Here is a 288,358-nt window from a genome sequence, read left to right on the forward strand (position 1 = left end):
TTATCAATACTCTTCAGAGATTGTCTGCCTGGTGTCAAGTGGTCACATAACCAGGATTTGTGATCTGCACCGGCTGCTCCCATGGCTTCATGCAACCCGATCGGGGACTAAGCAAGTGCTACACCTTGACCTGCAGGCGAGCGGAGGGAGGGAGCGCCTTACACCTCCTTTGGTAGAGACGTATCTCCACCCAGCCACCAGTCTACTCACTGGAATTCAAAAAGGTCAGAATCGGAGTCAGATTTGTTACCCCAGACAGACCTTTTAGGTGAGGCGACAATCCACCTGCAAATCTGACGGGGTCATCTACTGTATCCGTGTAGTCTCATGCACATCAGTCAGACCCCGTGTACATCGGGGACCCATTGTGTCGAGCACCTTTGTGGATATTCCGGTGGCCAATCATTTTAATTCCAATCCCCCATTCCCATTCCCACAGACCAGCGGATGGCACACCTCCTTTGGTAGAGACGTATTTCCACGCTGCCACCCAAAAATCACTACAATACTGAGTGGAAAATTAAGTTCTTTCAAGGCTTCCAGTTTCCAAGAATCTTTTTACAGAATAGATTCCGCAGATGCTGGAAATCTTAAGCAACACACATATTTCCGCTGGCATTTTGAGTGCGTTGCTCAATGTGCCTTTGGCTCTCAATGGGAATTGATGCTGAGTCCCCTATTGCCACTAGATGGCAGTGCTCATCAGGTTAAACAGCAGCAGCCAGACCTGGAGTAAATTCTACCGTAACACACAGAAAATACTGCAGGAATCTTCAGCAGGTCAGGCAGCATCGGTGAGAGGAATAAGGAGGCAGTGTGTTTTAGGCTCAGGCGAGGAAGACGGTTGATATGGGAGAAGGGGTTATCACTGCGGGGTGGAGAGTCCTTGCCAAAGAACTCGGCTCAGAGACGGAGGCAGCAGCAGAAGAGCTCAGCTTTATGGCGGGCAGAGCTCTCTGAGGAACTCACAGCCCTGCCGAAGGGTCTCGGCCCAAAACGTCGACTGTGCTTTTTTCCACAGATGCTGCCTGGCCTGCTGAGCTCCTCGAGCATTTTGTGTGTGTTTGGGCGGAGGGGAAGAGCTGTTTTTAAAACCATGAGTGTGGGTCTTCAGGCTTCTGTCCCTCCTCCATACACCGCTTGAAGATATCCTTGATGGTGCAGAGGGTTATCAAAGACAAGGTGGGCTGAAGGGCCTGTTTCTGTGATGTATCACTCAAGGTCTACATAGAATGTAGAATAGCACAGCACAGGTCCCTAGTCCACGATGTCTGTACCAAACACAATATCAAATTAAACGAATCCCTTCTGCCTGTGCGTGCTCCACAATCCCCCACACCCCCCCCCCCACCACACTCCCTGTATATCCATGTGCCTATTTAAAAGACTCCTAAACCACATTATCATATCTATTTCCACCATCTTCCTGGCGGCCCATTCTAGACACAAACCACTCTCTGTGTAAGAGAACGTGCTCTGAACATCTGCCTTAGATTCCTCCCCCCCCCCCCGCACCCCCTTCACCTTAAAGCTGTGCAAGACCTCTGTCAGTTAGCTGAAACCTTTATGCCTTCAATTGGTCCCAAAGCCCACCTAAACTCTGATCTTGTGCCATGAACTTACTTCAAGGCATGCCTGCTTCACATCTGTTCCCGATTTCACTCCGGCTTCAAACCTGATGTTCCTGGTCTGAAATAAACAGAAAATGCTGGAAACACTCAGCAGGTCAGGCAGCCTCCATGGACAAGGAATCAGAATGAGGTTATTTATCACTGACTGGTATGGTATGAAATTTTTAACACGAGAAAGTCTGCAGAGGCTGGAAATCCAGAGTAACACACAAAGCATGCAGGAGGAACTCGCAGGTCAGACAGCATCTATGGAAAAGAGCAAACAGTTGACATTTTGGGCTGAGACCTTTCTTCAGGACCCTTGCTGACTCTTCATTTCCATAGTTTCTGCCTGACCTCCAGCATTCTGTGTGTGTTAATATGAAATTTGTTATTTTGCTTCTGCAATACAATGCAAAGACATAAAAATGGATATACTCTTCTGAAGTTATAGAGGTAACACTTCAATTTAACTAGTTTTCCTGGACAAGCCGGCGAGCACTGCGAGGGTCATGCTTTTTGACCTCTCCAGTGCGTTCAACACCATCCGCCCTGCTCTGCTGGGTGAGAAGCTGACAGTGATGCAGGTGGATGCTTCCTTGGTGTCATGGATTATTGATTACCTGACTGGCAGACCACAGTACGTGTGCTTGCAACACTGTGCGTCAGACAGAGTGGTCAGCAGCACTGGGGTTCCACAGGGGACTGTCCTGTCTCCCTTTCTCTTCACCATCTACACCTCGGACTTCAACTACTGCACAGAGTCTTGCCATCTTCAGAAGTTTTCTGATGACTCTGCCATAGTTGGATGCATCAGCAAGGGAGATGAGGCGGATGAGGCGATGGTGGGAAACTTTGTCACATGGTGTGAGCTGAATCATCTGCAGCTTAATGTGAAAAAGACTAAGGAGCTGGTGGTGGACCTGAGGAGGGCTAAGGCATTGGTGACCCCTGTTCCCATCCAAGGGGTCAGTGTGGACATCGTGGAGGATTACAGATACCTGGGGATATGAATTGACAATAAACTGGACTGGTCAAAGAACACTGAGGCTGTCTACAAGAAGGGTCAGAGTCGTCTCTACTTCTGAGGAGACTGAGGTCCTTTAACATCTGCCAGACGATGCTGAGGATGTTCTACAAGTCTGTGGTGGCCAGTGCTATCATGTTTGCTGTTGTGTGCTGGGGCAGCAGGCTGAGGGCAGCAGACACCAACAGAATCAACAAACTCATTCGTAAGGCCAGTGATGTTGTGGGGGTGGAACTGGACTCTCTGACGGTGGTGTCTGAAAAGAGGATGTTGTCCAAGTTGCATGCAATCTTGGACAATGTCTCCCATCCACTCCATAATGTACTGGTTAGACACAGGAGTACGTTCAGCCAGAGACTCATTCCATCGAGATGCAACACTGAGCGTCATAGGAAGTCATTCCTACCTGTAGCCATCAAACTTTACAACTCCTCCCTCAGAGTGCCAGACACCCTGAGCCAATAGGCTGGTCCTGGACTTATTTCCACTTGGCATAATTTACTTACTATTATCTAATTATGGTTTTATATTTCTATATTTCTTCCCTATTCTTGGTTGGTACAACTGTAACAAAACCCAATTTCCCTCGGGATCAATGAAGTATGTCTGTCTGTCTTTCATTGGAATCTCTTGGGGAGTATTGCATTGACTGAGATGTTGCCCTTCAAAGAGCATTAGACAAAAATTGTCCTAATTACACGTTTGAGAAGACTGGGTGAATTATACCCGTTTGTCTGGCCAATATGTATCTCAATGTGACAGTGATTGCATTCCAGTCGAGAAGTAGAGTCACAGAGTCCTACAGGGCAGAAAGAGACTTTTTGGCCCATCTAGTCCATACCAACACATACAAACACGCTGGAGGAACTCAACAGGTCGGGCAGCATCCGTGGAAATGAGCAGTCAATGTTTCGGGCCAAGACCCTTCTTCGGGACTGACAAAGGGTCTCGGCCCGAAACGTTGACTGCTCATTTCCACGGATGCTGCCTGACCTGCTGAGTTCCTCCAGCTTGTTTGTACGTGTTGATTTGACCACAGCATCTGCAGTGTACTTTGTGTTTAGTCCATGCCAGCCTGGTCTTTGACCTAGTCCCATCTAGTTGCATCTGGACCATAGCCCTCCATATCCCTCCCATTCATCATATTTTTATCAAATGTTACAATTGGCCTTGAGTCTATCATTTCTGCTGACTCTCACCGCCATCTAAATGAAGATGTTCCCCCTCAGGTTCCCCTTAAATATTTCACCTTTCACCCTTAACCCCTGACCTTTAGTTCTAGTCTCACCCAAGCTGAAGGAAAAAAATCTTGCAAGTATTAACCCGATCTATACCCCTCATCATTTTGTATACCACCACAAAACCCTCCTCGTTCTTCTGCATGGTTTAACTTGGGTGATGCCAGCAGGCTCAATAAACTGATTAGAAAGGCTGGCTCTGTTATAGGAGTCAAACTGGGCACACTGGAGGCTGTGGTAGAACAAAGGACCCTACGGAAAATCCTGGCAATTCTGGACAACGTTTCTCACCCTCTGCATGCCACCTTGGCTGAACAGAGGAGCACCTTCAGTAATAGACTAAGACAACTGCGCTACTCCAATGAGCGATATATGAAATCATTCTTACCCTTAGCCATTAGGTGCTATAGTGAGTCAGCCTATAGCTGGGGAAGAGATGACCCCTCCCTCCTCCTGTTACACTGTTTGTGGTAACTTATTTTTTCTATTTCAAACTTCTCTTCTAATATTTGTATATTTGTAAATCTGTGCAGTTGTGATGCTACTGTGACACTGTAATTTCCTTTGGGATCAATGAAGTATCTATCTATAAATTAAATATCGTAGGGTACAGTACAAATTATCTGGTGACACTTTGAATACGATGAGGCAGGGAGTTCAGCATCCTGATGGCCTGAGGGAAGAAACTGTTTCCCATCCTGACCGTGTTTGTCTTTATGCATCGGAGTCTCCTGCCTGATGGTAGAAAGTCAGGGGATGCTGGGTGGATGGGTGGGATCCCTGATAATACTAAGTTCCCTGTGTACGCAGCATCCTGATAAATGTCCCCGGTGGATGGTAGGGAGACTCCTAATATCTTCTCGGCTGTTCTCACAGCCCTTTGTAGGGATTTCCAGTCCGATGCCCGGGTGCTCCCACACCAGATGGAGATGCGACTTGTCAGGACGCTCTCAGTGGTGCTCCTGTAAAACGCAGTGAAGATGGGGGTGGGGGGAGCCTCGCTTGCCTCAGTCTCCTCAGGAAGTGGAGACACTACTGTACCTTCCTGTTCAGCGAGGTGATGTTAAGGGACTCCCAGGAACGTTAAGGGACTTCCATGGACTCCGTGATGTGAGCTCCCAGGAACGTGATGCACTTAACTCTCCCTACGGAGGAGCCATGTACTCGCAGAGGAGGTGGTTCATCTGCACCCTCCTGAAGTGACTTGGGACTTTCTGAAATCATGAAATGTGCAACAGAGAAACAAATACAACTTGTCCTTTGTTTGACATGAAGCAAGAAAAAGCCAGATCTTCCAAACGGGCCACCAGTGGCCAGGTACTGCTGAAGTGAGTTTCGGAAACATGGTGATTTGCACACAGTAGATTCTCAGTAACAGCACCGTGTTTGTGGTCACATAATCTGTAATGTTGGTGGAAGATTAAATATTGGCTCAGGAACTATGGAATATCCTTTGTTTATCTTCAGTCTCCAGCTATGGTGACCTGTTACAGTTACGGGAGAGGGCAGCTATGTCATTGGGTTCACATCTAACAGAAAGAGGCGTAACTTGGTCTAACATCTTTGGCCAATCATCCTGCCCAAACGACTAATGACTTGCTTTCAATCGGTGATAAATCGGGTGTGGGCCCCAGTCTCCTTGCTAACTTGCCCTTGTTTTTCTCAAAACCACACACAACCTCTGCTCCTGGACCCCTCCTCCTCCTCCTGATCCAGCAATGACTGTCCCTTTCACAGAACCTAGCAAATACTGTGTGCAAGCCTGGTTATTCACACCGGGATAAAGGTGCCACTCTGCTTTTTCTCTGACCTTCAAGAGAAGTTCAGCAAAATAAGGAGGTTGGAAAGTTAACTCACTTTCGGTACAAGTACAGAGAGAACTAATCTTACTGCCTCTTGTAAAGAATTCACGTGAGGACATACAAAATAGGAGCAGGAGTAGGCTAACTGGCCTGTCCAGCCAGCTCCGCCATTCAATAAGATCATGGCCGATCTGGCCATGGTCTGATCTCCACCCACCTGCCTTTTCCCCATAGCCCTTAATTCCCCCACAATGCAAAAATCTATCCAACCTTGTCTTAAATATGTTTACTGAGTTAGCCTCCACTGCAGAGAACTCCACAGATTCACCACCCTCTGGGAAAAGCAGTTCCTCCTCATTTCCATCCCAAATCTACTCCCCCGAATCTTGGGGCTATGTCCCCTTGTTCTAGACTCACCTATCAGTGGAGACAACATTACTGCCTCTATTTTATCTACCCCATAATTTTATATGTTTCTATAAGATCTCCTCTCATTCTTCTGAATTCCGGAGAGTACAGTCCCAGGCAACTCCATGTCTTCTCATAGTCTAACTCCTTTCTCTCTGGAATCAACCTGGTAAACCTCCTCTGCACTGTCTCCAAAGCCAGTAAGGAGACCAGGTGCGGCCTCACCAGTACCCTGTATAGTTGCAGCATGATCTCCCTGCTCTTGAATTCAGTCCCTCTAGCAATGAAGGCCAACATCCCATTTGCCTTCTTGATAGCCTGCTGCACCTGCAAACCCACCTTTTGTGATTTGTGCTCAAGCTCTCCCGTCCTTCTACACAGCAGCATGCTGCAAGTTTTTTTATCACTAATTTTTATTGCAACACTAACAAATTACATTCAATAGAACCAGTTGCTGATTACAATTTGACTGTTTAACCCAGCCACCCACAACCCTCTCTCTCCCCCCCACCCCTCTCCCCTCCAACCAACCAACTGAATAGTAGTGCACACACAGACAGAGCATTCCTATTTTAACAGAAGATCTTTTAAGTTAGATATCAAATTTGTCCACATTCAGATTGTGTTTGTCGTGCATCATTTATTCTTGCTGATGATAATTCCAGGTAAGAAATGTCCAAAAAGCTCCGAAGCCGGTGAGTACTTGAAATATCATGGGGAGGTTTCCAACGCTGGACGACAATCGTCTTAGCTGCAGTCAGGCCTGCCAGCCGGAATTTGCGTGTTTTTTCCTTAAAGGAAAGGTAGGAGTCATCATTTAGAAGATGTACAGTGGGGTCCATTGGTAATTGTACCCCCGTTAGTTCTGTAAGACTGCTGATAACCTTCCCCTAGAAACCAAAAACCCCTGGACATTCCTATACAACATGTATAAAAGAGCCAACAGTTCCGTGGGGGCAAAATGAGCAAAATGGGTCAGGAACCAGTCCCATTTGATGTCTAATTCTTGGTGTTAAATATGCTCTATGACAAAATTTCAAGTGTATCTACCGATGATTTGGGTTTTCTGAAGCATCGGCAGCAATATCCCAAATCTCGTCCCAGTCTAAGTCTTGTCCCAATTCAGGTATGTCCCTATCCCAGGCTTTCATTCCTGATGTGGGCATATATTTCTGTGAGTTTAATTTATCATAGATATATGATACTATCCGTCTTGGAGCACTCTGAGCATGCTGCAATGTTTTAATATTTAAATAATCTGATCTTCCATTTTTCCTTCCAAAGCGGATGACCTTGCATTTACCAGCATTGTTCTCCATCTGCCAGACCCTTGCCCACTCACTTAACCTTTCTATATCTCTCTGCAGACTATCCATACCTTCTGTACAATTTGCTTTTCCACTCAATTTAGTATCATCAGCGAACTTAGGGACACTACACTCTGTCCGCTCTTGGGGGAACCTCGCTGTTTCACTATTCTGACCTCAAGCAATAGGGCTGGTAAAATGGTGAACTAGTTTATTATTGTCAACTGTACTGAGGTACAGAGAAAAACAACTTGTCTTAAATGCCATCCATACAGATCATTGAGGGAGTACAAGGTAAATCAATAACAGACTGCAGAATAAAGTGTTACAGTTACAGAGAAAGTGCAGCGCAGACAAGCAATAAAGTAAAAGGTCAAAACGAGGTAGATTGTGAGGTCAAGAGTCCATCTTAGAGTTTTAGAGAACCGTTCGATTGTCTTATAAGGATTTTAGTTTAGAGATAGAACACCATAAAGAACTGTCCGGCCTAAGAAACTTGTGCAACCCAATTACACCCATGTGACCAATTATCCTACAAACCCATATGTCCTTGAAATGTAGGAGGAAACCAGAGCACCCTGAAGAAACCCATGTGGACACAAAGAGAACAATCAAACTCTTTACAGAGAGCAATGGGAATCGAGGATCAGGGATCAACTTTACTTACTACACATATTGACATGTTTTAGGAATTTGCTGTGGTGTTTTGGCATGATGTTTAACAAAAAACACCATTCAAAATCATAAAGGATTATACAATATATAAAGTTAAAGGTTAAACTACAGATATGGAATAAAATTAACATTAATACATAAACACTGCAGGTAGTTTAAATGTAAATAGCATTATAAAAAGTGTTTAAGGTGTTTACAGTGCAGTGATGGTGGTAATAGATAGAGGGGGTGGGGGGCTAACTGGAACGGTTGATCAGATTAACTATCTGGGGGAAGAAACTTTTAAGATGGCACAAAGTTTTTTGATTTAACACCCATATCGCATTTTCCAGAAAGCTGTAACAGTGGGATAGAGTCCAATGGAGTGTTTAGTTTGGCACTGCGTAAGGTGCAAGGGCCATGATGTGAGATCAAGAATCATCGTTATCGTTCAATAGTTTATCGCATCAGAATAAAAGCTGTCCTTGAGTCAGGTGGTATATGCATTAGGCTTTTACATCTTCTGCCTGGTGGGAGACGGGAGAAGTGAGAATGTCCTGGATTGGTGGGGTCTTTGGTTGTTCTCACAAACAAAGAGCAAATCTGCAGGTGCTAGATATCCAAACAACACACACAAAATGTTGGAGGAACTCGGCAGGCCAGCCAACGTCTATGGAAAAGAGTACAGTTGATGTTTCGGGTCGAAACCCTTTGGCAGGACTGCTGGCTGCTTTATGGAGGCAGTGAGAATTGTAGACAGACTTACAGTCCTGTGCAAAAGTCTAAGGCAATGTACATAGCTAGGGTGCCTGAGACTTCTGCAAATTTTGTGACATATGTGAGTGATGATAAACCTGATTCTGATATGAGTCTCTATTGTGGACTGAAAGGGGGAAGGGGGCAGGAAGAGGGGAACCGTGGTTAGGAAAAGGGAAAGGGAAAGGGAAACACCAGAGAGAAATTCTGTAATGATCAATAAGCCAATTGTTTGGAATCCAATAAACCACCCCCTACCCCGGCACTCCTTCTCTGCCACCTGTCCCATACACCTCTTGTGGCACTCCATCCTCACCATCCCCAACATTCTCTGCTCCTATCAGATTTACAAACTCACTCTGCGCTCCACATCGAGAACTACAGTACTGTGCAACAGTCTTAGGCATCCTAGTTATATACATGTGTGCCTAAGACTTTTGCACAGTACTGTGCATTGCACTTTGCCAAGGAAACATGCTTGGGTCCTGCTTTTATCCCAATTGGAAATAGGTGGACTGCTGGCTGGGAATACAAGGAAGTTTCCTGTTTGTGATCAGAAATTTACATGTCACAGGCAATGCCCAGAAGAGAAAGAGGAAGGGGGAGAAAAACATATGACAAAATGCAACCTCTTAAGTAGTTAAGCAATAGCAGTTTAGCAGAAGCTCGAGATCAGAGTTTTCCTTCTCCTAGATGAGCTGCCAACCACAGCTGATAAGCCTCATCTGCCTGAAGCGACTGGTTTTAAGGCACCTGTAACTCACCATTGCCCCTTCTCTTGTCAGTAGAAAAGGTTCCACTGGGCTTAGTAGCTAAGCCAGGAGCTGGACCTGGTTGTCAGAAGCTGTTTGAGGTGCACGCCATTGGGAGTGTTTAACAGGTAGTGAGAGCTTGTTCCCCATTAGCACCGCTGGCTATAACAACCTTAAGGAACCACAGAAGAAGATATCCTAAATAAGAGGTTAAGCCTACAAAAATAATAACACAAAGAAAATAATAATGAAATATTATTTGTGTGCTTGCTTTGGACTTCCAGATTCTGAAGAGCCTCTTGTAGTTCTGACTCAAAGACGTCTAACTGCATCTTCCTTTGGTGTATGTGGTCCCATTCTCCCATGCGCAGGTCTCCTTGTTGCAACCAGACCCCACAAGGGATCTAGTTGTTCAGTGGAATGCGAACAGGAGCCTGGTGGGTTAACGGCTAACAAGGGTCTTGGCCGACAATCATGGAAGCACAGGAAGACTGAGATTAACATAATCCTTAATCCTAAATAATTTACTGAATACTGAAAGGCACAGAACAGAATGTTTTCAGTAGTGGGAGAGTCTATGACCAGAGGGCACAGCCTCAGGTAAGATCATTATCATCCTTATGTGCAGTGGTATATGATGTGGGCAATCTGGTCTTATCCATGACTGTGATTGTTCTTGGCATGTTTTCTACAGAAGTGGTTTGCCTTTGCCTTCTTCTGGGCAGTGTCTTTACAAGACGGGTGAACCCAGCCATCTTCGGAGATAGTTTGCCTGGTGTCAGTGGTCGCATAACCAGGACTTGTGATGTGCACCTGCTGATCATACGGCCATCCACCACCTGCTCCTGTGGCTTCACGTGACCTTGCCCAAGGGTGTCCCGCAGGCTAGCAGAAGGAAGGAGTGAGTGCCTTACACCTCCTTTGGTAGAGACGCATCTCCACCCCACCATCCCACCAGAAGAGAAGGACGTCCCATTGAACAGAGGTTACTTCAGCCTGGTGGTGAGTTTGTGAAATTCATTGCCAGGGAGCTGTGGAGACAAGTCATTGAGTGTATTTATGACAGAGATTTTACAGGTTTTTGGTTGCTAATGTGGTCACTAGCTACAGGGAGAAATCAGGAGAATATGGCTAAAAATATCAGCCATTGGAGAGCAGACCTGATTGGCTGAATTCTGCTCCTCTATGATGGTCTTACAGTCTAATGTAAAGTCCTGGATAGCACTGAGTGTGGGAGATGACTCCCCCGATGACAGGAACACCCTCAGCTCAAGCATTGCAGAGGAGGTGGGTCCCTAGTCCAGCACTAAGAGGGCGATGTGAGCAGTGGACCCCGAGAGAGAGGACAGCAGCTTTACACTTTACATGCACAGATTCCTGGCAGTGGTGGGGGGGGAATCTAACACTTAAAGCCCCCGCCCCAGAATAACAATGGCAGGAATTGCAGCTTTCAGTGAAGCCTCTGCTGAGAAAGCTCTGATAGGGGGGGACTCAGTGGGTGATGTGGAAAGGGTGGGCAGAGAAAAGGAAGAGTAGGAACAGGGCGGGAGAGGGGAAAGGGAGAGGAGAGGGAGTGGGGAGAATGAAAAAGGAGAGATGGAGAGTGATGGTGAATGGGAGCAAGATAAAGTGATAGATAGAGATTCAGAGAGAGAGAGAGAGAGATCCAGCCTCCATCATCATCTCTGTGAGGTCGACACTCCCCACCACCATCTGAGTAAAAACAGAAACCCACTCTCTCCTCTCTACACCAACAACCATGCAGATTAGAATCACAACATGGCCTCCAAACCCTAACTTGCAACTGTGCCTGCATTGGGAAGACCAACATCTCTCACATCTCCCACACCTAACACCAAGACAGTGGTAGAGCGGGTTCTCTTCAATTGAATTGAATTTCAGTTTATTGTCATTTAGAAACCACAAATGCAATGCAGTTAAAAAATGAGACCACGTTCCTCCAGAATGATATCACAAAAGCCCATGACTAAATAGACAACACCAGAGAATCCACATAATGTTTGGCAATCCCCAATCCAGAGTCCGGAGAGGCTGCTGTGTATTAATATCGTGCTACCATCTTAGCCCATTCCCCGGAAAGGAGCTCCAAACTCACCAGACATACCAAGTCAGGAGACCAGCCCTACCACCCAACAAACCAAAAACTAAAGCTACAAACCTACACAATCTATGGTTCAAAGTTCAAAGTAAATTTATTATGGTGACACGTATATGTTACCAGATGCTTCCTTGAGAGATTAATTTTCTTGCAGTTATTTATAGAAAATAAAGAAATACAATAGAATTTATGAAAAAAACTCTACATGAACAAAGATTGACAAACAGCCAATGTGCAAAAGAAGACAAATTGTCTAAATAATAATAATAATAATAATAATAATAATAATAAATAATATTGAACTGTAGAGTCCTTGAAAGTGAAAGTGGAACAGTTCAGTGATGAGCTGAGTGAAGTTATCCCTGTTGGTTCAGAAGCCTGATGGTTGAGGGTTAATAACTGTTTCTGAGCCTGGTGGTGTGGGACCCAGGTCTCCTGTACCTCCTGCCTGATGGTAGCAGCGAGAAGAGAGCATGACCTGGATGGTGGGGGTCCTTAATGATGGACACTGCTTGTAAATGTGCAGTGATGGGGAGGGTTTTGCCTGTGATGGACTGGGCTGTGTCCACCACTCTAGACTTTTCTGTCCCGGGCATTTCTTGACTGACTTCCTGTGTGAGTGTGTCGCAATGTGAGTGTCTGAACCTTTGAGTCAGATGTGCATGTGGGTGACATGGCGTTACAGCAATCTTCTGATGTTTATTGCTGAGCCTATTAACCACAAACGGTGAGGTCACTCCCTCGTTCCTGGGGTGACATTAGGCACTGATGTGTCTGGCTTCAGCTCCATCAGTCTTTGCTGGCTTCCTCTGGAGCTGACATCCAGGACCTCCCTCTCTCTTTCCTCAGCTTCTCAAAGTGGGCTTCGGTGAAACAGGAAGCGGGCACCTTTTGGCCTTTGTCCGCGTGGAGACTACGGGCATTGCCAACAGCAGGTACCCATCCACAGACTGAAGATTACAGCTGGTGTGATCCAGAACAGGTAAGGACAACACCTTATTATTTAATACATTTAGGTATTACTATTAGTATTATTTATTTATCAGTATTATTTATTTCATTATTTATTTAATTTTGTTTGATATCTGCACAATTTATCTTTTGTACGTTGGTTGGTTGTCAGTCTTTGCGTGTAGTTTTTCATTGACTCTATTGTATTTCTCTGTCCTACTCTGAATGTCTGCAAGAAAATGAATCTCTAGGTATATATGGCAACATATACATACTTTGATAATAAGCTTACTTCAAATGTTGTACTTTGATTTCCCCTCTGAAACCAGTATTCTCATGATCACCATTAGTGAAACTGATTTCTCTTTCAATTCTGTATTTACCTATTGAACGGAACTTTAGTCCCCCCACGAGTCCTGATGAACAACCTTGCACCAAAATGTCGTCTGTTCATTCCTGTTCAAAGGTGCTTCTTGAACTGCTGAGTTCCTCCAGTATTTTGTGTGCATTCTCCCAATAGCCGTGCTGGGATATGAACTTGTGTTTTTAAATATGCAAGTTCAGAACCTTCACTACTTTTGCCCTTTTAAAACTCACATTCTCAGTACTGTTATTTGACTTTTAAAATCTGCACTTTTTGTCTTCATTTGCGCATTGGTTGTTGGTCAGTCAGTGTTGTGTGGTTTTTCATAGTTTCTGTGGTATTTCTTTAGTTTTCCTGTAAGGAAGTTAATCTTAAGGTATTATATAGTGACATATATGCACTTTGATAATAAATTTATTTTGAAGCTGGCTGAGTTTTCAAAGGAAGTAGAGAACGCCTGCTGTATTCACGTAAACACAGGAGATTCTGCAGATGCTAGAAATCCGGAGCAACACGCACACAAAATGCTGGAGAGCAGACAGTCATGTCTGGGCCAGGAATGTTCATTAGGGCTGGAAACAAAGGGAGAAGATGCCAGAATAAGAGAGTGGAGGAGGGGGAGGAGTACAAGCTAGAAAGTGATTGGCAAAGCCAGGTGGGATGAAGCAAGAAAATGGGAGGTGATAGGTGGAAAAAGCGTGCAAGAAGCTGGCCAGATTCAAACCCTGGACCATTGATCCTGAAGTCCATTGCTGAAGCCACTACACCATTGGGCATCTATCATGAAATTAGCTTTTTAGCAACTCTGATCTATGTCACTCCTGGACACCTCCTTGTCACCATCTGAAATTCTGCCAACAATACTTCTGTTGCCAGAAAATTTATAGATGGTGTTTGAGCACCACGGTCATGGGTGCAGAGCGGTGGGCTAAGCACACATCCCTGAGGTGCACCAGGGTTGAATGTCAGCACGGAGGAGATGTTATTTCTGAACCATACAAGTCATGGTCTCCCATCGTGAATGGCTGTGATGCTTCACTCCCACATGAGCTCAATACCTTTTGTGCACACTTTGAATGGGAGAATAAAACTACACCTGTAGGAATGCCTGGATTCCGCTGTTTAAAGCCAAGGCTGTTGTCCTTTTCTTAATGTTCCTTTTATGACTCACCCGTTGATGTGTCTGAGAAAGAGAAATTAAATCTGTTGTCTCAGCCTGCTAGCATTTGTAAAGCATATCTGGCAGGTTAAGCAAATGGCATGCGATTTATTTGGTTAGATTACCATTTATAGGTCGTGCATCACACTCCCCAAGGTCTTTCTTAGACCTTGACAAACATTTTATCTGTCAAATCGTAATATTCCATTCACTTGCTAAGCCAAATAACACAAATGCTGATAAAAAAGAACCTGTTTTCTGCAGGAGTCTACTCCTTTGACACGTGTACTTGATTGAGATTTATTTATCAGCTACATCAAAACCTACGGCAGAATGCATCATTTGCGTTAACAACCAAGACAGCCTAAGGGTGTGCTGGCGGCAGCCCCCAGGTGTCGCCACACATCCCGGTGCCCACCTGGCATACTCGTAATGATCAGTAGAACAACAGATAAAACAATAAAAGTAGCAGCATTGAAACAAACCCCTTTCTCCCCACCCCATTCACTCAGTCACACACATACAGCACTGTACAAAAGTCTTAAGCACATATGGTGGCATCTGTTAGTCTCGCGAGACCATGGATCTGGGCCTGGAAAGTCCACTGGAGTGTCCTCTCCAGGGTGCAGGCCTGGGCAAGGTTGTATGGAAGACCGGTAGTTGCCCATGCAGCAAGTCTCCCCTCTCCACACCATCGATGTTGTCCAAGGGAAGGGCAGGGGCCAATACAGCTTGGCACCAGTGTCGTCGCAGGAGTTGCCAGAGCGAGATTGAAGGCAACGTCGAACTGCCTCAGGGACTCCAGCTCCGGATTTGTCCTCAGGGTTTACTCCCAAAGCCTTTCCCATGAGTGGGTATGGCCGCAAGGCAGCAGAGGTTTGAAATCAGAGTTTTCCCTCTCTCAGATGGACTGCCTTCCCAGGCTGGCAAGCTCCATCTACCCGAATCTATAGCTCATATATACAGACAGGGTGCCTAAGATTTTTTCACAGTAGTCATTTTATGTATTGCACTGTACTGCTGCCACAAATAAAAATGACAAATTTCATGATGTGATTGATGATAAACCTGATTCTGATACGGGTCTCTATTGTGGACTGAGAGTGGGAAAGGGGCAGGGAGAGGGGAATCATGGTTTGGAAAAGGGGAAGGGAGCGGGGAGGGAGTGGGAGGCACCAGAGAGACATTCTGTAATGATCAATAAGCCAATTGTTTGTAATTTAATTACCTTCCCTGGCGTCTCAGGGCTGGATGTGTCACACCCACGTCTCCCCCTCCTTCTCTGCCACCTGTCCCACACCCCTCCTGCGAGGTTCCACTCTCACCTTTCCCAACATCCTTTGCTCCCGTCAGATTTACAAACTCGCTCTCCGCTCCACGTTGACAAATACAGTACCATGCAAAAGTCGTAGCCACCCCAGCTAGACATATGTGCCTAAGACTTTAGCAGAGGACTATATATAGTCACAGGATAGGCTATCTTCTTTGGTCTCTACTCTCCAGTAAACACACAGATTCGCAGATATCAGGCCTTCAAATCGCCATTGGTCTTACAGATATAGACTCGAGGCTCTGGTCAACATACCCCAACTGCTGGATTTCTGATCGACCTACAACTTTCGATCTTCAGGACTCGCAGATGACGATAGTTGAGGACCCCTTGATCTAAACTCCTGATACAATCTTAGCTTACGTTTATGTAGGGCCATGTTGTTCCAAGATACTTGGAATCTGGTCAGGGAGTTACTTTACCATGGCTGCAGAGTGATATGGTAGCGCAGTGGTTAGCACAAAGCTTTACAGTACAGGAAACCTGGGTTCAATTCCCGTCACTGCCTGTAAGGAGTTTCTATCTTCTCCCTGTGACTGTGTGGGTTTCCTCTGGGTGCTCTGGTTTCCTCCCCGAGTCTAAAGATGGTTGGTAGGTTAATTGGTCATTGTAAATTATCCCATGATTAAGCAGGGGTTAAATCAGGGATTGTTGGGCAGTGAGGCTCAAAGGGCCGGAACAGCCCATTCCATGCTGTATCTCAATAAATACCAAAGTGGCAGATTCCAGAGAATTCCAGATGAGCCATTGGCCAGAACATTCTGCTTGAAGTACTTCACAGGTGAGGCACTGTCTATTGTGAATGTCTGTGCCAGTATCGCTGCCCATCAGTTTGATTGATCTGTAGGGTTGGGGGGAGAGGGGTGGATGGTGGGGGCAGACTTGAACTGACATGGCACTGCCCAGGACAGTTTATTTGTTGGGTGAAACCAAGAAGGATCAGCTCTTCTGTTCACAGATTCTGTCAGGGATCTCCAAAAGGGAAATAGGTTGGCAGAAGGAAAATGATTGGCAGGCTTCTTGGAAAGGACCAGTGGGATGACTGAGTGACTTACGCTTCAATGGGATAGCACTTACTCCATGGGCTGAATGGTTTCATGATTCCACTTTTGCTATTTGATCAGAGGCACGAGTTCAGGGGCTGCAATAACAGGTTGTGTAACTCCTTGAAATAAATCACCACTCCTTCATCACTCTGGGTCACCAGCTGGACTGTAGTGGGTGTAGAAGATGGCTCACTCCCTGGCCTGGTTGTTCCTGGGTACGTTGGTTAAGTTACTGATTTAAGAGCCAGAATTCTACTTATTTGATCTATTGACAGGTATCTGAAGTTGTGAGCTAGGAACACTAACCTCCGTACCAACCTCAGTTTAAATTAATGTGATTAAGTAAATCTATTCTCAGTTTCCCTTTTCCAAACTACCAAATTCAAGTTCAAGTTCAACTTCGGTTTATTGTCATTCATATGTGTACCAAGCAAAACAATGTTCCTCTAGACCAAGGTGCACAACACAGTGCATATAACTCACACACACGACACATACTGCAATATTACCACAAATAAATTAACAAATAATAGGGTGCATTTACGATAAAAGTTCAAAAGTAAGCAGTAATACTTCCTCAGGGGCTTCATGCTTGGTGAGATCTGGGTGCTGGCAGGGCATTAGTACTCCTACAGCCTGGGGGAAGAAGCTATTTCCCATCCTGACAGTTCTTGTCCTAATGCTAAGGCACCTCCAGTCTGCTGGTAGGGGGCAAAGAGATTGTTCGACAGATGGGAACGATCATTGACAATGCTAAGGGCCCTGCTTATGGAAAGCTCCTGATAAATATCCCTAATGGTTAGAAGAGGGGCCCCAATGATCCTCTCAGCATCCTTTGTAGGGATGTGGTCAGATGTTTTGTAATTCCTGTACTAGACTGTGATGCAGCTGGTCAGGACACTCTCGATGGTCCTCCTGTAAAAGTTGGTTAAAATGGGGGAAGGGGGAGACTCACTCGCCTCAACCTCCTCAGGAAGTGGAGGCACTGCTGAGCTTTCTTGACCAAATAGGTAGTATTGAGGGATCGTCCGTTATGTGCACTCCCAGAAACTTGGTGCTGCTGACTCGCCCCTCGGAGGAGCCACGAATGTGCTGTGAGGAGTGGTCAGTCTTCATCTTCCTAAAGTACTGAGCTTCTTACTGGTTCCTCATACTGGCTTTCCACCACTTCAACTTTACTCACCCCAACCCCACAACAAGTACACGTGGCCAACTTCCATCTCATAGATTTCCATTTCTCTAGTAAAACAGGTTTGAGATTAAAATGAAGGTCAACAGTCAACGATACTACAAAAGGTCTGATTGTTAGTTAAGAGAAAGCAACAAGGTCTTTATGCAGTTAAGATAAGAACTATTATTTTCTCTTTGTAAATAGCAGGAGGATCATTGTGACTGAACTCTTTCTTGCAATAAAGTGAATAACAAACAGATTTAATTACTTCCATTGATAAGAAAATTATATAAAAGAGGCTGTTGAAGTCAGCATCAGAACAGTGGCAGAATGGCAAAGCTTCTTGCAACAGGTAAGTGCCTTTTGCTTTTTAGGGCAGTTTGATACTGTCAGGTATACTGTTTGATCGTGATTCAGGTCTAGATTATATGAGCATAAGAATAAGTTAACTTATTTCTAGAGTTTTAAAATTTTATTTAACCAGCATAACTTCATCATTGCTGGACTCTGTCAATATGATTTGCAGCTGTTGCTATCCACCGCGTCCTTGGTGGATACGCTATCCCTCAGTGTGTTTCTGTAGGAGTGCAGAAGAGTGGGAAGACTCTTCATCCAGCTTCTTGAGAGTACCTCACTTTGTTTTACAGATGCACCTGATCAGTTAATGAGTTAAACAATGGAGGCATAAAACTCTGAGAAACATGAAGTGTTCCTCACTGTTATGTTTCATCTACCACTTACCTGCCCACTCCAGCAACCTGAACCTACCTATCCACTCCACCGATCGGTCACCTACACGTCCACTCCACCGATCGGTCACCTACACGTCCACTCCACCGATCGGTCACCTACACGTCCACTCCACCGATCGGTCACCTACACGTCCACTCCACCAATCTGCATGCCAGCTACCCACTCCTCGGTCTAAGAGTACTTTTTGAGTTGGTTGTTCTTTGCAAATTTGAAAGTAGACCATAAAATATAAGACCCTTACTAATCAAAACCTATCAGTCTCTGCCAGAAATATATCCAATGACTTGACCTCCACAGCCATCCCTGGCAGTTAATTCCACAGATTCACTACCCTCTGGCTAAAGAAATTCCTCCTCATCTCTGTTCTAAATTGATGTTGAGGCTGTGCTCTCTGGTCCTAGACTCCACCCTGTGGGAAATATCCCTCCACATCCACTCTAGCTAGGCATTTGAATATTCCGTAGGTATAAATTCACAAAAGGGGAATTGTGAGGGAGTGTGGGTTCGGTAATGGGTTAGTGGAGGGGAAGAAGCTGTTCCTTAAACGGTGAGCGTGGGCCAAGATTCTGTATCCCTTCCCTGATGGTGGCAAGAAAAGAGCAGGCGAATTACCATATCAGAGAATGCATGGGCATGTGTAAGAGCAGAGTATGACTCAGAGAGAGAGAGGGGGAGGATGAACAGCTTCCCAACCACTAATATAACAATTTAACTGTATAAGAGCAAAGGCTTCGGCAGAGGTTCATGGTGTCTATAACACGTCCTATGTTCACTGTTACAGCGGTGCTCTTGCTGGCGTGCCTGGAACTGGGTGAGTCTCGCAATCTGCGCAACTCAAATCCTTGCTTCACTTTCTCTCTGTCGGGTCGAGGCGTTCCCCTCACTCCTGTTTCCCGCCCGCAGGCTCCGCCTACAGACTGGTTTGTTACTTCACAAACTGGGCTCAGTACCGACCCGGGGAGGGGAAATACCTGCCCAGCAATGTGGACCCCTGCCTGTGCACACACATCATCTACGCCTTCGCCGGGATGAAGAGCAACCAGATCTCCACCTACGAATGGAACGACCCGAAACTCTACCACGAAATCAACAGCCTGAAGAACAAGTAAATGACCGCACAGTAACTGTTGACAATGTTAACACACTCAGTATTTTAGGAACAGCTTCCTTCCCTCTGCCATCAGATTTCTGAACGCGACCTCACTGTTTTCACCGCCTATTTGAATATATATTTCTTATCGTAATTTAGTTCGCGTTGCAAAACAACGCGTCAGTGATGGTGACCCTGCTCCTGAAAGCACGCAGGCGCGCTGTTGAGAGGGATGTTTAACCAGCCACGATGGAATGGCGAGGCAGACTTGATGGGCCGAGTGGCCTAATTCTGCTCCAATGTCTTACGGTTTTATGGTTTCGACATGAAGCCTGGTAAATTCGTCCCCCTCCCTACCGATTCTGCCGGACCCACACAGTTGCTTCATATAACCGCAAGGGATTCTGCGGATGCTGGAAATCCGGAGCAACACTCGCACACAAAATGGTTAATACCGGGGAGAGGGCATACATGGAGGAGAGTATGGGGGATGTCAGAAGCAGGTTTCTTACACACAGGGTGGTGGGTGCGTGGAACGCCCTGCCAGGGGTGCTGGTACAGGCCGATACTTTAGGGAGATTTAGGAAACTCAGGTCGGAACGTGGATGACAGGAAAAAGAGGGACGACGTGGGAGGGAAGGATCTTAGAATAGGTTAAAATGGCAGCACAACATTGTGGGTCGAAGGGCCTGTACTGTGCTGTAGTGTTCTATGTTCCTAACTGCTGGGGGGAACATCTATGGAGTGGAATAAACAGTGGACATTTCCGGCTGAGACCCTCCATCAGGACCAGAGTCTCAGCCAGAAATGTTGATTGGTTATTCCCCTCTATAGATGCTGCCTGACCTGCTGAGTTCCTCCAGCATTTTGTGTGTTCCTTCTGTTCCCGGCATCTGTGATCTTGGTGTCTCTATTTTCATCTTAAGTTGGAAAACGTCTATGGAAGCACAGCTGGGTGGAGCAGCTCTGGGTCCGATTAGGCTCAGCTCAATCAGAAATTCACCCAGTTTCTTGCTTTAAGCAACAAAACATCCTGTAATCACTGAGTGTTCCACCTCATGTTCTTTGGCATGGTCAATCAGGCAAACCTGTTTCAGTTGTTGAGGTCTGCCATGTGTGCAGACCTGTTCTACACCCAGAGCAAGCAGGATATTACTAGATATGATTCAATTCTCCCCAGACACCTGCAAAGACACAAGGCAGCTCGTAGTTTTCCTATGTTTTCAGTGATAAGATGTCACTCTCCATTCGAGGGAGGTGTGGCCAGCCTGTGCCTATGCCGCCAGCCTTCCCCGGCTAAACAATTTGATCCATGCACACAGTGCATGGTCAGGCAGCATTTATGAATGGGAATTAAAGCAGTCGACGTTTCGGGTCGAGACCAGAGTGCCGACAGTTTACTCCCCTCCATAGCTGTAGAGTTCCTCCAGCTTTTTGTGTATGTGTGTGTGTACTTCAACATTTCCATCACATGCAGAACCTGTTCTGTTTGAGATTTCTTCCATGCATATTGTTCAGGGGATATTCTGGAGAAAATGTTTAACTTGCAATAAAAGACAAAATGCTGGTGGACCACAGCAGGCCAGGCAGCATCTGTAAGGAGAAGAACTGTCGATGTTTTGGGCTGAGACCCTTCGTCAGGACGAAACGTCGACAGTGCTTCTCCCTATAGATGCTGCCTGACCTGCTGTGATCCTCCAGCATTTTGTCTGTGTTGATTGAATTTCCAGCATCTGCAGATTTCCTTGTGGTAACTTGCAATAAATGTCATTTAATCAGAATCAGGTTTAATATCACCGGCGTATGTCGTGAAATTTGTAAACTTTGCAGCAGCAGTGAAAAGCCATATCTGATAATAGAGAGAAAGCATATGCACACTTACTGTAATATTTAAGTAAGTAGTGCAAGAAATAGTGCGGAGGTGGTGTTCATGGGTTCAATGTCCTTTTAGAATTTGGATGGCAGAGAGGGAGAAGCTGTTCCTGAATCATTGATCATAGATCATGACTACATGCCTTTCAGCCCACAATGTGAGACTGGCCCATTACTTAAGGGACATGTTTCACTGAATTTGCCCCACTATCTCTGAATCCTGCCTGTCGCACGTTGGGGCAAATTGTCTCACTTAAATGTAATGACAAAAGAGCAGAAATTCCTGAGAAGTCCAGAAAATGTCCTGTTGTTCTGATTGTTATTCTAAAACAACATTTTCTTCATTTTTTCCTCCACAGGAATGCAAACCTCAAGACCCTCCTGTCGATCGGTGGCTGGAACTTTGGAACTCAGAAGTAAGATAGAAACTTACACATCATTCTCCACACATTCCACTACTACCAAAGGGATCCTAACGCCTATCTTTATCTCCATCCCCTCCAGTTTCTGCAGGGATCCATGATTCTCCTGTACATTCGCCCTTCCCCACTAACCTCCCTCTTGGCACTTAGCCCTGCAAGTGGGAAAACTTCTAAAGCTGCCCATTCACCACCTCCCTCACCTCCATTCAGGGCCCCAACAGTCCAACCAGGTGAGGAGACACCTGGTGAATCTGCTGGGGGTCTTCTATTGGGTCCGATGCTCCCGGTGTGACCTCCTCTACACTGATGAGACCTGTTGTACTGCTTCAGCGGGCACCTCTGTTCTGTCCACCATAAAACACTTTAATTCCAATTCCCATTCCTGTTCTGATATGTCGGTCCAAGGTCTTGTACCAATTTGAGGGAGCCTTCGGAGTGGAGGAGAAATACCTTTTATCCTCTCTGGGTAGCTTCCAACCTGATGGCATGAATATTGATTTCTCCTTCGGGTAAAAATGAATTTTTTCTCCCTCTCTGTTCTTCTACTCTCCACACTCTGGCTTCTTCGCTCTTTTCCCCACCTGCCTTTTAGCTCCCTCTGAGTCCCCTCCTCCTTCCCTTTCTCTTGTGGTCCACTCTCCTGTCCTATCAGACTCCTTCCTCTCCACTCCTTTACCATTCCCACCCTCCTGGCTTCACCCATCACCTTCTATTATCCTTCCTCTCCACTCCCTTCTTATTCTGGTGTCTCCCCCCTTCTTTTCCAGCCCTGAACAAGGGTCTCAGCCCAAAATGCCAACTGTTGATTCATTTCCAATGATGCTGCCTGTCCTGCTGAGTTTCTCCAGCATTTTTGGTGTGTGTTGGTCTGGATTTTCAGCATCTGACCTCCAACCATTTTATAGTTAATTACTTGTTTTTAAAGCATTGGAAAAGCAGCAGCCAATTTACTCACAACAGGATCCTACTGGCAACAATGAATTCAATGACCAAACTATCTATTTCAGGAATTGGTAGCTCTGATATTGTTCTTCTAATGGTTCTGAAGAAACATTTAAAGTCTACCTTGGTCCAACAGCTCATCTGCAGAGCAAAATGTCTAACTGTGTAACATTGCATTTGTGTTAAAGATGGAAATTTTGTATTTGGGTGTCCGATGACAATTGCTTCACTTCCAGTTGCTTGGGCTATCAAATGAACCTGTTTTGGAAAAGATATCCTTGTAGTCTTAAATAAATATATAGGGTATTACAGTACAGTAACCTGTTCAGTGAGTGTTATTAAACTGAGCAGTGTACAAATTTCAAATTGAGTAATGTAAGTGACAGTCTGCCAGGAAATAATGATAATGTCATTTTCAGAAAGTATCATTGTACCTGGTGCCGCAGGTGAATACAGGTACAAAGAATAAATTATACAGGAACTTGGGTACTTAATGAGGGAATGGGTAAATCTGTAACAGCAGAGTTATTATAGTACTGAGCTGGAGCTTAGGAGCCTGGATTATTCCCACTGTATGGGGAAATTGTCACAAAGGGTTAACTTACAGGTTTAGTCCATGGTGAGGTATCCAAATGCAATGTTAGCATTCATTTTGAGAGGACTGGAATACGAAAGGAAGGATGTAATGCTGAGGCTTTAGAAGGCACTGGTCAGACTGCACTTGGAGTATTGTAAGCCCTTAATCCAAGAAAGGAGGTACTGGCATTGGAGAAGGTCCAGAGAAGGTTGACAAGAATGAACACGGTAATGAAAGGGTTGAAGTATGAGTTGAGTTTGTTGGCTCTGGGCCTGTATGCGCTGGAGTTTAGAAGAATGAGAGGGTGGGGATCTCCTTGAAACCTATCGAATGTTGAAAGGCCTAGATAGACTGGAGAGGATGTTTCCTTTAGTGAGGGAGTCTAGGACCAGAGGGTACAGCCTCAGAACAGAAGGACTTCTCCTTAGAACAGGGATGAAACTGAATTTCTGTAACCAGAGGGTGACGAATCTGTCGAACTTATTGTCGCAGGCAGCTGCAGAGGCCAAGTCATTGGGTATATTTATAGCAAAGGTTGATAGGTTTTTGATTAGTAACGGTGTCAAAGATGGGAAAGGGGAGAAGGCAAGAGAATGGAGATGAGCTGCATGATAAATCAGCTATGATGGAATGGTGGGGCAGACTTAATAAGCCGAAAGGCCTAATTCTAATTCTTAGGGTCTAACAAAAGCCTGCCTTCTTCTTTGGGAAGGGGTGTAGCTGTTGGATCCTGGTGTTTTTGTGATCCAGAGGTTTGCAAGTCAAGAATGAAACACAAAATTTATTTTTTTGCAGAGAACAAGGAAACTGTGGTCACCCTAAAGCAGGAGTTCCCAACCTAAGGTCCACAGACCCCTCAGTTAATGGTAGGGGTCCATGGCATACAAAAGGTTAGGAACCCCTGACCTATACTGACAGCTCCAGTTGCTGGAGGATGAGAGCTCAAAGCTTAAGTGAAGAAATATCTCCGCATCTCTCTCCCTGAAACGTATGAAGATTGGTAGAATCATTCGAGTTGAAAAAATGCAGCAAATATCAATTCTATGATGGGAAGATATTAAAGATTTCCTGGTTTATTTTGAAATATTAAAGGGTACCAAGGTGTTAAAAATAGTTGTGTTGCAAAGACTAAATGCAGCAGCCCTGACGCCTGTCTCAACTCCTCGCAGATTCAGTGCCATGGTGGCCTCGGCGGGAACTCGCCAGATCTTCATCAAGTCTGTGATCAGCTTCCTGAGGGGTTATGGCTTTGATGGTTTGGACATCGATTGGGAATATCCTGGGTCTAGAGGGAGTCCTTCCGTTGATAAGCACCTCTTCACCGTTCTGGTCCAGGTAAAGTCAAATATAATTAACTACGTGCTTCACCACTAGTTAAACTGTTGAATATATTTTATATATTTAAAATTAATCTCAAGATTCTCACCAGGAACAGATTTCCACAGCCTAGGTGAAAAAATTTATGCATTGCCATGTAATCTATATAGCTGGCCGGTGGTGCAGTGGCATCCGCACTGGACTTTGAGGCGAGTGGTCCCGGGTTCGAATCCGGCCTGCTCCTTTCACACTTTCCATTCGTGCTGGGTTGAGTGTTGAGCTAGCAACTCGGCCTCGTAAAAAACAGAGAAAAATGATAAAGAAACAACAAGCTTGACACCCGATGTGACACAAGGCGTGGAGAGGAACAACAAATATAATCTTGGAGAGTTACAGAATGGAAGTTAGTTCCTGGCCCACCAAATCCATGCCAAACTTCCTTTTCAATTTACTCTCAACCTATATTAATGCACATTTTTTAAAATTCTCCCTCCATTCTTATCAAAACAGCCTGATTTCCATCTCTCCCCTGCACACTAGGGGCGGTTTACAATGGCCTACTAACCTACTCACCTGTATATCTTTGGGATGTGGGAAGAAACTGGAGCACTCTGAAACTCACACAGCCTCAGCTACATTGGTTTTGTCTACACTTCCCAGTCAACATCATCAAGGACCCCTCTCTTGCCCCTCCCGCCCATCAGGCAAAACGTACCACCAGGCTCAAGGACAGTTTCTATCTATAGAGTCATAGAAAAGTACAGTACAGAAACATGCCCTTCGGTCCATCCAGTCCATGCCAAACTATTTAAGCTGCCTAGTCCCATCAACCTGCACCTGGATGTTAGCCCACTAAATGTCTACTATCTATGTACCAATTCAAACTTCTATTAATGTTGAAATTCAGATCGCATGCACTACTTGTGCTTGGCAGCTGATTCCACACTCTCATGACCCTCTGAGTGACGATCTCCCTCATGTTCCCCTTAAACTTTTCACCTTTCACTCTTAACCCATGATGCCTAGTTGTTATCCCACCCAACCTCAGTGGGAAATGTCTGTTTGCACTTACCCTACCTATACCTCTATCAAATCTCCCCTCAATCTTCTACGTTCCAAGGAATAAGGTTCTAACCTATTTAATCTTTCCTTATAACTCTTGTCATCCTGGCAACATACTTGTAAATTTTCTCTGTACTCTTTCAACCTTATTTACATCTTTCCTGTAGGTAGGTGACCAAAACTGCCCACAATACTCCAAATCAGGCCTCACCTATGTCTTGTACAACTACAATATAACATCCCATCTCCTGTACTCAATAACTTCAATCAGATTCAACAGTTCAATAATTCAATAGTTCCATTTAATGTCAGAGAAATGTATACAATATACATCCTGAAATTCCTTTTCTTCGCAGACATCCACGAAAACAGAGGAATGAATGACAATTGAAACATTCCCTACTGAACCCCTCCCATGCACAAGCAGCAGCAAAGCATCGACCCCCCCCACACCCACCCACTTCCGCTAAAAAGCATCAGCACCCCCACCCACCAAGCAAGGCCCCCAGTAAAGACCTTGATCGACAGTACAACATAAGCTAATCATTCGCCTGACTATTTGACATGCCCCAGGCGCTCTCTCCCTAATAAAAGGGAAAAGAGGAGTCCTATTGTATACTAAAGATATACCTTTGAACTCTTGATCTCTCAATTGATCTCATCATGGGCCTTGGATTTTATTTGTCTATCTGTACTGCATTTTCTCCGTGAATGTAACAGTATATTCCGCATAAATACAAGAGATTCAGAATCAGAATCAGGTTTAATATCACAGGCATACATCATGAAATTTATTGTCTTCGCAGTAGCAGTACAATACAGTACATAATAATAAAGAAAAACAGCTGTGAATTATGGAAAGTATGTATGTATATATATATATTTGGTTATATAAACTAAATTATAATATTATAAATTTATAATATGTTAAATACCGTGTGCAAAAATACAAATAAAAAAAGTAGCGAGGTAGTGTTCATGTGTTCAATGTCCATTCAGAAATCTGATGGTAGGAGGAAAAAGCTGTTCCTAAAGTTTTGAGTGAATGTTGAGTGTGTGCCTGTACCGGCTTCCTGATGGCAGCAATGAGAGATTCTGCAGGTGCCAGAAACCTTGAGCAGGTCGAGAATAAAGAATTCTGGTGAAGGGTCTCAGCCCGAAAAGTCAAACCTCCATTCCTCTTCTTAGATGTTGCCTGACTGCATCCTCCAGTACTTTGAGTGTACTGTATTCTACGTTCTGTTTTCTTAACTTCTTTAAGTACTTGTACATGGAGCGATGAGTCTCGATTGCACACAGACAAGTGATTTGTACCTGTCTTGGTACCTATGGCAATAATGAACTAACACTAATAATGCAACTTTGACCTCTCCAACCCACAGGAACTGATGGCAGCCTTTGAGGCTGAGGGTAAGAGCAGCGGGAAACCAAGACTGTTGCTGTCAGCGTCTGTGGCTGGAGGGAAGAGTAACATCGATACTGGCTATGAAGTTTCTCAGATTGGACAGTGAGTGTTCTCCTGAACTGAAAACTCAACCTTCACCTGTGTGTTTCTCGGGAGTTTGACTGGTTAAACATTACAGCTGAGCTTTTAGGTTAGGGTTAACTGGGGTTGTAGGGTTGCTTGGGCAACATAGCTTGAAGGGCAGGAAGGGCCTACTCTCTGCTAAATCAATACATAAATAAATTTATTTGTCATATATACATCAAAACATGCAGTGAAATGCATCGTTTTGAGTTAAATCGTATCAGCTAGAATTGTGCTGGACAGCCCACAAATGTCACCATGCTTCTGGCACTAATATAACCTGCCCACAATTTACAAACCCTAACCCGTACGTCTTTGGAGTGTGGGAGAAACCGGAGCACCAGGAGGAAATGGGGAGAATGTTCAAACACCCTTAAAGACAGCAGCAGGAATCTAACCTGGATCTTATGCTCAGAACGGTAAAGCATTACACAACCACGATAAGGGTAATTTTACTGGTTTTCCTTCCGTCTGCAGATTCGGGGTCAGAGCACGTTGCGTGGTGATTGAGATATTACTGTTAATTTGGTAAGCGGAGAGACAGAGTGACTCGGGTCTCCTCTCTTGCAGGGTTCTGGACTTCATCAATGTGATGACCTACGATTTTTACGGACCCTGGAGTCGGGTGACTGGGGAGAATAGCCCCCTCTACGCCCTCCCCAATAACCAGGATCAGACCAACCTGTACTTCAATGTGGTAGGTACTGGAGAAAAGGGAACCGTGCCAAACCTTTTCATTCCCTTCTCTAGACTGGCATCTAGCTTTTGCCAAATCTTTCCCACCCGACCCTAACTGCCCATCTCTTTCTCTGCAGGACTATGCAATGAACTATTGGAAGAACAAAGGAGCCCCAGCAGAGAAGCTGAACGTTGGCTTCCCCACATACGGACACTCCTTCCGGCTGACCACATCCAACACCGGGCTCTTAGCCCCAGCAGGAGGGCCGGGGCCAGCTGGCAAATACACCAGGCAGGCCGGGTTTTTGGCTTACTATGAGGTATGAACACCGATGCTGCTGCTTTAGTTCAATATTATCCTCCGTATGTAATTTCTGAATAACTTTACACTGTAGCAGACCAAAAGAAAGCTCTCCCCAAGCTGTGCAGCGGGAGTACCTGTATGTTTGTAGGTAACATCCCGTGTACCTATCAACAATCCATGTTGCAGCTAAACAAAACTTTGTTCAGACTACATCTTGCGTCTTGTGTGCAGTTCTAGTCTCCTCATGACAGAAAGGATGTGGAGATAGTGAACAAGGTGTATAAGTAGTTTACCAGGATGTTTGCCTGGTTCAGGTAGAAGCAAAATCAAATAGTTCTCTCTAGAGCAGGGATTTCTCAACTTCTTTTATGCCGTGGACTCCTACAATGAACAAGTGGTCTGTGGACTCAGGTTAGGAACGCAGGCTCTGGAGTGTTGGAGACTGAAGGGAGTATTTTTTTAAATTATGAAAGACATAGATAGCGTAGATGACCAGAGCTTTACCCCAAGGTGGAAGTGGAAAGAACCAGAGGACATGCTTTGAAGGGTGGGGGTGGGAAGTGGGGAAGATTAAAGGTGACACGAGGGGCAATTTTTTTACTCCAAGAGTGGAAGGTGCCTGAAATGTTTCATTGAACCAATAAGAGAAAATCTGCACTGCCTGGCTTGCTGAGTTCCTCCAGCATTTTGTGTGTGTTGCAACGTAAGCTAGAGTCTAGCAGTTGAACAACAGCTCTCATTTCAGACCAGAATTAGAGAGACCATGTGTATTTAAAGCAGAGGTTGATCATCGTCGTTTGTGGACAATCACGGTCTTTCCAAGACTATGATTGTTCTTGGCAAATTTTTCTACAGAAGACGTTTGCCATTGTCTTCTTCTGGGCAGTGTCTTTACAAGATGGGTGACCCCGGCCATTATCGATACTCCTCAGACTGTCTGCCTGGTGTCAGTAGTCAGTAACCAGGACTTGTGATATGCACCAGCTGCTCATACGACCATCCACCACTTGCTCCCGTGGTTTTATGTGACCCTGATCAAGGGGCTAAGCAGGTGCTACACCTTGCCCAAGGGTGACCTGCAGGCTAGTGGAGGGAAGGAGCACCTTACACCTCCTTTGGCAGAGACGTATGTCCACCCCACCACCCCAGGCGGTTGGTAGGTTCTTAATTAGTAAGGATATCAAAGGTTACAGGGGGAAGGCAGGAGAATAAGGTTGAGAGGGATAATAAATCAGCCATGATGGAGCAGACTCAATGGGCCAAATGGCTTAATTCTGCTCCTATGTCTTATGGTCTAATGGTCTTATGAATATTGAATAAAAAAGACAAAATAAGAATGGACATGGAGGGCAGAGCAAATAGCTGCTGAGTTTTGACCACAGTGTGTTCTAGTCTAACACCTCACTCTTCCGACAGATCTGTACGTTCTTGAATGGCGCCAGCAAGGTGTGGGACGCCCCACAGATGACTCCGTACACCTTCAAAAATGGAATCTGGATCGGGTATGACAACCAGAAGAGCTTTGGAGACAAGGTACCTTTGACCTTTGGTGTTCAATCCTTCCCATTTGAATGATTGCTGTAATGTGTCTTGTACTGAACCAGCAGTGATCTAGCAAAAAGCTTCAGAATCACACTGCTATACCATATAACCATATAACAATCACAGCACAGAAACAGGCCATCTCGGCCCTCCTAGTCCGTGCTGAACTCTAGTCCCACCTACCCGCACTCAGCCCATAACCCTCCAGTCCTTTCCTGTCCATATTTTACCTTAAATGACACAACTGAACTGACCTCTACTACTTCTACAGGAAGCTCATTCCACACAGCTATCACTCTCTGAGTAAAGAAATACCCCCTCGTGTTTCCCTTAAACTTTTGCCCCCTAACTCTCAAATCATGTCCTCTCGTTTGAATCTCCCCTACTCTCAATGGAAACAGCCTATTTACGTCAACTCTATCTATCCCTCTCAAAATTTTAAATACCTCGATCAAATCCCCCCTCAACCTTCTACGCTCCAATGAATAGAGACCTAACTTGTTCAACCTTTCGCTGTAGTGCTGAAACCCAGGTAACATCCTAGTAAATCATCTCTGCACGCTCTCTACTTTATTGATATCTTTCCTATAATTCGGTGACCAGAACTGTACACAATATTCCAAATTTGGCCTTACCAATGCCTTGTACAATTTTAACATTACATCCCAACTTCTGTACTCAATGCTCTGATTTATAAAGGCCAGCATTCCAAAAGCCTTCTTCACCACCCTATCTACATGAGACTCCACTTTCAGGGAACTATGCACAGTTATTCCTAGATCTCTCTGTTCCTCTGCATTCCTCAATGCCCTACCATTTACCCTGTATGTTCTATTTGGATTATTCCTGCCAAAATGTAGAACCTCACACTTCTCAGCATTAAACTCCATCTGCCAACGTTCAGCCCATTCTTCTAACTGGCATAAATCTCCCTGCAAGCTTTGAAAACCCACCTCATTATCCACAACACCTCCTACCTTAGTATCATCAGCATACTTACTAATCCAATTTACCACCCCATCATCCAGATCAGTTATGTATATTACAAACAACATTGGGCCCAAAACAGATCCCTGAGGCACCCCGCTAGTCACCGGCCTCCATCCCGATAAACAATTATCCACCACTACTCTCTGGCATCTCCCATCTAGCCACTGTTGAATCCATTTTATTACTCCAGCATTAATACCTAACGACTGAACCTTCTTAACTAACCTTCCATGTGGAACTTTGTCAAAGGCCTTGCTGAAGTCCATATAGACTACATCCACTGCCTTACCCTCGTCAACATTCCTCGTAACTTCTTCAAAAAATTCAAGAAGGTTTGTCAAACATGACCTTCCATGCACAAATCCATGCTGGCTACTCCTAATCAGATCCTGTCTATCCAGATAATTATAAATACTATCTCTAAGAATACTTTCCATTAATTTACCCACCATTGATGTCAAACTGACAGGTCTATAATTGCTAGGCTTACTTCTAGAACCCTTTTTAAACAATGGAACCACATGAGCAATACGCCAATCCTCTGGCACAATCCCCGTTTCTAATGACATCTGAAAGATCTCCGTCAGAGCTCCTGCTATCTCTACACAAACTTCCCTCAAGGTCCTGGGGAATATCCTGTCAGGACTCGGAGATTTATCCACTTTTAAATTTCTTAAAAGCGCCAGTACTTCCACCTCTTTAATTGTCATAGGTTCCATAACTTCCTTACTTGTTTCCCACACCTTACACAATTCAATATCCTTCTCCTTAGTGAATACCGAAGAGAAGAAATCGTTCAAAATCTCTCCCATCTCCCTCGGCTCCACACATAGCTGACCACCCTGATTCTCTAAGGGACCAATTTTATCCCTCACTATCCTCTTGCTTTTAATATAACTGTAGAAACCTTTCGGATTTACTTTCATCGTATTTGCCAAACCAACCTCGTATCTTCTTTTAGCTTTTCTAATCTCTTTCTTAAGATTCCTTTTACATTCTTTATATTCCTCGAGCAATTCCTTTACTCCATGCTGCCTATATCTATTGTAGACATCCCTCTTTTTCCGAACCAAGTTTCTAATATCCCTTGAAAACCATGGTGCTTTCAAACCTTTAACCTTTCCTTTCAACCTAACAGGAACATAAAGATTCTGTACCCTCATAATTTCACCCTTAAATGACCTCCATTTCTCTATTACATCCTTCCCATAAAACAACTTGACCCAATCCACTCTCTCTAAATCCCTTCGCATCTCCTCAAAGTTAGCCTTTCTCCAATCAAAAATCTCAACTCTAGGTCCAGTCCTGTCATGGCTGTCATGGTGGCGTAATGCCAATGATTGGGGTTCAATTTCTGCCGTTGACTGTAAGGAGTTTGTATGTTCTCCCCATGACCAGGATTCCTCCCACATTCCAAAGGTGTATGTGTCAGTAGGTTAATTGGTCACATGGGCGTAACTGGGTGGGCAAGCTCATTGGGTTACTCTGCTACATCCCTAAATAAAACCTTGTCCACTTCAATACCGCACACCAGATCTTCAGATCATCCTGTGCTCACCAGATTGAAATATAATAGTTCTGTAATTTTGTAAAATTATAAAGTCACGCAGGCCTTAGATCAGGGATTCCCAAACTTTTTTATGCCATGGACCAATACCATTAAGAAAGGGGTCTGTGGACTCCAGGTTGGGAACATGGACTTTAGATCCTGAACCTTGTTAATTGCTAAAGACAGGGATAATTGTGCAAGGCACATAATTAACGACCAGAAAAATCTGTCTAAGTGCCTGCTGAGGTGGATGATATCTCAGATCTAGGCTCAGAGGGCACAGCCTCAGAAAACAAGGACTCCCTTTAGAACAGAGATGAGGAGAAATTTCTTTAGTCAGAAGATGGTGAATCTGTGGAATTCTCTGCCATAGATTGCTGTGGTGGCCAAGTCATTGGGTATATTTAAAGAGGAGGTTTATAGGTTCCTGATTAGTAAGAGCATCAAAGCTTATGAGAGGGCAAGTGAATGGGGTTGAGAGGGACAAATCAGCTGTGATAGAATGGTAGATTTGATGGGCTGATGTCTAATTCGTCTCCTATGTCTTATGGTCTAAGTGTTTTTATTACAGTACAGTACTTTTTAATTTATGTTCTGATATTCCTGTGGGCTTAAATATTTCCTTGTGACCCACAGAGAAAGGCAGAGACTAACCTGAAATAGCACACCAAGGAAACTGGGGATTTCTGCATATCTGCTTACAAAGTATCCCTACCCCCGGTGCATTACATAAACCTTCATGAGGCACTGCTCGTGCTGGGAATTTCCACGACTTCAGGAGAAACTTTTTCTGTTCAGCTAGCCTACCCTGAATGTCCTTAATTTTGACCCACGATTGTCGGTATGAACCTGTGAACATTGCCTTCCAGGTTGAGTGGCTGAAGAAGAACAACTTTGGAGGAGCCATGGTGTGGGATCTTGCCCTGGACGACTTCTCTGGCGCCTTCTGTCACCAGGGACCCTACCCTCTCATTAACACTCTGCGCAGTGGCCTTGGGATTTCTGGAGGTAAATGTCAGAATCCGTCAAACCTCAGGCAGATGTCTGCTCACACAAAAGGCAACCTTACCATCAGTTCCTGCCTTTCTTAGAGCTCCTGAAGTTATTTCAGTCTTGACTAGCAGGGATTTGACTGCAAAAATACTTCTGAATTTTCATGCAAGTGGAACTCCAAGCACCCTAAGGTACCTGGAGATATCAGTAGCATGTCAATATGAGGTGTCCGGATTGTGTAGGGGCAGCACGAGAGCGCAGTGGTTAGCATAATGCTTTACAGCGATTGGGAGATTGGGGTTTGATTCCTGCCAGTGCCCGTTAAGGAGTTTTGACGTTCTCCCGTGACTCTATGGGCCACTATTCAAAGACGTACGGGTTAGTAAGAGAAGGTGTGGAGGAAGTTAGCAATAAAATGCAAGATCATAATGAGGTAGATTGTGAGATCACTCAATATTTTTGTTTTACCGGTGTAGAAGCTCTCCTTCGGCCTGGTGGTATGTGGATTCAGGTTTTTGTGTCTTTTTCCTGATGGGACAGGGGGGAAGAGAGAATTCCCGGACTGGGTGGAGATTTTATTTTGCTGGCTGATTTCCTGAGGCAGCAAGAAGTTATAGAGAGACTCCATAAAATGAAGGCTGTTTTGGTATGGCAACTGCTCTGCCTATGACTGCAAGAAACTGCAGAGGCTTGTTGACACAGTTCAGCACGTCACTTCTCTCTTACCACTTCTGGTTGTGAAGACCTTGCGATGCTGCAGCTTGCTTTGGTTTGCCTGGGCCTGCTCTGAAGTTTGTGTCCATTTTGAATGGGGCGTTGAGCTAACAAGAGTTTGTTTCTCTCCAGCTTGCGTTCCATCCAAGACAACGTTGGCACCGGTGGTTCCTCCTACTCAGGCCCCAAGCGGTGGCGGCAGCGGTGGGAGCGGTGGCGGCAGTGGCTTCTGCGCCGGCAAGTCTAACGGTATCTACGCTGATCCCAAGAGCAAGAACACGTTTTACCAGTGCTTCAATGGAAGGACGTTTGTGAAACACTGCGCAACTGGGCTGGTCTTTGATCCTTCCTGTGACTGCTGCAACTGGGCTTAAAGAAAAGGTGAGCATGCCCACCAACCTAAAGCTGTCTACCGGGTGTCAAGTCATAGGTTTGTGTAGCGTGGAATTTGCCCAGTAGAATTTGTTCATCCTCATCATGTGGGGGAACCGAGGGATCTTGGGGTTAATGCCCATAGATCCCTCAAAGTTGCCGGACAAGTTGATGGGATGGTTTAGAAGGTGTAGTGTGAGCATGCTTACCGGTGTAATGCTCTCTACCAGGTACCAACTCATAGGGTTGGAGCACAGAGGGATAGTGGGGTCTACATCCACAGATCCCTCAAAGTTGCTGCTCAAGTTAATAGGATGTTTTTAAAAAAATTTGTTCATTTACGGGATTGGGTGTCACCAGCTAAGCCAGCACTTATTGCCCATCTCTAGTTGCCCTTGAGAAGGTGGTGATGAGCTGCCTTCTTGAACCACTGCAGTCCCTGAGGTGTAGGTACACTCACAGTGCTGTTAGGGGGATCTCCATGATTTTGACCCAGCGACAATAAAGGAACAGCGATATGTTTCCGAGTCAGGATGGTGAGTGACTTGCAGGGGGATTTCCAAGTGATGGTGTTCCTAGGTATCTGCTGTTCCCGTCCTTCTAGATGGTGGTGGTCATGGGTCTAGAAGGTGCAGCCTTAGGAACTTTGGTGTGTTGTTGCTGTGCATCTTGTAAATAGTACACACTGCTGCAACTGTTCAAAGGTGGAGGGATTGGATGCTTGTGGGAAGGGGTACCAATCAAGTGGCTGTCTTGTACAGGATGGTGTCAAGCTTCTTGTGTTGGAGCTGCAGTCATCCAGGTGAGTGGCAAGTATTCCATTACACTCCTGACCTGAGCCTTGTAGATAGCAGACAAGCTCTGGGGAGTCAGGAGGTGAATTACATGCTGCAAGATTTCTAGCCTTTGACCTGCTCTGGTAGCCACGGTGTTTGTATGGCTACACAAATTCAGCTTACTGTCAATGGTAACCTCCAGGATGTTGAAAGCATATGGCTTGCTGGTCTTTCAAAGTCCAATGTTCAAAGTAAACTTGTTATCAAAGTAAATATATATCATCATATATTCTTTTTCTTGGGGGCATACTCAGTAAATCCAAGAAATACAATAGAATCAATGAAAGACTGTACCCAACAGGACAGACAAACAACCAATGTGCAAAAGACACAATGTGCAAATACAAAAGATAAAAAATGATAATAATAAATAAAATAAGCAATAAATATTGAGAATGATGAGCTGAAGAGTCCTTGAAAGTGAGTCCATAGGATGTGGGAACAGTTCAGAGATGGGATAAGTGAAGTTGAGTGAAATTATCCCTACTGGTTCAGGAGCCTGATCTGGTCAATGCTGTCTGCTTGTATAACACTGCCCCATCTCAGCCCTATTACCCAGATTCAAGTTAGTTTAAACCCTCCTCAACAGTTTAGTGAGGGGACAAGTGAAGTTATCCCCTCTGGTTGAGGAGTAATAACTGTTCCTGAACCTAGTGGTGTGAGTCTTGAGACTCAAGACCTTCTTCTGAGTGGCAGCAGTGAGAAGAAAGCATGAGCTGGAAGATGGGGCCCTTGATGATGGATGCTGTTTTTTACATCTTTTTATGTAGATATGCTCAATGGTAGTGAGGGCTTTAAACATAAGGAACTGGGCCACATCCCCCACTTGTCATAGGATTTTCCATTCAGAGGTTTAAGGTTTCATTTATTATCAAAGTATGTATGCAATATACAACTCTGAGATTCATCTTCTCCAGATAGCCAGGAAACCACCGTTCAAGGGTACTGGCATTTTCGTGCCAGGCTGTGATGCAACCAGTCAATATATTCCCCACCACACAGCTAGAGGTGTTTGTCAAAGTTTTAGATGTCAAGTCGAATATTCGCAACATTTGTAATTAAAACAAAGTATGTACTAATGAATAAATAAGCAATAATATCAAGAACATGAGATGAAGAGTCCAACACTCTCATGGCATCCTTCTACACTGTTGTATTTTGATTAGATAATGTGATAAAATAAGATTAGGATCTCATAATAAGATAAAATTGGACACATAGAGTGGGTAGCCAGTAACCTCTGCATGTGGTTACTGAGTATTATTTCAGATGAAGATGCTGACATGATTTTTTAAAGAATGTGATTGGATCTTTTTGAGGAAGTTTAACTCAGACCCATTGAGTGATGGATGTGTTGCTGTTAAAGGAAAAGTAAATTTTAAAAAATAAATACTTAAAAAAAAATTGATTTTGATGACCCTGATCTGATGTTAAAAGATTCCTCTTGGATAAGAGAGCTGAAACATGTTTTTTTCTGTTCCAGAAAGCACTTATCTCCACTCAATAACAACAGCAAGATGATGCCACTTCTTCAACTGTCATGCTCAGAGATAATTCTTGCAGTTGAAACAATAAAATAAAGTCATTACTTCCAGCAGATAAATGGTGTCTACTGTGCTTGTTTAAGATTTAAATTCAACAGTTTCAGCTGGAAGGAGTTCCTCCGCATACACTCAGTGGCCATTTTACTAGATACCTCCTGTACCTAATAAAGTGGCCACTGAGTTTGTGCTCATGATCTTCTGCTGCTGTAGTCCAACCACTTCAAGGTTCGAGGTGTTGTGCATTCAGAGATGCTCTTCTGCGCACCACTGTTGTAATGCGTGGCTATTTGAGTTAGTGTCACCTTCCTGTCGACTTGAACCATTCTGGCCATTTTCCTCTGACATCTCGCATTAACAAGGTGGTTTCACCCACAGAACTGCCACTCACTGAAAGTTTTTATGGGTTTTTTTGCACTATTCTCTGGAAACTCCAGAGACTGTTGTGTGTGAAAATCTGAGGAGATCAGCAGTTCCGAGATGCTCAAGCCACCCCAATGGCGCCAACAATTATTCCAAGGTCAAAGTCACTTAGATCACACTTCATCCCCATTCTGATAATTGGCCTGAATGACAACTGAACCTCTTGACCACATCTGCATGCTTTTGTGCATCGAGTTGCTGCCACATGATTGGCTGATTAGATATTTGCATTAACAAAGGTGCTGCAGAGTGAATGCACGTTGTTGGTGTCTTTAGGCCACTGTGAAGTTTGTTGTTATTTGATATTCCCATGATTCCTGCATTTCACCAGGAAAACATGTAAGGTTTGGCACAGGAGGGAAATTGATGTCGAGATCCTGAATGTAGAACAGTACAGCAGAGGAGCAGACCATTCTGCCCACAATGTCTGTGCTAAACATGGTGTTGAATTAAACTGAATCTCTTCACTCCATATCCCACACTCACTGCATATTCATGTGCCACATTGCCTCTTAAATACTGGTATTGTATCTGTTTCCACCTCTTAACCTGACAGCCTCTGTACTGCCACTCCCTCCGTAAAAATAAAGCTCCCTTCACCGTACCATGCAAAAATCTTGGGCACACTCGTATATGCATTTGTCAATGTGGAGCGGAGAGCGAATTTGTAATTCTGATGGGAACAAAGAACGTTGAGGATGGTGAAGGTGGAATGCTGCAGGGGTGGGGGGGTGAGGGACAGGTGGCAGAGAAGGGGTGTCGGCAGCGGAGTGGGGACGGTGGGGTGCAGGTGTAGACACATCCAGACCTGAAACACCAGACAAGGTCATTTGATTCCAAGCAATTAGCTTATTGGTCATTACAGAATGTCTCTCTGGTGCTTCCTGCTCCCTCCCCTCTCCTTTCCCCTCTCCCTGCCCCCTTCCCATGCTTAGTCCACAATAGAGACCCATATCAGAATCAGGTTTATCATCACTCACATATGCAATGAAATTTGTTTTTTTTGTGGCAGCAGTACAGTGCAATATATAAAATTACTACGGTACTGTGCAAAAGTCTTAGGCACCCTAACTGTAAACACTATGTGTCTAAGACTTTAGCACAGGACCGTAAATAAAGAGAAAGATTAGCTTTATTTGTCACATATACGTCGAGGCCTACTGTGAAATGCGTAGTTTGATTCAAATCAAATTAGTCTGAGCTGGGCCAATATAGCATGCCCACAACTCACTAACCTTAACTATCCATCTCCAGAATGTGGAAGAAGCTGGAGCACCCAGAGAAAACGTGTCACGGAGACTACGTAGAAACTCCTTACAGACAGTACTGGGAATTGAACCCTGATCTTACAACGCTGTAAAATTTTATGCTCACACCTATACTCCTGTATTTCCCCCCACCCCCCCACTTCTCAACTCTACTTCATGGTCCACTATCCTCTCCTATCAGATTCCACCTTCTTCAGCTTTGATGCTTCCACCTATCGCATTGCAGCTTCTTACATCAGTCCCACTCTCTCCTTCTCCCTCACCTGCCTATCAACACCCTTACCTGGATCCACCTATCACCTGCCAGCTCTTACTCCTGTCCTTGGCCTCACTTCTTTATGCTGACTATCTCCCCTCTTTCCAGTCCTGATGAAGGGTCTTGGAGCACAACACTATCTGTCCATTTCACTCCAGCGATGAGATGTGGTTTATGAATTTATCGCCTGTACATCTGGCCGGCTGGTGGCGCAATGGCATCAGCACCGGGCTCTGGGGCAAAGGCTTCCGAGTCCAAATCCAAGCCGGGCCACCCCCGAGCACGCTTTCCATCCGTGCAGGGCTGAATGCCGAGTTAGCCACTCGGCCTTGTAAAAAAAAAAACAAGGGTCGAGTCAGGAACGTTCCTATCGTGACCGGGTTAATCCGAAAGGAGACCAATCCTAACACCACACACCGGACAAGAATGGCCGCTAAAAAAATAAACCTGTACATCAAAACAGACAGTGAAGTGTGTCGTTTGCATCAACAACAAATGCAATGTAAGGATGTGCTGCAGTCAGCCTGGAAGTGTCGCTCCACATGCCAACAATGTTCAGTGGAACACAGACAGACAACACACCAAACACAAAGACGGGCTTCCAGCCTCAGGATAGGCTGCCTCCAGGCCTCTAACCTCCAGACTTACAGACCACAATGCTGCCAGACCTGCTGTGTTCCTCCAACATTTTGTGTGTTGCTCCAGATTTCCAGCATATGAACCTTCTTTAAGCTTCCCTTTTGAGCTGTTCCTCAAGTGCTTGACATTTCCACCCTGGGAAAAAGACACTGCCTACCCTTTCTATGCCTCTCGTTATTGAATGAACTTCTGCCAACGCAGCCTCCAGTGCCCCAGGGACAAATGTGTCCCTATAGATACCATTCCTTTCTAAACTCTTCAATCCATTTTAACAAAATGTGTTACCGAAAATGCTAAATATCAAAAAGAAAATAGATAAGACCATAAGACATTGAAGCGTAATTAGGCCTTTTGGCCCATTGAGTCTGCTCTGCCATTTCATCATGGCTGATCCACTTCCCTCTGAGCCTCAATCTCTTCCCTTTTCCCCGTATCCTTTCACGCCCTGACTAATCAAGTATCTATCAACCATCACCAATGTTATGTTTTGAAACTTCAAAACATTATACTAATTCAAAAGAAGACGTGGGGGTCTGAAATGTGGGACTAACTTCATGTTTACTTTAAGTGAGGCACTCGCATATCAAGTGGTAGCACGATGACGTATGCAATTCACGTATTTATACGTATAACCTGTAATGAGTTATTTAAACAAACAGGAACACTTAATATGAGATATGATAAGATAAAACTTTGTTTATCCTGATGGAGATGTAACGTAAAAATTTTTACTCCTCATGAATGTGAAGGATGTTAGAAATAAAGTCAATTCAATTCAATTCAATTATTGTTGCAAGGTTGTTCAGTCAGAAATATATACTTTAAAATGCAAAATGTAAGCATTGAGTTATGGAAAAATACAAAATATGCATTTAAAAGTAATAGAGTAAAATACAGATGTGCAATGAAACCAACTTAAGGAGGAGGAGTTGTAGAGTCTTATTGCCACAGGGAGAAAGGAGTTCCCGTGGCATTCAGTGATGCACCTTGGTGGAATCAGACTGTTACTAAAGGTGCTCCTCTGTTTGCCCAGTAGGTCATGGAGGGGGCAGAAGGATTGTCCATAATGCTCAGTAGCTTCTGCAGCATCCTCCCCTCAGAGTGTACAGCCATAGGCTCAGCACACAGCCCTGGGGGCACCCATGATGAGAATGATAAGACCATGAGATACAGCAGCAGAAGTAGGCCATTCTGTCCATTGAGTCTGCTCCGCCATTCAATCACGGGCTGATCCAACTCTTCCACTCTTCCCCACTCATCTGCCTTCTCCCCATAGCCTTTTATGCCCTGGCTAATCAAGAACCTGTCTATCTCTGCCTTAAATGCACCAAATGACTGGGTCTCCACACCACTCGCAAAAATTCCACAAATTTACTACCCTCTGACTAAAGTAATTTCTCCGCATCTCAGTTCTAAAAGGACATCCTTCAATCCTGAAGTCGTGCCCTCTTGTCCTGGAATATGGAAATAACTTTGCCATATCTAACCTGTTTAGACCTTTTAACATTCGGAATGTTTCTATTAGATCCCCCCCTCATTCTCCTGAACTCCAGGGAATACTGCCCAAGAGCTGCCAAATGTTCCTCATATGGTAACCCTTTCATTCCTGGAATCCTTCTTATGAATCTTTTCTGAACCCTCTCCAATGCCAGAATATATTTTTTAAACAAGGAGCCCAAAACTTCACACAGTACACCAAGTGTGGTCTCACAAGTGCCTTATAGAGCCTCAACATCACATCCCTGTTCTTATATTCTATACATCTATAAATGAAAGCCAACATTGCATTCGCCTTCTTCACAACCGACTCAACCTGGAGGTTAACCTTTAGTATATCTTGCACAAGGATTACCAAGTCCCTTTACATCTCTGCATTTTGAATTCTCTCCCCATCTAAATAATAGTCTGCCCATTTATTTCTTCCACCAAAGTGCATGACCATACACTTTCCAACATTGTATTTCATTTGCCACTTCTTTGCCCATTCCTCTAAACTATCTAAGTCTCTCTGCAGGCTCTCTGTTTCCTCAACACTACCCGCCCCTCCACCTATCTTTGTATCATTGGCAAATTTAGCCACAAATCTATTAATACCATAGTCCAATTCATTGACATACATCGTAAAAAGCCGCGGTCCCAACACCAACCCCTGTGGAACTCCACTGGTAATCAGCAGCCAGCCAGAATAGGATTCCTTTATTCCCACTTCCTGAGACTTCCGTGGGTTGACCCTGCACAGGGTTCTTCTCACATCGGCCACAGTGAGACACAGCACCTGGTCACTTGTAGGAGGATTGAGCATTGGGACAGTGTTGTTGGTCTTGTTCCAGTCACCATGGTTTGCTCTGTTATTTACGCACTGTGACCCTGTCAAAGAAATGTCGAAAGCTCCACACTGGCTTGTTGCAGCCAAACATTCTCACACAGCGCAGGGTCCAGAATTAGGGCACACCTCTCTCCAACAGGTTACCATTTACCTGTTGTTAATCACTAATGTGGTTAGGAACATTCAAGATGTTCAACAGTTAAGAAGCGATCACACACATCCCGATCTTGGCTCCAGTCTGTCCCTTTGCCTCAGAACGTAGAAAGATTATAGTTCTTTTTTAAAGATTATCTTTATTTGCCACATGTACATTGAAACATACAGACAGATGCATCGTTTGCATCAAGTCAGTGAGGATTGAGCTGGGGCAAGTGTCACTAGCATCCAGTGCAACGTAGCGTGCCCATAACGTACCAACCTTAACTTGTACATCTTGCAATGTGGGAGGAAACGCACGCAGTCACAAGGAGAACGCACAAACTCCTTAAAGGCAGCGGCCGGAATTGAACTCTGATAGGTGAAAACTGGCACTGTGAAACTATGAACTATGCGCTAACCGTGCCGAATGTAGAACACAAGAACTGGCCGTTAGGCCTTTTATGTCTGCACTGACTGTGACATCGATTGAAATGCATCTATTTGCCCACATGTAGGGTACATCACTCTGCCCCTGTGTCTGTCTAAATACTACATAAAGGTTGTTGTTGTTTCTGCCTCCACTGCCCACCTTGGCAACAGTTTTCCCTCTGGGGTGAGCGTGCTCACACATCTTTTGCTGCTAGCACACAAGGGAATTTAAACTGCGCACTAAAGGTTGTCACGGTCTACCTCATTGGCATGTTAAGTATATTTCACGATTGTACACGATCACATTTCCTTCTCCGGTTTCTGATGCGGATGGTGCTGACAATGATTTGTCTACAAGCTTTAGAACTGGCTTAATTATACTGTTTTTATTGACGGTATGATTGATTCACTATGTCAAAGAAGCAAAGGGTGTGAAGCAGCTAGTTCATTGAAAGCGGAATGGCTAATGAAACAGTAGAAGCTGCTACATGGAAAGCTCGTGAAGTCAGGAACGAGCAGTTACTGAAATATTTATGTACGATACGGAAACTGGTGCTACCTGTGTGTATTGTCACGATGCAAATGTTCAAACGATCAAACCCAGAGAAGATCAAAGTTCCTACTGAAAGTGTCTTGCTAGCTGTTAAAATAAAACCCTCTATATATAGAATTCAGTGTGCATATGTTGTTGTCACTGGACAAAAAATTGCACAGCACCTGATTTTTGTGCACACTGATCATTAGAAATTAGTGGGAACATTGCTTGGCAGCCACTCACCACTGTCTGTATAAAAAGAAATGACTCCTTTATACTTTCCCTCTCTCATATTAAAGCTATGGCCTTGACATTACCACCCTGAGAAAAAGACTCTATCAGCTGTGTCTATGCCCCACATATTTCAATTCAATTCAAGTTTAATTGTCATTCAACCATACACGAATACTCATGAATACAGCCAAAGAGAGAGAGAGAGAGCGTTACTCCAGGGTCAGGGTGCAAAACATAACACCAACAGTCATACTCAGCACAAAGCACATCTAGTACATACAAGGCAGCAGGCACAAATGGTATGTCCATCATGCAATAAGAGTCAAAAACTCAGGCTATCAATCCACAGTCGACTACAATAGAGCCCATCTGGGCAAGGACTATGAATCCTATCCATCAATGGAGTTGCATGTTCCAATGGAGGAAACAATGGGATGCCTCAGAGTCATAGAGCATAGAACCACTACAGCACAGGAAAAGGCCCTTCTGTCCCTAAAAGACCGGAGTAAACATGCAACATTTTGGAAGGGTCTCAGCCAGACGCCTGCTGAGATCCTCCAGAATTTTGTGTGTGTTGCCAGTGCTTTGCTCATGATGGACCCAGACTGTATCCAATACTTTTTATAGGACATTCTGTTCAAGGGCATGATGTAGCCAATCAATATTCTCTCCACCACACATCTATAGAAGTTTGTCAAAGTTTCAGATGTCATGCCAAACCTTCACAAGCTTCTAAGGAAGAAGGGTTACTCCTGCACTTTCTCTGTAATTGCATTTCCGTGGTGGGCCCAGCACTGGTCTTCTAAATTGATAACACAGAAGAATTTAAAGTTGCTAACCCTCTCCTCTTCCGATCCCCTGATGAGAACTAGCTCAAGGACTCCAGTTTTCTCCTCCTGAAGTCAATATCCAGCTCCTTGGTCTTGCTGACATTGAGTGAGAGGTTGTTGTTATGCCACCACTCAGCCAGATTTTCAATCTCCCGCCTGTGTGCTGATTCATTGCCACCATTGCTTCGGCCCACAATAGTGATGTCATCAGCAAACCTAAATATGGCATAGGAGCTGTGCTTAGCCACACAGCCATAAGTGTAAAGTGAGCAGAGCAGGGGACTAAGCACACAGCTTCATGGTGCACCTCTGCTGATGGAGATAGTGGAGAAATGTTGTTGCCACTCCAAACTGATTAGGGTCTGCAAATCAAGGATCCAACTACACATTTAGGTCAAGGTCTTGAAGCTTATTGATTACTTTTGAGGGGATGATAGTATTGAATGTCAAACTGTAGTCGATAAAGAGCATCTTTGCTCTCCACGTTTCCAGGGTTGAGTAAAGAGCCAATGAAATGGCATCTGCTGTTGCTCTGGTAGGCAAATTGGAGCAGATCCAAGCCATTTCTCAGGCAGGAGTTGATATGTTCCATCACCAACTTCTCAAAACACTTTATCACTGTCAGTGTAAGTGCAATGGATAATAGTCCCTGAGGCAGGTTGGCATGTTCTTCTTAGCCTCTGGCATAATCGAAGCCTGTTTGAAGTGGGTGCGTACCTCAGCCTGCCAAAGTGAGAGTGTAATGTCTGGCCACCAGATCAGCACAGGTCTTTAGTACTCGGTCAGGTACCCCACCTGGGCTGGATGCTTTCTGTGTGTTCACCCCCCTGAAGAATGCTCTCATGTTGGCCTCATAGACTGAAATCACAGGTTCATCCGGGGAGGGGGGGCTGTGAGAGTTCATGATGGTACCTCACAGGTAGATAGGATAGTTAAGAAAGCTTATGGGGTGTTAGCTTTCATAAGTCGAGGGATAGAGTTTCAGAGACGCGATGAAATGATGCAGCTCTATAAAACTCCGGTTAGGCCACATTTGGAGTACTGTGTCCAGTTCTGGTCGCCTCACTATAGGAAGGACGTGGAAGCATTGGAAAGGGTACAGAAGAGATTTACCAGGATGCTGCCTGGTTTAGAGAGTATGGATTATGATCAGAGATTAAGGGAGCTAGGGCTTTACTCTGTGCAGAAAAGGATGAGAGGAGACATGATAGAGGTGTACAAGATAGTAAGAGGAATAGATAGAGTGGATAGCCAGTGCCTCTTCCCCATGGCACCACTGCTCAGTGCAAGAGGACATGGCTTTAAGGTAAGGGCAGGGAAGTTCAAGGAGGATATTAGAGGAAGGTTTTTCACTCAGAGAGTGGTTGGTGTGTGGAATGCACTGCCTGGGTCAGTGGTGGAGGCAGATACACTAGTGAAATTTAAGAGACTACTAGACAGGTATATGGAGGAATTTAAGGTGGGGGGTTATATGGGAGGCAGGGTTTGAGGGTCAGCACAACATTGTGGACCAAAGGGCTTGTAATATGCTGTACTACTCTATGTGCTATGATGGTTCCTCCATGTTTTGACTGTGAAAGTAAGCATAGAAGGCAACGAACGCATCTGGAATTGAAGCCTTGTTGTCGCCTATGTTACTTGCTGTCACTTTCTGAGAGGTGATAGCATTCAAGCCCCACCACAGCTGTCAGGAATCTTATATTGATTTAAGTTGAATCCAGAATTACCACTTTGCCCGTGAGATATTGTACTTGGACCTCTCATAACTTTCTTGGTCACGAGACTTGAATGCTTCTGATCTGATCTGCAGCAGATTGTGTATTTCCTGTATCCCTCGCATGTGTGTGTGTGTCTCTTCTCTCTCTATATCTCCATCACTCTTTCTCCCTGTGTATCCCTCCCTCTTCCTCCCTCTCTGTCTCTCTGTCTCTCTCTCTCTCTCTCTCTCTCTCTCTCTCTCTCTCTCTTTCTCTCTCTCTCTCTCTGTTTCCCTCTCTCTCCAAATCTGTCAGCCTTGGTGGAACTTTGGAAAAGGGGCAGGCGGTGGGGATGAGAGGAACTCCCAGTGGCCTTCTGGCTGGACCTGGTCAGTCACCAGATGAGTGATAAATACTTGGGAAACATCAGTCCCATTTTGGGGTCTGGGTGCATGTATTCTGTCAGAGTCGAAAACGATGCAGGTGCCTGGGTACTAGTGGTGACGTGGTGTGGTTTTTAAGATCTGGTTCCGTGGGTGGCCAGGTTGAGACAGGGTGGAGACATTACCAGGATGTGTATGATACTGGCATTCGCATTGATCTTATTAACCATTACCCACTGTTTTAAAGGCTCACTTACAACAGAGACACCAGGGCTAAATTTGTCCAATGCCCCGTTCGTGGTCACGATTGGTAGAAAGTCTTGGACCAGAGCCAATGAAGTCCAGCAGAGTGTGCAGGGCTGTACAGGCAGGGTATAAAAGGCCAAAGTCATCACTGAAGGGGTGAACAAGACTAACCACATCGCCCTGCGTTGAGACCCAGGAAAAAGGTAATACCAATGAAGCTTCCTTCAATTGTTTCTGATAGCTGGTTGGATTGTCTCTGTGGTTCATTTTTGTTCCACCAGTCATGGTTTGGTCCATTGGTACAGACCTCTCTTGATTCCCTTGTTGGTGAAACTCTGACCAAACCCATTGTAGTCTCAGAGATAAAACAGGTCAATGTGTGCGTTCAATGGTCGATGACACAAATTCATCACCAACTGAACATGGGCATAATCTGCTCGGAACTGAGATTTTGGGAAGGAGGGGAAATCACATCATGCCCTCCAGATGGGAGGCAATTTAGCCCTTTGAGGGACAAGGGGGTATCAATCCTGGTGTCATCTCGGCGTGGCCATTTATAGACAGGGTGTTTTACATTGAGTCTGCTCAGACTGTGTTGATGGGTGTCAATCACCCTTACACCATGGCAAACGGCTGAAACTTGCTGAATCTGACCAAGTGTTCAATGTAAGTTTGGACGAGAGCACCGACAATCTTGGAGATAAATTTGATTTGCTTGACCCTGAATTCCAGACCTAACATGAAATGTATGACAATGAGATCAGCAGTGATGTACAAAGCATGGTATTTATCCCACAGTTAGATCAGCTCCACAACTAGGGAACATCAAATGTGGTCAACCAATGAGTTAAATCAACCAACTGATCATTGGGATATTACATGGTAGTTGTACAAGACGTTAGTGAGATAGCAGTTGGCTGTTGGCGTAACCAGCACCTTTCACTGTATGTTTCCATTAAAGTGAAATCAGTGTTAGTTACCCTGTTATAGGAGAGATATTGTTATACTGGAAAGAATGCAGAGGATGTTGCCAGAACTTGAGTGCATGAGTTATAGGGCAGGGCAGGGCAGGACTTCATTCTTTTGAATATAGGGAGTTGAGGAATGAACTTGCCTCTAATCCTCAACTAGACTAAACTAAAATTAAGACTAAGCTAAAACTATACTTGTTTGCTTCTACCACGGTGCAACTCATGTGTCAGATTACCATAATAAATGCACCTCAAGTGCAATGCACACAGAAGACTAATACGTGGATCCTAGGGGACTTGAGGAACTGAGTATGGAGAAATGTTGAATAGGTTAAGATTTAATTCTCTGGAGCACAGGAGAACAAGGAGAGATGTGATAGAGGTATACAAAATTATGAGGAGTAAGGATAGGGTAAATGCAAGCAAGTTTTTTCCACTGAGGTTGGGTTAGACTAGAACTAGAGGTCACAGGTTAAAGTTGCTGCTCAAAGTAGCAGCACAAGTTGATGGGGTGGTTCAGGAGGTGTATGGTGTGTTGACGTTCGTTAGTCAGGGGATTGAGTTCAAGAGCCGCTATGTAATGTTGCAGCTCCATAAAATCCTGGTGTTCAGTTCTGGTCTCCTCATTACAGGAAGTATGTGGAAGCTTTAGGAGAGGGTGCAGAGGAGATTTGCCAGGGTGCTGCCTGAATTAAGAGAGCATCTCTATGAGGCATAGATCGAGTGGACAACTGGGGGCATTTTCCCAGGGTGGAGAAGGCAATGCGGGGGAGCATAATTTTAAGGTGACTGGAAAATGTCAGAGGTAGTTTCTGTACCCAGAGAGAGGTGGGTCTATGAAACACCCTGCCAGGGAGTGGTGGTAGAGCCAGATATATCAGGGCCATTTAAGAAAATTTTAGATAGGCACATAGATGAGAGAAAAATGGGTGGCTATGTGGGAGGGAAGGATTAGACTGACTTTAGAGTAGGTTAAAAGGTCAGCATGGCATCATGGGCTCATGTGCTGTAATATTCTATGTTTAATGTTCTATGTTAAGGGTGTAAGGTGAAATATTTTTGGGAGTATATGAGGGGAACTTCACTCAGAATGTTGTGACAATGTGGAAGTGGCCTATGCAGGTTTGATTTCAAGGTTTAAGAGAAGTTTGGATAAATCTATGGATGGGTGATGTTCAGAGGGCTATGGTCCAGATCAGGAGTTCAAAGCTGGGGTCCAACCTTGGTTAATGATAGGGGTTGCATGGCATAAAAAAGGTTTGGAACCCCCGGTCCAGATGAGCTCAGATTAATAGGGGCGGAAGGGCCTTTTCCTGTGCTGTAGTGGTTCTATGTTCTATGACTCTAAGGCGTCCCATTGTTTCCTCCACAGGAACATGTCACTCCAGAGATGGATAGGATTCATAGTCCTTGCCCAGATGGTCTGGGGATTCACTGGAAATGTACTAGCCATGACAGAGCAGAAGAAAGGCGTGGACGGCAGAACACAGAAGGAAAGAGAATTGGCGGAGGAGACAAATCCTCTCAGGAGTAATATAATACTGCACAATGCCAAAGGGATTTATCACTGCTTACATGATGAAGGGTCATACTTGACTGTTTATCAACAGGTCACGGTGTCTGAAGGTGGGGGGGCACTATTATCCTGTAGATTTTGGCCAGCACATCAACCCCTGACATATACGAAGGCCAATTGGGAAAAATTGGGGATGATCTTGGCCAAATACGATTCAATAAAGGGAGTCGATTATTCCGTGGGGACTGAGCGCATACGGTTCACACAAACAAACGTGGCTGATGCTTTAGATGCCTCTCTGTTTATACAGGATGTACAGAAGGGAGATGCTGGGGAATATTTCTGTATTTGGTCCATGTTTCCTGGGGGCACTTGTACAGCAAAGACGAGGCTGAACGTGCTTTAGCACAATTGATTCCTGCACTCGCTGGATTCAGGGGGAGGCGAGCACATCTACGTAATTACACATGTACATTAAACATCACCTGCCATTATAAATGTGACCTACTTGGGTGCCACTAATTTGAGGACCATTGTTATGTATTGGATATTGGAGAATACTGTGGACTTCATGCTAAGGCTCAGCCATGATTGCTTCTAATGAGAGAACAGCCTTGCTGAGTCAGAGACTCAAAGAACACATTTAGTCCATGCCGAACTTATTCTGCCCAGTTCCGTCTGTAACGTTGTCCTCCATACTCCTTCTATCCATGAATGCATCCAAACTTCTCTTAAGTGTTGCAATCGAACCTGCATCCACCAGCTCGGCTGGCAGTTTGTTCCACACTCACACAAACTCCTGAGTGAAGAAGTTTCCCTGCAAGCTCCCTTTAAATATTTCACCTTTCATGCTTAATGTATAGAGTCATAGAAAAGTACAGCACAGAAACAAGGCCTTTGGCCCATCGAGTCCATGCTGAACCATTTAAACTGCCTATTCCCATCGGTCTGCACCGGGACCACAGCCCGCCATACCCCAACCATCTATGTATCTATCCAAACTTCTCTTAATCATTGAAATCGAGCTTGCATGCACCACTTACACTGGCAGCTTGTTCCACTGTTTCACCCTCTGAGCGAAGAAGTTTCCCCTTATGTTCCCCTTAAACTTTTCACCTTTCACCCTTAACCCATGACCTCTGGTTGTAGTCCCACCAGAAGCCTCCTTGCACTTGCCCTATCTATACATCTCACAATTTTGTATATCTTTAACAAATTTCCTCTCAACCTTCTACATTCCAAGGAATAAACTCCTAACCTATTCAATCATTCCTTATAACTCAAGCCCTCCAGTCCAGGCAATATCCTTGTAAATCTTCTCTGTACTCTTTGAACCTTACACCTTTCCCGTAGGTAGGTGACCAAAACTGTGACCTCCAGTTCTAGTCCCACCCAACTTCACTGGAAGAAGCTAGTTTGCATTTACCCTAAACATGCAAAGCTACTAGGCAGATACAGCGAGACTATTTCCCCAGCTGAGAGGTCCAGAACCAAGATTCACCATCCCAGAATGAGCAGTTGGCAGTTTGATGCGGAGATGCGGGGCTGTGATATCTTGCATTATATGTTGGCAAGTCGTCGGTATTCAGACCCCTGGACTCTGGAGATTTGATCACCTTTAGTTGAACAGAGATGGGTGATTTTGACATGTTAAGGGAAGGAATGGGTGTGGGGTTCGTGCAGAAAAAGGACATTGAAGATTGCCCATGATAAATAGCAAACGCTGCTAGTTTTCTGATCACAAACAAGAGAAAATCTGCAGATGCTGGAAATCCAAGCAACACATACAAAATACTGGAGGAACTCAGCAGGCCGGGCAGCATCTGTGGAAAAGAGTACAGTCAACGTTTCGGGCTGAGACCCTTCATCAGGACTGGCAGTTTTATAACTTTATGGGTCAGAAACACTTTCTCCTGGTAATCTGAAGACCAAAGTCAGGCCTTGTCTGCTTTTATCCAGCATCTATGGAATTTTAGATTGCTATTCAAGTGTTCCTGAAGGACAATGTGACCTATTTAAATAGAGATTTAACTAAAAATAACAGAGGGCTAAATGCTACTTGAATGCATTGAGTTCTAACATAAAGTGGGTTCTTATCTTGTTTGCACATAACACAGACACCTGAATTCTATGGAGTTTATCAACCTTCTGGGAGATATACAGATTGAATGTTACTCAAGGTTTACTGACCTTGTGTAGACTTTCAGTTGGCTAATATTTTTTGCTCTGAATCCATAAGGGTGAGAGTTGTAATGTAAGGGAAGAGTAGTCCTCAAAAGACTTGCACTGACAATCCAGATGTCACCCTTTGGCCCTTGGATTGGCCTGAATTGCACTGGGGCCAGGATCCCTTCTCAAATTGTCGATGTTTTGGATTTTGATCCAAGGTTTTGAACCAAACTTTAGACAATTCCTTAACACAAGAATATGTACACAACGCTGGAAGAACTCAGCAGGTCAGGCAGCATCCGTGAGAAAAGAGTAGCCAACATTTCGGGCTGAGAGGTATGTATTCTTCGATCCACAGCATCTGCAGTTGTATTTTTGTGCCTTAACACAAGAGATCCTGCAGATGCTGGAAATCTAGAGCATCACACTCAATGCACACAAAAATGCTGGAGGAACTCAACAGGATAGGCAACATCTGGGGAAGTCCTTTTAAAGGTTCTTGGCCCCCAGACTTCAACTGTGTATTCTCTACCACAGATGCTGCCTGGCTGCTGATTTCTTCCAGCACTTTGTATGTGTTGCTACAGATAATTCCTCCTCTGTGTAGAGAAGGGCAATAAAAGCTGCCAGGTCACCATGCAGGGATGATTTAATGCAAATTGTGCCCCTTTTCAAAGGCTGAGAACATTCTTTATTTTATCCTTTTCAAAGAGTGACGTCTTGTTTATCGGACCATAGCTTCCTTCAATAAATCCATTGTTGATCAATTCATAAATAACATTTACAGTCCTTACAAATGTTCTCTCCAATAGTTTGCCCAGCCTCATGAATAGACTAAATTAGATTTGTTTGTCTCTTGTACACCAAAACATCAAAGCATACAGTGAAATGTGCCATTTGTGACAACAACCTACAATGTCTGAGGATTGTGTTGGGTTGTCTGCAAGTGTCAGAATGCTTCTAGTGCCAATATAGCACATCAATATATGTTGTTCTTTCTTGTTTATCCTGTAAAATTATATCTGGATGATTTTGATGGATTGTCCTATCTGGAATATTGGATCAGTTGTAATGTAATAGTAGGGCTCTGACTCTAAAACTGGAGCAGGCTTGTATTTATGGTGTCTTTTATGAGTTTGTATTTTAAAGCAGGAGTTTGATGAATGATGTTTACCATTTGATTGTGCCTGAGTAAGTAATCAGATTGAGTTAAATTGCTGCAGGATCTTGTGATGTGTTTAATTGTTTCTTGGCATTTATCTTCTTGAATTTGTTGGCATTTTAGTATGTATTTTTGATTTTTTATGTATTTAGAAAGTGAGGTCCTGCTTCAGCTGAAAAGGGTGGAAGGTAATACATCTCTTGGGCCAGACAACATACATCCAAGGGTACTTAAAGAGATCTGTAATTTTATATATATATAAACCCCTAACATGTATCTTTCTAAAGTCAGTGCAGACTGGTGAATCCCTAAGGAATGGAAATGGGCTAACGCTGTCCCAGTAAATAAGAAGGGTGACTGCTCTGACTCTGCTAACTATAGACCAGTAAGCATAATGTGTATCATAGGTAAAATAATGGAAATATCAATAAAGAAATGATATGGAAAAGCAGTTGATAAGAACAGGCATGTCAGCAGAAAGACAGCTTGGGTTCAGAAAGGGAAAATTGTGTTTTACTAATATAGAAACATAGAAAATAAGTGCAGGAGTAGGCCATTCGGCCCTACGAGCCTGCACCGCCATTCAGTATGATCATGGCTGATCATCCAACCCTGAACCTGATTTCTCTCCATACCCCCGATCCCTTTAGCCACAAAGGCCATATCTAACTTCCTCTTAAATATAGCCAATGAACCGGCCTCAACTGTTTCCTGTGGCAGAGAATTCCACAGATTCACCACTCTCTGTGTGAAGAAGTTTTTCCTCATCTCGGTCCTAAAAGGCTTCTCCTTTATCCTTAAACTGTGACCCCTCGTTCTGGACTTCCCTAACATCGGAAACAATCTTCCTGCATCTAGCCTGTCCAATCCCTTTAGAATTTTATACGTTTCAATAAGATCCACCCTCAATCTTCTAAATTCCAGTCGATCCAGTCTTTCTTCATACGAAAGTCCTGCCATCCCAGGAATCAATCTGGTGAATCTTCTCTGTACTCCCTCTATGGCAAGAATGTCTTTCCTCAGATTAGGGGACCAAAACTGCACACAATATTCTAGGTGCGGTCTCACCAAGGCCTTGTACAACTGCAGTAGAACCTCCCTGCTCCTGTACTCAAATCCTTTTGCTAAGAATGCCAACATACCATTTGCCTTTTTCACCGCCTGCTGTACCTGCATGCCCACCTTCAATGACTGGTGTACAATGACACCCAGGTCTCGTTGCATCTCCCCTTTTCCTAATCGGCCACCGTTCAGATAATAATCTGTTTTCCTGTTCTTGCAACCAAAGTGGATAACCTCACATTTATCCACATTAAATTGCATCAGCCATGAATTTGCCCACTCACCTAACCTATCCAAGTCACCCTACATCCTCTTAGCATCCTCCTCACAGCTAACACCGCCGCCCAGCTTCGTGTCATCCGTAAACTTGGAGATGCTGCATTTAATTCCCTCGTCTAAATCATTAACATTCTTGCAGGGAAGTACTAACATTCTTGCAGGAAAGTACTAACATTCTTGCAGGAAAGTTTGCTAGTGCTGCTGGGTGGTGGGGGGGGGGGGGAATCCAGAATGTGAGAGAGGATAGCGAGATGAAGAATAAAGAACAGGTGAAGACTATACAGTTCTGGAATATTAAGTGTGTAGTAGAGAAAGGTGAGGCGGAGCAAGTGAAAAGAAGAACACATGTACAGAGGGATGGTCTGACAGAACATGGAGTTAAATGTGCAGAAAGAATAAGTAAATTTGGGAAGGACAACAAAATTCAAGGGGCATATAGCCTGATGGGAGTTCGGGGAGCTGGGTTAAGCAAAATAGGCAGTGATTTAAACAGAGAAAGGAGAAATGGGCTAAAAATTCTATATCTGAATGCATGAAGTGTCAGAAATAAGGCGGATGAGCTTGAAGCTCAGGTGCGAATGGGTAACTATGATGTTGTTGGGATAATGGAGACATGGCTGCAGGGAGATCAGACCTGGGAAATGAATGTACAAGGGTATACTTGCTGTCGTAGGGACAGAAATGTGGGCAGAGGGGGTGGGGTGGCCCTGTTGGTGAGGAATGAGATTCAGTCCTTTGCAAGGGGGGACATAGGATCAGGAGAAGTAGAGTCTGTGTGGATAGAACTGAGGAACAGTAAGGGCAAAAAGACCCTAATGGGTGCTGTCTACAGGCCCCCAAACAGTAGCATGGATATTGGGTGCAAGTTGAATAGGGAGTTAACATTGGCATGTGGCAAAGGTAATGTCGCAGTAGTTATGGGGGATTTCAACATGCAGGTGAACTGGGAGAATCAGGTTGGTGCTGGACCACAGGATAGGGAGTTTTTAGAGTGCCTACGGGATGCATTCTTGGAACAGCTTGTACGAGAGCCGACCAGGGACAAGACTATTCTGGATTTAGTCTTGTGTAATGAACAGGATTTGATAAGCGATCTTGAAGTAAAGGAGCCATTAGGAGGTATTGACCATAATATGCTAAGTTTTTATCTGTAATTTGAGAAGGATAAGGGCAGATTGGAGGTGTCAGTGTTGCAGTTGAACAAAGGAGACTATGGAGCCATGAGGGAGGAGCTGGCCAAAGTTAAATGGATGGATATCCTAGCAGAAAAGACAGTGGAACAGCAATGGCAGGTATTCTTGGGAATAATGCACAAGATGCAAAATCAGTTCACCCTTGGAGAAGGAAGGATTCAAAGGGGAGAAAGGGGCCACAGTGGTTGACAAAGGAAGTCAGAGATTGCATAGCATTAAAAAAAAAGTATGACAGAGCTAAGGTGAGTGGGAAGACAGGTGATTGGGAAATTTTTAAAGAACAACAGAACTTAACTAAAAAGGCAATACAGGGAGAAAAAATGAGGTATGAACACAAGCTAGCCAGGAATATAAAGGAGGATACCAAAAGCTTTTTTATGTATGTGAAGAGAAAGAAGTTAGTTAAGAACAATGTTGGGCCCTTGAAGAATGAATTGGGTGAAATTGTTATGAGAAACAGGGAAATGGCAGAAGAAGTTAATAAGTACTTTAGATCTGTCTTCACTAGGGAAGACACAAGCAATCTCCTAGATGTATGGATGGGCCAAGAACATAGGGAAACAGAGGAAATGAAACAGATTGACATTAGGAAGGAAACGGTGATGAGTAGACTGATGGGACTGAAGGCTGACAAATCTCCAGGTCCAGATGGTCTGCATCCTAGGGTACTAAAGGAGGTGGCTCTGGAAATTGCAGATACATTGGTATTCATTTTCCAATGTTCCTTAGATTCAGAGGATTGGAGAATGACTAATGTTATCCCATTTTTTAAGAAGGGAGGGAGGGAGAAAACAGAGAACTATCGTCCTGTCAGCCTAACATCAGTAGTGGGGAAGATGCTAGAGTCCATTATTAAAGATGAAATAGTGGCAAATCTAGATAGCAGTGATAGGATTGGGCCAAGCCAGCATGGATTTACCAAGGGCAAATCATGCTTGATTAATCTATTGGAGTTTTTCGAGGATGTAACCAGGAAGTTAGACAAGGGAGATCCAGTGGATGTAGTGTACCTCGATTTTCAGAAGGCATTTGATAAGGTCCCGCATAGGAGATTGGTGGGTAAAATCAGAGCTCATGGCATTGGGGGGGAAGATATTGACATGGATAGAAAACTGGTTGGCAGATAGAAAGCAAAGGGTAGTGGTGAATGGGTGTTTCTCGGAATGGCAGGTGGTGACTAGTGGGGTGCCACAGGGCTTGGTATTGGGACCACAGCTGTTTACGTTTTACATCAACAATTTAGATGAAGGCATTGAGAATAACATCAGCAAGTTTGCTGATGATACTAAGCTGGGTGGCAGTGTGACATGTGATGAGGATGTTAGGAGAATTCAAGGTGACTTGGATAGGCTGGGTGAGTGGGCAGATGCCTGGCAGATGACGTTTAATGTAAATAAGTGTGAGGTTATCCACTTTGGGAGTAAGAACAGGAAGGCAGATTATTATCTGAACGGTGTAGAGTTAGGTAAGGGAGAAATACAAAGAGATCTAGGAGTCCTTGTTCATCAATCACTGAAGGTGAATGAGCAAGTGTGGCAGGCAGTGAAGAAGGCTAATGGGATGTTGGCCTTTATTATAAAGGGAATTGAGTACAAGAACAAGGAAATCCTTTTTTTATTTGTACAGGGCCCTGGTGAGACCACACCTGGAGTATTGTGTCCAGTTTTGGTCTCCAGGGTTAAGGAAGGACATCCTGGCTGTAGAGGAAGTGCAGTGTAGATTCACAAGGTTAATTCCTGGGATGTCCGGACTGTCTTACGCAGAGAGGTTAGAGAGACTGGGCTTGTACACATTGGAATTAAGGAGATTGAGAGAGGATCTGATTGCAACATATAAGATTATTAAGGGATATGACAAGATAGAGACAGGAAATATGTTCCAGATGCTGGGAGAGTCCAGTACCAGAGGGCATGGTTTAAGAATAAGGGGTAGGTCATTTAGGACAGAGTTAAGGAAAAACTTCTTCTCCCAAAGAGTTGTGGGGGTGTGGAATGCACAGCCTCAGAAGGCAGTGGAGGCCAATTCTCTGGATGCTTTCAAGAAGGAGCTAGATAGGTATCTTATGGATAGGGGAATCAAGGGATATGGGGTCAAGGCAGGAACCGGGTATTGATAGTAGATGATCAGCCATGATCTCAGAATGGCGGTGCAGGCTCGAAGGACCGAATGGTCTACTTCTGCACCTATTGTCTATTGTCTATTAATATATATTGTAAACAACTGGGGTCCCAGCACTGAGCCTTGCGGTACCCTACTAGTCACTGCCTGCCATTCTGAAAAGGTCCCGTTTACTCCCACTCTTTGCTTCCTGTCTGCCAACCAATTCTCTATCCACATCAATACCATACCCCCAATACCATGTGCTTTAAGTTTGCACACTAATCTCCTGTGTGGGACCTTGTCAAAAGCCTTTTGAAAATATGCTGGAGTTCTATGAAGAGACAATTAAAATTTATGATAACAATAGAGCAACTGTTATCTGTTACTTGGACTTTCAGGCTACATCCACACTACACCGGATAAATCTGTAACCAAAGCTTTTTCTCTTCGTCCACACTAAAATAATGTTTTCATCCCCCGAAACCGGAGCTTTTCAGAAACGCTCTCCAGGGTGTGTAATTTTGAAAATGTCGCTTGGGCAGATCAGTGTGGATGGGGTAACTGGAGAACTCTGACAGATGGTGACGGCAGCGCACCATTTTATTGTTTTCTTCAACACAACCTAACAATTTCAGAACAGACGGCAATGAGACTGAAGCCAGAAGAGTTAGAAATGTACTCACCAAATACTTTGACCCATAACTTAATGAATAAATAAGTATACTCACTTTGCCCTGTTTTCTGTCCTTGCTTATATGCAAGGTTTACCTATTTACGCAAGTACTTCTCTGTCAATAGATGTGTAACAGCCTAATGTAACATTGTATGGAAATACAAGATAATACTGATGCAGACATGTTTTATACATTTAACAAGGTGCTTTATTAATGTAACAGAGTTAGTCAGTTTTCAAATGTTCATCGTCAGCCGGGTCAATCTGTCCGTGAACTCCCTGTCGGTTGCTTCCATACGTTCCAGTATTTGTTTTTTTTTAGTTTTAAGTCCTCCTGAGTGAGAGCCAACAGCTGCCCGTCATTTAAGTTTTTCTAGTCTGTAATTCTACAAACACGCACCGTCATACACAACGAGATTCGACACCCAAAATGTCGCTTGTTTTCAGTAGATGTGACCTGCACATGCGCAGTGGGAGGAGATTCGCCAAAATATCCATTTCAATGTGGACGAGATATTTTTTAAAACACCTAGTGTGGACGCCTATCGTTTTTATGTGAAACTGGCATTTTCAAAATTATCCGGTCTAATGTGACCGAAGGTTTTTGACAAGGTACCCTATGGGAAGTTAATAATCAAATTACAGCAGGTAGAGATTCAGTGTAAGATGTGCAAACGGGTGCAGAATTGGCTCAAAACAGAAAACAACTAGTTATGGTGGGCGGATCATTTTCACACCTAGAAGATGTTAAAAGTAGGGTTCTGCAGGGATCAGTGTTAGGGTCACTGCTGTTTTTAGTTTGCAGATGGCACTAAATTAGAGGGATGGGCTGATAACATTCAGGCAGCAGAATCATTACAATTAGATCTAAACAAAATCCAGATGTGGGCAAATAACTGGCAGGTGAAATTTAATGTAAATAAATGTAAAATATTACAAATAGGATGTAGAAATATTAGAGATAAATATCTAATGGGGGTTTTGAGTTAGAAAGTGCACTGTATGAGAAGGATTGTGGCATACTGGTACACACATCACTATCAACATGGAGGGAATGCGCACACTGCAACACTAATGAAATAGCTGGCTAGTGCAGCTCATTGGACCTAAAGGGCCTGTTCCGCGGTGTACCTCTAAATAAATAAAAATAAAATAATGCCATATTGAACAACGTCATCACCCAATTTACACAAGTTCCCTTATCAAAGTGGTACTGTCCCAGTCTCCTCCCTTTGAGCTCATTCCTAGCCTGGCCTGCCTCTCCCTGTAACTCAAGACCATCTGTTGCTGACCCATGTGATCACCTTGAGACTTCGTAGAACAGTGTCGCACCTTGCAGGCCCTTCGGCCCATCATGCTGTGCTTCATTTTAACCTACTCCAGGCTCAATCTAACCCTTGCTTCCCACATAGCCCTCCATCTTTCTCATCCATGCACCTATCTAAGAAGCTCCTAAATGTCCCTGATGAATCTGTCTCTACCACCACCCCTAGCAACAGGTTCCATGTCCTATTACTCTCTGTAAAATAGATCTTCCAACTTCCTCATACATTCCTCCAATCACTTTATAAATAATGCTTTACAAAACGTCTCTGGCCGCGCACTTGATCCATACCTCTTATCATCTTGTACAGCTCTGTCAAGTCATCTCTCACCCTCCTTCAATCCAGAGAGAAAAGTCCTAGCTCGCTCAACCTTTCCTCAATAGGACATGATCTTGAATATGGCATGGTAGTGTAGCAGTTAGCATAACGTTATTACAGCACAGCCACCAGGGTTCAATTCTGCCGCAGTCTTTGTTGGTTTCCTCAGGGAGCTCTGGTTTCCGCCCACATTCCAAAGACATAGGGGTCAGTAGTCAATTGGTCCGATGGGTGCAATTTGGCTGAACAGGCTCATCGGGTCAGAAGGGCCTGTTACTATAGTGTATCTCTAAATTTAAAAAAGACCCAGGCAGCATCCTGATAAATCACCTCTGCAGCCTCTTTAAAGCTTCCACATCCTTCCTGTAATGAGGTGACCAGAACTGAACACAATATTCCAAACAACACATTCAAAATGCTGGTGGAACGCAGCAGGCCAGGCAGCATCTGTAGGAAGAAGTACTGTCGACATTTCGGGCGAGACCCTTCGTCAGGACTAACTGAAAAGAAAGATAGTAAGAGATTTGAAAGTAGAAGGGGGAAGGGGAAATGCGATATGATAGGAGAAGACCGGATGGGTGGGGTGAAGCTTAGAGCTGGAAACTGATTGGCAAAAGGGATACAGAGCTGGAGAAGGGAAAGGATCATGGGATGGGAGGCCTAGGGAAAAAGAAAGAGGGAGGGCACCAGAGAGAGATGGAGATCAGGCAGAGTGATGGGCAGAAAGAGAGAAAAAAAAGAAGGAAGGGGAGAAAAAACTTAATATATCAGGGAAGGGGTAAGATTCCAATATTCCAAGTGTGGTCTAGCCAGGGTTTTATAGAGCTGCAACAGTACCTCGCAGCTCTTGAACGCAATCCCCCAGCTAATGAAGGCCAACATATGCAAAGCCTTGTTAGGCATCCTATCAACTTGTGCTGAACCACAGAGAGATCATGATGTCCTTACAGCCACTATCTGATGATTATATGCACTGATCTGCCATTACTGATGACCGTGACAATAACAGCCTGGTTCCCTCTATACTCTTATCCAAATTGGAGCCATGGTATCCATGGATCTTTCCTCCCAAGTTCAGTAGTGACTCCTGACACAAGGGATTGCCCATGCTGGAACCTGGAACCAAAACAAACTCATCAGTAGAGGTAAATAGACAGTTGACATTTCAGGTCGATACCCTTCATCTGAACTGGCAGATAGAGGGGAGATAGCCAGTGTAAAGAGGTGGGGGGATGGGGGGAGCAAGACCTGGGAGGTGATAGGTGAATCAAGGTGAGAGGGGTGAGAGGGGAATAATGACAAAGGCTGGGAGGTGAAGGGGATGATAGGCAGAAGGAGGAGGGGAAGTGGGAATAGTGACAGAGGTGGGGAGGTGATAGGTGGATCCGGATGAGAAGGGTGAGAGGGAGAATGGTAACAGAGGCTGGGAAGTGATGGGTGGGCTCAGCTGAGGGGAGTGATAGGCAGATGGAGGAGCGGAGAGTGGGAATAACGACAGAAGCTGGGAGGTGCTGGGTGGAAGTTACAAAGAGTGCAGGTGGTGGGATCTGATAAGAGAGGAATGTGGAGCATGGAACCAAATGAGGGAGGAGAGGAGTGTAGGATGGGAACAGTGGGGGGAGGGGACCCAGTGGGAGGAGTGTGTGGGTGATGGACAGATGGGAACAGTGGGGGGGACCCAGTGGGAGGAGTGTGTGGGTGATGGACAGATGGGAACAGTGGGGGAGGGGACCCAGTGGGAGGAGTGTGTGGGTGATGGACAGGTGGGAACAGTGGGGGGAGGGACCCAGTGGGAGGAGTGTGTGGGTGATGGACAGATGGGAACAGTGGGGGGAGGGGACCCAGTGGGAGGAGTGTGTGGGTGATGGACAGATGGGAACAGTGGGGGGAGGGGACCCAGTGGGAGGAGTGTGTGGGTGATGGACAGATGGGAACAGTGGGGGGGAGGGGACCCAGTGGGAGGAGTGTGTGGGTGATGGACAGATGGGAACAGTGGGGGGAGGGGACCCAGTGGGAGGAGTGTGTGGGTGATGGACAGATGGGAACAGTGGGGGGAGGGGACCCAGTGGGAGGAGTGTGTGGGTGATGGACAGATGGGAACAGTGGGTGGAGGAGACCCAGTGGGAGGAGTGTGTGGGTGATGGACAGATGGGAACAGTGGGGGGAGGGGACCCAGTGGGAGGAGTGTGTGGGTGATGGACAGATGGGAACAGTGGGGGGAGGGGACCCAGTGGGAGGGGTGTGTGGGTGATGGACAGATGGGAACAGTGGGGGTGACCCAGTGGGAGGAGTGTGTGGGTGACGGACAGATGGGAACAGTGGGGGTGACCCAGTGGGAGGAGTGTGTGGGTGATGGACAGATGGGAACAGTGGGGGGAGGGGATCCAGTGGGAGGAGTGTGTGGGTGATGGACAGATGGGAACAGTGGGGGGAGGGGACCCAGTGGGAGGAGTGTGTGGGTGATGGACAGATGGGAACAGTGGGGGGAGGAGTCCCAGTGGGAAGAGTGTGTGGGTGATGGACAGATGAGAACTGGGGGGAGGGGACCCAGTGGGAGGAGTGTGTGGGTGATGGACAGATGGGAACAGTGGGGGGAGGGGACCCAGTGGGAGGAGTGTGTGGGTGATGGACAGATGGGAACAGTGGGGGTAGGGGACCCAGTGGGAGGAGTGTGTGGGTGATGGACAGATGGGAACACTGGGGGTAGGGGACCCAGTGGGAGGAGTGTGTGGGTGATGGACAGATGGGAACAGTGAGGGGAGGGGACCCAGTGGGAGGAGTGTGTGGGTGATGGACAGATGGGAACAGTGGGGGAGGGGAAATCCCAGTGGGTGGAGTGTGTGGGTGATGGACAGATGGGAACAGTGGGGGGAGGGGACCCAGTGGGAGGGGTGTGTGGGAAGGATGTGCTGGGGGCAGCCGGCAGGTGACACCACGCATTCCGACACCAACATAACATGTTCAGCAGAACAACGCCAGCAAAACAAAGCTCTTTCTCACCCCCTCACACACATAGTGCAAGATACCTTGTTAATTTCTATCATCTCCTCATGCAATCTATTTATTGATTCATTGATTCCTTCTAGAATCCGGATTTAAGAAGAAATGCAAGTTTACACTGCATGACTTTACTTGAGTTGTAGGGAAGGACTGTATAGATATGGACAGCATTCCCCAGAGCACAGGAGAATGGGGGAGGATTCGACAGAGCATTGCAAATTATAAAACTAAAGAAGCAAAAACCTGAACAATCCCTTGACTACTCACAATTAATCAAAGAAGAAAACGTCAGACAAAAATTTACAATTGAAGTAAGGAATAGATTTCAAGGTCTAGAAATAAAATCTGTTGAAGATGATAGCAATCATGTAGAAATGAAGTTTAACTCTCTAAAGGATGCCTCGGTAGAATCAACAAAGTCAGTGATTCCTAAAAAAGATAAAGGCACAAAGAATAAATGGGTGACAGATGAAATCAAAAAACTGATGGAAAAAAGGAGACTGAAGAAAGCAAATCCTATGGAATATAAGTTCTTAGATAAAAAAGTTAAAAGCTTCTGTCAAAAAGCCAAAGAAGAATGGTTAAACCAGCAATGTGAACAACTAGAAAGAATCCCTATCACTGATCCAAAAAGGTTACATCAACAAATCAAGAATATCACTGGAGAAAAGCTCCTCTGGTCTTCAGGTGGGTGTTTGAAAGCAAAGGACGGTACCACTATCATGGAAAAAGATGAGATTGTGAACAGATGGGCTGAGTAAATTCAGGAATTGTTTGAAGACGATCAAGGCAAAAAAAACAGAAATTAAGATGAACGTTGAAGGTCCAAAAATTCTAAAATCTGAAGTTCATAATGCAATAAATAAAATGAGGAAAGGAAAGGCAGCAGGTCCTGATGAATTAGTAATAGAACAAATTATTGCCCTAGAAGCATATGGAATTGAAAATCTTACTGATTTAATCAATGACATTTAAGAGACTGGAATAATACCAGAAGAGATGAAAAGATCAGTATTTATCACTCTTCCTAAGAAACCTGGAGCAACAGAATGTGAATTACATAGGACCATAAGTTTAATGAGTCATATCACTAAGATACTTCTAAGAATTCTGATCTCAAGAGCTAAGAGTAAGATACAAGCTGAAATAGGTAAAGAACAATGTGGTTTTGTGAAAGACAGAAGTACAAAAAACGCCATACTGATGTTAAGGATACCATCAGAACGAGCTATTCAAGTGCAAAAAGATTTGTTTGTTTTATCAACTATACAAAAACATTTGATAAAGTGAAGCACAATAAGTTATTTGAAATATTACAGGAAATTCTAGATCTAGATTCGGACCTCCGTCTAATCAGAAATCTGTACTGGGAACAAACTGCCGCTGTAAGAGTAGATGGAGAAGTGACTTAGTTTACGAAAATCAAGAAAGGAGTTAGACAAGGGTGTGTTTTCTTCCCTGATTTGTTTAATGTGTACAGTGAAACAATATTACAAAAAAAATAAGAGACATCTTGTGAATCAAAGTTGGCGTTGAAAACATCAAAAATTTCAGATATGCAGATGACACTGTGTTAATTGCAAGTATGGAGGAAGAACTACTAAACTTAATTGATATAGTTGTTGAAGAAAGTGCAAAAATGGGTCTATCTATCAATTGACATAAAACAAGTCCAGAACTTTTGCTGCTTAGGAAGCTGGGTGACATCAGATGGCAGGTGCGACATGAACATCAAGGGAAGAATAGGGATGGCAAAAGACACCTTTACGAGAATGAAGAGTATACTGACCAACACTACACTAGGCTTGACAAACCGCCTCAGAGCACTGAAATGTTACGTTCATCCAGTTATGTTATATGGATCAGAATGTTGGACAATACCTAGTAACATGAGGAAATGAATTGAAGCAGCAGAGATGTGGTTTTTGAGGAGGATGCAAAGAATATCATGGATGAAACAACTATCTAACGAGGATGGCATGAACAGAGCAAGTACAAAAAGAGAAATAATGTATGAGATCATGGAAAGGCAACGTAACTTCATTGGACATGTGATCAGGAAGGAGGAGTTAGAATGCACAGTAATTATGGGAAAGATTGAAGGGAAGAAAGCAAGAGGAAGGCAAAGACAAATGATTTGGAGACAGTAGCCAGAGAACAGGAAATAAATACCTATGAATTGATCCACTTGACCTGAAACAGGAGTGTGTGGGCCATAGATGATGATGATGATGCAAATTATGAAGGGTATAGATAGGGTAAATGCAAACTAGCTTCTTCCAGTGAAGTTGGGTGGGACTAGAACTGGAGGTCACAGTTTTGGTCACCTACCTACGGGAAAGGTGTAAGGTTCAAAGAGTACAGAGAAGATTTACAAGGATATTGCCTGGACTGGAGGGCTTGAGTTATAAGGAATGATTGAATAGGTTAGGACTTTAGAAAGTAGAATTAGAATTAGAATTAATTTAGAATTAGAGGGTACCCATTTAAAACAGAGATGAGGAGAAATTTTTTTAGCCAGAGGGTCGTGGATTTATGGAATTCATTGCCACGTACAGCTGTGGAGGCCCAATCATTGAGGGTGTTTAAGGAGGAGATTGATAGGTATCTAATTAGTCAGGGTATCAAGGGATATGGGGAAAAAGCCGGAAATTGGAACTAGATGGGAGAATAGTTTAGCTCGTGGTGGGGTGGTGGATCAGATAATGGGCCGAATGGCCTACTTCTGCTCCTTTGTCTTGTGACCTTGTGATCTTTATTCCTTAGAATGTAGAAGATAGAGAAGAAATTTGTTAAAGATATACAAAATTGTGAGATGTATAGATAGGGCTAGTGCAAGGAGGCTTCTGGTGGGACTACAACCAGAGATCATGTGTTAAAGATGAAAGGTGAAAAGTTTAAGGGGAACATAAGGGAAAACTTCTTCGCTCAGAGGGTGAAACAGTGGAACAAGCTGCCAGTGTAAGTGGTGCAGGTGAGCTCGATTTCAATGATTAAGAGAAGTTTGGATAGATACATAGATGGTTGGGGTATGGCGGGCTGTGGTCCCGGTGCAGACCGATGGGAATAGGCAGTTTAAATGGTTCAGCATGGACTCGATGGGCCAAAGGCCTTGTTTCTGTGCTGTACTTTTCTATGACTCTATACATTAAGCATGAAAGGTGAAATATTTAAAGGGAGCTTGCAGGGAAACTTCTTCACTCAGGAGTTTGTGTGAGCGTGGAACAAACTGCCAGCAGAGCTGGTGGATGCAGGTTCGATTGCAACACTTAAGAGAAGTTTGGATGCATTCATGGATAGAAGGAGTATGGAGGACAACGTTACAGACGGAACTGGGCAGAATAAGTTCGGCATGGACTAAATGTGTTCTTTGAGTCTCTGACTCAGCAAGGCTGTTCTCTCATTAGAAGCAATCATGGCTGAGCCTTAGCATGAAGTCCACAGTATTCTCCAATATCCAATACATAACAATGGTCCTCAAATTAGTGGCACCCAAGTAGGTCACATTTATAATGGCAGGTGATGTTTAATGTACATGTGTAATTACGTAGATGTGCCCCCTCTCCCGTTCTCCTGAGACTCCTCTCAGCTCGCCTCCCCCTTAATCCAGCGAGTGCAGGGATCAACCGTGCTAAAGCACGTTCAGCCTCGTCTTTGCTGTACAAGTGTCCCCAGGAAACATGGACCAATTACAGAAATATTCCCCAGCATCTTCCTTCTGTACATCCTGTATAAACAGAGAGGCATCTAAAGCATCAGCCACGTTTGCTGCTCTGAACCGCAAGCGCCCATCCCCCACGGGATAATACGCTCCATTCTCTGAATCATATCTGGCCAAGACCATCGCCCACTTGACCGTCATTTGTGGCACGGGGTAATTTGATGGCCCAAGTTTACAGGGTAATATTACACTGCGACCCTCAGACACAGTGATCTGTTTATTAACAGACAAGTACGATGGTCCCTCCTGGAAGCAGCGATAAGACTTTTTGCCCGGCATAATACCCCTCCTGAGAGGATTTGTCTCCTCCGCCAATTCTCTTTCCTTCTGTGTTCTGGCGTCCACGCCTTTCTTCTGCTCTGTCATGGCTAGTACATTTCCAGTGAATCCCCAGACCATCTGGGCAAGGACTATGAATCCTATCCATCTCTGGAGTGACATGTTCCTGTGGAGGAAACAATGGGACGCCTTAGAGTCATAGAGCATAGAACCACTACAGCACAGGAAAAGGCCCTTCCGCCCCTATTAATCTGAGCTCATCTGGACCGGGGGTTCCAAACCTTTTTTATGCCATGCAACCCCTATCATTAACCAAGGTTGGACCCCAGCTTTGAACTCCTGATCTGGACCATAGCCCTCTGAACATCACCCATCCATAGATTTATCCAAACTTCTCTTAAACCTTGAAATCAAACCTGCATAGGCCACTTCCACATTGTCACAACATTCTGAGTGAAGTTCCCCTCATATACTCCCAAAAATATTTCACCTTACACCCTTAACATAGAACATTAAACATAGAATATTACAGCACATGAGCCCATGATGCCATGCTGACCTTTTAACCTACTCTAAAGTCAGTCTAATCCTTCCCTCCCACATAGCCACCCATTTTTCTCTCATCTATGTGCCTATCTAAAATTTTCTTAAATGGCCCTGATATATCTGCCTCTACCACCACTCCCTGGCAGGGTGTTTCATAGACCCACCTCTCTCTGGGTACAGAAACTACCTCTGACATTTTCCAGTCACCTTAAAATTATGCTCCCCCGCATTGCCTTCTCCACCCTGGGAAAATGCCCCCAGTTGTCCACTCGATCTATGCCTCATAGAGATGCTCTCTTAATTCAGGCAGCACCCTGGCAAATCTCCTCTGCACCCTCTCCTAAAGCTTCCACATACTTCCTGTAATGAGGAGACCAGAACTGAACACCAGGATTTTATGGAGCTGCAACATTACATAGCGGCTCTTGAACTCAATCCCCTGACTAACGAACATCAACACACCATACACCTCCTGAACCACCCCATCAACTTGTGCTGCTACTTTGAGCAGCAACTTTAACCTGTGACCTCTAGTTCTAGTCTAACCCAACCTCAGTGGAAAAAACTTGCTTGCATTTACCCTATCCTTACTCCTCATAATTTTGTATACCTCTATCACATCTCTCCTTGTTCTCCTGTGCTCCAGAGAATTAAATCTTAACCTATTCAACATTTCTCCATACTCAGTTCCTCAAGTCCCCTAGGATCCACGTATTAGTCTTCTGTGTGCATTGCACTTGAGGTGCATTTATTATGGTAATCTGACACATGAGTTGCACCGTGGTAGAAGCAAACAAGTATAGTTTTAGCTTAGTCTTAATTTTAGTTTAGTCTAGTTGAGGATTAGAGGCAAGTTCATTCCTCAACTCCCTATATTCAAAAGAATGAAGTCCTGCCCTGCCCTGCCCTATAACTCATGCACTCAAGTTCTGGCAACATCCTCTGCATTCTTTCCAGTATAACAATATCTCTCCTATAACAGGGTAACTAACACTGATTTCACTTTAATGGAAACATACAGTGAAAGGTGCTGGTTACGCCAACAGCCAACTGCTATCTCACTAACGTCTTGTACAACTACCATGTAATATCCCAATGATCAGTTGGTTGATTTAACTCATTGGTTGACCACATTTGATGTTCCCTAGTTGTGGAGCTGATCTAACTGTGGGATAAATACCATGCTTTGTACATCACTGCTGATCTCATTGTCATACATTTCATGTTAGGTCTGGAATTCAGGGTCAAGCAAATCAAATTTATCTCCAAGATTGTCGGTGCTCTCGTCCAAACTTACATTGAACACTTGGTCAGATTCAGCAAGTTTCAGCCGTTTGCCATGGTGTAAGGGTGATTGACACCCATCAACACAGTCTGAGCAGACTCAATGTAAAACACCCTGTCTATAAATGGCCACGCCGAGATGACACCAGGATTGATACCCCCTTGTCCCTCAAAGGGCTAAATTGCCTCCCATCTGGAGGGCATGATGTGATTTCCCCTCCTTCCCAAAATCTCAGTTCCGAGCAGATTATGCCCATGTTCAGTTGGTGATGAATTTGTGTCATCGACCATTGAACGCACACATTGACCTGTTTTATCTCTGAGACTACAATGGGTTTGGTCAGAGTTTCACCAACAAGGGAATCAAGAGAGGTCTGTACCAATGGACCAAACCATGACTGGTGGAACAAAAATGAACCACAGAGACAATCCAACCAGCTATCAGAAACAATTGAAGGAAGCTTCATTGGTATTACCTTTTTCCTGGGTCTCAACGCAGGGCGATGTGGTTAGTCTTGTTCACCCCTTCAGTGATGACTTTGGCCTTTTATACCCTGCCTGTACAGCCCTGCACACTCTGCTGGACTTCATTGGCTCTGGTCCAAGACTTTCTACCAATCGTGACCACGAACGGGGCATTGGACAAATTTAGCCCTGGTGTCTCTGTTGTAAGTGAGCCTTTAAAACAGTGGGTAATGGTTAATAAGATCAATGCTAATGCCAGTATCATACACATCCTGGTAATGTCTCCACCCTGTCTCAACCTGGCCACCCACGGAACCAGATCTTAAAAACCACACCACGTCACCACTAGTACCCAGGCACCTGCATCGTTTTCGACTCTGACAGAATACATGCACCCAGACCCCAAAATGGGACTGATGTTTCCCAAGTATTTATCACTCATCTGGTGACTGACCAGGTCCAGCCAGAAGGCCACTGGGAGTTCCTCTCATCCCCACCGCCTGCCCCTTTTCCAAAGTTCCACCAAGGCTGACAGATTTGGAGAGAGAGGGAAACAGAGAGAGAGAGAGAGAGAGAGAGAGAGAGAGAGAGAGAGAGAGAGAGAGAGAGAGAGAGAGAGAGAGAGAGAGAGAGAGAGAGAGAGAGAGAGGAAGAGGGAGGGATACACAGGGAGAAAGAGTGATGGAGATATAGAGAGAGAAGAGACACACACACACATGCGAGGGATACAGGAAATACACAATCTGCTGCAGATCAGATCAGAAGCATTCAAGTCTCGTGACCAAGAAAGTTATGAGAGGTCCAAGTACAATATCTCACGGGCAAAGTGGTAATTCTGGATTCAACTTAAATCAATATAAGATTCCTGACAGCTGTGGTGGGGCTTGAATGCTATCACCTCTCAGAAAGTGACAGCAAGTAACATAGGCGACAACAAGGCTTCAATTCCAGATGCGTTCGTTGCCTTCTATGCTTACTTTCACAGTCAAAACATGGAGGAACCATCATAGCACATAGAGTAGTACAGCATATTACAGGCCCTTTGGTCCACAATGTTGTGCTGACCCTCAAACCCTGCCTCCCATATAACCCCCCACCTTAAATTCCTCCATATACCTGTCTAGTAGTCTCTTAAATTTCACTAGTGTATCTGCCTCCACCACTGACCCAGGCAGTGCATTCCACACACCAACCACTCTCTGAGTGAAAAACCTTCCTCTAATATCCTCCTTGAACTTCCCTGCCCTTACCTTAAAGCCATGTCCTCTTGCACTGAGCAGTGGTGCCATGGGGAAGAGGCGCTGGCTATCCACTCTATCTATTCCTCTTACTATCTTGTACACCTCTATCATGTCTCCTCTCATCCTCCTTTTCTGCACAGAGTAAAGCCCTAGCTCCCTTAATCTCTGATCATAATCCATACTCTCTAAACCAGGCAGCATCCTGGTAAATCTCTTCTGTACCCTTTCCAATGCTTCCACGTCCTTCCTATAGTGAGGCGACCAGAAATGGACACAGTACTCCAAATGTGGCCTAACCGGAGTTTTATAGAGCTGCATCATTTCATCGCGTCTCTGAAACTCTATCCCTCGACTTATGAAAGCTAACACCCCATAAGCTTTCTTAACTACCCTATCTACCTGTGAGGTACCATCATGAACTCCCACAGCCCCCCCCTCCCCGGATGAACCTGTGATTTCAGTCTATGAGGCCAACATGAGAGCATTCTTCAGGGGGGTGAACACACAGAAAGCATCCAGCCCAGGTGGGGTACCTGACCGAGTACTAAAGACCTGTGCTGATCTGGTGGCCAGACATTACACTCTCACTTTGGCAGGCTGAGGTACGCACCCACTTCAAACAGGCTTCGATTATGCCAGAGGCTAAGAAGAACATGCCAACCTGCCTCAGGGACTATTATCCATTGCACTTACACTGACAGTGATAAAGTGTTTTGAGAAGTTGGTGATGGAACATATCAACTCCTGCCTGAGAAATAGCTTGGATCTGCTCCAATTTGCCTACCAGAGCAACAGCAGATGCCATTTCATTGGCTCTTTACTCAACCCTGGAAACGTGGAGAGCAAAGATGCTCTTTATCGACTACAGTTTGACATTCAATACTATCATCCCCTCAAAAGTAATCAATAAGCTTCAAGACCTTGACCTAAATGTGTAGTTGGATCCTTGATTTGCAGACCCTAATCAGTTTGGAGTGGCAACAACATTTCTCCACTATCTCCATCAGCAGAGGTGCACCATGAAGCTGTGTGCTTAGTCCCCTGCTCTGCTCACTTTACACTTATGGCTGTGTGGCTAAGCACAGCTCCTATGCCATATTTAGGTTTGCTGATGACATCACTATTGTGGGCCGAAGCAATGGTGGCAATGAATCAGCACACAGGCGGGAGATTGAAAATCTGGCTGAGTGGTGGCATAACAACAACCTCTCACTCAATGTCAGCAAGACCAAGGAGCTGGATATTGACTTCAGGAGGAGAAAACTGGAGTCCTTGAGCTAGTTCTCATCAGGGGATCAGAAGAGGAGAGGGTCAGCAACTTTAAATTCTTCTGTGTTATCAATTTAGAAGACCAGTGCTGGGCCCACCACGGAAATGCAATTACAGAGAAAGTGCAGGAGTAACCCTTCTTCCTTAGAAGCTTGTGAAGGTTTGGCATGACATCTGAAACTTTGACAAACTTCTATAGATGTGTGGTGGAGAGAATATTGATTGGCTACATCATGCCCTTGAACAGAATGTCCTATAAAAAGTATTGGATACAGTCTGGGTCCATCATGAGCAAAGCACTGGCAACACACACAAAATTCTGGAGGAACTCAGCAGGCCAGGTAGCGTCTGGCTGAGACCCTTCCAAAATGTTGAATGTTTACTCCGGTCTTTTAGGGACAGAAGGGCCTTTTCCTGTGCTGTAGTGGTTCTATGCTCTATGACTCTGAGGCATCCCATTGTTTCCTCCATTGGAACATGCAACTCCATTGATGGATAGGATTCATAGTCCTTGCCCAGATGGGCTCTATTGTAGTCGACTGTGGATTGATAGCATGAGTTTTTGACTCTTATTGCATGATGGACATACCATTTGTGCCTGCTGCCTTGTATTAGATGTGCTTTGTGCTGAGTATGACTGTTGGTGTTATGTTTTGCACCCTGACCCTAGAGTAACGCTCTCTCCTTTGGCTGTATTCATGAGTATTCGTGTATGGTTGAATGACAATTAAACTTGAATTGAATTGAAATATGTGGGGCATAGACACAGCTGATAGAGTCTTTTTCTCAGGGTGGTAATGTCAAGGACATCGTTTTAATATGAGAGAGGGAAAATATAAAGGAGTCATTTCTTTTTATACAGACAGTGGTGAGTGGCTGCCAAGCAATGTTCCCACTAATTTCTAATGATCAGTGTGCACAAAAATCAGGTGCTGTGCAATTTTTTGTCCAGTGACAACAACATATCCACACTGAATTCTATATATAGAGGGTTTTATTTTAACAGCTAGCAAGACACTTTCAGTAGGAACTTTGATCTTCTCTGGGTTTGATCGTTTGAACATTTGCATCGTGACAATACACACAGGTAGCACCAGTTTCCGTATCGTACATAAATATTTCAGTAACTGCTCGTTCCTGACTTCACGAGCTTTCCATGTAGCAGCTTCTACTGTTTCATTAGCCATTCTGCTTTCAATGAACTAGCTGCTTCACACCCTTTGCTTCTTTGACATAGTGAATCAATCATACCGTCAATAAAAACAGTATAATTAAGCCAATTCTAAAGCTTGTAGACAAATCATTGTAAACTCCACATTGTCAGCACCATCCACATCAGAAACCGGAGAAGGAAATGTGATCGTGTACAATCGTGAAATATACTTAACATGCCAATGAGGTAGACCGTGACAACCTTTAGTGCGCAGTTTAAATTCCCTTGTGTGCTAGCAGCAAAAGATGTGTGAGCACGCTCACCCCAGAGGGAAAACTGTTGCCAAGGTGGGCAGTGGAGGCAGAAACAACAACAACCTTTATGTAGTATTTAGACAGACACAGGGGCAGAGTGATGTACCCTACATGCGGGCAAATAGATGCATTTCAATCGATGTCACAGTCAGTGCAGACATAAAAGGCCTAACGGCCAGTTCTTGTGTTCTACATTCGGCACGGTTAGTGCATAGTTCATAGTTTCACAGTGCCAGTTTTCACCTATCAGAGTTCAATTCCGGCCGCTGCCTTTAAGGAGTTTGTGCGTTCTCCTTGTGACTGCGTGCGTTTCCTCCCACATTGCAAGATGTACAAGTTAAGGTTGGTACGTTATGGGCACGCTACGTTGCACTGGATGCTAGTGACACTTGCCCCAGCTCAATCCTCACTGACTTGATGCAAACGATGCATCTGTCTGTATGTTTCAATGTACATGTGGCAAATAAAGATAATCTTTAAAAAAGAACTATAATCTTTCTACGTTCTGAGGCAAAGGGACAGACTGGAGCCAAGATCGGGATGTGTGTGATCGCTTCTTAACTGTTGAACATCTTGAATGTTCCTAACCACATTAGTGATTAACAACAGGTAAATGGTAACCTGTTGGAGAGAGGTGTGCCCTAATTCTGGGCCCTGCGCTGTGTGAGAATGTTTGGCTGCAACAAGCCAGTGTGGAGCTTTCGACATGTTCTTTGACAGGGTCACAGTGCGTAAATAACAGAGCAAACCATGGTGACTGGAACAAGACCAACAACACTGTCCCAATGCTCAATCCTCCTACAAGTGACCAGGTGCTGTGTCTCACTGTGGCCGATGTGAGAAGAACCCTGTGCAGGGTCAACCCACGGAAGGCTGCTGGACCAGACAACGTCCCTGGTAGAGTGCTCAGAGGATGTGCAGACCAGCTAGCAGATGTTCTCACTGACATCTTCAACATCTCCCTGAGCAGCACCACCGTTCCCACGTGCTTCAAGGCTGCCACCATCGTCCCCGTGCCGAAGAAGTCTTCAGTGTCCTGCCTCAATGATTACCATCCCATTGCACTCACATTCATCATCATGAAGTGTTTCGAGAGGCTCATCATGAGGCACATCAAGACCCTGCTACCTCCCTCACTGGACTCCCTGCAGTTTGCGTACCATCCCAACCGCTCAACAGATGACGCCATTGCCATCACCCTCCACCTGGCCCTAACCCACCTGGACAAAAAAGACACGTATGTTGTTCATAGACTTCAGTTCAGCATTCAACACAATCATCCCTCAGGAACTGATTGGAAAGCTGAGCCTACTGGACCTGAACACCTCACTCTGCAACTGGATCCTAGACTTCCTGACTGGGAGATCTCAGTCAGTCCGGATCGGGAGCAGCGTCTCCAACACCGTCACACTAAGCACGGGGTCCCCCAGAGTTGCGTGCTCAGTCCACTGCTGTTCACTCTGCTGACCCACGACTGTGCTGCAACACCAAGCTCGAACCACATCATCAAGTTCACCAATATCACGACCGTGGTGGCTCTCATCAGCAAGAACGACGAGTCAGCATACAGAGAGGAGGTGAAACGGCTAACGGACTGGTGCAGAGCCAACAACCTGTCTCTTAATGTGAACAAAACAAAAGAGATGGTTGTTGACTCAGGAGGGCATGGAGCGACCACCTCCCGCTGAACATCGATGGCTCCTCAGTAGAGATCGTAAAGAGCACCAAATTTCTTGGTGTTCACCTGGTGGAGAATCTCACCTGGTCACTCAACACCAGCTCCATAGCAAAGAAAGCTCAGCAGCGTCTCTACTTTCTGCGAAGGCTGAAGAAAGTCCATCTCCCACCCCCTCATCCTCATCACATTTCTACAGGGGTTGTATTGAGAGCATCCTGAGCAGCTGCATCACTGCCTGGTTCGGAAATTGCTCCACCTCGGATCTCAAGGCCCTGCAGTGGATAATGAGGTCAACTGAGAAGATCATAGGGGTCTCTCTTCCTGCCATCACGGACATTTACACTACACACTGCATCCGCAAAGCAAACAGCATTATGAAGGGCCCCACGCACCCCTCATACAAACTCTTCTCCCTCCTGCCATCTGGGAAAAGGCACCGAAGCATTTGGGCTCTCACGACCAGACTGTGTAACAGTTTCTTCCGCCAAGCTATCAGGATCCTCAATACCCAGCGCCTGGCTTAACACCTTGCACTATTGTCCTGTTTATTATTTATTGTAATGCTTGCACTGTTCTGTGCACTTTATGCAGTCCTGGGTAGGTCTGTAGTCTAGAGTAGTTGTGTGTTTTTTTTTTCTCTGTGTTGTTTTTTTTTACATAGCTCAGTCTAGTTTTTTGTACTGTGTCATGTAACACCAGAGTCCTGAACAACTGTTTCATTTTTACTATGTACTGTACCAGCAGTTATGGTCAAAATGACAGTAAAAGTGACTTGACTTGACTTGATTCCAGCACCTGACTTGAGCAACACACACAAAATGGGTGGCACAGTAGCATAGCAGTTAGCGTGACACTGTTACAACTCCGCACAAGCTCCGTTCAGAGTTCAATTCTGGCACCGGTCTGTAAGGAGTCTCTGTCCATCTGTGTGGGTTTTCCTCCAGCTCCTCTGCTTCCTCACACAGTCGCAGGCCCTACCAGGAAGCTAATTGGTCATTGTAAATTGCTCCGTGATTGGGTTAGGGTTAATTGGGTTTGGCAGGGGTTGCTGGGGTAGCACAGCTCGGAGGGCTGAAAAAGCCTACTCCACTCTGTATCGCTTAATTAATTAATTTACTGTTGGAGGGATTCAGCAAGTCAGGCAACATCTATGGAGGGGAATAAAGAGTCGATGTTTCAGGCTGAGTCCCTTCTTCAGGATGAAGGTGATGCGACTTTGAGACTGGAGTAAGGATTTGGAAAGTCACAGAGACTCAAGGTGGGATACCTGGCCTTTAACCACATCTGTAACTCTGTTTGGTGCCTGACCAGTTAATTTGCTAGCCAGTGGCGAGCTCCTCAGCAGGAAAGATCGGAGATACCCCTGTTGTCCAACCCGCCCTCTTTCTTTCCCAACTCTGCTAGGTGTCGAGGCCTAGGCTTACTCAAGTTTATGGAAATATGCAGGGAAAATCCAAATACCCAATATTATCACTCTGTTTCTCCCCCCACAGATGCTGCCAAGGCAACAGACTATCTCCTGTATTTTCTGTGCTTACATAGGTGAATGACAGATGCCATAGCATCTGACACCTGAAAACAAGGGTGTTTATGTCAGATTGTTGTTTCTGGATTCCAGTTTGGCATTCAACACTATTGTCCCACAGAACTTGCTGAACAAACTCTTACTCCTCAGACTAAGTATACCACTGGATGTTGGACTTCATAAAGAACAGACTGCAATGCAGATGCTTCTCTAACTACCTGGGACCCCTGCTATTTGTGATTTTTATAAATGACCTGGATGTATAGGTGGAAGGATGGGTGAGTAAGTTTGCGGATGACATGAAGATTGGAGGAGTTGTGGATGGGGTTGCTGGTTGTTGAAGGTTACAAGAGGATATAGACAGGCTGCAGAGTTGGGCAGAAAAATGGCAGATGGAGTTCAATCCAGGTAAGTGTGAGGTGATGCATTTTGGAAGGACAAACAAGAAGACTGAGTACAGGATTAACTGTCAGTTACTTAAGAGCGTGGGTGAACAGAGGGACCTTGGGGTTCAAATCCATACATTCCTCAAGGTCGCTGCACAGGTTGATAGGGTAGTTAAGAAGGCCTGTGAGATGCTGGGCTTCATTAACGGGGATTGAGTTCAAGAGTAGAGAGAGATCATGTTGCAACTCTTCGAATCTCTGGTGAGACCGCACTTAGAGTATTATGTTCAATTCTGGTCACCTCATTATAGAAAGGATGTGGAAGCTATGGAGAGGGTGCAGAGGAGGTTCACCAGGATGTTGCGTGGTTTGGAGAACAAGTCATATGAAGCAAGGTTAGCAGAGCTGGGACTTTTCTCTGTGGAGAGTAGAAGAATGAGAGGGGACTTGATAGAAGTCTACAAGATTATGAGAGGCATAGATAGGGTGGGTAGTCAGTACCTGTTTCCCAGGGCACCAATAGCAAACACCAGAGGGCATATGTACAAAATTAAGGGAGGGAAGTTTAGGGGAGACATCAGGGGTAAGTTTTTTACACAGAAGGTTTTGAGTGCCTGGAATGACTTGCCAGGGATGGTGGTGAAGGCTAAAACATTAGGGGTATTTAAGAGCCTCTTGGACAGACACATGGATGAAAGAAAAATGGAGGGTTATGGGGTAGTGTGAGTTTAGTACTTTTTTTTAAGGATTATATGGGTCGGCACAACATGGAGGGCTGAAAGGTCTGGACTGTGCTGTAGTGTTCTATGGTTCTATTTGCCACACTCTAGCAAAAGAAATTCCTCCTTTTCTCTGTTTTAAAGGGACACCCTTCTATCCTGAGGCTGTGCCCTCTGGACCTAGACCCCTCCACCACTGGTTGAGCAGCATCTGTGGAGGGAAGGAAATTGTCAACATTTTGGCTTGAGACCCAGTGTCAGGACCCATTCCTTTCCTCCAACAAATTCTGCTTGACTTAGAGTAATACAGCAAAGAAAAAGGCCCTTCAGACCATCTGGGCCATACTGACCACACTATCTTCCCTGCTGGTCCGAGTTGCATGTGTTTGGTCAGTAACTCTCCACACACCTCTCCCCCTCGCCTCCACCTACTTGTCCGAATGCCTCTTAAATGTTGCAATTGTATCTACCTGTAACCGCTCATCCCAAGTACTGACTACGTTCTGTGTGGAAAAAGAGATTAAAGAGATAACAAGAGAGAAAGGTTTATTTGTCACATGCACATTGAAACATCGAAGCATACAGTGAGATGTGCTGCTTGCCTCAATGACCAACGCAGTCTGAGGTTGTGCTGGGGGCAGCCCACAAGTGTCGCCGTGCTTCCGACACCAACGTAGCCTGCCCACAACTCACTAATCCTAACCCATGTGTCTTTGGAATATGAGAGGAAACAGGAGCACCCAGGGAACATGCAAGCTCCTTACAGACAGCTACGGGAATTGAACCTCGGTCGTTGGTGCTGTGAAATGTTACGCTAACCCCTACGCTACTGTCCTGTCCTGCTCAGTTACCTCATTGGAAAATTCCACTAAGTAGGACAGAGTCACCCTTAGCAAAGCCACACTGACTATCTTAGATAAATTCCTGCCTTTCCATGTCAAGGTAATTTGGGACCTCGATTTTAATTTCCAATAACTTTGCCCAGAAGTATTTGCAGTAATTTATCACCCTGATCACGATATGCATGTTCTTTCAACTTTAAACCACATTTCATTTAAATGATTTTTCCATATTATAGAAATATATTTGGCTCCTTATCAGATTTGTATGTGGTCTCAAGGAGTTGATCCAGATGGTCTTTGAAATTTGTTTTATGATAATCACACTGGGCAGCAGGAGGTCCAATCCAAATATAACCATGTTTCAGATCAGCAGGTCTTACTTCATAATTAGTTTCCCTCCAGAAACAGACTCATACTCACCCCTGCCTGGCACCAGATAACATGTGGGACTTTTAGGGTCACAGAGTCTCAGAGAAATATGGTGGAAAAACAGGCCCTCTGGCCCATTGAGACTATGCACTACTTCTCTACGCATCTGAATTTTTATTTTCCCCGCATTCCCACAAACTCCCCGTCATGCGGAATAAGTGAGACAGAAAACACTGATTATGAATAAACACATTAACCATTTATTTGCAGACAAACTGCTCCTTGCACACATTGGTGGGAACTTGAACCCTTATCTTACAGCTGGAAAGTGTTATGCTAACCACTATACTACCATGCCACCCCATTGTCTTACTAATCAAGAACCTGTCAACCTCTGCTTTAAATCTATCAGTGAATTGTGACAATGAATTCCTTAGGTTCTCCACCCAGGGTAATACAAATGCCACCTCACTGGCTGCTGTCCTGTCCAATGAGATGGTCTGCCCAATAAAGAATATAATACATACAGTGGGAGCAGAGTTAGGTCATCTGGACCATCAAGTCTTCCCTGCCATTCCATCATGGCTGGTTTATTATCCCTCTCAACCCCATTCTCTTGCCTTATCCCCAGAAACCTCTGATGCCCCTACTAATCAAGAACTTATCAGCCTCTGCCTTAAATATACCCAATGACATGATCTCCACATCCATCTGTGGCAATGAATTCCACAGATTCGCCACCCTTTGGCTGAAGAAACTCCTCTACATCTCCATTCTAAATGGATGTCCTTGTATTCTGAGTCTGTGTCCTCTGGTCTGAAATTACCCCACTATAGGAAACATTCTTTCCATGTCCTCTCTTTCTAGGCCTTTCAATATTTGATAAGGGTGGTCAATTAATTTCAGTGACACTACTACCCAAGAAAAAATAAAAGCAAGAGCATATGTGGACTCTCCAAGAGGACCACAACCTCATTGTAGGGCTTGTACGACCCGGAGAGCTATATTGGCTGGAGTCAGGACTTTATGCTTTGGCTCTTGGTAGGGTCATCATACCAAACAGGTCGAATGGTAGAGGCCAGACTAAGAGTGGTCCACTGCTCCTCCTGGTTCAGGGTTCAGCTCAGGGCCAACAACCCTGACTGGTAAAACAAAACTGTTATGGAAAGAGCAATGAAGAATCCTTCTAGACCTGAGTGTGATGGTATTCCAAAGTCTCCACCTGAGACTTGCGTGACTGACAGTAATGAAAACCAAGCTGGTGACACGATGAAAGAAGCCCTGACCACCACCAGAGATGGAGGGTCTTCATTGCTGCTCTAAACGCCAGCTGTGTAATGGAGAGTAAAACATGTGTGGATGTTCTGGGCTCATCTTTGTTCAAACGTTCACTACTCTACATTTCCCACTGAAGACTGACCACTTAGGATCAAGGATCAAGAATCAACTTGAATCACCATTTATATACTTACGAAGTTCAAAGTAAATGTATTACCAATGTACGTATTTGAAGTACTCCGTAGTTGGAAATCGACCATGGATGTTGCATCCTAGCTGCCTATGCGATACATAAGCCTAATTTGCTGCTCATTATGTTGTTGGCATCTAGGGCAGCAATGCCATCTCTGCCTGTCCATGCTGTTGCACACTGGTAAAGAAAGATTCTTCATTGGTGTTCCTGTAACAGTTTCGTTTGATCAGTCAGGATTGTTAGCCCTGAGCTGAATCCCCAAACCTGGGGGACCAGTGCACCACTCTCAGTTTGGCCTTTACCCTTTGACCTGTTTGGCAGGGGGTGACCCTACCAAGAATCAAAACATAAAGCTCAGACTCCGGCTGACATAGCTCTCTGGGTCATTGAGGCAAGCAAGCCTGCAGACCCTACGACAGGGTTATGGTCCTCTTGGAGGATACTGCAAGCCCAGGCAGTCCAGTATGGAGAACAAGCAGGCTCCCCCTCTCCACGCAGCTGATGAAGTCAAAGGAACGGCAGAGACTGATACAGTTTGGCACCAGTGGCATGGCAGGAGTTGCCACTCAGGGTTGAATTTAACGTAGGTCAGACTTAGGGACTCTGGCTCCAGATTTTTCCCTCAGGGGTTACTGCTGAAGCCTTCCCAATGTAGTGGGTATGGCCGCATGGCAGCAGAGGTTTTAGTTTTCCTCATCCTTGCTGAGTTGCCAGCCATGGCTAATGAGCCCCATCTGCCCGAAGCGGCTGGTTTTAAGACACCAGTACCCCGCCTTTGCCCCTTCTCCTGCCAGAAGAAATTGTTCCACTGGGTTTAGTAGCTAAGCCACACGTGAAGGCCAGGAGCTGGACCTGGTTGTCAGAGGCTATTTGAGGTGCACGCCATTGGGAGCATTTAATAGGCAGTGGGAGCTTGTCCCATTACCACCCCCAGCAATAACCATCTTAAAGAACTCAAAGTACAGAAGCATCTATCACCACATACAATAGAATCAATGAAAAGCTACACACAAAGACTGATAAACACCAATGGGTAAATGAAGTTAAACTGCAACTACCACAAATAAACAAACAAACAAACAAATAATAAATAATATTGAGAACATGTGTTGTAGAGTTCTTGGAGTGAATCTGTAGGTTGTGGAATCAGTTCAGTGTTGAGATGAGTGAAGTTATCAATTCTGGTTCAGTAGCCTGATGGTTGAAGGGTAATAACTGTACATGTTTAGAGTGTGCTGTGGTGTGTTCACTAGGGGATGACCAAGGACTCTTCATCTCAAGTTTTTGATATTTATTGTTTATTTTTTAATTATTTTTTTCTTCTTTTTGTATTTGCACGATCTGTAGTCTTCTTCACTGTGGTTGAACACCCTAGTTGGGCAGTCTTTCATGGATTCTGTTATGGTTATTATTCTTCAGATTTATTGAGTATGCCCACAAAACAATGAACCTCAGGGTTGTATATAGTGACATACATGTACTTTGATAATAAAATTCACTTTGAAATTTGAACATGCAACAAAAACATTTAACAATGATTAATAATAAAGAATGATACAAAACATAAAGTTCGAGGTTGAAGCAAGGATCTGTGAATAAAAATATAAATAGGATAGAGTTACCACTGATGTCAGTTTCTTCCAACAGGTGAAAGTAATAATGGAACAATCTATCAAGACCCAGGTCACAGTGAAGGTCATCAGTCCATGAAGACAATGCGTAATTTTCAAGATAAAAGTTACCAAGATAAGCAGAATAACTGGCAGAGTATTTTCTTCTGCAAACATTAAATTGGCAAAGTGACTGGTTGTACAATTGATGAAAAAAAAATGGGCTACTCGCAGTGTATAAAAGGACTTGCCTTGTCCACAGTAGGACAGCTGCAAGATGGCAAAGCTTCTACTTGTATCAGGTGAGTGAGCCGTTTACTCACGTACACTTAATCGTATCTAGCACAGCACGCACGGCAGAGTGAAGGGACACCTGTTGGAATAATTGTGCACTTCTGAGCAAAACTTCACTTAGTAGCTTTGAGGCTCAGAGGATGTGGTTGGAGGACGGTCATGTGTGTGTGAATCAGAGTCAGGTTTATTACCACTGACACATGTTGTGCAATTTATTGTACAGTGCGTGATATAATGCATTACAATAAGAAATATTTAACAATTAAATAAGCAGTGCAAAAAGAGAGCTAAAGAGTGAGGTGGTGTTCATGGGAGCATGGGCCATTCAGATATCTGATGGCGGAGAGGAAGAGGCTGCTCCTGAAATGTTGAGTGTGGGTCTTCAGGCTCCTGTACCTCCTTCCTGATGGTAGCAATGACGAGAGGGCATGTCCTATGTGGGTCCTTAACAAAGGGTGGGTGGGTGGGAGGGAGGGATGGGCTTGTTTTTGTGCTCTGTGTTGTTCTGCTGAACACCAACACACTACGTTGGTGCTGGTATGTGTGGCAACCCTTGTGGTCCACTCTAGGCACACCCTTGCGTGTGTTGTTTGTTAACCCAGAGGATGCATTTCACTGTGGGTTTCAGTGTACATGTGATAAATATCTGAATTTGAACTGCTGACAGAAGAAATTCTGCAGATTCTGGAAATCCCGAGCAACGCACACAAAATGCTGCCTGACTTGCTGAATTCCTCCGGCATTTTGTGTGTGTTAGTCATTTGCTTTGAACAGGAATGACTGCAGCTGTCTCTCTGTGGATCCATTTTCTCGCCCCCTCAGGGGAATTCTTCAGATGCCCATTCCGCTAATGCAATGCCCTGAAACAGGAGATATAAGGGTAGGTTTAGGCCATTAGCTTCTTGTTTCTGCTGGCCATTCAGTGGGACCATAGGTAATCTTTTACCTCAGCTCCACTCTCCTGAAGCCATCTCTTAGTATTTCTAATGGATGCAAGGGTGGAGATATATCCCGACCAATGGAGGTGTAAGGTGCTCCTTCCCTCCACTAGCCCTCAGGTCACCCTTGGGTAAGGTGTAGCACCTGCTTAGCCCCCCCCCCCCCCACCTCGATCAGGGTCACGTGAAGCCATGGGCACAGATGGTGGGTGGTCGTATGAGCAGCCGGTGCAGATCACAGGTCCTGGTTATGCGACCACTGACACCAGGCAGACAATCCCTGAAGGGTATTGATAACGGCCGGGGTCACCCGTCTTGTAAAGACACTGCCCAGGAGAAAGCAATGGCAAACCACTTCTGCAGAAAAGTTTGCCAAGAACAATCATGGTCATGGGAAGACCGTGATCACCCACATCATACAACACGGCACATAATGAATGAACAAACAACATCTAAACTCCAGCTGACTCCTGTGTTAATTATACTCATGGACTAAGTCTCTATCGCCCTCCTGGGTAGGACTTTTCAAAAATGTTCCCCTAGGTGAAGAAATTTCTCCTCCTCACTAATTCTTTCTTTGAGACTGTGGCCCCTTTCTTTGGACACCACTGCCTGGCAAAGCATCTTTCCACCTCAGTTATTTTGAAGTTGAGTACTGTATTGTGTGCACTTCTGGTCACCTACCTAAGGAAAAGAAATCAGTGACTGAAAGAGTATTGAGAAAGTTTAGAAGAATGTTGCCAGGGCTCTAGGATCTGAGTTAAATGGAATGGCCGAATAGGTTAGGAATTAATTCCCTGGAACATAAGGGGAGATTTGATAGAGGAATAAAAAAAAATCTGAGGGGTACATATCAGATAAATACAAGCAGGCTTTTTCCACTGAGGTTGAGTGACACTAGGTCATGGGTTAAGGGTGAAGTGTGAAATATTTAATGGGAATTTGAGAGGGAACTTCTTCACTCAAAAGGTGATGTGAGTGTGGAACGAGCTGCCAGTGAGAGTGACGTATGTGGCTCAGGTCTCAGCACTTAAGAGAAATTCGTACAGGTACATGGATGGGAGGGGTGTGGAGAGCAATGGCCCAGGTGCAGCATTGATGGGAGTAGATGGAATAACGGTGTGGCACAGAAGAGACGGGCCGAAAGGTCTGATCCTGTCTGGTAGTGCTCTATAACTCTGCGGTCAAAGGCAGTGTTTACCTCGCTGTTGTGAAGCTATCGCATGGTCCCCTAGTACGATAAGGTAAACTGTTGACCTCACAACCCTACCCCATCATGGCTCTTGCCCCTTATTGTCTGCCTGCAATGCACTTTTTCTGCAACTGTAACACCTTATTCTGCATTGTGTTATCAATTTACCCTTGTACTACCTCAATGCGATGAAATGATCTGTTTGGGTGGCACGCAAAGCAAAGATTTCCGCTCTGCCTCGGTACGAGACAATAACAAATCGATCTATCAATTAAATTTAACCACTTCAGGCAGAAGAGGTAAGATGAGGGTGCAGCCGTATCTGTGGGAGAAACCAGGGTGGTATTGAGGAGTTCTGCAATACCTATTTTGAAATTCAGAATGTTAAGTGTTATTTCACTGGCTGTTCACATGTGGCCTCCTCTACACTGGAGAAACCAAATAGGTAGGGATGTTCAGTCTTAAAGGGTGATCACTGTCACTTCAACTCCTTCCCCCACACTGACCTTTCTGTTTATGGTCTCCACCGTTGCTCTAACCATGCCCGGCTTGAGGAACAGTGCCTCATCTTCCGTCTGGGCAGGTCACAGTCCTTGGGATTTCATATTGAAATCAACTTCAGGTAGGCGACCTCTCGTGTCTCTATCTCTCTCCAACTCTCTTCCTCTGTCTCTGTTGCTCTCTGTCTGTTTCTCATTCTCTGTCTCTATCCACTTTTCCCCTCGTCTGGTCTCACCTATTACCTGCCAGCTCGAACTCTTTCCCTTCCTAACCCCATCATCTTATTCTGGTCCTTCCCCCTTCTTTTCCAGTCTAGATTAAGGGTCTCGCCCTGAAACATCGACTGTTTATTCATCTCCATAGATGCTACCTGACCTGCTGAGCTCCTCCAGCATTTGAGTGTGTTACCCTGGAACCTTAAGCAGGTTTGTTATCACTGACACACTATGCTCACAACTTACTAACCCTAACCTGTATGTCTTTGGAACGTGGGAGAAACGGGAGCCACTAGACAAAAGTCACGCGGTCACAGGGAGAATGTACAAACTCCTTACAGACAGAGGTGGGAATTGAACCACAATCGGTTATCGCCAGCACGGTAAAGCGAGGCGCCAGCCACTAAACTACAATACTGCCTATAAAGGGTTGATGGTTTTATTCCTGTGCTGTTTAAGACTCTTATTCTATAACTTAGCTATGCTTGCAGTAAGATTAAGGCATGATTTGATTCTGATTTCTAACATGAGTTCTCCACTCTCTGTTACAGCGGTGGTCCTATTGGCGTGCCTGCAACTGGGTAAGTCTCTGTGCATCACCAGAACTCCATAAGATATAGGAGCAGAATTAGGCCATTCAGCCCATCGAGTCAGCTCCGCCATTCCATCATGACTGATTTATTATCCCTCTCAATCCCGTCCTCTTGCCTTTTCCCTGTGCCCTTTGACATCATGACTAATCAAGAACCTCTGCTTTAAATATACCCACTGACTTGGCCAAGACACAGAGCTATAGGATTGGCACCTCACCCATGTTCAGTTAGATACCATAAGACCATTAGACATAGTAATAGAACTGGCCAATCGAACCTGCTGCACCATTCCATCATAACTGAATTATTATCCCTCTCATCTCCATTCTCCTTTCCCCATAACCTTTGACACCCTGACTTGTCTAGAACCTATTAACCTCAGCTTTAAATACACCCAGTAACTTGGCCTCCACAGCTGACTGTGACAATGAATTCCACAGATTCACCACCCTCTGGCTAAAGAAATTCCTCCTCATCTCTGTTCTAAAGGGCTGTCTTATTCTGAGGTTGTGCCCGCTGGTCCGAGACTCTGCCACGATTGGAAATATCTTTAGGCCTTTCAATATTCAGTAGGTTTCAATGAGATCCCCCCTCAGTGAGTACAGGCCCAGAACCATGAAACACTCCTCATACATTAACCCTTTCACTCCTGGGATCATTGCTTTGCTTTGTCTGTCGGGTCGAGGCGTTCCCCTCACTCCTGTTTCCCACCTGCAGGCTCCGCCTACAGACTGGTTTGTTACTTCACAAACTGGGCTCAGTACCGACCCGGGGAGGGGAAATACCTGCCCAGCAATGTGGACCCCTGCCTGTGCACGCACATCATCTACGCCTTCGCCGGGATGAAGAGCAACCAGATCTCCACCTACGAATGGAACGACCCGAAACTCTACCACGAAATCAACAGCCTGAAGAACAAGTTCAGTAAAACTCTATTACTGTGATAGTACAAGATTGGCAGATCGTACTGACTATTCAAAATTATACACATAGACAGCATAAAATATTTTTGTTCACTTTCTTAACATGTTAAAGAGAAAAGTTCTCGAGAACCCAGTAAACTTCAAGTTAGCACAGTTACAAGGCTGTGGTGAGTTTATAGGGACCTGATCTGATGAGTCACGTACTTATCTATTAGAGACATTGGACTGAGACAAAATAATAAGACCGTAAGATACAGGAGCAAATTAGGCCATTCGGCCCATCGAGTCTGCTCCACCATTTCATCATGGCTGATCCATTTTCCTACCCAGCCCCAGTCTCCTGTAATCCTTCATGCCCTGACTAATCAAGAATCTATCAACCTCTGCCTTAAATATACCCAATGACTTGACCTCCACAGCCACCTCTGGCAACACGTTCTGCAGATACAGAGAACATTAGTTGTAGAGTTTCTGAAAGTGAGTCTGAAGTGGGACTGAGCTGCCAGTCTAAAACTCTCCAGCAAAGGTCAGAGTACAGTAGTGGTGCCCAGAGAAGTTCCTCAATGTTTCTGATAGGGAAATCAGTTTAGTACGGTCACAGGTACTGAGGTACAGTAAAAGGGGATTGTGTGTGTGTGTACCGTGCAGACAGGTGAATTCATATATCAGTACATCGTAGTACCAAAGGAAAAACCGTACCTGAATAAAGAGCGGAGTGGAAAGTGTGGTGTAGATAGACAAATAGGGTGTAAGGGTATTGGGAGATTAGAAGTTCATCCTTTTCAATCAAAACTCAACGTTCAAAGTAAATTTCGAGGTACATGGAAGTCACCATATACGGCCCTGAGATTCATGCTTTTGCAAGAGTTCACAGTAAGTGCAAAGAAACACAACAGAGTTGCAGAGTCCTTGAGAGTGCGGGAGCTCATAGATTGTGGAATCAGTTCAGAGTCGAGGTGAGTGAAGTTATCCATGCTGGTTCCGGAGCCTGGTAGCTGAAAGGTGATAACTGAACCTGGTGGTGTGGGATCGAAGGCTTTTGTACCGCCTGCCCAATGGCAGCAGAAGTGAGAAGAGAGCATAGTCTGGATAGTGGGGGTCCATTCAAGACTTTGGTAACCCGTCCCTTAGCCCAGTGGTACATGTTCTTATGGTTTTGAATCTTCGGGCCAACAGGTCTATGGAATAAAGAGAATAGCTGGTTGGGGGTGGGGGAGAGGGGTCTTTGGTTACGCTGGCTGCTGGCTGTTTTCCTGAGGCGCCAGGAAGTGTAATCATCACCAATGGAGGAGAAGCTGGTTGTCTTGATGGACTGTGTACAGAATTCTCTGTGGTAGTGGTCAGCTCACACATCTTTATTTCATGATATGAGTTCCATGCCCCTAACTTTGAGCCCTTCTGCAGATTTCTGAATGGACAATGAAACAGCCCACGATCACTACCTCACTATTTTTCCTCACTTTTTGGACTACTTATTTAATTTAATTTTACACATACTGTATATATTTTTTCTTGCAATTTCAAGTTTATTTATGTTTTCACTGAGCTGCTGCCACAAAACAATAAATCTCATGACATATGCCGGTGATATTAAGCCTGATTCTGAATCTGAACTTGGGTGTATGTCATTTCCTGAGTTACTCTTTCCTCTTTGGACCTTGCACTTGAAGTCATAAGAGATGAGATTCAGTCATTGAAACTGTAACCACTCACTGAAGAATTGGATGTGCCCATGATTCTACAGAAATTAGGCATTTTAATAGAAATTCAGATTCATATTTATTTATCACATGTACATCGAAACATAGAGTGAAATTTGTGGTTTGTGTTAACAACCGCAAGAGTGGCCATACATTCCAATGCCAACTTTGCATGTCTGCTCTGCTTGGTAGAACACCAAAAAAAACAGATTGCAACAATGTGCCAATAGCCAAAATATTATTAATAATATATTGCCTTTCCTTATTCTAATTCTTCAAATATTTCTTTTGAAAGGAATGGAAACCTCAAGACTCTGTTGTCCATTGGAGGCTGGAACTTTGGAACTCAGAAGTAAGTTGGCAACTTTATTTAAGGATTGTTTCAAAGAGGTCTTTTTAAAATTCTTTAGGCACTAATGTAAATACTATTACTAGGGGAAGAAATTCTCTTACTTTTCTATTATCAAAATAAACTTATTTCAGAAAAGAATATTTTCAAAAATAAACCATTTTTAAAGCCTTTTCATTCTTTACATTCATAGTCAATACTTTCCACCCTGTTCCATTACCTTCCCACACATCGAAAGCTCTGCTGGCATTTATTTGTCCTCTGGGGAGGGCACTACTAAAGTAATTGAAGAGCTTCCTCACCCAACTCAGACCCTCCCTCTTCAGTAGCAGATGAACCCGATTCTGTGGTCCTTCTTATGCACAACATGATAAACTATTTCTCTAATAACATCCCCCGAGGAGGGCACTGTAGGGAAACTTAGCTTAGGTGGGTGAGATAAGGGAAGATTTAACAGAAAACCCAAATAGACTCCAGGATGTTCCTGGCTACTGTCAGTGTAATGTAAAAAACTTAATCTGTCATGTCCCTTTGGAATATATTGTAAACATTGGAGGCAATTGTTGAATAATTCTAATTGAAGAGAAGTTTGCTGATTCAGGACTCATTATTTCTTAACTTGTTAATGAATTTCCTGCCATTTGAAAGATGTAAGACCCTTATAAGTTCCAAGGATGTTGTGAAATGTGACAGAAACTATGTTCATCCTATAATGTGGATGTCACTTACATTCTCATTGGTGTTTCATTGCTGGAAAGCCAGCTGGTGGTGTAGTGGTATCCACAACGGACTTTGTGGCGAGTGGTCTCAGGTTGGAGTCCAGCCGGCTCCTTGCACGCTTCCCATCTGTGCTGCATTGAGCGTCGAGCTGGCAACTCGGCCTCGTAAAAAACACAGACAAAAATGCTAAAGAAATGGCAAGGTTGCTGCCTGATGCGCCACATCGGTGCAGAAAGAAACGACACACACATGTTGATGGGGTATTGCGCTCAGTTGTGCTCACCTCGTTATAGGAAGGGATGTGGCTGCTTTCGAGAGGCTGCAGAGGAGATTTACCAGGATCGTGCTCTGAATTAGACTTATGAGAGCAGGCTAGAACTTTTCTGTTTGGAAAGAAGGAGGATGAAGGGTAACTTGATAGAGGTGCACAAGACGATAAGAGGCATCGATGGAGTGGACAGCCAGAGGCTTTTTCCCAGATTGGAAGTAGCTAATACTGGGGTAATAACTAAGATGTTTGGACGGAATTATAGGGGTGACGTCAAAGGCAGAGGGTAATAGGTGCATGGAACACTCTGTCAATGGTGGAAGTAGAGGCAGGTCCACCAGAGCAGGGGTTCCCAACCTTTCTCGTTCCATGAACCAATACCATTAAGCAAGGGGACCGTGGACCACAGGCTGGAAACCCCCACACGAGGAACATTTACGAGACTCTTAGATGAAAGATGGATGAGACAAGGATGATAGAAAAATGGAGGGTTATGAGGGAGGGAAGGATTTTGCAGTAGGGTAAAAGTTCAGCTCAACATTGTGAGCTGAAGGACCTGTTCTGTGCCATACTGTTCTATGTTCGAAACTCAGTGGAAGCCTTCTGTGCTGGAGAAGGCTCTGCAAAAGGCCTGCATTAAGATGATTGCAATTATTTTGAACTAGAATTATGAGAATAATCTATTTCAGATGTTTATAAATCCTCACCTCCCATTCTTCCGTCCTCTAGATTCAGCGCCATGGTGGCCTCGGCGGGAACTCGCCAGATCTTCATCAAGTCTGTGATCAGCTTCCTGAGGGGTTATGGCTTTGATGGTTTGGACATCGATTGGGAATATCCTGGGTCTAGAGGGAGTCCTTCCGTTGATAAGCACCTCTTCACCGTTCTGGTCCAGGTAAGATCAGGGGTGCAGTCTTACGAAACCCTGGGGATACATGTGGGATAAAAGGAAGCAGAATTTAAATCAGGGGATGCTCGAAGGGCCGGAAGAGCATATTCCAAAAATTAAAAATATGTTAATTACAATAAGAAATACATACACTGTTTATACAGACATATATAAAACATTAAATAAATAGTGCAAAAAAGAGAACAACAGATGAGAAAAAGAACAGTGAGGTAGAGAACATAGGTTTATAGACCATTCAGAAATCTGATGAAGGAGGTGAAGAAGCTGTTTCTAAAACATTGAGTGTGCATCTTCAGGCTCCTGTACCTCTTCCCTGATAGTAGCAATGAGAAGAGGGCACGTCCTTGGTGATGGGAGTCCTTAATGACGACAGTCTATAACGCCATTTTGGCATTGGGATGAATCCTAATTGCTTCGATAAAGACATTCAGGGAATAAGAATATATTGTGCCTTTCACTTCTCAAGAGCTTCCAAAGGCCCTTAAGAAGTGTTTTTTGAAATATGAACCTATGTGTACTGTTAAAAATACAACAGTAAGCTTCCTCCAGAGCAAGATCTTCGGGTCAGCACTGTTACAGGGATCACATGGTCTGATTTAATGCTACGTAAGAGGCTGGAGGGACTTTCAAAGACTCATGAATCTCTGAGAGACCTTCTCACTCATCAGAAGGAGCTTCCCATCCAGCTGGGAGGGAATCAAGGCCTTCGTGTCAGATTCCAAAGGCAGTATCACATACAGTGAAGCCCCCCACTCCCTTCCCCCTTTGTGCTCAGGTCTGGCAAGACAAGATGTGTTCTCTCCCCTTTTTCCCTCACACTCCCTTCTCTCTTTCCCTTGCTCTTCCCTTTGTGCTCCTTTCTCTCTCTCGGCACCCTCTTCCCTGACCACTCTCCCTCCCCCACCCCTGTCTCTCCCCTGCTTGGTTGTATTTGCCATTGATTTGATGCTAACATTAGGCAGGGTTTGAGAGCATCCATTCCACCTGGAACTCTTGCTAACAGAAACTTTGACCTCTCCAACCCACAGGAACTGATGGCAGCCTTTGAGGCTGAGGGTAAGAGCAGCGGGAAACCAAGACTGTTGCTGTCAGCGGCCGTGGCTGGAGGGAAGAGTAACATCGATACTGGCTATGAAGTTTCTCAGATTGGACAGTGAGTGTTCTTCTGAACTGAAAACTCAACCTTCACCTGTGTGTTTGACTGGTTAAAGATGAAAGATTTGCCTTAATCCTCCCGTCGAGTATACAGTGCTGTGCACCCAAGATTTTTTATAGGGCTTCAGGTGGTACGGCTCCTCAGAGCCCTGATCTCAACATCATTGAGGCTGTCTGGTATTAGCTGGAGAGACAGAAGCAAAGAGACAGCTAAAGTCTGCAGAAGAACTGAGTACCTAAGGCACTGAATATTGATTTGATTGTGGTGACCCACTTTCTGCGCAGGCGAACCGGCTCACAAATAGCCAGCGCGCGGTAATGCACCTCTGGCGTCATTTCTGCCCGGAGAGGGCGGGCGCTAGGGATTAAATGCCAGAAATGCGAAGTCTGGATAAACTAATCTCGAAACGACTTACTGACTGTGTGTCGTTATTTTAGCGCTGTGTGTAGCACATCGCTACATTGGTGACCCCGATGGTCCAAACGAGATTTGGACCAAAGATGACCGACTCTTCATCTGTTCACGCAGTTTCGCTGAAACTGCGGACTTTCTGGACGCTGCGACCACGCGTGTGGTTTCGCCAAGCAGAAGCCCAGTTCCAGATTCGGCAGATATCCTCTGATTCCCCACGTTACTATCACGTGGTGAGCGCCCTTGACCAGGAGACGGCCGCCCAGGTTGCGGATTTCATACAGTCGCCCCCGGAAGAAGGCAAATATAAAGCATTCAAAGCACTGCTCATTGAGACCTTTGGCCTCTCATGGTGTGAGCAGGGTTCCCGCCTGCTTCACTTGGACGGTTTGGGAGACAGACTGCCGTCAGCATTGATGAGTGAGATGCTGGCCCTGGCAGACGGACACAAGCCCTGTCTCATGTTTGAGCAAGCGTTCCTAGAGCGACTGCCTGAGGACATACACCTGCTGCTGGTCGACGCAGATTTCAGCGAATTCACCAGAATCCTGGTGGACTTTCCATCGATTCTGGCACTGTAGATCGCGGCAGCCATGCCCAGACACGGGGTACAGCACCACATCCCGACCCAGGGACCACCCCTCCACGCCTGCGCACGAAGGCTCCCCCCAGAAAAGCTCCACCTGGCAAAGGAGGAGTTCAAGAGGATGGAGGAATTGGGGATCATACGGAGGTCCGACAGTCCATGGGCCTCCCCCCTGCACATGGTGCCCAAAGCAGCCGGGGGTTGGAGACCATACGGCAACTACCGCAGACTGAACGAGGCTACCACTCCGGACCGCTACCCAGTGCCGCACATTCAGGACTTTGCAGCAAACCTGCATGGGGCAAGAATCTTTTCCAAAGTAGACCTCATCCGGGGATACCATCAAATCCCAGTGCACCCTGAAGACATCCCCAAAACAGCACTCATCACCCCGTTCAGCCTGTTCAAGTTCCTCCGAATGCCGTTCGGCCTGAAGAATGCTGCACAGAGGTTCCAGCGGCTAATGGATGCGGTTGGACGCGACCTGGACTTTGCGTTCATCTATTTGGACGACATCCTCTTAGCCAGCAGTAGTCGTCAGGAGCATCTGTCCCACCTCCTCCACCTCTACTCCCACCTGAGTGATTTCGGCCTCACGATCAACCCGGCCAAATGCCAGTTCAGTCTCGATACCATCGACTTCCTGGGCCACAGGATTTCCTAAGACGGGGCAACACCTCTGCCCGCCAAGGTAGACGCGATCCGCCACTTTGCCCGGCCCAACACGGTCATAGGCCTGCAGGAGTTCGTTGGTATGGTGAACTTCTACCACCGTTTCCTCCCCTCAGCAGCCCGTATCATGCACCCTTTGTACACCCTGATGTCGGGTAAAGGCAAGGACATTACTTGGGATGAGGAGGCCGCGGCTGCTTTCGTTAAAGCCAAGGAAGCCTCGGCAGATGTCGCGATGCTGATGCACCCCAGAACAGACGTTCTGACCGCCCTCACGGTGGACTCATCCGACACAGCAGTCGGTGGGGTGCTGGAGCAGCTCATCAAGGGGCGCTGGCAACCCTTGGCGTTCTTCAGCAAGCACCTACGACCACCCAAACTCAAGTACAGTGCTTTCGACCGGGAGCTGTTGGCACTGGATCTGGCAATCCGGCATTTCAGGTACTTCTTAGAAGGCAGGCCGTTCGCCGCGTTCACAGACCACAAACCATTGACCTTGGCGTTCATGCAGGTGTCCGATCCCTGGTCGGCTCGCCAGCAGCGACATCTGTCCTACATCTTCGAGTATACGACGGACATCCAGCACGTCTCGGAAAAGGACAACGTCGTGGCGGACGCACTCTCCAGACCAGCTGTCCAGGCCCTGTCCCTGGGGGTGGACTATGCAGCACTGGCGGAGGCGCAGCAGGCAGACGACGAGATGCCCAGCTACAGGACCGTAGTCTCGGGTTTGCAGCTGAAGGATTTTCTCATAGGCCCAGGTGAGAGGACCCTCCTGTGCGACGTGGCTACCGTCCAGCCTCACCCCATCGTCCCGGCAACCTGGAGGCAGCGAGTTTTTGGCTCCATACACGGTTTGGTGCACCCATCTGTCAGGACAATCGTCTGGCTGGTCTCCAGCAAGTTTGCGTGGCACGGACTTCGCAAGCAGGTCAGTGAATGGGCCAGAACGTGCGCGCAGTGCCAAACAGCCAAGGTGCAGCGGCACGCTAAAGCCCCGCCGCAGCAGCTCGAACCCACCCACCGGAGGTTCGACCACATTCATGTGGATATCGTGGGCCCCCTACCAGTGTCCCGAGGAGCGCGATACCTCCTAACTATGGCAGACCGGTTCACGAGGTGGCCAGAGACAGTCCCGCTCACCGACACATCTGCCGATTCCTGCGCCTGAGCACTGATTGCAACCTGGGTAGCACTCTTCGGGGTACTGGCCCACATTACCTCCGACAGAGGCACCCTGTGGTCGGCTGTGGCCAGCTTGTCGGGAACGCAGCTGCACCACACGACTGCCTACCACCCACAGTCGAACGGACTAGTGGAATGCTTTCACTGTTACTTAAAGTTGGCTCTCATGGCCCGCCTGAGAGGACCTAACTGGGTGGACGAGCTTCCCTGGGTCCTGCTTGGAATTCGTACAGCACCCAAAGAGGATCTGCACATACATTCTGGACATTGGGGGTAAAGAGGAGGTTTTCACGGTGGACTGACTGAAACCCGCCCATGTGGACTTGGTGCAGCCGGTCGAGGTTCAGGTACTGCGCCGCACTGGCAGACGGCCAAACAGAGACTGATCCAGACTGTGGACATTGGGGGGTGTATCGCCGGTTCTGGGGGGGGGGCGGGTTATGTGGCGACCCACTTTCTGCGCAGGTGAACTGGCTCACAAATAGCCAGCGCGCGGGGGGAGACTTTGGTAATGCACCTCTGACGTAATTTCCGCCCGGAGAGGGCGGGCACTAGGGATTAAATGCCAGCGCCGCGAAGTTTGAATAAACTAGTCTCGAAATGACTTACCGACTGCGTGTCATTATTTCAGTGCTGTGTGTAGCACATCGCTACATGATTTAGTTTTTTTTATCTGTTTATTGCTCTTTATAGTAAATTCTCTGATATTTAGTAACTTCTCATTTCATCATTTTGAAAGCATCTGCACTTTACAGAATTATTTTTACCTGCGCCTTATAAGAATTTTGCACAGAATTGTGTATTGGAACATGGAGCAAAATGTGTTGTTTTGTGTCAAATTAAATCAGTGAGAATTGCGCTGGGCACACTGCTGGTGCTAACACAGCATGCCCATAATTAAATAACCCTAACCTGTATGTGGGAGGAAACTAGGGCACCCAGAGGAAACCCACACCGTCATCGGGAGATCATATAAACTCCTTGAACAGCAGCAGTAATAGATCCCCGATCTTACACCCAGTATGGTAAAACATTGAGCTCTCTAATACACAACCACGTTAAGGGTAATTTTACTGGTTTTCCTTCCGTCTGCAGATTCAGGGGTCAGAGCACGTTGAGTGGTGATTGAGATATTACTGTTAATTTGGTAAGCGGAGAGACAGAGTGACTCGGGTCTCCTCTCTTGCAGGGTTCTGGACTTCATCAATGTGATGACCTACGATTTTTATGGACCCTGGAGTCGGATGACTGGGGAGAATAGCCCCCTCTACGCCCTCCCCAATAACCAGGATCAGACCAACCTGTACTTCAATGTGGTAGGTACTGGAGAAAAGGGAACCGTGCCAAACCTTTTCATTCCCTTCTCTAGACTGGCATCTAGCTTTTGCCAAATCTTTCCCACCCGACCCTGACTGCCCATCTCTTTCTCTGCAGGACTATGCAATGAACTATTGGAAGAACAAAGGAGCCCCAGCAGAGAAGCTCAACGTTGGCTTCCCCACATACGGACACTCCTTCCGGCTGACCACATCCAACACCGGGGTCTTAGCCCCAGCAGGAGGGCCAGGGCCAGCTGGCAAATACACCAGGCAGGCCGGGTTTTTGGCTTACTATGAGGTACAAATGCATTTGCTGCTCTGCATTATTGAATGCTTGCCAATACTGGGAACATTCTGCAGGAGGTTTACTGCAAAAAAAAAAGTGCTATTTCTAAACCAGAGGGGTTACCAAACTGAGTTTAGCAAAGAATTCATGGATTCTTAGAGCACGGACGGTGCCACTCAGCCCTGCAGCCACTATTGAATTAAATTATTTATCGTATTTCATGATTCAGCATGGAGTAGGCCCTTTGGCCTTTCAAGCCACTGCCCAGCGAATTCTGACAACGCTGATTTAACTCTAACCTAATCACGGGACAATTTGCAATGATCAATCATAACATGCCCAGGTACTGGAGGGATTCAGCAGGTCAGGTAGCAGCTACAGAGGGAAATAAGCAATAGCTGCTTCAAGCCATGATCCTTCATCAGGACTGGTGAAGGATCCCGGCCTAAAATGTCAGCTGCTCGTTCCCCTCCAGAGATGCTACCTGACTTGCTGAGCTCCTTCAGCATCTTGTGCCCGTTGCTCGAGCTTTCCAGCATCTGCAGAATTCCCTTGCGTCTAGAAATTAACCTCACGTTTTGAGTCTGTGCGTAACTCACTGGAAATCTTGCTAACTCTGTTGGTTTCTTCCCTGATGTCTCACTCTTCCGACAGATCTGTACGTTCTTGAATGGCGCCAGCAAGGTGTGGGACGCCCCACAGATGACTCCGTACACCTTCAAAAATGGAATCTGGGTCGGGTATGACAACCAGAAGAGCTTCGGAGACAAGGTATTTTCTGTAAACCCTGGTGCATCCGGTTGTGTTTACTTATCCAAATGGTAGCTCTGGGATAAAAGGGGGACTTCATGGGAACACAGACTCAGGAATGAAATTCAATGTTTTTAAACATTGTACTGGAAACTGAGGATGGATTTAATTACTGGGCATCCAGACACCTTGGAAAGAATATCCGTCAGATTGTAGTGTCTTTACCTGAGGGAATTCACTAATCGCTGCATTGGCGTTCTTACTAGTCTTGATAAAATGTAAGAAGTATGAATGAGAAAGAGTGAAGATGATAGGAGCGCTTCACATAAACAAAAAAACTGCTGTGGGTATAGGAGACATCTTAAGTGGGAGTTCAAGAGAAATACGGACCTATATCATGGAGTATCTGAAAGACTCTGGTTTATTATAGAGAATTTAGGGAATGCAATTCGTTTCATTCCTCCTGTTTATCAAACGATCCATACTCCAGTCTAGTAGGTGGTGGTAATGCACCTTAAAGCTGGTTTGCCAACTGCCATAAAACAACACAAGAAGAAGAAGACACGGGGGGGGGGGGGGGCGTCTATGAGTTCAATAGATCCATGAGGTCTGACTCCTCCTCTTAGTTCAGAATCTGAATCAGAATCAGATTTATGATCACTGACATATGTTCAGCTGTACAGTGCAAGACGTAAAAAATTATAAGTAATAAGGGGAGGAGTTCTACAAGGGGTGACCTGGTAGAAGTTGGTTAAATAATGAGGAGTGTACATAGTCAAAGCTTTCTCCCCCCAGGATGTAGGTTTAAAGTGATAGGGGAGAAAGTTCAGAAGAGATTTATGAGGCAATTTCTTTTTTACAGTGTGGTTGGTGTCTGGGTCGTGCCTCCTCGGGTGGCAGCGGGGGCAGATATAGTAATATTTCGGAGGTGTTTAGACGGGCACCCTGGACAGGCAGGGAATGGAGGGATTTGGATCACATGCAGGCAGATGGGATTGACCATTCGTTTCCACGGATACTGCCTGACCTGCTGAGTTCTTCCAGCGTTTTGTACATGTTGCTTTGACCCCAGCATCTGCAGTGCACTTTGTGTTTGGGATTAGTTCAAATTGGCATACTGTTCGGCTGGGACAAAGCTGGCTGATCGTCAGGGTTACTCGCTAACTCATGTGCAGGAATCACAGAGACCTCGGCAATTCCAACAAAACAGAAGGTTAGTTACAGAAATTAACCAGCAAAGCTAATGAGAACTCAAGCAATGAGAACTGTGCAGAATCTTGAGCAAATGAAATCACTCACGACACACAGAGGAACTCGGTCAGAGTTTCACCAGACAAGGATCCACAATGGCTGGGCAAAGAGAGGTTGGCAAGCCACTCCCCCCGAAATACACCCTGGAGCATGTAGGAATTCAATGCCAGTCAGACAACATAGGTATCCAGATGAAGAATAACCCCCAAAGACAACAACTACAACGCGAGACATTGAAAATCAAGTGCTAACTTAATCATCCCAAATTGAATAAAAGTGATAAATACAAAAAGAGCTTAACAACCCCCATGGTCCCAAATGAGACCACTGCAACTCAAAGTGAAAAACCCAGATAGTCCAAAGACAAACAATTAGACATGAAAAGCTAACAGTCGAAGGAACACCCCGTACCCAGAAGGTTACACTGAGAAAATACAGTCCTCATACTAACTGAAAAAAATCTGTTTTTTGATCAACGACGTTTTGGTTGTGACGCTGATCCTGTGCTGAGCTGTTCCGTGTTTTGTGTGCCATAACTAGGATCTATGTGGTCCACTTTGCCGAAGACAATGATATTGAACTCCTGGGGGTTAATATCGCTCCAGGCAAAGTCCCACTGGTGTGGTGGCCTGTCAGTGCCTCTCCTCGCAGACTGACCTGCAGAAAGCTTGTTGACATCACAACCACCATCAGCCAGTTTTCAGATCTCTCGCCCTGTCCCTCACCGTCATCCTCTCTGTCACTACGTGTCCTCTTACAGCAGGGATTTAGTGTTTGGTAACCTGAACATTCTTCCAAAGGAAGTTTCATGGCGTGATTTCTCCCCCATTGTCTTCCAGGTTGAGTGGCTGAAGAAGAACAACTTTGGAGGAGCCATGGTGTGGGATCTTGCCCTGGACGACTTCACTGGCGCCTTCTGTCACCAGGGACCCTACCCTCTCATTAACACGCTGCACAGTGGCCTTGGGATTTCTGGAGGTAACTCATTGTACTGATTATAGATGATCTAGATCAACAACTAATCAAATTGTAGGTCCAATTATCTCTTACTCTTTACTCACCATTCCCCCGTTACATCTCCCCACTCTCAGTCTTGGTGCAAGGTCTCAGCCCAAAGCATCTACGATTCCTCTCCCTTCCGCAGATGCTGCTCGACCTGCTGGGTTCCTCCAGCAGATTGTTTCTTGCTCCAGGTGCCAGCATCTACAGTCCCTCATGTCCACAGAACCACGTTGGCTTGCTGTAAACTAGGGTTCCCAACCTGGGGTCCACAGACCCCTCTGTTAATAGCTGGGGTCATAGCATTAAAAAGGTTAGGAACCCCTGCACTAAGTGGAATAATTGACTTGGTTCTGTGATGTAGCTGGACCACACAGCTCCAATGACCAGGGTTCATTCCTGACTTTGGGTTCTCTCCGTGTGGAGTTTGCATATTCTCCCTGTGATTATGTGGGTTTTATTGTGATCTCCAGTTTCTTCATATGATGGGTGGGTTGGTAAGTTCATTGGCCACTCTAAATTGTCCCTAGGGTACAGGTGGGGGAGAGTTGACGCAAATGTAAGAATAAAATGGGTGTTTGACGGATGGTATGGTGTTGATGGGCTGAAAGGTCTGTTCCTGTGTTGCCCTAAACCCTTACGATGTTCTGTCTGGATAGAAACAGAGAAACATAGAAAATCGGTGCTGGAGTCGGCCGTTCGGCCCTTCGAGCCTGCACCACCATTCAGTAGTTTCTAGAGTTGGCACAACATTGTGGGCCGAAGGCCTTTAATGTGCTGCAGATTTCGATGTGTTCTGAGGTAGAGTAGAAAACGTGTCTTGCATACTGTTCATCCAGATTATTTCATTACATAGTGGACTGAGGTAACAGAAACCCCTGTTTTCCTTGGAAAGTCAGGGGTCCTAGCCTTCCGTTTGATCTGGAGCAGACAGCTCACAATCAGAATCAGGTTTATCATCACTGACATATGTTGTGAAATTTTGGCAGCAGTACAGTACAAGACATAAAAAATTATTCTAGGTTATGATACAAAAATAAGTCATGCAAAAGAGGAACAGTGAGTTGTACCTTCAGGTTGAACAGATAAAGCACTCTGTTGCTGGAGATTCAATCTCCCAAAGCTTCAGGAAATGGAAGTTGGGAGAACACACACCAGTCCTCATCAAGAGGTCAGCGGCAAAAGGCTGGACAGCTCAAATTCCTTGGCGCCAAGGAACATATTCGTGCAATTACAAAGAAGGCACGCCACAGGCTATACTTCATTAGGAGTTTGAGGATCAAAGGCTAATTTGTACAGATGTACCATGGAGAGCATTCTAACTGGTTGCATCACCGTCTGGAATGGATGCACCAGTGCACAGGATCTGAAAAAGCTGCAGCGGGAGGTAAACTCGGCCAGCACCATCATGGGCACCAGTCTCCCACCACTGAGAACATCTCTAAAAGGCGATGCTTCAGAATCGCTGCATCCACCATTAAGGATGCCCATCACCCAGCACGTGCCCTCTTCTCATTGCTACCATCAGGGAGGAGGTACAGGAGCCTGAAGACACACAATCGATATCTTAGGAAACTATTAGATTTCTGACTGGTCCATGAACACAACTTCACTATTTTGCTCTTTTTGTACTACATATTTAATTTTTAAAATATCATATTGTAACTCGTAGTTTCTTTGTGCATTGCGCTGTACTGATACCACAAAAGCAACAAATTTCACCGCATATGTCACTGATAATAAACCTGATTCGAATTCAGACATGCTGCACACGGTAAAATTTGAAGGCGCATGTATTAAAGAGTAGTATTTTCCATGTAGAAGGTTTTATCCCTCAGGGGTTGAGTGAAGTTACCAAACTGGAAATAAACAGGTCGACTCCTGGGACGCTGTCATGACTTTTACTTTCAACCCAACGATCATTCCTTTCAGCTTGTACTCCATCGAAGACCACACTCGCGCCTGTTGCTCCCCCCACTAATGCCCCTAGTGGTGGTGGTGGTGGTGGCAGTAGTGGCAGCGGCAGCAGCGGTGGATCCGGATTCTGCGCTGGCAAAGCCAACGGCAACTACCCTGACCCGAGTAACCCCCACAAGTTCTTCGGATGCCTCAATGGGAAAACCTACGTGAAAAGCTGCCCCGTTGGACTCGTCTACCAGGCTTCCTGCAACTGCTGCAACTGGGCATGAGGTGAGGCACCCAGGGGCATCTGAGGCACTTCAGATGGAGGGTTGAATGAGACTCCTAGTTATAATGGCTGGGACAAGTGGCACTGTAGCGCAGCGGGGACAGCTCTGGAGACTCTTGTTCAATCCCGACTGTGACTACTATCTTGGACTTCGGTGCTCCAGTTTCTTCCCACATCCCGAAGACTTGTGGATAGATACTGACACTGGAGAGGGAGCAGTGGAGGTTTACGTGAATGATCCTAGAAATGAAAGGGTTAATGTATCAGGGGCTTTCATTGCTCTGGGCCTGGACTCGCTGGGGAGTTTAGAAAAATGAGGGGCCGATCTCTTTGAAACCAACCAAATATAGAAAGGCTCAGATAGGGTGGATGTGGTGAGGGGAGTCCAGGAGCAGAGGGCACAGCCTCAGAGGAGAGGAGCATCCCTTTAGAAAAGAGATGAAGAGGAATTTCTTTAGCCAAAGGTTGGTGAATTGGTGGAATTCACTGCCACAGACGGCTGCAGAGGCCAAGTCATTTGGTATATTTAAAGCTGAGGTTGACAAAGTTCCTGATTAGTAATAGTGTCAAAGGTTACGGGGAGAAGGCAGGAGAATGGGGTAGAGAGGGAAAATAAATCAGCCATGATGGAATGGCAGAGAAGACACAATGTGCCAAATGGCATAATTCTGCTCCTAGGTTTTAAGGTCTTATTCCCTAATGTGAAAAGCCCCATTCAGGAAACTATTTGTAAAATAACGCAACTTTTTTTCTCGACCAAGGCTTAGAAAGCTAAAAAATGGAGAAATTATTTTTCTTGTCCTAGGTATTTGATGAGAGAATGGTTCAGTTTTTCTAGAATGTTCTCATGTGCTTCTTCTGTTTTCCAGCGTGTTGTTGATCCTCGCAAGACCTGCCATCCTTGGAGTGAACTTGCCATCCAAGCCTCGCCAGTGATGAATGAGGCTTTGAGAACAAGTCAGAAATGCAATTAAAACCAAATAAAATAATCAAATGATGCAACAATCTGCTTGTTTTTATCTTTTACTGGTATTTTAACCACTCTGATCTCTGCAAATATTGTTGCAAGTATATTAAACAAACAAGTGGCTTGCAGGAAAGTTTCAAATTCAGCTAGAGTACAAGAACTAAGACCCATTCATTCACTCAGTCCTTTGAGTCTGGCATTCATCAAGTCTGGCCTGCAAGCTCATAGGGTGGTTAAGAAGGCGTATGTGATGTTGATCTTCAGTAGTTGGGACGGTTGAGTTCAAGAGCTGTAAGGTAACATTGCAGCTCTATAAAACTCTGGATAAATCTCACCTGGAGCATTGAGTGCAGTTCTGCTCACCTCATTACAGGAAGGATGTGGAAACTTTAGAGATCTGCTGGGGCGCAGCACTGGACCAAAGGGCATTTCTTAGTTATGAAGCACTCTGCACAAAAGCTGGCTCTTTGGCCCATCTATTTCATACCAAACTCATTCTGCCTAGACCCATTGACCCACACTTGGACCACAGCCCTCCATACCCTTCCCATCCATATACCTATCCAAACTTCTCTTGAATGCTGCAATTAAACCCACATCTTCTGCTGGCAGCTTGTTCCACACTCGTGTCACCTCTGAGTCAAGACATTCCCCCTCAGGTTCCCTTTAATCATTTTATTTTTCACCTGTAACCCATGACCTCTAGTTCTAGTCTCACCAATCTCAATAGACAAAGCCTGTTTGCATCTACCCTATCTATACCCCTCATAATTTTGTACACCTCTATTAAAGCTCTGCTTATTCCCTTGCACTCTGGGGACAAAGCATCTTAACCTACTCAACCTTTTCCTATAAATCAGGTCCCCAAGTCCCAGCAACATCCTCCTAAATTTTCTCTGCACCCTTTCGATCTTATTGACATCTTTCCTGTAGGTAGGTGACCAAAACTGCACACGGTACTCTAAATTTGGCCTCTCTAATGTCTTATACAACTTCAATTTAACACCCTAATTCCTTAAATACTCTCATTTATGAAGGCCATGGTGCTCTATTTATGACCCTATCAATCAGTGATGCCACTCTGAAGGAATTATGGGTCTGTATTCCCAGGTGTCTCAGTTCTTCTACACCCCTCAGTGCACGAGCACTCACCGTGTAAGTCCTACCCTGGTTTGCCCTCCCAAAATGCAACAACTCATACCTGTCAGCATTAAATTCCACCTGCCATTTTTCAGCCCATATTTCCATCTGGTCCAGATCCCGCTGCAAGGTTTGATAATCTTCCTTGTAGTCCACTGTACCCTTAGTCTTGGTGTCATCTGCAAATTTGCTGAACCAGTTGACCACATTATCATCCAGATCATTGATATACAGTTCATGACAAACAACAACAGACCCAGCACTGAGCCCTGCCACACACCACTAGTCACAGGCCTCCAGTCAGAGAGGCAGCCTTCTACTGCCCTTGTCTCTCAAAGTGGATCAATAGTATTGGCATCATTAAAGTCAAGTCAAATTGAGTTTATTGTTCTGTACACAGGTACAGTGTGGTTCAAATAATATGAAAATCTTTCAGCAGCATCACAGATACATAGTTGTAGAGAATATACACAGAGCAGCCACCTTATTGGGTACACCTGTGTAACTGCATATTAATACAAATATCCAATTGGCTAATCATGTGGCAGCAATTCAATGCATAAAAGCATGCAGACATGGTCAAGAGGTTCAGTTGTTGTTCAGACCAAATCTCAAATGTGACCTAAGTGACTTTGACCATGGAATGATTGTTGGTGCCAGATAGGGTGGTTTGAGTATCTCAGCAACTGCCAATTGCCTGGGATTTTCACACATCTCTAACGTTTATAGAGAAAAAAAAATCCAGTGAGTGGCAGTTCTGTGTGAAAACACTTTGTTAGGGAGAGAGGTCAGAGGAGAATGGCCAGACTGGTTCAAGCTGACAGGAGGAGACAGTAACTCAACCAACCACACATTACAACAGCGGTGTGCAGAAGAGCATCTCTGAACGCACAACATGTCGAACCTTGAAGTGGATGGGCTACAGCAGCAGAAGACCATGAACGTACACACAGTGGCCACTTTATTAGGTGCAGGAATAAAGATGCTATTGATTGTAAATTATAGATAAATTATACAAGACAGTGAAGAAAATAGACTGCTCAAACTGAGAGTGCAAGAAAGTGACACAATTGAAATGATGACTCATTCCAATACATGCTGTTTTAGAAAGGTCGGAATGAAGAAAGGAAAGGGAAGTGTCAAGATCAGTTTGTGTTTACTTCATCTCTGGCATTTCAGATTACAGGGCTAGCTGTTTTAAGATGATGCCATCACTATTGTGGTCTGGTAAGTGGACACGTCAATGTAGCTCATGAATTAGATAGAGCTTGCCAAGGCCCTGGTGGCATGGACTGTCTCTGCTGTTTGTTTTTCTCTATTCCAGCTTTCAAGGCACAAAGACACATTCCATCTAAATTTGAGAAAGAAGGGGTTAATATATGAGCACATTTGATGTGTTTGGGCTGTCCCTGGTGGTTCGAAGAAGATCTAATTGATACCTATCAAATATTGAAAGGCTAGATAGAGTAGACGTGCAGAAGATGGTTCTAATGGTGGGGAAGTCTAGGACCAGAGGGTACAGTCTCAGAATAGAAGGAAGTCCCTTTAGAACAGAGGAGGAGAAGCTTCACCAGCCAGAGAGTGCTAAATCTGTGGAATTCATTGTCACAAAAGGCCAAGTCAATGGGTATATTTAAAATGGACGTTGATAGATTCTTGATCAGTAAGGCATCGAAGTTTGTGAGAAGAAGGCAGGAGAATGGAGTTGAGAGGGATAGTAAAGAGGCCATGATAGAATGGTGGAGCAGACTCGATGGGACGAATGGGCTAATTCTGCTCCTAGGTCTTATGGTCTTCTTTCTCTCACATGGTGCTTTGGTTTCCTGTCTCAAAAAGAAAAACACTTTCATCTTGGATCAGGGGCCAGAGGATGTCACCACACTGATGGAAAATAATCCTTGCAAGCTATCTCACTGTAAATCGAGTCACTGAGTCCTACAGCACAGAAACAATTCTTTCAGCCCAACTTGTTCACGTTGACAAGGACATCTATCTATAAAATCCCAACCTCTTCTTGTTATTACCATCGGGGAGGAGATGCAGGAGCATGAAAAACCATCCTCAATGATTCAGAAACAACTTCTTCCCCTCTGTCATTTGGAAGTCGGGATGAAACATCGAAACATACAGTGAAATGGGTTGTTTGCGGCAACAACCAACACAGCCCAAGGATGTTCCACACGGTAGGCTTATTCAGAAAGTCAGAAGGCATGAGATCCAGGGAAGTTTGGCCAGGTGGATTCAGAATTTGCTTGCCTGCAGAAGGCAGAGGGTTGTGGTGGAGGGAGTACATTCAGATTGGAGGGTTGTGACTAGTGGTGTCCCACAAGGAACTGTTCTGGGACCTCTACTTCTTGTGATTTTTATTAATGACCTGGATGTGGGGGTAGGAGGGTGGGTTGGCAAGTTTGCAGACGACACAAAGGTTGGTGGTGTTGTAGATAGTGTAGAGGATTGTCGAAGATTGCAGGGAGACATTGATAGGATGCAGAAGTGGGCTGAGCAGTGGCAGATGGAGTTCAACCCGGAGAAGTGTGAGGTGGTACACTTTGGAAGGACAAACTCCAAGGTAGAGTGCAAAGTAAATGGCAGGATACTTGGTAGTGTGGAGGAGCAGAGGGATCTGGGGGTACATGTCCACAGATCCCTGAAAGTTGCCTCACAGGTAGATAGGGTAGTTAAGAAAGCTTATGGGGTGTTAGCTTTCATAAGTTGAGGGAGAGAGTTTAAGAGATACAATGTAATGATGCAGCTCTATAAAACTCTGGTTCGGCCACACTTGGAGTACTGTGTCCATTTCTGGTCAGCTCACTATAGGAAGGATGTGGAAGCATTGGAAAGGGTACAGAAGAGATTTACCAGGATGCTGCCTGGTTTAGAGAGTATGGATTATGATTAGAGATTAAGGGAGCTAGAGCTTTACTCTTTGGAGAGAAGGAGGATGAGAGGAGACATGATAGAGGTGTACAAGATATTAAGAAGAATAGACAGAGTGGACAGCCAGCGCCTCTTCCCCAGGGCACCACTGTTCAGTACAAGAGGACATGGCTTTAAGTTAAGGGGAGGGAAGTTCAAGGGGGATATTAGAGGAAGGTTTTTCACTCAGAAAGTGGTGCGTGGAATGCACTGCCTGAGTCAGTGGTGGAGGCGGACACACTACTGAAGTTTAAGAGACTACTAGACAGGTATATGGAGGAATTTAAGGTGGGGGGTTGTATGTGAGGCAGGGTTTGAGGGTCAGCACAACATTGTGGGCCAAGGGGCCTGTAATGTGCTGTACTGTTCTATGTTCTATGTTCTAGGTGCTGGGGGCAGCCTGCAAGTGTCTCCCTGCTTCTGGTGCCTCCATAGCTTGCCTGCAGCTCACTAACCCTAACCCATACGTCCCTAAAATGTAGGAGGGAACCGAAGCACCTGGAGTCACGGAGGCAACGTACAAACTCCTTACAGGGAGTGGCAGGAATTGAACGCTGATCACCGGCACTGTAATAACATTACCCTAGCTGTTACACTATTGTGCCGTGACTGTTCCAGTCCTATGACTCTATTTGCAATATTATTCTTGTGATTTCTCAATAACACATCTGTCAAAATAAGCTCAAACAAAAAGGAACTCACAATGCCAGTGAGTAATGATCTACATTTCTCAAGAGCAGAACACTGTCACTTCCAACTATTTCCTCTTTCCCTTAACCTCAGAATTTCCCAATTTTAAATAGCAACATCAGTTAGAAAATCAGAGCCAGGAAACATTGAGAAATCACGCAGTGGATGCACATAATTACCAATTTCATAACATTAACATTGTTTGCACTCAACGGGCACTTCATGTTGCTGGGACTTAAGGACCTGAGTTATGGGGAAACATTGAATAGGTTAGTACTTTGTTCCCTAGAGCGTAGGAGAATGAGGGGAGATTTGATTGAGGTGTACAAAATCATGAGGGGTATTGTAATGTGAACAAACTCATCAGAGAGACACTGAAGCTAGTGGATGTAGAAGTGTTTTATTCAACAGCAACGAGTGCCAGGCATCATAGCGAGATGCACTCCAGAGGCCTGTTTGATCCAATAGTACATGACATTTTAAAAGCTAAAGATCAAAGGTAACAGCAGGACAATTCTATAGTTACAATGTATCTACAATGCTTTCTTTGAATTACATACAGTTTTCACACACCTCCTCCTTCACACCCATACTCCAGACACCCAAAATGAATGTTAATCTGCATTGTCTGGTTTTCCCATTAACTGGCATCCAAAGCTCCAGGTAACTATTGTCCAAGGCTGCATTTTAAATTTAATCTACAGTCCACATTCAGGTCTAAAGATTGCTTGCTGAAGTTAATATTTTGCTATATAACCTAACTCTAGACTACTCCCTAACAGTCCCTCCTCTTGGTCCTCCTGGACAAAAATAAATTTGTTCTAGGAAAGGCCAAACCTTAAGGAGGATCTAATCAAATAGGACAGCAAAAATGCCCTGCTTCGGAACCCTTCCCCCAATTACCCTATGTGCGTCTACATCTACATAATCAACCCTAATCTCTACAAACAAGACTCTAAGAAGAGATTGTTCCAGAAGTTTGACCAAGAGTCTTTAAAATGCAGCTTTGTTATTTGTATGCTTGTTGCCTACTTTCCTGCTGGCTGATTGCAGTTTAATCACATTCTTATCTTCACCCCTTCATTTCCTGATAGCTAAAACTCAACAGTTATTCTCTGGACAGAGGTACCAGCATGGTAAATGTGTCAGGCTCACAGGCCTTCTCATCAATGTATTGGAGGGGTTTGGGGCAGTCTTTATTTGAACGACTGCGTCTCCATTCTAAAAGGTCGCCCCTCTATTTTGATGCTCTGGTCCCATTGTAGGAAACATCCTCTCCACATCCACTCTATCAAGGCCTTTCACCATTTGATAGGTTTCAATAAGGTCACTCTTCATATTTCTGAATTCCAGTCAATACAGGCCCAGAACCATGAAACCCTCTTCATGTGACAAGCCGTTTAATCCTGGAATCACTTTCGTGAACCTCCTTTGATCCGTCCTCAGTTACAGGACATAAGGGGCCTAAAACTGCTCTCAATACTCCAAATGAGGCCTCACCAGTGCTTTATAAGCTTTCAACATTACATCCTTGCTTTTATATCCTATTGAAATGATGCTAACGTTGCATTTACCTTCCTCACCACAGACTCAACTTAACCTTTCGGGAACCCTGCGCAAGGACACCCAATTCCCTTTGCACTCAGGTTTTTGAATTTTCTCTCCATTTAGAAAATAGTCAACTCTTTCATTTCCCCTACCAAAATGCATGCCGTACACTTCCCGACACTGTATTCCACCTGCTTACTCTCCTAATCTGTCTGTCCTTCTGTAGCCTCTCTACTTCCTCAAATCTACCTGCCCCTCCACATGTCTTCATACCACCTGAAAACTTTGCAACAAAGCTATCAATTTCATCATCCAAATTGTTGACATATAATGTAATAAGAATTGATTCCAACGCAGACCCCTGTGGAACACCACTAGTCACCAGCAGCCAACCAGGAAAGGCTCCCTTTATTCCTTTATTCTCACTCTTTGCCTCCTGCCAATCAGTCACTGCCTTATCCATGCTAAATCTTTCCTATGATACCATGAGCTTGTAGCTTACTAAACAGCCTCATATGTGGCCTTCTGAAAATCCAAGTACACAACGTTAGCTGATTCTCCTCTGTCTACCCCGCTTGGTGTTTCTTCAAAAATTCCAACAGATCCGTCAGGCAAGATTTTCACTTGAGGAAACTATGCTGACTGTGGCCTATTTTGTCATGTGCCTGCAAGTACCCCAAAACCGCATCCTTAAAAATCAACTCCAATATCTTCCCAACCACTGAGGTCAGACCAACTGGCCTACAGCATCCTTTCTTCTGCCTCTCTCCCTTCCTGAAGAGTGGCAAGACGTTTGCAATTTTCCAGTCTTCTAGAAACATCCCAGAATCTAGTGATTCTTGAAAGATCATTACTAATGCTTCCAAAATCTCTTCAGCCTCTTCTTCAAAACCCTGGGGAGTGCACCACCTGGTCCAGGGGACTTACCTACCTTCAGACCTTTCAGTTTCCCAAAAACCTTCTCTCTAGTAATGGTAACTTCACAGACACCATAAACCCTGACTCCTGGAACTTCCACCATACTGATAGTGTCTTCCACAGTGAGGAACTGATGTTAAATATCTATTCAGTTTGTCCACCAATTCCTTGTCCCCCATTACTACCTCACCTTCCAGTGGTCCAATCTCCACTCTCGTCTGTCTTTTACACTTGAATCCAAGTCCAATGTTTCCATTGGCTGCCTCTGGTTACCCTGGTTACGGAGGTCCGTCACATCTCCATGTAATCTTACTAAAATGGTATTTGTAGTTCCTTTCTGTACACTTGTAATTTCTGTTGCTTCTTGTTCTTCCGCTGCCCTGCTCACACTGATATCTGCTCACTCATTCCCTTTCTGCTCCTTGCTGTCCCCTTTCTGGTGAGGTCTTAATTTAATCACTACTCCCTCCTCAGGCAGATGCACTACTTCCAACAGCTCCTGATGTGCATGGCTCCTACCCTTGGGACCTTTTGACATGATTCCCACACATCACCCTGTCCCTCCTCCCTGCCTGGAGCTGCTGTCTCTCTGAGGGCCATGTTAGTTGCTTTGCGGGTCACACACATTCGGGCCCCCATCTTGTCTGTGTTATCTCTCCCTTTCCTGAGTCTGTGATAGCAGCTGCCTTCGTCAGTGAATCTAATCCCAGGATAGTGCCATAGTTGCTTGGGAACACCCAAAAATCTACAGGAGACTGCACTCCCTTAACCTCCAGTACCTGGACTGACTTCTTTCCACCCTCATTGTTTCACCTCCTGCAGTGGTAATGTAAGTCTCCTCACTAGTAGATCAGTTACTATTACTGATGACCCTGTGCCCACCAACATTTCATGTTGCTGGCCCCCTAATAAACCTCCTGTGTACATCTGCGGATGCCCACCACTGGCATTAGAGGCTGCCGTCACCAGCCCTATAATCTGGGCAGCAGCCGAATCAGAAAGAAAGGGCGGTGCTGTGGATTTTGCCCGCTCTGGTGAGTCATTTTCACACTTCCCCCTTTTTTCAGGGCACTGACTCCAATCTCGGCCTGAGCAGTCACAGCTGTAACAAATCATCTCCTTTCCCTCCTATGCCTATTCCAGCAGTTCCTGGCTGTGTGCCCCAGCTGCTGGCCCACAAAGCAAGTTATCTGTGATGTCATGGCTTTATGACTTCTCTTCCCCCTCCTCTGGTCTATCTCACTGGTCTATGATACCATTGCGGAAATACCAAGCCAACGGTAAACACCCTTTGCTGCTGATGGCCTCATCTACCAAGTTAACACACAAAGTCTAGTCTTGTACATAAACACACATGCATGCACACGCACCATGCTCCTTTCATATCTACTAGTTCAGCACTCCGGCGTGTTCATGACACCTCATGATCCAGTTGCCACTGACCCCACAGGTCCAGGTGTGACTGCTGATTTAAAAAAACACTCACCTAGTTAGACTGCTGAGACTGCTGGTCGTACAATGTATCCCGGACAAGCCCCCAAATGTTTTAGCATGAACAAATTCACCAGAGAGATACTGAAGCTGTGGATACAGAAGAGTTCTATTCAATAAAAATGAGCAGGCATCAAAGTGAGACACTCTTGGACCCAATATTACATGACATTTTATATGCTAAAGGTCAAAGGTAACAGCAGGACAATTCAATAGTTACAATATAGCTACAATGCTTCCTTTGAATTACATATAATTTTCATACATCCTTTTTTGCACCCACACTCCAGATCCCAAAATGAATGATTAAAGGATTAAGGGAGCTAAGGCTTTACTCTTTGGAGAGGAGGAGGATGAGAGGAGACATGATAGAGATATACAAGATATTAAGAGGAATAGATAGAGTGGACAGCCAGCGTCTCTTCCCCAGGGCACCACTGCTCAGTACAGGAGGACATGGCTTTAAGGTAAGGTGTGGAAAGTTCAAGGGGGATATTAGAGGAAGGATTTTTACTCAGAGAGTGGTTGGTGCGTGGAATGCACTGCCTGAGTCAGTGGTGGAGGCAGATACACTAGTGAAATTTAAGAGACTACTAGACAGGTATATGGGGGAATTTAAGGTTGGGGGTTATATGGGAGGCAGGGTTTAAGGGTCAGCACAACATTGTGGGCCGAAAGGCCTGTACTGTGCTGCATTCTATGTTCTATGTTTTAATCAGCATTGTCTGGTTTTCAAATCAACTGGTGTCCACAGCTCCAAAAAATTACTTCCCAGACTGCATTTTAAAATTTAATCTACAATCCATGTTCTAATTAGTTGCTGAAGTAAGCTTTTTTCTATATAACCTAACTCCAGAATATGCCTTAACAAGGTTAAGGCAAGTAAGTTCTTTCAAATGAGTTTGGTTAGGACTAGAACTAGGTCATAGGTCAAGAGTGAAAGGTGAAATATTTAAGGGGTACCTGAGGGAGAACTTCTTCACTTTGAGAGTAAGGTGGTGAGGTGGAACAAGCTGACAGTTGAAGTAGAGGATGTGGATTTCATTTCAATATTTAAGAAAAATTTGGATAAGTACATTTTTGTCACATTGGACTTCAAAAATAAAAGTATTGAGGACAGGATATTCAATGTTATGTTGAAGTTGTATAAGATGCTGGAGAGGTCTAATTTGCAGTATTGTGAGCAGTTTTGGTCACCTACCTACAGGGAAGAAGTAAATAAGATTGAAAGAGTACAGAGAAAATTTACCAGGATAGGTTAGGACTTTGAATAGGTTGAATAGGTTAGGACGTTCTTCCTTGAAGAACGTGGTGAGATTTGACAGAGGTGTACCGAATCATGAGGGGTATAGATAGGGTAAACACAAGCAGGCTTTTTCCACTGAGGTTACAGTTAGAGGTCATGGGTTAAGGGTGAAAAGTGAAAAATTTAATGGGAACAAGGGTTGTGAGAGTGTGGAACAAGCTGCTGGTGCAAGTGGTGCATCTGAACTCGATTGGAATGTTTAAGAGAGGTTTGGATTGGTACATAGATGGAAGGGGTATGGAGGGTTATAGTCCTGATGGAGGTCGATGGGGACAGGCAGTTTAAATGGTTTGGCATGGACTAGATGGGCCAAAGGGCCAGTTTCTGTGCTGTAGTGCTCTATGACTCCATGAGTTGCAAAGATTCCAGAGTTGTGGTGAGTGAAGTTCAAAGACTTTTCAGATGGTTGTATCGTAATAACTCTTCCTGAACCTGTTGGTGTGGGAGCTAAGGCTTCTGTTCTTCTAGCCTGATGGGAATTGTGAAAAGAGCCAGACTCAGAGATGGACTCTTCTCTTAATATTAAAAGGAGCACATTCAAATGGAGTGTCTTTCTCTTCCGTCAATAGAGGACGTTACTCGAGAAGATTTCTAAAATATCCTCCCATTGTTCCAACAGCAGAGGGTCTTTGGTGAAGGACAAACTTCCAGATGGTTTCATGAGTATTTATTAAGATAACGTTCACAATTATCAGGTCAAGTACTTGCTTAGGTTGAATAGTAAATATCAAAAGCGTAGTTGATTGTTTTTCCAAAACTATAGAGCTCTCAGCACACTAAGTTATTAATAAACAGAGATAAGGACATGGTATAAAGAGCCATCAGGGCTCGCACACTCCATGGACTGCAAGATGGCAAAATTCATAATCACTGCAGGTGAGTTGATCCTTCACGTCAACGTGTTCATGTATCAGTGAATTCCTACAAAACAGGAATTAGGGAAATTGGAAGGGACATTGGAAATTGGACATTGGACATTGAAGTTCTGATTCTGGAAATCTGGAACTAAAAAGCCAGAACTAGGAGCGGTGATCACAGAACCACGGTCTCGTCCCTAACTGAGGTGGACAAGGTTCTCCCTGGGCTGAACAGTCTGAATGCAGAGTCACTGTTTCCCCTGACTGGGGTTATCTGCAATCTGTAGTCACTTTCTCAAAGTGAGGGGTTACCAATCAGACCAGAGACGGGAAGAAATTTCTTCACCCAGGGGTTGGTGGATCGTTGGAAATCTCCACCTAATCTGTGGGAGTTCAGTTGTTGGAAATATCTGAGACATTGAGTGGTTGATTTCCAGATGGTGAGGGAATTGAGGGAGATGGGGATAGAGTAAGAAGGTGGTACTGAGGTAGAAGACTGTTTATGACTTTGTTAAATGGGGTAGCAGGGACTAGGAGCTGAATGGCCCACTCCGTTCCTATTCCTTGATACCCAACATCACAATGGCTCAGTAAATATGAGTCAGAGGGATCTTCATCTCTCAGTGAGCAGCAGCTGATAGAAACACTACCCAACCTCACATCAGAGACACCAGTTCGATCCTCACCTCAGGCGCTGTCTGTGTGGAGTTCGCATGTTCTCCCTGTAGCTCAATGGGTTTCCTTTGAGTGCACCTGTTTCCTCCCACATATCAAAGATGTGTGTGTTGGTGGGTAAATTGCCCTGAGTGTGTAGGTGAGGGATAGAATCTGGGGGGAGGTGTGAGAGGGTGTGGAGAATAAGCAAAATAGATCAGTGTCAGATTGGTGTTGATGGGTAGCTGAAGGCCAGCACTGATTCAGTGGGCCGAAGGGCCTTTTACTGTGCCTCACCTGTCTCAGACTCTATGGTTCTATGAGCAGCTGAGAGCTGATGGTTCTGTGCCGAGTTTCGAGGGGTAGTCATCAATGGGCTGTAAATACCGGGCTTGTCAGTGAGTCCCCGATCTTCTGAATGAACAAACAGACAAATCCAATCAGAGCTCACCGTGAGATCTTTCAGCAGTTCTGAGTAACTGAAAGCTTAGGGACGGGAGCGCCTCACCATCAGAACCCAGGTCAGGGAGCTGAGATCCCGGAGCTCAGCCTGTACTTGGGAAAAGAGCAACAACCCTGATCGTTCAGGAGGGACCGGATCGTCACTCAGACACTGACCCTGTGTTCTCTCTTACAGCGGTGGTCTTGCTGGCCTGCCTGCAACTGGGTGAGTCTCTGTGCATCTCCATCTTTGCTTCACTTTGTCTGCTGGGTCGCGGCGTTCTCCTCACTCCTGTGTCTCGCCCGCAGGCTCCGCCTACAGACTGGCGTGTTACTTTGCCAACTGGGCTCAGTACCGACCCGGAGCGGCGAAATACGTCCCCGATGACATCGACCCCTGTATGTGCACCCACCTGATCTATGCCTTTGCCGTAATGAGCAACAACAAGATCGTCACCTACGAGTGGAACGACGTGACCCTCTACCACTCGTTCAACGCGCTGAAGACCAGGTACGGCGGGCGGTAACTGACCTCCTGGCCCAGCACCCAGGTTTTGTGCTTTCATTTCCAGTATGCTGTGCAGTGTCTCACATTTCCAGTGTCCCAGGTTTGATCCTGACCTCGACTGCTGTCTGTGTGGAGTTTGCACGCTCTATCTGTAACTATGTGGGCTTCTCCAGGGTGTTCCCATTTAATCCCACCAACCACAGAGATAAAGATAAAGATTAAAAGTAAGTTTTATTTGTCACATCTACATCGAAATGTAGAGTGAAATTTGTTGTAGATCACAGTGTGAAAGGCTCCCTCTGGTCAGCCTGATCCTCCTGGATCCTCCACTGGTCAGGGAACGTTGGGGACAGACACGTCCGTGACTCTGGGGAACCAGAGAGACGCAGTGAGCCCTGTGCAGGTCCTGTGGGGAAGGTTCACTGGCGAAAGCCCAGCATGTGTTATGTGGAAAAGGTATGTAAACCATGTGAAATCCCTGGAATGTATCCTCTGGGAATGCGGGCAAGAGGGAAATGACAGTGTGGATTCTGTAAAGAAATGGAATGAGGACTCATTGTGAATGATGACAGAATGACAGGAGAGCAAGAGTGAAAGCGAGAGAGAGGTAGAGAGAGAAGGAGGAGAGAGGCAGGAGGGAGAAAGAGAGGAGGAGGGATAGAGAGGAGAGTGAGAGGGGAGAGAGAGAGGAGAGGAGAGAGAAGAGAGAGAAAGGAAAGAGGAGAACTCAGCACGTCAGGCAGCATCTATGGAGAGGAATAAAGAACTGATGTTTTGTGTTGGCACCTTAATAGGTCGTGATGAAATTCTGAAAGACAGAAAGAGAGAGACAGAGAGAACAAGAGAGAGATAGCAAGAGAGAGAGGATGAGAGAGAGAGAGAGAGAGAGAGAGAGAGAGAGAGAGAAAGGGACAGAGGGACAGATATGTTAGGCCTCAGGGCCTGTTACAGTGCTGTATAACTCTGTGTGCCTGTGAGTGACAGAGGGAGAAACAGACAGACCGAGACGGACGAAAAGATATAGAGCAAGGCAGAGACAGAGAATGAGAGAGACAGAGAGAGACAAATAGAGGCAATGAAAGCTTGAGATAGAGCGATAACAAAATAGAGAGGAATAGAGAGAGGGTGAGATCACTGGAGTCTTGAGCAGCACGCTGGAGGACCTCAGCACGTCAGGCAGCATCTACGGAGGGGTGTAAACAGTTATTATTTCAGACCAACTCCATTCCGGTGAACTGGTCCCAACTCTAAACCCAAGGACAACGTACAGCCATTACTCTATGGCACCGTTAACTTGGAACTGGGGGCGAAATCTTGGGCACTGGGATATTTTAATTTCAGGAATGATTCTCCAACAATCTCTTAATCTTCAACAGGAACAAAAACTTGAAAACCCTGCTGTCTGTCGGAGGCTGGAACTTCGGAACTCAACAGTAAGTGAACACATTTTGTTTCGTTTCTGTCTGGGTCATGAGATGAGAACAGTTGCCGTTCGCACTGGGAAGTGTGACCAAGCTGGGAGTGAACAGTCAGCCCGTCACGGTCATCAGAGATGATTTTCCTCCCTCAGGTTCAGCACCATGGTGTCCACACGTGAAAACCGTCAGACCTTCATAACATCCGCCATCAGCTTCCTCCGAAAGTATGGCTTTGATGGTTTGGACATCGATTGGGAATATCCTGGATCGAGGGGAAGTCCTCCGCAAGACAAGCATCTCTTCACCGTGCTAACTCAGGTGAGGTAGAGTGTAGCCAATGGAAGAGTCTCCCCTCCTGAATGACCCAGATCACTGTCACCGGCAGACAAGGTTAGGAACGGATACATGAAACTCAGGGGCAACTTTATTACACTAGAGTGGTAGATAAATTGTGAAACGAGCTGCCAGAGGAAGAGGTTGAGGGAGGTATAAGATGGATAAATATAAAGATTAGTTTTATTTGTCACATGTACACTGAAACATGCAGTGAGTTACATTGCTTTGCATCAAATGCATGGTAGCCTGGTGGTTAACACAATGTTTTACAGTAGCAGCAACCCGGGTTCAATATTCGCTGCAGTCTATAAGGAGTTTGTATGTTCTCCCTGTGGCCGTGTGGGTTTCCTCCGGTTGCTCCGGTTTCCTACCGGTTGGTAGGCTCATTAGGCATTGTAAACTGTCCCATGATTAGAACATTAAACATTGAAATTTACAGCACATTACAGGCCCTTCGGCCCACAATGTTGTGCCGACCATGTAACCATGCAATTCCGTGATTAGTCTAGGGTTAAATCAACGGATTCTGCGTGGCATGTTTCGAAGGGCCAGAAGGGCCTGTTCCACGTTGTGTCCCAATAAATAAACAAACAAACAAACAAATAGATAAATAAAACGAGGTAGCGAGAATTGTGCTGGGACCACGCTTCTGGCACCAACATAGCATGCCCACAACTCACTAACCCCAACCTTATACAGTGAGAATCTGGGAGGAAACCTGGAGCACCCTGAGGAAGCCTACACAGTCACGGGAAGAACGTTCAGACTCCTTACAGACGGTGGCGGGAATTAAACCCTGATGGGTGATAGCCAGTGCTGTAAGACGATGAGTTAACCAGTACAGTACAGAGCCACCCTGACTTCTGAAAGTCATTGGATCAGAAAAGTTTAGTGAGATAGTGGCTCAGTGATGGCAAATGTGTCTTGCCTGGCTGAGGCATCTTTACTAGTACAGATTAATTGGGGTGAAGGACCTGTTTCAGAGCTAGCTCTCTCTCTCTCTCTCTCTCTCTCTCCCTCTCTCTCCCTCTCGCCATCTCTCTCCCTCTCTCTCCCTCTCCCTCCCTCTCTCCCCTCCCTCTTCCCCTCTCTCTCTCTCTCTCTCTCACTCTCACACACTCTCTCTCCCTCTCTCTCTCTCTCTCTCTCCCCCTCCATCTCTCTCCCTCCTCTCTCTCTTTCTTCCCCCCCCCCCTCTCTCTCTCTCTCTCTCTCTCTCTCTCTCTCTCTCTCTCTCTCTCCCCCTCCCCCCCCCTCTCTCTCTCGTCCCTTTCCCAGACTCTGTTGTGATGTGCGTTACCGGGGGAACTGACGTCCACCTCTGTGTTTCAGGAGCTGGTCTCAGCCTTCGAGGCCGAGGGGAAGAGCACAGGGAGGCCGCGGCTCCTGCTCTCGGCGGCCGTGGCTGCCGGCAGACCCACCATCGAGACGGCCTACGAGATCCCTCAGCTGGGACAGTGAGTGTTGGAGCAGGTCGGAGTGGAGTGTGTGGGGGTGGGGGGGGGGGGGTGATGCAGAAACTGCTGGTTCTCCAGGCTTCACCTCAGTCCCTGAACTCTGAGGGGAGCTGATGCACCATCAACAACTCACTCTGAGACGTAAGGCGAGATATCGGCTTTTATTGACTGGAAGAAGGAACAAGCAGTGAGTGACCACCATACTACATCCTGGAGACAGAGAGGCCGGGCTCAGATCAATCGCCTTTATCCCGGGGTCTGTGGGAGGAGCCGCAGGAGCAGTCAGCGGGGGGGCCGTGTCCAGACAGGTATAAGTAGTTGACCACAGGAGCCCACCCTTCCTTCAATGGACAGGTGATATCCCACAATGCCGCACACTCTGGATGTTGGGGTGATATCCAGCTGGGAGATTGTCCAGACTGTCGATGATGTTCCCCATAATTCCCAACCCCATTCACATTTTTAGATATGACATTGAACATAGATGATAGAACATAAACAGTTTAGCACATGAACGGACCCTTCAGTCCACAATGTTGTGCCAAACCAATTAAAAAGTAAATTAAAAAACAAAAACTAATCCCTTCTACCTACACAATGTCCATATCCCTCTATCTTCCTCACATTCATGAGTCAATCTAAACATCTGTTAAAAGCCTCTAATGTATTTGCCTCTACCCCCATACCAGCCATCCACCATTCTCTAAGTTAAAAACTTACCCCTCACAACCCCTTGAACCTACTCCCTCTCACCTTCAATGCATGCCCTCTGGTATTGAACATATCTGCCCTGGGAAACAGATACTCCCTGTCCACTCTAACTACGCCTCTCGTAGTCTTATAAACCTTTCTCAGATCTCCCCGCAGCCTCTGTCGCTCCAAAGAAAACAGCCCAGGTTTATCCAGCCTCTTGTGATAGCATGAGCCCTCTAAACCAGGCAGCACCCTGTGAACCTCTTCTGTACTCTCTCCAAAGCCTCAACATCCTCCACTACTGGGTCATATTGAGTTCAAAGGGGGTGCAGGAACCAAAATTCACCGGGAAGGGTGGGAATTGGATTCCCAGTGAGCCTAGTTCTGGGAACAAGCTTCCTTTAGGGGAATATGACGACAAGAGTCCTGGTGGATTTGAAGGGTTGTGGGGATCAATGTCCTGGAGGTTTTCAGGGAGTCATCTCCTTTGAGTGAGCTGTCAAGCCATCAGGTTGATTGAAGTTTTACTGCGAAAAGTGTCTGTAGCAAGTTCCCAGGTTTATTAACATCGTCAGGGTATCAACGTCATGGAAATTAACTTTATTCAGCAGCAGCACAGAACATTACAAACATATGCAAGTTAACATTAGCTTTAATTAACATAAAATCTGCATAACTTAGAAAAACAAAATAAACAAATTAGGACACCAGGGCTGGAGTGAGAAAGGGAAGAGGGAAATATTGTCAGAGGCAGTGTCAGGATTCTTCAGGCCATTTCAGGAACCTGACGGCAGTGGGGAGGACGCTGTTGTTGAACCTTAAGGTGTGGGTCTTCAGGCTCCTGGACCTCCTGCCTGATGGCAGCATCGAGAAGAGGACATATCTTGCCTGGAGGGGGCTTCTGAGGACGTAGGTCACTTTCCTGAGATATCGAGTCTTGTAGAGGGTCCCTGATGATTGTTACCATCAGGAAGGAGCTACAGGAGCCTGAAGTGATTCAGGAACGGCTTCTTCCCCTGCGACATCCAATTTCTGAATGGATATTGAACCCATGAGCACTGCCTCACTGCTTTCTCCCTCTTTTTGCATTACAAATTTAACTTCTTAAATATATATATATTCTTAATGTAATTTGCGGTTTTTACTATTACATATTGCAAAGTCTTGCTGCTGCATAACAACAAATTTCACGATGTGTTCCCTCAGTGTTTCTCACCGAGCTTCCCTCTTACAGAACTCTGGACTTTTTCAACGTGATGACGTATGATTTCTATGGATCCTGGAACCCGTTCACCGGGGAGAACAGTCCTCTCTACGCACTCCCTAATGCCCGCGGCAACAACGAGTTTTTCAATGTGGTTCGTCTTACTGCTGCTTCCTTCATACGGGGGATGGGGGGGGGCTCCTTCCATCAGATGCCGTGCCCATCTAGGACCCCCTCCTGTTTCGCTATCTCTCCCCATCCTCCCCCCCTCCCCTTCTCTCTCCATGCCTTCCCAACCTCCTCCCTGTCTTCCTGTCTCCCTGTCTTCCTTCCCATCTTTCTCCCCATCTCCCCATCTCTCTCCCGGTCTTCCCAGGGCTGGTATTAGCCTTGGGTGGGTGCTGGGCTGTGGCTGAGTAGTTGCCCAGTAACCAGCAAGAAGTATGTGCGCTGTGATCTGCCTTGTCCCTGTTGCATGACATTGGTGTTGGCTTGGCTGGTTTTGGTCTGGAGGAGGTTTAGAACCTCCCAGTTGACCCCTGACCCCTGCGGGACACCATCTGTTTGCCCCAGTACCCTCAGTGCCCTATTGTTGGGTTCACAAGTGGCCTCCTGCCTCTGGCCCTCACAGTGGATTCCCGAGGTATATCCAATGGGGTCTTGTAGCTTCCCTCGCAGTGGAGCGACCATGTACCTGCTGCTCGCGGTCCCTGTCTCCGGGACTCCGGTTTCCTGTCCCCAGCGAGAGTCTGCAGGCTGACGTGGGTCCTCAGAGGGAGGGAGACAACCCAGGGTTACTCCGTCCTGGGAACGGTGTACTGGACCAGATGAAGGGTCTTGACTGCCCACTCCTCTCTGCAGATGCTACCTGACCTGTCGAGTTCCTCCAGCATCCGTCATGTTTCTGAGAAGAGATTTCCCACATTCCAGAGGGACCCAGTTCTGGGAAATATTTTGACATTCCTGAGCTGGAAACAGCCCTGGATTTAGCTCTGTGAGCAATATTCCCATATGAATGGGCACAATAGACAGTTTTCCCACATTCCAGAGGCATGCAGCCTTGGGAAGAATATTCCCACACCCTGAAGGAACCCGATCATGGGATCAGTTTTCCCAGGTCGCAGGTGTGCCCCTATAAATGGTTCCCTCACATTCTGGAAGCATGAAGGCTTGGGAAGAGTATTCCCACATCCTGGATGGAGCAGTGTGAACGGTGCTCCCACATCCCAGGCATACTCTGCACTCGGTAGAATTTTCCCATATTCTGGAAACGTTCGGCACTGAGCAGAATGATCACACGTACCAGAGATATTCCACACCGGGCAGATCGTTCCCACAACCCATCGACGTCCGGCCCCGAGCAGAGCGATCCCTCATCCCAGGGGTATGCGGTCCAGGAATGCCCAAACCCACTCACCTCCCCTTCCTATCCGCAGGACTACACCATCAAATACTGGAAGGATAACGGTGCTCCGGCCGAGAAGATCAACGTCGGATTCCCTGCCTACGGACGCAGCTTCACGCTCCGAACGTCCAGCACGGCGGTGGGAGCCCCATCTGTGGGCCAGGGGCCAGAGGGTCACTACACCCAGGAAGCCGGCTTCATGGCATACTTTGAGGTATTTATCAACCTGCAGCCTCACCGTGTCCAGATGCCTCAGTGAGGGAGATGGGGCACCATAATCCCCTACATCGCAGGCAGGTGGGGGGGGGCACACAGCCTGGAGCGGGTGGGCACTGTTGATTATTATGGGAAAGCAGTGGTTGGGGGAATGTGTTAGTTCAGTCTTGCGGACAGACCAGTGCTCCTCTCACTGCACCCTGCCACTGCTCTCGAACTTAACATGGAGCACAGAACAGTACAGCACAGTGCAGGCCTTTCAGCCCATCTTTTAGCTGTGCCATCCTTTTAGGCTACTCTAAGATCAATCTAAACCTTCCGTCCTACATATCCCTTCACTTTCATCATCCTTGTGCCTATCTGAGAGTTTCTTAAATGGCCCCAATGTATCTCCCTCCACCACAATCCCGGGCAGGGCATTCCATGCACCCAGCACTCTCTGTGTGGAAAAACCTACCCCTGACATCCCCTCTATACTCCTCCAATCACCTTAAAACTATGCCCCTTGCATTGGCCATTTCCACCCTGGGAAATTTCTCCCACAGTCTTGTCTCCACCATGTACTGGTTCTTCCTGTTAGTTTTGGTCTTGCATCCAGATGAGGAGAAATCTCCTCGTCCCAGCCCGCCTCTGCCTTGAAGTTGTCTCTTTCTATACCGTAATAGTTCAAAGTAACGTGCGTCAGGGGGAAAGACTTGTGTTTCCATAGCAACAACCCGACCTCGGGCCCTCTCCATTGTAGTGCTTCTGTAGCTGTGACAGCCAGTGTGGGCACAGCAAGATCCCACAAATCTCAACGTGACACGGAGCAGGTAACACCCCAGCATTTCCAGACACACTCAGGGAGTTCAAGGCGAAGCAGATAAACTTGGAATTCCTGCGTTTAATCATGGTGCTGTCCACCGTACTGAGTGGAAATTTCCTGAAATTCCTTGTCATTTCACAGTAGGGAATCTACCCCAGAATCCCTGCCAGATTAAACCCGGTCAAAGGGAGTCTCTCCCCCTGGTTCAGTGGTGTGAACAAGGGACCAGAGTTACCATGTGTTTACTTTGTACTAACTGAGTTTAATTGGGTAAACTTACTGTATTTGGCTAAAAACTAGTTTTTTGTTGACATTGATTGTTTAACGATCTGATTGTTTTTGATTATTTCTGATATTAAAGACGTTGAGGAACACATAAGACCTTTGAGAGCTTTGACAGTCGATTAATAACAGGGACTCACTCGGCTGAATGGCCAAATTTCCATCAGTATTTCTGTACCCTGATGTTGTTCAGGTTTCTCATTCCTGACGTCTCCTAACTGTCTTATAGTTAAAAGCCCTTCGGCCCGACTCATCCATGCTGACTCTGTTGTCCAGTAAGCTGGGCACACCTGCCCGTGACTGGTCTGTAGCCCTCTAAACTCTGTTATGTTTTATAACTCGAAAACATAAAATGAATCAAAAGAAAAACACGGAGCCAAGAATAACATGTCCTTAGTTCGTTCAAGCAACACACACAAAAAGCTGATGGAACGCAGCAGGCCAGGCAGCATCTATAGGAAGAAGCACTGTCAACATTTCGGGTCAAGACTGTCCTGACGAAGGGTCTCGGCCCAAAACGTCGACAGTGCTTCTTCCTATAGATGCTGCCTGGCCTGCTGCGTTCCACCAGCATTTTGTGTGTGTTGCTTGAATTTCCAGCATCTGCAGATTTCCTCGTGTTTGTCCTTAGTTCATTTTTACTTTCAGTGAGTCACACAATTATGATGTGGTGGCATAATGCCATATGCCATTCACGTACTTTTATATGTAACCCATAATGAATTATTTAAAGAAACAAGAATGTTTAATCAAACAATAGATTTACAATATTACTGAAGTATTGATTATACAACACTCTCCTCTCCATGTATTGCATGTGCCTAGATGCTTTTAAACAATAGATTTACAATATTACTGAAGTATTGATTATACAACACTCTCCTCTCCATGTCCTGCATGTGCCGAGAGGCTTTTAAACAATAGATTTGCAATATTATTGAAATATTGATTATACAACACTCTCCTCTCCATGTACTGCATGTGCCTGGACGCTTTTAAACATTGCTACTCATTCCTTCTTTCTTTCAACAGATCTGCCTCTTCTTAAATGGTGCTACGCAGAAATGGGACACTCCCCAGATGGTCCCATATGCCTACAAGGGAAAGGATTGGGTTGGATATGATAACCCAAAGAGTTATGAAATCAAGGTCAGGTCTTGTTACTGCTGCTGGCTCAGTTCTGTGAACCCAAGAGATTCACAGAACTGACTCTATATTTCCTGATCATTAAAGGCACATATACCTGGGAATCTATAAGAAATCAAAGAGGCAGAGTCTTCCCACATGGAATCTGGCCCTTCAGCCCAACTCGACTATGCTGACCAAACTGAATATTCCCATCGGTCCGCATTTGGTCCATATTGTCCCTGAACATTTTCAGTCCAGGTACCTGTCCAAATGTGTTTTAAATGTTGTTACTGAGTTTACCTCCGTCACTTTCACTAGCAGCTCATTCCAGACTCCCTCCAAACTGTGTGTGTAAAAAATACCCCTCAGATCCCCTTTAAATCTCTCCCCTCTCTCCTTAAACCTTTACTTCTACTTTTAGACTCCGCTAACCTGGAGAAAAGACTCACGGCCCTTGTGAGCTACACCCCTCACGATTTTATAAATTTCAATAAGGTCACCCCTCAGCCTCCAACACTCCAGGGAGTCCAGTCCTGGTCAGTCCGGTCTCTCGCCATAACTCACGCACTCTAGCACCATCAGCATCACGGCGAAGCCTCTCTCCAGCTCAATCGCATCAATCATTATCCTTACAAAGACTAGCTTCATTTATCACATGTACATTGAAACGTCCAGTGACCTGCACCGTTTGTGTCAATGACCAGCACAGTCCGAGGATCAGCTGGGGCAGCCTGCAAGTGTCACATGCTCCCACCCCAGACACCAAGCCCACAACTACCAACCATAACTGCACGTCTTAGGACTGTGGCAGCCAGAACCACCATCGCACGAAACACAGGAGCCAGTCCACCGCTCCCTGGTTTGGGGCATTCCCGATGTCTCCAGGCCGGCATTGACTGTCAGAGTGATTTTCCTTCCAGATCAAGTGGCTGAAGGAGAACCAGATTGGAGGAGCCATGGTGTGGACCCTCTCCCTGGACGATTTCAGCGGCACCTTCTGTCACCAGGGACGCTACCCTCTCATCAGCAAGCTGCACTCTGAGCTCAACATTAACCCAGGTAACCACCACCCCCACCCCCACGTCTAGGTGAGCAGTGGAGGCCACTCGGCCCATCAGACCATTTCTGACACTTAATAAGGTCAGGGACCTGCACATTCCCAACTACCCTGTAGCTTTGTGGAAGATTGGGCCAGAGGGGCACCAAATTGTCATTTGTAACAAGGACAGCATTTGTCTCTCATCTCTGTTGGCATCAGGAACACCACAGTGGGCTGCCTATCAGACTGTTGAACAGATCTCTCATGTGCTAAAGATGATCTCCCAGTCCACCTCATAATGGTCCCTGGACTTTATTTGTCTACCTGCTCTGCTCTTCCTCTGAAACCTTTTAATTCCTCTGTTAATTTTTTACCACTTCAATGGACATAAGATCATAGAGCACTTTGATAATAAGTGTACTCTGAACTTTGAGAATCAGGCCTTTCTGCCTGTCTAGTCCATGTTGAACTGCTGTTCTGCCAAGTCACAATGGAGCATCGCACTCCATACCCGTCACACCCACGTACACATCCAAACTTCTCTTAAATCTTGAAATCGAACTACAACTAGGGGACATACCCTCAAGAGTCGGGGGAGTAGATTTAGGACTGAGATGAGGAGGAACTGCTTTTCCCAGAGGGTGGTAAATCTGTGGCATTCTCTGCCCAATGAAGCAGTGGAGGCTACCTCAGTAAATATATTTAAGACAAAGTTGGATAGATTTTTGCATAGTAGGGGAATTAAGGGTTATGGGGAAAAGGCAGGTGGGTGGACGGGCCAGGTGGCCTACTCCTGCTCCTAATTTTATGTTCTCTCTCCATAAACTGATGCCCTCAGTTCTACATTTTCCAGCCCTGGGAAAAACAATGAACTTGGCCATGTCAATGCCCCTCTTAATTTCATAGACTTCAGTAGGATCACCCCTCATTCTCCCACATTAAGCACATATTAATAATAATGAATATATATTCCAATACTCCTGAATGAGTGCAGTCCATCAGTTAGTATTCTTGCACAGAAGTACAATAGACTTAGTAAACACAAAGTATACTGCAGATGCTGTGGTCCTAACGAAAAGTCTCAGCCTGAAATGTTGACTGCTCATTTCAACGGATGCTGCCCGACCTGCTGAGTTCATCCAGCTTGTTTGTACGTGTTGATAGTACAATAGACCTGTTGGACCATTACAGTGGGCGGTTCTACAGTCACCCACATTACTGTCTGAAACCACACAGCACACCTTCTCATTGCCAATGTTCCCTTTAATTTGTAATGTGTGCACAAAAACTTTGTGCTGTGCAATCTTTTACTCCATGACAGCAACATGTACACTCAGAATAATTTCTTCCATAGAAACTGTCTAAATAAACCAGCTCTAAAATCTGCAGACAAATCATCACAAACTCCACGTTGTCAACACCGTCTGCATCAGAAACCGGAGAAGGGAACGTGATTGTTTATGATCGTGAAATATACTTAACATGCCAACGAGGTAGAGGGTGACAACCTTTTGTGTTCAGTTTAAGTTCCTTCGTGCACCAGCAGCAAAAGATGTACACACACACACACACACACACACACACACACACACACACACACACACACACACGGAACATTGCTTCTCAGGCTGAAGGGCATCAGTGAAACCACTACAGAGACACAAGGGTATTTGCAACAGGGTGAAGGTTTCAAGACTCCCCTCACTAACAGCAATCTTAAATGCCTCAGGTTTAATAAATACCATAAGACAAAGAAGCAGAATTAGGCTATTCAGCCCATCAAGTTTGTACTGCTTTTCCACCATGGCTGATATACTATCTCTCTCAACCCCATTCTCCAGCCTTCTCCTCATAACTAATCAAGAACCTACCAACCTCTACTTTAAAGATATTCAACGTGTTGGCCTCCACAGCTGTCTGTGGCAATTAATTCCTCCTCTAGTTAAAGAAATTCCTTCTCATCTCTGTTCTAAGTGGACATCGTCCTAGTCTGAGGCTCTGCCCTCTGGTCCTAGATTCACCTACTTTCAGAAACATCCTCCCTACATCTACTCTATCCAGATCTTTCAATATTTGAAACATTTCAATGACACTACACCGCCCCCATTCTTTTAAACTCCAGTGAGTACAGGCCGAGAGCTGTCAAATGCTGCTCATGCATTAACCCTTTCATTGCTGGAATCATTCTCATGAACCTCCTATGGATCCTCTCCAATGCCAGCACATCCTTTCTTAGATAAGGGGACCAAAACTGCTCACAATACTCCAAGTGTAGTCTGACCAATGCTTTATAAAGCCTCAGCAATCGATCCTTGTTTTTATACATTCCACTTGCCTTCCTCACCACAGACTCAACTTACAAGTTAACCTTTAGGGAATCCTGCACAAGGACTCCCAAGTCTCTTTGCACCTCTGATTTCTCCCTATTTGGAAGATAGTCTACTCCTGCAATTCTTCTGTCAAAGTGTATATACTTCCTGGCAATACATACTTTAGTATTCAAGGGCACAACCTCAGAGTAGATCGGAATGGACAGTATGCAAGACAAATTTTTTCACTGCACATTTGACAAGAATAAACTAATTTACCAATTCCTTTGCAGAATGTGTGGCTGGACCTGCCCCAACCCGTTCCCCTTTCTCCACTGAAGCTCCTACGCCTGCCACGGCTGCCCCCACTGGAACTACGAAAAGCCCTGGGAACCCTAACTTCTGCAAAGGGAAATCCAATGGTTTCCATGCCGACCCCCAGAACAAGAATGTCTACTACCAGTGTGTGAACGGAAAGACCTACGTGCAAAAGTGTGCCACTGGCTTGGTCTTCGACCCGTCCTGCGACTGCTGTAACTGGGCTTAAGGAGGCACATGCATTCTGCTCGGGTAAGTAATGATGTTGTCCAGTCCAGTGACACTGACTGAGCTCTACATGGAGACAAGGAGCATATTACATCCAGAATTAGGGAAGAGTGATCAAATCTCAATCAGAATCAGATTTATTATCACTGACATATGTCCTGAAATTTGTTGTAGCAAGGCATAAAGTATTACTGTCAGTTAGAATAACAAATATAAAAACAGATAGACAGATAAATAGATAGATAAATGGATTGACAGATAGATATATGAATAGAGAGATAGATAGATGATTGATTGACAGATAGACAGATGGATGGATAGATGGACAGATGAATGAATGGAAAAGACAGATAGAAAGATGATTGATTGACAGATAGATGGATGGATGGATGGATAGATAGACAGACGTAAATAGATAGATAGCTACATACATTCACAAATAGATAAATAGATAGATACGTAGAGAGATGGATAGGTGGATAGATAGATGAATGGATGGATAGATAGATGATTGACAGATGGATGGATGGATGGATGGATAGATAAACAGACAGATAGATGGATAGACAGATGAATGGATGGATAGATAGATGATTGACAGATGGATAGATAGATAAACAGACAGATAGATAGATGATTGACAGATAGATGGATGGATAAATAGATAAACAGACAGACAGATAAATAGCTAGATAGCTACATATATTCATAGATAGATAAATAGATAGATACGTAGATAGATGGGTAGATAGAGTAACAGATATATGGATAGATAGATGAATGGATGGATAGATAGATAGAGAGATAGTTGATTGATAGATAGATGATTTACAGATAGATAGATAGATAGATAGATAGATAGATAGATAGATAGATAGACAGATAGATAGACAGACATAGATAAATAGATAGAGAGGGCGAAAAGGGAGCAAAGAAATAAGGCAGTGGTCATGGACCATTCAAAAATCTGCTGGTGAAGGACAATAACTGTTTCTAAAACATTGAGTGCAGGTCTACATGTTTCCATACCTCCCCCTTGATGGTAAAAATATCCTCAGGGGGTATGTAATAAATGTTAAATAGATGATGCATCAAGAAGGTAATAAATTTGATTCATCGCAACTTACTTGCTTGTGACTAGATAAAAGGAAGCCCTTCAGCCCATCATATCCTATGCCAGCTCCCAGCAGAGCAATCGGTCTCTCCCCCTCTCCCTGCATCCTTGCCAATACAGCACTCCCTTGGTACTTTACAGATGTGCTGGCATAGACCAGCAGCTCGAGCACCGCAGAGCACTGGTAACCCCCATCTATTTTTTAGTCAAGAGGTGACGTAGTCACCAACTGTGACATGATTGTTGTTCTGATATCAATAGCTGAAGGTTAAAGTCATGCAATTAACTCCAACACCATCTTTATCTCTTACCTGCAGCCACAGTCCGACCCCATGGAGGCTGGAACTGTCCAGGACCGAATATCTACCAACCGTCACCATGACCACTCCAACAACTTCTCCCCAGGAGAGATACTGATTGAAAATGGAAAATAAAGATTTTGCAGAGTAAACTCTTCGGAATTTCTTCATTTGTGTAAAATCTCCCACTGTTTCATGCACAAGAGATTCTGCAGATGCTTGAGCAACAGACTGCAGAGTAAACTCTTCGGAATTTCTTCATTTGTGTAAAATCTCCCACTGTTTCATGCACAAGAGATTCTGCAGATGCTTGAGCAACAGACAAAATGGTGGAGGAACTCAGCAGGCCAGGCATAATCAATGTAGGGGAATAAACAGTCGATGTTTTGGACCAAGACTCTTCATCAGGATTCTTTATGCAAAAAGAGATCTTCCTTTGTGCATAAAGAACTTTTGCTTTTTGCAATATACTGTCAAAATGTAGTGATGGTCTGATTTTTCCAAACATTATTCATTACGTACACTGCAGAATTTACTGTGTTTCTAAAGTGTTCCAAAACAGTTCTGATAATGGTCTCCACCTGACAATGTGGAGAATTATCCAGTCATGTCCTGTCCACAAAACAGAAGTAATATCCCATTCCATCTAATCACTGCCCTGTCAATCTGCTCAAAACCTTCAGCAATGTGTCAATGACACTTCCATCCAGTAACACTTATTGACCACATAAGTCAGTAGGTACCTCTACACAAATGCTCAGCCTGGGTTTCCTCTGAGGCTACATCTACGCTACACCGGATAATCGGTAACCAAAGCTTTTTCTCTTCATTTTTACCCTCCATCCACACTAAAACAGCGTTTTCATCCCCGGAAATCGGAGCTTTTCAGAAAAGCTCTCCAAAGTGTGTATTTTTGAAAATGCCGATTTGGCAGATCAGCGTGGACGGGGTAACCAGAGAAATTTAAAAACGCTGTCAGACAGCAGCACGCCATTTCTAGTCTGTAACTACACAAATGCACACTTTTACAGCGAGATTCGACACCAAACATGTCGCTTGTTTTCGGTAGATGTGTTCTGCACATGCGCAATAGGAAGAGATTCTCTGAAATCTCCGTTTCAATGTGGACAGGGATATTTTTTAAAACGCATAGTGTGGACACCTATTGTTATTACGCGAAACCGGTGTTTTAAAAATTATCCGGTGTAGTGTGGATGTAGCCTGAGACCTGATCACAACCCGGACCGTTAATTCCCTATTTTCTCCTAATCTCCTTTGATTGTGCCACGGTTCCAACCGTTAATTCCCCATTTGCTCTTAATTCTCTCTGATGACAACACACCTGTTTTCCATCAATGCAGCATAAGAACCCCGGCATTACAACCATAGTTGCCGGATTATTTGTTTTACCTGTGATAATTAATGTTTCCTGGCTGCTTAGTACTGTGTTTTCTAAGTTTTGCTCCAGTATCGAAAATTGCCTGCGAAACTGAGTCCCTTCGTGTCAAGATCAGTTTTCTAAGTTCTACTCCAGTTCTGAGGTTCACCTGTGAAATCCAGCCTCACCGCGTCAGGATAAGTTTTCTAAGGTTTTACTTTACCACCAAGGGTTGTCTGCGTAACCCCGTCTCACCATGCTGAGAAGAGTTTCGTCTGCCGTTTCCCTTTCTACGCCCTGTGTCAAGATAAATTCTGCCGGTTTCCTGACTTCCTGCTCTCCCGCCTGTTTGCCGTTCACGTCTGCATCCTAGCTAAATCTCCGTGCCTGTGTCCTGCTCTTGGGCTCGCCTCATTCATTGCAACAGAACATGGACCAAAGAATTGGGTTCCATTGAGAGTAATGGGTCAGAATCAGAATCAATTTTATTATCACTGAAAAATGCTGTGAAATTTGTTGTTTTGCGGCAGCAATCCAGTGCAATACATTAAAATTACCATATGTTACCATAATATTGCAGTGATTCCAATTAATTATGACACAAAGGGACCAATACATTTTGGCCCAATTAGGTCGCTGCCCCAATTAACTGAAGTTTCATGGGAATATTTAGAAAACTATGGATTGGAGGGAGTTGAGTGTTGTCCCCTTGTTCAAAAAAAGTAGTAGGGGTAGTCCAGGTAATTATAGACCAGTGAGCCTTACATCTGTGGTGGGAAAGATGTTGGAAAAGATTCTTAGAGATAGGATCTATGGGCATTTAGAGAATCATGGTCTGATCCAGGACAGTCAGCATGGCTTTGTGAAGGGCAGATTGTGCCTAACAAGCCTAATAGAGTTCTTTGAGGATGTGACCAGGGATATAGATGAGGGTAGTGCAGTGGATGTGATCTACGTGAATTTTAGTAAGGCATTTGACAAGGTTCCGTGTGCTAGGCTTATTCAGAAAGTCAGAAGGCATGGGATCCAGGGAAGTTTGGCCAGGTGGATTCAGAATTGGCTTGCCTGCAGAAGGGTTGGCACAACATTGTGGGCCAAAGGGCCTGTAATGTGCTGTACAATTCTATGTCCTATGTTTAAAAAGACAAACTGCCATTTAACTGAGTAACAAATTATGCATTTACATGAAGTACAGAACAAATTAAAACACTATCAACACTACCACAGTACTATACTATAAAACTGTTAATTAGCTCCTAGTAGTTATGGATTGAGCGATTCATCCGGTGTATACCACTATGTCTTTGGATTGACTGTAAAGAAACAAAATCAGTGTAGACACCTCGTGCAGATAATGGACTGCTGTCATACAATACTTTTGACACTGTATCTTCCAAATCTTCATTTTCATTGTAACATTCAAGATGATTGTCGATACCTTCAAATTCTTCATAGTTCTGAACTTGTTGAAGTAGTGAAATCGTTTAGCTGTTTCTGGCACCTCCAAGCTTGAATGTTTGAAACCACTGGGAACAAAACAGTTCTGAATTGTCTTACTGCTTTCTCACCAACTAGCAGTAACAAACATCACTGAATTTTGAACACACGCACATGCAACTGGCACTATTTAAAAACTGCTTGCTTGAAGCATAGTGGAGTGTCTAACAGCCACACAAGTGCACACAGCCGGCACTAGTTAGAAACTGGCAACAACCTCCTGTCCCAATTAAGCAGAATAGTGTCCCAAATAAGTGAAGGGAAACCCAGCTATTTTTCCAATTAGTTATTGTTCTTTTGAATTGTCCCAAATAAGTAGCTGCTCCAATTAATCAATGACCCAATTAATTGGATTCCACTGTATATAAAAATCAATAAATAAATGGAGCAAAAAACAGCACAATAGTGAGTTTGTGTTTATAATTGTTAAGAAATCTGTTGGTGGAAAGGAAGGACAGACACTGAGTGTAGGGCTTCATCATATTATTAGATCATAAGGCCATAAGATATAGGTTCAGAATTAGACCATTTGTCCCATCAGGTCTACTCTGCCATTCTAGTATGGCTGATTTATTAACACTCTCAACCTTCTTCATCTGCCTTCTCCCCATAACCTTTGACAGCCATACTAATCAAGAACCTATCAACTTCTGCTTTAAATATACCCACTGACTTGGTCTCTGCAGCCACATGTGCCAATGAATTCTACAAATTCAACAATGTTTGGCTATAAAAATTCCTCTTCACCTCAGGTCTAAAGGGACACCCATCTATTCAGAGGTTGTGCCCTCTGGTCCTAGACTTCCCACTATAGGAACATCCACTGCATCTAGACCTTTCAATGTTCAGTAGGTTTCAATGAGATCCCCCCCCACCCCATTCTTCTAAACTCCAGCAAATACAGGCCCAGAGCCATTAAATGTCCCTCACACATTCACCCTGGGATCATTCTCATGAACCTCCTCTCCAATGTCAGCACGTTCTTTTCCGAGATACCTCCTCCCTGATGGGAGTAATGAGAAGTGAGCATGTCCTGGATGGAGATGATCCTTCATCATCATGAGGCATTGCCTGTTGAAGATGTCCTCAATGCTGGGGAGGCTAGTGCCCATGACAGAGCTGGATGAGTCTGAATGCTCTGCTGATTTTTCCAAACCTCTGCATTGGTGCCTCTATACCAGACGGTGATGCAACCGGTCAGAATGCTCTCCATGGTACATCTGTACAGATTTGCTAGAATTTTTGGTGAGCTTCCATTATCATGGTCTTAACAGCAAGACAGCAACAGGTAGTCGGGGCACATAGACGCCCTGGTCAAACCTGGGTCAAAGGGCATCAAGGAGCAAACACTCCATATCTGGCACTCAATAATAGTCAACCCTACAACCCCAGGACATCACTGTGGGAATTCCTCAGATCATCTCAACTGCTTTATCAATGATCTTCCTTCCATCAAGAGGTCAGGTATGGTAGCACAGTAGCATAGTGGTTAGCACGGTGCTTCACAGCACCAGTGACTTGGGTTCAATTCCTGGTACTGCCTGTAAGGAGATTGAACATTCTCCTTGTGACTGTGTGGGTTTCCTCCGCGTAACCCCAGTAACCTCTAGGGAGTCCAGTTTCCTCCTACAGTTCAAAGACCTACTGGTTGGTAGGTTAATTGGTCATTGTAACTTGTCCTGTGATTAGGCTAGGATTGAATCAGGGAACTTGCTGGGTAGCACGGTTCAAAGGGCCGAGAGGGCCTATTCCATCCACGCTGCATCTCAATAAATCAACCAATAAATCAATAAATCTGGGGGTGATCATGCAGTGTTTAATTTCATTCACAATTCCTCGGAACATGGAGCAAGACATCGACAACATTCACGTAGGACCTGAGGGCGTCTGTAAGACCCACTGAGTGTGGGCAGCACAGTAGCATAGTGGTTAGCACCACCCTTTACAGCCCCAGTGATCAGAGTTCAATGCCTGCCGCGGTCTGTAAGGAACTTGGACGTTCTCCCCGTGACCGCGTGGGTTTCCTCCGGTGCTCCAGTTCCCTCCCACATTCCAAAGACGTACAGATTATTAAGTTGTGGGCATGCTACATTGGCACCAGAAGCATGGCCACACCTGCGGGCTGCCCCCAGCACATCCTCGGACTGTGTTGGTCATTGAGGCATTTCACTGCATGTTTCGTGGTTTAAAGTTTTGATCTTTTGATGCACATGTGACAAATAAAGCTAATCTTCTTCTAAAAAAATGCTGCCCAAGGACACTCTCTGGCAAGAATGTGAATAATGATGGGGGCCACGTGGGGATGGGAGAGAGGAACGGTTAGAAAGGATTGGATGTCAAAGGTGGGGGAGCTGAGAGAGCTCAGGAGCAGGGTACGATATCTCCTCCCACTGGGTCGGAGACTCAGTGTCCAAGAGCAGGGTACGATATCTCCTCCCACTGGGTCGGAGACTCAGTGTCCAAGAGCAGGGTACGATATCTCCTCCCACTGGGTCGGAGACTCAGTGTCCAAGAGCAGGGTTCGATATCTCCTCCCACTGGGTCGGAGACTCAGTGTCCAAGAGCAGGGTACGATATCTCCTCCCACTGGGTCGGAGACTCAGTGTCCAAGAGCAGGGTTCGATATCTCCTCCCACTGGGTCGGAGACTCAGTGTCCAAGAGCAGGGTACGATATCTCCTCCCACTGGGTCGGAGACTCAGTGTCCAAGAGCAGGGTACGATATCTCCTCCCACTGGGTCGGAGACTCAGTGTCCAAGAGCAGGGTACGATATCTCCTCCCACTGGGTCGGAGACTCAGTGTCCAAGAGCAGGGTACGATATCTCCTCCCACTGGGTCGGAGACTCAGTGTCCAAGAGCAGGGTTTGATATCTCCTCCCACTGGGTCGGAGACTCAATGTCCAAGGAGAGAGATTTGGGAGGGAGGCAGTGCTGGCCAGAGGTGGTGAGGGAGGCTGAAGGTAGAGGGAGGTATCGGAAATGTCCAGACCAGTAATTTGGTGTGCATGGCGTGCCCAGGGAGGGGTAGCCCCTCCAGTAAGGGGGCTTGCCATCTCCATTCTGGGGCAGCTCGCTCACCTTTGGTCCCCACTGGACACTCAGCTCTCTCCTGTGGCTCCAAGTAGCTGCCTGCATGTGACAGCAGCCATAGCCCGGTCCAACACTTCGACAGGAGGGTAGCCAGCAGCCTCATACCCCGGTGAGAGAGGGACATGCCTGTCCTAGCTTGTGATGTCTGCTATGGGGGATGGGGAAGATGAGACCTACGGTGAGATCCAATGGCCAGGAAGGCGGTTCTACAATGCTCGGTGGAGAATGAAGGACATGACAAGGCACAGAAGATGTCCCGGTCGTCCACTGTGACGAAGGAAGTCCCCGGTTTGTGACACTTGTCCATACCACTGGACCCAGACTTCTGAGGTCGAGAGAGTGGAACTGCCCTGACGCAACAGCTTTGCCACTTGAAAAACTCTCCTGGACGTGTTGCCCCCCCTCATCCTCCGACATAATGTACAAGTACCGCCAGTTAGCTGTAGGGTCCTACAGCATAGCCTCAGGCCATTCGGCCCACTGAGACCCTGCCAGCTATCACCCATTTACAGTAATCTGCTTTTTATTCCCCCCCCCCCATTGTTATCACTTGACACAAACCTACACACCAGGGCAACTGACAGTGGCAAACTAACCAACAAGCCCACGTGTCCTTAGGAACTGGAGCACCCAGGGGAAACACGCATGGTCAGCAGGAGAACATACAAACTCCACACCAACAGCACCAGTGGGCAGGATTGAACCTGGTCCCTGGAGTCATGTTGCCCTGTGACCCTTCGAGTGTCGGGCCGCCATCCAGAGATGTGGATTCAGCTCCTGCCCAGGCGTTAGTGGTGATGAGATCAAAACCAGGGTTGGGGCGTCATGGTGGTCCAGTTGTTAGGGCATCGCTATGCGGTGCCAGCAATCAGTGGCGGGGCTCGATTCCCACTACCTTCTGTAAGGATGTTCTCCCCGTGACCGTGAAGGTTTCCTCCAGATGCTCTGGTTTCCTCCCACATTCTATAGACGTACAGGTTAGGGATAGTGAGCTGCAGGCGTGCTACGTTGGAACTGGAAGTGTGAAAACACCCCGCGCACCCTGGTTGTTTTGATTTGACGCAAATGACACATTTTACTGGATGTTTCCATGTGCGTGTGACAAATAAAACTAATCTTCATCTTCATCTTCGTAACAACGCATCTGATTCTATCGCACCTTCCATCACGGCCTGCCCATCAAACAAAAACCTGTGCGCAGGAAATGGAGGAGGTGTCGATGAGACCTGATCAAAGTGCTTCAGTTACACAGAAGAAGCAGTGCCCGCAGAAAACTAGGTGCAAGAACCCTGACAGGGTGGATACTGAGGTCAAGTCCATCTTACCATTCAATAGTCTTATAACGGTGGGGTAGAAGCTGTCCTTGGGCCTGGTGTTCTGTGTTTTCAGATTTCTGTATGGTCTGCCCAATGGGAGAGGGACATTATTGAGCCAATAGGCTGGTCCTGGACTTATTTTTCCACTTGGCATGATTAACTTATTATTATTTAATTATTTATGGTTTTATACGGCTATGTTTCTTCACTACTCTTGGTTGGTGCGGCTGTAACAAAACCCAATTTCCCTCGGGATCAATAAAGTATATCTGTCTGTCTGGTTACTGCGGTGGGTAGGGTCTTTGATTACTGTTTTACTGTGGCCTTTGCACCTTATTGTCAGCCTGCACTGCACTTTCTCTGTCAGCGAAACACCTCTTTCAGCACTCTGTGGGCCTCAGCCGCATCTCCTCCACCTCCCACACATCTGCCCTCGCCCCGTCCTCCACCTCCCGCACATCTGCCCTCACCCCATCCTCCACCTCCCGCACATCTGCCCTCACCCCATCCTCCACAGCCATAACAGGGACAGAGATTCCCTGGTCCTTACTGACCAGATCTAGTTCATCATTCTCCATAACTTCTGTCATCTCCAGCGGGATTCTACCAGCAAACACACCTTCCCCTCCCTCTAGTCTCCGTTTTCTGCAGGGATCGCTCTCCGTGACTCCCTTATCCACTCGTTCCTCCCCACTAATCAGCCCCCTAGCACAGGGGTGACAAGAGCTACACCTGCCCCCCATGCCCTCTCCCTCTCCACCATTCCAGACTCTGGACGTTCCTTCGGGGTGAAGAAACACGTCACCTGTGAGTCTGCTGCAGCTTCCTCTGCACCAGTGTATTCCAGGCAGAGACTGGCAGGTTCTTTATTGGGAAGGGGGGGTTAAGTGTTACGAGAAAAGGCGGCAGAAAAATAAATCAGCCGTGATGGAAGGGCTGAATGGCCAAATTCTGTCCCTATGTCTTATCATCCTATGGTTAAGTTACAGGACCAGTATCCAGAGTTAACAGTTTCAATAGCCTTCCCTATAGCACCTGTCATAGCTAAGAGTTGTATAGAAGATAAAAGAGGCCCTTTGGCCCATTTTGACAGTGCTGACCCTTTTCCCATCAGCGCTAATCCCATTTGCCCACATTAGGTCCACATCATTCAATACTCTGTCTTTTAAGTGCCTGTCTAATCGTCTATTAAATCTAGTAACTGTGTCTGATGCACTCCCTGTAAACAGGTCACTGGTGAGTTTTTTTTAAATAAAGAATCCTGATGAAGGGTCTTGGCCCAAAACACCGACTATTTATTGCTCTCCATAGATGCTGCCTGACCTACTGAGTTCCTCCACAATTTTGTGTGTGCTGCTCAAGATTTCCAGCAACTGCAGAATCTCTAATGCATAAAGCAGTGGGAGATTTTACACAAATGAAGAGTATCCAAAGATTTTTCCCTGCAAGTTCTTTATTTTCCTGTTGCAATCAGTATTTCTCCTGGGGAGAAGCAGTCAGTGTTAAAGCAGTAGATGTTCGCTCCTCGACACGGGGAACCGTTTCTCTGCTTCAGTTCCAGCCTTCACAGGGTCGGACTGCAGCTGCAAGCAACAGATAAAGACAGTGCTGGAGTTTAACTGCAATACTTTAACCTTCAGCCATTGACGTCAGAGCAACGATCATTTCCCAGCCAGTGACCACCTCACCTCCTTGGTGAAAAGCAGATGGGGCCACTGGTCCCCTGCAGTGACTCGAGCCACTGGTCTGTGCTGGCACACCCGTAAAGTGCTGAGGGAGTGCTGGAAGGGCAGGCATTCATCTTTCAGAAGAGAGGGGGAGAGGTGGAGTGGGACTGATTGCTCTGCTGGGACATGATGGGCTGAAGGGCCTCCCATCTAGTCACAAGTAGATAAGCTGCAATAAATCAAATCTATTACCCTTATAGGTACCTCCTCCTTGGCGATATTAATACCATCAGGGAGGAGGTACAAGGTCCCAAAGACTCAAGCTCAATGTTTTAGGAGCAGCTTCTTCTTCACTATCATCTTATTTCTGAACGGCCAATGAACCAATGAACACCACCATGCTACTTTGCTCTCTTTTTGCACTATTTATCTCTATATAATTTCTTTATTATTATATTCCTTATTATAACTTATTGGGTGGCAGGGTGCAGATAGGTCTCTACCAAAGGAGGTGTAAGGTGCTCCTTCCCTCTGCCAGCCTGCAGATCACCCTTGGGCAAGGTGTAGCCCCTGCTTAGCCCCCGATCAGGGTCACATGAAGCCACGGGAGCAGGTGGTGGATGGTCGTACGAGCAGCCAGTGCAGATCACAAGTCCTGGTTATGAAACCTCTGACTCCAGGCTCCCTGAAGGGTATTGATAATGGCCGGGGTCACCCGTCTTGTAAAGGCACTGCCCAGAAGCCGGAAATTACAAACCACTTCTGTAGAAAAATTTGCCAAGAGCAATCATAGTCATAGAAAGTCTATGATCGTCCTCACTATATAACATCGCACTCAATGAAAGAACGAACGATTGTACCTTATGGCAATTATTATGTATTGCATTGTACTGGTGCCACGAAACAACAAATTTCACAACATATGTTTGTGATGGTAAACCTGATCAGATTTGATCCCATTTTCCCTGAATATGGTTATAAAGTGTCCCTTGCCTCCATTTATTGATTAGTCGGTGTCACTGGAGTTACTATGACATTGCAGTTCGTAGGATCTTGCCTTGCATGAACTGGCTGCCTTGTTACTGACATGACCACCCTTCAATGGCTTGAGAATGCCTGTGATCTGAAAGGCTTTCTGCACCTCTGCCCAGGCTGGTGATCTTTCCACAGGGATGTGCCCCAGAAGAGGATGAATGAGACCCCTCCACAGCCGAGGAATTCCGAAGTTTTGAGTTGATGGGATGTGAAGGATTGAACATCGTCAGTACTGATCTCCTACCTCCTTAAGCCCAGTTACAGCAATCACAGGACGGATCGAAGACCAGCCCACTGTCACACTGTCGAATGTAGGTCTTTCCGTTCACACACTGGTAGTAGACATTCTTGTTCTGGGGGTCGGCATGGAAACCATTGGATTTCCCTTTGCAGAAGTTGAGGTTGCCAGGACTTTTTGTGGGAGCACTGGTGGGGAGAGGAGGAGCCACGCATTCTGAAAAGGAACAAGAGGTACAAGGAACTGAAGATGCTGAGAGTCTAGAACAACACACACAAAATATTGGAAAAACTCAGCAAGTCAGGCAGCTTCTAAGGAGGGGAGTGAACAGTCAACATTTCTGATCGAGACCCTTCATCGGGATTTAATTCAGACAAGCACGAGGTGTTGCATTTTGGGAGGCATTTCATGAAAGGATTCACCTTGAACAGTCGGACCCTGGGGAGTGCTGCAGAACAGAGAGACCTAAAACTATAGAACATGGTTCCCTGAAAGTGATGTCACAGGTAGAGAACAACACACACAAAATGCTGGAGGAACTCAGCAAGCCAGGAAGCATCTATGGGAAAAACTACAGTTGACTTTTCAGACCTAAATCCTTCAGCAGGCTTGAAACATCAGCTGTGCTTTTTTCCATAGCCTGGCCTACTGAGTTCCTCCAGCATTTTGTGTGTTTTGCTCAAATTTCCAGCATGTGCAGATATTCTCTTGTTTGTCGTGGGTAGAGAGGGTGGTGAAGAATGCTTTAGGCACACTGGCCTTCATCACTCAGATTAGTGAGTACAGAAGTTGGGATGTTATGTTATTGCTGTAGAAGATGTTGGTGAAATCCCATGGAGTATTGAGTCGGTTTTGGTCGCCCCGCTGTAGGAAATTTGCCGCTAAACTGGAAAGATTACAGGAGGAATTTACAGGCATATTGACAGAGGTTGAAAAGGCTGGGACTTTAGTCATTCGTTGGAGAAGGAAGGGGTGATCTTGTTGAAGCATACAAAATTATGAGGGCCATTGCCAGGGTCAATGTGTACCTTCCCAGGGCTGGAAATCAAGGCATAGGTTTAAGGTGAGAGGGGAGGGAATTCGTAGGTAACTGAGGGGCAATGTTTTCCCCTAGAGGGTGGGCCATATATGGAATGAGCTGCCAGAGGAAGGGGCTGAGACAGGTCCAATAACAACAATTAAAGGATACATGGACAGGTAAAAGGTTAGGAAAGGTTTGGAATGATATGGCTCAAACACGGGCAAATGGAACTACCTTAGATGGCCATCTTGGTCAACAGACACAGTCTGGATCAAAGGACCTATTTCTATGCTGTACGTCTGTGACTCTGTGACTCTAAGTTGAAGCTAAGAGACATGGGTGGACGTGGGTTCGATTTCAACATTTAAGAGAAGTTTGGATGTGACGGGTATGGAGTGCGATGCTCCATTGTGACTTGGCAGAACAGCAGTTCAACATGGACTAGACAGGCAGAAAGGCCTGATTCTCAAAGTTCAAAGTACACTTATTATCAAAGTGCTCTATGACTTTATGTTATCGAGGTGGTAAAAAATAAACAGAATACTGAATATAGAGCAAAGGTTTCAGAGGAAGAGCAGAGCAGGTAGACAAATAAAGTCCAGGGACCACTATGAGGTGGACTGGGAGATCATCTTTAGTACATTAGAGATCTGTTCAACAGTCTGATAGGCAGCCCACTGTGGTGTTCTTGATGCCAACAGAGATGAGAGACAAATGCCGTCCTTGTCACAAGAGACAATTTGGTGCCTCTCAGGCCCAATCTTCCACAAAGCCACGGGGTAGATGGGAAGGAGCAGCTCAGATCAGTCATGACCTTATTAAGTGGCAGAAGCGATTTGATGAGCTGAGAGGCCTCCCCTGTTCACCCCAATAGAAGGGAGGGGGTCACCTGGGTTAATGTTGAACTCAGAGTACAGCTCGATGGGCCGAGTAGCCTCCCGGGCTCACTCCTGGTAGGTCTGGTAGAAGGGTGGGGTAGTTACCTGAATTAACATTGAGTTTAAAGTGTAGCTTCAGGCAGATGGGGCTCATCAGCCGCGGTTGGCAGCTCCTCTAGGAGATGGAAAACTCAGATCTCAAACCTCCTCTGCTGTGCATCTATATCCACTGATGGGGAAGGCTTCGGGTGTGAACCCTGAGGAAAAATCCGGAGCTGGGGTCCCTAAGGCAGTCCGACATTGAGTTCAACACTGACCGGCAACTCCTGCGACACCAGTGGTTCCAAACTGTATCGGTCTCTGCCGTCCATTTGGATTCATCAGCTGTGGGGAGGGGAGCCTGCTGCAGGGGCAACAGTCTGCCCTCCACATCGTACTGCCAAGCTTGCATATCTAGACAGCTAGGGCGCAACATCCATGATTGATCTTAACCGACGGAGGCCTCTCCAGAGTACAGTTTGAGGGGCCGAGTGGCCTCCACTGCTCACCTAGACGTGGGGGTGGGGGTGGTGGTTACCTGGGTTAATGTTGAGCTCAGAGTGCAGCTTGCTGATGAGAGGGTAGCGTCCCTGGTGACAGAAGGTGCCGCTGAAATCGTCCAGGGAGAGGGTCCACACCATGGCTCCTCCGATCTGGTTCTCCTTCAGCCACTTGATCTGGAAGGAAAATCACTCTGACAGTCAATGCCGGCCTGGAGACATCGGGAATGCCCCAAACCAGGGAGCGGTGGACTGGCTCCTGTGTTTCGTGCGATGGTGGTTCTGGCTGCCACAGTCCTAAGACGTGCAGTTATGGTTGGTAGTTGTGGGCTTGGTGTCTGGGGTGGGAGCATGTGACACTTGCAGGCTGCCCCAGCTGATCCTCGGACTGTGCTGGTCATTGACACAAACGGTGCAGGTCACTGGATGTTTCAATGTACATGTGATACATGAAGCTAGTCTTTGTAAGGATAATGATTGATGCGATTGAGCTGGAGAGAGGCTTCGCCGTGATGCTGATGGTGCTAGAGTGCGTGAGTTATGGCGAGAGACCGGACTGACCAGGACTGGACTCCCTGGAGTGTTGGAGGCTGAGGGGTGACCTTATTGAAATTTATAAAATCGTGAGGGGTGTAGCTCACAAGGGTCGTGAGGGCCACGGTCTTTTCCCCAGGTTAGCGGAGTCTAAAAGTAGTAAAGGTTTAAGGAGAGAGGGGAGAGATTTAAAGGGGATCTGAGGGGTATTTTTTACACACACAGTTTGAAGGGAGTCTGGAATGAGCTGCTAGTGAAAGTGACGGAGGTAAACTCAGTAACAACATTTAAAACACATTTGGACAGGTACCTGGACTGAAAATGTTCAGGGACAATATGGACCAAATGCGGACCGATGGGAATAATCAGGTGGGTCAGCATAGTCGAGTTGGGCTGAAGGGCCAGATTCCATGTGGGAAGACTCTGCCTCTTTGATTTCTTACAGATTCCCAGGTATATGTGCCTTTAATGATCAGGAAATATAGAGTCAGTTCTGTGAATCTCTTGGGTTCACAGAACTGAGCCAGCAGCAGTAACAAGACCTGACCTTGATTTCATAACTCTTTGGGTTATCATATCCAACCCAATCCTTTCCCTTGTAGGCGTATGGGACCATCTGGGGAGCGTCCCATTTCTGCGTAGCACCATTTAAGAAGAGGCAGATCTGTTGAAAGAAAGAAGGAATGATTAGCAATGTTTAAAAGCGTCTAGGCACATGCAGTACATGGAGAGGAGAGTGTTGTATAATCAATATTTCAATAATATTGCAAATCTATTGTTTAAAAGCCTCTCGGTACGTGCAGGACATGGAGAGGAGAGTGTTGTATAATCAATATTTCAGTAATATTGTAAATCTATTGTTTAAAAGCATCTAGGCACATGCAATACATGGAGAGGAGAGACCGAGAGAGCTAAGGGCCATATGTGGGCAGGAGAGACCAGCTCACTGAGCAACAGAGTCAGCATGGATGAGTCGGGACAAAGGGCTTTAACGATGAGACAGTTAGGAAACGTCAGGAATGGGAAACCAGAACAACATCAGGGTATGGAAATACTGATAGAAATTTAGCCCCTCAGTCGAGTGAATCCGTCATTAGTCGACTGTCAAAGATCTCAAAGGTCTTACGATTTCCTCAATGTCTTTAATATCAGAAATAATCAAAATCAATCAAAGGTCATTAAACAATCAATGCAAACAAAATTACTAAAGCTTTTAACCAAATACAGTAAGTTTTACCCAATTAAACTCAGTTAGTAAAAAGTAAACACATGGTAACTCTGGTCCCTTGTTCACACCACTGAACCGGGGGGAGAGGCTCCCTTTGACCGGGTTTAATCTGGCAGGGATTCAGGGGTAGATTCCTACTGTGAAATGACAAGGAATTTCAGGAAATTCCCACTCAGTACGGTGGACAGCACCATGATTAAACGCAGGAATTCCAAGTTTATCTGCTTCGCCTTGAACTCCCTGAGTGTGTCTGGAAAGGCTGGGGTGTTACCTGCTCTGTGTCACGTTGAGATTTGTGGGATCTTGCTGTGCCCACACTGGCTGTCACAGTTACAGAAGCACTACAATGGAGAGGGCCCGAGGTCGGGTTGTTGCTATGGAAACACAAGGCTTTCCCCCTGACGCATGTTACTTTGAACTATTACGGTATAGAAAGAGACAACTTCAAGGCAGAGGCGGGCTGGGACGAGGAGATTTCTCCTCATCTGGATGCAAGACCAAAACTAACAGGAAGAACCAGTACATGGTGGAGACAAGACTGTGGGAGAAATTTCCCAGGGTGGAAATGGCCAATGCAAGGGGCATAGTTTTAAGGTGATTGGAGGAGTATAGAGGGGATGTCAGGGATAGGTTTTTCACACAGAGAGTGCTGGGTGCATGGAATGCCCTGCCCGGGATTGTGGTGGAGGGAGATAATTGGGGCCATTTAAGAAACTCTCAGATAGGCACAAGGATGATGAAAGTGAAGGGATATGTAGGACGGAAGGTTTAGATTGATCTTAGAGTAGCCTAAAAGGATGGCGCAGCTAAAAGATGGGCTGAAAGGCCTGCACTGTGCTGTACTGTTCTGTGCTCCATGTTAAGTTCAAGAGCAGTGGCAGGGTGCAGTGAGAGGAGCACTGGTCCGTCCGCAAGGCTGAACTAACACATTCCCCCAACCACTGCTTTCCCATAATAATCGACAGTGCCCACCCGCTCCAGGCTGTGTGCCCCCCCCCACCTGCCTGCGATGTAGGGGATTATGGTGCCCCATCTCCCTCACTGAGGCATCTGGACACGGTGAGGCTGCAGGTTGATAAATACCTCAAAGTATGCCATGAAGCCGGCTTCCTGGGTGTAGTGACCCTCTGGCCCCTGGCCCACAGATGGGGCTCCCACCGCCGTGCTGGACGTTCGGAGTGTGAAGCTGCGTCCGTAGGCAGGGAATCCGACGTTGATCTTCTCGGCCGGAGCACCGTTATCCTTCCAGTATTTGATGGTGTAGTCCTGCGGATAGGAAGGGGAGGTGAGTGTCCCGTGCTGCGTACCCCCGGGATCACAGATCACAGTGCCCCCGAGCCCTGCTGGCTACTGGGGACAGCCCAGTAACAGTCCAGCATCTGCCCAAGGCTGACCCAACATCCTGGCATCAGCCCTGAAGAGTGAGACAGGCATATTGGGAAAGAGAGACGGGGGATAGGGAGAGTAACAGGGAGGAGGGGCTGAGATGGGGAGATGGGGAGAGAGACAGGGGGATGCAAGACGACGGGGAGACGGGGAGAAATCACGGAGACATGGAGAGAGACAGGGAGATGGGGAGAGAAATGGGGAGATGGGAGGAGGATAAGAGACAGAGAAAATTATGGTGAGATGGGGAGGACAGGGAGCAAGATGGGGAGATGAGAAGAGGATAGGGAGACAGGGAGAATATGGAAACAGATGGGGAGTTGGGCAGATGCAGAATGAGATGGGGTGAATTGGGGGGGCAAATAGGGAGAAGGGGAGAGGAGGTCATGGATGGCTACAGCATCTGATGCAAGGCTGACTGAATGAAGCCACAGTGAAGAAGACGAACCACATTGAAGAACTCGTTGTTGCCGCGGGCATTAGGGAGTGCGTAGAGAGGACTGTTCTCCCCGGTGAACGGGTTCCAGGATCCATAGAAATCATATGTCATCACGTTGAAAAAGTCCAGAGTTCTGTAAGAGGGAAGCTTGGTGAGAAACACTGAGGTATCACTTGGTCAAACATGGATTTACTCTTCTCCTCATCAGATATCAGAACCCGTGTGTTTTCCATGTTTCTGAAGAGAATGAGGCAATTTTGCGAGTCTAGTGTATGATGGCTCTGAGAGGATTCCCATTACTGTCATTCTCCTTCATACTTGCCCACCAACAAAAGGGTCCACCCCTTCTAGTCTCAGATCACCAATCAAAACAATGGTCCACCCCTTCTAGTCTCAGATCACCAATCAACACAAGGGTCCACCCCTTCTAGTCTCAGATCACCAATCAACACAAGGGTCCACCCCTTCTAGTCTCAGATCACCAATCAACACAAGGGTCCACCCCTTCTAGTATCAGATCACCAATCAACACAAGGATCCACCCCTTCTAGTCTCAGATCACCAATCAACACAAGGGTCCAACCCTTCTAGTCTCAGATCACCAATCAACACAAGGGTCAGTGCTAAGTGGCCAGTTCACTGACTGAGCTGCCCAAAATTGGGATGTGGGTGGTACCTGGAGCTCTCAGAGGAAACCCCCACATAAACAGAAAGAACATACGAACTCCACACTCAGACGGCCCCTGGATGTCAGGATGGAACCTGGAGCTGTGAGGTACTGCTGGGAGAGTGCTCTAACTGGTTCCATCATGGACTAAGTTGGGCGAACTCTATTGCACAGGACAGCAAGAAGCCACTCAGCCACATCCATCATGGGGACAGCTCACCCCACCATTGTGGACATCTAAGGAGGCCATGTCTCGGGAAGGTGACATCCATCATCAGGAACACCACACCTCCACACCGTCAGGGCTATCATCAGGCAGGAGGTCCAGGAGCCTGACGACCTACACCACCAGGTTCAAAGACAGCTTCTTCCTCACCACCTTCAGTTTCGTTAACTGACCTGAAAAAACCCTAACACCAACTCTGACTACGTTTCCCTCTTCCTCTTTACCCTTGCATTAGTGTTAGCTTGTTTATTTTGTTGCGTAAGTTGCTTGTTTTCTAATTTATGTTAATTGAAGATATTATTTTTCATGTTTGTAATGTTAAATAATGCTTATTTCCATGATGTTTATACCCTGGGCGTGTGAATGCCCGTGACAATGAACCTAAGCTTGAATTAGAACTTGCTACAGATACTTTGCACAGTTAAACTTCGGTAATCTGTTATTCATAAATCCTGATGGTTTAACATCTCAATCACAGGAGCTGTCACTCCTGAAACCCACCTTTTGGTTCCCACCCCTCCTGAAACCTACTGGGACTCTGATTCAGGAGCTCCTTGAAACCCATTGGGGTCTTGGCTTCCATACCCCCTTCAACTTGACCAGACCCTTGAAACTCTGGGTTCACAGGAAGATAGGTTGTCATCCAAAAATGTGAATGGGTTGGGAATCTGTGGAAAAAATATCCAACAGTCATCCAGTTGTAACATCAGCCCAATGTCCCAAGAGCGAGGCATTGTGGGTGGTTACGGTGCCAGTGCTCTCCGGGGAGGGAAAGGTGGGCTTCCATGGGAATCTAGGCCCTGAGGTGAGGCCTGAAGGACCATCAGCTTCTGTGTCCCCACCCGAAAACACCCCTCACCCCCTCCACTCCGAATGGCACCAACACTCACTGTCCCAGCTGAGGGATCTCGTAGGCCGTCTCGATGGTGGGTCTGCCGGCAGCCACGGCCGCCGAGAGCAGGAGCCGCGGCCTCCCTGTACTCTTCCCCTCGGCCTCGAAGGCTGAGACCAGCTCCTGAAACACAGAGGTGGACGTCAGTTCCCCCGGTAACGCACATCACAACAGAGTCTGGGAAAGGGACGAGAGAGAGAGGGGGAGGGGGGAGGGAGAGAGAGAGGAGAGAGAGGGAGAGAGAGAAAGAGCTAGCTCTGAAACAGGCCCTTCACCCCAACTAATCTGTACTAGTAAAGATGCCTCAGCCAGGCAAGACATATTTGCCATCACTGAGCCACTATCTCACTAAACTTTTCTGATCCAATGACTTTCAGAAGTCAGGGTGGCTCTGTACTGTACTGGTTAACTCATCGTCTTACAGCACTGGCTATCACCCATCAGGGTTTAATTCCCGCCACCGTCTGTAAGGAGTCTGAACGTTCATCCCGTGACTGTGTAGGCTTCCTCAGGGTGCTCCAGGTTTCCTCCCAGATTCTCACTGTATAAGGTTGGGGTTAGTGAGTTGTGGGCATGCTATGTTGGTGCCAGAAGCGTGGTCCCAGCACAATTCTCGCTACCTCGTTTTATTTATCTATTTGTTTGTTTGTTTGTTTATTTATTGGGACACAACGTGGAACAGGCCCTTCTGGCCCTTCGAAACATGCCACGCAGAATCCGTTGATTTAACCCTAGACTAATCACGGAATTGCATGGTTACATGGTCGGCACAACATTGTGGGCCGAAGGGCCTGTAATGTGCTGTAAATTTCAATGTTTAATGTTCTAATCATGGGACAGTTTACAATGCCTAATGAGCCTACCAACCGGTAGGAAACCGGAGCAACCGGAGGAAACCCACACGGCCACAGGGAGAACATACAAACTCCTTATAGACTGCAGCGAATATTGAACCCGGGTTGCTGCTACTGTAAAACATTGTGTTAACCACCAGGCTACCATGCATTTGATGCAAAGCAATGTAACTCACTGCATGTTTCAGTGTACATGTGACAAATAAAACTAATCTTTATATTTATCCATCTTATACCTCCCTCAACCTCTTCCTCTGGCAGCTCGTTTCACAATTTATCTACCACTCTAGTGTAATAAAGTTGCCCCTGAGTTTCATGTATCCGTTCCTAACCTTGTCTGCCGGTGACAGTGATCTGGGTCATTCAGGAGGGGAGACTCTTCCATTGGCTACGCTCTACCTCACCTGAGTTAGCACGGTGAAGAGATGCTTGTCTTGCGGAGGACTTCCCCTCGATCCAGGATATTCCCAATCGATGTCCAAACCATCAAAGCCATACTTTCGGAGGAAGCTGATGGCGGATGTTATGAAGGTCTGACGGTTTTCACGTGTGGACACCATGGTGCTGAACCTGAGGGAGGAAAATCATCTCTGATGACCGTGACGGGCTGACTGTTCACTCCCAGCTTGGTCACACTTCCCAGTGCGAACGGCAACTGTTCTCATCTCATGACCCAGACAGAAACGAAACAAAATGTGTTCACTTACTGTTGAGTTCCGAAGTTCCAGCCTCCGACAGACAGCAGGGTTTTCAAGTTTTTGTTCCTGTTGAAGATTAAGAGATTGTTGGAGAATCATTCCTGAAATTAAAATATCCCAGTGCCCAAGATTTCGCCCCCAGTTCCAAGTTAACGGTGCCATAGAGTAATGGCTGTACGTTGTCCTTGGGTTTAGAGTTGGGACCAGTTCACCGGAATGGAGTTGGTCTGAAATAATAACTGTTTACACCCCTCCGTAGATGCTGCCTGACGTGCTGAGGTCCTCCAGCGTGCTGCTCAAGACTCCAGTGATCTCACCCTCTCTCTATTCCTCTCTATTTTGTTATCGCTCTATCTCAAGCTTTCATTGCCTCTATTTGTCTCTCTCTGTCTCTCTCATTCTCTGTCTCTGCCTTGCTCTATATCTTTTCGTCCGTCTCGGTCTGTCTGTTTCTCCCTCTGTCACTCACAGGCACACAGAGTTATACAGCACTGTAACAGGCCCTGAGGCCTAACATATCTGTCCCTCTGTCCCTTTCTCTCTCTCTCTCTCTCTCTCTCTCTCTCTCTCTCTCATCCTCTCTCTCTTGCTATCTCTCTCTTGTTCTCTCTGTCTCTCTCTTTCTGTCTTTCAGAATTTCATCACGACCTATTAAGGTGCCAACACAAAACATCAGTTCTTTATTCCTCTCCATAGATGCTGCCTGACGTGCTGAGTTCTCCTCTTTCCTTTCTCTCTCTTCTCTCTCCTCTCCTCTCTCTCTCCCCTCTCACTCTCCTCTCTATCCCTCCTCCTCTCTTTCTCCCTCCTGCCTCTCTCCTCCTTCTCTCTCTACCTCTCTCTCGCTTTCACTCTTGCTCTCCTGTCATTCTGTCATCATTCACAATGAGTCCTCATTCCATTTCTTTACAGAATCCACACTGTCATTTCCCTCTTGCCCGCATTCCCAGAGGATACATTCCAGGGATTTCACATGGTTTACATACCTTTTCCACATAACACATGCTGGGCTTTCGCCAGTGAACCTTCCCCACAGGACCTGCACAGGGCTCACTGCGTCTCTCTGGTTCCCCAGAGTCACGGACGTGTCTGTCCCCAACGTTCCCTGACCAGTGGAGGATCCAGGAGGATCAGGCTGACCAGAGGGAGCCTTTCACACTGTGATCTACAACAAATTTCACTCTACATTTCGATGTAGATGTGACAAATAAAACTTACTTTTAATCTTTATCTTTATCTCTGTGGTTGGTGGGATTAAATGGGAACACCCTGGAGAAGCCCACATAGTTACAGATAGAGCGTGCAAACTCCACACAGACAGCAGTCGAGGTCAGGATCAAACCTGGGACACTGGAAATGTGAGACACTGCACAGCATACTGGAAATGAAAGCACAAAACCTGGGTGCTGGGCCAGGAGGTCAGTTACCGCCCGCCGTACCTGGTCTTCAGCGCGTTGAACGAGTGGTAGAGGGTCACGTCGTTCCACTCGTAGGTGACGATCTTGTTGTTGCTCATTACGGCAAAGGCATAGATCAGGTGGGTGCACATACAGGGGTCGATGTCATCGGGGACGTATTTCGCCGCTCCGGGTCGGTACTGAGCCCAGTTGGCAAAGTAACACGCCAGTCTGTAGGCGGAGCCTGCGGGCGAGACACAGGAGTGAGGAGAACGCCGCGACCCAGCAGACAAAGTGAAGCAAAGATGGAGATGCACAGAGACTCACCCAGTTGCAGGCAGGCCAGCAAGACCACCGCTGTAAGAGAGAACACAGGGTCAGTGTCTGAGTGACGATCCGGTTCCTCCTGAACGATCAGGGTTGTTGCTCTTTTCCCAAGTACAGGCTGAGCTCCGGGATCTCAGCTCCCTGACCTGGGTTCTGATGGTGAGGCGCTCCCGTCCCTAAGCTTTCAGTTACTCAGAACTGCTGAAAGATCTCACGGTGAGCTCTGATTGGATTTGTCTGTTTGTTCATTCAGAAGATCGGGGACTCACTGACAAGCCCGGTATTTACAGCCCATCGATGACTACCCCTCGAAACTCGGCACAGAACCATCAGCTCTCAGCTGCTCATAGAACCATAGAGTCTGAGACAGGTGAGGCACATAAAAAGGCCCTTCGGCCCACTGAATCAGTGCTGGCCTTCAGCTACCCATCAACACCAATCTGACACTGATCTATTTTGCTTATTCTCCACACCCTCTCACACCTCCCCCCAGATTCTATCCCTCACCTACACACTCAGGGCAATTTACCCACCAACACACACATCTTTGATATGTGGGAGGAAACAGGTGCACTCAAAGGAAACCCATTGAGCTACAGGGAGAACATGCGAACTCCACACAGACAGCGCCTGAGGTGAGGATCGAACTGGTGTCTCTGATGTGAGGTTGGGTAGTGTTTCTATCAGCTGCTGCTCACTGAGAGATGAAGATCCCTCTGACTCATATTTACTGAGCAATTGTGATGTTGGGTATCAAGGAATAGGAACGGAGTGGGCCATTCAGCCCCTAGTCCCTGCTACCCCATTCAACAAAGTCATAAACAGTCTTCTACCTCAGTACCACCTTCTTACTCTATCCCCATCTCCCTCAATCCCCTCACCATCTGGAAATCAACCACTCAATGTCTCAGATATTTCCAACAACTGAACTCCCACAGATTAGGTGGAGATTTCCAACGATCCACCAACCCCTGGGTGAAGAAATTTCTTCCCGTCTCTGGTCTGATTGGTAACCCCTCACTTTGAGAAAGTGACTACAGATTGCAGATAACCCCAGTCAGGGGAAACAGTGACTCTGCATTCAGACTGTTCAGCCCAGGGAGAACCTTGTCCACCTCAGTTAGGGACGAGACTGTGGTTCTGTGATCACCACTCCTAGTTCTGGCTTTTTAGTTCCAGATTTCCAGAATCAGAACTTCAATGTCCAATGTCCAATTTCCAATGTCCCTTCCAATTTCCCTAATTCCTGTTTTGTAGGAATTCACTGATACATGAACACGTTGACGTGAAGGATCAACTCACCTGCAGTGATTATGAATTTTGCCATCTTGCAGTCCATGGAGTGTGCGAGCCCTGATGGCTCTTTATACCATGTCCTTATCTCTGTTTATTAATAACTTATTTTGTTGAGAGCTCTATAGTTTTGGAAAAGCAATCAGCAATGCTTTAGATATCTACTTTTAACCTCAGCAAGTATTTGTCCTGATAATTTTATTGTGAACCTTACCTTGATCAATACTGATAAACCAACCTCGAGGCTTGTCCTTCATTAGAGCCACACTCCTCTTTTACTTCTAGGAAAAATAGTCTAAAACCTCAAAACATTGGGAGGACTTTTAGAGAACTCTTAGAGCAATGTCCTCTGTTGAAGGTGGAGAAGGGCTTGTTTGCTCTGTGCCGTGTCGTGTGACGTGGATGACCATGGTGTTTCCATGACTGTGATTGCTCTTGGCAAATTTTTCTGCAGAAGCAGTTTGGCATTGGTTCTCTTCTCTCTTTCAAGAAACCTAAGTGGCAGGGTGGTGTGATGATGCCCCAGCCATCATCAATACTCTTCTGGGAATGTCTGCCTCATGTCAGTGGTCACATAACCAGTGTTGTTGCATGAATGGAGTCATCGGAGAAATGTACTGGCAGATCTGAAGCAGCCTCTGTATTGGACGAAACAATATACAGCAGGAATCATAATGGAGACCCTGTTGGTGGAATGGCCTGGTAGGCCCAGGCCATATATAACCTTTTATGTGCTAAAGATCAAAGAAAAATTCTGGAGAATCCAAGCAAATCCATATTTGCAATGCTTTCCTCGAACTACACACCTCTTTTGCAGTCATACTACAGACGCCCGAGAACACACAAATAACAAAGTTAAATTAGCATAGTCTGCCCATTGTTCAGAGTTGCATTTTAAATTTAATCAGCAATGCATATTCAGATCTGAAGGTTGCTCACTGGAGTCAATATTCACCTTATGTCCTAACCCCCAAAACGCCCTAACAACCAGGACTTGTAATTGCACCAGCTGTTCCTACGATCTCCTGCTCCCATGGCTTCACGTGACCCTGGTCAGGGGGCTAAACAGGTAATACAACTTGCAGGCTAGTGGAGGGGAGGAACATCTTACACCTCCCTTTGTACAGACGTATCTCCACCCTGCCACTTACGTTGCTTAAAAAGGAGAAGGGTAAAATTGTACAAGGCATTGGTAAGGCAGAATTTGGAGAATTATGTACAGTTCTGGTCACCGAATTATAGGAAGGATGCCAACAAAATAGAGAGAGTACAGAGGAGATTTACTAGAATGTTACCTGGGTATCAGCACCTAAGTTACAGAAAAAGGTTGAACAAGTTAGGTCTTTATTCTTTGGAGCATAGAAGGTTGAGGGGGGACTTGATAGAGGTAGTTAAAATTATGAGGGGGATAGATAGAGTTGACGTGGATAGGCTTTTTCCATTGAGAGTAGGGGAGATTCAAACAAGAGGACATGAGTTGAGAGTTAGGGGGAAAAAGTTTAGGGGTAACACAAGGGGGAACTTCTTTTACTCAGAGAGTGGTAGCTGTGTGGAACGAGCTTCCAGTAGAAGTGGTAGACGCAGGTTCGATTTTGTCATTTTAAAAAAGATTGGATAGGTATACGGACAGGAAAGGAATGGAGGGTCATGGGCTGAGTGCAGGTTGGTGGGACTAGGTGAGAGTAAGCGTTTAGCACGGACTAGAAGGGCCGAGATGGCCTGTTTCCGTGCTGTGATTGTTATCTGGTTAAATGGTACTCGCTTTTAACTGTTATTGTTTTATTCATGTCTCGTCTTGCACACTGTTCATACAGATTAAATCAATATACAGTGTATCGATATGGAATAAGGTCAAAGAATAACAGTGCAGAATAAAGTGTAAAAGCTATCAAAAAAAATCCCGTGCAGTATTTCCTACTTTATGGTCTCATACTTCATCATTTAACTGTTAAATGATGAAGTATAAGACCATAAAGTATGAAATTATGATTTCAGGAGTCCACGTTATGGTCCAAGAAGTCCATTATCTGAGGGCAGTGGGAGAGGAGCTGCTCTTGAGCCCGATGGTACGTGCTTTCAGTCTTTTGTATCTTCTGCCTGGTGGGAGAGAGGAGAAGAGAGAATGTTGAAGAAGGTGGGATCTTTCATTTTCCTTACTGAGGCAGTGAGAAATACAGACAGAGTCCATAGGTAGGAGACCGGTTTCCGTGACGTGCTGAGTTGTGTCCACAACCCTCTGCAGTTTCTTTCAGACCATACCAAGCTGTGACGTATCCAGGCAGATTGCTTTCAATGGTGCATTGGTAAGAGTCGTCGGGGACATGCCGAATTTTCTTGTACTCCTGAGGAAGCAGAGTTCCAGTTCACATTAAGGCTGAACTAATAAACGATCTGTGAATTATTTGACAACAGACGATATGCAAATACAGAAAGATGTAAGCATCTGTCCTGGTTTAATCCCAATAGCTTCAAAGCCCAGAACTTACTACTGCCACCACATACAGCAGCCTTAAGTCCCACACCACAAGTACAGGAGCCTCTGGACCCTCACCACCAGATTCAGGAACAGTTATCACCCTACAAACATCAGGCTCCTGACCCGACTCACCTCAACTCTGAACCGACTCCACACCCTCCAGCCTCGGTTATATTTTATTTGCACAGTTTGTGTTCTTTTGCACACTCGTTGGTTGTTTGTTTATTTATAGTCCTTCAAAAATTCTATTGTATTTCTTTATTTTCCTTTAAATGCCCTCAAGTAAATGAATCTTAATGTGGTATATGGTGACATTCAAAGATTCAAAGTATGCGTACATATGCACACTTTAACAATGCACCCCCTCCTTCACCATTCCCCATTCCCATTTCCCTCTCCCACTTTATCTCCTTGCCTGCCCATCACCTCCCCTTGGTGCTCCTCCACCTTTTCTTTCTTCCATGGCCTTCAGTTCTCTCCCATCAGATTCCCCCTTCTGCAGCCCTGTATGTCTTTCACCAATCGACTTCCCAGCTCTTTATGTCACCCCCCCCCGTCACTCCCAGTTTCACCCCCCCGTCACTCCCAGTTTCACCCCCCATCACTCCCAGTTTCACCCCCCCATCACTCCCAGTTTCACCCTCCCCGTCACTCCCAGTTTCACCCCCCGTCACTCCCAGTTTCACCCCCGTCACTCCCAGTTTCACCCCCCCATCACTCCCAGTTTCACCCCCCCATCACTCCCAGTTTCACCCTCCCCGTCACTCCCAGTTTCACCCCCCGTCACTCCCAGTTTCACCCCCGTCACTCCCAGTTTCACCCCCCCATCACTCCCAGTTTCACCCTCCCCATCACTCCCAGTTTCACCCTCCCCATCACTCCCAGTTTCACCCCCCCATCACTCCCAGTTTCACCCTCCCCATCACTCCCAGTTTCACCCCCCCCATCACTCCCAGTTTCACCCTCCCCATCACTCCCAGTTTCACCCCCCCATCACTCCCAGTTTCACCCCCCCATCTCTCCCAGTTTCACCCCCCATCACTCCCAGTTTCACCCCCCATCACTCCCAGTTTCACCCTCCCCATCACTCCCAGTTTCACCCCCCCATCACTCCCAGTTTCACCCTCCCCATCACTCCCAGTTTCACCCCCCATCACTCCCAGTTTCACCCTCCCCATCACTCCCAGTTTCACCCCCCATCACTCCCAGTTTCACCCTCCCCATCACTCCCAGTTTCACCCCCCATCACTCCGTTTCACCCTCCCCATCACTCCCAGTTTCACCCCCCATCACTCCCAGTTTCACCCTCCCCATCACTCCCAGTTTCACCCCCCCATCACTCCCAGTTTCACCCCCCCATCTCTCCCAGTTTCACCCCCCCATCACTCCCAGTTTCACCCCCCCATCTCTCCCAGTTTCACCCTCCCCATCACTCCCAGTTTCACCCTCCCCATCACTCCCAGTTTCACCCCCCCCATCACTCCCAGTTTCACCCCCCCATCTCTCCCAGTTTCACCCCCCCATCACTCCCAGTTTCACCCCCCCGTCACTCCCAGTTTCACCCCCCCATCACTCCCAGTTTCACCCTCCCCATCACTCCCAGTTTCACCCCCCCCATCACTCCCAGTTTCACCCCCCCGTCACTCCCAGTTTCACCCCCCCGTCACTCCCAGTTTCACCCCCCCCATCACTCCCAGTTTCACCCCCCCATCTCTCCCAGTTTCACCCCCCCATCACTCCCAGTTTCACCCCCCCGTCACTCCCAGTTTCACCCCCCCATCACTCCCAGTTTCACCCTCCCCATCACTCCCAGTTTCACCCCCCCATCACTCCCAGTTTCACCCTCCCCATCACTCCCAGTTTCACCTCCCCATCACTCCCAGTTTCACCCCCCCCATCACTCCCAGTTTCACCCTCCCCATCACTCCCAGTTTCACCCTCCCCATCACTCCCAGTTTCACCCCCCCATCACTCCCAGTTTCACCCTCCCCATCACTCCCAGTTTCACCTATCACCTTGTGCTTCTTCCTCCCCTTCTGCCACCTCCTTACTCCAACTCTTCATCTTTCTTTCTGCAGTCCTGACGAGGGGTCTCGGCCAGAAACGTCGGCTATTTACTTTTTTCCATAGATGCTGCATGGCCTCCAGCATTTTGTGTGTGTAGTTGTGCTGCTCTCTCTTGGGTGACCCAGTAACCACCTGTTTACCACCATCCACAACTAGCCCGTTGCAATGGAATGGAGTTGATCTGTTTGCCTGTGGGACAACACCACCACCTGCTGGACAAACCGGTAAACTTCTGGAGGAACTCAGTGGGTCAGGCAGACTCTGTAGAGGGAGTCAGAATCAGGTTTAATATCACTGGCGTACGTCGTGAAATTTGTTGTTTTGTGGCAGCAGTACATTGCGATACATAATAATATAAAAATGTATATTACAGCAAATATATAGTACATATAGTGGGAATGGTGAAGGGGGGGACGTCCATTACTGAGAGTCCATAATGATAGACGAGGAAGCTCGTTAAACTCAACAACCATTTTATTGTGATAAACACAAAGCAGACCGGGCACTCTGACCTGGAGAGTGAATCCAACCAGTCTCCACTTACGGGGGAGGTGTCCACTACAAACGTCGTCACTACCTCCTCCCATAGATGCTGTCTGGCCTGCTGAGTTCTGCCAGCATTTTGTGTTTTTATTTATTTCCAGCATCTGCAGATTCACTCGTGTGACCATCGCACACCCTGGTTACAGTTAGGGTGACCCATAAATACACAAGCGAATAACTATATACAGTAACCCAAGCTAAAATGGAACAATAAGTGAACTGGAACGTCCCACCAAAAGCATTTTAGCACAATAACAATAAACAGTGTTGGTCATTAGAAATGCGGGGGTGGGATGTCAATATACATATCGTCTCGGGGGTGAGGGGTTATAACAGTACTCCACTGAATAAAGGAGGATGGGGACTTGGAATTGTCAAAGCCACAGTTCTGTAAGAAATGTGAAACATCCATGAGTGGATGGAAGAGAGAGTTGGCCCCCTAAGGACGGCTGCTAGGAGTACAGCTCAGACAGCAGGCAGGGGATATGGAAATGGAGGTGAGTGAAGCAGAGCCAGAGGACCAGAGACTACGGCAGGACAAGCCACTGCATGAGATGTACCATTGCCAGATAGCAGAGGTGCTTGACATTAGAAAGTCCTTTTTAAAACCTTTTGTTAATGATTCTATTACTGGTATCTATAACTTGTTGATTGATTCTAGACAAGACTTTTTAGATAAAATAAAAAAGGCTTGGGAGGATGACCTAAATGATCAGATTTCTGATGAAAGGTGGAATAAAATTCTTAAACAGGTTAATAAATCATCCTTCTGTGCTCGTCATTCTCTTCTACAATTTAAAGTGGTTCATAGAGCTTACATTTCTAAACAGAAGCTGTCCAGTTTTTACCCGAAAGTTTCTCCACTTTGTAATAAATGCAACTCTCTTTAATTCATATGTTTTGGTTTTGCCCTAAAATTGAAAAGTTTTGGCGGGAAGTATTTCATACCTTCTCTCAACTTCTTAGGGTCCAATTTGACCCAAATCCCCTTACTGCCTTGTTTGGTATTATTGCAAATGAAGATATAACTTTAAATACTCCTAACCTACAGGTTTTAGTTTTTACCTCTCTTTTAGCAAGGAGAGCAATCTTGCTTAAATGGACGGAGTCTACCCCTCCTACACATCTTCAATGGCTACGTGATATTATGTCTATTTTAAACTTAGAAAAGATCCGCTGCTCAGTCTTAAATTCAAAACAATCTTTTTATGATATCTGTGGACTTTTCCTAAATTACTTTTCCAATTTATAAAGTTTAACAGTGCACAGACTTTTATGTATATTTTTATCTTCTCTTCTTAAGCGAATGTTTTTTTTCTAATTATCCATTATCATCCATCAGCTTTTTTCTTTGGTAGGGGGTTGACTTTTTTAATATAAAAAATTTCTTTTATGATGTATGACTTATCTTTAAATTTTTGATTACAGAGTGGTATACCTTTATGTGATATGCTATAACATTTTGATCAATTTTATTACAATATATGAATGTACACTAGTTACGTTGAGATGTATCTATGTGTTGCACTCTGTAAATCTTGTTTTTTTTCTGAATAAAAATATTGTAAAAAGAAAAAGTCCTACCAATGGTTGGAAATGGTAGGGACAGCACAGAGACGCCGCTTGTGGCTGCACAAGAACAAGGCAATAGAAGCAGGGGCCTATCTTGCCAGACAAGACCCGAGATGCAGACTATGCAAGAAATCTGCTGAAACCATCAGGCAGGGACAGCATGCACTCAACAGCACAACCAAGATGCAGGAATTGTGCACAGGAACACCTGCACGGAGTATGGATTGGACACTCCCAAGTCCAAATGGGAACACACCCGAGAAGATAGTGGAGAATGACAAAGCTAAGATCTTGTGAAACTGCAGAGTGAGAAGCAGGTACTGGCCAACCAATCAGACAGAATAACACTGGACAAGGAACAGAAGAAAGCAATAGTAATTGATGTGGCAATCCAGAATGACAGTAACATCAGGAAGAAAGAATATGAGAAGCTGGAGAAATGCCATGGCTTGAAAGAGCAGATAGAAAGGACATGGAAGGTTAAAGTGTGAGTAATCCTGATGGTAATAGGAGCACTTGGAGCTGTGACACCTGGACTGGGAGAGTGGCTCTAAAAAATCCCCGAACAGCATCTGAGATCTCAGTCCAGAAGAGAGCACTACTGGGAACAGCAAGGATACTGCACCAAACTCACAAGCTCCCAGACCTTTGGTAGAGGACCTGAGATTGAGGGGAAAAATACACATATACACCACCCATAAGGGGTGAGGAAAAATGTATAATAGTTAAATTAAATAAGTAGTGCAAAAACAGAAATAAAATGGAGCGAGGAAGTTTTCATGGGTTCAATATCCATTCAGAAATTGGATGGCAGAGGGGAAGAAGCTGTTCCTGAGTCGCTGAGTGTGAGCCTTCAGGCTTCTGTACCTCCTCCCTGATGGTAGCAATGAGAACCAGGCCTGACCTGGGTGATGGGGTCCTTAATAACGGACAGTTGATATTTTGGGATTGAGCCCCTTCATCTGGGCTGATAGCATGGCCTTCTGCTTTGGGTAAGTAATATACAAGTGTGAGATGATGCATTTTGGAATGTCAAACCAGCACAGGATTTACACTGTGAATGGCAGGGTTCGAGGGAATGTGATGAAACAGAGAGACCAAGTTCATTGAAAGCAAAGCCACAGGTGGACAGGGTGGTGAACAGGGCCTTTAGCATGCTGGCCTTCATTGGTCAGGCACTGGGACATGTTGCAGCTCTGTAAGCCATTGGTGAGTCCCACTTGGCGTGCTGTGTACAATTTTGGTCACCCTGTTACGGAAACGATATGATTAATCAGGACAGAGCTCAGGGTGTTGCCAGGACTCAAAGGCCCGAGTTATGGAGAGAGGACGGCGAGGGTGGGTCTTCATTCCTTGGAGCATAAGAAAATGGGGGGGGAGACTTTATAAAAATGTTTAAAACTATGATTGGGTGTGTGGCAATGGTCTTTTCTCTGGAGTAGGGGAGTCCAAGACTGGGGGTGGGAGACAGAGGGTTGGTGTGCGAGGGGAAAGATTCGAAACGGACCGGAGAGGAAACCTTTCCACACAGAGGGTGATGACTATATGGAACGGCGTGCCAGAGGAAGTGATTGAGGCGGGTAGAACAAGATGATTTAAGAAGCATTTGGGTAGGTACAGAAAGGGGCAGAGTTTGGAGGAATATGAGCTAAATACAGGAAATTGGGACTAGCTGAATGGTTTAGGACTAGCTAGGTGGATACATTGGTCAGTACGTTATTGGGCAGGAGGTCCTGTATTCGTGCTAAATTACTCAATGACTCTATGCTATCTGCCTGCATTTATGCAACGCTGAAAGATAGCTATTGCCATTTAATTCTAGAGATAGATTGTTTAAATATGTATAAGTTCAAAGTAAATTTATTATCTAAGTATGTATATGTCACCATGTGCTACCCTGAGATTCATCGGCTTGCAGGCCTTCACAGTAGAACAAAGAAATACAACAGAATCAATGAAAATCTTCACACAAAGACTGACAACCAATGAGCAAAAGGAGAAAGGCTTCTAAAACACAAATAAGTAAATAAATAATAACTAAGAACATGACGTACAAACACGCTGGAGGAACTCAGCAGGTCAGGCAGCATCTGTGGAAACGAGCAGTCAACATTTCGGGCCGAGACCCTTCGTCAGGACTGAAGGGGGGTGCAGGGGCCCTATAAAGAAGGTGGGGGGAGGGGGGAATGTGCCAGGTGGAAAACCAATCAGAGGAAAGATCAAGGGGTGGGGGAGGGGAAGCAGGGAGGGGATAGGCCAGAGAGGTGAAGAAGGAATGTAAGGGGAAAGCACTATGGGCAATAGAAGAAGGCAGAGCCATGAGAGGTGATAGGCAGCTGGAGGAGGAGGCAGAGTGAAAGTGGGATGGGGGAAGAGAGAGGGAGGGAATTACCGGAAGTTGGAGAATTTGAAGTTCCCTCCCTCTCCCTTCCCCATCCCACTTTCACTCTGTCTCCTCTTCCAGCTGCCTATCACCTCTCATGATTCAGCCTTCTTCTACTGTCCACAGTGCTTTCCCCTTAGATTCCTTCTTCACCTCTCCTGCCTATCCCCTCCCTGCTTCCCCTCCCCCACTCCTTGATCTTTCCTCTGATTGGTTTTCCACCCTCCCCCCCACCTTCTTTATAGGGCCCCTGTCCCCTCCCTCTTCAGTCCTGACGAAGGGTCTCGGCCCGAAACGTTGACTGCTCCTTTCAACGGATGCTGCCCAACCTGCTGAGTTCATCCAGCTTGTTTGTACGTCTTGATTTGACCACAGCATCTGCAGTGCACTTTGTGTTAACTAAGAACATGCGTTGGAGAGCCCTCGACATCGGAGGACATTGATACTAACTAGGTGTGTTGGCCTTCGTTGGCCTTCGGGGGACTCAATTCAAGAGCCGAGAGGTAACGTTGCAACTGTATAAAACCCTGCACTCGGAATGTGGTGCTCTGTTCTGGTCGCCTCATTATAAGAAGGATGTGGAAACTTTGGAAAGGTGCAGAGGAGATTTACTAGGGTGCTGCCTGGTCTGGACAGCATATCTCATGGGAATAGGTTGAGCAAGCCATGGTTTTTCTCTTCGAAGCGAAAGAGAATGAGAGGTGACTTGATAGAGGTGTACAAGACGATAAGAGGCATAGACAGAGTGGATTTTTCCCCAGGGTGGAAATGGCTAATGTGAGTGGACATGATTTTAAGGTGATTGGAGGAAAGTACAGGGGGGATGTCAGAGGTAGCTTATTTACAGAGAGTGGTGGAGGCAGGTACATTAAGGACATTGAAGAGTCTCTTAGATAGGCACATGGACAATAGAAAAATGTGTGGGAGGGAAGGGTTAGAATGATTTTAGAATAAGTTAAAAGGTTGGCTCAGCATGTGGCCAAAGGGTCTGTACTGTACTGTGCTGTAATGTTCTACATTCTAATACAGAAGACTTCAGTACTATTCAACAAGCTTCAAAACCTCATCCTTTGTAACCTTTGTAAGAGTAAGCCTGCACTGTTCCCTGTTACTACTGATGGTGAGGACGTGGATGTGGGGAGGACCTACAAGGACCTGGGGGTGCAGCTGGATAACAGACTTGAGTGGAGCACCAACACAGAGGCTGTGTACAAGAAAGGCCAAAGTCACCTCTTCTTGCTGAGGAGACTGAGGTCCTTTGCAGTATGCAGGTCTCTCCTTCGTATGTTCCACTAGTCTGTTGTCACCACTACAATCTTCTTTCTATGTGCTGGGGCAATGGCATCAACACGGGTAACATCAACTGGCTCAATGAACTGATTAGAAAGGCTGGCTCTGTTATAGGAGTCAAACTAGACACACTGGAGGCTGTGGTGAAACAGGATCCGATGGAAAATCCTGGCAATTCTGGACAATGTTTCTCACCCACTGCCTGCCGCCTTGTCTGAACAGAGGAGCACTTTCAGTAATAGACTAAGACAACTGCGCTGCTTCGAAGAGTGCTAGATGAGGTCATTCTTACCCTTGGCCTTTAGACTCTATAATGAGTCAATCTATAGCTGGGAAAGTGATGACCCCCCTCCCTGTTAGACTGCTTGAGGTAACTTATTTTTTATTCTTTACACTTCTCTTATAATATTTATATCTGTGCATTTGTAATGCTACTGTGACACTGTAATTTCCTTTTGGGATCAATAAAGTATCTATCTATCTTCCTCTGCAAATGGATCCTTGACTTCCTGATTGGGAGGCTATAGTCAGTGCGGATTGGAACCAACGTTGCTGACTTGGGACAGGTGTACCTCAGGGAGGCCTGTTTCACCTGATGCTCTTCTCTCTCCACACCCTTAACTGTGTGGCTAGGAACAGCTCAAACACCGTGAATAAATTTACCGATTGTTGGCGGAATTTCAGGTGGTGATGAGGAGGCATACAGGGTGAGACAGATCAGCTGGTTGAGTGGTGTCACAGCAACAACTGTCCACTTGGTGTCAGTAAGAACAAGGATTTGACTGTGGACTTCAAGAAAGGGAAGTCGAGGGAACACACTCCGGTCCTCACCGAGGGTCGGCAGTGGAAAGGGTGAGTCTCATGTTCCTGTGTATCAACATTGTCTTGGGCCCAGGATATCGATACACTCACAGAGCAGGCACGCCAGCGGCTAAAACTCATTATGTGTTGAGGAGATTAGGTTTGTCACCAAAAACTCAAGCAAATTTCTACAATAAATGGCGGAAAGCATTCTGACTGGTTGCATCTCTGTCTGGTATGGAGACGCCAGGGAACAGGACCAGAAAAACCTGCAGAGGGTGGTAGACACAGAGGGGTCTATCAAGGGCAATAGCTCCCCACCATCGAGGACATCTTTGAAAGGCGCTGACTCTAGAAGACAGCGTCCATCCTGAAGGACCCTCACCAGGTCTTGCCCTCTTCTCATTACCACCATCAGTGAGGAGGTACAAGAGCCTGAAGACACACAACATTTTCAGCACCAGCTTCTTCCTTCTCTGCCATCAGATTTCTGAATGCTCCATGAACCTGTGAACACTACCAATTTTGCTATCTTTTGGTCTTATTTATTTATTTTAAAATCTATTTCTCATCAACGTTCCCTCTATTTTTTTTAACAGCTGCATGGACCAAAGATTGCGCTGAGCAGGGAATCTTTACATGGCCTGAAAACTGTGCAGCAATTTAAATACTCTTTATATAACATGCACACTATGAATATTTAGAATGAAAATTGAAGAACCACGTACTTTTGGTTTTATTTAATAACTGAAGGGGAGGTACAGTACACAACAAAGAGAATCTTTGGTGTCACATAAACTTTTTCTTGTCTTTCTTTATTCCAGCTGTGCAGCAAAAAAGGCTAAATGCACGGGGTCATTTCAGTCCCTGCAGCTCAGAGGGAACAGAGTTTCTCGTTGGAACGTATAGCAGTTCTTTTATGCATTGCACTGTACAGCTGCCGCAAAAGCTACAAATTTTAAAAGATTCTGGTTCATTGGACTCCATGGAGTTGTTGTGTCATCAGCTCGCATCGGGTGGCGTAACAACACAGCCGGGGAGAGGTCACTGCATTAATCTTTGTCCATGGTCAGGAGCACATTCCGAGTAAAGACTGAGGCGGGAAACTGACAATGGGACCTGCTTCTCCACACTGATCCAGGGAGAGAGCTCGGTAGCCAGGCGCTAAGACGGTAGGACTCAGGAGTTCAAAGTAAATTTATTATCAGAGTACGTACAGCCCTAAGATTCATACTTACTAACTCCATAATAGAATAATAACCTTAATAGAATCAATGAAAGGCTGGACATTCAACCAGTGAAGAAAGGACAACAAACTGTGCAAATACAAAAAGAAAGAAATAATAATGAATAAATAAGCAATAAATATCGAGAACATGAGATGAAGTGTCCTTGAAAGTCAGCCCATTGCTTGTGGAATGGGGCCAGTGAAATTGAATGAAGTTATTCCCTTTGGTTCAAGAGCCTGATGGTTGAGGGGTAATGACTGTTCCTGAGCCTGGTGGTGTGAGTCCTGAGGCTCCTGTACCTCCTTCCCGATGGCAGCAGTCAGAAGAGAGCACGTCCCGGGTGGCAGGGATCCCCATTGTTGGATGTTGCTTTCCTGTGACAGCGTTCCACGTAGATGTGCTCAGTGGTGGGGAGGGCTTTACCTGTGATGGACAGGGCCGTATCCACTACCTTTTGCAGGATTTTTCATTCAAAGACGTTGGTGCTTCCACTCCAGGCTGTGATGCAGCCAGTCAATATACTCTCCACTACACATCTATAGAGGTTTGTCAAAGGTTTAGATGTCATGCAAACTCCTAAAGAAGTAGAGGCGCTGCCGTGTTTTCTTCAAAACTGTACTTGCGTACCGGGCCCAGGACAGGTCCTCCGAAATAATAGCACAGAGGAATCTGAGGTTACCCACTCTCTCTGCCTCTGATGAGGACTGTCTCATTGGCCTCTGGTCTTCTCCTGCTGAAGTCCGTAATCAGCTCCTTGGTCTTGCTTGACGTAGAGAAGGAGGCCGTTGTTGTGGCAGCACACAGCTGGGTTCTCAATCTCCCTCCCAAGTGCCGACTCGTCACCATCTTTGAGCCGGAGAGACTGCAGATGGTGGCGTCTCAAGCAGGAAGCGAAGTGCTGAAGGAAACCCCGCACGTCAGGCAGCGTCTGCGGGGACGGGGCAGAATGGATAGCTGGCACTTTTGGATCGAGACTCTTCATCAGTGCACTGTCCACTTCTCTCGAGAGATGCTGCCGGACCGGCTGAGTTCCTCCACTGGTTTACTTCTGGCAGGGTTGATGTCATCTAGTAACGTGGCGGTGATTTCGATCCCACCAGCTTCCGCAGGGTCAACCAAGGGTTCTTTTCAAGTGCATTTCTTATGACCACAAGACCCTGCTGGAGATCCAGAACTTAATGGTTCTGCAGGTCTGCCCCATCAGTGGTCGGCGGAGAGACTGGATTCTGCTGCTGTCTGTGTCGGAGAGGATTTGGAGGAGTCAGTGCCTGAAGGAGGTGAGCAGTCTAACTGCCAGCGATCGTCCCGGTCGCTTTTCTTGTGATTGCACATCTTTAATGTGGACCGCTGCAAGTCTGGTTCTCTTGTTTATTGACGGATGGCGGGGGGAGCAAGCAAGGCAAGAACCAGACCCCAACCCACGGTGCCGGCTACTTACAGCCGCCCAGGAGAGAGGTGTTGGTGTCAGTTAACTCCACCAGATGGGGCGGTGTGCCCTCCAAGCCGGAGTGGGTGCTGCCCCCTCAGTGTCTGCTCGGCTAAAGGCCAGCAAGGACTTGGACCATCTCTTTCTGTGTGACTGCATTTCACTAATGTCTTATGTTTGCTTTCTATCTTAAGTGTACCTTGTGCTGTGTATGAATGCAGGTGCTGTGTTTTGTACCTTGGCCCCACAGGAACGCTGTTTCATTTGGCTGTATTCATGGATGTTCGTGTATGGATGAACGACAATTAAACTTGAACTTGAACTACCTGAGGAAGTGGTTGAGGCAGGCGCATTAACAATATTTAAAAGGCACTTGGACAGGTCCTATACATGAAGGAGAAAGATTTAGAGCAGGGATTCCCAACCTGGGGTCCCCAGACCCCTCGGTTAATGGTAGGGGTACATGGCATAAAAAAGGTTGTAACCCCCTGGTTTAGAGGGAGATGAGCCAAATGCAAACAAATGGGACTGCTTGGTTTCACCAGGGTAAGCACGGACCAGTTGGGCCTGCCTCCACACTGTAAAACTACTACAGGGCTTTCCCAATTGCATGTCTTTGAATATCAGTGCATTCAACCATCAGGCTCTTGAACAGAGGGGATGACTTCACTCACCCCGTCACTGAACCGTCCCCACAAACTTCAGACTCACTTTTATTATTATTACTTTTTCTTTTGTATTTTCAGTTTGTTGTTTGCCCGTCCCAATGGGTACGGTCTTTCACTGACTCCATTGTGCTTCTTGTGTTCACTGTGTGTGCCCACAGGAAAATGAATCTCGGGGTTGTATATGGTGACATATATGTACTTTGATAATAAATTTACTTTGAACTTTTGAATTAACTTTCCCAATTAATTGAAGTGAATTCTTCAGTGTTTGGAATGAAGAATATTTTGAGCACGCAGATTAGAAATGTCATAGGACGGGAACTAATTGTCAGAATGTATTGCTTGGAAAAACCATTCTGATCTGTCCTCTCCTATTAGGTTCCTTCTTCAGCCCTCTATCTCTGCTTACCCTCTCAGCCCTTCTCTTCTCCTCACACGTCCATCACCTCCCTCTGGTTCCCTTCCTCCCAGGGTCCACCGTCCTCTCCTATCAGATACCCTCTTCAAATGTTTACTTCTTCCACCTACCCATCTTCTGAATACATCCCCCTCCTCCACCCACCATCTTCCCCCTCACCTCAGAAAAAAATTGATTACCTATTGATCTCTGCTCAAATATACCCAATGACTCGGCCTCCACAGCCGTCTATGGCAACGGATTCTACAAATTCACCAATGTCTCGCGAGAGAAATCCCTCCTCATCACTGTTCTGAAGGCACATCCTTCTGTTCTGACCCTTCCACAATTAGAACCATTTATTTTGTCTAAACATCTCCACGTCTGCACTATCCAAGCTCCTTGAAAGTGGCTAACAGGTCAATAAGGTAGTTAAGAATGTTTATGTAATGCTTATTAGTCGAGACATTGAGTTCAAAAGTGGAGAAGTTATGTTGCAACTTTATAAAACTCTGGTTTGACAAAACTCTGGCGTGTTGCGTATAGTTCTAGTCACCCCATCACAGGAAGGATGTTGAGGCTTTGGAGAGGGTGTGGAAAAGCTTCACCAGGATGTTGCCTGGTTTGGAGGGTATGTCCTATCATGAGAGGCTGGACAAACTGGGGCTGTTTTCTCAGGAGCGCTGGAAGCTGAGGGGAGATCTGATCGAGGTTAATTAAATTATGAGAGGCACAGACAGTATCTTTTTCCTGGGGTTGAAATGGTTATTACCGCAGGCCATCCATTGAAGGTGACAGCGGCTACATTCAAGGAAGTTGTGAGGGGTAAATTCTTTTACTCAGAGAGTGGTGGATGTCTGGGATGTGCTGCCTGGTACGGTGGTAGAGGCAGATACATCGGAGGCTGTTAAGAGGCCTTTAGATTGGCACATGGATATGAGGAAGATGGAAGGATATAGGCACTGTGTAAGTAGGAGGGATTAGTGTTTGGGTGGTTTTGATTGCTTTTGAGCTGGTTTGACACAAAATTGTGGGCTGAATGGCCTCTTCCTGCGCTGTACTGTTCTATGTTCTCTGTCTTATGTTCCATCCAGGCCTGTCAGTATCCTGACAGGAAAGGGTTAAAAGATTTTCTTCCATTAATTTTATGACCGTCAGGTAACTTTATGTTAAAATCTTTTTTATTTATTTATTAATTTACTGAAGGCCTCTTCTATTTATTTTTCTAGTTTACTCCAGACTGAACAGTTTGCCTAGTCCACTGGCTGCATTGATTTTATGGCCATTGGACAACTTTTTAAAATTATTTGGAAATCACCTCAGTTTGCTGTACTTGCGTTTAATTATTCCAAACAGAACAATTTACTTAACCACTCAGTCTGTTCCTATTTCGGGAACCATTGCGTAAGTGGTTCACCTTCTCTCCTGGGTTTTCTTGTTTATCTGGAGTGCTTTGGCCCCGTGTAATCGTTAGGAATGTTATTAACAGACGCTTCTGGTTAAAATCAGTCTCAAATCACAACAGGGCTAAGTACTGTAGAGAAAAAATGGGTGTTCTAACATGTCTGCAGCTTATTTCAGGTTGTGGAGGGAGAGGATGTACTGATTAAAGGCTTTTTCCACTGAGGTTGGGGGAGACTAGAACTCAAGGTCGAGGGTTAAGGATGAAAGGTGAAATATTTCACGGGAATATAAAGGGGAGCCTCCATTCAGAGGGTAGTTAGAGTGTGGGATAAGCTGCTGGTGGATGTTCAGCCTCGATCTTTAAAAGAAATTTAGATTAATACATGGATGGGAGTGGTATGGAGTGGTATGGCCCAGGAGCTGGTCGATGGGACTAGGCAGAATAATAGTTTGGCACAGACTAGATGGGCTGAAGGGCCTGTTTCTGTACTGTAGTGTTCTACGATTTTAAGCTCTAAGTTTGGAGGTAATAAGACGATGAGAGGCATTTATTGTGTGGATAGCCAGAGGCTTTTTCCAGGGTTGAAATGCCTAACACAAGGGGGCATAGTTTTGAGGTGCCTGGAAGTAGGTACAGAGGGGATGTCAGGGTATGTGTTTCACACAGAGAGTGGTGGGCGTGTGGAATGCACTGCTGGTGATGGCGGTGGAGGCGGATACGATGGGGTCTTTTAAGAGACTGTTAGATAGGTACATGCTTAGGAAGATAGAGGGCTGTGTGGTAGGATAATTCTAGGCAGTTTCTAGAGTAGGTTACATGGTCAGCACAACGTTATGGGCTGAAAGGCCTGGAGATTTCTACGTTCTATGTTCTTATAAACTGAAGCCTTGCAGGGAGGGGTTCTCTTGTTCCTAAGATTCTCCCCTGCTGTCTGCCTTCACGCCCTGCTAAGTGTTACATTGTTTAACAGAATATTGCATTTCTTTTAAGATTCAGTAGGCTCATATTTTCCTACAGTAAATATTATTTATCTCACGGAAGCCGGCCTCCCCTCCATGGACTCTGTCTACACTTCTCACTGTCTCAGTAAAGCAGCCAGGATATTAGACCCTGACCAACCTGAACATTCCCTCCTCCCTCCACCCACCCCACCACACCTCCCGTTGAGCAGAAGAAAGAAAAGCTGGAACACATGTAACACCAGGCTCAAGGACCGCTCTACCCCATAGTTACAAGATTCACGAGTAGGAAATTTCAAAGATTACCTCTGGGTGAAGAAATCTCTTCTCCTCCCTTAACTGGCTTGGCCCTTTTCTTACGACTGTGATCCACAGATCTAGGCACCACTGGAAGGAGTTGAAGCATTACCGTGCGGACATGCCCTCTTCTCGTTACTACCCTCCGTCAGACGCCTGAATGGACGATGAGGGCCCACTACACAGGATCTGAAAAGGCTGCAGAAGGTTTTAAACTCAGCCAGCCCCATCACGCTCACTGGCCTTCCCAGTATTGTGGCCACCTTCGAAAGGCAGCATCCATCAATAAGGGAACCCTATCTCCCAGGACATGGCCTCTTCGTACTGCTACCATCAGAGGGGAGGTACAGGAGCCGGAACACCTACTCTCAATGTTTTAGGAACAGCTTTTTCCCCTCCACCATCAGATTTCGGAACGGTTCATGAACCGTTTCATTTATTTTGTAATTTATACCATTTTACATCTTTGCTGCTGCAAAAGATACAAATTTTGTGCGGCGTGAGATGATGATAATAAATCTGATTCTGCTTCCTGAATGTGAGCATTTGGCTGCTGGGGAAGATTGGCAGCAGGACGGGGCTCTGGACTGAAGCAGTCCCGAGGTCAAGGGCCTTGGTTGGAAGGGCTTGAGGATGAAGGCTGGCAAGCCCTCAGGTCAGTGAGCCCTAGGATCAGAGGGCTTGGAGGCAAGAACCGCAATGGCCAGTGATTTCCACACCCCCCCCCCCCGCACCCCAGTCAGTGAGTCCCGGGGTCGGAGATCCACACAAGTCTGGAGTTCAAAGCCCCATGATCAGCCAGCTCCTATGTTGATACCGGACACTGAAGCCTTAAGTTTGAAGTCTGGAGGTTGGAGGCCTGATGTCTGTGAGTTTGAGAGCCTGGGCCTAGGACTCCAGAGGTGGCCTGTCCTGGGGTTGGAGGCCTGGCTCTGTTTGTGTGTGTGTGTGTGTGTGTGTGTGTGTGTGTGTGTGTGTGTGTGTGTGTGTGTGTGTGTGTGTGTCTGTGTGTTTGTGTGTGTGTGTGTGTGTGTGTGTGTGTGTGTGTGTGTGTGTGTGTGTGTGTGTGTGTGGTGGGAAGGGTGGCAAAGGGGCCTGTTTTTCTGGTCAGGGTTAAATTCCACTGCCAACTCCCCTCGAAAATTTCCACCTGACGACCGGGGTGGAATTCTCCCACGGATGAACTGATCAAACCAGTTCTGCCAGCTTGACTCATTGCCCACATGAGAGACTGCAGGTGCTCGAATCTGATGCACCACCCAGCCTGCCAGGTGGATTCAGGCGCAAGTATTCTGGATCGAGGTCCTTCACCTGGACCCATCTGACCAACCGGCAGACGTTCCAGACTTCCGGAAGTTACTCCCAGTGATACTGAAGCACACATTTTGTCCTCACTTCTTCCACCTGTCGCACAGCGTGCGCGTGAATTCCCTAGAAAACCCGGCGAGTTTAAAAGCCGTATCAAGCATTCGAGTGGTGCAGATCCCTCTCCGGCTCGGCATCTTTCCACATCCCTAATCCGAATCCAGGCCCCGGCTTCACATCCGGCCCACAGTCCTGACGCTGGCTCCTGTCGCAGACTCTGCCCACACTCCACGCACCGGGCTCAGGGGATGAGGGAGCAAGATACCAAAATATTGGAATGTAGCGGTGTGCTACACGCAGCGCTAAAATTACGACATGGAGTCGGTAACTGCAGTCGAAGGAAAAAACTCTATTCGAAAACTTCAGCCTCACTTTTAAGCCTCTGTCAACCGGCCCCCCATGGCGAAGAGGCTCCAAAGCTCTGTGCTCGCAAACCCCCGTAGGCTATCTAATTGTGAGTCGGTTCGCATACGCTAGGAAATGAGCCGCCACATAACCCCCCCCCAGAACCGGCGATACACCCCCCAATGTCCACAGCCTGGGCCAGAACCTGCTTGGGAGGTCGGCCTCTGCGCCGAGGCGCCGGAAACTCGGCCGGTTGCGCCAGGTCCACATGGGCCGGCTTGAGGCGGTCCACCGTGAAAACCTCCTCCTTCCCCCCAACGTCCAGCACGAACGTGGACCCGTTGTTCCGGAGCACCGTAAACGGCCCCTCGTATGGCCGCTGCAGCGGTGGCCGATGCCCGCCCCTTCGTACAAACACAAACTTACAGTTCCGTAGGTCTTTGGGTACGCAGGTCGGGTGCCGCCCATGCTGTGAAGTGGGTATGGGGGCCAGGCTACCGAGCTTCTCGCGAAGTCTGCCCAGGACTGCAGCGGGTTCTTCCTCTTGCCCCCTCGGGGCTGGTAGGAACTCCCCGGGGACGGCCAGGGGCGCGCCGTATACCAACTCGGCCGACGAGGCGTGCAGGCCGTCCTTGGGCGCTGTGCGAATGCCGAGAAGGACCCAGGGAAGCTCGTCCGCCCAGTTGGCTCCTCGCAGGCGGGCCATGAGGGCCGACTTCAGGTGACGGTGGAAACGCTCCACTAGCCCGTTCGACTGTGGGTGGTAGGCAGTGGTGTGGTGCAGCTGAGTCCCCAAAAGGCTGGCCATAGCTGACCACAGGCTGGAGGTGAACTGGGCGCCTCTGTCGGAGGTAATGTGGGCTGGTACACCAAAGCGGGATATCCAGGTGGCGATCAGGGCTCGGGCGCAAGATTCGGAGGTGGTGTCAGTGAGCGGGACCGCCTCTGGCCATCTTGTGAACCGGTCCACGATAGTCAGGAGGTAACGCGCTCCGCGCGACACTGGCAGGGGGCCCACGATATCCACATGAATGTGGTCGAAACGCCGGTGGGCGGGATGGAACTGCTGCGGTGGGGCTTTGGTGTGCCGCTGAACCTTGGCCGTCTGGCAGTGCATGCACGTTCTGGCCCATTCACTGACCTGTTTGCGGAGTCCGTGCCAAACGAACCTGCTGGAAACCATCCGGACAGTTGTCCGGATGGAGGGATGCGCCAAGTTATGAATGGAGTCGAAAACACGTCGCCGCCAGGCTGCGGGGACGACCGGACGGGGCCGGCCGGTGGCGACGTCACAGAGTAGGGTCCTCTCACCTGGGCCCACGGGGAGGTCCTGGAGCTGCAAACCAGAGACTGCAGTCCTGTAACTCGGAATCTGCTCATCTACCTGCTGTGCCTCTGCCAGTGCCTCAAAGTCTACCCCTTGGGAAAGGGCATGAACGGTAGGGCGAGAGAGCGCATCCGCCACGACATTGTCCTTACCCGAGACGTGCCGGACATCCGTTGTGTATTCAGAGATGTAGGACAGGTGGCGTTGCTGGCGGGATGACCAGGGGTCGGATGCTTTCGTAAACGCAAAGGTAAGCGGTTTGTGGTCCGTGAACGCGGTGAAGGGCCGACCTTCTAGGAAGTACCTGAAATGCCGGATTGCCAGGTAGAGCGCCAACAGTTCCCGGTCAAAAGCACTGTACTTGAGCTCGGGTGGCCGCAGGTGTTTGCTGAAAAACGCCAGGGGTTGCCAGCGACCTGCGATGAGCTGCTCCAGCACCCCACCGACTGCCGTGTTTGATGCGTCCACTGTGAGGGCGGTAGGGGTGTCCATTCTGGGATGTACTAGCATTGCGGCGTCAGCCAAAGCTTCCTTCGTTTGAACGAAAGCGGCGGTGGACTCCTCGTCCCAGGTAATGTCCTTGCTCGGACCCAACATCAGGGCGAACAGGGGGCGCATGATCCGGGCAGCTGAAGGGAGGAAGCGGCGGTAGAAATTGACCATACCTACGAATTCCTGAAGGCCTTTGATCGTGGTGGGTCGGGGGAAGTGGCGGACCGCATCTACCTTAGCGGGCAGAGGGGATGCCCCGTCTTTAGTAATCCTGTGGCCCAGGAAGTCAATGGTATCAAGTCCGAACTGGCATTTGGCAGGGTTGATTGTAAGACCGTACTCACTCAGTCGGGCGCAGAGTTGACGGAGGTGGGACAGATGCTCCTGACGACTGCCGCTGGCTATGAGGATGTCATCCAAATAGATGAACGCGAAGTCCAGGTCCCGTCCCACCGCGTCCATTAACCGCTGGAACGTCTGTGCGGCATTCTTCAGGCCGAACGGCATGCGGAGGAACTCGAAGAGGCCAAACGGGGTGATGAGAGCCGTTTTGGGGACGTCGTCAGGATGCATCGGGATTTGATGGTACCCTCGGACAAGGTCGACCTTGGAGAAGATCTGGGCGCCGTGCAGGTTTGCCGCAAAGTCCTGAATGTGCGGCACAGGGTAGCGGTCCGGTGTGGTAGCCTCGTTCAGCCTGCGGTAGTCGCCGCACGGTCTCCAGCCCCCCGTCGCTTTGGGCACCATGTGCAGGGGGGAAGCCCAGGGGCTGTCGGACCGCCGGATGATCCCCAATTCCTCCATTCTCTGGAACTCCTCCTTCGCCAGTTGCAGCTTGTCCGGGGGAAGCCGCCGAGCACGGGCATGGAGGGGTGGTCCCTGTGTCGGGATGTGGTGCTGTACGCCGTGCCTGGGCATGGCTGCTGTGAACTGCGGTGCCAGAACCGATGGGAACTCCGCCAGGACCCTGGTGAAGTCGTTGTCGGACAGCGTGATGGAGCCGAGGTGAGGGGCTGGCAACTGGGCCGCGCCCAGGGAGAACGTCTGAAAGGTTTCGGCGTGTACCAGTCTCTTCCTGGGCAGGTCAACCAGCAGGCTGTGAGCTCGCAAAAAATCCGCACCCAGAAGCGGTTGGGCTACGGCTGCCAGTGTGAAGTCCCACGTGAACTGGCTGGGGCCGAACAGTAGCTGCACCTGACGGGTGCCATAGGTCCTTACTGTGCTGCCATTCACGGCCCTCAGGGGGGGACCCGGTGCCCTGCTGCGGGTGTCGTAACTCGTCGGAGGTAAAACGCTGATCTCAGCCCCAGTATCGACCAAAAACCGGCGTCCCGACCTTCTATCCCACACATACAGGAGGCTATCCCGATGGCCAGCCGCCGTAGCCATCAGCGGCGGCTGGCCCTGGCGTTTCCCGGGAACTTGCAGGGCGGGCGGCAACGGCGGGCTTCTGCGCCCCACCGCTGGTGGTAGAAGCACCAGTGTTCATTGGGCCGGGGGTTAGTGGGCTCTGCGGCCGGGCCCGGACTGGTTTGCTGCCGGGAGCGTGGCTGGGAGATCTGTGCGATGGACGCCCCGCTCACCTTTTTGGCGTTCCACAGCAAGTCCGCCTGGGCTGCCACCTTCCGGGGGTCACTGAAATCCGCGTCGGACAGCAGCAGGCGTATGTTCTCGGGCAGCTGCTCCAGGAATGCCTGCTCAAACATGAGGCCTGTGTGTCCCTCGGCCAGAGACAACATCTCATTCATTAAAGCCGATGGAGGTCTGTCGCCCAAGCCATCCAGGTGCAGTAAACGGGCAGCCCGCTCGCGCCATGAGAGTCCGAAAGTCCTGAGGAGCAGGGCTTTGAATTCCGTGTACTTGCCGTCTGCCGGGGGCGACTGTACGAACTCCGCGACCTGGGCAGCTGTGTCCTGGTCGAGGGAGCCCACCACGTAGTAGTAGCGGGTGTCTTCCGAGGTGATCCGGCGAACGTGGAATTGGGCTTCGGCTTGCTGGAACCATAGGTCCGGGCGCTGTGTCCAGAAACCCGGCAGTTTCAACGAAACCGCATGAACAGAGGCGGCGTCGGTCATTTCCGGTCCAAAAATCGTTTGGACCGTCGGGGTCACCAATTGTAGCGGTGTGCTACACGCAGCGCTAAAATTACGACACGGAGTCGGTAACTGCAGTCGAAGGAAAAAACTTTATTCGAAAACTTCAGCCTCACTTTTAAGCCTCTGTCAACCGGCCCCCCATGGTGAAGAGGCTCCAAAGCTCTGTGCTCGCAAACCCCCGTAGGCTATCTAATTGTGAGTCGGTTCGCATACGCTAGGAAATGAGCCGCCACAGGAATACTCAAACAATCGGAACCCAGATTATCGGAGTTTTGCTTTGCTTGAATAGACCAGAATCAGATTCAGATTCATTTATTTATCACACACATCATAACATCCAAATGGAAAAGCATCGTTTGCGTTAACAGCCAGCACACTCAGGGGTGTGCGCTGGGGGCAGCCCACAAGTGTTACCACTCATTCCAATGCCAAAGTAGCACACCCACAATGTTCAGCAGAACAACACGAACAACGACGACGACAAGAAAAGACAATGCAGTGGAGTCTAGATCTATGGGTCACAGTCTTAAGAAAAGGGCCAAGCCAGTCAGGGAGGAGAAGGAATTTCTTCACCCAGAGGTCATCTTTGACTTGGCCTCCACAGTCATCCGTGGCAATGAATTCCAGAGATTCACCTCCCACTGGCTGAGGAAATTCCTCCTCATCCTGTTCTAAAGGGATGTCACTACACTGGAAACATCCTTTCCACATTCACTCTGTCTAGCCCACTGAAAATTTGATAGGTTTCAAGAGATCCGCTCCTTATTCTTCGAAACCAAAGGTTCACAGACCCCTTGCGTAATGGCATTGATCCATGGCGTAAAAAAGGAATGGGAACCCCTGTCCTAAACTCAGGCAAGTACAGACCTAGAGTCATCAAACTCTCCTCACACACTCTCATTTCTGAAATCGCTCTGCTGGCAGTGGTGGTAGAACAGGTGCATTAGGGACGTTTAAGAGACTCTTGGGTAGGCACATGGATGAAAGAAAAATGGAGGGCTATGGGGGGAGGGAAAGATTAGATTGATCATAGAGTAGGTTAAAAGGTCCACACAACATTTTGGGCCAATGGGCCTGTACTGTGCTGTATGTTCAATCACACGGGTTGGAGTCACATAGACCAGATTGAGTTAAATAGGTAAATTCTTCCTCTGAACAAGTAAAGTTCTTTTAGCTATTCCATAGTTTCCATGGTTACTGCACTTTTCTTTAAATTCCAGACTTATTTAATAACTTGAGTCTAAATCACTCAGCTGGCATGGTGGGATTTGAATTCTTTGGATTAACTGATCCAGAACTCTGGCTTCTATTCCCGTAACATGAGTATTATGTCTCCATGCCCTCTGCATTAGCAGGAGTACATCCTGTATCTACAGTTGTCCTGAATGGAACAAGCCTCTCCCGATGTCTAGGGGGTGGTCAGATGCACAGACTGTGCTCTGGAACATGGAGTTCTGCTGTTGGCTGCTGTCCATTCATCTCTGCATTGGTTCATGGCCAGAGAAGCAGAGAGTGTCCATTTAATCCATGCCAGGGCAAAGTGCTTTCAGCAAATACAAGAAAGGACCTATACACTCAGTGGCCACTTTCATAGTTACGCCTGTACCCCTTGTTAATACATACATCTGTCATGTGACAGCAACTCAATGCATTAAAACATGTGAACATGGTCAAGAGGTTCAGCCGTTGTCCAGACCAAACATCAGACTGGGGAAGAAATGGGATCTAATTGACATTGACCATGGAATGATTGTTGGTGCCAGATGGGGTGGTTTGAGTATCTGAGAAACTGCTGATCACTTGTGATTTTTGAATAAACTCTTTTCGGGCTTCCAGCTGATACAGGTATCAATTATAACCGATGTTTCAATGACAAACTCTGCCATCATCTTCAGGGATAATGCCTGGGCATGTCTAGTCCGGTGATATTTATACCCCACTCCCCACCTAGACCATCCCTCCTGATTGCTTAGGTAAATAATTTATTGATTCCAAAGCAAATTACAGTGTCACAGTAGCATTACAAGTGCACAGATGTACAAATATAAAAATATTAGAAGTAAGAAAGAATAAAGGAATAAGTTACCTCAAACAGTCTAACAGGAGGGAGTCATCACTTTCCCGGCTGTAGGTTGACTCATTATAGAGCCTAATGGCCGAGGGTAAGAATGACCTCACATAGCACTCTTCGAAGCAGTGCAGTTGTCTTAGTCTATTAGTAAAAGTGCTCCTCTGTTCAGCCAAGGGGGCATGCAGAAGGCGAGGAACATTGACAAGAATTTCCAGGATTCTTTGTTTCTTTGATTTTCTTTGATTTCTTTGATTCGTAGGGTCCTTTGTTCTACCACAACCTCCTGTGTGTGGTAGTCTTCGAGTTAGTTCTCATCCAATCAGGTCTCCGCTCTCCCACCTTGTTTACAATCGAATTCCAGTTCTTACTTAGAGCGAGACCTTCGTCTTTGTTAAAGTTATTTTCCTCTAGTTTTATTTCAATGGCTTTCTTCACCAGGTGGTCCCAAAAGCCATTGGCTTTTTTCAGTTGTTCTGTGCCATCAAAGTCAAACCATCGAAGTGTTCTACTACGGCCGATTTCTCCGGGTAACCCAAACAGATACACCTCATGTGCTCCTTGATGTAAGTTTCCACTGTGCATCCTGTCTGGTCTATAGACGCTACTCCTCATTCACAGGGAATCCTGTAAATGCCAGCCAATGCAAGTCCCAGGTCATCTTTGACCCCCATAAACTGTGATTTGAGCTTCCTTACGGGGTTGTCAATGGTGTTAATCCTGTATTTCCTCAGGATCCTGGCGATCCTTCCAGAAACAGTGGGAATATAGGGAAGACAGGCAGTAGTGACGAGTTCCTCCTCATTGTTCGGTTTCCTGAGTTTTCCTTTGGCCCTGTTAAGGGCCCGATTGATTTCCCTCATCTTGTAGCCATCCTGTAGGAATGTTGTGCATAATTCTTTTATTCCCTCGGAGAGACTCTCGGGGTCTGAAATAGTTTCTGCACAGTTAATCAAGGCAGAAGGAACCACTCCATGTTGGGAGACGTGATGGTAGTTGTTATAGTTGAGTTACAAGTCCGTGGGAGTAGGTTTCCGATAGACGCCATGTCCGAGGCTGCCATCCAGTTTCTGTTGTATTAGAATGTTCAGGAACAGGAGGCGACCATTCCTCTCCATCTCCACCATAAACTGAATGTTTTGCTGTATACCGGTCAGATGGTCGTGGAACTGTTGGAGTGCCTGCAGCCAGTGAGGCCACACTACGAACCTAACAATGAAGAAGAACCCATCACTATGTTCCCATGCTTTCTGCAAGGATCACCATGATCCTGAAGAAGTACCGGATTTATACAACAAGAGAAATTCTGCAGATGCTGGAAATCCAAGCAGCGCACACAAAATGTTGGAGGAACTCAGCAGGCCAGGCAGCACCTATCGAGAAGAATAAATAGTCAAAGTTTCCGGCCAAGACCCTTCATCAGGTGAAGGGACTCGGCCCAAAATGTCGACTATTTACTCTTTACCATAGATACTGATTCGGCCTGAAACCTCAACTGTTTACTCTTTTCCATAGATGTAGTCTAGCCTGCTGAAGAAGTTCAAGTTGCAGATTATACGGGTCAAAGATGACCTGGGACTCAGGACGGGGGGGGGGGGGGGGGGGGGGGCGTTTACAAGATTCCCTGTGAACGCGGGGCAGCGTATATCAGCCAGGCAGGACGCATGGTGGAAACACGCATCAAGGAGCACAAAAGCTGTATCTGAGCGGGTTACCCAGAGAAATCAGCGGTAAAAGAACATTGCATTCTCAATGGTCATAGGATTGACTTTGATGGCACAGACTACTGAGCCATGCCAATGGCCTTTGGGATCCCCTGGTGAAGGAAGCAATTGAATGAAAACTAGAGAAAAAGAATGTTAGCAAAGGCGAGGTGGGAGATTGGAAACCTGATTGGATGAGGACTATCCAATCAGGACGGATGGAGTACAGGGGTGTAAATACCGCCTGACTAGACATGCCCAGCCATCAGCCCTGAAGGAGATGGCAGAGTCTGTAATCGAAACATCGGCTATGATCAATACCTGTACCCAACTGGTAGCCCGAGACGAGTTTATTCGTCACGTACGTCAGGAAAATACTAGATCCTTTATCAGCTGAGATTTCTGCACACAGCAATCTCTAGAGTTTATGGAGAATAGTGCAAAAAAAAACAAAAATAAAATCCAGTGAGCAGTGGTTCTGTGGGTGAAGATGCCTTGTTAATGAGAGGGGTCAGAGGAGAATGGTTCAAGCTGACAGGAAGGTGTAACTCCAAAACATTAAACTAATTGAAAGAAAAATACGAAGCTGGCAGAACTTGGGCGTACTTTGTTTCTACTTTAGTGAGACGCACGCACGTATGACTTGGCGTGATTACGTCCGCCATTCATGTATTTTTACATATAACTTGCAATAAATTACTTAAAACAAACAAGAATGTTTAATCCAACAATATAGTTACATGCTACTCAAATATTACTGAAACATTAAATACACAACAGTCACTCAAAGGACCAATGGTTTGCAGAAAGGCAGCTCTGAATGGGCGACACATCGAACCTTGAAGCAGGTGTGCTACAGCATCAGAAGATTGTGAGCATACACTAATTGGCCACTTTATTAGCTAAGTGACGTGGCCACTGAGTGTATGTGGGTGAAAATGCACCACAACTTGCAGTGGTACAAAACTCTTGTTAGGCCACATTTGGGGTCACGTGTACAGTTCTGGTCACCCCATTACAGGAAGGGTGTGGAGAGTTTCATCAGGGTGCTGCCTGGATTAGAGAGTATTAGCCAGAGGGAGAGCTTGGACAAACTTGGGTTATTTACTCCAGAACTTTGGAGGCTGAGAGGAGCACCAACAGAAGTTTATACACTAAGGAGAGGCACAGATACGTTAGATAGTCAGAGTCCCGAAGTAGAAATGTCAGATACCAGAGGGCACGGCTAGAAGGTGAGAGGGGGAAAGTTTAAAGTCGAAGGGTAGGTGGCTGGACTACTGAGAGGATAATCGGGGTCTCTCTTCAACCCATCAGAGACACTTAGCACGAGCGTTTCATACAGAGGGCCCTTAGCATTGTCAGTGATCACCCCTATCCGTCCAACAATCTCCTTGCTCTCCCTACCGTCAGGCAGGAGGTACCGTAGTGTTAAGTCAAGCTCTGTTAGGATGGGAAACAGCTTCTTCCCTGAGGCTGTGAAACTACTGAATTCCCTGCCACCGCCCAGGTCTCATTACATACAGTATGATGTGTCGGCAGCCAAGTACTGTTTACATTTTAACTTGTGTCTTAATTACTCCTCGTGCTAAATGACAGTCTTCTGAATATGTTTTATTATTTGTGATAGTATTACTTGGTGTGTTGTCTGTCAGTTATATGTACTGTGTTGTGCACCTTTGTCTGGAGCAACGTTGTTTCATTTGGCAACATGTTGAATGACAATAAACTCGAACTTGAGTGTGCCATCATGGAAGGTGCTGGAAGCAGATGCAGTAGCAATGTTTAAAAAGGCATTTAGACAGAAGCATGGACAGGCAAGTTATAGAAAGATACAGACCATCAAGCGTGGCCAGATTTGGACACCTGCCGAGCGGCACTGCCAGAGTCAGCTGGCAAAGAAACAGGATGGTTTAACATCAGAAGTATCACCGTTGATTTACACACTCAAAATGCTGGCGGAACTCAGCAGGGTGGGCAGCAGCTGTGCAGAAGGATGAACAGTCGATGTTCAGGACTGGAAAGGAAGGTGGGGGCACTGTGACGAGCTACCATAGGATTTCCAACATCTAGACTGCTAACAGAGCAGAGACCCAGAGGAAGTTATGGAGAGGCAGTACATCACCAGATGAATTTCCTGGTGTGTGATCTGTCATAGATCATACACTACGGAAAGAGGCTCTTCGCTCTTAATTATGAGAGGCGGTGACAGGCTGGACAGAATCTTTCTCCCATGATTCATTCACTATGTGCCATGCCAGGTGGTGGGATGGGGATGTGCATCTAACAAAGGAGGTATACTGTGGTCCTTCCCTCTACTATCCCGATGAACAGTCTTGGCCCGAAACGTCAACTGTACTCTTTTCCATAGATGCTGCCTGGCCCGCTGAGTTCCTCCAGCACTTTGTGTGTGTTACTTTGATTTCCAGCATCTGCATACCTTCTCTCGTTTGGGATTAACTTCATTCTCCATTTACATGTTAGGAATTTGCCGCAGTGAGCTATGCAGGGCGTTGTGACATGCAACAAATACAACAATCCACAGTTATAAAGAATAATATAAAAAATTAAGGTTAAAGTTCAGATATGGAATAAAATGTGCATAAATGCCACCATATATTTACAAAGCAAACAGTATAATAAAAAGTGGTTTAAAGTGTTTACTGTGCCTTGCAGAGACTGAAGTAATGGGGGGGGGGGAGGCCCACACTGGTTAGGTGAAGAAACTTTTCAGATGGTGTGAAATTTATGTTTTAATAGCCCCTTAGCACTTTACAGTACGAAGCTTTTGGAAAAGGCCGTTTGCAGGATGATTAGAGTCCACAATGATGGTTCCTACTTGTTGATTTGTGCTGGACACACGAGTCCTGCGGCGACTGGGATTCTGTAGCCAATGTCCTTTTCTGCTGACTAGACGGCTGAAAAAGGGTTGCGTGATCTTAACTAAACAGCAAAGTGATTATGGCAATGCCAGAGCTTCCGACGGTTTGGACGTGCCAGGATTTGGGCAAAGTTTGCGCATGGTAAACAATTCCCGACAGATAAGGAATAAAAAGACGCCAGAATGGAGCTCAGGTTTGAGTTTGTTTTCAGTTGTGGATGGAAATGGCGCTGATATCGAGAAGATCACTCACACTGATGCGAAATCTTGCAAACGTGGAGGCTCTTTTTAGAAGCGAGGTCTGGGTGTGACCAGCTTTGTTTGCATTCCGGCCCCGAGCCCCGTGGAGAGCACCCAGGGGCTGCAGTTCGCCTGAATGACTGACTCACGGCACGTAATCGACTTGTGCGTCATGTTGCAGAAACACAGATTATTATATCAGATATTGAAATGTTGTGTGCAGCCCGTGTTTATAATTCCTTCTGGTCACAGTCAACCTTTTAATTTAGAAGCAGCTAATCGCTGATGTTATCAGGCTGTAGCCAAACAGAGAGAGCGGATTCGAAAACAAGGATACGGCTCCCCACCCCCACCCCCACCAGATGTGAAAAGTTATTAACCCTTTCTGGTCCCGCTCCAATCGTACAGTTGCATGCAGATTTCTTGCTCCTCACCACAGGTCGTCAGGGTGGTAAATAGAGCCTATAAGACCATAAGATATAGGAGCAGAATTAGGCCATTTGGCCCATCGAATCTGCTCCGCCATTTCATCATGGCTGATCCATTTTCCCTCCCAGCCCCAGTCTCCTGCCCCGTATCACTTCATGGCCTGACCAATCAAGAATTAATGCTTGCCTTTATTACTCAAGGATATAAGTTCAAAATTCTGGAAGTCATCCTGCAATTTTATGAAAACTCTGGTTTGGCCACATCAGGAGTATTGTATAGGAGTACAGGCCCTTGTCCCAAAATGTTATACCAACCCTTTAACCAACTCCAAGATCAATCTAACCCTTCCCTCTCACATAGCCCTCGAGTTTTCTACCCATCCATTGTCCACCTAAGAGTTTCTTAAATGTTCCTAATGTATCTGCCTCTACTACTAACCCTGGCAGTGCGTTCCAAACACCCACCACTCTCTGTGTAAAATACCTACCTCTAACATGCCTCCCTCCACTTTCCTCCAGACATTTAAAAGTTGTGCACCCTCATATTAGCCAATTCCTCCCTGGAAAAAAAGGTGCTAGCTGTCCACTCAATCTCTACCTCTTATCGTCTTGTGCACCTCTACTGAGTCACCTCCCATTCTCCTCCACTCCAAAGAGTAAAACCCGAGCTCGCTCAACCCAGGCACACTCTGTAATATTGCAGTTCTATTTTTTTTTAAAAACCCTGCTTGGGCCACATCTAGAATATTGCATTTGGTTCTGGCTGCAGGTCACTCTTGGGCAAGGTGTAGCACCTGCTTAGCCCTTCCCCCCCCCCAACCCATCAGGATGACGTGAAACCATGGGAGCAGGTGGTGGATGGTTGTATGAGCAGCCGGTGCAGATCACAAGTCCTGGTTATGTGACCACTGACACCAGGCAGACAATCTCTGAAGAGTATTGATAATGGCTGGGGTCACCCATCTTGTAAAGACACTGCCCAGAAGAAGGCAATGGCAGAAAAATTTGCCAAGAACAATCATAGTCATAAAAAAAACATGATCGCCTACGTCATATGACAGAGCACATAATGATGATAATGAGGTTGCCCCAACGTTGAGGGTCAAAGGTCTGTTACTGTGCTGTGTTCCCTGTTCAAACCCTTGATTGCAGGATTTTGCAGGGAGTGGTCAGGACAGGTGTGAGAAAAGGGCCCAAAGGATCATTGGGTACCCGAGTCACCCCAACCACAATCTATTCCAGCTGCTACCATCCGGGAAACTGTACCGCAGCATAAAAAGCTCTGGGACAGCTTCTTCCGCCAGACCATCAGACTGATAAACGGAACATCTATAGAAATTTGCTAGAGTCCTTGGTGACGTAGTAAAACTCCTCAAACGAGTTTTGTTGGAGCTACAATGGAAGCCCACACCATTACAGGAAAGAACATGCGAACTCCAGCTGGATAGCACCGGAGGTCAGGATTGAACCTGGATCACTAGAACAAAGAGGCAGCAGCTCTACCAGGTGTTCCACTGTGCCCAAGAATAGGAAAGTTAAAAATAACTTTGCATCTTTAATAAAATTAGTTATTAAAGCCCCCTCCGCCATTGAGCACATTGACAAGGAGCACCGTCACAAGAAAGCAGCATCCATCATCAAGGACCTCCACCATCCAGGCCACACCTTCTTCTTGTTACCATCAGGCAGGAGGTACAAGAGCTTTAGGTCCAACACCACCAGGTTCAGCAGCGGCTCTAACCCTACAACCATCAGACTCCTGAACTGGCGTGGATAACTTCACTCACCTCAACTCTGAACTAACTCCACAACCTACAAGGAGAAAATGTGCAGATGCTGGAAATCCAAGCAACACACACAAAACGCCGGAGGAACTGAGCAGGCCAGGCAGCGTCGATGGAAAGAAAGTACAGTCGACGCTTCAGCCCGAGACCCTTCGGCAGGAATGGAGAAAAGAAAAAGATGAGGAGTAGATTTAAGAAGGGAGGGGGGAGTGGAAAGAGAAACACAAGGTGAGAGGTGAAACCGGAAGAGGGAGAAGGGGAGGTGAAGTAAAGAGCTGGGAAGTTGATTAGTGGAAGAGATACAGGGCTGGAGAAGGGGGAATCCAATAGGAGGCAACTGAAGGAGATGGAAGAAAGGGGGTAGGAGCACCAGAGGGAGACAATACATCCCCATCCCTTACTCCCTCTCTCACCTTGAATCCTTGCCTGCCCATGACCTCCTGCTGGTACTCCTCCCCACTTTCTTTCTCACTTTCAAACACTTTACAACTCAGACATTCTCAACGTAATTTACCTTCTTGAAGTTTGCACAATTTGTCTTCTTTTGCACATTGGTTGTCAGACTTTAGTTATAGTTTTTCATAAATTCCATTGTATTACTTTGTTTTCCTGTAAATGTATGCAAGAAAATGAATCCCAGGGTTGTATATGGTGACATTTTTGTACTTTGATAATAAATTTACTTTGACTTTGACTAATATGGAGCTGCGCTGTGCAGAAAATGTGCTGAGCTTTTGAACCTGATTGCTGAATGTAACTCTGTGGCACAGAGAAAGAATTTTAGTCGTGAGAAACTTCCATGGAATCAGCAGATTCTTGAACGTTACAAATACTTGATCCAGTTTTATTCTCGTGCGATGTCCCAGAAGTTGCTCTGGATATCTTATGGCTGCACTAACAACAGTCACTAAAATAAGAACGTTATCTGGTTACTGGTCATGTTGACCTTGGTGGGGAGCTTAGCTGTGTAGAGATTGCCTGTTAGATCATTACAAAAGTGGCTAAACTTTAAAGAGTTCCAATACATCACGGGCACACCCCTCCCCACCATCTGTATTATCTACAGGAGACACCGCCTCAATAAGGCAACATCCAGCATCAAGAATCCCCACCGTCAGGGCCATGCCATCTTCTCACAATTACCATCAGGCAGGAGGTACAGAAGCCTGAAGTTCCTTACCACCAGGTTCAAGAACAAACAGTCCTCTGTAACCATTTGGTTCTCGAACCAACTGACAAAATCCCAATCCCCGTGACCACCTTGAATTAAAATTGACTTTTTGTCCTAATTGTGTCCTTTCTTGTAAAAATAACGTATAATTTGTGTTTTTTTTATTGTGAATGCTGCTTATCTCATGCTCTGTGCCTGTGATGCTCCTGTACGTAAGTTTTTCATTGCAGCTCCGCACACAGGTACTCGTGCTTACGACAATAATCTCCACTTTGACTTTGAAGTCTTCACTGGCTGGGACAACTTCAGAGTACAACAGATTTTATAAAATTGGAGCACAAAGTGACGAAGTGTCTCAGCAGGTCAGACAGCATCAGGGAAATGGACAGTTGACATCTTGGATTGAGACCTTTCATCTGTATTGGTCGTGTCCAAAGATGCTGCTTGTCCTCCAGCATTTGGATTGTTGCTTCAGGCACCAGGTTCCAAGCTCTTCCTTCAACTGAATTATTCCGAGGGTGATATCTTTGTGGTGGGCTTCACCTGGAGAATGCTTGCTTCAAACAGGAATTTGCTTCTGTGTGAAGAGGTGAATTGAACTGAATTGAATTGACTTTATTTCTCACATCCTTCACGTACACGAGGAGTAAAAATCTTTATGTTACGTCTCCGTCTAAATGTGTAATGTGCAATCATAGTAATTTATAATAAATAGACAATAATACAGAAATGCACTCAAATCAGCCAGGAGGGGAGGGGTTGTCCACTCCTCTACTTCACGATCCAGGGCATTCCAGCTTTCCAGAAGTAATAGTGGAGATACAGGTCCTCCCAAGATTATGAACGTGTGGCACATATACAGCCCATGCATGTGAGAACTTGGGAGATAAATAGGTGGGATTTGTTGGCTGGGGCAGGGCTGCAGAGGTTTTCTGCTGGCTGAGAACTCGTTTCTAGGCCATATTTCTGAGTTATGAACTGCCCGAGCTACCAACGATTCCCAGGCACAGAATGCTGACCTAACCTGTGAAAGGCCTGGTATAATGCCCTCACCTCGCTTACTATCTACACAGAGGACCAGAACATCTTTCGTGCTTTCTTGCCTTAACTTAGTGGAGGTGAGGCATCATGGCTGGCATGGTAGCAGTGAGTGGCACGGCATCAGTTAACACACCAGCAATCACCGGTGCCGGTTCAATTCCCATCACTGCCAGTAAGGAGTCTGTACGTTCGCCCATGACTGCATGGGTTTCTACAGGTGCTCCGATGTACGGTGAGGGTTAGTAAGTTGTGGGCATGCTATGTGGAAGCCAGAAGCATGGTAACACTTGCACGTCCTCGGACTGCGTTGGTCACTGATGCAGAACAAAGAAGGCGGCAACACACACAAAATTCTCAAGGAACTCAGCGGGCCAGGCAGCACCGAGGAAAAGAGTACAGTCGGCGTTGCAGGCCGAAACCCCTCGGCTGAAGAAGGCAGTCGTCTTTACAGAATGGGAGCCCAGAGGAATGGCCCTCTCCAAGATGGGCACGGTGAGGAGGTTTGGGAACTTCCACGCGTGTGAATTCGGAAGGAGCCTCTTCGGCAGAGGACAGTGGGGGAGTGGAATCTACTCTTACTGGAAGTGGTCGGGGAAGTTCAGTGGCTGGAGGTGTTGACCTTTAACTGTGGAAATTACGATTTCTCGCATTTTTTAGGGAGCAGAAATATACACAAAAACAAAGCATTGAGGCATTCTGCTTTCAGGCATTTAGAGTCATAGACCCCTATGTCACAGAAAGAGGCCATTTGGCCAATCAAATCCATTCTGACGTTGACACTCAACCACTCTAATTCCATTGGCCTCCGTTACATGTTTACTTCTACACTTTCCCCATTTAAGCTTCTGCCTTAAACATAACAATTGTATCAGATTTTACCACCTCCTCTGGCAGCATCTTCCAGATGTGATTAAATTCCTTCCTCTCACATTGCAGTTTGAGTTAGTGGTTAGGAAGGCATATGCATTTATTTCAAGAGAACTAGGATATTACAGAAAGAATGTAATGCTGGGACTTCGTAAGGTATTGGTGTACACCTTATGAATTCACAATTGGAGTATTGTGAACAGTTTTGGTCCCCTTATCTAGAAAGGATGTGCTGGCATTGGAGAGGATCCAGAGGTCTATTACAATGATCTTGGGAATGAAAGAGTTAATGTATGAGATGGCGCTGGGCATGTACGGTACTCATTGGAATTCAGAAGAACAAAGAGAGAATCTCATGAAAACTTACCAAATGTTGAATACCTCAATGGAGTGGATATGGAGGGGATGTTTCCTACGTGAGGGAGTCTAAGACCAGAGGACACAGCCTCAGAATAGAGGGACATGCATTTAAAATGGAGATGAGGAGGAATTCCTTCAGACAAAGGGTGGTGAATCTGTGGAATTCATTGCCACAGGCAGCTGTGGAGGCCAAGTCAATGGGTATGTTTAAGACAGAGGTTGATTCATTCTTGATTAGTCAGGGCATGAAGGGTTATGGGGAGGAGGCAGGAGAATAGATCAGCCCTGATGAAATGGCGAAGCAGACTCGATGGGCCAAATGGCCTAATTCTGCTCCTATATCTTATAGTCTTCTGTTTATGGTCTTCTTAAACCTGTGTTCCCTTCTTGCTTGATACCCTGAGAAAAAGATTCCGTCTACGCTCTCTATGCCTCTTATAATTTAAGAAACTTGTTTACCAACTTAAAAATAAGACCCAACTTGTGACTGGTGACCTCAGTGGCCTTACTACCTGCGTCTCGCAGCGTTGGTCAACAGTAGTGACATTAAAACTGGGGCAGGGCACTTCTTCTTATCTGCACTCTTGAAAAGACAAACTTCGATGTATTGTTTAAACTCACAGTCAGCATTCTTGAACAAACTTTTTTGACGGGGTTCCAACTGCGTAAATAATACTGTATTTGATGACAGGATTTGTTCAGCTAGATAGAAAAGCTCTTGTCATATTTTCCACTTGGAGCATTGAGCAACTTTTGACATTTTACCAAGTTAAAAATATAAAACTATGGTTTATCTAGCTAATTTTACTCCGAGTCTTCAGCACACTTTGCTGAAAGCTTTGGAAGCATGATATAAGAAAATGTAAGCAGAACGGTAGGGTATTTTTTATGACATTGATGCCACATGTTCCCTCGGTGAAAATTTTCAGCTCAGTTTACACAAGCCATCAGCCTCTTTGAGGAAGTTTGGGGTTACCCTCAGCAACAGGTAACTGTAGGGAAAAAACCTGCTTTTCACTTCCTCTGGAAAACCCAGCGCAGTTTCAACCAATGAAATCTGAGCTCTGCTTCAAAGGAGGACCTATTATCAAACGTTTGCACTCAGTGAACCTCCTGTAATGTATCACTGGGCAGATAATCTTTTCCTGCAAGGTTGGCTTAACACCTCTGCTATTCTTTGAAAACACTCTTCTATATCAATGTCCATATCGGAGAGACTTATCATCAGGGCCAAGCTCACTTCTCACTGGTACCATTAGACAGGAGGTACAGGAGCCTGAAGACCCACACCTCCAGGTTCAATGCAGTGTTTTCCCATGGCCATCAGGTTCTTGAAATGATCCGAAAACCCCAAATACTAACTCAAAGGACATTTATTATCAAAATGTCTATGTATCACCTGATACTACCGAGATTCATTTCTTGTGGAAAAGAAGTACAATAGAATTTATGAAAAACTATACATAAACGAAGACTGCCACCAATGTGCAAAAGAAGACAAACTGGGCAAATAAAAAAAAAGTACCCAGAACATGAGTTGTAGAGTCCTTGAAAGTGAGTCTGGAGGTTGTGGAATCAGTTCAGAGTTGAGGTGAGTGAAATTATTCCACGCTGGTTCAGGAGCCTGATGGTTGTAGGGTAATAACTGTTCCTGAAGCTGGTGATGTGGGACCTGAGGCTCCCGTACCTCCTGCCCGATGGTAGGAATGAGAAGAAATCAAGGCCTGGATGATGGGGGTCCTTGTTAGTAGATGCTTGTTCCTTGTTGCAACAGTCCTTGTAAATGTAATACAGAAATATAGTGGAAGCCATTCTGACTGGCTGCATCATTGCTTGATTTAAGAACTCCAATGCATAGGAAACAGTTCAGAGTTGGGGTGAGTGAAATTATCCAAGATGGCCTGGAGCCTGATGGATATACAGTAATAACTGTTCCTGAAGCTGGTGAAGTGGGACCTGAGGCTTCTGTACCTCCTTGCTTCTGTAGAAGTGAGAGGGAGCATGGTCTGAATGGTGGGGAAAAACATACTGTACATATCTCGGGCTACATTTATTTTCTCTGTCCTCTTGCCCAAGTGTGTTGTGTCGGTTATGTTTGATCCAAGTTCAATTAAGTTTATGGATTGGAATTGGTTTATGATTGTCACGTGCATTTAGATACAGTGAAAAGCTTGTTTGCATACAGTTCATACAGATCAAATCATTACACTGAGGTCCAATATGGTAAAAAAGTAACAATGCAGAATAAAGTGTAACACACCAGTCCTAATGAAGGGTCTGGGCCTATAATGCCGTCTGTTCATTCCTCTCCATAGATGCTGCTTGACCTGCTGAGTTCCTGCACCATTTTGTGTTTGTGATGTTGTGGATCTGCAGAGTCTCTGGTGCAGAATAAAGTGTAAAAGCTGCGGAAAATGTACAGTGCCTCAAACACTCAGTGAGTGTTTTACCAGGGCTCACCATGGCTCATCACTATTCCTTTGGATGCCTGCAAGTGCCGTGATGATGTTATAGCACTGACTACACAGTGTAAACTCTCCCCATGTGTAAAAGTCCAGAGGAGGTTTACAAGAATGATCAATTATTTATGAAAAAGGGAATGAAAAGGTTAACATATGAGGCATGTTTGATGGCTCTGGGCCTGTACTCACTGGAGCTTAGAAGAATGGGGGTGGGGGGGAATCTCTCTGAAATCAAGCAAATGTTGAAAGGCCTAGATAAAGTGGATGTGGAGAGGATGTTTCCTCTAATGTCTAGAGGACCAGAGGGCACAGCCTCAGAGTAGAGGGACGTCACTTGAGAACAGAGATGAGGAAGAATTTCTTTACTCAGCAGTGGAATAACTGTGGAATTCATTGCCATAGACAGCTGTGGAGGCCAATTCACTGGGTGGATTTCAGGAGACATCCCCCCCTATGTCCCCCCTCACAGTCCTCAGCAGCCCTGTGTCCACCGTGGAGAACTTCAGGTTCCTGGGAACCACCATCTCTCAGGATCTGAAGTGGGAGCAGAACATCAGCTCCATCCTGAAGAAGGCCCAGCAGCGGATGTACTTCCTGTGGCTCTTGAGGAAATATGGTCTGCCTCAGGAATTGCTGCTGCAGTTCTACACTGCAGTCATTGAGTCTGTCCTGTGCACCTCCATCACTGTGTGGTTTGGAGCCGCCACCAAGCAGGATAGAACCAGACTACAGCGCACAGTGAGGACTGCCGAGCGCATCATTGGAGCCTCCCTGCCCTCTATTGTGGACCTGTACTCTTCCAGGTTGAAGAAGAGGGCGGGGAACATCATAAAGGACTCCTTCCATTCTGCGCACGGACTGTTTGAACTGCTTCCGTCTGGCAGGTGCTTCAGATCCCTCCAGACTAAGACTAATAGGCACTGGAGAAGTTTTTTCCCTACTGCGGTCACTTTGCTGAACAGTTAACTGCCGGTTAACTGTCGGCTAACTATTACTTGGATTGCACTACTTGTTTGTATAATCTATATTTTCATTTATATTTATCATTATTATTGTTATGAGCAGAGAGACAACATCTGCCGGAAGTAAATTCCTTGTATGTGCACAGGTACTTGGCGATTAAAGTCTGATTCTGATTCTGATATTTAAAGTGTAGGTTGATGAGCTCTTGATTATTAAGGGCATCGAAGGTTACAGTGGGTGGTGGGGTGGAGATACACCTCTACCAAAGGAGGTGTAAGGTGCTTCTTCCCTCTGCCAGCCTGCAGATCACCCTTGGGCAAGGGGTAGCACCTACTTAGCCCCCCGCTCAGGGTCACATGAAGCCACGGGAGCAGGTGGTGGATGGTCGTATGAGCAGCCGGTGCACATCACAAGTCCTGGTTATGTGATCCCAGATGCCACTCAGGTAATCTCTGAAGAGTATTGATAATGGCTAAGGTCACCCGTCTTGTAAAGACACTGCCCAGGAGAAGGCAATGGCAAACCACTTCTGTAGAAAAACTTGCCAAGAACAATCATGGTCATAGACCATGACTGCCCGCATCATATGACTCGGCACATAATGATGATGAAAGCTAAAGGGGAAAAGACAGAGTATGGGGTGGAAGGGGATAATAAATCAGCCATGATCGAATGGCGAAATAGACTTGGGTCCTTAATGATGGATGCAGCCTTTCTGGCCTAATTCTGCTCTGATGTCCTCTGGCCTGATGTAAACATCAGAGTTTTACCTCTGCAGGAAACTGCACAGTGAAAGCTGCCTGACAGCTGCCAGCAAGTTGGGGAGCCTCCGTGAATGATTAAAACAGAACTCCAAATCAGGAAATGCAAGTTCTGCCAGAGTGAGATAAGCGGTCAGCATCAACAGCTGTGCAGTAACAGCTGCAGGAAGTACTGATGTGAAGACGGTAGAAGGCCAAGAAGCCTAATTGGTCACCTCAGAGCTGTTAAAACTTGTGCCCCAAGGTCTATTGGAAGTGACAGTGGAGAAGGGGATGCCTCAAAAAGGCGACATCCATCATTAAGGATCCCTGATCACCTAGGACATGCCCTCTTCTCATTACTACCATCAGGGAGGAGGAACAGGAGTCCAAAGAGTCTAAAGACACACTCAGCAGTTTTAGGAACAGCTTCTTTTCCTCTGCCATCAGATTTCTGAATGGACATGTCACCAACTGAGGTCTCATCACCAGGTCAGCATGCTGACTAATGTATAATGTACTGTTTACTCTTTATATGTGCTGCATGCATTTTGAATTATATTTTAATAATTTATTTATGGTAATCTGCTGTGTGTGTTATATGTCTTGTGTGTGCACTATATATATATCAGAATCAGGTTTAATATCAGCAGCTTATGTCATGAAATTTGTTGTTTTTGCAGCAGCAGTACATTGCAATTCATAATAATGGGAAAAAACCTGTAAATTACAATAAATATATATATTAGTTAAATTAAACAAATAGTGCAAAAACAGAAATAAAAAAATAGTGAGGTAGTGTTCATGGGTTCAATGTCCATTCAGAAATCTGATGGCAGAGGGGAAGAAGCTGTTCCTGAATCATTGAATCATGCTGAAAGTTTGAAGTTAATAACTCATTGGGGTCTAAGGAAGAAGGAGATGAGTTATTAACTTCAAACTTTCCGCATAATCACTCAGAGTTGACCTGCATGTGCATGTAACAAGAGCTGTATAACTCATCTCCTTCTATCCTAGGCCACAAACTTATCAATCATCCTTGCTGTGGACACTTTCTGGAGGACCAAGATCCAAATGCTCCACGACCGCTGGACTAAGTGTGTAAATGTGGGAGGGAACTATGTTGAAAAAATGAATGTGCTAGGTTTTCTAAAGTTGTACCTTAGGCTACAAACTTATCAATAACCCCTTGTATTTCTTAGTGTAAGTTATATTATATTTTATATATGGCTGCAAAACATCACATTTCATGACATCATGACATACACCAGTGATAATAAACCTGACTCCGATTCTGACAGTCATCCCCAGGTGATGAACTCCCAACGCGTGCCCATTCTATATACAGTGAATGAGATTGGAATTGGTTTATTATTGTCACATGTTCCAAGGTACAGTGAAAAGCTTGGTTTGCAGTCTGTTCACATGGATCATTAAAAGATTAGCCTTATTTATTTGTCACATGTACAGTGCATCAAAGTATTGGGGGGTGGAGGGGTGCTGGGACAGCACAGGAATGAAATAAGCTGCTGCTGAAAGTTGTGAACTCAATCAGCTCCATGTTGGGCAGTAGCATCCCCAACATCGAGGACATCTTCAGGGGGCGATGCCTGGAAAAAGGCTGCTCCCATCATTAAGGACCCGAGTTCCTGGCATGATGGTGGAAGCCTGAGCACCGGCAGAGATGGAGGACCTTCACTGCAGACCTAAACGCCCGCAGAGTAACGAGAAGTAGAAGAAGAAGAAGGAATTTAACAATGGAAAACATGTAGGAAGGTGTTTATAAAAATTCCAGGATAACAGGAAAAACTAACTTGGTTTTGTGAATGGAAAATCTCATTTAACCAACTTACTGAAGTATTTTGAGTGGAGAAAGATGCAAGGGTCTGTGTTATGTTTCACTGCATTGACAGAGGACTCTCTGATTTATGGGCTGTTCTCAGGGACACACACACACACACAGGAAGATCATCAACTTGGCCAAAGAAGCCCTTTGGTCTGTCAGAAACTTGTTGGTCCGTCAGCATGTTGAGATGTCCGCAGAGGAACGCTGCTGACTGGTTGCAGGAGTAGGCGCCGAGCGACGCACTGAAGCTCGGTGCAGACACTGCAAGGGCTCAGCGGGGAAAGACCTCAGTGTAGGGTCCCTCCGCTACTGGATGGGAGGGGCTGGGTTGGGTGAGGAAGCCCCTCAATTACTGTAGTAGTGTATCACCCCAGGGGACCACACGAGTAGTAACACTCCTACTGACTTTAAGGAGTGCAATGAAACTCCACTTTACACATTGTCCAGGAATGTAAGAATGAAAGGGCTTATTCTTGTAAACAGTTTTATTATGAACAAGATTTAATTTGGTATAAAACATTGAAGAAGTAGGACGTGGTGAGGGTAAAGGGGAACTGGTTGTTTCCTCTACTTTTATCTCTGGAATCAGAATAAGAATCAGAACCAGGTTTAAAATCACTGGCACATATCGTGAAATTTGTGGCCTTTGTGGCAGCAGTATGATGCAGTGCATAATAACAGGAAGAAAAAGATGAATTACAGTAAATATATATATATAATTATATTAACTATTATTCGTAATAGTTAAATTAAATAAGTAGTGCAAAAAAGTAGTGAGGTAGTGTTCATGGGTTCGATGTCCATTCAGAAATCAGGTGGCATTTGATATGGTCATTGCAGCAAATGAAAACCTGCGGAGTGGAAGGTAACATCAGATTGAATGGAGACAGGGTGACTGAGGGGTGAAATAAAGTCGGCATTACTGGGTCTTTTCCAGGTTGGAAGATTGAAGATTAGCTTTATTTGTCACATGTAGATTAAAACTTCGAAACATACAGTGAAATGCATCGTTTGCATCAAATCAGATCAGTGAGGATTGTGCTGGGGGCAGCCCGCGATGGTTTCCACGCTTCTGGTGCCAAATAATGGCAGGAATTGAAGAAGATCGGTGAAAACTGTGACAAGTGGTGTGCCACAGGCAATGACGATGGGGCTTCCACCTTTCTACAACTTACATAAATGACGTGGATACAAGGACTGAAAGCAGGTTTGCTAAATTTACTGAGATCAGGCAGCTGGGAAAGTAAGTGGTGAAGATGCAAGACAAGGCCTCAGAGAGACAGGTTCAGTAAGTGTGCAGAGTGCTGGTGAATGATGGGAAAATGTGAAACAGCCAATTTTGACAGCAAAAGAAGAGATGATGTCTTATTGTGAGGATTTACAGAGCTCTGAGATGCAGAAGGGTCTTAGTCCCCAAGTTCATGATTTGAGAAAGACTGGTTTGTAGTTATGGTAATCATTTGGAGAATGAACTGATTTATTATGTTTATCTCTTGGGGTGTCAGGGTGGAGATATGTCTCTATCAAAGGAGGTGTAAGGTGCTCCTTCCCTCCACTAGCCTGCAGGTCACCCTTGGGCAAGGCGTAGCACCTGCTTAGCTCTTCTACACCCCCCGCCCCACCCACGGTCAGAGTCACGCGAAGACTTGGGAGCAGGTGGTGGACGGTCGTATGAGCAGCCGGTGCAGATCACAAGTCCTGGTTATGTGACCACTGACACCAGGCTGACAATCTCTGAAGAGTATTGATAATGGCTGGGGTCACCCGTCTTGTAAAGACACTGTCCAGAAGAAGGCAATGGCAAACCACTTCTGTAGAAAAATTTGCCAAGAACAATCATGGTAATGAAAAAAACCATGACTGCCCACGTCATCTGACACGTCACATAATCAGCAAATGCTTTCTTTTGGAAATGGAATACTGTAACAAGAAAGTTAAATAGAGTAAAGAGCACATAAACAGTCCCTTCAGCCCATCTTGTCCATGCCATTCCCATTTGCCCACATTAGACCCATACCCCTCTAAGGGAGGGGGCGTGGTAGCATGGTGGTTAGTACAACACCTAACAGTACAGGTGACCTGGGTTCAATTCCTGCCACCCCCTAAAAGGAGTTTGTATGTTCTCTCCAGAACTGTGTGGATTCCTCTGGGTGCTCCAGTTTCCTCCACAGTCCAATGACATATGGGTTGGTAGGTTAATTGGTTATTGGAGATTGTCCCGTGATGAGGCTAGGGTTAAGTTGGGGGTCACTGGTCGGCATGTCTCGAAGGACTGGAGGTGCCGATTCTGTGCTGTATCTCAATAAATTACAATATGAACTATATATATGTATATACACAAACACATATGCACATACATCCATATACTGTCTATGTATATGCACATGCATACACACACATATACATACATATACTGTCTATGTATATATGGTGTGTAAAATAAATACGCCGTGCAAAAAAAGAGCAAAAATATCAAGTGTTCATTAAAATAAAAAGCCTCATTCTGTGTGGAATTTCACATACTTGTCCAGTGACGTAAACAAAGCTACTTTGCTAGTCATCCCAGAAAGGGAAAGGAGAAGAAAAGATATTCCGCTCAGTGAAACTCCATTGTTTTGCTGAAAGAAAACCTCCGAAGGAATGGCAGTGTTTTTCTGCTAAGTGCCCGTCCTTGTGTTCACAGAGACTCCTATATTTGGCAGAGCCACAACCTAAACAAGAAGTGGAAGCTCCACACGCCCAGAATTACTGGAAATAGTCGGTGCTCAGATATAATTTGTAATAACTCGAGGCTTGGGCTGCAACCGTCCAAAACAACAGCTGGCTTCCTCCAAGCCTCCCAGCCATACTCACACAAACAGGCAGGAAATGGGATTCTGATACCCTCACTGCTTTGCTCTGGTTTGAAATGTCAATCGCTCATTCCCAGCTGAATTATTTCAGGAAGCATGAGTTATTTTGTACCTTAATTCGCTTTATACACTAAGCCCGGCGCTGACTATTCAACTTTTCCCAGAAGTTTTTCTCTCTTTGTTCCAAAACAACCAGTGCCTCATGAATCTTACAACCCTCCTGTCCTGCCAAACCTGTATGTTCACTGTTCTCATCTGGAGATATAAATGGGCCCTTTGTGAGGTTTTCCTGGGAGCGTTAAATCAAATCTAGACAAATATTTGAGAGAGTCGACAGGAACGATGCCAAGGGAGCTGAATGTATCTGGGTAAATAAATATTCACATTCCAGTAACAGAACATGTGTTTTGTTAATTTACCTTCTGTTGCAAAGCTATTTAATTTTAACTCAAGTCCAAGTCAAGTTTATTGTCATTTAATTACCTACATGTATAGCACCAAATGAGACAATGTTTCTCTGGACTAGGGTGTAAAGCACTGTACACACAACACATAACACACATATGACACACAATAACTTAGAAAAGTAAGAACTGAATCTACAAATGAATTACGCATTGATAAACAAAGTAAAGTGCATAAATTAAATATTGTAGGGTACAATTATCTGGTGACACTTAAAGTGCAATGTGGCAGGGAGTTCAGAAGCCTAATGGCCTGACGGAAGTAGCTGTTTCCTGACCTGTTCATTCTTGCCTTTATGCATCAGAGTCTCCTGCCTGATGGTAGAAAGTCAAAGATGATGTTGGATGGATGGGTGGGATGTTTGACAGTACAATGTCCTGGTAAATGTCCCCGATAGATAGTAGGGAGACCCCTATCATCCTCTGGGCTTTTCTCACAGTCCTTTGTAGGGACTTCCACTCCAATACTTTGCTGCTATGATTTCAAACATTGTTATAGTTACAGGAGACTGCAGACACAGGAACCTGGAGCAAAAGACTCAGTGGGTCAGTCAACATCTATGGAGAGAGATATATTGATGTTTTGGGTGGGTCGAGATCTTTCATCCACTGCAGTTTCTCCTGCTCTCCAACTCGGAGCCCTGACCTACCTGGTATCAGTTTTTTGAGAGCAACACACTAAAAGCTGGAGGAATTCTGCAGGTCAGTCAGCACCTGTAGAGGGAAAAGATAAAAATGAGTTTACTTTGTCACACGTATAGTGAAACATCGAAACGCGGCGAAGTGCGTTGTTTTGCGTTGACGACCAACAGTCTGAGGACTGTGCTACGCAGCCCACAGGTGTCACCAACATAGCATGGCCCCAGCTCACCAACCCAAACTATCACTGTACATCCTTGTAATATAGGAGGAAACCCACACGGTCACGGGGAGAACGTACAAAATCCTTGCAGACAGTGGTGGTAACTGAAACCCGTATCGACAACTGCTGACATAGCAAAGGGATTGTGCTAACTGCTACACTACTGTGACAACCAACATTTCTGGTCTGTGGAAGGGTCTCGTCCTATCTCATATGGGTGTGTGCCTGTAACGCTGCTGCAAGCAATCTTTTTATTGCACCTGTACATCACTGTATTTGTTCACATGACAATAAACTCCACTCAAAATGCCTCTGACTGAACCTTGATAATGCACTTCTGATTCACCGTCAGAATCAGAATAAGAATGAGCTTTATTATCACTGACATAAAATACTGTGAAAAAGTCTTAGGCACCCTGGATTTTTTATATGGTTTCATCTCAACATCATCAAGTCTGTCTGGGATTACCTGGAGAGGCAGAAGCAAAGAGACAGACAAAGTTGATTTGATTTAGTTTTTTACTGTTTGTTGCTCTTTATAGTATTTCTTTTGACATTTAGAAACTTTTCATTTCATTCTTTTGAAAGCACCTTTGCTTTACAGTATATTTTCACATTTGCCTAAAACTTTTGCGCAGAACTGCTGATCTTCAGAGATGCTGATACCCAAAAACCTGAACTCCTCGATGAGGGCTGGTGTGTGTGTTCCCTCGACTTCCCCTTCCTGAAGTTCCCAATCAGTTCCTTGGTTTCACCGATGCTGAGTGCAAGTTTGTTGTTGCGACACCACTCAGCCAGCTGACCTATCTCACTCCTGTGTACTTCTTGTCATCGTCTGAGATTCTGCCAACAACAGTTGTGTCATCAGCAAATGCTTACAGCAATGTCTAAAGGTCTTAGGCATATATATACAATAGCTAAGGTTCTTAAGACTTTTGCGCAGTACTATAGTAATTTTATGTATTGAACTGTACCTGCTGCTGCAAAAATAAAAGCAAATTTCATGACATATGTGGGTGATGATAAACCGGATTCTGTTCTGGGTCTCTATTGTGGACTGAGAGTGGGAAGGGGACAGGGAGAGGGGAATCATGGTTGGGGAGAAGGGAGAGAGTGGGAAGCACCAGAGAGACAATCTGTAATGATTAATAAACCGTTTGTTTGGAAATCGAATGACCTTGCCTGGTGTCTCAGGGCTGGGTGTATCTGCATCTGCGCCACTGCCCCACCCAGCACTCCTTCTTTGCCATCTGTCCCACACACCTCCCGCATCGCTCCGCTCTCACCATTCCAGACCTTCCTTGATCCTGCCAGATTTACAAGCTCGCTCTCCACTCTATGATGACAAATACAGTACTGTGCAAAAGTCTTAGCTGTACACTTAGAGCAGGGGTGTCAAACTCATTTTAGGTCACGGGCCGGATTGGGCAAAATGCAGCTTCATGTGGGCCGGATCAGTCGGGCGCGTGTGAACGCAGCTTTCATTGCCTCCGTTTTTTCAGCCTGTTCTCATGTGTCTCAGTCTCTGCTATAACTACACAGCAAGCATTATTTTTATGATTGGTATTAACTTACAATCATAGGCTTCATTCGCCAGGCCATTAATAATTAAAATAATAGATCTATCTAAAATGATCTCGCAGGCTGTATATAATTGTACGCCGGGCCAGATATGGCCCGCGGGCCTTGAGTTTGACACCTATGACTTAGAGTAATTTACAAGGGTATTTATGGGACTTGAGGACCTGAGATATAGGAAGTTGAATAGCTTAGGACTTACTAACATACACCAATTGCTTGTATACTTCTGTAATGTGCTGTAAGGTTTCATTGTAGTGGCCTCCCTGTAATGTTCCATTGCTAAGGTAATGGTTTCTCTGTAGCAGCAGTGTTTGGGTTATGACTAGAGATAATGGGGGCTTTGGAATGTGTGCTATCCAATGAGAGGTGTAAAGGGGGTTTCTTCTTTTTTCTTTGTTACTGTGTATGTAATCGAAAATAGCTTCTTTGTCTTGTTAAAAGCAGGAATGCTTCTTTGTTGCGAGAGAGAGCTGGAAGCTTGTTTGGGTTAAAATTTACTGATAACAAGAATTGTATTCCTTTGTAAACCAAATGGGATTAATGTTGTTCTTTCTTCTGAGTCTGTAAGCTATTGTTGGCGGGCTTTTGGGGAGATCGGCGCAAGGGGTTAAGAGAGAGAGGACGCAATGCTGTAAGCTGGGCGAGGAATGGACCCCAAGCGGGGGTCTAAGGCCAGGAGGTACCCTGAGGAGAGGAGATGAAACTAGATGTGCTTGGTTGACCACTTCGGATGGTCCTAAGCTGCGAGTCGAGGAGTTCGGAGGGGATCGAATGGTGGCCAGAAGACTTCAGTAATTGAGCTCCAACGGTTGTGCACGAAGTGGTTTGAACTTTGATAAATTTGGTGCCTTTTCTTTATTTTTTACTTCATATATACTGCATCGTTATTAATCACTTAGTTATAGTAATCTTTATAAATTGTACTCATTTAATCGCTTATGGTGTACTGTCTTTTTGGGTGAGGCGGGGACATCACACAGCATCCACACCAGCTGATTACCCAGTTTGGCGGGGCCGAAGGCTGCTCCCTCTAGACGGAAACAAGCTGAGCGAGCCTGAGGCGACCCAGGGGGTTACAGAGGCGTGTTGTTCTTTCTTGTTGGTTTGGGAGCAGAGATTTCATGGTCATTTGTTGGCGAGAGGTGAAGCGAGAAGACGCAAATGGAATGAGTTGGTAGCCTGACATATGGAGTGAACTTGAAGTGAGGGTCCAACGGTCAGTGATGCTCGGAGGATGTCGATGGGGAACAACTGGTCAAATCTGTGAGCTCCAACGTGCAGTTTAGACTGCTTTATTAAAATGGGCCCTTTTCCTTTTAATTTTCTTTACTAACCCGATTGTCAGATTTAGATTTATAAAGTTCAATCACTTAATTGCATATGGTGTACTGTCTGATATTTTGTGGTTTGGATTTGTAACTGGGCTACACATCACGCAGCATCCACACAAACGAGATTTCTCAGTTTGGCTGGGCCAGAGGCCGTCTTCCCCGAGTCAAACGCATGCAGGCCGAACCTGAGGGTTACCCTTCTATCAAATTGCCCCTCATTATGGAGTGTAAGAGACTGAGGGGATATTGGATTGCGGCATAACAAAAGTATGAGGAGTGTAGATAAGGTCAATGGAAGCAGGCTTTTTTCCACCAAGGGTAGGTGAGACTAAAACTAGGTTTAGGATGAAAGATGAGATATTTAACAGGAACCTGAAGGGGATTTTCTTCATTCAAAGGGTAGTGAGAATGTGGAACGAGCAGCCAGCAAAAGTAATGGATGCGGGCTTGATTTCAACATTTAAGAGAAATTTGGATAGGGACTGTGGATGCAAGGGGTTTGGAGGGACGTGGTCTGGATCTAGGTAGGTGGGATTAGGCCGAAGACCAGATTGCATGGACCCAATGGGCTGAATGGCCTGTTTTGTGCCATGGTATTCTATGACTCTAAGCCTTTTTACTGTTTCTATATGTTATAGGTTGACATTGGTTTCTGTTAGTTTATAATAAGACCATAAGACATAGGAGCAGATTTAGGCCATTTGGCCCATCAAGTCTGCTCTGTCATTCCATCAGGGCTGATTTATTATCCTCCTCAACCACATTTTCCTGCTTCGCCCCATAACTTTTGATGCTCTTACTAATCAAGAGCCTTTAGATCTCAGCCTTAATATACCCAATGACTTGGCCTCCACAATTGTATGTGGTAATGATTACTGCAGAATCACCACTCTCATCATCTCTGTTCCTCCTTATCTCTGTTTTAAAGGGATATTCTTTTATTCTAAGACAGCCCTCTGGTCTGAGACTCCATCATTTTGGGAAATATCCTCCTCATGTCCACTCTATCTATGCCTTTTGATAGGCTTCAATGGGTTCCCCCTTCATTCTTCTAAACTCCAGCGAGTACAGGCCCAGAGCCATCAAATGCTCTGTCACATACATTAACCCTTATATTCCCAGAATCATTCTCATGAACCCTCTCTGGTCTTTCTCCAATCCCAGCACATCCTTTCTTTGATAAGGGGCCCAAAACTGCTCGCATATGCTAAGTGCAGTCTGCCAATGCCTTATAAAGCCTCAGCTGTAAAAATCTGTAAATCTTTCAACAATGTTTGCACAACAGACTTTGGCCACTGTTTTGAAGGGTGTGACCAGCTGATTTATTTTGAAAAGACTCAACTCCCTGAGAAATCTGTGGGCACAGGGATGGTTTATGTTTGTTAACAACACAATAGTGGTTTCTCAAATTCAACCTGCAATCAAAGATTGTTAATGTCTACCTCTGTAAATTAGCCTCACTCAACAGCTGTGTCTCCTGCATAATGACAGCATGTACTTTTGATGTAAGAAGTTATCTCCAGTGTTTCATGGGAACAGTTTTCAAACCACATCTGATGCTGAGCCAGAGAAGGAGACATCTGCTCAAGTGCCTGGTCGAAGCAACAGATTTGCGGAATACTTGCTCCATTTGGTCCATCAATTCAATCCTATCACCTAAGTCCCATAATCCCACTCCCCATCTTCTCCCTGCAGATTGTACCCAGTAACTCTTCATCTTTTTGATGTTTTTACCACTATTTTTACCACTATGTTTTCATTACTATCATTTGGGAGGAGATACAGAAACTTCAAGACTCACACTCAAAGTTTTAGGAAAAGGTTCTTCCCCTCTGCCGTCAAACCTTTAAACAGTCCATGAACTCGTGAACTCTGCCTCGTTATTCCATTTTGCACCGTTTATTTTGGAATTTACAGTACTGGGTAGAGGATTGAAGGTATGTTTCTACCAAAGGAGGAGTAAGGCACTCCTTCCCTGCGCTAGCCTGCAGGTCACCCTTGGGCAAGGTGTAGCACCTGCTTAGCCCCCAATCAGGGTCACATGAAGCCATGGGAGCAGGTGGTGGATGGTTGTATGAGCAGCCGGTGCATATCACAAGTCCTGGTTATGTGACCACTGACAACAGGCAGACAATCTCTGAAGAGTATGAATAATGGCTGGGGTCACCTGTCTTGTAAAGACACTGCCCAGAAGAAGGCGATGGCAAACCACTTCTGTAGAGAAATCTACCACTAATGCTCATAGCCATGATCACTCACGTCATACGACACGGTAAATAATGATGACGAATTTATAGTAATTTTGTATCTTGCAATCTACTGTTGCTGCATAACAGCATATCATGTAAGTCAGTCATAATAAACCGGATTCTCATTCTGACTGACCCGATGTGGGTTAATTATCTGTTGATGTAACAGATAATTTTCAATGTATCAGCACATCACTGGGATGTGGCAAGAAACTGGAGCATCTGGAGAAGCTCTGGTCAGTCATAGGAAGGACTGGGAAATGCCACACAAAGAGATTAGGATTGATTGTCTGTCTCTGTTCAGATATAGTTTTTAATAAATTCTATTTCATGTCTTTATTTTCCTATAAATGCCTGAAAGAAAATGAATCTCAACATATCATGCGGTATATGTACTTCAACAAGAAATTGACTTTGAACTTTAAATTTGGCTCTTTACAAGGAAAGTTAATCTGCACCAGATTAAAAATATTCTGTTAAAATATAGGGGGGGGGGGGCTGCTTCACTGAGCACCTCTGCACCATCCACCACAAGCCAGACTTCCCAGTGACCAAACATTTTAATTCCAATTCCTATTCCCATTCCAACGTGTCAATCCATGACCACCTCTTCTGCCAAGATGAGGCCACCCTCAGGGCGGAGAAGCAACACTTTAGGTTCCACCTGGGTAGCCTCCAACCTGATGGTGTGAAAATCGATTTCTTGTTCCAGTAAACAAATCTCCTCCCCCCCTCCCATTCCTCTATTACCCTCTCAGATCTTTTACCTCTTCTCACGTGCCTAGTACTTCCCCCGGGTCCCTTCCTCCAGCCATTTCTCCTATGGTCAACTCTCTTTCCCATCAGATTCCTTCCATTCCAGCCCTTTACCTTTCCAACCCACCTAGCTTGACCTATCATCTTCTAGCTAGCCCCCTTTCTCTACCCTCAACTTTTTACTCTGGTGTTTTCCTCCTTCCTTTCCAGTCCCGAAGAAGGGTCTTGGCCTGAAACATGGCTGTTTATTCATTTCCATAAGTGCTGCCTGATCTGCTGAGTTCCTCCAGCATTTTGATGACCTGGATTTCCAGCATCTATAGAATCTCTAGCATTCATGGTAAAACTTATGCCTTCAAAAGTATGCATAATGGCATTTCTTAGTAAACATCAAATAATATTGTTTATTTGCACATGGAATAGGCTAACTTAATAACTCGAGATTCAAGCAACACACACAAAATGCTGGAGGAACTCAGCAGGCCAGGCAGCATTTCGTGTGTGTTGCTCAAATTTCCAGCATCTGCATATTTTCTCTTGTTTAAACTCCAGGTTCAGGATTGTTTATTCCATTCTTCAGGATAGGAGTGTAAAGGAGAGCAAAATGATTGTTACTCAGATCCAAAAGCACAATAAGTACAAGTGTAATGCCCTGGTTCACATGTTTACTGTGCTGTATGTATTTCATTTTTGCAGTTCTGTACGAGCAGTCTGCTCTGTTTTCATGCTTGTTTGGGTTATTGTTGAAGATAAGAGATAGAGAAATGTGTGCTATCCAATTAGGATGGCCAGATTAAGGGGAGGTTTCTCTGGCGAGGGACACTAAGGTTGGGCTTGGGGCTTTTGTTCGGGAGGAGATGAAGAGAGATGTTGGGGAGAACCGGTGGCAGCATACGATCCAGTGGGAGACACGTCTGTTCGAGATGGATTGCGAGCGACGTTCGGAAGGTGGTGTGAGCTTTCACGTTGACCGAGGGCCCAGCGCCTGAGTGACAGAGAAGCTCAAGATGAGCTCCAAATTGTGTACATTTGACTATTTAATTAGAATGGACCGTTTTCTTTTTGTTATTCTTTATGAACCCTTTAGTTAAGATCCATAAATAAAATTCCTTTAATTGTATGCAGTGTACTCTATGTTATCTCATGGCATTAATTTGTAACAGGGTAGTAAATGACACAGCATCCACACAAACAGAAGTTTGGGGTGGGACCGAGTGCGCCTCAATCTCACGAGGTTGTCTTCCCCAGACTCACACAGCTGAGGAAACCAGAGTGTTTCATAAGGGACACAATAAATATAAATTTAAAAATACTCTTATGAAACACGACGTGCAAACAGCTGTTTGAGCGTGGTTGTACGATTATCTTACATACACAGAGTGATTATATATACATACACTGACACATGGTTCAGAAGTATTTGTACATAAGGTGACTCTGACAGAAAATGGTAAAGTCACAGTGACACTTGGCAAGAGGAAATCTTCAAGTTAGTAATAGGACAAATGATATCACCACAGGACAGTGACTGCGTCAGTGTAGATATGAGGTGTGGGATGTCATTGTAAAGTGACAGTGAATGGGGGGAAAACACACACAAAATGCTGGAGGAACTCAGCAGGCCAGGCAGCATTTACGGAAAAAAGTACAGTCGACATTTCAAGCCGAGACTCTTCGGCAGGACTGGAGGGAAAAAGCTGAAGAGCGGATTTGAAAGGTGGGGGGAGGGGAGAGAGAAACACCAGGCGATAGATAAGTGAAACTTGGAGGGGGAGGGATGAAGTTGATTGGTGAAAGAGACAGAATGCCATGGAAGAAAGGAAAAAGGTGGGGGGGGGGTGGCACCAGAGGGAGTAGGCAAGGGGATAACATGAGAGAGGAAAAGGGGATGGGAACTGGTGAAGGGGGGGTGGGGCATTAGTGGAAATCTGAGAAATCGATGTTCATGCCATCAGGTTGGAGGCTACCCAAACGGAATATAAGGTGTTGTTCCTTCAATCTAATGTGGTCTTATCATGACAGTGGAGGAGGCCATGGATGGATTTATCGGAATGGGAATGGGAAGTGGAATTAAGTAGGTGGCCACTGAGAGATCCCGCTTGTTCTGGTGGACAGAGTGTAGCTGCTCAGCAAGGTGGTCTCCCAATCTACGTTGGGTTTCACCGATATACCAGAGGCCACACCCGGAGTACTGGACCAAGTATATGACTCCAACAGACTCACAAGTGAAGGGTCACCTCATCTGAAAGGGTTGTTTGGGGCACTGAATGGTCGTGAGGGAGGAGGTGTAGGGGCAGGTGAAGCACTTGTTCTGCTTGCAAGAGTAAGTGCCAGGAGGGAGATCAGTGGGGAGGGACGAATGGATAAGGGAGTCGCGTAGGGAGTGATTCCTGTGGAAAGCAGGATGTGGTGGGGGGGGAGGGAAAGATGTGTAGATGTGTTTGGTGGTGCCATCAGTTGGAGGTGGCACAAGTTCCAGAGAGTTATGTGCAGAACGTGGAGGCTGGTGGGGTTGTAGGTGAGGACAAGAGGAACTCCATCCCTGGTGGGGTGACGGGAGGATGGGGTAAGAGCAGATGTGCATGAAATGGAAGAGATGCGGGTTGAGGGCAGTATTGATGGTGGAAGAAGGGAAGTCCCTTTCTTTAAAAAAGGAGGACATATCCTTTGTTCTAGAATGAAAAGGCTCATCCTGAGAGCAGATGAGACAGAGATGGAGGAATTGAGGGAAGGAGTTTGTGTTTTTACAAGGGTTTATAATAGACATTGGTGGATAGTGAGACAGTGAGATCAAGGAAGGGAAGGGAAGTGTTGGAAATGGACAATGTAAATTTGTGGGCAGGGTAGAAGTTGGAGGCAAAGTGGATGAAATCGACTAGTTCAACACAGGTGTAGGAAGCAGCACCAATGTGTCGTTGATGTGGTTAAGGAAGAGTGTAGGACGGTCACCAGTTTAGGCTTGCAACATAAGACTGTTCCGTGTAGCCGACAAACAGGCAGGCATAGCTGGGACCCATGCGAGTGCCCATGGCTACCCCTTTTGTTTGAAGGAAGTGAGAGGAGCCTAAGGAAAAATCATTTGGAGTGAGGACGAGTTCTGGTAGGTGGAGGGGAACTGGTTGGGTCTAGTGTCCAGAAAGAAATGGAGAGCTTTGAGGCCTTCCTGGTGGGGGATGGAGGTGTATAGGGACTGGACATCCATAGTGAAAATATGATGAGGGCCAGAGAACCTGAAATCCTTCAAAAGATCAAGAGCATATGTGGTGTCACAGATGTAGGTGGGAAGGAACTAAACCAGGGGCAATAAGACAGAGTCGAGGTATGCCAATATGAGTTCAGTGGGGCAGGACCAAGCTCAAACAATGAATTCACCTGGACAAGCAGGCTTGTAGATTTTGGGTGGGAGGTAAAAACATTTCAAGCCGAGACTCTTCGGCAGGACTGGAGAGAAAAAGCTGAAGAGCGGATTTGAAAGGTGGGGGGAGGGGAGAGAGAAACACCAGGCGATAGATAAGTGAAACTTGGAGGGGGAGGGATGAAGTTGATTGGTGAAAGAGACAGAATGCCATGGAAGAAAGGAAAAAGGTGGGGGGGGGTGGCACCAGAGGGAGTAGGCAAGGGGATAACATGAGAGAGGAAAAGGGGATGGGAACTGGTGAAGGGGGGGGTGGGGCATTAGTGGAAATCTGAGAAATCGATGTTCATGCCATCAGGTTGGAGGCTACCCAAACGGAATATAAGGTGTTGTTCCTTCAATCTAATGTGGTCTTATCATGACAGTGGAGGAGGCCATGGATGGATTTATCGGAATGGGAATGGGAAGTGGAATTAAGTAGGTGGCCACTGAGAGATCCCGCTTGTTCTGGTGGACAGAGTGTAGCTGCTCAGCAAGGTGGTCTCCCAATCTACGTTGGGTTTCACCGATATACCAGAGGCCACACCCGGAGTACTGGACCAAGTATATGACTCCAACAGACTCACAAGTGAAGGGTCACCTCATCTGAAAGGGTTGTTTGGGGCACTGAATGGTCGTGAGGGAGGAGGTGTAGGGGCAGATGAAGCACTTGTTCTGCTTGCAAGAATAAGTGCCAGGAGGGAGATCAGTGGGAAGGGACGAATGGATAAGGGAGTCGCGTAGGGAGTGATTCCTGTGGAAAGCAGGAAGTGGTGGGGGGGGGGAGGGAAAGATGTGTAGATGTGTTTGGTGGTGGCACAAGTTCCAGAGAGTTATGTGCAGGACGTGGAGGCTGGTGGGGTGGTAGGTGAGGACAAGAGGAACCCTGTCCCTGGTGGGGTGACGGGAGGGTGGGGTAAGAGCAGACATGAAATGGAAGAGATGCATGTTGGGAGGTGCGCGGTGCGGGAACTATGAGGTTGCTGGCAGTGGATGGGCGATCCCCACAGTCAATAAGGTTGGTCACGGTGTGGAAGACAATGACCTGGTTCCTTAGTGGGATCCTGCTCGAAGGCTCAGTAAGAGGAGGTGTCTCAGAGTCCATAGATGCTGCCTGGCCTGCCGAGTTCCTCCGGCATTTTGTGTGTGTTGCTTTGGATTTCCAGCATCTGCAGATTTTCTCTTGCTTGTGAACTGGGGTGATGAAGGGGGTGGCGAGGGACTGTGGAGAGGGGTGTGTCAGTGTAGGGATGAGGTGTGGAGTGTCAGTGTAAAGTGACAGTGAATGGGGGGGGGATGAAGGGGGTGGCGAGGGACTGTGGAGAGGAGTGTGTCAGTGTAGGGATGAGGTGTGGAGTGTCAGTGTAAAGTGACAGTGAATGGGGGGGGATGAAGGGGGTGGCGAGGGACTGTGGAGAGGAGTGTGTCAGTGTAGGGATGAGGTGTGGAGTGTCAGTGTAAAGTGACAGTGAATGGGGGGGGATGAAGGGGGTGGTGAGGGACTGTGGAGAGGAGTGTGTCAGTGTAGGGATGAGGTGTGGCGTGTCAGTGTAAAGTGACAGTGAATGGGGGGGGATGAAGGGGGTGGTGAGGGACTGTGGAAAGGAGTGTGTCAGTGTAGGGATGAGGTGTGGAGTGTCAGTGTAAAGTGACAGTGAATGGGGGGGATGAAGGGGGTGGTGAGGGACTGTGGAGAGGAGTGTGTCAGTGTAGGGATGAGGTGTGGAGTGTCAGTGTAAAGTGACAGTGAATGGGGGGGGGATGAAGGGGGTGGTGAGGGACTGTGGAAAGGAGTGTGTCAGTGTAGGGATGAGGTGTGGCGTGTCAGTGTAAAGTGACAGTGAATGGGGGGGATGAAGGGGGTGGTGAGGGACTGTGGAAAGGAGTGGCAGGTAATGAGGTGAAGGTGTTGATCAGCCTTGGATTCTTTCAGAATTACGCGTAAACGTGGCAAAGTGTCTTTTTAATTAAACAATGTTTATTTATTTTCTCTAATGGCTACTGCAGCATAAATTTAACCTTTGGCAGATCCATCAGTCCTGATTTGGATCAGGGTAACTGACATTGGGTTTTGAAGTAATAATAGAGTTCAGCTGTCTTTACATGGGCTGGCAGGGATAGCCAGTTCCGCCGGAATCTGTCAGCACTCAGATCAAAAGTCCGCTGTTTACGCAGAGAGCACCTCCCAACTTTACAGCCAGTTAGCGTTGGGTACATGTAGTGCAAGTTCTCAGAAAGCAACGACACGTTTTCCTCTGACGACACGGATTGGAGAAACCAGAGGCAGGGTGTAGTCATGTTCGTCACAGACCACAGCAAACAGGAAACATTCCTTTACTGGAGAGTGCTTAAAGAGAACTGACGCTACCGGCCTAAAGCAAACAATGATATAAAATATCCCCTACAATGAGGAGAAATAACATTGTAGGCCCCAAGGTAAACTTTTACAGTTCGTAAATGGCAAAGGCTTGGAAAATTTGCTTAAAAGCATAAATTCTCTGAATCAAAATCAAATGCCTTATTTATATCTTTCATTAATCTTTTGTGAGTTTTGTAGGCAGCTGCCAATTCCGCTAAAATCTGTGGTTCTTATCTCTCTTTGAATGCCTTCAATAATAGTTTTGAATTCCAAAGTACGTTTATTATCAAAGAATATAGATATTATACAACCTTGAGATTTGTCTCCAAATGGGCAGCCACGAAACAAAGAATCCTGGAAAAAAAACCCATTATGTGCAGAAAAATAATCATGCAAACAATATACGCAAGCAAATAGCGTTTTGAACTGAAGTCCACAGCGAGTCCGTCTCCAGACCCTTAGTTCAGCGCAGAGCTGGGTAAACGTCACAGAGCTTTGCAGGCTGCTACCAATTCCAATGGCATTTGTGATTTCTTCCCTCATAGAATATAGAACAAAGAACAGGAACATAGAACAGGACCATAGAGCTTAGAACAGGACCATAGAACTTGGGACCTAGAACAGTACAGCACACTGTACAGTCATTCGGCCCACTTACTTTATCATATAACCATATAACAATCACAGCACGGAAACAGGCCATTTCGGCCCTCCTAGTCCGTGCCGAACTCTTAATCTCACCTAGTCCCACCTACCCGCACTCAGCCCATAACCCTCCACTCCTTTCCTGTCCATATACCTATCCAATTTTACCTTAAATGACACAACTGAACTGGCCTCTACTACTTCTACAGGAAGCTCATTCCACACAGCTATCACTCTTTGAATAAAGAAATACCCCCTCGAGTTTCCCTTAAACTTCTGCCCCCTAACTCTCAAATCATGTCCTCTCATTTGAATCTCCCCTACTCTCAATGGAAACAGCCTATTCACGTCAACTCTATCTATCCCTCTCAAAATTTTAAGTACCTCGATCAAATCCCCCCTCAATCTTCTACGCTCCAATGAATAGAGACCTAACTTGTTCAACCTTTCTCTGTAACTTAAGTGCTGAAACCCAGGTAACATCCTAGTAAATCGAAATTTACAATTTCTTATGACATCGAAAGAGACCATTCAGCCCACTGTATATATTTCAGATCATCTCTAGCAGTTCCATTCGCTGAGACCATACTTGGAGTGTTGTGTGCAGTTCTGGTCACCGAGGAAGGGTGTCTTTAAGCTGGAAGGAGGCAAGAAAAGATCCAAACTCAGTTTATTGCCATACACACAAGCTCACGTAGGCATAGATGCAATTCACAATATCCGTTACTAGGACTGGAGACACTGAGTTGTAAGGAGAAACTGAAGAGGCTGGGGATGTTTCTCCCCGAAGTAAAGAATGCTGAGGGGTGACCTTCTCGGCACAGTAGACCAGCGGGTCGACGTAACGATTTACAGTGCCAGCAACTGAGTTTTAATTCCTGCTGCTGTCTGCAAGGGCTATTGGATCTCTGTTTAATTTCTGATCCTTGGGGTTCTTCCAGGAGTCAGGAATGACGAGCAGTCTAACTCCAAGATTTCAGTTTATCTTCGAGTACAAATGAACATATGAATACTAAGCTAACTAAATAAAGAGCTGGGAAACGATGCTAAGGGATGTATGCATGCAAAGACAAAGGAATAAAGAAGGAGTCAAGAAGCCCAAGATTAATGTCTCTGAAAAATTGATTTCACAAACTTTTTTCCATAGATGCTGCCTGGTCTGCTGAGTTCTTCCAGCATTTTGTGTGTGCTCCTCTGAAAAATCTATCACTTTTATAGATAAGACATTCCTTAGGTAGAGATAAATTAGTTAATAGGCTCAACAATTAAAACAATTACATCGCGTGGGTAATGTGCTAATACTCGGCCAATGAAAAATGAGAAAGGTAATACACCGTTAGTTTAGCTGCTATATCGCTTTCTGCCAGTGAGTGTGAAAAATACATGAGTTTGTATAAAAAGTATTACAAGGAACAGTGGTTTCCATCAGGGATTTCCACGTTCTCCCCATGACCGCATGGGCTTCCTCCCACACAGCAAAGAAGTACAGGCTAAGGTTAGTGAGTTGTAAGCACGGTATGCTTGTGCAAGAAGCGTGATGACAATTGTGGGCTGCCCCAAGCGCACCCTCATAGGGAGCTGGCCGTTGACTCAGAGTACAGATTTCACTGCAAGTTTCGACGCTTCCATATACACGTGACAAATAAAGCTAATCTTTAGAGGGGTATAAAATCATAACGGGAATAGAGGTCACAGGGGTAGGAGAAGCTAAATGAGACAGACTATATTTAAGGTGAGGGAGGAAAGGTTTAATGGGAATCTGAGGTACATCTTCTTCACACAGAGGGTGGTAGATATGTGGGAAAAGCTGCCAGAGGAAGTGAAAGTTGGGTACTTGCTGAATTTCCTTAGTGTTCTGAGGAAGTAGACGTTGGTGTACTTGAAATTATCAACAACCACAGCAACACTGTTATTTTGCCTGGCCAACTGAACGAGTGGCCCCAGGAGTGATATGTGGGGGGGTGGGGGGCTAGCAAGCTTATTTATTTATTTAGAGATATAATAGGTCCTTCCGTCCCAATGTGCCCATGCCGTCCAATTACACCCATGTGATCAATTAACCTAATAATCCATATGTTTTCGGAATGCAGAAACTGGAGAGCCTAGAGGAAACCTTCGTGGTTATGGAGAGAATGTTAAAACTCCTTACAGGCTTGGGTGGGATACGAATGTGGGTCGCTGGCACTGTAAAGGCATAACACTAATCGCTATGCTACCATGCCGCCCGTCCCATCAGGCAGAAGATACAGAGCCACACTCACAAAACACTGGAGGAACTCAGCTGGTCAGGCAGCGTCTGTGGAAATGAATAAACGGTCGATGTTTTGGGCCGAGACCCTGCTTCAGGACTGGAAGGGAAGGGGGAAAGATGCCAGAGTAAAAAGGTGGGGGTAGAGGAAGGAGGGTAGCTAGAAAGTGAGGGGTGAAGCCAGGTGGGTGGGAAAGGAAGGGATCTGATCGGAGGGGAGAGTGGACCATAGGAGAAAGGGAAGGAGGAGGGGACCCATGATAGGCAGGTGAGAAGAGGTGAGAAGCCAGAGTGAGGAATAGAAGAGGGGAGGGGGGAAGGAAGAAGAGACAAAAGTCTGAAAGCACACACTGTGAGGCTCAAGGACAGCTTCTGCCCCTCTGTGGCAGGATTACTAAACAGTCCCTTAGTGTGGTAAAATGGACTCTTGACTTTTCTATCTCTCTCTTGTGATCTTGCACCTTATTGTCTTCCTGCACTGCACTTCCCCTGTAGCAATTTGTTCTGCATTCTGTTATTGCTTTTCCATGATAACCATATAACCAAATAACAATTACAGCACAGAAACAGGCCATTTCAGCCCTTCTAGTCCATGCCGACGCTTACTCTCACCTAGTCCCACCGACCTGCACTCAGCCCATAACCCTCCATTCCTTTCCTGTCCATATACCTATCCAATTTTACTTTAAATGACAATATCGAACCTGCCTCTCCCACTTCTACTGGAAGCTCGTTCCACACAGCTACCACCCTCTGAGTAAAGAAATTCCCCCTCGTGTTACCCCTAAACTTTTGCCCCCTAACTCTCAACTCATGTCCTCTTGTTTGAATCTCCCCTACTCTCAGTGGAAAAAGCCTATCCACGTCAACTCTATCTATCCCCCTCATAATTTTAAATACCTCTATCAAGTCCCCCCTCAACCTTCTACACTCCAAAGAATAAAGATCTATGATGACCTATAATGATCCCACCTGAATGTACTGAATAATGAAATGCTCTGTATGGGTGGCATGTAAGGCATGTTGCTCACTAGATCTCAGTACATGTGACAAGAATAAACCAATTCTAATAGTTTACCATCTTAGCTGAAAAACTTTAGCTGACATCAGGGACTACGAAGCAGCCAGGAAAACAAGTGGGAGTAAAATCCCTTGGATTTTGCTCCTAAAATATGCAAACACTTGATGTTCTTCGTTGAATGGCAGGGAGCTGATTCATTTTGTTATTTTCCATGTGTCACTCACTTCACAGTCAATTGTTCTGCAGATTTGTGGCTTCAGAGTCAGAGCAGTAACAATCAAAATGTTCATCCTGCCAAAGAGAAGACCGCAGGAATTTGAAATGGAAGATTTTGAAATACGCGGTGAGCCTATTCACATCTGGAAGAGATTTGTGAGCAAGTCATAAAAGCAAAAAAATTCTACAGGCGCTGGGATCCAGAGCCATACACACAAAATGCTAGAGCAACTCAGCAGCTCAGGCAGCATCTACGGAGGTGAATAAACAGGCGACGATTCAGGATGGGGAAGGAAGTGAGTAGGAGCCAGATTAAGAAGGTGGGGAGGGAGTGCAGTACAAGCTGGCAGGTGATAGGTGAGAGCGGGTGAAAGGAAGGTGGGCGGGAGAGGAGGGGTGAAGTGAGAAGTTGGGAAGTGATAGGTGGAAGAGATAAAGGGCTGAAGAAGAAAGAATGAAATGGGTGAGGACAGTGGACCCTGGGAGAAAAAGAAGGAACCAGAGGGAGATGATGGGAAGCTGAGAAGAGAAGGGGTGTGAGGAGGAACCAGAATGAGGACTACTGTCATCAAGATGCAAGGTCAATAGTCCATCATATCATACCAGGGTCTCAGTTTGAAATGTCGACTGTTAACGAGGGGTGATTGATAAGTTCATGGCCCAAGGTAGAAAGAGTCAATTTTAGAAAACATAGCACATTTATTTTTCAACATAGCCCCCTCCTATATTTACACAATTAGTCCAGTGGTTGTGGAGCATACGGATTTTGGATCTCCAGAAAGTGTCCACATCAGAGGTGATTGATAAGTTCGTGGCCTATGGTAGAAGGAGATGAGTTATACAGCTCTCATTACATGCACATGCAGTTCAACTCTGAGTGATTATGCAGAAAGTTTGAAGCTATTAACTCATCACAGGTGATTGATAAGTTTGTGGCCTAAGGTAGAAGGAGATGAGTTATTAACTTCAAACTTTCTGCAAAATCACTCAAAGAGTTGAACTGCATAACTTTCTGGAGGTCCAAGATCCAAATGCTCCACGACCGCTGGACTAAGTGTGTAAATGTAGGAGGGGACTATGTTGAAAAATAAATGTGCTAGGTTTTCTAAAATTGACGCCTTCTACTTTAGGCCACAAACTTATCAATCACCCCTTGTATTCCCCTCCATGGAGGCTGCCTGACCTGCTGAGCTCTTCCAGGATTCTGTATGGATGTCCAGTATCTGCAGAATCTCTTGTGCATTGTACAAGAGGGCTGTTCAATAAAAACTGTCCTTGAGCCTGGTGTTATGAGAAACTAGCCCACACTGGGGCCTGAGGCATTCACGGCCGTATCTCAGCTAATCAGTGTCAGTGCAATGGAGGCTGAGATACGAGTCTTCTCTGATGTCAGATTTAAATTATGGACCTCACCAATCTGAGTGATCTATTTTAACTCAAATGTTTATCCGTCCTAATAACATTCAACAGATGATCAATACACTAAAATATGGCAGAGTTTGCCTCTAATGATTATGAAACCTGAGGTATCGTCAGAAATACTGCTGACCGAGTGGCTTCAAGCTCCTGGGTGTCAACATCTCTGAAGATCTATCCTGGGCCCAATATATTGATGCAGCCATAAAGAAGGCACAACAGCGGCTGTATGTCATCAGGAGTGTGAGGAGATTTAGTAGTATGTCAGCAAAGAACTCCAGCAAATTTCTGCAGAAGTACGGCGAAGAGTGTTCTGACTGCATCACCCTCTGGTGTGGACTGGAAAAGGCTGTGGAGGTGTGGTGAACTACATATACCTGTCTGACACGCCCCCTGCTGACTGCTCCTGTGACTCCTCCCACAGACACAAAGGTGATGGAGGTCTGAGCCCGGCCTCTCTGTCTCCAGGATGTAGTATGGTGGTCAACCACTGCTTGTTCCTTCTTCCAGTCAATAAAAGCCAATATCTCGCCTTTATGTCTCAGAGAGAGTTATTGATGGTGCATCCGGAGGGTTACAGACTCAGACAGCTCCAACATGGGCACTAGCCTCCCCAAAAGGCAATGCCCCAAGAAGGTGGCATCCATCTCGAAGGACCCCCACTATCCAGGCGTGCCCGTTTCTCATTACTCTCATCAATCATCAATCACAGCTTCCCCCCCACCCCCTGCAATCAGATTTCTGAATGGCCCACGAACCCAAACTATTTTGCTCTTTTTGCACCACTTAATTACCTTTCTTAGATTTCTTTTTGTAACTTACAGTCTTTTTTATGTGTTGCGTTATACTGTGACTGCAAACCTGCAGGTTTCATGCTGTACGTTACGTCAGCAATAATAAACCGGATTCTGATTCTGAAATGCTGTTTAAAAACTGACAGCTTAATCTTGCAAGGCTAACGTGGTGTGCAGAAAGCCACACGAACAACGTGAGCTGGCCTCGGAAACCCTGCCACCGAGGGGCTGTGAACACGTGAAGCACTTTGGTCACGTCCAGATGCCACATCTCTGCTCCTTGGTCTGACCTGGCTGACAGCTGAGCAGCCAGGCGGCAGAAAGATCAACAGCCTGCAGACGATTCCGTGTGTGTGTGGGGGGGGGGGGGGAAGGCGAGGGTTAAAGAGTGGCAAATGGCCTCTTCAGCTTCATGCTAACTGTTAATGAGGCCACTTACATAAAACCTGAAAGGCTAGTTCCCAGAATGAGTGTTTAGATGTAGCAGTAAACAGTCAAATTACAGTTGTTTATACTGGCTTTCTCCGTGGTTCAAATTCTTTAGGATTTGAGGAGATTTGGTATGAGCCAAAAACACTTGCAGATTTCAATTCTGCTTCCCATTCACATTCCGACATATCGGTCCAGGGCCTCTTACACTGCCACAATGAGGCTACAATCAGGTTGGAGGAGCAACGCCTCACATTCCATCTGAGTAGCCTCCAACCTGATGCAATGAACGTCGATTTCTTGAATTTCTGGTTAATTCCCACCTCCACCCTCCTTCACCATTCCCCATTCCCCACTCCTGTTTCCCTCACACACCTTCTCTTCGTACCTGCCCGTCACCTCCCTCTGGTGCTCTTCCCCTTTCCCTTTCTTCCATGGTCTTCTGTCCTCTCTAATCAGACTGCCCCTTCTCCAGCCCTTTATATCTTTCACCAATCAACTGCCCAGCTCTTAACGTCACCCCCTCCCTATCAACTACCACCTTGTACTTCTTCCTCCCCTCCCTCCCCACCTTTTTACTCTGACCTCTTCCCCCTTCCTTTCCAGTCCTGATGAAGGGTCTCGGCCTGAAACGTTGACTGTTTATTCTTCTGCATAGACGCTGCCTGACCTGCTGAGCTCCTCCAGCAATTGTTTCTATTGGTTTTGCAGATTTCTACAGATGGGCGGTGTGGTAGTGTAGTGGTTAGTGCCAGACAGCACAAGCTTCAATTCCTGCCACTGGCTGTAAGGAGTCTGTATGTTCTCCCCATTACCACGAGGGTTTGCTCCCAGAGTCCAAAGACGTGTGGATTGGGGCTAGTGAGTGTGGAAAAGTTATATGCCACCAGAAGCATGTCGGCACTTGCAGGCTGCCCCCACCACATCCCCAGACTGTGCTGGTCATTGGCGCAAACGATGCATCTCACTGCACGTATTGAAGTACGTTTGATAAATCCACTTAATCTTTGATCTTTAAGTGGAGAACATTCTGACTGGGCGCATCGCTGCCTGGCATGGGGACTTCGATGTGTAGGATGAAAAGAGGCTGCAGAGGGTCGTTGACTCAGCCAGATCCACCACAGGGACTAAGCCCCTCCAAACTAAGCAAATACAAAAATTGTGAAATGCAAGTAAGCCTGCTTCACTGTTCAGTAAGATGGGTTTTGGGAGTGTTTCTCACACGTCTTCCCACTGCAACCCATATCCCCAGAAATTCCAGAAACTACTCACCCCTTCGAACAAGGCCCTCTGACACGGAAGGAGGTACAGAAGCCTTAGGTCCCACACGACCAGGTTCAGTAACAGTTATTAACCCTTCAGGCTCCTGTCAGGTTCTTGAATCAGCCTAGATAATTTCACTCACCTCAACACTGAACTGATTCCACAACCTACGGACTCATGTTCAAGGGTTCTAAAACTCATGTTCTCAGTATTATTTATTTACTATTCATTTATTATTAATATTATTCTTTTTTGTATTTTTATTTATTTGCAGAATTCGTTTTTTGAACATTGGTTGTCAGTATTATCTGTAGTTTTTCACTGATTCTGTTGTATTTGTATCTACTGTAAAAAATGAATCTTGGGGTTGTAAATTGTGACATAAATCTGCTTTGATAATAAACTTACTTTGAATTTTGAATTTTTCATTAGTTTTTCAAAACCAGTTTGTGTGCCCTCACTGAGATGCCCAGGGAAGGGGATGTGAGTAAGCTCAAGATAGGTGACGTAAAAGGAAGTGTGGTTTCCTTTTATTTCCATTGTTGGTAAATTCAACCGGAGGACAACATAAAGATGTATAGATACCATTCTAGGCTCTTCAAACTGTTTTACCTTGCAAATACTCTTGAAAGTCTGGGTATTTTGATGTGCTGCCTTAAAAATCAGAGTTGTAGATTCAAGTTTATTGTCATTCAACTATATACGTGTAATTAGCTAAACGAAACATTGTTTCTCTGGGGCCCAAGTGTAAAACGCAGTCCATACAGTCACACACACACAGTACCTACAGTCACACACAGCACATACAGTCACACACACACAGTACCTACAGTCACACACACACAGTACCTACAGTTACACACAGCACATACAGTCACACACACACAGTACCTACAGTCACACACAGCACATACAGTCACACACACACAGTACCTACAGTTACACACAGCACATACAGTATATACAGTCACACACACAGCACATACAGTACATACAGTCACACACATAGCACATACAGTCACACACACAGCATGCACTGTACAGTCACACACAGCACATACAGTCACACACACACAGTACCTACAGTTACACACAGCACATACAGTATATACAGTCACACACATGGCATAGGCTGAAGATCGACAGGTTGACATAAAGTGCGAGGTGCATGTCTATGTAAGACAATATATTGTCACTGACACTATTTCATTATGTTCGTTGTTGTGCAGCTTCAGAAACCGTGCCATTTTAAGTGCAGCAGAGATGACAGATTTTGCTTTTCCTGTTTAACGTTTGTTGCCACAAAGGTTTCATCCGACTCAAAATCAAGTTTCACTGTTTTGAGTCTGCTGTTTCAGATTCAGCCCCACTCCACGCCGAACCTCAAAACAGTTTCGAATCCAGAACCTTCTTAATATTAGCACACTTCCAACAGCAAGACTTCCATTCATTTGGCAATGCAAACATCCTAAAGCATTTCATCAGACCATCATCAAACATATATTCACACTGGGCTACATAGAACAGTACATGCCCTTTGACCTATGATATTGCACCAACCTTTTAATCTACTCTAAGATCAACCTAACCCTTCCCTCCTACATAGCCCTCCCTTTCTTATGATCCATGTGCCTATCTAAGAATCCCTTAATGCTTCTATCAGCATCCCTTGCAGCATGTTCCATGCACTCATCTCTCTTACTTCTGACATCCCTCCCTACACTTCCCTCCAGTCACCTGAAAACTATGCTCCCTCTTATGAGCCATTTTCACCCTGAGAGAAAGTTTCTGGTTGCCCACTTCATCTGTGCCTCTTATCATCTTGTACATCTCTATCGAATCACTTCTGATCTCATGACAACTTGCTATGCAAAGAGCGCTACAGGTCATTCTTACCCTTGGCCACTAGGCTCAATAATGAGTCAACCTATAGCCGGGGAAGTGATGTCCTCCTCCTTGTTGGACTGTTTGAGGTAACTTATTTTTTATTCTTTCTACTTTTCTAATATTTATATCTGTGCACTTGTTATGCTACTGTGACACTGTAATTTCCTTTGGGATTAATAAAGTATCTATCTATCTATCTATCTTTTTGGTTGGAAATTTGGAAAATTTTAGGGAAGGAATTTCAATGCTCTGCTCCTTAATGTAAATATAATTGGGAAGGTGCAGAGGTCCTGAGGTGGAGGAAGGTATACGGTATATCTGAGATATTTAAATGGCTAGAGAAAGGGAGGTGTAATGTTATGGAGTGATTTGAATGAAAACTAATGTTACAAGCAGTCTTTCAGTTCGATGTCAACAGGCAATGTCTGAACTAATAAAACTCATTCACTTCTCATTACTTTGGCTCTTTCCCACCTGCACTTACCTGCCGTACAACCCGAATGCTCCTGAATCAGACGGTTGACCCTTCACGACCAACACTTGCTCTAATAACCAGAAACACTCCAGGGTTCCTCGTGGAGACGTAAACCAAGTTAGAGATGATGATACAAAAAAAATGAAATTTATAATTACCAGTGCAAAAATAGTGAGAGCAGTGTTCATGAGTTGGTTCATTGTCCTTTCAGAAAGCTGATAGTGGAGCAGAAAAAGCTGTTCCTGAAACATCTAGGCTCCATTGCCTCCTTCTTGGTGGTAGGAATTGGGTGTATTGTCACTGACTTACCGATATATATCAAGAAATTCATTTTATGGCAGCAGTACAGTGCAAAACATAAAATATTCTGTGTTGCAATATGAAATATAACAAGAATGTAATAATTAGGGTTTTATGTATTAATTGAGAATAGTGACAGAGGCTGGGAGGTGACGGGCGCATCCAGGTGAGGGGAGACATTGGCAGATGGAGGAGGGGAGTTTGGGAATAGTGACAGAGGCTGGGAGGCTGTAGGTGCAGATGTCAAAGGGCTATTGATAGTGGGTCCAGATAGGAGAGGAAAGTTGAGCATGGAACAAGTGAGGGAGGTGGGCTGAAGGGTCCCTCGATTCTCTTAGGATAGTAGAACATTCCAGGATAGTACGATGAAGCTGGTCTCAAGTACCCTTGCCGATTATTTACTCTCTCAACCAGCAGTTTAAACTATATCACACAGGTGTTGCCGTGAACAGAAGTCTGCTACGTACAAACTGTCTGCCACACTCCTTCCTTACAGAACTTCAAAGTGTTTCAGTGGCTGTAAACTGCCCCATGAAGCTGTGAAAGGTATGTTAAGTCTTTTCCTCTTTCATTGTGACGAGTCCTCCCAAACACTCCGACCAAATTTCACTTCCTCACCGCCCCTCCCCCTTGACACCTCTTGGGCCGAGCCCGAATCAGCCTCCTTTAACCTCAGCATCCTGTTCGATTCTGAGCTGAGTTTCCAGCCCTGCAGACTTTCCATTCACCAGTGTTCTGCTCTTCCACTTCCCCTTTGTCTCCACCTCAGTGCATCGGCCGCCCCTGCAGGGTGCACATGCTCACTGGCTCCGCTTCACATTCACCCACTTATCACTGACATGAAAGCATACAATGATATGTGCCATTTGCACTAACAACCAGGGTTAGGGAAGGATGTGCCAGGGCAGCCGGCTAGTGTCGCCACACTTTTCGGCACCGACATACCATGCCCACGATGCTCAGCAGGACAATGAAACGCATAAGAAACAACAAAACAACAGCAGCAAAACAAGTCCCTATCACCCACAGACCAGCACAAACAGTCCTCTGACCCCAGGACTGTCCTCCGGGTCTCTAGCGGCCTTGCAGACAACAGGCTTCCAACTTACCCGGTGGAATTCAGTCCCAGGGCTTCAGCTATTGGGACTTGACTTCCAGACTTCCAATCAACCTTCAGGATTTGATCTTCATTATCCACCCCAAGACTAGCCAACGATGGGATCGAACTGCAGACTTCACACTCCAGCAACTAGAGCTACCAAGGGGTGAAGCACTGCCATTGCCTTTAAACATTTTCATGGTTTCTGCCCCTGGCTTTGTAACATCTTGCAATCCCAGCAAAGCCATCTCACCTGTTCCTCTTCCATCCATCAACTGACAGAGGCACCATCTTCAATGTGCTGAGTCTAGAAGGGAAAATAGACTGATGTTACAATCAGAACAGCCACGATCTTTGTATTTACTTCAACTCCTCTCCCCTACCTTCCCCCTCACCTGGCTTCACCTATCACCAGACTGCTTGTACTCCTATCCTCTCCCCATCTTTATATTCTGGCTTAGAATATAGAACATAGAAATCTACAGCACATTACAGGCCCTTCAGCCCAAAATATTGTGCCGACCATGTAACCTACTATAGAAACTGCCTAGAATTTCCCTACTGCATAACCCTCTATTTTTCTAAGCTCCATGTACCTACTTAAGATTCTCTTATAAGACCCTACTGTAGCCACTTCCACCACCGCCAGCAGTGCATTCCATGCACCCACACTCTCTGTGTGAAAAACTTACCCCTGACATCCCCTCAGTACCTATTTCCAAGCACCTTAAAACTATGCCCCCTTGTGTTAGTCATTTCAGCCCAGGGAAAAAGCCTCTGGCTATCCACAGGATAGCAACACAAGCAGCTAAACAAATCCCTTTCCACCCTTCGATCCACCCTGCCGCCCACCGCTTCTTATTCTTCCAGTCTCGATGAAGGCTCTCGGCCCAATACGTCGACCGTTTATTCCTCTCCATAGAAGCTGCCTGACCTGCTGAGTTCCTCCGGTATTTTGTGCGTGGTGCTCAAGATCTTTGCACTGTACTACAGCTGCAACAAATTTCACAAAAACAAGAGATCCTGAAGGTGCTGGAAATCCAGAGCAACATATAAATAACCCGTCCATGTTTCAGACTGAGAAGCCAAGTTTAACAGATTTCACATTATAAGGACAGCGATGATAAACCTGATTTTGATTCTGACTGTGAATGACAGACCTGAAGGCTGTCCTGGGAGGGGGGAGGGTTGTGGGTGGGGGGGGCTTACCTCTCTGGCCTAGATTTTTGGTGCTGGCATCTTAAGCACCTGCCACATCCTCCGTGCATCACTTCCACAAGTGTTGTTTCAGTAATATTGTAAATATGATGTTGATTAAACATTCTTTATTTGTTTGAATAACTCATTACAGGTTATATGTAAAACTACGTGCAGTCTATACGTTATCACGCTACCACGTGACATGTGTGATCCTCGCTTAAAGACAAACTAAGACTGGCATCTCTCAGCTCTTGTGCTTTTCCTTGGGATTAATTTAATGTTTTGAAGTTACAAGTGGTTCATCCAGAGCTGAGCAGATCAAAGTTACCGGAAAGGTAATTTTTGCCCCAACCACTAATTCGTCAGCAACACACAGGAAATGCTGGAGGAACTCAGCAGGTCAGGCAGCACCTATAGAAAAGAGTAAACTCTCGACATTCCGGGCTGAGACCCTTTTCGGAAAGATCCCGAATGAAAAGGTGGGGGCTGGGGAGGGAGGCTAGTTGGAAGTCGACAGGTGAATCCAGGCAGGTGGGAAAGGTCAAGGGCTGGAGAAGAATGGATTAATTCAGCAACTTTGGTGCTGTCAGTGAGAGATGTTTGACTTTAGTGCACAGAGTTGAGAAGACACCAATTTACAAGACCACAATGTTACATGCCCAGATAATGCAAAAGAGAGGTAGCAATGTAGTGAATTGAATTCATGTATTGACTTCATTATTTACATCCTTCACATGCATGAGGAGTAAAAGTATTTGTGCTACATCTCTGCCTAAATGTGTGAGGTGCAATTTATCATAATTTATAATAAATAGTGTGTACAACAGGATAGTCAATATAACACAGAAATACACTCAAATCAGTGCGAGTTCATCAGGCTGATGGCCTGGTGGAAGAAGCTGTCCCAGAGCCTGTTGGTCCTGACTCTTATGCTGCGGTACCATTTCCCGGATGGTAGCAGCTGGAACAGTTTATAATCCTTTGGGCCCTTTTTACACACCTGTCTTGGTAAATGTCTTGAATAGTGGAAGTTCACATTTACAGATGCGCTGGGCTGTCTGCACTACTCTCTGCAGAGTCTTGAGATTGAGGGAGGTACAGTTCCCAGACCAGGCACTGATGCAGCCAGTCAAGATGCTCTCAATTGTGTCCTTGTACAATGGGTTCGTGGACCATTTAGAAATCTGATGGTGAAGCAGGAGCAGACGTTCCTTTAACAAATTCTGCAACTGAATAGACAGCGAACGTCCGAGACTCTGCAGACACTTGAAATCCACAGCAACAGACACACAAAATGCTGGAGGGACTCAGCAGGGCAGGCAGCAGCTATGGAGAGAAATAAATAGGCAACGTTTTGGGTCGAGACCCTTCAGGGAGGAATCCTGCTGAGTTCCTCCCGCTATAAAACTACTGTGGTTGTAGGAGATACAGGAGACTGCAGGAACTGAAATCTGGAGCAACAATAAGTTCATAGCCACTCAGATGTGCCCATGCCAGCTCAGAGAGCAATCCTATTCCCCATTATTTTTTTCGTGCAACCAGTGGGAGGAAACTGGGACATGCTGAGGAAACCCACACGGTCGCAGAATTGAGCAAACTCCACACACAGTCAGCAATCAAGGTGAGGATCTTTAAGTGAGAATCTGGGTCACCGAGGCAGTACCTGTTTCGTCACCGTGCTGGCAAAACTGCTCAAAGTTGCTTCCAAATTTTAATAAGATACACGCACAAAATGCAGATTTTCAGAACCTGCAGCAGGATCTCTTGTGTGTGAAATGTGCACTCTCTGTTTCAACCACTTGCAATTATACCAAGTCCATTAATGTGGAAAGTAGTCACAGGGAGATTCGTATGTTTGGGATTAATTGAAGAATATGATACTGGGCCAAAGAGGGATCTTTAGAAGTGCTGACTAAGGTCTTCACCCAAGGAAGCTCGAAGGTTCAGCTCAAAGTCATTCCTCTACCTTCAATTGCTCACTCTGCTAATCCTTTTGTTCTTTCTCTCTGCTCCTCTTCTATACCTCTTCAATGGTCCACTCGCTTGTGGTTTTGGCATATTGTCACTCTCTGTTGGCCCACCACTACTCTATTACTCAATTGTTACTATTACCATTCTTACTCAGTTGTTGCAAGGGACATTATTGCTCACCTGTTGCGAGGAATATTTGTGTTGCTATGTCATTATTACTCAATTGTTGCTCGAACGATTATTACTCAGAGTTACTCCTCGCTTACTATAATCGGACCACTCGCCTGACGTCACCGAGGACGTCATCCTTCCTTTTTCTGACTACCGCGATCCTATTGGTTGAGGTTGCAGTTGTTGCCAGTGTTCCCCGGGACCAATGCCACGCGAAGGATCCGCCCCCTCGGCCCCTCCCTCGGACAATGGCGGGTGCCTGCGCTGTGATTGGGCAATGGCACCGTCTGTCAAGGAGGGGGTGGAACCACGCTCTGATTGGTGGAGGCCTCTCCCCGGCTGTATAAGAGGGCGGCTACGAGCTCTAGCGGGGTAGAACTAGAATGGAGATCGCAGCTGCAGTTGGGTTTGTTAGCCGGTTACTCCGCAACACTGGGCTCGTCAGTCCGACGCAGCTCCAGGTCTTCGGCTGCTCGCTGCACGACGCACTGGCTGGTAAGTTCTCTCGGGAGATAGAGGGGAGAATATGAGCGAAGAGTCCGGCGGGTACGGGCAGAGAGCTTAGTAAACCTATAACGAGAACTTTAACTAGCGCCATTCCTCTGATTATATCTAATTAAACTTTTAAAACTTGTGTAACTAAGTTGCTATCTCTAAGAAGAGATATAAGAAGACTAGAGGAACTGAACAGGTCAGACAGCATTTATGGAGGGGAATATAGCCAGTCGATGTTACGGTTCGAGATAACGTCCTGTTGGTCAAGTTATCTAAACCATTTTCTGACACTATCCCCAGTTGTCCAATGTGACTACATCACGTCCATAGCACGATAACTCGACGCGTTATCTTTGTATTACTTGGCCACTTCTCTTCCCTGTAGGGACAAACGGATCTTTTCAAGTTTCCTTTGAATTAGTTTTTATTTAAGTTTGTGTAGCGACGATTTGAAATCTGGTGCGGATTAAACTCGAGCTATTTTAGAGGGATTTTTAAAAATTGTGCGTGATTCTGAAGCTGCTTACAAGAGCACTTTTAAAACCTGAATAGTACTTAACTGGAACAACAAACGCGCAGTACCGGAGGAACTTAGCGGGTCAACCAGTCCACACCTTGGGTAGAGATCCTTCATTAGATGGGGATTTATTGCATGTATTTTTCACATGCAGTGAAATAAGATGTTTTGTTAACCAAGTTAAACTTGAAAGACCTAGAATCTGGTTTGATTTTCTTTAGTTGATCTAAATTGTCTTCAGCTTCCGCTGTTAATTCTTTAGCATTCATTAACAGATCTACTTTCTCTTTCAGAGCATTACAGACATCACTGGTTCCCTGACAGGCCGTGTAAAGGCTCCGGTTACCGCTGTATCCGAATAAATCACAAAATGGACCCGTTGATTGGCAAGGCTGCCAGCAGGATAGGGCTCAGCAGTCAGCAGCTCTTCAGACTTCTGCCCAGTGAGCTGACCCTCTGGGTGGACCCGTATGAGGTCTCTTACCGCATCGGCGAAGACGGCTCCATATGTGTTCTGTACGAAGCCACGCCAGGCAACAATCTTGGAATGTTAACCTGTAAAGACGAGTTAAACGTGGGTCATACAAGCCCTCCCAAAAACTGCTGGATGACCGTTTCGAGCTGAGAGGCGCTGCTGTAGCTGAACTATTTACACCTTAAGTGGATTGTTTCCTAAATTCAGTGGCTTAAAATCATTGGATTTGATCAACACCACAGAAGTGGTGTCTGGTATGGCTTAACAGTTATCTGAAAAGGGATTTCCCAAAGGGGTATCAAGTAGTTTCTAATCCAGTTGTGAAACTATTGTTAAAATAGTTTCCTAACTGGGTTGTCATGGCTACTTTTGAGTGAATATGGTTGGCACCTAATTAAACTTTATTCAGAAAATACAACGTTGAGCGTTGGAAACTTGATAAAGCACTGGAAAAAACACTTTAATCCAATGTTAATTTTTTCACGAATGTGGTGTATTGATCAAAACAAGTTTAGTTTCCAAATTTGTATATCACTGTTTACAAGTCTGACTCTAGCAAGTTTTTTGAAACTTGCTAAAAGTGCACACATCAGATTTGTAAAGTTTCATTGGAGTTTTGTCATTAACCCCTTTTTTAAAAACAGTTTTGCATATGTTTAAGGAGACACTGCCTTTTGGGTGAAACTGTGAATAACTTGCAGAAACTTGTTCCAACTGACAAGGTTTATTATGCTGTTCAAAATGAGCTTTTGGAAGAAATCCCTTTGGTAATGTGGGTTTATTCTAGTTCTGTACATAAGTTGAGTCTAAGCTATGTGGGAAAAAAACTGTTGTACATTTTTAAAGTATTGTACAGCTGTATGGAAGAAATTGTACAGTTTTCTAAAACTTTTAATTAAAGTATACATTTTGCTTGGAAACCTTCTGGTGCATGAATGGGGTTGAGTACACCAATATTGTGGGAGGTAGCCCCCAGCACAGAAGTAAGCTTTGGAAACTTGAATCGTCATATTCCTTGGATGGTTTGCCACTTAGTCATAAACATCTTCACTTGCTCCCTCCAATTGTCCTTTTAACATTGAAGAATCTTGCACTTCTCTATACATCTGTTCACAGCTTTGTCTAATCATAACAACATGGTCTTGCTGATCCCTCCTTTTGATGGTGGAACTATTCTATACATAGTAACATTGACTTGGAGAGTCAGGTTCTGGTTAAGTGCAGATTGACTCCATATGCTGGCTGCCTCTGAAGGAATCGGACTTCTCTACTACTCTAGTTGTAGTACAAAGGGAATGCTACTGGACATCTTTGTGTAGACCTTGCTCCCTTAAAGATTATAGAAAGAAGGCAGGAGGATGGGCTGAGGGATAGTAAATTCTGGGATGGTAGAATGGACTTGTTGGGCTGAATGGCCTTGCTCAAGTCTTGTGGGAGTTATCCTGTTTATCCCTCAAGGGTTCCTAACCCTTTAATTAAATGATACAATTACCAGGGGCATCTGTGCTCTATGAAGAGCATTTTGTAGCTGTGCTGAAATGGTTATAACAAGATTACATGCTCGGTCTTGAGCTGAGCAAATTCAGCATTAGCTTCTACTCTTCCTTTCCAGCCCTCTTGAAGGGAATTGGCCTGAACTGACGATGATTCATTCCCCTCCATAGTTGCTGAATTACTCTTGCATTCTGTGTGTGTTGGGAGGTTAATGGGCCAGGAAGGATTTTAGAACAATAAGGTCAGATACAGTGTCTGCAATTGTGCCGTGAGTTGATGGAAAGGAATTGCAGGGAGCAGGCAGGAGCTTAGGGTTACTGAGTTGTGGGCATTGCTATGTTCATGTCAGAAGTGTGGTGACACTTAGTGGCTCCCAGCACATCATCAGACTGTTCATTGTTGATGCAACTGATGCATTTCACTGTTCTAATGCATATGTGACAAATACAGCCAATCTTTGACCATCCTGAAAACTAATTGGGTGTTTTCACCTCTGAATAAGGATCACCATTGCTGATATATGTTGTGAAGCTTGTTGCTTTGCAAAGGCAGTACAGTGCATATAAAGATAGGTGGAGGAGTGGGTAGTGTTGAGGAAACAGAGAGCCTGCAAAGACTTAGATAGTTTAGAGGAATGGGCAAAAAAGTGGCAAATGAAATACAATGTTGGAAAGTGTATGGTCATGCACTTTGGTGGAAGAAATAAATAGGCAGACTTGTTATTCAGATGGGGAGAGGATTCAAAAATGCAGAGATGCAAAGGGACTTGGGAGTCCTTTTGCAGGATACCCTAAAGGTTAACCTCCAGGTTGAGTTGGTGATTAAGGTGAAAAGGTTGGGGAACACCTAGTTTAACTTAACATTGTGTTTAGTACAGATAATGTGGGCCAAAGAGCCTTTTCCTTTGCTGTACTGTTCCATGTTTTCTATTAAAACTAACTTTAAATAGTAAACAGAAAAGGTTATTAAAACAAAAAATCTTTAAAGTTTCCTTCCCTAGGCAGTTAATCTGATCAACTGTTCTAGTTTGCCCCCACCCCCCTCTGGTTGTGATAGGCATTCATTTCTAGTATAGAATATAAGAGCAGAGATGTGATGTTGAGGCTCTATAAGGCACTCGTGAGACCACACTTTGAGTATTGTTTGCAGTTTTGGGTCCTTATTTTAGAAAGGATATATTGACTTTGGAGAGGGTTCACAGAAGATTCACGAGAATGATTCTGGGAATGAAAGGGTTACTATATGAGGAATGCCTGGCAGCTCTTGGGCAGTATTTCTTGGAGTTCAGGGGAGGGGGTGGTGGGGGATCTCAGAATCATAACAGATTAGATAATGGCAAAGTTATTTCCCATGGTAGGGGAGTCTAGGACAAGAGGGCATGACTTCAGGATTGAACGACATTCGCTTAGAATAGAGACGCAGAGAAATTACTTTAGTCAGAGAGTGGTATATCTATGGAAATTGTTGCCATGAGTGGCTGTGGAGGACAAGTCATTGGGTGCATTTAAGGCAGAGATAGATAGGGTCTTGATTGGTCAGGGTATCAAAGGGTATGGAGAGAAGGCAGGGGAGTGGAAATGACTGGTAGAAATTCATCAGCCCATGATTGAATGGTAGAGCAGTCTCGACGGGCAGAATGGCCTACTTCTGCTCACATATCTTATGGTCTTTTAGTGCAATGCATAAAAAAATACTTTTAGTTACAAGAAATATAAAACAATAAATACCCGTAGTACAATCTACATTGTTGTATTTCTTTGCTTTCTCCTTTTTCCCCCGATTATGAATGCCTGCAAGAAAAGGAATCTCAGGGTAGTATTTTGTGACAAATACATACCTTGATAATAAATTAACTTTGAACAAAAAGTGAGGTGTTTATGGACCGTTCAGAAATCTGATTGTAAAGCTGGTTTGGGAAAAGCCAGTAAACTTCAGAAACCTGCCTGTAAAGCTGCCCCTTTCCCCTGCCCTATCAAAACTTTAACCTGTTTTGCGTGGGAGGCATTGTTTGGATTGGGTTGAATAAAGTTGCATCATGCTCCCAACAACTGAGCAAATTAATGGAAAGTCCCTGCTGAACCACAATTCAGTTTTTCCTGTTCTTACATCGATGCAATGCTGTTATAACATAGGCAAGCTGTGAAAATAATCTTAGTGCAACCCAAAAACTCCCCCGCCCCACCACGAAGCAAGAGTTGACAAAAGTTAACCTGATAGTGTGAGGTTCAGTGTTAATTACTGCTCCAGCCGGGACCAGAACCACAGGCAGAAATGAAACCATTGCGGCTTTCCATGAAGAGCACCAGATTCCAATCTCAAAACGAAAGTAGGAGAGGGCCATTCAGCCCCGTTTGAGTCTGCTGCCCCATTCAGAATCTGCTTTGTTATCACTAACTCACATGAAGTGAACCTTGTTATTTAGTAGCAAAAAAACAAAGAGAGCTACTGCGAATTACAAAAATTACCAAGATAAATTTGGTGGCACAGAGCGTAGAGTTTAGCGTTACACTATTATTGCTCTAGTGACCCAGGCTCAATTCCATCGCTGTCTGTGAGGAGTTTGTACGTTCTGACTGTGACTGGGTGGCTTTCCTCTGGCGCTCTGGTTTCCAAAGTCACACAGGATAGAATGGCAATTGGTTGTAAATGGGCAGCAGAGGCTCGTTTTGCCGGAAGGACCTGTTACTGCACCGTGCCTCTAAATTAATAATTAAAATAAAAATGGAAGAATAATGCAGCTACTCAGGTCACTTGAATCCAGAGTTCAGTTGTAAGGTCATCTATAAAAAGTCTGTACATTTTCCCTGTGGAATGTCTCATTGTCCTGCTATCCAGGAATCAGCCTGGTGGGTCTTAATTGCACTCTGTCCATGGCAGGGGCATCCATTCTTAGATAGGGAGATCAAAACTGTCTACAAAACTCAGGGTCTTGTCTCACCAGTGTCCTATGTAACCAGAGCAAAAAGCAAACCCTGGACTCACTGGGCCAAACGCATCTGTGGAGGCAAAGACATTGTCCACGTTTCAGTCCGAGATGGATCCAGCTGTGATGGAGAGCCCCAGTCTGAAACGTTGGCGATCCCTCTGCCTCCACAGATGCTGCCTGACCCACTGAGATCTTCCACCACTTTGTTTCATGTACCATTTTTCTCTATCTCTCTTTTCCCCTGTCTAATTGTAGCTGGGCATCCTTGCTTCTGTAGTCAAAGCAGTGACTAGAATGGTTGGCACAGATATTGCGCTGTTTTACGTTCCACATTAACCTACAAGTTGCCTTCTTAACTGTTTTCTGTCCACTCATATTTTTTTTTTCAGTGGCTGGAGGGTCAGAGGCCGAGGAGAGACCATAGATAGGGTAGACAGAAGAGATTCTGCAGATTCTGGAAATCCAGAGTAACACACACAAAATACTGGAGGAACTCAGCTGGTTAGGCAGCATCTATGGAGAGGAATAAAGAGTTGATGTCTTGGGCCGAGACCCTTCGTCATGACTTAGGGTAGACAGAGTCTTTTATTTCCCTGAGGCAGGGTGAGGGTTCCAGAATACCAGAGAACATGCTTTTTAGGTGAGAGGAGATGTTTGGGACAAGCTTTTTCCCAACAGGGTGGTGGTGGAAGCAGGTATCTAAGAGGTTTGTAGAAAATTGCATGAGTGTGCAGGGAATGGAATGATGTGGACTAGGTACATGCAGGAAAGAATTGGTTTAATTCAGGGCTTCTCATGCTGGGATCCACAGACCCCAGTTTAATGGTAGGGGTCCATGGCATAAAAAAAGGTTGGGGAACACCTGGTTTAACTTAACATTGTGTTTAGTACAGATAATGTGGGCCGAAAAGCCTTTTCCTTTGCTGTACTGTTCCATGTTTTCTATTAAAACTAACTTTAAATAGTAAACAGAAAAGGTTATTAAAACAAAAAATCTTTAAAGTTTCCTTCCCCAGGCAGTTAATCTGATCAACTGTTCTAGTTTGCCCCCACCCCCCTCTGTCTATTACCTCAGTCAATGTAAACATTTTTATAATGCTGCTTACATTGTAAATACATGCTGATATTTATGTACTTAACGTACATTTTATTCCATATCTGTGCTTTAACCTCTTATGTTTTTATATATAATTCTTTATTCTTTATAATTGTTGAATGTTGTTTTTTGTTGCACCCTAACCAACACACCACAGCAAATTCCTAATACATGCCAATCCTTGATCGTTAATCTTTGTTCTATGGATGTGATGCCTGAAGGTTTCTTTCCACAGCATACGTTCCTATGACTGGTTCATGAATTAATGAACAAATGACTAAGTTCAAGTGGTCTACTAGTAGCTCCCTGCAGCTTTGATCCATGTTCTTGATTGCTTGTGATAGGCAGTTGCTTCAAATGGCCAATCACCATATGGTTTAAATCACCGAAGTCTTCTCTGATCTATTGCAAACTTAATATGAAACACCATGCAGCATCAGAAGTGGAAATAGCTCGGGCTGCCTGCACGTTCCTAAATGAAGAAGAGGAGCAGGAAAGGATATTGAAGCCTCACTACGGCAGCATCAGGTTTCAGCCAAGGGTTTTATAGTTAGCACCTTGTCAGAAGCTGGGGTCGAGGATTTAATTCCCATCTCAGAGAGGACAGAGCAAAACAAAACACAGAATTAGAGGAATCAGAATCAGGTTTAATTTCACTGGCATACGTCCTGAAATTTGTTGTTTTGCAGCAGCAGTACATTGCAATACTTAATAATATAACTATAAATTACAATAAGAAAATTTATATATATTATATATAAATACAGTGTATTTTACAATAGGAAAAAATATATGTACAATACTGTTCAAAAATCATCAGCATATATATAGCTAGGGTGTCTAATTTTTGCACAGTACTATAGTACTGTATATTAGGTGCATGAATTTTATGTATTACACTGTACTGCTGCCCCCAAAAAAAGACAAGTTTCATGACATATGTGAGTGATGATAAACCTGCCTCTGTTATGGGTCTCTATTGTGGATTGAGAGCGGGAAGGGGGCAGGAAGAGGGGAATCATGGTTGGGAAAAGGGGAAGGGAGAGGGGAGGGAACAGGAAGCACTGGAGCGACATTCTGTAATGATCAATAAACCAATTGTTTGGAATTAAATGACCTTGCCTGGTGTCTCAGGTCTGGGTGTGTCTCCACCCATGTCATTCCCTCCACCCCTGCTTCTGGCGTTCCTGCTCTGCCGCCTGTCCCACTCCCCTCCCTTGGCACTGCACCCTTACCATTCCCAGCATCCTTTACTCCCGCCAGATTTACGGACTCACTCTCTGCTCCACGTTGACAAATACAGTGGTATACAGAAATTTTAGCTGACTTTCTCACAGTACTTTATATTTATATATATAATTAAATAACTGGTATGAGGGGAGTATAACTCATAATGAAATATAGCCTCTTTGTAATTGTATCAATATGTTGGGCCGAGGATAGATCTTCAGAGATGTTGACACCCAGGAACTTGAAACTGTTCACCTTTTCCACTGCTAATCCCTCCCCAAGGACTGGTGTACGTTCCTGAAGTCTACAATCAATTCTTAGTCTTCCTGACCTTGAGTGTAAGGTGACACCACTCAACCAGCTGCTCTTCTCACTCCTGTATGCTGCCTGGCTATTGTACAAGCAACACTAAGGGAATATTCTGCTGAAAGTCCCCTCTTCCCATCCTTCAAGCAAGATGTTAAACTGAGATCTGTTTTTTTTTATTCCAGAAATAAATTTAGAAAAGGTCCTGTGAGATTGTTTAGGGGAATTACGCCAATGCCTTGGCAATATTTAGCTTTTAATAAACAGCTCAACAGTGGAGGCAGATGCAATCAAAACTCTTCAAAGGTGCTTGGACAGATACTTGGATAGGAAGGACAGAGAGTGATATGGGCCCAATGCAGGCAAACGTGCTAGCCAGATAAGCATCACAGTTGCCATGGGGTGAGATGGGCGGATAGAGACAACATCCCATGCACCATCCATCTGCAGACCACAACACTCAGGGATTTGAGGTATTTTTTTGTGACGGTATGTATTTCTGTTATCAGAATTAATTATGTGCTGTGTGCTGTTGGCACTGTAATTTGCAGCTTGGCCCCAGAGAGCACTGTTTTGTTTAGCTGAGTTCATGTGTATAGGTGAATGATAGCTAAACTTGAACTTGAAAATGAACTATTTGTGTTTTGCACCATTCTGATGAAGGTTCCCTGACTTGAAAGACTAACTCTGTTTCTTTCTTCACAGACACTGCCCGACCTGCCGAGTATTTCTAGCATTACCGGATTTTACTAAAACTGCTGTCTCCACGGGCTCACCCCTTTGTGTCCTCATGATCTTTGTCAGGCCCACAACCTCCAGAGATCCCTGCCCTCCTCCAGTCTGGCCTCTTGTCCGCTAGGACTCATGAAGATTTGTGAGAATGATCCCAGGAATGATGTGAACACCCGTATCATAGAGTCATAGTCGTAGAAAGAAACAGGCCCTTCTGCCCAATAAGTCCATACTGTCCATACTGCACCTGAACCAGTCCCACTTGCCTGTGTTTGCCCCATATCCCTCTGAACCTTTCCTATCCATGTATTTGTCCTAATGCCTTTGAAATGTCAGAATTGGACCCACCTCTACCATTTCCTCTGCCAGCTCGTTCCACAAACTCACCACCCTCTGTATGAAAAAGTTGCCCCTCAGACTGCTTTGAATCCTTTCTCACACCCCTTCCACCTCTCCCCTCTAGTTTTAGAGTCACGCTGTGGGAAAACAGCTGCAACAGCCACCTTATCTATGGCCTTCATGACTTCAAAGATTCAAAGTACATTTATTATCAGAGAATATATAAATTATACAACCTTGAGATTTGTTTGCTTACAAATAGCCACAAAGTAAGAAACCAAAAGAACCCAATTAAAAAAAAAAGACCAACACCAAATGCGCAAGAGAAAGAGAAGAAAAAAGGACACAATCATACAAACAATTGAACCGAACGACAACATTCCAAACCAAATTTCATAACCCTCTACAAACCTCCTTTGTTCCAGGATTGCAGTCCCAGCATATCCAGTCTTTCCAAATAGCTCAAGCCCTCCAGGCCCAGTAACTTTCCTGCATCCTCTCCAACATGAGGTGAGCTGCCAAGCCTGCAGTGCTCAACTCCAGGCCTGTTTGAATTTTGACTATGTTTTGCACAGTTAAACAGATACTCATTACAGTCTCCCATTTCATAGGGAGGGTTTGCCTCGTTTGTTTCTGTATAGGGTTGGATCTGGTGATTTCAATCTGACTGTTCTTTGAAAGTCAAGAACAAGGCAAAAAAAAATTGGTGGTTACGGCTGTTTTATTAAGTTGTACATGAACAAAGAAAGCAAAGAAAAACAAGTTGTGATTGTCTTAAGCTCAGACTAGAGATAAAATTCATGATTATTTATTGTCATTTGTCAGTTCATTCATTATTTACCACGTCGTATGACGTGGGCGATCGTGGTCTTTCCGTCACCATAGTCAGTCTCAGCAAATTTTTCTATGGAAGTGGTTTGCCATTGTCTTCTTCTGGGCAGTGTCTTTACAAGATGGGTGACCCCCAGCCATTATCAATACTCTTCAGAGATTGTCTGCCTGGTGTCAGTGGTCACATAACCAAGACTTATGATGTGCATCAGCTGCTCATACGACCATCCACCACCTGCTCCCCTGGCTTCATGTGACCCTGACTGGGGGCTAAACAGGTTCTACACCATACCCAAGGATGACCTACAGGCTAGTAGAGGGAAGGAGCACCTTACACCTCCTTTGATGGAGATGTATCTCAACCTGCCATCCAATAGGTAAATTAGACTACAAGAAAAATACTAGAAAAATAAAAATTCTTCACCCTAATCCAACAATAGTGAGCTGCAACTGTCAGACTAAACATTGATGAAGTTACGTTGATCTAGTCAGGAACTTGGAGATGACAACACTTCCCAGGGACCCTGTATTGAATAAATATAAGTATTTTATCTCAACCAGTGGAGTTTGAGAAGATTTGGTGTGTCACCAATAACTCTAGCAAATTTCTACAGACGTCCTCTGGAGAGTATTCTGACTGGCTGCATCACTGCCTGGTATGGAAGCTCCAAGGCACAGGATCGGAAAAAGCTGCAGAGAGATGTAGACCCAGTCAGCTTCATCGTGGGCACAACTCTCCCCACCCCCCCCCCTCACAAAGGAGGCATCCATCATGAATCAATCAGAATCAGACTTTAATCGCCAAGTACCTGTGCACATACAAGGAATTTACTTCCAGCAGATGTTGTCTCTCTGCTCATAACAATAATAATGATAAATATAAATGAAAATATGACCCTCACTGTCCAGGCATGCCCTCTTCTCATCACTGTCATCAATGAGGAGGTATTCACACTCAACGATTCAGGAGTGGCTTCTTCCCCTCTGCCATCAGATTTCTGAATGGTTCATTAACCCACGACCACCACTTCATTACTGCTTTTAGAATCACAGAAAAGTACAGCTCAGAAACAGGCCCTTCAACCCATCTAGTCTGTGCCAAACCATTTAGCCTATCTACTCTCATCGACCTGCACCGGGACAATAGCCCTCCATGTACCGGTCCGTGTACTAGTCAAACTTCTGTTAAACGTTGAAATCGAGCTGGCACGCACCACTTGCGCTGGCAGCTCATTCTAAGTGAAGAAATTTCCCCCCCATATTACCCTTAAACTTTTCACCTTTCTCCCTTAACCCATGACCTCTAGTTGTAGTCCCTATACCCCTATATATTGGGCACGGAATCTATACCCTTATATATTGGGCATGGGCTCATTGGGTCAGAATGTTCTGATACCATGCTATCTCTCTAAATTAAAAAAAATAGATATAGGTGAGAGGTAATAAGCTTGATTCTGAATTTAGATTAAAGAGGAGAGGACCTGAGAGTCTCTGCCCATTTTAATAAGAGACACAAGTGAATCCTGGACTGGTCTTCTAGAAGTAAATAAATAAAACGTAGTTTCGGCAGTCCACAGATTTCTTTTTGCACACAATAATAAAGTCTTTGATAAGGGATGAGCGCAGTGGAGGCATAACAGGCAAAGGCTGAACTATTTTTGACAGCTTGATGTTCCTGGAGGAGAGACGAGAGAGGCCTTACAATAAATGGAGAAAAACAACTCAGCCTCTGCTAACTGATTCTCAGAAGCCGGCGGCGTGCTGGTGTCAGCTTCAATTGGAGGCCTCGAGCAGGCAGTCACCCACATGTGCAGTGACATTTATGAGCAGACTGTGGAGTTGCTTGGGACTGTGAACGCCGAGTCGCTTTGTTTAATTGGGTTTGACTCCCGGCCTCACTGATTAATTAACTCTACACGCACGCCCCCCCACCCCCCCCACCAACCTTGGCCCGTGGCTACAATCTTAGTGAAAGATCTGAATTCAGCAACAGGTCAGTGGGGAGGAGGAGGTTAGGGGAAGAAGAAAAAGGGTGAGGAGGGATGAGGAGTAGGAGATAGGAAAGGTAAATGAGGAGGGGAGGAGGAAGATGATTTGGGGGAAAGGATGAGGAGGAGAACAGGGAAGAGGTGGCGGGGGAAATGGCAGGTGTAAATGAAGGAGAGGGGAGGAGGAAGATGGGAAAGAGGGAAGAAGAGAGGGAGTAAAGATATAAAACAAGGAAACAATAACTTCCAGCCTATGTTCTCTCTAATTTTTTTTACAGTTGCACCAACCAACCGTTGCTCCGAGCAGGAAATTTTTACACAGCTTGAAAACTGCACAACACTTTAAATGTGCTTTTATCTGTAATATGCATGCTATAAATATTTAGAATGAAAATTGAAAAATCACTTACTTTTGATTTTATTTATTAATTGAAGTATGACAGGGGTGGAGATACGTCTCTACCAAAGGAGGTGTGAGGTGCTCCTTACCTCCACTACCCTGCAGGTCACCCTCAGGCAAGGTGTATCACATACTTAGCCCCCAATCAGGGTCGCATGAAGCCATGGGGGCAGGTGGTGGATGGTCGTATGAGCAGCCGGTGCATATCACCAGTCCTGGTTATGCGACCACTGGCACCAGGCAGACAGTCTCTGAAGGGTATTGATAATGGTTGGGGTCACCCATCTTGTAAAGACACTGCCCAGAAGAAGGCAATGGCAAACCACTTCTGCAGAAAAATTTACCAAGAACAATCATGGTCATGGAAGGACCATGTTTGCCTATGTCATATGACACAGAACATAATGACGATGCTGGATTAAAGTACGGTAGTGTAGTGGTTAGCACAACGCACTACAACACCAGCGAGCCGGGTTTAATTCCCGCCGTTGCCTGTAAGAGTTTGTACGTTCGCCCTATGACTGTGTAGGTTTCCTCTGGGCACTCTGGTTACCTCCCACAGTCCAAAGACACACTGATTAATTCGTCATTGTAAATGGTCCCACGATTGTGCTCGGGGTTTAGTCAGGGTTTGCTGGACGGCGCAGTTTGTAGGGCTGGAAGGGTCTACTGTATGATGTATCCCAATAAAATTAAAAAAGAATAAAACTAATTCCTTCTGCCTGCACATGCCCCGTTTCCCTCCATTCCTACATATTCATGTTCCTAACTAAGAGTCCCTTAAATGCCTCTATTGTCTCTGCCTCCACCACCGTCCCTGCAGCATTTTCCAGGCACCCAGCACTGTGCGTAAAAATCTTGCCTTGTAACCCTCCTTTTGAACCTACCTCCTCTCACCTTAAATGTAGTTGACAGATAAATCCTAGGAATAAACTACAGGCTATATACTCAGTCTATGTCTCTTGTAATTTTATAAACTTCTATCAGATCTCTCCTCAGGCTCTGAGGACGCAAGTTTGTCCAACCTCTTTTTGAAGGGTTGAGCATGGATCTTGCATTCTAGCTTGGTACACGAGCCAAGGGATTACGATATGGAGAACAAGCTGTTGCTCATGCAGCCGGCTCCCCCTCCCCACGCAGCTGATGAACCCCAAAGGAACGGCAGAGACCGAGACAGTTCAGTATCAGCAGCGTCGCAGGAGTTGCCAGTCAGTGTTGAACTGCCTTCGAGACTCCAGTTCAGGACTTTTCCTCGGGATTTACTTTTGAAGCCTTTCCCATGAATGAGTACGGATGTAAGGCAGTAGAGGATTGAGATTAGAGTTTTCCTTCTCCTAGATGAGCTGCCAACCACGGCCGACGAACCCCATCTGCCCGGAGCGACTGGTTTTAAGGTGCCAATAACCCAACTTTGACTCTTCTCCTGTCGGTAGAACCGACTCCTCTGGGCTTAGAGGCTAAGGCACACGTGAAGGCCACTGGTAACACTTGATAGATAGTGGGAGCTTATCCCCACTACCTCCCCTGGCTATGACAACCTTAAGGAACCTCTCCAATCCAGGCCTAATCCAACTGAACCCTCTCCAAAACCTTTATATCCTTCCTGGTGATGGGGCAAATGCAAAGCTCCAGGTTTTATAAAGTTGCAACATAACTTTCTGAAAGTTGAACTCAATGCTTCGACTAGTAAAATAAGCACGTTATCCCTTTCCTTTACCACCCTATTAACTTGTGTGGCCACTGTCGGGAGCTTTTGACTTGGAATCCAAGATCTCGCTATATGTCAAAGCAGCCTGCTACATCATTTAGCTGGATACAAGACTAATGTCTTTCACAATCCAGCTCCGAAGGGCAGTGAGAAGAGGGAGCAGAGTCAAACAGTCGTGCAGCACTTACGGGGGCTCTTCAGCCTAACTGAACCCTGCTGTCCACAGCAACCTCCCTGCTGGTCCCAGCTCAGCCCCCAACCCTCGAAGCACCTTCCCCTCCATACACCCATCCAAATGCCTCTTAAATGTTGCAACTGTACCTGCCTTCCTCTGGCGGCCCACTCCAGGTACTCACGACATTTTGAGTACAGAAGTTACCCCTCAGGTCTCTCTTAAATATCTCCACTTTTATCTTGTATCAGTGCCTCTAGGTTTGGACTCCCCAACCCTGGGGGGGGGGGGGAATACCTATGACCGTCCACTCCATCTAAGCCCCTCATGACTTTACAAACTTCTATAAGGCCATCTCTCTCAAGCTCCAAAGAATAAGGATCCACCCTGGCTAATGTCTCCCTATAACTCACCCAGGCAGTATCATAGAAACACAGAAAACCTACAGCACAATACAGGCCCTTTGGCCCACAAAGCTGTGCCGAACACGTCTCTACCTTAGAACTACCTAGGCTTTATCCATAACCCTCTGTTTTTCTAAGCTCCACGCACCCATCCGGGAGTCTCTTATAAGACCCGATCGTTTATGCAACCTTGTGAATCTCTTCTGCCACCTCTCCAGCTTGACAGAGTCTTTCCAAAACTGTTCACGAGAGTAGTCTCAGCAAAGACCTATATACCTGCACTATAATGCCCCTGCTCCTAAGCTAGATGCCTTGAAGACCAGAATGCCCTCTACACCTACTCGCACGGAAGCTTTCAATGACCTGTGCACTTCCACTTCCAGGTCAATGCCCTGTCACTCGGGATTCAAAATCAGAATCCAGTTTAATACCATTGGCATTTCTCGTGAAATCTGTTGTTATGCAGCAGCAGTACATTGCAATATATGGTAATAAAAACTGTAAATTATGGTAAGATATATATATATACACACACATACAAATACATAAATAAAAGTTAAATTAAATAATTAATGCAAAAAGTGAAGAAGAACATAGTGATTTGGTGTTCAAAGGTTCAATGCCCATTCAGAAATCGGATGGCAGAGGAGAAGAAACTATTCCTGAGGGGAGGACTTATACAGTGTGGATGATCCTGGGGATGCCCAAGCCTTGAATCAGAAATCAGGAGGTTGAGGCCCATTGACCGAAGTCCAAGTGTGTGCCTCCAGGCTCCTGGACCTCCCTGATGGTAGCAATGAGAAGAGGGCATGTCCTGGGTAATGGGGACCCTGAATGGTGGATCTCACACACAAACACAAACACAAACACACACACACACAAACACATACAAACACACACACACACACCTCTCCAACCCAGCAGGCTCAGCTCCGGCTCACAGACACTGAGATTTGATTTCCATAGTGGACTTGGGCTCTGGCCAGTGGGCCTCAATTTCCAGATTTCTGATTCAATCCTTGACATAGTTGTCACTGTGTAATTCCTACCCTGGTCTGATTGCTCAAAATTAATCATCCCATAACATGAGAGGGACAGTCAAGGGGAAGTCCGCGTGTTTTCCACATTCTGTTCAGTGTAGGGATTACAGTGACAAGATGGGCACTGAGGCTGGTCACAGCTTTGCACTGTGGGTGGTGTTCGAAACCAGAGGGAGAAGCAGAAATGATTTTAAAATGCAGAAGAAGCAGGAGAATGAGATGTTGTTGGCAAAGGGAAGTGCAGCTCCCACAAAGACTCAGCTGATGAAGCAGTTGGACTTTTGACAGTGAAACTAGAAAACCGGACCTAACCTCCGGTTTCAGCTGGGTGCTCGAGGAAGGGGTGGCATTTCCACAGTAAACGTCAGCATTGCCTACAATTCTGGTCAGCACATCAGAGGGAAGATGGGATGGTACTGGAGAGCGTGTGGAGGAAGTTCCTGAAGCTGGTGTCAGGATCAGAAAATTGTAGCTGTGGGAATGATTGGATAGTTTTGAGGTAACTTCCTTTGGCATATCAGAGCTGGCGCGAGTCTTCATTGAGTTGTGTAGAATTAAGAATGACCTAGATAAATGGAAGGGCAGCAAGATGGAGATACATTTCTGCCAAAGAAGGTGCTCCTTCCCTCCGCTAGCCTGCAGGTCACCCTGGGGCAAGGTGTAGCACCTGCTTAGCCCCCGATCAGGGTCATATGAAGCCATGGGAGCAGGTGGTGGACGGTCGTATGAGCAGCTGGTGTACTGCACAAACCCTGGTTATGCGACCACTGATGCCAGGCAGACAATCTCTAAAGGGTATTGATGATGGCTGGGGTCACCCATCTCGTAAAGACACTGCCCAGAAGAAGGCAATGGCAAACCGCTTCTGTAGAAAAATTTGCCAAGAACAATCATGATCATGGAAAGACCACGATCACCCACATCATACATCATATGTTGGTAATGATGAGATTAATAGGAAGGACTTTAAGTTTCACTGGAGGATGGCATGTGTGTGATCTCTCTGCCTGAAAGCATGGTGGAGACAGAAACCTTGTCACATTTATAGATTCATAAAGTAATACAGCATGGAAACAGACCATTTGGCCCATCTTATTATTGCTGACCAAGATGGCTATCTGGATTACTCCTATTTGCCTTCATTTGGCTTATATCTCTCTAACGGTATCAGTTAAGAAGCTCTTGGAGGGTTGGGGTTTGGAGGAATACTGGGTGAATGCAGGAAACTGGGACTTGCTGGGGGGGGGGTGCTCGTAGTCAGTATGGACTGGATGGGATGAAGTTTGTGCTGTATTGGTCTATGACTCTAAACCCTTTCCTATCCACGTACCCGTTTGAGTGTCTCTTATCTGTTGTGATTGCACCTGCTTCTATCACTTTCTCAGTCTTAGTTTGTGTGCAGTTTTTCATTCAGTCTGTTGTATTTCTCACATCTACTATGAATGCCCGCAGGAAAATGAATCTCAGGGTTGTATATAGTGACATATACATGCTTTGAAAATAAATTTACTGTGAACCCTATCCACTGTGTGAAAATCTGACCACTGAGGCGCCTTTTAAATCTTTCCCTTCACCCCTTAAGCCTTCCTGCTCTAGATTGTCCTCCCTAGGGAAAGAATGACCATCTACGCCCTTCATAATTCTATAAATCTCCATAATGGCACACCGCAGCCTCAGAGCAAACACTCCCAGCCCACGTGACCATGAGACTTTAAACATAGGAGCTGAATTAGGCCATTCAGCCCATCAGGTCAGTTCCACCATTCCATCATGGCTGATTTATTATTCTTCTAAACCCCATTCTCCGGCCTTCTCCCCGTAACCTCTGACGCCCCGAATAATCAAGAAACTATCAAGTTCTGCTTTAAATATACCCAGTGACTTGGCCTCCACAGCCGTCTGTGGCAACGAATTCCACAGGATCACCAGCCCCTGGCTAAAGAAATTATGTAACTCCAACGCTCCAGACCGGGCAACATTTCTGTGAATCTTTTCCACACCCTCCCTATTGTGCTGTAACCAGAATCCCTTACAAAATCCCAAGCACGGCCTCTCACTGCTTTGTACAGATATGCCAGAAATCCCAACCCCTTTACTAAATGCCTCAGCCAACGAAGTCAGGCACACCAAACATCCAGCAGCAGCAGAAGCCTATTGAATGGTACTAACATATCTGTTTTTAAACCCACCGCTGGCTTGTCGATCCAGGCACCCACCACCCCGTGTAAGAAAAAACTTGTCTTACACACCACCTTTAAACCTACCCCCCCCCCCCACCTCAAAGGTCTGCCCCCTCATATCTGGGAGAAAGATTCTGACTGTCTACCCCATCTATGACTCTCCGAAGTTTATGAACCTGCCTCTGCTGCGGCAGAGAAAACAATCGGCTTGCTCTCTGATCCAGGCAACGTCCCGGAGAACATCCTTTGGACCCTCTCCAAAGTCTCCATATCCCCTCTGTAAATGGGGCGACCAGAACTGTAAAACAATTCAAAGTTTGGATAGGTTCATGGATGGTAGGGGTATGGAGGGCTATGGTCCCAGTGCTGGTCAGTGGGAGTAGGCAGTTTTAGCATGGATGAAATGGGCCGAAGGGCTTGTTTCTGTGCTATACTTTTCTATGATTCTAATACACCAAGTGCAGCCTAACCAAAGCTTCAGACAACTGCAAAATGCCATTGTGACTTCTACTCTACGCCCCCAGTGACGGAGGAAAGCAAGTCACAGGCCTTCGTTACCACCTTCTCTACAAGGACAAAAGAGGCATAGATCGAGTGGACAGCCAGAGACTTGCCCTCGGGCAGAAATGGCTAATAGGAGATGTAATTTAAAGGTGTTTGGAGAAAAGTATGGGGGGATGTTAGAGATAGATTTTTTTTTAACACACAGAGAGTGGGGAGGTGGTGTGTGGAATGCACTGCTAGGGGTGGTGGCAGAGGGAGATACATTAGGGATGTTTATCAGACTTTAGGTAGGTGCATGTATGAAAGAAAAATGAGGGGCTATGTGCGAAGGCTGGGTTAGATTGATCTTAGAGAGGGTTAAAAGGTTGACACAACATCATGGACTGACAGATCTGTACAGTCCTGTGAGGTTCGATGTTCCATGATTTTCTTGCATTGCCACTTTCTGGGAGGCATGGACTTGGACTCCAAGATCCCTCTGTACACTTGATCTGACTTCGGTTTATTATTGGCAGGCGTACGGAGATATAGCGGAAAGCTTCCCCTGTATGCTGTTCATATAGATCAAACCATTACACAGTGCATTGAGGTCGAACAATGTAAAACAGGATGTGGATGACAGTGCAACAGCTACTGAAAGTGCTGAGCAGGTGAACAAGGAGGTGCAGGGTCTTAGGAGGCAGACTGCAAAACTGAGAGTTCGTCTCACCGTGCAAGATTTGCACCGAGCAGTCTGATAACAGTCGGGTTTTCAGACTGTCTTTAAGCCCGGTGGTACGTGCTTACACCTTTTGTATCTCGTGCCTGTAGGGAGAGGGGTGAAGGGGGAATGTCCGGAGAGGCTGGGGTCATTCCAGCTTTTCATTCCTAATTTACTTAACTACTGGAATTCAACTTCCTGTCGCCCAGTGTCTGAATGGACATCGACCCATGTGGACACGACCTCACTACTTCTTTAAAATTTCTGTTTTTGCTTACTTATTTAATTAAATTATTTTTTTACTGTAATTCAGTTTGTTTCTGTATTATCAGATATTGAATTGTTCTGCTGCCAGAAAATTAACAAATTTCATGACATGTGCTGGTGATATTAAACTTGATTCTGATTTTGTTTTGTGAGGTAAGGTTCTAGCTCCTCACAAACAGTCTAGGCTGCTGTATGCCAAGTTAATCATAGAGTCAGAGACTGCTAAAGGACAGAGCTAAGCCCTTTGGCCCATCGAGTCCGTGCTGAACTGTCATTCTGCCTAGTCCCATTGACACGTATCTGGACCTTAGCCTCCACACTCCTGCCATCCACAGACTTATCCAAACTTCTCTTAAACGTTGAAATCAAACCCACATCCACCGGTTTCTCTGGCAGCTGGTTCCACACTCTCATCACCTTTGAAGAGAAGAAGTTCCCTCAATAGGTTCTCCTTAAATGTTTCACCTTTCACCCTTAACCCATGGCCTCTCAATCTAGTTTCACTCAGCCTTAGTGGGCAAAGCCTGCTTGCATTTACCCTTGAGTTTACCCCCCCATATAATTTTGTTTAGGTTTATCAAATCTTCCCTCATTCTCCTGCGTTCCAGGGAATAGTCGTAACCTGCTCAACCTTTCCCTATAACTTAAGTCCTGGCAACAATCTGCTGGTCCTCCTAAAACATTTGGCAAGCTGATTATTGGAGGGCAGCCCCATGCAAATATCCTCTATAAAGAATGCATTAACATTTTCAATTTCTCAGCAAGCCTCCCTTGATAATAATCAATTCTGAATATTGTTTCCTGATCGTTTCCAATGAATGATGAGAACAATTACTTCCTCATTGATAAAGGCTTCATGCACACACTCAGAATCTTATTCTTAATTGCCTGGTTGCAAAGAAAGAAAAAAAAATGGCAATGCGTTTTCACATTTACTGAAATATGTTTCATTGTGGCAAGCTCTATATTTATCAGCATTAAACTAAAATTATGTTTCTGCTTGCGATAATGTTGATATGCAAATATATGCTAATATCCGGTCGCAAACAAGGCAAAATTTGTAGATAAGCAAAACATTCAAAATGCTGGTGGAACGCAGCAGGCCAGACAACATCTATAGGGAGAAGCACTGTCGACGTTTTGGGCCGAGACCCTTCGTCAGGGCTAACTGAAAGGAAAGATAGTAAAAGATTTGAAAGTAGGTGGGGGAGGGGGAAATGCATAATGATAGGAGAAGACCGGAGGGGGTGGGGTGAAGCTAAGAGCTGGAAAGGTGATTGGCGAAAGTGATACAGAGCTGGAGAAGGGAAAGGATCATGGGACGGGAGGCCTCGGGAGAAAGAAAGGGTGAGGGGTGCACCAGAGGGAAATAGAGAACAGGCAGAGTGATGAGCAGAGAGAGAAAAAAGAAAAAAATGAAAGAAAAAAATAGAGGAGGGGGAAAAACTAAATATATCAGGGATGGGGTAAGAAGGGGAGGAGGGGCATTAATGGAAGTTAGAGAAGTCAATGTTCATGCCATCAGGTTGGAGGCTACCCAGCCGGTATAATTTGCAGATGGTGGAAATCCGAGCAACACACACACACAATGCTGGAGGAACTCAGCAGACCAGGCAGCGTCTATGGAAAAATGTACAGTTGACGTTTCGTGCCGAAACCCCTCAGCAGGACTGGAGAGAAAAAGCTGAGGAATAAATTTAAAAGGTGAGGGGGTGTGGTGGGAGAGAGAAATGCCAGGTGATAGGTGAAACCTGGAGGGGGAGGGATGAAGTAAAGAGGCCACACTGAGGTTGGAGGAGCAACACCCTATATTCCGTTTGGGTACCCTCCAATCTGATGGCACAACCATCAATTACTCCAACTTCCGGTAATGCCCCCCCACCCACCTCTCCTTCACCATTTCCCATCCCCTCTTCCCTCCCTCACCTTGCCCACCCATCACCTCCCTCTGGTGCTCCTCCCCCCTTTTTCTTTCTTCCATGGTCTTCTTTCTCATTCACCAATCAATATCCCAGCTCTTTACTTCATCCCTCCCCCTCCTGGTTTCCCCTATCTCCTGGTGTTTCTCTCTACACACCTTTCAAATCTACTCCTCATCTTTCTTCCCCAGTCCTGCCGAAGGGTCTCGGCCCAAAACGTTGACTGTACTTTCTTCCCTAGATGCTGCCTGGCCTGCCGATTTCCTCTAGCATCTATGTGTGCATTGGGAATACCTGGTATATTTTCATAACCGTGTTTTCATTTTCAGGTTTGTATTCACTTTTGTGTCGGCAGGCAGGCTTTTCCTTCTCAAATCTCTGAGAATATAGAACAGTGGAGCACAGCAGAGGCCCTTCGGCCCAGAATGTTGTACTGACCTTTTAGCCGGCACGAAGCTCAATCTAAGCCTCCATTCTTCTATCGTCCACGTGCCTATCTCAGTGGCTCTTAAACGGTCCTAATGTATCTGCCTCCACCACCATCCTGGCAAGTGTTCCACACACCCGCCATTCTTTGTGTAAAGAACTTAGCTCTGACATCCCACCCCTTATGTGTGTTACTGTTCATAATGCCGCTGGCGTTTGGGGCAGCAATGAGGATCCTCCATCTCTGGCGGTGCTCAGGGCTTCCTTCATCCTGTCAGTTTTCAGGACTGCCAGTCATGCAAGTCCTCGGTGGAGACTCTGGAATACCGTCAAACTCGGATGCTCGGATTCTTCATTTTTGTTTCCGTAGCAATTCTATTTGACCAGTCAGGGCTGTTAGCTTGGAGCTGAACCCCTGAACCTGGAGGACCAGTGGGCCACTCTTAGTCTGTCCTCTGCCCTTTGACCTGTTTGGCCTGGGTGACCCTACCAAGAGCCAAAGCATAAAGCCCTGACTCCAACCAGCGTAGCTCTCCGGGTCATTGAGGCACACAAGCCTCCAAACCACTCCAAGGTTATGGTCTTCTTGGAGGATCCCACCCCCTATACCAATCAAAATTCTGCCCCATCTTCCTGGAATAAGTACCCTGAGCAGAGGATGCAGGGAGATTTGGTGATCTGCAGCTTCCTGGCTATTAAGGATGGTGAAAAGCCAATCAGAAAGAGCTTCCCACAGGTATTTGGCTGGACAGAGGAGGGGGCTCACATGGGGAATGGGTCGGGCATGATATGGGTTGAGGTGCAGGGAAGTTGGTCAGCCACATCTTTGGGTGGGGGGGGGGGGTGGGGAACGTGCAGGCTCCACACAGTCAACCTCCAACGTCAAGACTGAACCCACGCTGCTGGATCTATGAAGCATCTTCACTACCCTCTTTGAGGGTGGAGGGTGATGTGGAGCATGGGGTTACTCTTGTGTGAACTTCAGGTGTGATTTTGATAGAGTTATAGAACACAACAGCTTAGAAACAGGACCTTCGGCCCATCTAGTCCAAACTGTCATGCTGCCTGGTCCCATCGACTTGCACCAGGACCATAAGACCTCTATACCCCACCTGTCCTTGTACTTATCCAAACTTCTAAAAATCGCAATGGAACCCACGTCCACCACTTCTGGCAGCTCAATCCACACTCTGAGTGAAGAAATTCCTCCTTAAATACTCTACCTTTCACTCTGACCCCATTGTTCAAGTTTAATCGTCTATTAATCATACATGAATACTGCCAAATTAAACATCATTACTCTAGTTACCTCTCATTCTAGCCTCACTCAACCTCAGTGGAAACAACGTGCTTGCATTCAGAGGTTGACGGATGGGGAGATTTGGGTGAGACCACAGGGGGTAAATGCAGGGTGACTTCTCTCGCTACAGAGAGTGTTCAACAAGGAGCAAGGATGGGCAGGTTGTTATCGTTCAGACAGTATTTGGAGACCTCAGCGTGTTGGAAAATAAATTGCCATAATAGCTTGGCAGCAAGCCCAGCTTCCTTTCGCCCACAGACAGCAACAGTTAAACAAAAGGACTGTGAGGATGTTTTTCTTAACGCGGTAACACCCTGTCTCACAAAACGTGGCTGGCTGCTTGGTATCAACAAGCAAGCACAATCACTGGCACAAAGTTCCACTGCTTTTTGGCCTTCACGGGCCGACTGCTGTGAAATGCACGCCACAGCCCCCGTTGTTAGTAGACACTCTGTGAAAGTGAAGTTGGGGCATGGGGCAGCGGCCTTGAGTCTAAAGAGCAAAGCACGAGACGCTGGAGGATCCCGGTGGGTTATGAAGTGTTTTGGGTTGAGACCCTTAATCTGAATTACAGACGATCCTAGCTTCTGGGTGCCGGCTGTGTGGAGTTCACATGTCCTCCCTGTGTGAGATGATCCATTTCTAGTTAACCCCACCACCATCCCGCCAAACCCCCTTCTGTCTATTATCTCATTCACTGCACTGGAGAGTAAACACTTTAAACCACTGTTTATAATGGTGTTTACATTGTAAACATATGCTGATATTTATGTACCTAGGCACATTTTATTCCATATTTGTACTCTAACCTCAAACTTTATTCTTCATATAGTTCTTCAGTCTTTATAATTGTTGAATGCTGGTGTTTTTTGTTGCAGGTCATTGCTTGACCAACGCACCGCAGCAAATTCCTAATGCATGTAAATAGACAGTCAGTGGCCACTTTATTAGGTACCTCCTGTAATGTGGCCCCAGGCTCATGGTCTTCTGCTGCTGTAGCTCATCCACTTCAACGTGTTGTGTGTTCAGAGATACTGTTCTGCACACCACTGTTGGAATGCGTGGTTATTTGAGTTACTGCCACCTTGACCCTATCTGGCCATTCTCCTCCGACCTCTCTCATTAATAGGGTGTTTTCACCACAGAACTGCCAATCACCGGATGTATTTTTTTTCACACGATTATTTCTGACCTCTAAGGACTGTTGTGTGTGAAAATCACCGGAGATCAGCAGTTTTTCAGATACTCAAGCCACCCCATCTGGCACCAACAATCATTCCAGAGTCAAAGTCACTTAGACCACCTTTCTTCTGCATCCTGACATTTGTTCTGAACAACAAGCAAACCTCTTGACCATGCCTGCATGCTTTTACGCATCGAATTGCTGCCACATGATTGGCTGATTAGATATCTGCATTAACGAGCAGGTGTACAGGTCTACCTGATAAAGCGGCCACTGCGTGTGGATGTTGAGTAAAATTGACCTACAAGGCTGCTTGATCCTTGTAGAAGGTTCTGGTGAGAAGACCCAACCCAAAGCATTGAATGTCCATTTTGCCCTCCACCCCTCAAGGTCGCTGCCTCACCGGCTGACTCCCTCCAGCAGGTTGCTTCTCACTGAGGATTCCAGCGTTATCAGTCTCGCAAGCCCCTACCTAGTGTTTACGGAAAGCAGGCTGAGACAGTCTTTAGGGAGATTATGTTGTGGGTGTAACTCTACTGTTGCTCAGATGCCACTATTGAGCGGAATCTGATATCATGCCTTGAAGCAAATAACTGGTGACCTCAATGACATCGTGAACTCAAAACCAGAAGCCAGAGTCAAGCGTAATGTCATATGCACAGGTGTAATGAAAAATAAACTGACAGCAGCACCACAGGCGTAGAAAAGCGACGAAGTCAGTTATCCGAGTATCCAGTGTTGACTTGTAGCTCAGAGGCTCTGCAGATATATTTGTTTAAACATCCTATTGTCAGGTCTGTGATAATATGTCACACAGAGGGTCTGGACCCTCTGTGCCGTCCCTAGACCCAGAGAAGAACTCAAGGACTTTAGTAAACAGGAGCAGGAGTTGGCCACTCCATTCTGAAGGCAGGGGGTAGCAAATCTTTGGGCTTCTCTTCCCAGGAGGACTTAGGGACACAGTTCAAGTTTGTTGTCTTCTGACTGTACATATATATAACCAAATTTAACAATGCTCCTTCGGATCATGGGGCATGCACAAAATGTATATCACACACAACACATGAAACAAAATATTACCACAAATGTTAGTAAGTCCTGGTCCTGATGTGGCCTAGGAAGCACATCAGAGTCTCAACTTCCTCGTGAGGGCAAGGAAATTCAACACGTCCCCTTGACCACAGGAAAATATAGTGACTTATTCAGTCCATCACACAAAGCAGCCTCCTCTCCACCGACTCTGCCTGCGTATCCCACTGCCTCGGGATAACAGCCAGCACAGTTAACACCCCCACCAGACGTTCTCTCTTCTCCCCACTACCAACCTGAAAGCACATACCACCAGGCTCAAGGACAGCTTCTATCTGACTGCTATAAGGCTCTTGAACAGACCTCTTGTATGATAAAGATGACTTCTTGGTTCACAATCTACCGTGTAATGGTTCTTGCACTTTATTTGTTTACTTGCATGGTAACTGTAACATGATATTCAGCGTTCTGCTTCCCTTTTGTATGACCTCGAAGTACTGATGTATGGAACGATCTGTCTGGGTGGCATGCAAATAGAAGCCTTTCGTCGTATTCCGTAAATGTCCGAATCTGAATCAGATTTGTATTCGCTGACTTACCCGGTTTTGAACATAGAACTTAGAACAGTACAGCACAGGAACAGGCACTTCAGCCACAATATTGTGCTGACCTGACTAAAAGGTAAATCAAACAACCCCAAAAACAAATCCCTCCTACCTACACATTATCCATACCCCTCCATACCCCCCATACCCCTCCATACATCCATACCCCTCCATCTTCCTCACATCCATGTGTCTATCCAAACATCTCTTAAAAGCCTCTAATGTATTTGCCTCCACCACCACACCAGGCAGTGCAGTCCAGGCATCCACCACTGTCTGAGTAAAAAACTTACCCCTAACATCCCCCCTGAACCTACCCCCTCTCACCTTCAATGTAAAAGACATTTCAACCCTGAGAAAAAGATACTCCCTATCTACTCTACCTATATCTCTCATAATCTTATAAACCTCTATCAGATCTCCCATCAGCCTCCACAGCTGCAGAGAAAACAACCCGAAGTTCGTCCAGCCTCGCCCAATAGCACATGCCCTCTGAACCACGCAGCATCCTGGTAAAACTCCTCTCCAAAGCCTCAACATCCTTCCTATAGCGGGGTGACCAGAACAATATGCAGCACTCCAGATGCGGCCCAAGCAGAGCTCCACAAAGTTGCAGCGTAATCTGTTGTTTTGCAACAGCATTTCAGTATAAGGAGACAAACTTACTGTAAATGACGAAAGTAAGCATATGGTGCAAGAAGGAAGAATAATGAGATAGAGTTCATGGGTTTCATGTGACAATTAAAGATCAGATTTTAGGTTGTCATGGGGACTTTGAAAGTTCCATCGTGAAAGAAAGAAGGAACGTCAGGTACGTCGTGAGCACTGGCCTCCTCAGTATCCAGGAGCGATGCCTCAAAAAGACTGCATCCCATCATTAAAGACCCCCGTCACCCAGGTCATGCCTTATTTTCATTGCTACCATCAAGGAGACTGAAGGCACATACTCAACATCTCAGGAACAGCCTCTTCGCCTCTGACATTCGATTTCCGAAAGGACATTGAACCAATGAAGACTACCTCACTATTTTTGCACCACTTATTTAATTTAATTTTATATATATAATTCACAGTTTTTATTATTATGTGTTGCAATATTCTGCTGCCACATAACAACAAATTTCATGTCATATGTCTGTGATATTAATCCCGATTCTGAAACATCAAAACATACAGTGAAATGTGTGACTTGTGTCCACAACGCCCACGGTCTGAGGATGCGCTGGGAGCAGCCTACGAGTGTCGTCATGCTTCAGGTGCCAACGTAGCATACTCAAAATGTACAAACTCTAGCCAGTGCATAGAAAAAAAGAAAGAACATTACAATACAGTACAGGGTTGTACCAACCTACTCTGAGATCAATCAAACCCTTCCTCCCCATATAGCCCTCCATTGTTTCTATCACCTATGTGTCTACATAAGAGTTTCTTAAATGTCCCTAGAAGTATCTGTCTCTACCACCATCTGGGTGCATTTTTGACACACCTATTATTCTCTGTGTAAAAAACCTACCTCTGATATTGTTATGGTCCGGTCTGGAGCCTGCACTCTGGGTCTTGATCCGGTCCGCGGACTCCGGGTCTTGCAGCCGTCCATCCTTATAGGATCATCCTGGCTTGAGGAGGTGCACCTGAGACCTATCGGCTGGCAGGTGGATAGATAGGGGCTCTGGGATTGGGTTGGGTTGTCATGTTCCTCTGTGTGTCTTGTACCTGCTGTTCGCCTGGCTATCCTGTTTTGATCCCAGCTTGGAGTACCCACAGTTAATCATCTAGTTCTGTAAGTCTGTTCTTGTGGTCACCCTGGACTGAGCTCCCTTCTGATCCCTTGCCTCTGTTGGGTAAGCAGGCTGGACTGCTGTTGCCTGGTGGAGGATTCTGACCCTTTCCTACCCCTCTCTTCCAATGGGTTGTGCCCTGCAACCTGCCCAGGTGCTCTGTGTCTTGCCCAGGCCCCTGTGTTCCTGCCTGGGAGGTGGCCCTGCCCAGGAGCTATGTGGCCTGCCCTGAGGACTCTGACCCTTTCCTACCCTTGGCTTCTGATGGGTGGTGTCCTGCATCCTGCCCAGGCCCCTGTGTTCCTGCCTGGGAGGCTGGGCCCTGCCCAGGGGGCTATCCTCCCAGCATTCCTTGTCCCACAGACCCATCCTTTAGCCTAGCCAGGGTCCTGCCTTTGCCATGAACTCTCTGAACCCCAGGATCACTGTTGCATGCCATGGTCTCCCCACCTTGTTCTATCCTTTAGTTGTTCCTGTCCTGCCCCTAGTACTTCAGTGCCTGTGACCTGCATTTAGGTCCAGTCTCCATGTCCCCTTGAGACAGATATCCCAACATACTGTTCTCCAATCACCTTAAAATTATGCTTGTATTAGGCATTTCTGCTGTGGAAAAAAATGTCTCTGGCTATCCATTTGATCTATGCCTCTTGTCATCTTCTCTACATCTATCAAGTCACCTCTTGTCTTCCTTCACTCCAAAGAGAAAATCTCTAGCTCACTTGACCTATCCTGACAAGAATATGCTCTCTAATCCAGGTGGCATCCTGATAAATCTCTTCTGCACTGTCTCAAAAGCTTCCACATCCTTCCTATATTGAGGTGACCAGAACTAAACACAATACTCCAAGTGTGGACAGACCGGGGTTTTATAGAGCTGCAACTTGAACTCAATGTTTGTGGAATGTGGGAGGAAACCAGAGCACCCGGAGGATACCTGTGTGGTCACGGGGAGAGCATACAAACTCTTTGCAGACAGTAGGTATAATTGAACTCTAAACACCGGTGCTGTAAAATGTTGTGTGAATTGCTACATTATAGTGTTGCCACAGAAAACCACTCCTAGTTGTAGAGAGTAATTGCTAGATTTCAGAACATTGCTAGAAGCAAGTGCAGTTATAAACACAAGAGATTCAGCAGATGCTGGAAAATATGAAGCATCGACTGTTTATTCCTTGCCATAGATGCTGCCTGACCTGCTGAATTCTGCCAGCAGTTTGTGTGTTTATCTTTGCTTCCTTGAGGTTGTTTTAGCTGGGGGTGGTAGTGGGAATAAGCTCCCCAATACCTATTAAGTGGTGTGCATCTCAAATAGCTTCTGACAACTCAGTCCAATTCCTGACCTTCATGGGTGGCTTTAGCTACTAAGCCCAGTAGAATCAGTTCTACTGACAAGAGAAGGAGCAAAGGTGGGTTACTGGTACCTTAAAACTAGTCCTGGTCCCTCAATACTGGCTCCATAGCCAAGAAAGCCCAGCAGCGTCTCTACTTTCTGCGAAGGCTGAGGAAAGTCCACCTCCCAACCCCCATCCTCATCACATTCTACAGGGGTTGTATTGAGAGTATCCTGGGCAGCTGCATCACTGTCTGGTTCGGGAATTGCACCATCTCTGTTAGCCCTGTTAGCCTAACGTCAGTCGTGGGGAAGATGCTTGAGTCCCTTATTAAGGACGAAATAGTGGCACATCTAGATGGCAGAAATAGGATTAGGCCGAGCCAGCATGGATTTACCAAGGGCAAATCATGCTTGACTAATCTGTTGGAGTTTTTTGAGGGTGTAACAAGGATGTTAGACGAGGGTAAGCCAGTAGATGTTGTGTACCTAGATTTTCAGAAGGCATTCGATAAGGTGCCACATAGGAGATTGGTGAGTAAAATCAGAGCTCATGGCATTGGGGGCAGGGTTTCAACATGGATAGAAAACTGGTTGGCAGATAGAAAGCAAAGGGTAGCAGTGAATGGGTGTTTCTCAGACTGGCTGGAGGTGACTAGTGGGGTACCACAGGGCTCTGTATTGGGACCACAGCTCTTTACGATTTATGTCAATGATTTAGATGAGGGTATTGAAAACTATATCAGCAAGTTTGCTGACGATACTAAACTGGGTGGCAGTGTGACATGCGAAGAGGACGTTAGGAGAATACAGGGAGACTTGGATAGGCTGAGTGAGTGGGCAGATACTTGGCAGATGTCATTCAATGTGAATAAATGTGAAGTTATCCACTTTGGAAGCAGGAACAAGAGGGCAGAGTATTGTCTGAACGATGTAGAGTTAGGTAAGGGAGAAATGCAAAGAGACCTAGGAGTCCTAGTTCACCAGTCAATGAAGGTGAATGAGCAAGTGCAACAGGCAGCGAAGAGGGCAAATGGAATGTTGGCCTTTGTTACAAGGGGAATTGAATACAAGAGCAAGGATGTTCTTTTGCATTTGTACAGGGCCCTGGTGAGACCACACCTGGAATATTGTGTACAGTTTTGGTCTCCAGGTTTAAAGGAAGGACATTCTGGCAATTGAGGAAGTGCAGCGTAGATTCACTAGGTCGATTCCTGGGATGGCAGGGCTGTCTTTCGCAGAGAGATTGGAGAGATTGGGCTTGTACACGCTGGAATTGAGGAGATTGAGAGGGGATCTGATTGAAACGTTTAAGATAATTAAAGGATTTGATAGGATTGAGGCAGGAAATATGTTCCAGATGTTGGGAGAGTCCAGTACCAGAGGGCATGGATTGAGAATAAGAGGTCAGTTATTTAAAACAGAGTTGAGGAAGAGCTTCTTCTCCCAGAGAGTTGTGGAGGTGTGGAATGCACTGCCTCGGAAGACGGTGGAGGCCAATTCTCTGGATGCTTTCAAGAAGGAGCTGGATGGATATCTGATGGATAGGGGAATCAAGGGATATGGGGACAAGGCAGGGACTGGGTATTGATAGTGAATGATCAGCCATGATCTCAGAATGGCGGTGCAGACTCGAGGGGCCGAATGGTCTACTTCTGCACCTATTGTCTATTGTCCATCTCGGATCGCAAGACCCTGCAGTGGATGGTGAGGTCAGCTGAGAAGATCATCAGGGTCTCTCTTCCCACCATCACGGACATTTACACTACACGCTGCACCAATAAAGCTAACAGTATTGTGAAGGACCCCATATACCCCTCATACAAACTCTTCTCCCTCCTGCTGTCTGAGAAAAGGCTCTGAAGCATTCGGGCACTCACGACCAGACTGTGCACAGTTTCTTCCCCCAAGCCGTCAGACTCCTCAATACTCAGTCTAGACTTGCATCTACATTTATTACTATATTGTAATTTGTCCTCTACTGTGCCTATTGTCTTGTTTATATAATTATTGTTCTGACCTGCAATGCTTTGTGCACTTTATGTAGCCATGTGCAGGTCTGTAGTCTAGTGCAGTTTTTTACATTTAATGTAGTTTAGTGAAGCCTTGTGCTGTCTAGTTTTGTTTTTCATGTAGCACCAGGGTCCTGGAGGAACGTTGTCTCATTTTTATTGTGTACTGTACCAGCAGTTTATGGTCAAAATGACAATAAACTTGACTTCGGGCAGATGGGGTTTGTCAGGCGTGGCTGGCAGCTTATCAAGAAGGAAAACTCTGATCTCAAACCCTGAGGGGGGAGAATCCAGAGCTGGGGTCCCTAAGGTGGTCCTACATTGAGTTCAATGTTGACCAGTAACTCCTGTGATGCGATTGGAGCCAAATTGAATCGGTCTCTGCTGTTCCTTTGGTTCATCAGCTATGTGGAGATGGGGAGCCTGATGCACAGGCAACAGCTTGCCCTCCATATCGTACTGGCAGACAACTAGGATATAACATCCATGGCTGACCCTGATCAACGGAGGGTCTACTAAGGTAGTGTTGATCAGATGACATCGAAGACTGAGTGACCGCCTCCCACTTCTCTATCCTACACTCTTGAGGGAATGGAGAGGGAAGGTGGGCTGGTACCTCTGATTACATTTCCACTCCTTGTGGTCAACAGATGTTGCAATTGCTGTCCACAGTTGTGCTCAGATCTTTCAGTACTGCGATGTTTCCACACTGCAAAAGGCGAGATGTGAGATAACGACATGACGAGTGACTAATTCTTACCGGTGGATATATTTCTTACATTGCCCTTTTTAGCTTAAAATATGAAACTGACTACAAATCAGTCATAGAGCAACACTGCAGAGATAAAGGCCCTTTGGCCCAACCAGTCCATGCCAACCCTACCTGGATAGTCCCAATTTCCTGCTTTCAGCCCAAAACCTTTGAAGCCCTACACCTCCATGTACCTATCCCAGTACTTCTATTGTACCTGCCTCAACCAGTACCTCCATCAGCTTGTTCTGTATACTCACCTCCTTTCTCAAAAAGTCACCTTTCACGTCCCTTTCCCCCCTCTCACCCTTAATCTTTGACCTCCCCCTCCCAGTTTTGGACTTCCCTAACTCTCTGCTCGTTGTGCCATTGGCGTTCAGCGCAGCAGTGAAGGTCCCCCATCTCTGATGGTGGTCAGGGCTTCCTTCATCGTGTCAGTAGCTTCTTCTCGACTTAAACTACCCTCAGTCATGCAAGTCTCGGGTGGAGACTCTGAAATACCGTCACACTCAGATGCGGGAGGATTCTTCATTGCTGTTTCCATAACAGTTTTGTTTGACCAGTCAGGGTTGTTGGCCCTGAGCTGCTCCCCTGAGCCTGGAGGAACATTGGCCTGCCATACCCTGGGGAAAAGACTGACCATCTATGCCTCTCACTATTTTAAATGCTTCTATAAAGTTGCCCCTCATTCCCTTACACTCCACGTAGCCTGGCCAGTCTCTCCCTTTTCATTTTTCTATTTTTAAGTCTAAGCCACAAGACAAATCCAAAAGCAAAACCTGTCAGGGCCTAACGAGATCTGCACAGACTGAGAGTAATAATTCTACAAGCGCCGGTAAACAATGCATGAACAAAGACGGGTAGAGTCCTGCCCCATTACGCAGATCACGTTCTCCTGCTCAACCAATCTTCAGTGAAGGTCACCGAGGATGGGGAGATAAGAATAGAACAATAAATCACCAGGCTGCTTTATTGCCCTGAAGTGGCCTGATCGGGAATCCCCTTGCTCAGCTGCCCTTGTGTTTTGGTGAACCAGTGAGTGAAACTGGTGCAAAGGGACTTGGCAGACCTCGTGCTGGATTCCCTTAATTTGCAGGGTGGTGACGAAGGCAAATGCAATGTTAGCATTCATTTGAAGAGGACTAGAATATGAAAGCAAGGATGTGACGTTGAGACTTTATAAAGCACTGGTGGGGCCTCACTTGGAGTATTGTGAGCAGTTTTGGGCCCCTTATCTTAGAAAGGAAGTGCTGACATTGGAGAGGTTTCAAAGCAGATTTGCGAAAATGATTCCAGGATTGAAAGGCTTGTCATATGAGGAACGTTTGATGGCTCTGGGCCTGTACTCACTGGAATTCGGAAGAATGAGGGGTAACCAGATTGTACCCTAGCAAATGGTGAAAGGCCTTGATAGAGTGGATGAAGAGGTGATATTCCTGTGGTTGGAGAGTCTAAGACCAGAGAATACAGCCTCAGAATAGAGGGGTTGATGCACCATCAATAACTCACACTGACGTAAGGCGAGATATCGGCTTTTATTGACTGGAAGAAGGAACCAGGAGTGAGTGTCCATCATACTATGTCCTGGAGACTGAGGCCGAGCGTCAGGCCTCAGATCGCCTTTATACAGGGGCCTGTGGGAGGAGCCACAGGAGCAGTCAGCAGGGGGCGTGTCCAGACAGGCACATAGTTCACCACATTCACCCCCCCCTTTGTTTGAAAGAGTCCCCATGTGGCGAAGTTTCTTACAAGTCAAGTCTATCAGGTGGTCGAATCTGTCGCTGCGATCTACGTAGCACCGGCTGTGATTGCATAGATGCCGGCAACATTGGTGATTGCACAGGGGACGGAGGTTGCGCTTGTTCTTGCCCACTAGGCGCCGGTGATCCCTCACGCATGTGCGAGGCGCCTGGTATAAATGCGTACGAAACGCCTGGTATACAAGTGTCGTGAGGAGTCTGTGTAGGGCCTGGTGAGCACGGTGTCACCTCAGGTGCAGGGTTCATAGTTACCAGAGAGTGTTCAGGGTAGTGGTCTGCTGCACCTGCGGGTGCCAGGTCGCGGATGGAGACCGTGTCCTCCCGCCCATCAGGTAAGACCACGTAAGCATACTGGGGGTTCGCATGTAGAAGGTGAACCCTCTCTACCAGCGGGGAGTATTTATTGCTCCTCACATGTTTCCGGAGCAGCACTGGCCCCGGGGATGTCAGCCAAACTGGTAGGGTGGTCCCAGTGACAGACTTCCTGGGAAAAGAGAATAGGCATTCGTGAGGGGTGGCATTGGTGGACGTACATAACAGAGAGCGGATAGAGTGCAGTGCCTCAGGGAGGACCTCCTGTCATCGAGAGACCGGCAACCCTTTTGACTTAAGGGCTAAAAGTGTGGCCTTCCACACTGTGGCATTCTCCCGCTCCACCTGGCCATTACCCCGGGGATTATAACTCGTGGTCCGACTGGTAACAATGCCCCTAGCTAGCAAGTACTGGCGCAGCTCCTCACTCATAAAGGAGGACCCTCTATCACTGTGGATATAGCAGGGATACCCGAACAGAGTGAAGAGGTGGCGCAGGGCTTTTATGACGGACGTGGCAGTGGTGTCGGGGCAGGGGATGGCAAAGGGGAACCGTGAGTACTCGTCGATAACACTGAGAAAATAGACATTGCGGTCAGTGGAGGGAAGGGGGCCCTTAAAGTCAACACTCAGTCGTTCAAAAGGGCGGGTGGCCTTGACAAGTTGTGCCGTGTCAGGACGGTAGAAGTGCGGTTTGCACTCGGCGCAAATTTGGCAGTCCCTGGTCATCGTCCTGATGTCCTCCAGGGAGTATGGCAGGTTCCGAGCTTTCACAAAATGGTAAAATTAGGTGACCGATGGCAAAGTTGTGCATGAAGGGTGTACAGCTGGTCGAGCTGTGTGCTAGCACATGTTCCCTGGGATAGGGCATCAGGGGGCTCATTGAGTCTGCCAGGCCGGTACAGGATATCATAGGTGTAGGTGGAGAGTTCTATCCTCCACCGCAAAATCTTATCATTTTTGATTTTGCCCCGCTGTTGGTTGCTGAACAGGAATGCAACCGAGCGCTGGTCGGTCAGCAAGATGAACCTTTTGCCAGCAAGATAGTGCCTCCAGTGCCTAACAGCCTCCACTATGGCCTGGGCTTCTTTCTCCACCGCGGAGTGCCGAATTTCGGAGCCTTGGAGGGTGCGAGAAAAGAATGCTACTGGCCTGCCTGCCTGATTGAGGGTAGCAGCCAGAGCAAAATCGGAGGCATCACACTCCACTTGGAAGGGAGCGGTCTCGTCCACTGCATGCATCGTAGCTTTGGCAATGTCCGCTTTAATGCAGCTGAAGAACGCGCGGGCCTCAGCAGAGAGGGGAAACGAGGTAGACTTGACCAGGGGGCGTGCCTTGTCTGCGTAATGGGGGACCCATTGGTCGTAATAGGAAAAAAAACCCAGGCACCGTCTGAGGGCCTTGAGAGTGGTGGGAAGAGGGAGTTCTAACAGGGGGCGCATACGTTCGGGATCAGGGCCAATAACCCCGCTTTCCACGACATACCCAAGTATAGCAAGGCGGGTGGTTCCAAACACACACTTGTCCCTGTTATAAGTAAGGTTCAGAGCTGCGGCCACTTGGAGAAATCGTTGGAGGTTGGCGTCGTGATCTGGCCTGTCGTGACCACAGATGGTGATGTTATCCAGATAGGGAAATGTGGCCTGCAGTTGGTACTGGTCCACCATCCGGTCCATTTCCCTCTGGAAGACAGAGACACCATTCGTGATACCGAAAGGGATGCGCAGGAAGTGATAGAGCCTGCTGCCCGCCTCGGTGTAGGGGCGGTCCTCTGGGCAGATGGGGAGCTGGTGATAAGCGGATTTCAGATCTACTGTCGAGTACACCTTGTACTGAGCAATCTGATTGACCATATCCGCGATACGGGGTAGGGGGTACGCGTCAAGCTGCGTAAACCTATTGATGGTTTGACTATAGTCCACCACCATCCTATTTTTCTGCCCAGTCCGAACAACAACCACCTGGGCCCTCCAAGGGCTTGAGCTTGGCTCAATGATCCCCTCCCTGAGCAGCCGCTGCACCTCCGACTGAATGAAGGCCCTGTCCCCCGCGCTGTACCTCCTGCTTTTAGTTGCCACAGGTTTACAGTCGGGGTTCAGGTTGGCGAACAGTGGTGGGGGAGGGACCTTGAGAGTGGAGAGGCTGCAAGTGGTGTCGGTAGCGCAGTCGCTACACAACCCGCCCGGATGTCTGTGGACTGCGACCCAGAAGCCAAATGGAACCTCCGACTTACCGGCCGCGTTGCAAGTCCGCAGCGTTGCACTGTGTCTGGGTGAATAAAGCTCCCAGTGCTGCCCATGTCAAACAGGCATCTAGTCCTGTGCCCCTCCACCCGGATGTCCATCATGGACCTTGCAAGCTGGTGTGGGGCGCTTTGGTCGAGGGTCACAGTGGCCAGAGTTGAATAGCCGTCGGGGTGCCCGGTCAGCATCGGAGGGCCGGGGGCGGGGCATGCTGACGTCGACAAAGATGGCCGCCCACATCCGGGCATGCAAGATGGCGGCCTCCACGTTTCACCCGCAGCGCTGCACTCCGCTCGAGGTTGAGACTTACAGACCTTGGCGAAGTGGCCCCGCTTTCTGCAGCTGGAGCAGGTCGCTTCTCGCGCTGGACAGCGTTGTCGAGGGTGTTTTTTATGGCCACAGAAATAACAAAGCACAGGCATCTGATGGGCCACTGCCGTGGTCGGGTTCGGGGAGCTCGTGGAATCGTGACTGGCAGCGGCGTTGGTGAATTCGCTCCCGGGAGCCGGCGGTGGCGGGGTCTGAGGTGTCCACAGAACCGGCGGGGAATCGCGCGACTGGACAGCGTCAGCATTATGTAAAGCAGCTTCTAGAGCGTTGGCCGTCTCTATCGCCGAGCGTAAGGTAAGGTCGGCATTTTCCAGCAGTCGCTGGCGCATGTACACTGACCTCAGTCCCGTCACAAAGGCGTCTCGCATCAGCAGCTCCGCATGTTGTTCTGCCGTGAGCGTCTTGCAGTCACAAGCTTGGACGAGCGTCTGTAGTGCTCGGAGAAACTCAGCGCACGATTCGCCAGGCCGCTGTTGCCGGGTAGCTAAACGATGTCTTGCGTAGACGGTACTGTCTTTTGAGGGCGTCCAGTGCCCCATCGTAGGTCGGCAGGTTCCGGATAATGGAGTAAACTTTGGGGGTGACCCTCGAGAGTAGAATTCTGTGCATAACGGCGTGTTCAGTTGCACGAACCTCCTCCAAGTACGATTGGAAGCATGCAAGCCAGTGTTCAAAAGCGAGAGCTGCGTCAGGGTCTTGAGGGTCCAAATCCAACCGGTCCGGACGCAAAACGGTTTCCATGTTTTAAAACTTCCAGTCAATAAAATTGATGCACCATCAATAACTCACACTGAGACGTAAGGCGAGATATTGGCTTTTATTGACTGGAAGAAGGAACCAGGAGTGAGTGTCCATCATACTATGTCCTGGAGACTGAGGCCGAGCGTCAGGCCTCAGATCGCCTTTATACAGGGGCCTGTGGGAGGAGCCACAGGAGCAGTCAGCAGGGGGCGTGTCCAGACAGGCACATAGTTCACCACAGGGGTGTCCTTTTCGAATGGAGATGAGGAGGAATTTCTTCAGCCAGAGAGTGATGAATCTGTGGAATTTGTTGCTACAGGTGGCTGGGGAGACCAAGTCACTGGGAATACTTGAGGCAGAGGTTGATAGATTCTTGATGGGTCAGGGCATGGAGGGATACGGGGAGAAGGTAGGAGATTGGGGCTGAGAGGGGAAATTGATCAGCCATGATGACGTGGTGATGCAGACTCGATGGGCCAAATGGCCTAATTCTTCTCCTATATCTTATGGCACAGTGAGGTACACTTACAATGAAAACTTACCTGTCCCATCAGCTGTTCTTGCCTATCACCTGCCAACTTGTTCTCCTGCCCCTCACTCCACCTTCTTATTCTGGCTTCTTCTCCCTTCCCTCCCAGTCCTGATGAAGGGTCTCATTCCAAAATGCTTCTCCCTCTGCACAGATGTTGCCTGACTTGCTGCACGCTGCTCTGGACTTCCAGCATCTGGAGAATCTCTGGCGTCTGTGAAAAACTCAATTGTTGCATCACAGAATCAGAATCTGGTTTACTATCAGTGACATATATTGTGAAATGTCTTGTTTTGTGGTAGCAGTACAGTCCAGAACATAAAAAGGTTCTGATAAGAACTGTAAATAAATAAATTGTGCAAAAGAGAGCAAGCTAGTCAGATGTTGTTTGTGTTCATGGGCCGTTCAGAAATGTGATTGTGGAGGGGAAGAAGCTGTTCCTAAATCATTGAGTGTGTGTCTTCAGGTTCCTGTACCTCAAAGTTCAAATTAAGTACACGTATGTCACTATATACTACCCTCAGATTCATTTTTTGCGGGCATACTCTATAAATCCAATAACCATAATAGAATCAATGAAAGACTGCACCAACGGGGGCGTTCAACCAGCATGCAAAAGAGAGCAAAATGTGCAAATATACAAGGAAAGAAATAATAATAATAATAAATAAACAAGCAATAAATATTGAGAACACGAGATGAAGAGACCTTGAAAGTGAGTCCATTGGTTGTGGGAACATTTCAATGATGAGTCAAGTGAAGTTATCCCCTTTGAGGCAAGAGCCTATGGTTGTACAACACACACAAAATGCTGGAGGAAATCGGCAAGCCTGGCAACATCTATGGAAAAGAGTACAGTCGACGATTCGGGCGGAGATCCTTCCTCAGGACTGGAGAGAGAAAAAAGATGAGGGGTCAGAGTTAGAACGTAGCAGTGGGCAGGTATCTTCAGGCTCCTGTACTTCTCTGGTTGGCAGCGAGAAGAGGACATTTCCTGGGTGATGAGGACCCTTAAGGATGGATGTGGTTTTCTTGAGGCATCACCGTTTGAAGATCCGGCAGCATCTATAGGGAGAAACACTGTCGATGTTTCAGGCTAAGGCCCTTCGTCAAGACTAACCGTTAGTCCTGATGAAGACTCTTTGCCCAAAATGTCGACAGCGCTTCTCCCTATAGATGCTGCCTGGCCTGCTGTGTTCCACCAGCATTTTGTGTGTGTTGCTTTAACTTCCAGCATCTGCAGATTTCCTCATGTTTACCATTTGAAGATGTCTTCAGTGACGGAGCTGGCTCAACCATCACCCTCTGCAGCCTCTTTCGATCCCGCAGGTTGCAGCCGCCATACCAGGCAGTAGTGCAGCCAGTCAAAATGCTCTCCATTTGGTTCAGATATGCCCTCCATTGCATAGATTGCTGACTCATCACCCCGATTCATCAGACAGGGACAAGCGGGCCTTGTTGTGCTCTGTGTTGCTCTGCTGAGCATGGTTGGACATGCTGTGCTAGAGACAGAGGCTTGCCACACACCCTTGGGCGTGCTGGTTGTTAACACGAATGGCACATTTCATTGCATCTTTTGATCTACATGTGGTAAGTAAACCTGAATTTAAATTTGAATCTGAAAAAGGTTAAAAATACAGGTTATGAGTTACACCACCCTAGCCCTGTTGGCAAGGGTATAACAATGCAACTTCTACCTGAATGAGGCATGGCTGTTCACACAAACAGAAATGGAACAAAAGTTCAAAGCTTATGGTTGTTTTGATAAGCAAAGCTAACAGTGTGTGAAATATCAATGCTGATGTGGATTTTGGCCAGAGTAATACAAATATGAATTACAAATTGTTCTAACCTTTGGCTAACTTCCAGCTCAGTTCATGTCGGAGGAAGGAGGAGGTATATTTGCTAGCTTCCTCCAGTTCAGACAATGTCCCCTTGCAAAGGGCAGATGTTGAAGTCACCGTCTCTAACCACACTGGACTCTGACCGTGCTGAATCCTACAAGGTGTATCACTGTCAGATGTAGACCCAATATTCCGTCAGTGTCCTCTCCACCCGTAAACACAGCTAGCCATTCTCGAAATGTGGGTGTCGTTTGCAAGCTTGGCCTCAATTGCTCCTTCCTAATCACTCCAGAACTGAGTGGCGTGTTGCCTCCATGCAGGGAGTGGGTAAGAGTTCATTTACTCAGAGAGGGATGGAGTCAGGTGGGGGCCAGAAAGAACAAGGGCAGCGGATCTCCCCCCTTGAAGAACGTTGGCGTGTTTGGTCAACAACCCAATAAAGGGTCAGCACGGTATTGTGAGTCAAAGGGCTCGTACTGAGAGTTGGAATCAGAATCTTTCTACCTGTATTTGCAAACAGTAGTGCAAGAAGGGTTAATGAAAGTGGTGTGTTAGTGTTCATAGGTTCATGAACGGTTTGGGATTCTGATGGTGGAGGGGAAGAGGCTGTCACTAAGGTGTTCAGTCTGTGTTTTCAGGCTCCTGTACCTCCTCCCTGATGTTAGTAATGAGAAGAGGGCATGTCCTGGATGGTGAGGGCCCTTAATGATGGGTGCTGCCTTGTTGAGGCATCACCTTTTGAAGATGTCCTTGATGCTGTGGAGGCTAGTGCCCATGAAGGAGCTGTATGAGTTTACAATCCTTTTTCATCTTCTGATCCTGTGCAGTGGCCAGTCCATATCAGACAGTGATGTACTGTTTGAGGTTCTTTGTTCTAATTTAGTGCTTTCATGGCCACCTTTAATTGAGCATCTTTTTAGCTCCAGAATTGTTCAGTGACCTGCAATCGATTTTTCTTTCTGGCGTCTCTGAATACGTCCAGGCTCTTCATTGCACCCGCTAACTTGGACACCCCATTCAACCTCCCCGAAACCTCTTGTTCAGTGTGCCCACACCAGTGAACTTGATTTTGTTGTCGCTCTTCTCCACACCTTGTGGCGTGTTGGGCGGCAACCTTGCCATTTCTTTAGCTTCTTGTCTGTTTTTTGCAAGGCCGAGTTGCTAGCTCGACGCTGAGCCCAGGACCGAAGGAAAGCATGCTAGGGGCCAGCTAGATTCGAACCCAACCAGTCACCTCGAAGTCCAGTGTGGATGCCCCTACACCATCAGCTCACTTAGCGAACTGGATGCTTTGTATTTGCCTAGCTTGTCCACAAGTTTATTCTACAATTCCTGCTGCTTGCCTCAGGTCCCTCCTCGCCTGCTTTAGCAGTCTGTATCAATGGACGCTGTTATGTTTTGTAACTTCAAAATGTTAATCTATTTCAAAGGCAGACACAGGAGTCCAGGACTACAGGGTGTAACTTTGTCTTTACTTTAAGCGAGGTGTGTACGTATCATGTGATATCGTGATGACATATGCAATTCACAGACCTTTACACATAACCCGTTTAATGAACACAAATGCTTATTCTGACAAATATATATATACACATGACAGATGTGGTCAATCTCAGCTCCCATCACTTCATTCTTGTTAACCCATCAGAGTCACAGAGTTATACAGTGTGGAAACAGACTCTTGGCCCAATTCATCCATGCCAACCAAATTTTATAACTTAAGTATACATAACCTGCATGTGTGTAAAATAAACATAATGGTACCAGGGTCAGATTGAGGGGTTCCTCAAGGTTGTCATGGCCGGGGGTTGGTAATGGGGACAAGCTCCCACTACCTATTAAAAGCTCCCAATGGCGTACCTCTCAAATAGCAAGTCCAGCTCTTGGCCTTCATGAGTGGCTTAGCTACTAAGCCCGCTGGAACCGTTTCTACTGACAGGAGAAGGGGCAAAGGCGGGTTACTGGCACCTTAAAACCAGTCGCTTTGGGCAGATGGGGCTGGTCAGCCATGGTTGGCAGCTCATCTTGGAGAAGGAAAACTTCCATCTCAAGCTTCTATTGCCTTGCCACTATACCCGCATGGAGGAGGCTTTGGGAGTAAACCCGAGGAAAAATCCAGAGCTGGAGCCCCTGAGGCAGTCCTACGCTGAGATCAATGCTGACTGGCACCTCCTGCAACGTCGCTGGTGTCAAATTGTATTGGGTCCTTTGGATTCATCAGCTGTGTGGAGAGGGGGAGCCTGCCGCTTGCCTCCATATCGTACTGCCCTGGCTTGTGTATCGACCAAATGTAGACAGCAAGGATCCAACATTGATGATAAACCCCGTCCAACAGAGAGCCTTTCAGACTGAGGGGGAAAAAACTAAAATATATTCCGATGTAGTGTTAGGTATTTTAGGTCAGTTCAAGAAGCTGATGGCAGTGAGGAAGAAGCTGTTGTTGAACCTTGAGGTGTAGGTTTTCTGGCTCCTGTGCCTCCTGCCTGATGGCAGCATCAAGAAGAGGGCATGGCCTGGATGATGGGGGCCCCTGATGATGGATGTGACTTTCTGGTCAATACATCTTCCGGTCAGGATGGCGCCAGTGTTCAATGCTCCTTTGGTCGACATCTTTCAGATTGCAAAAGAAAATATCTCTTTTACATCTGTTTTTTTTTCACCTCAAGTATGTTTCTGTGACTGTTACAGTTTGGAGATCGTTTGAGTGACCCAGCACTTTGCTGCCTCTGAGAAGATTCAGGGAAGTGAGCGCGTACTGGGGTGGCCTCAATGCGCAGAAACGTCGAGACCGGGAGTGAGCCAATGTTCGACTCCATTTTGCTGTTTACTTGCTGATTAAAGTGCCAAGGAAGATTGAGACATCGAGGCAAATGCAGAAGATGAACGAGATGCCTGCCTTTTGATTGCTGTCAGATAAGGGGTCTGTGAGTGGTCTTTCGCTGTTTGGATCACTGGGGCGGGGGGGGGGGGGGGGTAGGCCTCTCTGCCTTGCGTTGTGTCCATCTCTTTTGATGAATATTGTAGGAGGCTATCATGGTTCTGCATTTATGGATTAGAGTATTCCATTTATAGACAGTGGATTTTTTTCAGACTTAATGGCTTTTATATCCTGTGCTTTTATCGCCCGTTCCTTTTCTGTTTTATTTTGTGAGGGGAGGTTGTTCTGTTAGTGTTTCGTGCAGTGAAGGAGTTGTTTTTTGGGGAGGCGATGTTCCTCTTCTGTTTTGTGTGTGGGGGGGGGGGTTGATGATCGGGATGCCATTGTTTTTTGTTTGGTGGGGGGTGGGTTTGATGTTTGTCTCTGAATGAATTTCACATTCTTTCTTTGTTTCTTTGTTTCATGACTCTCTGGAAAAGACAGATTTCAGGATGGTATTGGGATACATTCTTTGATTATAAATGAACCTTTGAACCTGAGACAGGCCTCCTCTATATGTCCATTATGGTGTGGAGAACTTTACCGGTAATGGGATTCTTGGGCCCGCACCTCTTTGTAGCCTCTTGTATTCCTGTGCATTGGAGATCCCATATCAGGCAGTGATGTAACTACTCAGAATGCCTTCCACTGCATTTCTGTAAAATGTTTACAAGAAACACTACCAAAAGAAAACAGCATTCTTCATCAAGGACAATTATGTATAGTTTTTCATAAAATTCTATTGCATTTCTTTATTTTCCAGCAAATGTCTGTAAGAAAATGAATCCTAGGGTTGTATCTGGAAATATATCATGTTTTGATACTAAATTTACTTTGAATGTTTGAACTTTGACAGAGTCTTTGAAGACTCTGCCAAATCCCTGTAAAATTCTAAGGAAGTGGAGAGGCTGGAGCGCCTTCATTTTTGTGATGACCTCAGGTCACCCCTCTTAATATCACCTTGGTTTGATACCTGGAGTTGTTAGCAGTGCTTCTAAACACACCGAGGTGGGCCGACTCCTGCACATTCTAATCCACTGCGGCTGATGGGCTCAATGTCATGCAGGGGATTGCAGTGTGCAGCCCATATTGTTATACAGAGTGCTTGAGACCATGGTGAACTTTCCCGAGAGCATCAATTCATGAATAGCGAGAATCTGGTCTCCACGCTTCTCTTTCCTGGCAACTTTCCAAGCACATATCATGTCGGAAAAGGAATGTGGCTGAACATTAATTGCAATCAGTATTACAATCGGTTTATTATTGTCACATGTACCAAGACGCAGTGAAAAACTTGTCTGTCCTGCCGAAAGGTTTTGGCCTGAAACGTTGACTGTACTCTTTTCCTAGATGTTGCCTGGCCTGCTGAGTTCCTCCAGCATTTTGTGTGTGTTGCTCGAATTTCCAGAGTCTGCAAATTTTCTCTTGTTTGTGAAAGGCTTGTCTTGTATACCGTTCATACTGGCTGGCCAGTGGTATCAGTACAGAGAAAGTGCAAGATTGTGAGGTCAGGCCTCAATCTTATCATATGAGGAACCACTTAATACTCTTATTACAGTGGGCTAGGAGCTTCCATGGTATGTGCTTTCAGTCTTTTCCCTCTTTCCTGATGGGAGAGAGATACTGTGAGAGTGACCAGGGTAGATGGGGTCTTCGATTATGCTCACAAACAGGAGAAAATCTGCAGTTGCTGGAAATCCAAAGCAATACGCACACACAAAATGCTGGAGGAACTCAGCGGGCCAGGCAGCATCTGTGGAAAAGAGTAAACAGTCGATGTTTCGGGCTGGAGTCCTGGTGATGGGTCTCAGCACGAAATGTTGACTGCTTACTCGTTTCCTCAGATGCTGCCTGAGCTGAGTTCCTCCAACGTGCTGTGTGCATTTCTTTGATCGTGCTGGAGGCTTTACCGAGGCAATGGTGAAGTGTAGATAGTCCATGGAAGGGAGGCTGGTTTCTTTGATGTGCTGAGCTGGGTCCACCATGCAGTTTCTTGTGGTCACGTGCAGAGCATTTGCTGAACCAAGTCGTGATGGATTCAGATCGGATGCATCCTACAGGGTATAATGAAAGTGAGCAAGGGTTGAAGAGGACTTTCCATGTTCTGTTGGTCTCCTCAGGAGGCAGAGGCACTGTTGCTCTTTCTTGGCTGTGGCAAAGGTTCAGAAAGCGTCTGACAACACCTCGCAGTTTCACGTCCAAGTCCTGAATCTCTGTGCTGTGAATTTACTGAAAATAAGCACAGGTATTTATCGTTATTGAAACAAAAATATCACCCAGAAGGCATGTTTCCCCAAAAACATTTCCGACTGGTTGCAAAAACAACTGAGGTCACCCCAGAGGCAAATCTGAGCACGCCAAAGTCGGACAAGAATGCAATGGAAACTCAATTGCATTGATTAAAAATATGGCTGCGTAATCAGCTTTTTCCAGTGAAAGTGTTTATCCAGGGCCAAAGTAGGTCACGTTGGAAACAAGGCTGTATGAGCCAGAGAATCTGGTTCCAAAGATAACAGCAACAGTCTTGAAGAATGAAACAATACTCAGAACCATTTACTTATTTCTCGTTGCTTTCCTTGCCAAGTGTCATACCTCCCTGCCCACTGGTGCTGTGTATCTAGGTAACAACTTGATAAATGCTGACAGCCTTTCTGAACGCCCTTGGTTCAAGATAATCAAGGGTAGATTAATAAATTGAGTTTTTATTTAAGCTCAAAGAAGATGTGACGCCTAAGTTTTTTACACGGGAGTGGTGGGATCCTGGAACACTCTGCCCGGAGAGGTTGAGGTCAATACATTAAGGACTTTTAGGAGGGATTTAGATAGGCACATGAATGTGAGGAAAATGGAAGGATATGGACATTGTGTAAGCAGAAATGATTAGTTTAGTTGGCCATCTGATTACTAATTTAACTACCTATGTATCCAAGGCATCTTCAACAAGTGATGCCTCAAAAAGGTGGCATCCATCATTAAGGACCCCCCACCAACCAGGACATGTCCCCTTCTCACTGTTACCATCAGGAAGGAGGTACAGAAGCCTGAAGACACACACTCAGTGATTCAGGGACAGCTTCTTCCCCTCTGCCATCCGATTCCTGAATGGACATTGAACCCATCAAAGTTCATAGTTCGAAGTTCAAAGAAAAAGTTATTATCCAAGTACAGACATATCACCACATTCAGCCCTGAGATTCCTTTTCCTGGGGCATAATTAGGAAATCTATGGAACAGTAACCATGAACACTACCTCATTACTTTTTAAAAATTTCTGCTTTTGCACTACATATTTAACTTTACTATTTGATATTCACAGCTTTTCCTGATTTTCACGTATTGCATTGTACTGCTGCCACAAAGTTAACAAATTTCACGACATGTGCCGGTGATGTTGAACCTGGTTCTGATTCTGACTCTGAATTGATCTGGCACAACATTGTGGGCTGAAGGGCCTGTTTGTGTACAGTACTGTTCTTTGTTTTATGCTCTTTTGTCACATGTACTGAGGTACAGTGAAAAACTTAGCTTCAGTACAAATCACTTCATTACACAGTGCATTGAGGTAGTACGAGTGAAAACAGTAACGGAATGCAGAATAAAGTCTTACAGTTCCAGGGAGGGTGCAGTGCTGGCAGATAGTAAGACTGTTATGAGGTTGTTAGGGAGAACAAGACACCATAAGAAAGCAGAGTGGAGTGATGATGACGCTAAACGGTGACTCCTTTGCTTGCATCTTCAGAAGCAGCTCTGATTCCATCTTTAATATCTCTATTTTTCCCTCTCAGGGTTCTTTTGAAGACCCTGACCTGGAGTTACACTCTGTCTATGGTTCTTTGCTGGAATAGGACCCTCTCTCGGAGGTTTCATAACCAGCCGTTGTTGTTCAGCATGCCAAGGGCTTGGCCTAAGAGTCCAGCTCAGCTTTGGAGGCCTAGGATCTCAGGTCTCTGGAGACGGGCAGATTTAGGTTGGTGTCACGGCAGGAGAACCGTGTGTCGTTGGGGGAGTCGGAGTATCTTTGGCCGTGTGTCCAGAGGCTCATGATCATGATCGTAATCTTTGGGCAAAGAGCTTGAAAGAAGCTGCATGGCGGACTTTTAACATCTTAAATCAGTGAGTTGTTTGTTATCTCCCCACTCGCTGTGAAAACGGAAAGACCTCCTTCTCCCTTATTAGGGAGAGAGGGAGCCTGTGGTATGTCAAATACCGGGTGAAACGTGAAGTCTTTGGGGTAACTGCAAGTCTGTGTCTTTACTATTACTTTACCAGTACTTCATCTTTATCTCACAAGAAGCTCACTCAATAGCCATATAACGGCGGGGTAGAAGCTCTCCTTGAGCCTGGAGGAATGTGCTTTCTGGTTTTTGTATCTTCTGCCCAATGGGAGAGGGAAGATGAGGGAATGACCTGGGTAAGTGGGGTCTTTGATTACGTTGGCTGCTCTCCTGAGGCAACAAGAAACACAGACAGAGTCCAAGGAGGGGAAGCTGGCTTCTGTGATGTACAGAGCTGTGTCCACAACTTTGCACTTTCTGGTGGTCATGGGCAGAGTAGTTAACATGTCAAACTCTGAAGCGCCAAGTACAATGTTTTCTGTGGTGCATGCGTAAGGATTGGTAAGGGTTGAAATGAACATATGGAATTTCTTTAGCCTCCTGAAGGAGAGGCGCCAGCACACTTCTTTGGCCACAATGACTACGTGGTTGCAGTTGGACATGGTATAGGTGATGTTCGTTCCCATGAGCTTGAGGTTCTCAAACCTCTCAAACTCAACACTGTTGATGTGAAAAGGAGCATTTGTACCGCTCTCGCTCCTGAAGTAAATGATCAGCTGACATTGTGTTGCCATGACCCTCTATCTCTCTATCTCTTTTCTATCTCCTTCCTGTGTGATCAGCTGAGATGGGTATCTTGATTAACATGCACCAGTTGGGCTGAGGGACCTGTTTCTGTGCTTAGTGACTCTGAGATGTTGGGTGTTCCACCACAAGACACTATAAAGCTGGCAAATGTCAGAGATCAAAGAGGGCCAATCAGGGCTCGCCGCTGGCCAATTGCTGACTACATAACCTAACTGAGTTATAACAACAGCAACCTATATCTCCAGAGCTCCATTAATATTGTAGAATACCCAAAAGCTCTGCTGTGGAGAATATTCAAACGCAAATATGATTCGGTTATGGTGGGTAAGCTACGTTGGGACCAGAATGTGTATTGACACTTGTGGATGTCCCTAGCACGTTGTTAGGTTGGATGTTAATCCAAATGACTCATCACATTGTAGATGTTATTGTCATCATCATCACTATGATTCATGTTGTATGATGTGGGCAACCATGGTCGTTCTACAACTATGATTGCTCCTGGCAGATGTTTTCTGTGGAAGTGGTTTGCCATTGTCTTCTTCTGGGCAGTGTCTTTACAAGACGGGTGACCCCAGCCATTATCAATACTATTCAGAGATTGTCTGCCTGGTGTCAGTGGTCACATAACCAGGACTTGTGATCTGCACCAGGTGTCCATACGACCATCCACCACCTGCTCCCATGGCTTCGCGTGACCCTGACCGGGGGGCTAAGCAGGTGCTACACCTCTCCCAAGGGTGACCTGCAGGCTAGCGGAGGGAAGGAGCACCTTACACCTCCTTTGGTAGAGATGTATCTCCACCCCGATACCCATTTTGATGTACATGTGATAAATAAATGAATCTGAACTGGATGCAGATCTGACACAGGTAAATGCATTTCGTTTAGGAATGAACTTCCAGAGGAAGTAGATGAGGCAGGTCCAGGAGCATCATTTACGAGGCACTTGGTGATGTGGGGCTCAGTGGGATATGGGTGGTACTTCGTGTGAGATGGGTAGAACACAGGAAATTGGGACCATGGTCGGCCTGGACTGGTTGGGCATCTGTAGAAATTTTTGAGCATTTTAGGTGATATTCCCGATCTCCTCAAACTCCTAATGAAATGTAGTCACTGTCTTGCCTTCTTTATAGAAATATTAGGACCAGGTTTGGTCCTCAGAGATATTAGTACCCACAAACTTGAAATTCTTTCCACTTCTGATCCCCATGTGAGGACTGGCATGTGTTCCCTCGTCTTACACTTTCTGAAGTACACAATCAGCTCTTTGGTCTTACTGATGTTGAGTGCAAGGTTGTTGCTGTGACATCACTCATCTAGCTAGTATATCTTGTACGCTCTCTTTTCACCATTTGAGATTCTGCCAACAATGGTTGTATCATCAGTAAATTTAAAGATGACACTTGAGCTGTGCCTAGCTACGTAATCAAGGGTGTAGAGAGAGAGTAGAGCAGTGGGCTAAGCACACAGCCCTGAGGTGGGCCAGTGTTGATTGTCAGTGAGGTGGAGATGTTAATACCAATCTGCACAGATTGTGGTCTTCGGTTTAGGAAGTCAAGGATTCAGTTGCAGAGGGAGGTACTGAGGCCCAGGTTCTATAGTCTTCCATTCAGAACTGAAGGGTTGATGGTGATAAATGCTGAACTGTAGTCAATAACAACATTCTAGGTATTTGTATTATCCAGGAGATCCAAGGCCACATGGAGGTTGTGTCTGCCCGTAGACCTGTTATAGTGATAGGCAAATTGCAATGGGTCCAGGTCCTTGCTTAGGCAGAAGCTGCTTTTAGCCATGCCCAACCTCTCAAAGCACTTCATCACTGGAAACGTGAGTGCTATTGGATGACATTCATTAAGGCAGCTCACCCTGCTCTTGGGCATTGGTATAATTGTTCCCCTTTTGAAGTAGGTGGGAACTTTCAACTGTAGTAGTGAGAGATTGAAAATGTCTTTGAACGTTGCTGCCAGTTAGTTGGCTCAAGTTTTTGGAGCCTGACCAGGCAGTTCATCCACCGGGGCCTGCTGCCTTGTGAGGGTTCTTCCTCCTGAAGGACAGCCTAACATCGGCCACTGAGACAGAGGTCACAGGGTCAGCAGGGATCCGAATAGCTGTAGTTATATTTTCCCCTTCAAAGCAAGCTTAACAAGCATCATGGCCCATCATGATGTTGGGATTCATTTTGTAGGAAGTAATGGCCAACAAACCCTGCCAGAGCTGTCATGCTTTCGATGTTGCCTCCAACCTTGCTCGGAATTGTTTCTTCACTCTTGAAATAGCCCTCCGCAAGTCATACCTGGCTTTCTTGTACAGACCTGGGTTGCCAGACTTGAATGCTGCAGATCTAGCCCTCAGCAGACTACGAGCCTCCTTATTCATCCAGGGCTTTTGATTTGGGTATGCATGGTATGTTCTCGTGGGTGTACAATCATCCACACAGTACTTATCAGAAGCGGAGGGAGTGAGTAGTTTCAAGTTCCTGCATGTCAATATCTCTGAAGATCCATCCTGGTCCCAACATATCGATGCAGCTACAAAGAAGGTACAACAGCGGCTATATATTATTCAGGGTTTGAGGAGGTTTGGTATATCACCAAAGACGGTCTACAAGTGTACTGTGGGAAACATTCTCACTGGCTGCATCGCTGACTAGCATGGGGGTGGGGGGGTGGCAGGGGCAGAGAGTTGCAAACTTAGTCAGCCCCGTCATTGGCACTAGCCTTCGGAGTGTCCCGGACATCTTCAAGGAGCGATGCCTCAAAAAGGTGGCATCCACCATTAAGGACCCCCATCAACCACGAAATGCCCTGTTCCCATTGCTAACGTCAGGAAGGAACTACAGGAGCCTAATGGCACACACACTCAACGATCCAGGAACAACTTCTTCCCCCTGCCATCCAATTTCTGAATGGACATTGAACCCATAAACACTACCTCACTACTTTTTAATTTCTATTTTTGCACTACTTACTTAATTTAATGATTTAATATAAAGAATACTTGTGGTAATTCACAGTTTTTTCTCTATTATTATGTACTGCATTGTACTGCTGCCACAAAGATAACAAATTTCATGACATTTGCCCGTGATATTAAGCCTGATCCCGATTCTAAAGTTGAAAGAGTACAGAGAAAATTTACAAGGATGTTACAGGGTCTGCACGACCTGCGTTATAAGGAAAGATCAAATAGATTATTTATAACTTAGACTGAGGGGAGATTTGATAGAGGGATACAAAATTATGAGGAGTAGAGGTAGGGTAAATGAAAGCAGGCTTTTTCCACTGAAGTTTGGTGGGACTATAACCAGGGGGTCATGGGTTAAGGGTGAAAAGTGAGAAGTTTAAAGGGAACGTGAGGGGTAACTTCTTCACTCTGAAGGTTGTGAGAGTGTGGAATGAGCTGCCAGCACAAGTGTTGCATGCAAGTTTGATTTCAATGTTTAGAGAAGTTTGGATGGCTGGGGTATGGCAGGCTATGGTCCCAGTGCAGGTCATTGGGAGGAGGCAGTTTCAATGGTTTCAGCATGAACTAGATGGGCCAAAGGGACTGTTTCTGTGCTGAACTTCTCTATGACTTCACGCTTTATAATAGCTGTGGGGGGGGGGGGATAAATACAAATGTTCTCGTTTCCTGTGACACCTGTAAGAAGTGAATCTCAGGCTACTTTGATAATAAATTTACTTTGAACTTTAAAACTAACCATCTGGTTACAAGAGGAGGAGGAGTGAGTGCTGGTTACCTGAAAGTGTTGAGTCAGGAAGACTTTGATGAGTTGGTCTTCGGTGCCTGGATGGGGTCCAAGTGGTCAGTGTGGGAGCGAGAGGGAAAATTAAAGCGATGGGCTTGTGGGAAGTTGGGAGCCACTCGTACAGACTGAACACAAGTTCTCTTTAATAGTATCCAATCTGCATTTAGCTCGGTCCCCTGTGGCGTAGATCACAGTAAAATGAAAATAGACCCTCATTTCTGAAGCAATGTTATTGCACGACAGCTGGAAAGCTCTATCCAGCGAAGAGCGAAACGAGAACACATGGGGTTTGTGGTTTCCCTGTTCTGCTGAAACAAGCCAGCGATGCAGTACATGTTTATCGAGGGAGGTGTTGTTGTACGATTGGTTGGGGCCGGATGTGGTGAGGACTTGTACTACCACAGAGCAGCTGACGGTGTTACCAGAAAGTGGCTTCAGCAGGGACCTTGTCTATAACTTGCATTTCTGTGAAAACACAGCTACATTTACAATCACCAGGCCTATCGCTGAGACGTTGAGTGTAAGATTGAAACCAGTTGTGGGTGTGATGTCCCATGCATCTGAACAGGATGTTCGAACATTTATGGCAAGAGACACTCTACTAATTTGTAAACAGAAGATGTTTGATGATTGTATCAGGCACATGTTAAAGTCGCCAACACAAGAAAATCAGCAGATGATGGAAATCAAAAGCAAAACACACAAAATGCTGGAGGATCTCAGCAGGCCAGGCCACGTCTATGGAAATGAATAAACAGGTGCCATTTCCGGCTCAGATCCTTCTTGACTCCTGATGGAAGGTCTCGGCCTGAAACGTCGACTGTTTACTTTTTTTTCCCCATGTGTTAAAGTTGTTTGCTAACAAATTACCTGCTTCAACACCTTTAAATTTGAGGGTGTGTAGAAAGATTGGGCACGGAACTGGCGGACTGACAAGTGGTAGAATAAAATCAGACAAGAATAGCAACTGCAATAGCAATCAATTCCATTTATGGAAAGGACCACAGTCTAGGGTTCTTCTCCCGTGGGAGTTGAGGGGTGGGGGGGTGTATACCCCTAAACAAGTGTATGTAAATATGGAATAACGGAGTGCAATGTGGGTGGTGAAAAGTGTGAAAAGGTAAAGACAGCGATGGAAACAGTTGTAAAGGATTGAAAGTCATTAAATGGTTTATTGTATATAATTTTATTTTTGAATAAAGTATATTTTGTTTAATTAGAAAAAGCAATCAATTCCATTTAGATACCACCATTGCAAAAATAGTTTAAAAAACACAATATTAAAACTAACACAGCGAATGAGGAAGAAAGTGCCTTAAAGAGGCAGGAAAGATTAGGGACGGAATTTCAGCTTTGTTCTAAATGGCGGAGTGGAAGAAGTCAGAAACAACAATGTTCTCAGTATTATTTATGTACTTTCTTATTTCAAGTTTAAGTTTATTGTCATTCAACCACACACATGCATAGAGCCAAATGAAACAACGCTCGTCTGAGGCCAAGGTTCAAAACACAGCACATATAGTCACAGAAAGTACATATAGTCACACACAGTACATACAGTTATGGTTAGGCACATACAGTCACAGAATAATATTAGGCTAAGTCCCTGAGCGGCATGGCCTGAAGGTTGACATGAAGTGGGAGGAACATGTATATGTGAGACAGTGTAATGTTACTGGAACTGTTATAATAAAGCAAGCAATTGTATAAGTAAGTGAAACAACGGCAGTAAAAGATGGAAGATGTCCACTGCGGGATAAGAGTGTGTCTGTGAGTTGGGGAGTCAGTGGGGGAGGGATGGCAGTGGCCTCAGACAGGTTGTACATGTGGGCTGGCTGGCAGCAGGAGGCTCTTTATTTCTGTTGTTACTATTTATTTTTTCTCAGTTCAATCCGATAAAACCTGAGGTACAGGTATAGCCAAGCAAACTCATTTCTCTATTGCTAGGAACTTTTGGACTGTATTCAAGTGGTGTTTAATAGTCTGGCTTTCTGAAGATTTACATGGATATTGCTGAGTTGCCCTAATTGTTTAATGCTATTGTGCAATGACTTTGGGATGACACCAGTTGTAGATATTACTGTCGGGACAATGTATACTCTGTTCATGTTCCATAGTTGTTCAATTTCCTCTTTTAATTCAGCACGTTTCTGGTGTTTTTCACATTGATTTCTGTAAGTTATGTGTGTTTGATATGGCTACATCCATTAAGTAAGTTGTTCTTGCTTGTTCATCCTGTAATACCTGGTCCTATCAGTAATAACTAATGGGTTGTAATTCAGTGTGTGGTATTCTGACTCTAAAACTGGATCAGGCTTGTATTTATATTATTATTATTATTATTATTTGTTCTTTTATAATTTGTACAGGTTGTCTTCATTGGCATATTGGTTGTTTCTCAGTCTTTGTGGGCCGTTTTTCACTGACCCTATTGTGCTTCTCTGTTCTACTGTGAAAGTCTGCAAGAAAATGAATTGGGGGGGGGTTGCATATGCACTTTGAACTTTGAACCATCTGGCTGAAACTGAAGGATTGCTGAGAATCTGGGGAAGATGGTGTGGGTGGAGGAAGGTGGAGAAATAGGGAGGGGAATAGTGGGCGATTTAATAAGTGAATATATGAAGGTCAAACCAGTGTCTAACTGGGAGATAAAGTAGGTCAACAATAGGGGTGAGTTGGGGACAGGATGGCGTGGGTTAGAAAACAGGTTTCAGAAATAGTGAGGATGCTGCCTGTTTCCGAAGCCTTAACACCTTTGATTTGAATGATGACCTTTGAGTGATGCTGAATTCGGAGTATATTTGACATTATAAATAGGTACTCCTACACCGAGCATCACTTCATGTAAATACAATCAGTCTATGTACTGTGCAAAAATCTTAGGCACTATTTATAGCTAGACTTTTGTACATTTCTGTAGTAATTTTACGTATTGCACTGTACTGCAGCTGTTAAAAAAAAATCCACAAATTTCATGACAAAAGTGAAACCCCGCTGGTTTCCTTGCCCGCGTAAGTCTTGGGAAATAAGGGAATACCCTTTCCGGTCCTGCCAAACCCGTGAGATTGAGACGCCTCTCCCACCCCAAACCCTGGTTCGTGTGGACGCTGTGTAATTTGCTTCCCTGTTACAAGTCAGTGTCAAGAAATAACAGACAGCACACTGCGTACGATTGAAGAATTATATTTATGAATCTTAACTTTACTAAAAGGTCAGTAACGAAAAGCATGGAAGAAACAATGAAAAAGGCCCATTGTGATTAAACAGTCAGATGTGCACAAGCTGGAGCTCAACTCTTCCAATAGTCATAAATGTTCACTAATCCTCCATCGAATCACAACCCCCTGCTGGGCCGAATCCTCCGACCAGCTCTCTCCAGCATCTCTCTTCATCTCCCACCGAAAACAAAGCAAAAACCCAGACCAACCTTAGTGTCCCTCACAAAACCTCCCAGGTCCACCATCCTAATTGGATGGCACACATTCCTCAGTATCGCTTATCTTCAGCAATAACCCAAACTGGCTGGAAGCAGAACAGACTGCTCTTGCAAAAACACCAACATGAAATACCTGCAGTAAAAATGTGAACCAGGGTGTTACATATGTGAGTGATGATAGACCTGATTCTGATTCGGGTCTCTATTGTGGACTGGGAGTGGGAGGGGGGCAAGGAGAGGGGAATCATGGTTAGGAAAGGGGGAAGGGAGAGGGGTGGGAGCGGGAAGCACCAGAGAGACATTCTATATTGAGCAATAAACCAATTGTTTGGAATCAAATGACCTTGCCTGGTGTCTGAGGGCTGGGTGAGTGTGTACCCCCTGACCCTGACATTCCTCCTCTGCCATCAGTCCCTCACCCCCCCCACATCACTTCACCCTCACCTTTCCAAAGGTCCTTTGCTCCAGACCGATTTTCAAACATGCTCCCCGCTCCATGTTGACAAATACAGCTCTGTGCAGAAGTCTCAGGCAACCTAGATATAAATACTGTATGTGCCTGAAACTTTTACTCAGTACTGTATACAAACTAATCTTACGTATATATGGTCACTGTGTTTATTGGATTGCTTTTATATTTATATTTATTGAGTTTTTATTGTGTTCTTTATGCTTATTGATTGATTAACTTTATTCGTCACACGTATGTTGAAATATCGAAACGTACAGTGAAATGTGTTGCTTGCTTCAAGTCAAATCAGCGAGGATTTTGTTGGGCAGAGCACTAATGTCACCATGATTCCAGCATCAACATTAGCATGCCCCTAACTCACCAACCCTAACCTGTATATCCCTCCCCTCTCCCCAGCCATGATTCCCCTCTCCCTGTCCCCTTCCCACTCTCAGTCCACAACAGAGACCTGTACCTGAATCCGGTTTATCATCAATTACACATGTTGTGCAATTTGCTGCAACGGTACAGTGCAATACATAGAATTACTACAGTACTGTGCAAAAGTCTTAAGCAGACATATATGGACCTAAGACTTTTGTACAGTACTATACATTGTAGGAATTTGGGAGGACACCAGAGCACCCGGAGGAAAACCACATGATCACGGGGAGAACATGCCAACTCCTTATAGACAGCGGTGGAAATTAGACCATGAACTTACAGGTGGCACCGTAAAGCGTTGTGCTAACTGCTAAGCTACCGTGCTGGTATGAGGGAGAAATGGTATGGAGGGAGCTTTAGTCCATGTCTGAACCTGGCAGTGTCTTTTTTGGACTGCATCGGATCATTCCATTCAATCATTTTGTTTTCCTTTACACTCTAGTACTGAAGAATGACAATAAACAATCTTGAATGTTAATTACTGAATTGGCTCCGTAAGTCTGAAGCACCTGTGGCTGTCAGTCACCAGGGAGCTGATACAATAAGCCAGCCTGGGAAATGACAGTATAGACATGGACTTGATACATTACTTCATCCTTGTCTGAGAGAGAAAGAAAATACTGAAAAAGTTTCACAGGTTGACTATCCACTCTTTCTCCAAAAAGGAAAGATCGGAAATTCCCTGTGGTTGCAGTAAAAGGAATTGAGGAACTGAAAATCTTGCATAACTATTTAAAGAAGAGTCAGATAAACTTTTGAAAGTTCGAAGAAGGGCAAGTCTAAGGACTCACACTCAATGTTTTAGGAACAACTTTTTCCCCTCCGTCATCAGGTTTCTGAACATTTGTTGGGGGATTTCAATATGCAGGTAGATTGGGAAAATCAGGTTGGTGCTGGATCCCAAAAAAGAGAGAGATTTTGAAGAATGCCTGTGAGATGACTTTTTAGAATAGCTTGTGGTTGAGCCCACGAGGGCATCAGCTATTCTGGGTTGCGTGTTGTGTAATGAACCAGTTTTGATTAGGGAATTAAGGTAAAGGAACCTTCAGGGACCAGTGATAGAATTCTCCCCACAATATGAGAGGGAGAAGCTAAAGTCGGATGTGTCCTTATCACAGTGGAGTAAAGGGAATTGCAGAGGCGTGAGTGAGGAGCTGGCCAAAGTTGATTGGAAGGGAACACTAGCAGGGATGACGGCAGAGCAGTAATGGCTGGAGTTTGTGGGAGCAATTCGGAAAGTATAGGATATATATGTCCCATGAAAAAGATGAAAAAGTATTCTAAAGGAAAGAAGGCACAACCAAGAGAAATCAAAAGCAACATAAATGCAAAAGAGAGGGCATATAAAATTAGCGGGAAGTTAGAGGATTGGGAAGCATTTAAAAAACAACCAGAGGTAAATAAAAAAGCCATAAGGGAGGAAAAGGAATATGAAGATAAACTGGCCAACAACACCAAAGAAGATAACAAAAGCCTCTTTCAGATATATAAAGAGTGAAAGAGAGGAGAGAGTAGATATTGGACCGCCAGAAAATCATGGTGGTGAGGAAGGCAAAAGCAATGTTGGCATTCATTTCAAGAGGTCTAGAATACAAAAGTAGGGATGTAATGCTGAGGCTTTATGAGGCACTGGTGAGGCCTCACTTAGAATATTTTGAACAGTTATCTATGAAAGGATGTGCTGACATTGAAAAGGTTTCAGAGGAGTTTCACAGGAACGATTCTGAGAATGAAAGGGTTAATGTATGAGGACTGCCTGATGGCTCTGGGCCTCTACTTTCTGGAATTTAGAAGAATGAGGGGAGATCTCTTTGAAACCTATCTAATATTCGAAGGCTTAGATAGAGTGGATGCTTCCTGTAGTGGAGGAGACTTGGACCAGAGGACAGCCTCAGAACAGAGGGACGTCAATTGAGAACAGAGATGAGGGGGGATTTCTTTAGCCCCAGGGTGGTGAATCTGCGGAATTCATTGCTACAGTCGCCTGTAGAGGCCAGGTGTATTTAAGGCAGAGGTGGATAGGTTCTTGATCAGTCAGGGCATGAAAGGTTATGGGGAGAAGGCAGGAGAATGGGATTGAGAGGGAAATGTATCAGCCATGATGCAATGGCGTAGCAGACCTGATGGGCTGAATGGCCTAATTCTGCTCCGATGTCTTACAGTCTTATGAATCAATGTACTCTATTGCATCACTCTTCATCAAGAGTCCTGATAAAGGGTCTTGGCCTGTAACGTTGACTGTTTATTCCTCTCTACCAACGCTGCTGGACCTGCTGAGTTCCTCCAGCATTTTGTGTGTGTATCACTGTTCCTCTTTTGCATTATTTATAAATTGTGTAAATTACAGTAATCTTTTGGGTGCCGGGGTGAAGATACGTCTCTACCAAAAGAGATGTAATCGCTCCTTCCCTCTGCTAGCTTGCAGGTCACCTTGGGCAAAGTGTAGCACCTACTCAGAAACCCCCCCCACTGCCCCTCCTGATCAGGGTGACGTGAAGCCATGGGAGCAGGTAGTGGATGGTTGTATGAGCACCCAGTGCAGGTCACAAGTCCTGGTTATGCAACCACTGACGCCAGGCAGACAATCTCTGAAGAGTCACCCACCTTGTAAAGACACTGCCCACTTCTGTGGAAAAATTTGCCAAGAACAATCATAGTCAAAGACATAATGAAGGTAATGCTGATGAGTAACATTTAGGCCTTCTCCTGTTCTACTGCCACACAACAACAAATTTCTTAACATACACCAGTGGTAATAAACCTGATTCGGGTTCTGAACCCTCCCAGTAATCAAAGACATTTGTCAAAAAGGCAAAGCCCAAAGAAGGATTCATCTGTCATGAAGGAGCTTCACCTTCTGGGAAATGCCCTCTTCTCGTTACTACCATCAGGGAGAAGGTACAGAAAACCCACACTCACTGTCTCACTGTTACCTTGTGGGTTTCCTCCAGGTGCTCCGGTTTCCTCACACATTCCAAAGATGTACCAGTTAGGATTAATAAATTGTGAGTCAACATAGCTTGTCCACAACCCTAATGTGTACATCTTTGGAATGTGGGGGTGGGGGTGGGGGAGAACCAGAGCACCTGGAGGAAAACTACATGGTCATGGGGAGAACATACAAATTCCTTACAAGCAGTGGTGGGAATTGAACCTGGGTTGATGCTGTAAAGCATTATGCTAGCTGCTCTGGTGACTGCACTCTGCAGGTTTAATTGGTACCGAGCAGAGCAGTTGCCTACCAAGTTGAGACAAAACCTGTCAAGATACTTCCTCTAGCACACCCGTAGAAGTTGGAGAGAATTTTTCTTTCTCTCTTGCACAGGCTGTATCTTATAAACACAGGAGATTCTGCAGAAGCTGGAAGTCCATAGTAACATACACACACAAAATGCTACAGGAACTCAGCAAGGCAGAGAGCATCCATGGAAAAGGATGACTTTTCAGATTGAGTCCCTTCATCAGGACTGAAGAGGAAAGGTGAGGAAGTCAGAATAAGAAGGTGTATTGGGGGGGAGGTGGGTGGCAGAAGGAGTACAAGGTGGCAGGTGATAGGTGAGGAGGATCTTGTGTGACAACCCTTCTGTACAAATGGCAAAGAAGTCCATTACTTCTTTTGGTAGACTTCTTTTGTCTTCCTCTTTCTCCTCTGCCTCTGTCTCCTGGTCACCTCTCTGATGGTTGCGGTCCTCTCTAATTTTAGAAGGACTCACTTACTGCAGAGGGACTTCAGCAACTCCTGTTGTGGGAATTTGAGGTCTCAGCTGGCCAGGAATATGCCCTGTCATTGTGGTTGGGGAACTGTAGACCCACACTGGACCTATAGTATACCTCTCCTGATCCTGAGAGAGATACAGGTGACAGATACAGATGTTACAAGTGGTGAAACCCTTAAATCTCAAACCCAGGCACTTGGAGTGTGTATCATGTTTATTTACCATATACGTTTACATGCACAAGTCTAAGGAATTTGCTGGGTGTGTTTCATCAGGGTGAGACATGCAACAAAAAAAACATTCAACAATGATAAAGAATAAAGAATTCTGTTAAAAATATCATGTTAGAGGTTAAAGTGCGGATATGGAATACAATGTGCATAAGTATTCATTTGATGACGGTTCGAAAACAGATTTTGTTAGTGCAGTGATGGTGAGGGAATTTTTCACAAATTCCCCTCCAAAGGATTCTGGACTTCCTCCTTTCTTCACAACACGAGTTCCTCATTTGGTGGCAGAACATGACAGGCCTTTGTAATGTCGTCACCGACAGCTCTGTGTAAGCAAAACTAATCGCTAACCAATGCCAAAATTAGACAATAGCTCTTTTCATTTCTTCTGGCACTGACTCAAGTCCTTTGATGAGGCCTTTTGCTGACATTACCCTGGCAACTTGTCATGTTGGCCGGTTTATTCTTGTCCGTGCAAGAACAATGCTGGAATCAATGTCGCAGCAGGTAGAGCTGCTGCCTCACATCTTTACTGACGTGGGTTCAATCCTGCGCTCTGGCACTACCCATCTGGAGTTTGCCCATTCTCCCTAAGATTGCATATGCCATGGAATAGAGCTATAGAAAAGTACTGTGCAGAAACAGGCCCTTTGACCCATCTAATCTATGCTGAACCCGGACCATAGCCCTCCATATCCCTGCCATCCATGTCTCTATCCAAACCTCTATCTCTTAAGCATTGAAATCAAGCTCTCCTTCACCACTTCCGCTGGCAGCTCGTACCACCCTCTGAGTGAAGAAGTTTCCCCTTATGTTCCCCTTAAACTTCTCACCTTTCACCCTTAACCCATGACCTCTGGTTGTAGTCCCATCCAACTTCAGTGGAAAAAGCCTGCTTGCATTTATCCTATATATGGCCCTCATAGTTTTGCATACCTCTATCAAATCTTTTATCAATCCTCTATGTTCAGGAATAATATCCTAACCTACTCAATCATTCCTTATAACTCAGGTCTTCCAGACTGGCAGCACCTTGTAAGTTTTCAACATTATTTACATCTTACCCGTGGGTAGGTGACCAGAACTGGACACAGTACTTCAAATTAGGCCTCGCCTAACTCGTGTACAACTTCAACATAACATCCCATAATCATACGTCAGCATGCATAGTGCTCCAGTTTCCTCCAACCTCCCAAACATATCTAGGGTGGTTGGTAAGTTGCTCTCACTGTGCGTCTGGGGGAGTTGAGAGGTGGCATGGTAGTATACCATTTAGAACAACACGTTATAGCGCCTGCCAGCACCAACTGGGCGTCATTTCCCGCCATTGTCCGTAAGGAGGTTGTTCGTTCTCCCCTTGACCACACTGGTTTCCTCCGGGTGATCTGGTTTCCTCCCACCTTCCAAAGGATGACGGGTTAGGGTTAGTGAGTTATGAGCGTGCCACGTAGCTGCTGGAAGTGTGGCCACACTTGCTGGCTGCCCCCAGCTCACCCTCAGACCACGCTGGCCGTTGAATCAAATGACACATTTCACTGCATGTACTGATGTTTCGATACACAGTCATAGAGTCATAGAACACTTTTGGGTAGATGGAGCTTGCCAGCCTGGGAAGGCAGTCCATCTAAGAGGGAAAACTCTGATTTCAAACCTCCGCTGCCTCACGGCCATACCCACTCATGGGAAAGGCTTCGGGAGTAAACCCTGAGGACAAATCCGGAGCTGGAGTCCCTGAGGCAGTTCGACGTTGCCTTCAACCTCGCTCTGGTAACTCCTGCGACGTCACCGGTGCCAAGCTGTATCGGCCCCTGCCCTTCCCTTGGACAACATCAGTGTCGTGGAGAGGGGAGACTTGCTGCTTGGGCAACTGCTGGTTTTCCATACAACCTCGCCCAGGCCCGCGCCCTGGAAAACATTCCAGGCGCAGATCCATGGTCTTGCACGACTAACGGATGGCACCATATAACACTACAACACAGAAACAAGCTGTTCAGTCCATCTAATATGTACCAATCCACTGATCTGCCTAGTCCCATCAACCTTCACCCGGATCATAGCCCTCCCTACCTCTCTCATCCATGTACTTATCCAAAATAGAGACAAATACACATGATTAATAAAGCTAATCTTTTCAATCGTTTTATGTTTGACTGTGGGGAGAGTGACATAGGATCAGTATAGGATTGGTTTACATGGATTCAATGGGCTGAAGGGCCTGTTTCTGTACTGTAAGTTCTTTCCCTTTAATGGAATCTGAAAGGTAGCTTAAATCACGGCTTTTTGCAATAGTACTTTGGAATTCATTCAGAGCAGCAGGTGGAGGAACAAGTGTTTGAGAGCTTTACTGAGAAAATCCAGCAACTTAAATTATAAACACAAGAGATTCTATAGATGCTGGAAATCCGGAGAAAAACACACAAAATGCTAGGGGAACTCAGCAGGTCAGGGAACACCTATGGAGGGCAATAAACAGTTGACATTTTGGGTGGAGGTCTTTCATCAGGACTAGAAAGGAAGGAGCAGAAGCCAGAAGAAGAAGTGGGGAGGAAGAAGGAGTACAAGCTGGCCAGTGATAGGTGAGGCCAGAGGGGGAAGGTGGGTGAGAGGGGGAGAGGTGAAGCAAGAAGCTGCGAGGTGATAGGTGGAAAAGGTAAAGGGCTAAAGAAGAAGGAATCTGATAGGAGAAGACCATGTACCATGGGAGAAAGGGAAGGAGGAAGGGCTGGTGAGAAGGGAAGGGGTGAGAGGGCGTCAGAATGGGGAATAGGAAAAGAGAGAAAGGAGTGAGGATGTAAATTACAGGAATTTAGAGAAATGGTGTTTTTGCTATCAGCTGGAGGCTACCCAGACAGGATTTGAAGTGTTACTTCCCCAATTTGGGGTAAATCAATTAAGGAGGATTTAACTTTCCTATAATATCCATTTGTCTCTGCCTCCTTAATGGATTTTGAAAGCAGCTGATCAAACAATGCATTTATTACAGTGTCTACCTGATCTGTAAACATAATGGTATCTGGTGAAATGGTCTCAGATGCTTATTGGTGAAGAGCTGTGTACAATTATGCAAATTTTTTCTCAGCCATCTGTTCTCCGAAATCTTCCTGTGAGAGAGAAGCCTAAGCCTGTCACCCACCACGCTCTACCTGAGTCAGCAGGCTGGGGGATGGGTGAGGGTCTCGGGCCGATGCGTGGTGGGGGTGGGGTGTCCACAGAGAGGTTTGCAATGCTCTGCACCATGGTAGATGTTGAATTGCAGACTGGGAGCCAGTGCGTGCTTCACTTGGTTAGAATCCACGGCCTGGAATGAGAAGGCTTCGGCAGACCCCTGACAGACGCCGCTGTGCCGGGAGGAGCAGGGCGACTCTGAGAGTGGACACTTTCCACGTCTACTAGCTTCACACTCCCTGCTGCAAAATCTGTTTCAGGCTGCTGAACTTAACTCCTGTCCCGGGAGAGTCACAGCAAATGAAGCAGATCCTTCAGCCTTTCCATCCCATACCGACCCTCGAACAGAGACACTACACACAGGGACAGACCGTCAGCCTGTCCATCCCATACCGACCCTCGAACAGAGACACTACACACAGGGACAGACCGTCAGCCTGTCCATCCCATACCGACCCTCGAACAGAGACACTACACACAGGGACAGACCGTCAGCCTGTCCATCCCATACCGACCCTCGAACAGAGACACTACACACACGGACAGACCGTCAGCCTGTCCATCCCATACTGACCCTCGAACAGAGACACTACACACAGGGACAGACCGTCAGCCTGTCCATCCCATACCGACCCTCGAACAGAGACACTACACACAGGGACAGACCGTCAGCCTGTCCACCCCATACCGACCCTCGAACAGAGACACTACACACAGGGACAGACCGTCAGCCTGTCCACCCCATACCGACCCTCGAACAGAGACACTACACACACGGACAGACCGTCAGCCTGTCCATCCCATACTGACCCTCGAACAGAGACACTACACACAGGGACAGACCGTCAGCCTGTCCATCCCATACTGACCCTCGAACAGAGACACTACACACAGGGACAGACCGTCAGCCTGTCCATCCCATACTGACCCTCGAACAGAGACACTACACACAGGGACAGACCGTCAGCCTGTCCATCCCATACTGACCCTCGAACAGAGACACTACACACAGGGGCAGACCGTCAGCCTGTCCATCCCATACCGACCCTCGAACAGAGACACTACACACAGGGACAGACCATGAGCCTGTCCACCCCATACCGACCCTCGAACAGAGACACTACACACAGGGACAGACCGTCAGCCTGTCCACCCCATACCGACCCTCGAACAGAGACACTACACACAGGGACAGACCGTCAGCCTGTCCACCCCATACCGACCCTCGAACAGAGACACTACACACAGGGACAGACCGTCAGCCTGTCCACCCCATACTGACCCTCGAACAGAGACACTACACACAGGGACAGACCGTCAGCCTGTCCACCCCATACCGACCCTCGAACAGAGACACTACACACAGGGACAGACCGTCAGCCTGTCCACCCCATACCGACCCTCGAACAGAGACACTACACACAGAGACAGACCGTCAGCCTGTCCATCCCATACCGACCCTCGAACAGAGACACTACACACAGGGACAGACCGTCAGCCTGTCCACCCCATACCGACCCTCGAACAGAGACACTACACACACAGACAGACCGTCAGCCTGTCCATCCCATACTGACCCTCGAACAGAGACACTACACACAGGGACAGACCGTCAGCCTGTCCATCCCATACCGACCCTCGAACAGAGACACTACACACAGGAGCAGACCGTCAGCCTGTCCATCCCATACCGACCCTCGAACAGAGACACTACACACAGAGACAGACCGTCAGCCTGTCCATCCCATACTGACCATCGAACAGAGACACTACACACAGGGACAGACCGTCAGCCTGTCCATCCCATACCGACCCTCGAACAGAGACACTACACACAGGGACAGACCGTCAGCCTGTCCACCCCATACCGACCCTCGAACAGAGACACTACACACAGGGACAGACCGTCAGCCTGTCCATCCCATACCGACCCTCGAACAGAGACACTACACACAGGGACAGACCGTCAGCCTGTCCACCCCATACTGACCATCGAACAGAGACACTACACACAGGGACAGACCGTCAGCCTGTCCACCCCATACTGACCATCGAACAGAGACACTACACACAGGAACAGACCGTCAGCCCAGCATGCTGGTGCTGAACTCGATGCTGAATGAGACTGAATCTCTTATGCCGGCACATGACCCATATCCCTCTATTCCCAACACATTTACACTTCGTGATTGTTTTCCGATACCCTGTGTAATAATCTGATCTACACAATCTGTTCAAGACAAGTCTTTCACCGTAGTTTAGATGGGCACATGAATGAAAGAAAAATGTGGGCGAGAACTTGAAT

General features: G+C 45.9%; 5 protein-coding genes across 7 annotated transcripts; 4 read left to right on the forward strand and 1 right to left on the reverse strand.

Annotated features, from left to right (window-relative positions):
• Positions 1–12,415: 12,415 nt before the first annotated feature.
• On the forward strand, positions 12,416–36,838 carry LOC132380983 (acidic mammalian chitinase-like). Of its 3 annotated transcripts, none has more exons than XM_059950029.1 (13): positions 12,416–12,655; positions 17,899–18,046; positions 19,229–19,258; positions 19,351–19,552; positions 21,769–21,825; positions 24,520–24,685; positions 27,112–27,236; positions 27,828–27,954; positions 28,073–28,255; positions 29,656–29,772; positions 33,190–33,328; positions 34,160–34,408; positions 36,719–36,838. In XM_059950029.1, the coding sequence occupies exons 2-12, from the start codon at positions 18,025–18,027 to the stop codon at positions 34,399–34,401; spliced, it is 1,410 nt and encodes a 469-aa protein (XP_059806012.1). In that variant the 5' UTR covers positions 12,416–12,655; positions 17,899–18,024; the 3' UTR covers positions 34,402–34,408; positions 36,719–36,838. The 3 variants fall into 3 exon arrangements, with proteins under 3 accessions (XP_059806012.1, XP_059806014.1, XP_059806011.1); XM_059950031.1 differs by having other exon boundaries at positions 17,976–18,046; XM_059950028.1 differs by lacking the exons at positions 12,416–12,655; positions 17,899–18,046 and having other exon boundaries at positions 19,056–19,258.
• Positions 36,839–38,888: 2,050 nt separating this feature from the next.
• Positions 38,889–100,227, forward strand: LOC132380880 (acidic mammalian chitinase-like). The gene is made up of 12 exons (XM_059949799.1): positions 38,889–39,037; positions 48,524–48,681; positions 84,512–84,541; positions 85,271–85,472; positions 87,472–87,528; positions 89,243–89,408; positions 90,452–90,576; positions 94,623–94,749; positions 94,868–95,050; positions 95,693–95,809; positions 97,879–98,017; positions 99,971–100,227. Exons 1-12 carry the CDS (start codon positions 38,889–38,891, stop codon positions 100,225–100,227), a joined length of 1,710 nt encoding a protein of 569 aa, XP_059805782.1.
• Positions 100,228–103,526: 3,299 nt separating this feature from the next.
• Positions 103,527–128,057, forward strand: LOC132381266 (acidic mammalian chitinase-like). Its single transcript, XM_059950648.1, has 12 exons — positions 103,527–103,560; positions 113,351–113,380; positions 113,464–113,665; positions 115,039–115,095; positions 115,233–115,398; positions 116,749–116,873; positions 118,801–118,924; positions 120,207–120,389; positions 122,511–122,627; positions 123,527–123,665; positions 126,248–126,524; positions 127,932–128,057. Exons 1-11 carry the CDS (start codon positions 103,536–103,538, stop codon positions 126,499–126,501), a joined length of 1,422 nt encoding a protein of 473 aa, XP_059806631.1. The 5' UTR covers positions 103,527–103,535; the 3' UTR covers positions 126,502–126,524; positions 127,932–128,057.
• Positions 128,058–130,746: 2,689 nt separating this feature from the next.
• LOC132380984 (acidic mammalian chitinase-like) lies at positions 130,747–180,875 on the reverse strand. Its single transcript, XM_059950032.1, has 16 exons — positions 180,554–180,875; positions 175,738–176,928; positions 168,036–168,224; positions 155,005–155,317; positions 152,671–152,855; positions 149,221–149,250; positions 148,936–149,137; positions 147,506–147,562; positions 147,203–147,368; positions 145,943–146,067; positions 144,169–144,292; positions 143,418–143,600; positions 141,654–141,770; positions 140,611–140,749; positions 138,141–138,350; positions 130,747–130,817 (listed from the first exon to the last, which is right to left on the reverse strand). Exons 5-15 carry the CDS (start codon positions 152,699–152,701, stop codon positions 138,145–138,147), a joined length of 1,380 nt encoding a protein of 459 aa, XP_059806015.1. The 5' UTR covers positions 152,702–152,855; positions 155,005–155,317; positions 168,036–168,224; positions 175,738–176,928; positions 180,554–180,875; the 3' UTR covers positions 130,747–130,817; positions 138,141–138,144.
• A 42,647-nt stretch (positions 180,876–223,522) lies between these two features.
• Positions 223,523–225,592, forward strand: LOC132380985 (protein BTG1-like). Its single transcript, XM_059950033.1, has 2 exons — positions 223,523–223,680; positions 224,491–225,592. Exons 1-2 carry the CDS (start codon positions 223,569–223,571, stop codon positions 224,820–224,822), a joined length of 444 nt encoding a protein of 147 aa, XP_059806016.1. The 5' UTR covers positions 223,523–223,568; the 3' UTR covers positions 224,823–225,592.
• Positions 225,593–288,358: the final 62,766 nt, after the last annotated feature.

Source organism: Hypanus sabinus, chromosome 25, assembly GCF_030144855.1.
Source record: "Hypanus sabinus isolate sHypSab1 chromosome 25, sHypSab1.hap1, whole genome shotgun sequence".
Taxonomy (NCBI): Eukaryota; Metazoa; Chordata; class Chondrichthyes; order Myliobatiformes; family Dasyatidae; genus Hypanus; species Hypanus sabinus.

What these genes read in the sequence shown, in the direction of transcription:
- LOC132380983 (XM_059950028.1), top strand. Translation starts at nt 19,192, where the DNA reads ATGGTGTCTATAACACGTCCTATGTTCACTGTTACAGCGGTGCTCTTG. An exon ending in GAAGTTTCTCAGATTGGACA is followed by an intron (nt 27,237 to 27,827) that starts GTGAGTGTTCTC and finishes CCTCTCTTGCAG; the next exon opens with GGTTCTGGACTTCATCAATG. An exon ending in GGTTTTTGGCTTACTATGAG is followed by an intron (nt 28,256 to 29,655) that starts GTATGAACACCG and finishes CTCTTCCGACAG; the next exon opens with ATCTGTACGTTCTTGAATGG.
- LOC132380880 (XM_059949799.1), top strand. Translation starts at nt 38,889, where the DNA reads ATGTGGTTTATGAATTTATCGCCTGTACATCTGGCCGGCTGGTGGCGC. An exon ending in CGTGCAGGGCTGAATGCCGA is followed by an intron (nt 39,038 to 48,523) that starts GTTAGCCACTCG and finishes TTTCCTCCACAG; the next exon opens with GAACATGTCACTCCAGAGAT. An exon ending in TGGCCTTGGGATTTCTGGAG is followed by an intron (nt 98,018 to 99,970) that starts GTAACTCATTGT and finishes CATTCCTTTCAG; the next exon opens with CTTGTACTCCATCGAAGACC.
- LOC132381266 (XM_059950648.1), top strand. Translation starts at nt 103,536, where the DNA reads ATGATGCCATCACTATTGTGGTCTG. An exon ending in GCCATCACTATTGTGGTCTG is followed by an intron (nt 103,561 to 113,350) that starts GTAAGTGGACAC and finishes TCTCTCTTACAG; the next exon opens with CGGTGGTCTTGCTGGCCTGC. An exon ending in GCTTCATGGCATACTTTGAG is followed by an intron (nt 120,390 to 122,510) that starts GTATTTATCAAC and finishes TTCTTTCAACAG; the next exon opens with ATCTGCCTCTTCTTAAATGG.
- LOC132380984 (XM_059950032.1), bottom strand. Translation starts at nt 152,701, where the DNA reads ATGGACTCTGTCTGTATTTCTCACTGCCTCA. An exon ending in GCTGGCCTGCCTGCAACTGG is followed by an intron (nt 149,138 to 149,220) that starts GTGAGTCTCTGT and finishes TCTCGCCCGCAG; the next exon opens with GCTCCGCCTACAGACTGGCG. An exon ending in TGGAACTTCGGAACTCAACA is followed by an intron (nt 147,369 to 147,505) that starts GTAAGTGAACAC and finishes TTCCTCCCTCAG; the next exon opens with GTTCAGCACCATGGTGTCCA.
- LOC132380985 (XM_059950033.1), top strand. Translation starts at nt 223,569, where the DNA reads ATGGAGATCGCAGCTGCAGTTGGGTTTGTTAGCCGGTTACTCCGCAAC. An exon ending in GCTGCACGACGCACTGGCTG is followed by an intron (nt 223,681 to 224,490) that starts GTAAGTTCTCTC and finishes TTTCTCTTTCAG; the next exon opens with AGCATTACAGACATCACTGG.